The 266398-nt window shown below is 45.1% G+C and overlaps 5 protein-coding genes across 11 annotated transcripts in view; 3 read left to right on the forward strand and 2 right to left on the reverse strand.

Annotated features, from left to right (window-relative positions):
- The window catches only part of IKZF5 (IKAROS family zinc finger 5), a 29863-nt gene extending 23272 nt beyond the window's left edge, over positions 1–6591 (forward strand). For all 3 annotated transcript variants that reach the window (XM_077455582.1, XM_077455583.1, XM_077455584.1), the window contains one exon: positions 4824–6591. In XM_077455582.1, the coding sequence (XP_077311708.1) occupies positions 4824–5767 (944 nt within the window). In that variant the 3' untranslated portion in view covers positions 5768–6591. The remainder of the gene's footprint in view (positions 1–4823) is intronic.
- Positions 6592–18357: 11766 nt separating this feature from the next.
- PSTK (phosphoseryl-tRNA kinase) lies at positions 18358–38882 on the reverse strand. The gene is made up of 6 exons (XM_077455587.1): positions 38652–38882; positions 35190–35478; positions 29607–29805; positions 24723–24798; positions 22487–22580; positions 18358–18676 (listed from the first exon to the last, which is right to left on the reverse strand). Exons 1-6 carry the CDS (start codon positions 38880–38882, stop codon positions 18438–18440), a joined length of 1128 nt encoding a protein of 375 aa, XP_077311713.1. The 3' UTR covers positions 18358–18437.
- A 147-nt stretch (positions 38883–39029) lies between these two features.
- LOC143930906 (uncharacterized) lies at positions 39030–55036 on the forward strand. The gene is made up of 3 exons (XM_077455586.1): positions 39030–39436; positions 46439–46510; positions 49121–55036. Exon 3 carries the CDS (start codon positions 49122–49124, stop codon positions 51750–51752), a length of 2631 nt encoding a protein of 876 aa, XP_077311712.1. The 5' UTR covers positions 39030–39436; positions 46439–46510; position 49121; the 3' UTR covers positions 51753–55036.
- A 15715-nt stretch (positions 55037–70751) lies between these two features.
- LOC143930908 (disintegrin and metalloproteinase domain-containing protein 9-like) lies at positions 70752–211219 on the reverse strand. Of its 4 annotated transcripts, none has more exons than XM_077455591.1 (22): positions 210969–211219; positions 167993–168084; positions 152920–152996; positions 139873–139951; positions 137991–138070; positions 136794–136971; positions 129904–129969; positions 125394–125465; positions 119481–119650; positions 113838–113925; positions 110843–110961; positions 106713–106884; positions 105554–105643; positions 104637–104832; positions 100962–101067; positions 97019–97193; positions 93593–93673; positions 81698–81803; positions 79710–79839; positions 78133–78217; positions 75116–75177; positions 70752–73088 (listed from the first exon to the last, which is right to left on the reverse strand). In XM_077455591.1, the coding sequence occupies exons 1-22, from the start codon at positions 211039–211041 to the stop codon at positions 72995–72997; spliced, it is 2391 nt and encodes a 796-aa protein (XP_077311717.1). In that variant the 5' UTR covers positions 211042–211219; the 3' UTR covers positions 70752–72994. The 4 variants fall into 4 exon arrangements, with proteins under 4 accessions (XP_077311717.1, XP_077311716.1, XP_077311715.1 ...); XM_077455590.1 differs by having other exon boundaries at positions 75116–75180; XM_077455589.1 differs by having other exon boundaries at positions 78133–78220; positions 210969–211218.
- A 10405-nt stretch (positions 211220–221624) lies between these two features.
- Positions 221625–239173, forward strand: CUNH10orf88 (chromosome unknown C10orf88 homolog). 2 transcript variants are annotated; one of them, XM_077455592.1, is made up of 5 exons: positions 221627–221900; positions 225110–225404; positions 232923–233129; positions 235050–235372; positions 238642–239173. In XM_077455592.1, exons 1-5 carry the CDS (start codon positions 221767–221769, stop codon positions 238898–238900), a joined length of 1218 nt encoding a protein of 405 aa, XP_077311718.1. In that variant the 5' UTR covers positions 221627–221766; the 3' UTR covers positions 238901–239173. The 2 variants fall into 2 exon arrangements, with proteins under 2 accessions (XP_077311719.1, XP_077311718.1); XM_077455593.1 differs by lacking the exon at positions 232923–233129 and having other exon boundaries at positions 221625–221900.
- Positions 239174–266398: the final 27225 nt, after the last annotated feature.

Below are 266398 nucleotides of genomic sequence, written 5' to 3' on the forward strand. Positions count from 1 at the left end.
TTCCAAACACCACGAGTTGAGTTGATGCCAAAGAGCTTGATTTTGGTCTCATCTGACCACAACACCTTCCCCCAGTTCTCCTCTGAATCATTCAGATGTTCAATAGCAAACTTCAGATGGGCTGTACATTTTGTTGAGCAGGGGGACCTTGCGGGCCCTGCAGAATTTTGGTCCTTCACGGCGTAGTGTGTTACCAATTGTTTTCTTGGTGACTATGGTCCCAGCAGCCTTGAGATCATTGACAAGATTCTCCTGTGTAGTTCTGGACTGGTTCCTCACCGTTCTCATGATCATTGAAACCCCACGAGATGAGATCTTCCATGGAGCTCCATATCGGGGGAGGTTGACCGTTATTTTGTGTTTCTTTCCATTCGTGAATAAATCGCACCAATTGTTGTCACCCTCTTACCAAGCTGCTTGGCGATGGTCTTTGTAGCCCATTCCAGCCTTGTGTAGGTCTACAATCTTGTCCCTGACATCCTTGGACAACTTTTTGATCTTGTCCATGGTGGAGAGATTGGAATCTGATTGCTTCTGTGGGCAGGTGTCTTTTTTTTATTTTTATTTTTATACAGGTAACAAGCTGAGATTAGGAGCACTCCCTTTAGGAGAGTGAGAATGCTTCTAATCTCAGCTCGTTAACTGGGAGCCAGAAATCTTGCTGATTGGTAGGGGATCAAATACTTATTTCACTCCTTAAAATGCAAATTAATTTATAAAGTTTTTATTAAATCATTTTTTTCTGGATATTTTAGTTCTGTCTCTCACTGTTAAAATCGACCATTAAAATTCTATAGACTGATCATTTCTTTGTCAGTGGGCAAAGGTACAAAATCAGCAGGGGATCGAATACATTTTTCCCTCACTATACGACTGTCTAAACTTCCTATGGTGGCTGTTTTGGTATTCTGAAAGTTTATTTCCTTAGTAGTGAGGAGGTAAGCAGCTGTCCCATTATTGATGAAAGAAGCCCCCCCATTTACAAGAATGAAGGGGGTGACCTCTCCTGCACATAGCCGTAATTCTAACTTTAACCTGCCCTTGAAGGCTCCTGCAATCACACTTTGGTTATCTATATGGTGTAAATTACAGTGTAATTTGGGGTGTGTAGGGCCCCTTGGTTTTACCACTAAAAGAGCCTGAGGATGATGTGCAATTGTGACTTAAAAAAAAAAATTTATTAGTCTTTTGAAAGTGCTTAGTTACCTGTAATCGTGATAGTCGGCCACCTGGCGGGGGGGGGGGGACTGATCTTGGGGTATGGTGGGAAAATATTCACACGCCCTTCCACCTTCCAGATAGCAATGCTCGGCCACTTATCTGCTAAAATCTAACATCCACCCCCAATTTTTTTTCTATTTTGGATAGCATGGGGAAAATATATCTGTGACCCAACTGGGCCCTGATTAATAATGAGCGAAAATTGGGTGCAAAAAGAAAAATCTCACATAAGGATTTAACGCTTTTCCACTCTATACAAGATTAGGTAGTGATGTTAGGATTTAAAAGAGAAGTATGTTTTTGTTTTTTTATAAGAATCATACTTTTCTAGGTGGATGCAGCATGGGTCCGCTGCTGCATCTGTCCCCTGCTGGCTATAAGACTGAGAACTGAGCGATCAAACACCACCGATCGCTCTGTTCTCAGAGCTCCCTGAGCAGAGAGCTGGTGGCTGTCAGTCACCGCTGTCTGCTCTGCACTCACTGGGCTATGGAGGGGTTAGGAGCGGCCTGGCTCAGAATCTCAGTGGCTCGCTGAGAGCCTGAGCCGGGTGTCGGTCCAGGCATGTGGGTGGATCTAAACCATATGGTCTCGAGCCTGGACTGGCTCTGTGACATCAGCGAACAGCAGGCTTCAGCCTGCTGTCTGCTGAGAACGGGTCACAGGAGTGCAGAACACACTGCACTCCTGTGATCCACAGGAGAAGTACAGCCCAATGAGGTTTATTGGTGTAGCAGTGGTTGGGCTTTACGTCTCCTAATGTCCAGTACATTAGTCTGTTCAGACAACTAGGGGGAATTTACTAAAAGTGGAGCAGGTAGAATCTGGAGCAGCTGTGCATAAAGAGAAACGGCAACACGCTGATCTTCGCAGTCAATGGCGGAGAGGGGGTGTCAGGACAGTAAACTGACCACCCAGTGCTCTCGTGCCCATTGTGGTTAGTTTTTAAAGGAGACGTATAGCGAAAGCTTTTTTGGATCACAGGAGTGCAGTTTGTTCTGCACTCCTATGTCCAGCCAACAGTGGGCTAAAGTCTGCTGTTGGCTGACATCACAGAGCCGGTTCAGGCTCTGAAAAGATCCCAATATCGTTGGGATCCACTCAGTAGCGTGGACCGGCACCTGGCTCAGCCTCTCTGCAATTTGCTGAGCGCCGGAGTGGCAGATCGGGGAGTCGGAGCCTGACAGTTTTGGCTCTCTAAGAGCAGACAGGGAGAACTGAGTGATCAGGGGTGTTTTATCACTCGGTTCTCACTGCAGAGCTGTCAGGGGACAGGTAGGTGAGTAAAAAAATAAATAAAAAAAAATGTATAAAGTCCATACTTCTCTTTTATTAGGAAAGAAGAGAACTCACAAGCATTTCACACAAAGGAAGTAACACAAAGAGAACAGGATACTTTTTCCATACATGGTACAGCAACCACATATTGCAAATAATGAAACATAATGAAATAATGAAACATTGGGGTAACATTTGCTTAGAAAATGAAAGTAGGAAGCGGATTGGTTGCCATGCACAGCTGCTCCAATCTTGGTAAATTCTCCTTGCTGTCCATGTGGCTAATTGATCCTCTTGCGATAAGCAAGGGTGCTGTCTGTACTGTTTTGATATACAGTGTATCCGGATTAAATTAGTTTCCTCAAAATTCAAACAATACCCCATAATAACGGGAAAGAAGTTTATTTGCAATCTTTGCAAATTTATTAAAAATTAAAAATAAAATCCCATGTACATAAGTATTCACAGCCTTTGCCATGACACACATTGAGCTCAGGTTCCTCCTGTTTCCACTGATCATCCTTGAGATGTTTCCACAACATGATTGGAGTCCACCTGTGGTAAATTCAGTTGATTGGACATGATTTGGAAAGGCGCACACCTGCCTATATAAGGTCCCACAGTTAACAGTGCTTGTCAGAGCACAAACCAAGCCATGAAATCCAAGGAATTGTCTGTAGACTTCAGAGACAGAATTGTATGGAGGCACAGATCTGGGGAAGGATACAGAAAAATGACTGCAGCATTGAAGGTCCCAATAAGCACAGTGGCCTCCATCATCCGTAAATGGAAGACATTTAGAACCACCAGGACTGTTCCTAAAAGCTGCCCAGCCAAACTGAGCGGTCGAGGGAGAAGGACCTTAGTCAGGGAGGCGACCAAGAACCTGATGGTCACTCTGACAGAGCTCCGGCATTTCTCTGTGGAGAGAGGAGAAGCTTCCAAAAGAACAACCATCTCTGCAGGCCAGATGGAAGCCACTCCTCTGTAAAAGACGCATGACGGTACATCTAGAGTTTGCCAAAAGGCACCTGAAGGGCTCTCCGACCATGAGAAACAAAATTCTCTAGTCTGACAAAACAAAGATTGAACTCTTTGGCCTAAAAGTTAAGTGTCATGTGTGGAGGAAACCAGGCACCACTCATCATCACTTGGCCAATCCCATCCCTACAGTGAAGCATGGTGGTGGCAGCATCATGCTGCAGGGATGTTTTTAGCGGCAGGAACTGGGAGACAAGTCAGTATCGAGGGAAAGATGAATGCAGCAATGTACAGAGACATCCTTGATGAAAACCTGCTCCAGAGCACTCTGGACCTCAGATTGGGGAGAACGTTCATCTTCCAACCGGACAACAACCCTAAGCACACAGCCAACGTAACTTTGTGAATGTCCTTGAGTGGCCCAGACTTGAACCCGATTGAACATCTCTGGAGAGATCTGAAAATGACTGTGCGCTGACGCGCCCCATCCAACATGGAGCTTTAGAGGTCCTGCAAAGAAGAATGGGGGAAACTGACAACAAATAGTTGTGCCAAGCTTGTAGCATCATATTCAAAAAGACTTGAGGCTGTAATTGGTGCCAAAGGTGCTTCACCAAAGTATTGAGCAAAGGCTGTGAATACTGACGTACATGGGATTTTTTTATTTTTAATAATATTGAAAATATTTCAAACAAGCTTTTCACATTGTAGAATTTTGAGAAAAAAAATGAATTTAATGAATTTTGGAATAAGGCTGTAACTTAACAAAATGTGGAAAAAGTGAAAGCGCTGTGAATACTTTCCGGATGCACTGTACAGATTAGCCAATAGTAAAAAAATAATCTACAGATCTCAGTATGAAACTGAATCATGACAACCTGGCACAGCAAGAATGTAAATCATGTGAAAGCCACATTTAAGTAGTCACATGATTAATTTTAGTAAATCACGATGTGCTGTTTTAGAAAATAAAACTTCACTGTCCAAAAATGAAATTGTTTTGGAAGGAGTTCTGCTTGAATACACACGTCTGCATGTATAATTCTTTAGCCTAGTTGTGTTACGCCAGTGATGGTGAACCTCGGCACCCCAGATCTTTTGGAACTACATTTCCCATGATGCTCCACTACTCTGCAGAATGCATGAGCATCATGGGAAATGTAGTTCCAAAACATCTGGGGTGCCAAGGTTCTCCATCACAAGGCTAGGCTATAGATGAAGGTATATAGTTAGTTATTCTTTTTTAATCCTTTGTTGCTGGTGTAATTTAACTGGCAAATTTCTATGTAATACATTTCCATCTGTACAATTACAATATTCCATTCTACCTTATCTGTTTACAGGTGAAAAGCCACATCGCTGCCATCTGTGCCCCTTTGCTTCCGCCTATGAGCGCCATCTAGAAGCTCACATGCGCTCTCACACCGGGGAGAAGCCTTACAAGTGCGAGTTGTGTTCCTTCCGCTGCAGCGACCGCAGCAACCTTTCCCATCACCGGCGCCGCAAGCACAAGATGCTCCCTATTAAAGGCACACGTCCGTCTCTCGGCAACAAGAAAATGTGGGGGGTTCTTCAGAAGAAGGTCAGCAGCTTGGGGTACAGTCGCAGAATGCTAATCAACCTGAGTCCACCATCCATGGTGGTGCACAAGCCTGACTATTTGAGTGACTTCTCTCATGAGATCCCCAGCATTCAGAGCGACGCCTATGAGAGTCTAGCTAAGACTTCTCATTCGGGAGGACTGTCTAGGGACGCACAGGAGCTCATGGTGGACAATCCCTTAAATCAGCTGTCTACGTTGGCCGGACAGCTTTCCAGCTTACCGCCAGACACTCAGAACCCCGCCTCTCCCGATCCAGGTCCTTGCCCAGACGAGAAACCCTTTATGATCCAACAGCCTCCAGCACCAGCCTGCGCTTCTGCAGTATCTACCAGTGTTCCTCAGAGCTCCTCACCAGCCAGCCCAGAGGGCCGTGCCCCCCACAATCACAGGAACTGTAGCCCCATGGCCGGGCCAAGTAGCGACCGTAGCGGGCGAACCAGCACCCCCAGCATCAGCAACAGTCAGCCTAGTACACCTGCTCCTGCCCTTCCGGTTCAGGACCCTCAACTTCTTCATCACTGCCAGCACTGTGACATGTACTTTGCAGACAATATACTCTACACAATCCACATGGGTTGCCACGGTTTTGAAAATCCTTTCCAATGCAACATATGTGGCTGCAAGTGCAAAAACAAGTATGACTTTGCTTGTCACTTTGCCCGAGGCCAACACAGCCAAAACTGACTCCTTAGTGGCCTTTTTGTTTTGTTTTTTTGTATCCCCAAATTATTCTTTTAATCTCCTCGGGGGACAGTCTGTTACTACAGTGCCTGTTATTTGAGGAAAATACAAATAGGATGTAAATATCTGTGTGTGTGTTTTTATGTCTTTTTGTGATGCCATGCTTTGACTTCTGTCAGGGAGGCCAAGATTCTAATATCACAGTATTGGGAGGAACTAGGAGGAAATGGTTCAAAAAGGTGCAAGTGAAGATTGCTATAAGCAGAAAGCACCTCTAAAAACGGACTTTTACCCTGGATGGGCATGGTATTTGTGCACTGGATAAGGCACCTAATGTTTAGATGCCTTCCAGTTGTCTGTTGTCCCAAGCCACTTGTCATAGAGAGCAGAAGGAGGCAGAATGTTATTCATTTTAATTGTGAACATCATTGTATTTTAATGGAGGAATATTGATTGTTTGTTGATGGAAGTGTTCAAGAATGTTATATAACGGAGCACCATGCTCTTGTTTTTAATGGTTTTGTCATAGGGATAATACAATTTATTTAATAGTGGTATCTTCCCCTGTTGGGTGTAAGGGGGCTTGAAGGAAAAAAAATGTATGTTTAATAATTATGGTAAATTTCAGCTTCAAATGTTTGTTTTTATTTTTTTTTCCGTTTTTTTTTTTTTTTTGTTAATTTATCCTCACACGTTGCTAAATATGTTTTGTGTAGGTATATTCACAGTGTGTTATGTGTTTTTCCAAAGACTGAAACTTCTCCGTAAACCATCCTGTTTTTAATAAATGTATTGTCCACCATCACCACTGATGGGCTGATCTCTAACTTGGCTTGTTCCTTTTATATCTGTTTGGGGTTCCAGGACTCCAAACTATAACTGGTCCAGGACTATGCCAGTGCTCAACATGGTAAGTGTGGCATTGCCCATGACTCTTGCCTCTCTGCTTGACTCTCGCCTCTCACTGCTGCCTGCCCATGACTCTAGCCTCAGGACTAGTTGATTTGGTAGGGGAGTTGTTACTCACTTGGGGGCCGTAGCACGGACGGAAGCGGGCCGCCTCTCTCCTGGAGCGCTTTGTATGTTTGTTGGGAACCCGGTGCTAAATCATTCGTAGACGACCTGATTCTGGGTCAGGATTTTGTGCGTAATTCATGAGTAATTGGTGGTAGGGGGGTAAAGGTTAGTATTACACAGGTTCGTGCGTAATTGGTAGGGGGTAAAGATTAGTATTGCAGAGGTTCTCCAGCCAAAAAATTTATTTTGCTTGAAACGGCCGCAAATCCCTTTAATTTTATTTATTTTTTTTCCGCAGCCCCAGAAGATTTGACTGCTGAATGACCAAACCATTTTTTGTGATTCGGCACTGCGTCGCTTTAACTGACAATTGCGTGGTCATGCGACGATGTACCTAAACAAAATTGACGTCCTTTTTTTTTTTTTTCCCCACAAATGGAGCTTTTTTTTTTTTTTTTTTTGGTGGTATTTGATCACCTCTGCAGTTTTTATTTTTTGTGCTATGAACAAAAAAAAGCGTCAATTTAAAAAAACAAAAAACAATATTTTTTACTTTTTGCTATAATATCCCCCAAAAATATATTTAAACTATTTTTTTCCTCAGTTTAGGCTGATATGTATTATTCTACATGTTTGATAAAAAAAAAATCGCAATAAGCTTTTATTGATTGGTTTGCGCAAAAGTTATAGCATCTACAAAATAAGGGATAGTTTTATGGCATTTTTATTATAATAATAATAATAATATTTTTTTATTAGTAATGACAGCGATCTGCCTCTCTGTGAGACCATCACAGACACCTGGTGGACATTGAGTCCACGGGAACAGCGGGCGTGCACACCGGCAAATTTAAAGGGACATACAGGTACGTCCATTTGCGCAGCCGTGCCATTCTGCTGACATAAATGTACATGCGGTTAAGTCAGCAGCTACAACTACTGTAGCTGCTGCCTTTTAATAAGGACACTTACCTGTCCAGGGAGCCCGTGCTGTTGTCCACCGGCTCGGGTGCAGGCGCCGCCATTCCAACTAAGGGAAACTGGCAGTGGAGCCTTCAGGCTTTACAGCCAGTTTCCTATTACGCATAAGTGAGTCGCGTGGTGCTTTGTGAATGGCCAGCTCGTCTTCTGGGACGCACACAGGTCCCAGAAGGCAGCGGGGGAGAAGGGCTCGCCGCAGAAGAGGACGTGACGTACCGTGCCGCAGATGGGCTAGGACAGAAGCAAATTTTATACTTTCTAAAAAGGTCGGTAAGAAAAATGGATATCCATAAAACGAGAGGTGGTCTTTAGTTTAAGACCACATTGTAAAAGTGGGTGGAACTCTGCTTTAGAGTGACATTTACCACTTCAACGCTGGCCGCTTTCACCCCCCCCCTCCTGCCCAGGCCCATTTTCAGCCCTGTCACACGTTGAATGACAATTGCGTGTTCATGCAACACTGTACCCATATAAAAAAATATATATTTTTCTATTTTTCCCCAACACAAAGCTTTTTTTTTTTTTTTTTTTTTTTTTGTGGTATTTAATCACCACTGGGTTTTGGGGGTGGGGACACGTTTCTTACTTTTCTGTTATAACATTTTTCTCCTTTTACTGGCAGGCTGCATTGATTGGCACTGCTAAGGCTGCACTGATAATCAGGACAGCGATCATCAGTGCCCTGATTATCGGTGTAAATGTCACGTCACACTTGCTGGTTTCCGGCTCTCCTGGCTGTGACTAGGGATGAGCCGAACACCCCCCGGTTCGGTTCGCACCAGAACTTTCGAACGGACCCCGCGTTCGTAACGAACGTTAGAACCCCATTGAAGTCTATGGGACTCGAACGTTCGAAATGGAAAGTGCTAATTTTAACGGCTGATATGCAAGATACTGTCCTAAAAAGGGTTTGGGGACCTGACTCCTGCCTCAGGGGACATGGGTCAATGCAATAAAAAGTTTTAAAAGCGGCCGTTTTGGCGGGAACACTGATTTTAATGACGATTAAAGTGAAGAAAAAAAATGAAATATTCCTTTAAATATGGTGCCTGGGGGGTGTCTGTAGTATGCCTGTGAAGTGCCACATGTTTCCCGTGTTTAGAACAGTCCCTGCACAAAATGACATTAAACGGAAATAACACCATTTAAAACTGCTTGCGGTTTTAATGTTATATCTGGTTCCTGCAATATGGTTGAAAATCATTCAGAAAAATGGCATGGGTAGCCCTCCCTGCCCATTACCAGCCTATTTGGGTCTTGTACGCATATTAAGGGGAACCCCGTACCCATATTAAAAAAAGGAAATGTGTGTGGCCCCCAGGCCCTATATACTCAGAACAGCAGTATACAGGTGGTGCAAACAAGACAGGGACTGTGTAGGTTTGTTGTGTTAAGTTGAATCTGTTTGTAATTTTCAACTGGTACATTTTTAAAGTGTAGCTCCAGTCAAAAAAACTATTTTTAAGCTTTTTGGAAAACATAGGGAAGGGTTATCACCCCTGTATAATTTGTTTTGTCGTCCATCTTTTTTCATCTCACTTGCTGTTGTCTCCTTCCGTTTGCAAGTAGGAGATGTTTGTAAATTGGATGTTTGAAAGTAGGGGCCTGCCCTATATGCTCTGCAGAAATGGCGGAACAAAGTGTTTGTTTTGCCACAACATTGTAAGCCCTCAAAGTGACTCTTGGTGGGCGCTGGAGCGCCCTGCTGTGAACGATTATATCAAGAATTGTAATTACATGCCATTGTTGAACAGTGGTAGAAAAATTGACCTTTGGTGGTTGTGGTGCTGGTGCCACAACACTATAAGTCCTCACCGTTACTCTGGGTGGGCACAGGAAGGGGCCCTCCTGTGAAATATTATATCAAGAATTGTAATTGCATGTCCCTGTTAAACAGGGGCAGAAAAATTGGGCCTTAGGCACTGGTGCCATCACACTGCAACCTCTGCCATATACTCTAGTTTTATTGCAGGAATTAGCCCTGCTGCAAAGCATTGCATCAAAAATTGTACTTAAATGCCCCTGTTAAACAGGGGCAGAAACATTGGGTTGCTGGCATCACCCAGAACCAAAAATGTTCTTCCAACATATCAGCGGAGGAGGAAGAGGATAGACAATCAACATAACAGGACAGTCACTCAGCATCAGCATAGGCAGTCTTGAAGGGATGTGGTATTTCAAAAAAAAATTATTCGGTTACATCAGCTTCAGGTGCTTGGTAGCTGTGGGTGATCCAAGACTGATTCATCTTGATGAAGGTCAGTCGATCAACTGATTCGGTGGACAGGCGCACCCTGTGATCGGTAACGAAGCCACCAGCAGCACTGAAGGTGCGTTCCGAAAGAACGCTGGATGCAGGACAGGCCAGTAGCTCAATTGCATACTGTGCAAGCTCTGGCCAGTGATCCATCCTCAAGACCCAGTAAGCCAGAGGATTTTCAGTGGGAAAGGTGTCCAAGTCTGACCTTGCCCCTAGGTATTCCTGCACCATGTAAATTAGACGCTGGCGATGGGTGCTGGAACCAATCATACCTTGGGGCTGCGGACTAATAAATTGTCTGAAAGCATCAGTCAGACTGCCACCTTCTCCACCGCTCCTTCTGACTGATGCCTCAGCAACACGTTGTCCAGGACCAGGAGTTTGTGACCTCCCAGTCTCTGGGAACGCGTTGCACAGAGCTTTCTGCAAGGCCTCCCGGAGATGTCTCATCCTCTGCTCCCTCTGCGATGGCAAGATAAGGTCGGCAACCTTACCCTTGTACCGTGGATCAAGGAGAGTGGCCAGCTAGTAATGGTCCCTCTCCTTGATCCGAAGAAAACGAGGATCCTTCCGCAGGCTTTGCAGGATCAGGGAGGCCATGCAGCGTAGGTTAGCTGAGGCATTCGGTCCGGAGTCCTCTGGGTCACTAAGGACAACATGATCCGCAGCTACCTCCTCCCAGCCACGTACAAGTCCACGTGTTTCTTGGGACTGTAAATCATCCCTATAAGACTGCTGCTGCTGCTGCTGATGCTGATGCTGAGTGCCAGCCTCCACCTCCATGCTGACACAATCATCCTCCTCCTCCTCCTCACCCTCTTCCTGTGTGATGGGTGGCACAGCAGGAACACTGTCTGGATAAAGGGGGCCTTGAGAGGCAAGGAAGTCCTCCTCTTCCTGCCTCTGTTCTGCCTCAAGTGCCCTGTCCATTATTCCACGCAGCGTATGCTCCAAGAGGTGGACAAGAGGTACAGTGTCACTGATGCATGCACTGTCACTGCTCACCATCCTTGTGGCCTCCTCAAACGGTGACAGGACAGTGCATGCATCCCTGATCATGCCCCACTGGCGTGGTGAGAAAAAAACCAAGCTCCCCTGACCCTGTCCTGGTGCCGTAGTCGCACAGGTACTCATTGATGGCCCTCTGCTGCGTGTGCAGCCGCTGCAGCATGGCCAATGTTGAGTTCAATCTGGTGGGCATGTCACATATAAGGCGGTTCTTGGGCAGGTTCAACTCCTTTTGGAGCTCAGCCAGCCGAGCACAGGCATTAAATGATCGGCGGAAATGCACACAGACTCTCCTGGCCTGTTTCAGGACATCCTGTAAGCCGGGGTACCTGCCCAAGAACCGCTGCACCACCAGGTTAAGGACGTGAGCTACACAGGGCACATGGGTCAGTTGTCCCTGTCGGAGGGCGGAGAGGAGGTTGGTGCCATTGTCGCAAACCACCATTCCTGGCTTAAGCTGGCGTGGCGTCAACCACCTCTCGGCCTGCCCCTGCAGAGCTGACAAAACATCCGCCCCAGTGTGGCTCCTGTCCCCCAAACAAACCAGCGCAAGCACGGCATGGCATCGTTTTGCCTGCGTACTTGCGTAGCCCCTGCAACGCCTACGGAGCACCGCTGGTTCTGAGGACAGAGCACTGGAAGAGGCCATGGAGGAAGAAGAAGAGGAGGGGGTGGAGGAGAGAGGTGTGTCACAACCAATAGTAGCATTTTGGAGGCGTGGTGGCGGAACAACCTCCAACACTACTGCACCTTGTCCTGCATCCTTCCCAGCAGCCAGAAGAGTGACCCAATGGGCCGTGAAAGACAGGTAACGTCCCTGTCCATGCCTGCTGGACCATGAGTCAGCGGTAATATGCACCTTACCGCTGACCGCCCTGTCCAGCGAGGCAAGGACATTGCCTTCCACATGCCGGTAGAGAGCCGGAATCGCCTTCCGTGAGAAAAAGTGGCGTTTGGGGACCTGCCACTGAGGAACCGCACATTGTACAAACTCACGGAAGGGGGCCGAGTCTACCAACTGAAAAGGTAGCAGTTGAAGTGCTAGCAATTTAGCTAAGCTAGCATTCAACCGCTGGGCATGTGGATGGCTGGGAGTAAATTTCTTCCGCCGGTCCAGCAGCTGGGGCAGGGACATTTGCCTGCAGAGTTCCCGGAAGCACTTGGCTGTGACACACCTAATTCTACACCTTCATTCCTCTCAGAGCAGGTTTCAGAGAGGACTGAAGGTCTAGTGGGGTTGGAGATGCCAGCTGATGAGGAGCAAGGAGAGGTCCGCTTTGTTCTTTGGTGTGGGTCTTTGAGGTATGCTTGCCAACGAGCTGCATGGCAGGTCAACAGATGTTTTGGCCACGTGAGATACGCTTGAGACATATGTTGCAAATAGCAGCGGTGCGATCTGATGCACTCGTCTCAAAAAAGGCCCACACCAAAGAACTTTTAGAATAACACGCAGAAGAAGCGCTCTGCGCAGGCGGAGCTCTGCGGTGTGATTCAGTCGGTGTGCTGCCCCTAAGCTGGCCCCCAGAGGGCATCCTGCCTCGTTGGACATGTGCCTCCTCCTCCTCCCTCCTTCCAGGCACCCACGTGGAGTCAGTGCCCTCATCATCCCCTCCCTCTTCATCGCTGTAGCAAACCTGGCAGTATGCTGCAGCTTGTGGAACATGACTGCCAGATTGCTGTCCTTCTTGAGCATCCCCTCTCTCTGCGCTCACGCTACTGCCTTCCTCTAGCTGAGTGTCATCATCAGAGCCCACCAAACACTGGGCATCCTCCTGGAGCATGTACCCAACACTGTGCTCAAAGAGTTCAGGAGACTCCTCAGGAGGACGTGGTGGGTGTAGGGAAGGAGTCACTGATGATGACATTGAGAGGAGGGACGACGATGTGTTGGCAGCTGCTTTTCTACTACCCTGAGACTGGGTGAGAGAGGATGAGGAGGATGAAGAGGGCTTGGTCATCCACTCTACCAAGTCGTTGGCATGTTGCGGTTCAACATGTCCAGCTGCAGAAAAGAAGGACAAGCATGTCCCATGGCCACGTGCTGATGACAATGCACCCCGTCCACGACCAGCACTGTTGTCTCTAGACACAGAGCCTGCTTGCCCTCTTTTATCGGCTCGCGCCTGTCTGCCTCTCCTTGCTGGCCTTCCAGACATGGTAATGGCCTGAAGGGAGTTGGGTAAAACAGTAGTTGGGTAGTTTATATTGTGCTGGAGGCACACAACACCCACTAACTCCTGCAGATGCCTTTTTTATAGAACAGCAGAGTTAAAGGGGTATATACAGATGTATACTGTGCTGTGCTGGAAGCACACACAACTTCCAATAACTCCTGCACATGACAATCGGGCCCAAATAGAGAACAGCTATGTAGGTGGATTATAGCGGTATGTACTGGGTACAGAGCACGCAGACAGCACGCACTATCTCCTGAGTGACACTACTGACTGCAAGCTCTATTGTTAAAGATGGACCACTAGCTATATAGGTGAGGTGAATATCACGGTGTATACTGCGGTCAGGGCACGCAGACAATAACCAGAAAACACCAGAGATAAAGGGGTATATACAGATGTATACTGTGCTGTGCTGGAAGCACACACAACTTCCAATAACTCCTGCAGATGACAATGGGGCTCAAATAGAGAACAGCTATGTAGGTGTATATAGTGGTATGTACTGGGTACAGAGCACGCAGACAGCACGCACTAACACTACTGACTGCAAGCTCTATTATTAAAGCTAGATCACTAGCTATATAGGTGAGGTGAATATAGTGGTGTATACTGCGGTCAGGGCACAGACAGTAACCACTACACAAGAGCAAGATAGTAAATCAGCCAAAAACGATTGGTGTGTAACTGTGTTGAAGGTACACAGAACACCCACTGCTTCAGACGCCAACACACTACACGAGGCCGCCTTAATGGCGGCCTTATATAGTGTGGGGCGTGCACTACACAGCCTGGGCTATGATTGGCCACAGGCAGGATGCCTGTGGCCAACCATGGCTCTCCTCGCTGCTGGCGCTGCGATTGGCCAAGCATGCGGGGTCACAGTGCATGCTTGGCCAATCGTGAGACAGCAATGCATTGCGCCATCGCAGTGCATTGTGGGCCACACAAATTTTGCCGCGAACGGCCCAAACGTTCGGAATTCGGCGAACGCACGAACGACCGATGTTCGAGTCGAACACAAAGCTCATCCCTAGCTGTGACAGAGAAAGGAATGGCGATAACCAGTAAGTTGTTTGTCCAATCACATGTGATTGGACACAGCTGATCACATGGTAAAGGGCCGCTATGATTGGCCCTATACCCTGATTTGTGATCAACTGTGCCCGAAGGACACAGCGATTACAGAGCACGCCGATGCATGCCCCCAGGGGGTGCAGTTCTGGGAGGACATCCATAAATGCCCACGCTGTAGCTGTACTTTGGCTATAGCACGGTCAAGAAGTGCTTAAACAGTATTATTTTAATACTCTCCAAATACAATCTATACACATCCACTACTTTAAAAGCCATGTAATGTATTTTCCATGTAATTATTTATTGCTGCTCTACAATCTTGTAATGTCCTCTGTGAGCTCATGCACCTCCTCCATTAGCTGCAGTCATGTCCGCTTAAGGACCACCTCACACCGATGTACGTCAGCAGAATGACACTGCTGGGCACAAGCACGTACAGGTACGTTGCCCTTTAAGAGCTCCATGACCGCGGGACCTGCGGACTCGATCGCTGCCAGTGTCCCCCAATCGGTTCACAGAGCTGAAGAACAGGGAGAGTTAAGTGTAAACAAACCTCTCCCCATGCTTCCTACTGCGCCTGTCACTGATCGTCTGTTCCCTGTTATAGGGAAAGGCGATCAGTGATGTCACATGCCAAGCCACTCCCCCCTACAGTAAGAAACCCATGTTAGGTCACACTTAACCCCTTCTCTGCCAGTGACATTTTTACAGTAATCAGTGCATTTTTAATAGCACTGATCTCTGTATTAATGCCAATGGTCCCAAAAATGTATCAAAATTGTCCGTGTCCGACATAATGTCGCAGTCACAATAAAAATTGCTGATCGCCGCTATTACTAGTAAAAAAAAAAATTATTAATAAAAATGCCATAAAACTATCCCCTATTTTGTAGACGCTATAACTTTTGCGCAAACCACTTATTGCGATTTTTTTTTATTTATTTATTTATTTTTTTTCAAAAAATATGTAGAAGAATACATATCGACCCAAACTGAGGGGGGGGAAAAAACTTTTTTATATATATTTTTTGGGGGTGTTTATTATAGTAAAAAATATTGACTTTTTTCAAAATTGTTGCTCTATTTTTGTTTATAGCGCAAAAAATAAAAACCAGAGGTGATCAAATGCCACCAAAAGAAAGCTCTATTTGTGGGGGAAAAAGGACGCCAATTTTGTTTTGGAGCCAGGTAGCCCGACCGCGCAATTGTCAGTTAAAGCGACGCAGTGCTGAATTGCAAAAAGGGGCTTGGTCCGGGGCTTAAGTGGTTAATAGAGTAATTTTAGGTTAAAAAAAAAATAAGAGTTTAGTGTCACTTTAAAAACAATGTCATGTTTACAGAGCTGGCTGCATTGTGGTTGGTGGGAATTTTAGTTCCTGTCCCAGAGAAATGACAGTGGATGTTATTAAACCTCCCCAAAGTGACTATAATCGTGAATTCTGATTGGTTACCACGCAGGAGCTTACAGCTTGGATGTGACTTTAGGAATAAGACTTAAAGGGGTTGTAATAAAGCCCCAGTGTGTCCTGTTACTTACACCTGGCAATCGTTTTCTGCAGTATATGCCATGTATTGATCAGCCGTATATATGACTCCCACAGCTACTAAATTAAATTTGGCTGCTAGTGCGTCCTGTTGGCATGGCGACCGCACAATATAAGACGTGAGGTGCATCAAGATGGTGCGGCTTCTGATGACGAAACATGTAAGTTGGAGCGCCGTCACGTTACTTCCAGTATGTGGAAATTAAGGCGTCCCAGATCTATTGCTGTGGTATGTGTTCTGACCCTGCAGCACTATTGAAAGTGCGATTTTAAAACTTTGATTTGAATAAAATTCATTTTTATGGATTCGCGCTATGAGGAGCATTTCTTTCCATCCACCCATATGTGAGTGGACGCAATGACCAGACTCACTATGGAGGAGGAGATACCAGACTAGAGACGACCCTGCTTGAATGCGCTTTACCCCTGCAGGGGTACATCTTTGTGGTGAGTGTGGAACTGAGAAGGGAGCACGTGTGGAATTCACCAAGAGATATTGTTTATCCAGGCACAAGTCACTTTGGGAGTTATATTTTTTGAACTGATTATTTATATACATATACACACAGCCCTCAAAAATCCACTTGCATTTTGAGGGCTGGGGGGGGGGCTACGCTGATCACAGAGGGGAAGAGAGGAGAGCCGCCACTGGATGATCAGAGCACGGGCAACATCACCGCTTTCGTTTCAATAGCTGTGTGTTCCCTCCGCCATGCACCGTCACATAAGCCCCTCCTTTTTTTTCTGGGACTTTGATAGACAGCTCACCCGTCCAATCCTAGGACGGGTGACATGTATCAATGTTCCCCGGACCAGGGGGAGGGGTTTATGTGACGGAATATATCTTTCTCCGGTGTGTGGGGTTTTTTTTTCAGTTTTTTTGGACAAATATTTTGTATGGACGCTTTTTGCACACTGAGCACTTTATATGTGTATTTTTTTGGTTTATTAGACTTTTTTTATTAGCCATGTAGGCTTGCAAATGTTATATTGAGTGCTCATACAATTTAACACTAAATGTTTGTGTGATTGGAAGAGAGACGACACATTCTTAAATTTGTTTATTTTTCCAACTTTTTTTTTTTAACACAACCACTTATTAGTTTTAGGAGAAAAGAGAGGTAGAGCAGCGCCGCTCTAAGAGTAGTATGTCTATTAAAACATAGCTTTATTTATAAATTAAAATATGTGCACTCACATTTGAGTAGACAAAAACAGGCATAATAGATCTCCGCGGCCGTCCTCAGCTATCATCCCGTGTGTCTTGCTGGGCTGTAGTAGGGGGTCAGGCCCCGGACGCTTCCGGTGGCGTCCGTCGCTCCGGGGTGTTTGTGTCCTACAATGAGCACGTCAGCAGGTGGAGAACGTCAGCCGCTTGAAATCGAGGGGTGTAGCTACAGCGCTCGGGTTCGGAGCATGCGTGCTCCTTCATCAGGCATGAAGTGCAAATCACATCCGATCTCTGTGCGATGCGATTTCAGCCATACAGATAGTATGGCTGAATTTGCATCACATTCGGACCAAACTTGTACAGGACCCCCCCCCCCCCCTTTTTTTTTTTTTTGGTCTGCAGCAGAATCGGATCTCATGGGTGTTCACACCATGTGATCCGATTCCTGTCTGAGCTTGCAGATTGCACTACGATATGTGAACTGATTTGGGGGGTGTAATTAGCTTTTTAACTGACACTTCCAGCAGTTCGCATAGGGCAGAGTGAACTGCCGCCGGGAGACATGCGATGCGAGAATCCGCAGTAGATTCTTGGCGTTCCCGCATCGCAGCAGTGGGAACCGGCCCTGAAACCAGAGCTTCAATTGGCAATGCACATGTTTGAACCCGGGCTTAGTAATCTGCATACTAACACACAAAAAAAAAATCTTAGTTTTTTTTTGTTCTTTGCCTGGGCCCTTCAGCTGCAAGCCAGTTCTGGAGTGATGAAATTGCACTTGGGAGAACTAAAGAGATTCCACATCAAAGCCTTAAAATTGCCACATTTGCCTATGGCCTGTCTGAATTTAATACTTTGGGTGCAGGCGCAGGTAGATAAAGAAAATAAACCCTGCTCCCTTCTCTGCTACTGCTAATAGATCCAACTGGATGGCAAGCAATAGGTTACTTTCATATTCCCTTTGAGCACCCTACAAATAACGGTCCAAACTGTTCTGTAAAATAACTTTCTGCAGCTTCATTCGGTATAAAAGCTGAAGTGCCTCCTACTGGTGAAATTGGGTATTACACTGAGATGATCTGGCACTGATGGAATGTGCATGTTTTTTTTTTTTTTTTATTAGTATAGTCTGTGCGGCCATGTAAAAAGTCAAGATGAGGGCTGTGCTATTTATTGCATGTTTAAATTTTTTAATATTTATATTTTTTATAATTTATATATAATAATATATAAGGATTACAAGCTGCCTATATCTATATAGAAAATAAATTTAAACCCATCTTGTTGAGATTTTTTTTATATATATATATATATATATATATATATATATATATATATATATATATATATATATATAAGAAGACTCAATAAAACAAAAAAACATATACTGTAGATAAAAAAAAAAATTAATTCATACAAGCTATAGCAAGTATCTAGGTATTTCCTAGGAGATGTCCGATTTTTGGCCATCCAACCATGGCTTCTGAGACTGGCACAAGTACGGCTGCAATATCCGCTTTTTTTCTTCTGTAAAATACAATTGCACATTGAAACGTTGTCTGTCTTTGTCGAGTGGGACAGTCTGCACCGTGATGTGATGCTGCCTTAATTGTTCCAAAGCCTTCGACTTTACACACTGGAGTTCTTGAGCAATTCTTTTAATATCCTGGTTAGCAACTGACCCTAAAAATACAAAAAAATTTTTTTTTTTTTTTTTTTTTTTTTTTTTTTTTATAAAGTACAGTTACTAAGACCATTCTGACTATCTTCACTACCTAGTGTGCCACAGATCAGGAATAAACATATCTACAGTGAGGGGGAAAAAAGTATTTGATCCCCTGCTGATTTTATACGTTTGCCCACTGACAAACAATCAATCTATAATTTTAATGGTCGGTTTATGTTAACAGTGAGAGACAGAATAACAACCAAAAAATCCAGAAAAACGCATTTCAAAAAAGTTGTGTGTGTGTGTGTATATATATATATATATAAGTATTTGAACCCTTTGCAAAACGTGACTTAGTACTTGGTGGCAAAACCCTTGTTGGCAATCACAGAGGTCAGATGTTTCTTGTATTTGGCCACCAGGTTTACACACATCTCAGGAGGGATTTTGTCCCACTCCTCTTTGCAGATCCTCTCCAAGTCGTTTAAGGTTTGGAGGCTGATGTTTGGTAATTCAAACCTTCAGCTCCTTCCACATATTTTCTATGGGATTAAGGTCTGCGCGCCACTTCAGGGCCTTAATGTGCTCCTTTGTTGCCTTGGCCATGTGTTTTGGGTCATTGTCATGCTGGAATACGCATATCCAAAAATGGAATACCCATCCACGACCAATTTTCAATGCTCTGGCTGAGGGAAGGAGGTTCTCACCCAAGATTTGATGGTAAATGGCCCCGTCCATCATCCCTTTGATGCGGTAAAGTTGTCCTGTCCCCTTAGCAAAAAAAAAAACACCCACAAAGCATAATGATTCCACCTCCATGTTTGACGGTGGGGGTGGTGTTCTTGGGATCATAGGCAGCATTCCTCCTCCTCTTCCTCCTCCAAACGTGAGTTGATGCTAAAGGGCTTGATTTTGGCCTCATCTGACCACAACACTTTCACCCTGTTCTCCTCTGAATCATTCAAATGTTCATTAGCAAACTTCACTAATTGTTTTCTTGGTAACTATGGTCCCAGCTGCCTTGAGATCATTGACAAGATTCTCCCTTGTAGTTTTGGGCTGATTCCTCACCGTTCTCATGATCATTGAAACTCCATGAGCTGAGATCTTACATGGAGCCCCAGACCGAGGGAGATTGACAGTTATGTTGTGTTAATTCAATTTGCAAATAATCACGTCAACTGTTGTCACCCTCTCGCCATGCAGCTTGGCGATTAGTTTTGTAGCCCATTCCAGCCTTGTGTAGGTCTACAATCTTGTCCCTGACATCCTTGGACAGCTCTCTGGTCTTGGCCATGGTGGAGAGATTGGTATCTGATTGCGTCTGTGTACAGGTGTCTTTTATACAGGTAACAAGCTGAGATTAGGAGCACTCCCTTTAAGAATGCTCCTAATCTCATTTTGCCTGTATAGAAGACACCTGGGAGACAAAAATTTTGCTAAATGATGAGTATTTAATCCCCCATTTCACTCATTTAAAATGCAAATCAATTTATAACTTTTTTTGAAATGCATTTTTCTGCATATTTTTGTTCTGTGTCTCGCTGTTAAAATAAACCGACCATTAAAATTATAGACCGATCATTTCTTTGTCAGTGGGCAAACGTACAAAATCAGCAGGGGATTGAATACTTTTTTTTTTTTCCTCCCTAAGGCCTCGTACTCACAATCCACCCGTGTGTGGGCTCCGGCGGACTTTTTGGGGCTTTGGGGAAGTGTAATTTCTTCAGTGTTGTCAAAGATAGAAGAAAATATTTACAACCTTTTGAGAGATACTGTATGTGATTTGGATGTGGTTTTTCCCCACAAGAGTGACCCTTCTAGCCTGGGATCTCGAAGTAGTCTGCAGCAGACATTGGTGGTTATTTTACGAAAGGTAAATCCACTTTGCACTGAAAGTGCACTTGCTCTTAATCTAAGGGGTAGATCTGAAATGAGGGGAAGCTCTGCTGATTTTATCCAATCATGTGCAAGCTAAAATGCTGTTTATTTTCCTTGCATGTCCCCCTCGGATCTACAGTGACTTTACTTCCATGTGCACTTACAGTGCAAAGTGAATTTGCCTTTAGTAAATAACCCCCATTGTTTGCTAGGACCACCAGCATCCTAAGAACCGATTTATGTCACATACAAGCCCTGCCCCCTGCTTCAACTCCTGGCTCCCACCCTCTGTGTGCCTGGCTTAGAAAAGACATATCATTTGGGGTCCTTCCTGCAGGCAGTTCGCTCAGCAGGGGATTGATTCGCTGATCACGAGTGAGTGACTTGTATAGCGCTACCTATGCGAACTGAATCGCCTCAGGGCGCTTTTTTTTTTCTTGGCACCATCTGCGGCTTTTGCGTTGTCCTTTTACCCCGTAAGGTCCTGACATGCTTACAACATTGACATACACATATTAAGGCCAATTTATGTTTTTTAGACGAGGTCTAATTAACCTACCAGCATGTCTTTGGAGTGTGGGAGGAAACCGGAGTACCCGGAGGAAACCAACGCAGGCACAGGGAGAACATGCAAACTTCAGGCAGATGGTATTGTGGTCAGGATTTGAACCAGCGACCCTATTGCTGCTAGGTGAAAGTGCTAACCACTACACCACTGTGCTGATCAGGATGACAGGTCCTTCTCCACTCACTGTGTAGAGACAAACATGTCAGAGCTCCCGCTCTCCTCTATGGAGAGATCAGATGAAAACTCACCACCTGTCCGATTTCATCCGACCCACCAGACGGATGGAAAATAGGGTCGCCATCCATCTGGATTTCACGGACAGGATCGTATAGCGTCGGATATCAGCAGACATCTGCAGCTTCAAAGCCATGAACTGAGGCTCTGATCATGTCCATCTGAAAAACCGACAGGTGAACCTGATCGGAAAGCCCGTGCAAAAGGGCACTCAGAGAGATACCTGATATAAGTGGGCATTGTGATGGGGTCTATTTTGTGATAGACATACAGATTAGTTTGGCCTCCCTTCATTGCATATGAAGGGAGCGCCGCTCTCCCATATGGGAGATCAGATTGAAAAGTAGGCTTCTCCTCCGTCACACTTTTTCGGATCGGAGCGGGTCGGATGTCAGTGGACATGTCACCGCTGAAATCCAACGCTCCATAGAGGTCTATGGAACATCTGTTCAGGTCCGCCTGAAAAACGAACAGGCGGACCTGAACGTGTCGGCCATGTGAAAGAGGCCTAAGGCAACACCTGATGTAAGTGGGCACTGTGATGGGGTCTATTTCGTGATAGACCTACACAGACCACATCCATGGGTCGGAGCACAAACATGAGTTTTTTTTACCCCTGCGGGAAGGAAATCCTATGCCTGGACCTCCAAATTTCATTCAAACCCGCTGAGTTCTAGGAATATATGAATAATATACTCCATAGAGGAACAAAGTAATTCATCTCACAGCTGAGACTTAGCTATCCACCAGGTGCAGGGAGTTTGGGAATTTTTTATTTTTTTGGGCTAATAAAAAGCAGAAATTGGCACAGGATCAAACTCTGCAATACTTCACGCTAACTAAACATTGGGGTACAGCTTAACTATAAAGGCGGCTTCAACGTCAGATTTATTAGTTTTAATAAACAAATATAGATCAAAGTTCTCCAGCTACCCTGCAACATTTGCCATGTACACCTCACTTGCTCTTACATCAGATACTGCTAGCGGCTTCCAAATCTCTGCTGGCACAAGGCCAATAAAACCTTTTAAGATAAAGAAATGGGATCCATGACAGCTGCTTTTGTAAATAATTCATTCCTGATGAAAAGATGTCAAACTGGGAATGGAATATCTGCTGTGTTGTCATCACACAACATTACCTTTTACTGTCTGCATCGTTTCGGAGATGAGCCGTCGTAGGCTTTGATCTGCCTGATGGATGAGACTGGCCGAACAGATTTCACGATCCCGTTCCTGTTAACAGAGGACGTCAGATAATTGAATAATGGGAACTGACAAGACGTACGGTACACAATTCGGAACAGGAATATGCACATATAAGATAACGGGTCATACACGCCAGATGTAGTTGTAAATGCAACCTTACACGTGATGCCATGGGATTTTCAGAAGCATTGTAATGCTTTTAATACATTGATTGCAATTGGTACATTGTAGCTGCAATTAGGCCATCAGCCTGTCATTGTTTTGAGTCAGTGGCTGCAGCTTTTTTGCACAGACATGTCATTCCAGGCACAGGAATCAGCAGATTCCTGCCGCTGGAAATTGCAGAGTCCCATGTGAATGCCGAATGGTGACAACAGTCCAGGGGCAGCCCGTCCAGTGTGAGAGCACGAGGCGCCACCCCCCTATCCATGCTCCCAGCCCCTTTCGGGACACCGAGAGCATGAATTCCTATGGTGGGGGTTTTTTTGGTTTGAAGTACCCGATTAGAGCTAGAGGCTCTAATGGGCTTCAAAATCGAGTGGGCTCGGGGCCGCAGAGCATTCCATCTGGAGCCCACCCAGTTGTGTTGTAATAGCGAATAAATATTCGCTGTTGCAACACTGATCCTCCTCACGGCCAATCGGGAAATGGGTCTGATACCCGTCACCCGCTTGGCTGACAGGACAGGTGATCCTATTGGACGCCCAGGAGGAGACACAGAAGCTGCTGCCCGATTCCCGCCGATGCCCCGATCCCACCGCTGCCTGATGTGCCCGTCGCCTAGACTTGGGCACACAACAACATGGGTTCCCACTCCAAGAGCATACCAAGCCCTTCGGTCTGGTATGGATTTTCAGGGGTCCCCCCAAAACCCATACCAGACCCTTATCCGAGCACACAGCCCGGCAGGTCAGGAAAGGGGGTGGACCAGACCGCATGCTCTCAACATGGGGGGGGGGGGTTGTACCCCCCCACCCCAAAGCACCTTGTCCCCATGTTGATGAGGACAAGGGCCTCTTCCCGACAACCCTCGCTGTTGGTTGTTGGGGGTCTGCGGGCGGGGGGCTTATCGGAATCTGGAAGATCCCCCAGATTCCGGCCCCTCCCAACCTATGTGATGAGTATGCATTGTACCCCTACCCAGTCACCAAAAAAAAAAAAAAAAAAAAAAGTGGTCAAATCAAATAAAACACATCACACGTGTTTTTAAAGTAATTTATTAGGCAGCTCTCTTCAGATCAGGCCTCTTCAGATCTCTTCTCTCTCCGGCTCTTCTTCCTCTGTTGGTTCATCTCCATTCTCCAGCTCTTCTCCACTCTCTCTCTGGTTCTTCTCCCTCTGTCCGCCCCCTTATGATGTCACCACCCGGGGCATGATGGGGTAGTGACGTCATAAGGAGTGGGCCTCCAGTGACCCCGCCCCACGGCAATATAAATAGTGGCGCACCCAGCATTAGAACGGGAGAGAGTGTCAAGTCAAAATCGGATGAACAACAGAGGGAGAAGAGAGCGGAAAAGAGCGAGCAGATAGCGAAGGAGACCCAGCAGAAGACAGAGGGAGAAGAACTGGAGAGAGAGCGGAAAAGAACCAACAGAGGTAGAAGACATCAGGCGAGGATACGGAGAGGGCAAAAGAGATCGGAAGAGACCCCGGAGCTGCCTAATAAATTTTTAAAACGTGTAATGTGTTTATTTTTGACTTATTCATTCATATAGAGTGGGGGGGCTGGGATCTGGGGGCCAACAGCCAAGGTTGATGGGGAGAGGCCCTTGTCCTCATCAATATGGGGACAAGGTGCTTTCCATGTTGAGGAGATGTGGCCTGCTACAGTTTGGGGGGGGGGGGGGGGGGGGGGGTTTCCGGCGCCTGGTATGCTCTTGGAGGGGGAACCCATGCTGTTTTTTTTTCATTTGGCGTGGAGTTCCCCTTCAAGATCATCACAGCACAAGTCGCATTGCCAAATTCGGATCAGTCAAGACAGCAATCCAACTCTGATCCGACTTTTCAAAGTCGGACCGACTTGTGTCAGACCAGTTAAGGCGGCTCCCATAGGGAAACATTTATTTTCGTACGTCATGCGACATAAGCTCCCAATGTCAGAGCGTTTGTCGTACCAGTGTGAAAGTAGCTTTAAGTAGTATGATAATATATCGAAGTTCATTTACCTACCCTTTCCTCATTATCATCATCTAGAGGTTGCACAGGGTTTTCCAGGGCTCGACTCAGCAAGTCATTTATTCGTATACTAAAAAAAAAAAAAAAAAAAAAAAAAAAAAAAAACAACAATATAGTGGATACTTAGAATATTCAAAATCAACTTACATTGAAACTGACCCCTTAAAGCAGACCTTTGACCAGTGTTTTTTCTCGTATTTATTTAGTAGACCGCTCACCCCATATGTATAATTCCTAGCAATGAGTAGGAGCGTATTATTGTGAGGCGTGGACAGTGATGGGATCTGAAGTTTTACTATTTGCGGTTACTGTTTTTTTTAATGTTTAGTTAGCAATATTTGGGGGGGGGGGATAAATATAAGTTAGGGCGATTTTAGTAGAAGAGACTCTTTAACAAAATACATTTTCCAGGAACAGACCTCAGACCTGAAACACCATTTCAGCCACTAGATGACGCTGTTCATATGGCAAGTATATAATCTGCAACACTAGAATTCTGGAATTCACATAACTAGTTTCCTTCATCTGATTCCAAATAATAAACTATTTTTTATTTTGCTCTAAAAAAAAAAAAATACATTAGCTGAGAAAAGAGCTGCACGATTAATCGTTAAAAAAAAATAAAAAACAATCGCAATCTCGATTCAACCCCCCCCTCACCATCTTAAAGCGGACCTCCACCCTGAAGTGGAAGTTCCGCTCATCTGATCCCTCCCCCCCTCCAGTGCCACAATCGGCACCTTTCAGGGGGGAGGGGGGGGTGCAGTTACCTGGATAATCCAGGTATCTGCACCCACTTCCGGGACAAGACCGCCGCAGATGCCCCGTCCCCCCGTTGTGTTCTGGGAAACACACAGTTCCCAGGACACAGCGGGGACCAGCAGAGACGCACCGCGCAACAAGAGCCGCAATGCTTCACTTCCCGATTCCCTGACAGAGAATGGCGGCGGGGGCAGCAGAGAGACGAGCGATCGCTCGTCATCTGCCGCCGACATCGCTGGACCCTGGGACAGGTAAGTGTCAATTTATTAAAAGTCAGCAGCTGCAATATTTTTAGCTGCTGGCTTTTAATATTTTTTTTAAAGGTGCAGAACCGCTTTAATAGAGCATTTCCCGATTCTGTACAGCTGTCAAAATAAATAAATAATAATTAAAAAAAAAACAGGCAGCCTGCCAAGTTTATCACAACATTGTCAGCACTGGGAGATAACTATAAACAAAGTATTTTAATTTAGATCAAAGGGATGAACTTCGGTCTGTAAATGAGGTCAGTTTAACCACTTAAAGACTAAGCCTTTTTCTAACACTTGTTGCTTACAAATTAAAAATCAGCATTTCTCATTTGTTCATTGACAGACACAACACTTCCTTATTCAGAACCATAGGGTTATATCACCCCCTTCAGGAGTAGGACACTAGACAGAAAAAAAAGACTTGGCTACGCCCATGGGCAGTCCTAGCTGATATACAAACCCCCCCTCTGCTATAGGCCTTCAGTCTTTCTTTTGTTTTTCTGCCTAGTTCCCTGCTGGGATCTCTGGTCCTGGCAATTTTTAGTTTTTGCTTTTTAAGCTACTTTTTTTTCTCTTAGATTTTTTCCTGTGAGATCTACAATCAATCAACTGCCGGACTGGGCGATAGGCTGGACACTAAGATCCAGTGGTCTCCCCAGTCTGGCCAGCGAGCGCAGACCGCAGCTACACGCTAGGCCAGCTGCAACATAGCCCCACTGGACACACATGAAAAGTTGACAACTTAAAGAGGTTGTAAACATTCGTGTTTTAGGATGCATGAAGGTGAAAAAACACCTGCTAGTGCCTCCCCATCTTGCTTACCCGAGCCCTGGAACTTCACCCACCAGGGACGCACGGTCTCTCTGCCTGGGGTACTTGACTCTTGATTGGATAGATTGATAGCAGGGCAGCCATTGGCTTCCGCTGCTGTCAATGAAATATAATGATGCGGGGCACAGGGGGGGTGGGGCCCAGTCATACATTCGGTGGCTATGGACGCTGAATTCTGGACTTGGGAGCGCGCTTCTCCTAGAGCAGGCATGTCCAAAGTCCGGCCCGCGGGCCAATCGCAGCCCGCGGCCTGGTTATGAACGGCCCGCCTGGTTATCTAAACATATATATCTTTTGTGGCCCCCGATGATCTCCCAGCGCCGGGGCCACAAAAGATATATAGTCCGGCTGCCTCGGAGATAGGAGGCGATACAAGTGCCGTGCACACAGGAGTATTTCCTGTTTAGACGGCAGCCTCTGTAATAGGAAGTCCCGCCTCTGCCATTGGACGACTGTTTTGTCCATCAAAGGAGGCGGGACTTTCTCTTAAAGAGGCCGCTGTGTAAACAGGAGATTCTCCTGTTCTTTGGCGCTCGTCCAGCCCCCTCGAAGGCTGCACTGATGGCAATGGTGAGTACATTCCTGGCTAATAGTGAGTGAATTCCTGGCTAATGGTGGCTGCATTCCTGGCAATAGTGAGTGAAATCCTGACTAATGGTGGCTGCATTCCTGACTAATGGTGGCTGCATTCCTGGCAATAGTGAGTGAAATCCTGGCTAATGGTGGCTGCATTCCTGGCAATAGTGAGTGAAATCCTGGCTAATGGTGGCTGCATTCCTGGCTAATGGTGGCTGCATTCCTGGCTAACGGTGGCTGCATTCCTGGCTAACGGTGGCTGCATTCCTGGCTAACGGTGGCTGCATTCCTGGCTAACGGTGGCTGCATTCCTGGCTAACGGTGGGCGCTGCATTCCTGGCAATGGTGGGCGCTGCATTCCCGGCAATGGTGGGCGCTGCATTCCCGGCAATGGTGGGCGCTGCATTCCCGGCAATGGTGGGCGCTGCATTCCCGGCAATGGTGGGTGCGCAGATGGGCACTGATCCTTATTTTGCTTCGCAGTTTTTTTATTTAAAATTTTAAGTTTTTTCCTGAAACTTCCATCTTAAAGTGAAGGTGTGTGCTATACGCCAATAAATACGGTATATCCAAATAACACGTCCAAGCTCATCTCTTTAACACACACAGCCACAAAGGCAAGAGAATTCTTGTTGGGCCATGTATTAGTGTTTGAACGAACACACTTAGACCGAATTTTAATGGTTCAAAGAATGTCAGGCAAAATGGTCGGCCCTCGCGCATGTTCACTTCATCAAATCTGGCCCTCTTTGAAAAAAGTTTGGACACCCCTGTCCTAGAGGGTTATCTGATGTGGGGAGGAACTGCGAGAGCCGCCGGGGGACCCCAGAATTGGACGATCGGGGCCACTCTGTGCAAATTCAGCTGCACAGTGGAGGCAAGTATGATATGTTTGCCATTTTAAAGTAAAAAAAAAAAAAAAAAAGCGAACCATTACAATCACTTTAACCCCTTCAGATCTGCGTTATAGCCGAATGATGGCTACAGCGCGGATCTGTTTTGCTGGGAGGCCGTTAATAGACGTCCTCCCCTTTGCACGCTCGCCACGCCCCCCGTGAAGGGCACGCACTGTGATCGCCCAAGTCAATGAGGCTCGGGTGATCACAGATCGGAGTAAGGGGTCGCTCTCGGGCCCCTTACCACATGATCTCAGCTGTCGGCCAATGACAGCTGATCATGTGATGTAAACAGAAGATCTGTAATCATCTTTTTTTTCTCACGCTAACAGCATGAGAAGGAAAAAAAAAAAGCCAATCACCGGCATCTGTTGAATGGACATCGGTCCCAAAGAGGAAGAGGGGAAGCAGCCTCATATGTGCCCACTGGTACCACCTGCCAGTGCCCACAGTGCCACGAATCAGTGCCCACCAGTACATAAGTGCCAGCAATCAGTGCCACCTATCAATACCCACCACTGGTGCCAGTGTCTCATCAGTGCTACCTAGCAGTGCTGCCAGTGTCGCCCATCAGTGCCACCTATCAGTGCAGCCTCATCAGCGTACATCAATGAAGGAGAAAAATTACCTGTTTGCAAAATTTATTAACAAAATATAAAATGGTTTTGTATTCGTTTTTTTTTTTAAATTCTGTCTTTTTTTATTTATTTATTTTTTTACAAAAAAAAGAAAAAAAAGAAAAAAAAAAAAAAAAAAAAAAAACTCAGGAGGTGATAAAATACCACCAAAAGAAAGCTCTATTTGTGGGGAAAAAAATATATAAAAATGTAATTTAGCTACAGTGTTGTATGACTGCGCAATTGTCATTCAAAGAGTGACCACGCTAAAAGCTGAAAATTGGTCTGGGTGGGGGGGGGGGAGGGTTTAGGTGCCCAGTAAGCAAGTGGTTAAAGTGGTTGTAAACCTTTACATATATCCAGTGAACTGACTATCCCCAGGTGATACACGGAGATGAAACAAATCCTCCTACATAAATTATACCCATATATCTACAGTCTTCTCCTCTCTACAGCCATTCAAATTGCTGAATTAATAAAGCTTGTCTGAGCGTTTAGAAAAAAAAAGGGGCGGAGATGTAAATTTAAACACTTCAGGAGCTCAGTGAGGAGGGGTCTGAGAGCTGATTGGTGGGAAGAGACGCACACCCCCCTGCACATAACACGCAGGAACAGAGTTGAGGTTGTCGTTCTGCTGGAGCTCCCGCCCCATCACCATTTTCCTCTTGGTGAAAACGTGTTAGAAATGACTCGTGCTGATAGCAGAGGAATGAAGCAGCAGATTGTGCACAAAGTGTCATTTCTAATTAAGACAAATGCACACTAGAGAGGGATATGCTTTGTTCATATTTCATGTCTGAGGTCTACAACCACTTTAATCTAAATTAGGTCTATTATGGTATATATATATATATATATATATATATATATATTTAGAGTACATGTGCAGTGATATGGTCTATGTCACATACAGGAACCTACATATCAATTTTTTCCCATCCTTACTCATCTACTATGCCTCCTCCAGAGCTGTCCAGGAAAAGACTGTTCTCTTCCCATGTGTTCTTCTCAGGGTTGGGCTTCTCTATTTTCCTTTCCATCAGCAGGATCGTCCTATCCATTACAGGGTGCTGTCTGTCTTTATTCCTCTGCAAGCAGCTTTCAGTCGAGCACTGCAGATACAACTGACAGAATCCCAGAGAATCTGAGAAAGAAGAAACTGATGAATACACAAGCACAGCAATGCATTTTTCTAATATAGTGGAACCTTGGATTATGAACATAATTCGTTCCAGGAGAATGCTTGTAATCCAAAGCGCTTGCATATCAAAGCGAGTTTCCCCATAGAAGTCAATGGAAAATTTGTCCCGCATTGACTTCTATTACATGCAATACCGCATGTAACCAGAGATGGGGGGGCGCCAGAGAGCCTCAAATACTCGGGGACAGCTTGGCTGAACTAGGAAAGCCTCGGGAATGGAGTATTTCCGATCGGCTCCGAACCGCTCCAAGTGTCCGCTCATTAGCTTGAATTCTGCTCATTTTGCAAGACAACACTCGCAAACCGAGTCAGAATTTAAAAAATAAAAAATAAGTTGCTCGTCTTTCAAAACGCTTCTTAACCGTGTTACTCGTAAACCAAGGGTCCATTGTATTCAGACTTATGCCCAGCGAAAACATTTTCTTTTCATTCAGGATAGGAGCAGGAAACCTCTGTTAGGATCTCACTGATGTCGGGGGGCTCAGCTAGTTAGATTCACCAGGCAAGAAATCTACAGTGAGGGAAAACAGTATTTGATCCCCTGATGATTTTGTACACTTGCCCACTGACAAAGAAATGATCAGTCTATAATTGTAATGGTCGGTTTATTTTACTAGTGAGGAGACAGAATAACAAAAATATCCAGAAAAACGCATTTGAAAAAAAGTTATAAATTGATTTGCATTTTAAAAATAAAAAGTAAAATAAAATAATAGTAAGTATTAGATCCCCCATCAATCAGCAAGATTTCTGTCTCCCAGGTGTCTTCTATACAGGTAACAAGCTGAGATTAGGAGAACTCTCCTAAAGAGTGTGTTCCTAATCTCAGCTTGTTACCTGTATAAAAAGACACCTGTCCACAGAAGCAATCAGATTCCAATCTCTCCACCATGGCCAAGACCAGAGAGCTGTCCAAGGATGTCAGGGACAAGATTGTAGACCTACACAAGGCTGGAATGGGTTACAAGACCATCGCCAAGCAGCTTGGTGAGAGGGTGACAACAATTGGTGTGATTATTCGTAAATGGAAGAAAAACACAAAATAACTGTCAATGTCCCTCGGTCTGGGGCTCCGTGCAACATCTCACCTCGTGGAGTTTCAATGATCATGAGAACGGTGAGGAATCAGCCCAGAACTACACAGGAGAATCTTCTCAATGATCTCAAGGCAGCTGAGACCATAGTCACCAAGAAAACAATTAGTAACACACTACGACATGAAGGACTGAAATCTTGTATCACCCTCAAGAAAGAACATGTACAGGCCCGTCTGAAGTTTTCTAATGAACATCTGAATGATTCAGAGGAGAACTGGGTGAAAGTTTTGCGGTCAGATGAGACCAAAATCAAGATCCTTGGCATCAACACAACTCGCCGTGTTTGGAGGAGGAGGAAGGCTGCCTATGACCCCAAGAACACCAACACTGCCATCAAACATGGAGGAGGAAAGATTATGCTTTGGGGGTGTTTTTCTGCTAAGGGGACAGGACAACTTCACCACATCAAAGGGACGATGGACGGGGCCATATACTGTCAAATCTTGGACGAGAACCTCCTTCCCTCAGCCAGGGCATTGAAAATTGGTCATGGATGGATATTCCAGCATGACAATGACCCAAAACAGACGGCCAAGACAGCAAAGGAGTGGCTCAAGAAGCAGCACACTACGGGAAGGTCCAGGAGTGGCTCAGCCAGTCTCCAGACCTTAATCCCATTGGAAATATGTGGCGGTAGCTGAAGGTTTGAGTTACCAAACGTCAGCCTCGAAACCTTAATGACTTGGAGAGGATCTGCAAAGAGGAGTGGGACAAAATCCCTCCTGAGATGTGAGCAAACCTGGTGGCCAACTACAAGGAACATCTGACCTCTGTGATTGCCAACAAGGGTTTTGCCACCAAGTCATGTTTTGTGAAGGGATCAAATACTTATTTCACTCATTAAAATGCAAATCAATTTAGAACTTTTTTGAAATGTGTTTTTCTGGAAATGTGTTGTGTATTTTGTGTTTAAAATAAAACTTCCATCAAAATTGTAGACTGATCATTTCTTTGTCAATGGGCAAATGTACAAAATCAGCAGGGGATCAAACACTTTTTTCGCTCACTGTATATATATATATATATATATATATATATATATATATATATATATATATATATACACACACACACTATATACTGTATATTTTTGCCCTGAGAAGACTAGGACCCAAGTTAGCCCCTTTATTTTTGTCTTTGTCCTTGATTTAGATTTTCCCTCACCTCTTGTCTAGCAACACTTTTTTTATTGTGACGGGAAATCTCCTAAAGCGGACCTTCGGTAATTTTTTCATCTTTCCATCTATTAAATCTTCTGCCCTTGTTGTTTTAACTTTGGATAATAAAACTTTATTTTTCTGCCAGTAAATACCTTACACAGCTCACTTTCTTGTTTCTTGTCTGATCATTAGCCTAGGCTTATGACATCATACACAGTTCTCTCTCACTCTTGTGAGAGTTTGCCAGGAAGGGAGGGGGATGAGTTATAAGAGGGTCAATGAGAGCTGCAGAGCTGGAGGTGTGTGTCTGTGTAAATCCAGGAAGTGAACAGGCAACAGCTTCAGCTGCCCACAGTTAAAATGGCTGCAGCCAGACTCAGTGGAGGGAGATTTCTGCAGCATATTTGGCAAGTACAGAATCACAGTATATATAAAATAACATGCAAAGTGGTTGGAGGGAAGCTTTAGAATGGCAAAGATGTTTTTATTACAAATTATGTGAACAGACTGCAGTTCCTCTTTAACAGAGTCCTAAAATTGCAGTGAAAACCAAAGAGAAGATCTAATCTTTCCCAACTCCATCCCCATTTGGAGCCCAAATTATGGGTGTTCCCATTGGGAAAGGTGCAGTCAGCACAGAGTCCCACCCCCTCAATAAACTGGGTGATCACTTACTATTACGACTTAACAATCAATGCTGCTTGTTAATTCATATTAGTAGAAAAAAAAAAATCACTCAGAACTGTGGCTCTGTGGAAGATACCTGCCTGTGCCCCCTATGATAGATTACACAGAGCCCCAGTTTTAAGTTATCTTTTACTACTATGAATGAACTAGCAGCGCTAATCTTCATCCATAATTGTGACCGATCACTCAGAGCTGCGGCGCTGTGTGTCTGTCTATCAGTAGTCTGCATCTAAACATACACAGCCCAGCCAATGGATAACAGCACCCTGTGAGCTTTCACTTTTAAGAATGAATGATCAGGGATGTCGGGACTAGTGTAGTGTATAACACAGCATGACAGCACAGATTGTTCATTCATAAAACTGAAAGAGCACTCAGCGCTACAGCTCTGTGTGATCCATCAGCAAGGCTGTGTATGTTTGGATTCAGCTGCTGATACCGTAGATGCATAGCGCTGCAACTGTGAATGGCAGTGCTGGACTTCAGAGCGCCCCCTGCTGTCATCACAATTCTGTCTTTTTTCTCATGCCATTGTCAGGGGGAGGTAGGGAAACCTGTTCAACCACATTGCTTAGAAACGAAGGGACAGATTTGAAGGAGAACAAGTGCTAAATGCATCCGGTCCCCTAGGAAGTTAAATGTCATACAAAACTAATAACTCTTCTTTAAGCTTTCCAAGAAAGGCAAGTATAGTGTGTGTGTGAATAGTCTACTTAATCTATGAAAAATGAACAATGTTATTGGCCATAGTCCCAATCCTCATCCTAAACCCAACCAATTGTCAGAAACCATGAAATCAGACCAAAACAAAAAGTACAGTTAAATCACACTTGTTTAAACGTAGTAAAAACATAGCCAGAGTTCAGTAACCAGAATGGATAGTCAGCCAAATCAGAAGTCAGGGATCAATGTAGTGGAACAGCAAGCAGGATCTGGAGCCAGAAGGGGTGTCAGAAAAGTCAGCCTTTAAACAGGAACGCGGGAGAGAAGGCAGAAACCCTCTCAACTGGATGGCTTAAGTAGGCAGGACTGACGAGCAGGATATCAACAGCTGAGTAACTGTGGAGAGAGATGGGGGCCGACAGCTGAGCAGCCAGCTCAGAGAGGGAAGGGCCGAGCCCAGCCCTGACACCAATCCACGGCCAGCAGAATTTAAAAACGGAGAAGCTCTGAGGCCATATATCCATAGTGCATTCCCAAATAAATTAGTTGAAAGTGAATAAATCTAATAGCACCCTTCTTTCAGAATGAGACCTTCTTTTCTTTTGATCCCAATTCCATGTCTCTTATTGTGATTGTGGCACGTAGGCTGTGGCGTAAGCACTGGATCTCTTTTGTTTGGCTGCAATATGTTTAATGCTCAATATGGAATGTATTTGTAATCAGATCTATTTGTAAAATTTATTTTTGTAACTAGATGCCAATTATGGTATATCCCCCAGTACCAACGGGGCCCCCTGAAGAAGCCTTTGGCGAAACGCGTGGCCATCTATTGGTGTTATCACAATGACTCTGGGAGCTGGCCCCTACATCCATGTGCAGGATTACCACATATGTCATATCTTACTTGTGATTGACTTGTGGGCCAATCCATACATGTGTCTCTTTGTAGCCTTGTGATCTATACACATGGGGGAGATACATTTAGACAGCATGCATATATTTAATATTGATTTTAATATGTAATTTTATATTTTTCATAATAAAAATGTAAATGTTATATATACACATATGTGAGCAATTTCTTTTTTTAAATTTGGGACCATAGTGGAACCTTTAAAGTCCATTAATTATTTTCCTCAACCTTTTCTGTAATTACTCTTGGATGTGGTGCCACACACAGTGAATCACATCTCTATATTTTCCCATTCCAAACCTTACAGGTCCACTATCTGCAGAGTTTAGACAGAGAAGCTCTAAATCCTCTGTCAATACCAGGGACATGAGCTGAAAGTGAATAAATCTAAGTCTATCCTTGTTTTTGAATGGGACCGTCTCTTCTAACTCAATTCCCTTCTCCATATCTCGCCAATCCATTGTCTGCAGAGTTTAGAAGTTGAAGCTTGGAGACCCCACATCCTCTGCTCATACCAGGGACACCATCTGAACGTGAATAAACCTAAGGCTCTCCTTGTTTGGAAATCAGATCTTCTATCCTATCCCGATTCCCACTTGGAGTCCCACCAATCTGCTGTCTGCAGAATTTGGACAAAGCAGCTTTGAGGCCTCCTGACTTCTTTCCATACCACGGACAATAGCTCAAAGCAAACAAACTTAAAGCACCCTTGTGCTGGATGTGTGACCAAGCTATAGAGACCAATATAGAGATTGTGGGGACAGAATGTCTAATCTGGAAAGACAGCAAAGAATGGAAAGTACTTACGCTTCCGCGCCAGCTGATACACCTCATACCGCATGCTCTGATAGTAGAAATTATCATCTAGTATGAAGAACAAAGGAAAATGTACCGGATTAATACAAAAATGCTGAAACCCCGAGTTGGAACTTGAGGCAGAGATTAAGCCTTGACTTGCCAGGCATTGGCAAAACCGTCTCCACAAACTGTCTTTGACGTCACTGGGGGCTTGTAGAAGAGTGCGGCTGGACATGGACACTATAAGATGTTCCAGGCACTGCAGGAGTTGTTGGCGGTCCTGCTTCCACAGGGAATGCTGCAAAATGGGGCACAAGATACAAGGCATTTATTACATATATATTGTGAGCTGGACAGCTAATGCACTTAGAAAAAAGTTACAACTTACATTTTTTTGCATTTTATACTTTTTAAAGTGATAGTAAAGGTTTATTTTTATTTTTTTTGTTAATAAACATGTCATACTTACCTACCCTGTGCAATGGTTTTTCACAGAACAACCCGGAGACTCCTATTCTCCCACACTGCCACTTTCGGCTCCTTCTCCCTTCCGAATGCCCCCATAGCAAGTTTCTTATTATGGGGGGGCACTCATGCATGCTAAATCCTGAGCTGGGCTGTGTGCGTACATTGACAGCGCAGCGCAGCTCAGCCCTGCCCCCCCCCCCCCTGCACAAGATTGGATTGACAGCAGCAGGAGCCAACGAAAAAAGACTTTGCTTTTCTTAGCTTCTGGTAAAACATTTTGTAAATAAGTAACTTTTCGCCTTCACTGATGGGCACTGATAGGCTGCACTGATGAGGAGACAGTGATGGGCACTGATAGGCTGCACTGACGAGGAGACCGTGATGGGCACTGATAGGCTGCACTGACGAGGGGACCGTGATGGGCACTGATAGGCTGCACTGACGAGGGGACCGTGATGGGCACTGATAGGCTGCACTGACGAGGGGACCGTGATGGGCACTGATAGGCTGCACTGACGAGGGGACCGTGATGGGCACTGATAGGCTGCACTGACGAGGAGACCGTGATGGGCACTGATAGGCTGCACTGACGAGGAGACCGTGATGGGCACTGATAGGCTGCACTGACGAGGAGACCGTGATGGGCACTGATAGGCTGCACTGACGAGGAGACCGTAATGGGCACTGATAGGCTGCACTGATGAGGAGACCGTAATGGGCACCGATAGGCTGCACTGATGAGCACTAATAGGCTGCTCTATATGAGGAGACAATGATGGGCACTGACGGGCTGCACTGATGAGGAGGTTGTGATGGGCACTGGTAGGCTGCACTGATGAGGAAGGCTGTGATGGGCACTGATAGACTGCAATGATAAGGAGGTCGTGATGGGCACTGATGAGGAGGCCATGATGGGCACTGATGGGCTGCACTGATGAGGAGACAGTGATGGGCACTGATGAGGAGACCGTGATGGGCACTGATAGGCAGCAGTGATGGGCACTGATTATTGGTGTAAATGTCCCCTGTCACACTAGTTGGTTACTGGCTCACCTCTCCATGAGCAAAGGAATTCTGATAACTGCCAAGTTTGTTTACATGTGATTAGCTGTGATTGGACACAGTAGATCACATGGTAAAGGGCCACTATGACTGGCCCTTTACCGTGATCATGAAGCGCACCAGATATGCATCCATGGATGTTGAGATCCCCCCGGGATATTATCGTTTTATCTCTGGAGTTGATCCTCTTTTTAACGCCAATATTCTGTTTGCTATGTTAGAAGCAGCTTGGCATTGCATGCCATTGCTGAGCTTATCATCTACTAGGACCCCCAGGTCCTTTTCGATCCTAGATTCCCCCAGAGGTTCTCCCCCCAGTGTATAGATTGCATTCATATTTTTGCCACCCAAATGTATTATTTTACATTTTTCTACATTGAACCTCATTGGCCGTGTAGTTTCCCACCCCATTAGTTTGTTCAGATCTTTTTGCAAGGTTTCCACATCCTGCGGAGAAGTTATTGCCCTGCTTAGCTTAGTATCGTCCGCAAATACACTGTTTACTGAACTGTTTACCCCATCCTTCAGGTCATTTATGAATAAATTAAACAGGATTGGTCCCAGCACCGAACCCTGGGGTACCCCACTACCCACCCCTGACCATTCCGAGTACTCCCCATTTATCACCACCCTCTGAACTCGCCCTTGTAGCCAGTTTTCAAACCATGTACTCACCCTATGGTCCATGCCAACGGACCTTAATTTGTACAGTAAATGTTTATGGGGAACTGTGTCAAATGCTTTTGAAAAATCCAGATACACCACGTCTACGGGCCTTCCTTTATCTAGATGGCAACTAACCTCTTCATAGAAGGTTAATAGATTGGTTTGGCAAGAACAATTCTTCATGAATCCATGCTGATTGCTGTTAATGATACCATTCTTATTACTAAAATCTTGTATATAGTCCCTTATTGTCCCCTACAAGAGCTTGCCTACTATTGATGTTAGCCTAACTGGTCTGTAATTCCCAGGGATGTATTTTGGGCCCTTTTTAAATATTGGTGCTACATTGGCTTTTCTCCAATCAGCTGATACCATTTCAGTTAGTAAACGGTTTGTAAAAATTAGGAACAATGGTCTGGCAATTACTTGACTGAGTTCCCTTAGTACCCTCCGACGCAAGTCATCCGGTCGTGGTGATTTATTAATGTTAAGTTTCTCCAAGTCTAATTTAAATTCTGTCCTCGGTTAACCATGGAGGTGCTTCCTGTGATGTGTCATGAGGATAAACACTGCAGTTTTGGTTACCGAAGCCAATATTGTCTGTCATCCCTTTTTTACTATTTACATACTTAAAGAATTTCTTGGGATTTGTTTTGCTCTCCTCTGCTATGTGTCTTTCATGTTCTATCTTAGCCGTCCTTATAGCACCCTTACATTTCTTGTTGCATTCTTTATAAAGTCTGAATGCTGATGATGATCCCTCAACCTTGTATTTTTTTAAGTCCTCCTCCTTTGCTTTTATATGCATTTTTACATTGGAGTTAAGCCATCCAGGACTTTTGTTTGCTCTTTTAAATGTATTACCCAATGGGCTGCACTGACTAATGCCCTTATTTAATATGCTCTTAAAGCAAACCCATCTCTCCTCCGCGTTCAGTTGTTTGAAGCTAGATAAAGCATGCTTTACTGCATATACAGACTGATTTTACGTTTGAGGGTTTAGTAACACTTTAAACTGAGCAATATAAAAATAAACTGACATGAATTGGCAGTAAATAGAAGCCAATAATGCTTTACGGTTTTTGCCTAACACTACACAATGCTCCTCAGATATTTGTGCACATTGCCCACACCAGCTGGCCACACAGACTCATACTACGTTAGCAAACGCCATCTTTAGTCAGGTAAGGAGCAAGTGACTGATTCATAATCCCCGATTGGCTGACAGGCGGAAACGTCACTTTTTTTTTCCCCTTCATTGGTCAGTTCACTCACTTCTCTTCCGCCCGATTCCGGAGACTGGCAGGAGACTTCGCGAGACTCGCGGAGCGACTCTCCTTCGAAAGCCTCCTCCGCGAGGATCTCGTCATACGACAAGGAGACAATGGTGTGCGCCGCCGGGCTCGCCTTCTCTTTCAGCGCGGCTGCCAAGGTGGACTTCCCGGCCCCGGGCAGCCCGCACAGTGTGCACAACCCCATTGGCCAGTTTCTCTCTCGCGCGCTCATGCTGACGCTCTGTGCAGTGCGCGTGCGCCGGGAAGGTGATTGGCATTTCTGCGGGCTATTGACTCCGCTCGGCCACGCTCACACTGCGAGAGGGGCCGGCCTGTCGCTATGGTGACGCGCCCGGTCCAGCTAATGGGGTGGCAGGAAAGTATGGTGGCCGCCTACGTAGGCATGAAGTAAGATTCGATTTGTGATGTCGGCTTCCTGTTGTGGTCCCAAGTAACGCTCCGGTCCCCAAAGTGCCCCCCTAAAAAACAATACCGGCAAAGAGACCCGGAGGAGCCGGCCAATGAACCTGCTTCCCTTCAACTTCCTTCAGTAGGGTGACAACGAAATTTTGAAAGCAGTGAAATTGGTTCAGGGTTGTCACCCAGAGCAGCGAAGGTGTGTGTGAGCGGAGGAGGGGCGGGTGAGGCGATCGCTGCCATCACCGCTGGTAACGACCTTCCCCCGCGCTGCGCGAACGTGGTTTGGCACCACAAGCTCCGCCCACACCGGCCTGGTGACCGCAGGCCCAGCGCTGAGCCCATCGCCTGCACCGCCTATCCGGGACGGTGAGTATATCTCTTCTATAGAGCGTCCAATCAGATCACTGCGTACAGCGACAAGCCTAGGGCCGCAGATGTATGCCCTATCACCTGTCTTCCCCCCATGCACCGCTCTTTAGCAGAATGAAGGGGCGGGGGGGGGGGGGGGGTGCCATTCATTTTTACCACTGGGGTTTTTATTTTTTGATAAACAAATTTAAAAAAATATATATTTTTTTTAAATAAAAAGTTTTTCTTTGTTTCTGTTATAAAATTTTGTAAATACGTTTTCTCCTTCACTGATAGGCGACACTGATGGGCACTGATATGCAGTACTGTTGGGCATTTATAGGTGGTACTGATAGGCGACACTGATGGGCATTTATATGTGGCACTGATATGCAGTACTGATGGGCATTTATAGATGGCAATGATCGATGGTACTGATAGGCAGCACTGATATGCAATACTGATGGGCACTGGTATGCAGTATTAATAGGTGACACTGATGGGCACTGATATGCAGTACTAGTGGACATTTATAGGTGGTACTGATAGGCGACACTGATATGCATCACTGATGGGCATTGATAGGTGGTACTGATATGCCGTACTGATGGGCATTTATAGTTGGTACAGATAGGCAGCACTGATATGTAGCACTGATGGGCACTGATATGCAGTATTGATAGGTGGCACTGATAGGTGGCACTGATATGCAGTACTGATGGACATTTATAGGTGACACTGATGGGCATTTATAGATGGCACTGATATGCAGTTTTGGTAGGTGGCACATATGCTGTACTGATGGGTGGCACTGATATGCAGTACTGAGGGACATTTATAGGTGGTACTGATAGGCGACACTGATGGGCATTTATAGGTGGCATTGATATGCAGTACTGATGGGCATTGATAGTGGTCACTGATAGGCACTGGCAGGTATTACACATGGGCCCTGATTGGCACCTCTAATGGGCAACCCTGGGGGTTCTGGGTGGGCTGCACTGATAATCAACCCCCCCCCCCCCCCCGTCAGGAGAGCAGCCGATCGGCTCTCCTCTACTCCCGTCTGTTAGTGCGAGTGAAGGAAAAGTCGATAAACGGCTCTTCCTGTTTACACTGATCAGCTGTGATTTGGACACGGCTGATCACATGGTAAAGGGCTTACATCAGAGGCTCTTTACCGAGATCGGTGATGCGGTGTGTCAGACTGACACCACACCAACGATTGCCGCACTCTGCTCCCCCCATGGCTTATCCTGTTGGAGATCATGTGACGCCCAGTCAGGATAACTTAACCACTTTGCGCACAACAGTCTGCTATATGGCGGACGGGAAGTGGTTAAAGGGTAACTCCACTTTCATGAAAAAAAATGTAGCAAATAAAAAATAATAATAGTCTAGTGTTTACAACTGTGACACAAGTCATATTGTCATTTAATGTTATTATAAAAGATCTTTTATGTTCTGTAAAATGCAAAATGGCTACCTGGAGGTGTTCTCCCTTTCTTTTCTACAGCCATTCAAAATGCTAAATTTATACAGAATGTCTGAGCTGTAAGAAAAAAAGGGGGGCGGAGAGGTGACGTCACTCTGCAGGGCTCAGTGAGAAAAGCTCTGATTGGAGGGAAGGGACACACCCCTCTTCACACAGCTCACAGAAACAGAGCTGAGGCTATATAAGCTAGTTGGACGTCTGACACTAGAGGATCCCTTGATAACGTCCTATTGGACGAAACGTGTTGGGGGAGCAGACACTAGCGCTATCATCAGACACCGTCCGATACCGGGTCCGCAGTGGCACTCATTTTCCTATGTTTTTTTTTTTTTTTAATTCATTTTATTTCGGCATTTAACATACAAATCCAATAAAAACTATACTATGGAGACTTCAGCTGGCTCCCCGTGAGCTTTATTTACTACAACTAGATCTGAATGGTGCGAGTTACTGAACAGCCTTCCTCATAACCGATGGCGGATCTACACTGAGTGCGTGTTTTGCTGCTGTAGCAGCGGGCAGCTTTTCCGGTGACCGTCCATTTCACAGGGGGTGAGGTGGGCGATTCTGGAGCTCTGTACTGGATCAACTCTTCACTTTTCAAGTCACCACCACATTTGTGTGCACAACTTTGCACTGAACTATTGTGTTTTCATCAATACCTTTATATTGCTGATCCCATCATGGGACTCTGCATTTAAATCTATATTGTTTTTTTTTTTTATTGTTGATTTCCATTCAATGGTCTCTCGGTAGGAATCACAATCATGGGAAAGTGCTGGAAAGGCCGCACTCGCAAAGTGTATTAGGTTGCTGCCGCCCTACAAGTCCTCAGCCCCCACTTGGAGGTTGTGGATGTTCAACTGTTTTAAAAAAAAAAAATATGATATGGGGCTCTAGGCGCTACCTGTAAAAGATATTTAATGGGCTAAGCCCGTGTTTTGTGGACGTTTTTTCAAAATCCTCTATGCTGATTACAATCACTGGCTCACCTCCACTGAAGAGAAGAAACCCCCCAAACTCTCTCCAGTATTCAGCTTAAGCTACCTGCTCTTGTACAAACTGCACTATCCAAATTACAGTACTAACATTTTGTACGGTATATCCCTATATTGGGTCTATGTGAGGAAAAGGTTAAGAAATGATGATAATGCCCCAAGGGGGAGAAAAAGACACAGAAAAAACTCAATAGCAATTATCATGCGTTCTCCACATACACCCTGTTGGTAAAAAGCATTACTTAATGATGGGATATTTTAGACCAGTGGGATATAGTCTGTCATTGTAAACACTAGAGGGGGAACTATACTACCCCTTTCACACCACACCGCTGATAGCGTCGGCGGTAAAACGCCGCCATTATTAGCGGCGCTTTTACCCCCGCTTGCGGCCGCGAAAGTGTTAAAACCGCCGGCAATACGCCGCAATAGCGGCGTTTTGCCGGCGGCATTACAGCGCTGCCCCATTGATTTCAATGGGGAGCAGCGCTGGAGGAGCGGTAAACACACCGCTCCAAAGAAGCTCCTGGCAGGACTTTTTTCTGACGTCCTGCCAGCACACCGCTGTAGTGTGAAAGCCCTCAGGCTTTCACACTGCACACAATGGTGCAGCTTCTTTAGGGCGGATTGCAGGCGCTATTTCTAACGCTATAGCGCCTGCAAAACGCCCTGGTGTGAAAGGGGTCTAAAGTGCAAATTAATCTAAAGGCCCGTACACACGGTCGGACTTTTTTGACAACAAACATGCAAATTAGCTGTTTTGGAGCAACATCCGACTGTGTGTACGCTCCATCGGACAAACTTTTTCTGTTTTCATCGGACTTTTGTTGGCTGTGCGAACGGACAAACTTTCTGGCAACAAAAGTCCGATGGAGCAAAGTCCGACCGTGTGTATGCAAAAGCATCAGACTTTTGTACAAGGTATAAACACGCATGCTCAGAACCAATGCAAAAGATCAGACTACAATACAGAAGTTGACCAAAGGTGGAGCTGGAGTCATTGAACGTCCTCTTTTGAAGTGGCGTCAGTACGTTGTGACGTCACTACGTTCGTGTTTGTTGTCAAAAAGTCTGATCGTGTGTATGCAATACAAACTTGTGGACCACGCCCTTTGTACAAAAGTCCACGGGAAAGTTTGTACAAAGTCCGATCGTGTGTATGGGGCTTAAGTAAAATACTTAAATGGAAATAAAAGTTATAAAGAAATATAATAAAAGTCAAAATAAAAGGATAACTGTGCAAGTCTACTGTTTAAATGTATAACTCCTCATGCAGGGTTTTCTTATAGGTTCAAAGTGTCTACAAATTCTATTTCCACATGAAACAAAGGGAAAAAAACGGGGAGAAAAAGATAAAAGGAGAGGGGGAAGCAAAAAACAAAAAAGACCTCTAATATTTTCAGTGTGGCAGTACAGTCCAAATCCTTATCAAACAAGTGCAGAAAGTTACAATAATTCATAAAAAATATAAAAAATTATAAAAAATGTGTCAAAGTCTTGCAAAAAACAGTATTCAAAGTTCCATTAAAGTGCAAAGTGTCTATTAAACTTCAAAGGGAGTATAAAGTGCTCAACCAATTTATAGCAAGTTTCCAGACGGATCAGAAAAAAGGTGACTTTGGTGCTTATTCACACGAATCCAGTGACTTCTGTGTTCACCCCCTTTGGGTCCCCACTCACCAGATCCTTATCCCCCCTAGGGCACTGATGGCGAACCTTGGCACTCCAGATGTTTTGAAACTGCATTTCCCATGAAGCTCAACTATACTGCAGAGTGCATGAGCATCATGGGAAATGTAGTTCCAAAACATCTGGGGTGCCAAGGTTCATCATCACTGCCCTAGGGGGTTATGTGCGTGTAATATCTCCGCCTCCAGTCGCTTCGTGTCCAGTTCCTCCACCTTCTCACTGTGTGTCAGTATCCCAGATGGTTCTCCTTTTGAGATGGTTAGCAGCAAACGGACGGTTCTGGTAATGATGTTTCTGGGAAGTCTTCCAGGATGGCAGGGCTACTTCCCACCTGCTCTTATGGTATGTTTGTTTTTGCATGGAGTTTCGAGGTGTTTCACTCTCCCGGAGTTGACCGTGGAAATATTTAGTAGCAGATAAACTTTACGGATGGACTTTTTACACAGGTGGCAACCTATCACGGTATCACTCTTGTATTCACTGAGCTTCTGAGAACGATCCATTCTTTCACAAATGTTTGTAGAAGCCGTCTGCATGCATAGGTTTTTGCGATTTTATACACCTGTGGCCATGGAGGTGATTGGAACACCCGAATCCAATGATTTGGAGGGGTGTCCCAATACTTTTGGCTTTATAGTGTATGTTGGGGGCCCGTGTCTGCCTTCATGCAATGTGGTTCCATCTGCTGAACCCTAAGTCACTGCTGTGCCAGTATTGATGTGGGGATTGGAGGACGGAATGACAACACACGTGGGGGACACAGGCATCCTACACAGTGGGAAGTGATGGAGGTTGTAGAACTTACAGAGAATAGATAGGAGATATAGGTCACTGAAGAAGTATAAAACCTTTTCTATTTCAAGAACTGCTTTGCCAGATTTTTTGGAAGTGGCGTTATTTTAAAGTGTTTGCAAAGTCACATTGGATTGTGCATTAATAACTACAGTGCATGTGTTTTTATTATTTTTATTTTTTTTATTACAAAGCTAAATACCTTTTCTCTCATCGCCGCTGTGCGGTCGCATGATCCCTCTCCACTCTCCTTCGCCGATCTATGCAGAGCAGTGGGAGGGGCTGAGATTCCCCTGTGACATCAGCCAGCAGAGGGAAGTCACATGACCGCACAGCGGCGGTGAGGCCTTGTCATTAACCACTTCAGCCCCCCGGAAGTTTTGGCTGCTGAATGACCGGGCCATTTTTTGCGATACAGCACTGCGTCGCTTTAACTGACAATTGCACGGTCGTGCGATGTTGCACCAAAACAAAATTGACGTCTTTTTTTTTTTCCCACAAATAGAGCTTTCTTTTGGTGGCATTTGATCACCTGCGTTTTTTTTTTTTTTGCGCTATAAACAATACTGCAGCAGGTTAGCACGGCTGTGCGAATCGCAGTCGGACGTTTTAATAGCTATTGGAGGCACGCGTGCCCCCGGTTTACTGCCATCACCAGTAAAAAAATAAAAATAAAAAAATGAAGAATAATATAAATGCCATAAAAATATCCTCTATTTTGTAGACACTATAACTTTTGCGCAAACCACTTAATATGTGATTATTACAATATATTATTATTATTATTTATTTTTTTTTACAAAAAATGTGTAGTAGAATACATATTGCCCAAAAACTGATTAAGAATTTTATTTTTTTCGAGGGGGGGGGGGGGGGGGGGGTATTTATTATAGCAAAAAAAGTCAAAAATATTTGTTTTTTTCAAAATTGTCAATCCTTTTTTTTGTTTATAGCGCAAAAAATAAAAACCGCAGAGGTGATCAAATACCACCAGAAAAAGGGGGGGGGGAGGACACACACTTTGTTTGGGTATTGCAAAAAATAGTTTGGTCATTAACCACTTAAGGACCGCCTCATGCCGATGTACATCAGCAGAATGGCACAGCTGGGCACAAGCACGTACCCGACCCGGTCCTGAGCTCCATGGCCGCGGGACCAGCAGATCCGATCGCCGCTGGTGTCCCACGATCGGGTCACAGAGCTGAAGAACGAGGAGAGGTCTGTGTAAACAAACCTTTTACCCGTGCTTCCCTGTGTGGCTGTCACGATCGTCTCTTCCCTTTTATAGGGAAGGACGATCAGTGAGGTCACATACCAGGCCACGCCCCCCTACAATAATAAAAAAAACACATAACTTCATACATAACACCTACACTGCCCCCTAGTGGTTAACTCCCTCACTGCCAGTGTCATTTACACAGGAATCACTGCATTTAAATAGCACTGATTGCTGTATAAATGGTCCCAAAAATGTCCGATGTGTCCGCCATAATGTCGCAGTCACAATAAAAATCGCCGCCGTTACTAGTAAAAAAAAAAAAATATTATTAAAAATGCTATAAAACTATCCCCTATTTTGTAAACGCTGTAACTTTTGCGCAAACCAATCAATAATCGCTAATTGCGATTTTTTTTTTTATTTTTTTTTTTACCAAAAATATGTAGAAGAATACGTATCGGCCTAAACTGAGGGAAAAAAAATGTTTTTTTATATAAAAATAAAAACCGCAGAGGTGATCAAATACCACCAAAAGAAAGCTCTATTTGTGGGAAAAAAAGGACATCAATTTTGTTTGGGAGCCACATCGCACGACCGCGCAAATGTCAGTTAAAGCAACGCAGTGCCGAATCGCAAAAAGGGGCTTGGTCCTTTGGCTGCAAATTGGTCCGGGCTTAAGTGGTTAAGGGGGCAAATGCTTCCTGTCCTTAAGTGGTCAAAGGAACAGAATTTTTATTTAATTTTAATTTTTTTTAGGGTTTAATTGTTACAGATTTGATACAAATTAGTAGGCTGATGCTTATGTTATCCATGTTTTTTCATTTCAGATTGCTCGCTCTTCCTGCACATTTCCTTATATGAACCTGCAAATATCCTGGTCTGTTTGAAGCTAAAGACAAGTAAGAAAAAGTTTATTAAAAAGTCCTTTGTTGTTTAGTGTCGTAGTTTTTCTTATATCCGTAGATAGATGAAAATATAGATAGAGATGAAGGTGAAAATGTTCATATGCTTTGTAGAGAGTAAGGAATGATCAGAACTTCAATTATATCAAATAGTTCTTAATTGCAAAAACACAATAAAAAGATTTGCAGATGACGGTTGTCTTCGGAACTGCTTACATAATAATAAGGTCCCCTTACACATGGGGGGGGCTGAGTCCGTCTACTCGGGGAATCTGTTTGCTGATCCCCACTGAGCAGGTGGTTGGCTGGTGCATGTGTGTTTCACTTAGACCCCTTTCACACCGAGCCGCCCCGGCCGTCAGCAGTAAAAGTGGTTGTAAACCCTTACAAACCACTTTGACCTACAGGTAAGCCTAGATTAAGGCTTACCTGTAGGTCCAAGCAATATCTCCTAAACCTATATGGTTTAGGAGATATTTGCCCGAAAACGGGCACCGCTGTCTACGGCGCATGCGCCGTAGACAGCGGCGCGCAGGCGCACTGAACGCGGCAGTTCCAAAAATGGAGTTGCCGCATTTGTCGACTCCCGTGCGCATGCGCGGCAGTGACGTCATCGCGGCTTCGCCGAATGACAGCGGCGGAGCTGCGAGACGCCACCAGCAAAATGGATGCGGCGGACTACAGGGGACAGCGCGACTTCGCTGGCTCCTGTGTCAGGTAAGTGACACATAATGGGCTACTATGCGATGCATAGTAGTCCATTATGCTTTACCTTTGCAGGGAAAAAAAGAGGAAGTAAACTCATCAGGGTTTACTTCCTCTTAAAGCGGCACTATTTTTAGCGGCGCAGATTTAACCCCTGCTAGCAGCCGAAAAGGGGTTAAATCCACCGGCAAAGCACCACTGCCATGGTGTAGCTGCGCTGCCCCATTGTTTTTAATGGACAGGGGCACTCCAAAGAAGCTGCTGGCAGGACTTTTTCTGACGCCCTGCCAGCACACCGCCTCAGTGTGAAAGCCCTCTGGGCTTTCACACTGAAGTGAATGGAGCTGCTGTTTCAGGGCGCTTTGCAGGCACTATTTTTAAAGCTATAGCGCCTGCAAAGTGCCACAGTGTGAAAGGGGTCTTATGCAGAGTGGACACAGCCTGCACTCCTCTATGGGCAATCAGATGGAAACGGACCACCTGTAAATGTATACCTGACATGACCTTGCCATCTCATCCGATTCGCCAGACAGATGGAAAACGAATCCCCATTCGTCCGACTTTGGTGGAGTGGGTGTCAACGAGCACGTGTCTATTGATGCCCGCCGCTCCAATTGGAGAGTCCAATTGGGTTAGCCTAAAACAATTGACAGGCGGTCCCAATCAGTCCACCCATGTGAAAGGGCCCTTACATATGAGGATAATGCCGCGTACACACGATCGAATTGTCCGGCGTACTTAGTCCGCCGAAACGCATTTCACCGGACAATTTGATAATGTGTGGGCTTCAGCGGACTTTCTCAGCGTAAAGTCCGGCGGACTTAGAAAGTATTTTTGCACTCCAATCTTTCCGCCGCACTTGGGTTTCAGCGGACAATACGTTCGTCAGTATGCTAGTCCGGTGGACCAAGAATGACGCATGCTCAGAAGCAAGTACGAAAAAGGAAGCTATTGGCTACTGGCTATTGAACTTCCTTTTTCTAGTCCCGTCGTACGTGCTGTACGTCATCGCGCTAGCAAACGCTGGACTTACTGTGTGTCCGTGTGTGGCCAAGTCCGTTCGGTAGAAAGTCCGCCGGACTATCCGCCGGATTGTTTGCCGAACTAAGTACGCCGGACAATTCGCTCGTGTGTACGTGGCATAAGGATAACGGGACATTTCAATATGGATTGCAGAAATTGTAACTTTTGCCTGAATAGCGATAGATGTATAACAAAACAAATATTAATACTTGACATAGTACCTAAGAAGACATAGTAAGGCAGGCCATACATTAAAGTTAAACGTTAGGCAGAAAATGAAGTCCTGCTAGATCACTTCAGGCTGGAGTGTGCAAAATCTGGTGTAGCTCTGCATAGAAAGCAACCAGCTTCCAGATTTTTTTTGTTGTCAAAGCTTAATTGAACAAGCTGAAGTTAGAAGCTCATTGGCTACCATGCACAGCTGCACCAGATTCTGAGTGCTTCAGTCTTAGTAAATCTCCCCCCAATGTCTCACCCTGCTCTGCACTTTCTCAGTTGTTCTCTAATTTTTGGCACTGTGCCAAAAATGTAGAGGCCAATCTGCTGACAGCCTAAAGATTTACTGCTGTTCACAGTCTCTGGTCTTCTGCAAAATTGACTTCACAGCCACTTGAAAGGCTTTCAGTTATAATAATTAGAAATCATGTCAGGTTCTAAAGTTTAGTAGTTTGCTATGTTGTGCACACACAAACTCTTTAGTTTGTGAGTCGATGATGATGTGATTCTTGAGTTCATCATTTTATTGAGTACATCAGACAGGGCAGAACAAATCCAGCAACGAAATGTTGTACAGTAAGAATAGGCTTGTGATTCTTGAGTTTATATTGATTGTTTATCCTCTCTTCTTCTTTTTTTTTTTTTTTTTTTTTTCTTCCTCAGCATGCCAAGTTGTTTAGTTCCTGGATGTACATTTTCCTGGAGAACCAGAACTGCAGAAACCATACTTCACGTTTTTCCTCGGAAATGGGATACTTTACAGATTTGGTTGGAAAAAATCTTTGTAGCCGACGAGATGATGGAAGATCTCATGACAAAAATTCACAGTTCCAGAAAGGGGGCTTATCGGATCTGCTCCAGTCATTTCAAGGAGGATGATTATGAGGTACGGGGCCCTAATAAGGTTCTGAAAAAAAGTGCAGTGCCATCTATGAATTTAAAACCACCCGTAGAGCTTCACGTAGACCATCTTTACAGTAAGAGACCGGATGAGGAAACGCAGCCTGTAACCTCTGAGACTTACTCGCAGCAACCTGTGCCTGTGGAGCCATCCTCACAGGAACCTGTGCCCTCAGAGTCCCCCTTGCTGGACACAGAACAGCATCATGATCAAAGCTTGCTTTCTGTTTCATTGACAGAGCCAGAAGAGATCATTACCGACAGTGAAATTCTGAACATAGAATTCATGTCCGTTGAGGAGTATCAAATGGAGCAAATGGTTGAATCCTTGAGTGAGTATGTGGAAACCAGCACTACAAACCTCGAGCCTGTAACACAGAAACAAAAAAGAAAGTATACACCAAGAGTTCGTCGAACAGTAGGCATGGTCACCAAGCACTGTCCCACTCATGTGCACAAAAGCACACAGTATGATAAATTTGCTGGGAAGAAAAGTAAAATTGTGCAAGTAGAACGCCGAAAACCACATATGTCTATAGGGGTGCAATGCAACCTGGCAAGCTTACCATCTCTAAGCAGATTCGAAGTAAAGGCTGAAACTACAGAAATAGAGGAGGACCAGAAATACATAAATTTTGTCTTACAATCGACTTTTCTGCCAGACCTACCAAGTGATACCAGATCAGTGGAGGAATTTATAACAAGCCCACTTTCTTCACCTCCGTTCCAACCCCCTCCACCCAGTCCGTTTCTGTCAACAAAAGGTAGACGGCCAGAAGATAATTCCCGTTCTTTGAACCAATCTTTGTCTGAGCCTAAAAAAGTTTCTCTTTCAAAACCACGCAGTCGTATTGAGAACTATAGACCGTCTGTTAAAGAGGATCTAAAGGTTCAAAAAGAACTTGCAGACGATGAGATGTTTAGAGATCCTGAGGACCCCGATATATCTTTTCTTCCAGTTCTAGATTCAGCTGAGCCGATTTCTTATGCCCATGAAAATAAATATCTGGTTTTTGGTTCATGTTTAGATGAGCTTCTTTGGAATTGCAGATGTAAAGCAAGCAGCACTTGCACTGGAAAACTCAGAAGAATAAAAAAATATCTGGTAGGTTCTGCACTTGTGGTCACGGGAGTCTGTTCAAAGGATCACAAGTTTCGTATGTGGGCAAGTCAACCTTTTGTTGGCCGCATGCCTGTAGGAAACCTATTGCTTTCTGGTGCTATAGTTTGTAGCGGCTCTCATTTTCCAAAAATGAAGGATTTTTTCTCTCTTCTGTGCATGCCAGATATTTCTCAATCCACGCACAATAAGAACCAGCAAAAGTATGTCTTCCCAACAATCGATCACCACTGGAAAAATGATCGAGACAGTGTGTTAAAATCTTTGGGTAATAAACCCGTTGCACTGGCTGGCGATGACCAGTGTGACCCTCCAGGAATTGCTAAAAAATATTGTTCTTACATCTTCATGGAGATCAACACTCAGAAGATTGTCGACTTCCAAGTCGAGGAACTCCAGCCAGGAGAATCGCCAGACATGCTTGAGCCAAACGCATTTCATAGAGCTCTAGATCGTCTCTTGAATGACAAACTAAAAGTAAAAGTCATTGCAACTGGCAGACATTCTGGCATTAAAAAGTTTCTGAGAAGTCAGTACAGCAATATCCAGCACAAATATGATTTATGGCACTTGGCAAAATCAGTAGAGCGTAAACTGCAAGCTGCCAGTAAAGAAGCAAACTGTGCCCAATTGTCCGCCTGGGTTGTCCCAGCCAAGAACCACCTTTTGTGGTCTGCAAGTACATGTGATCAAGACCCCCAGCTTTTGAAAGAAAAGTGGCTTTCGATTGCTTGCCATGCTACCAATATTCATCAGTGGCTTTCTGCGTCACAGTACCACTCGTGTCACCATTCCACAATTTGGCCAGAAGGGGCAAACAACTACGACTGGCTACAGGCTGGGTCAGCAGCTCATTGTAAGTTGAAGGAGATCGTACAAGACAAAAGACTCCTTAGAGACTTGGAGCAGTTGCCGCATTTTTGCCACACTGGTGGCCTTGAAGTCTTTCATGCCCTGGCCCACAAATATCGTTCAAAAATGCACAACCTTTTTATTGACGATATGGTGGCACAATCGCAGCTTGCCATCTTGGATCACAACCATAACATCAGTCGCATGCAAGCAGTAATTAAAAGACTATATATTTACAGTGACGTTGATGGAGTTTTACATTATCGCCAATTTTACAGTAATGGCAAAAAACAATGCACAGTATCAAAGCTATATGAATCTACAAATCGGTTATTTCTGTTTGATATTTTGTCAGACACCGTGGCCTTTGCATTTGGGGAAAAAAACTTTCCTTGGCAATCCAGAAAGAGGGACACGCAATAAAAAAATATATAATTATTTATATAAATACAGTGAGGAAAAAAAGTAATTGATCCCCTGCTGATTTTGTATGTTTGCCCACTGACAAAGAAATGATCAGTCTATAATTTTACTGGTAGGTTTATTTTAACAGTGAGAGACCAAGTAACAACAAAAATATCCAGAAAAACGCATTTAAAAAAAGTTATACGTTGATTTGCATTTTACTGAGTGAAATAAGTATTTGATCCCTTATCAATCAGCAAGATTTCTGGCTCCCAGGTGTCTTCTATACAGGTAACAAGCTGAGATTGCGGGCGCAGCGCGGGCTCACACCGTACCTACATTACGTATGGCGTTAGGGGCGTGGCCTGATGCTTCCGCTCGGGGATTTCGATTGGGGGCTCTGATTTGGCGAACGCTCTTTCCCTCATTTGGATTGTACTCCAACATGCGAGATGTCCAACATAGGGGTAAGCACACCTCAGATATTTATGATGATATCTTACTTTACGTTATGCACTTGCTTATACAATCAGTGATTTGCATATTTGCACTCCACAACACTCTTATCAACCAGCAGGACTTCTTTGCCAATATATTTTCCACCTTTTTGTTTTCCCTCACTCTGGCTTGTCTTTCTCACTCTCATCCTCCCTATCTGTACCCTTGTCTGTGCTCTTGTTCCACCTCAGTTTAAAACATGGACACTATGAAGATACCTATACCATTATACTTCTAGGCCACCATCATGGTGATTATCAACAGACTTGGATATACATTTTACTTCTGGTATGGTTGTTTATGATTAATGAGGCACTCCAAGGGGCACGTCCTTTCTTCTCTCTTTGTCTATTCTTCCTTTCTATTTCCATCCTTTTCCTCATATTTTTACACTCTTTATATGTCCTCTTCACTCTCTTTCCTCCGTTTGCATCCACTCCCATAATTGAACATGAACTTCATCATATAACAGCGATACTTTACATTATTTATACTCGCAGTTTACTATGGAGTTTATTGTCATTTGATTTAAGTACATGTACATCTTCATTACAGCTGTCATGACATATATGGCCAATGGGGCATTTCAGGACACACATTTGTTTCATCTTCCCTCTTCGCCATGTTCGCCCTCCACCAGGCCCTCGTTTGGTTGCTGCGGGTCACGCCCTCTTCAGCTCCCGGTTGGAGCATTTTCCATTGTCATCCTTGGGGATCAGTCCTTTGGACCAATTGACCATAATGTGAGTATGGGGTGCCTCACAGAGGCCACGTGCCTCTCTTCTAACCTCAACCATCATTGAATGTTATATCTTACCTATACTTACTATTTTCTAGATATCTTGCACGTACATCAACTCCTGAGGAAGCGAGCAGAGCTCGCGAAACACATCGGGTACAAAATATATATATATATATATATATCTCCAGTATTGCAACAAACATGTCTATGGCTTTAAGCCATATGCTTCATGATGTTTTTTGCTCATCTATGATTATGTTTTTGGAATTTGAATAAATTCTTATTAATTCATGCTACTCATTTGTTATGACCTCTATAATCAGTTCATTTAAAGTCCCATGGGCTAACCTTTTTTTGTATTGTATGTATTCAGGGATGGAGTTGTGTCATATCAAGAGGCAGTATCCAGATCACTCTGTTTTTCAATCTGAGATTAGAAGCACTCTTTTAAAGGGGGTGCTCCTAATCTCAGTTTTTTACCTGTATAAAAGACACCTGTCCACAGAAGCAATCAATCAATCAGATTCCAATCTCTCCACCAAAGAGCTGTCCAAGGATGTCAGGGACAAGATTGTAGATCTACACAAGGCTGGAGTGGGCTACAAAACCATCACCAAGGAGCTGGGCGAGAGGGTGACAACAGTTGATGCGATTATTTGCAAATGGAATAAACGCAAAATAACCACCAACCTCCTTCTGTCTGGGACTCCATGCAAGATCTCAGCTCGTTAAGTTTCAATGATCATGGAAACGGTGAGGAATCAGCCCAGAACTACAAGGGAGAATCTGTGTCAATGATCTCAAGGCAGCTGGGACCATAGTCACCAAGAAAACAATTGGTAACACAATATGCTGTGAAGGATTGAAATCCTGCAGCGCCAGCAAGGTCCCCCTTCTCAAGAAAGCACATGTACAGGCCTGTTGATATTTGCTAATGATTCAGAGGAGAACGGGGTGGAAGTGTTTTGGTCAGATGAGACCAAAATTGAGCCCTTTGGCATCAACTCAACCGTGTTTGGAGGAGGAGGAATGCTGCCTATGACCCCAAGGACACCATCTTATCATCAAACATGGAGTTGGAAAGATTATGCTTTGGGGGTATTTTTCTGCTAAGGGGACAGGACAACTTCACCGCATCAAAGGGTCGATGGACGGGGCCATATACTGTCAAATCTTGGGTGAGAACCTCCTTCTCTCAGCCAGGGCATTGAAAATGGGTCGTGGATGGGTATTCCAGCATGACAATGACCCAAAACAGACGGCCAAGACAACAAAGGAGGGGCTCATGAAGAAACAAATTAAGGTCTTGGAGTGGCCTAGCCATTCTCCAGACCTTAATCCCATAGAAAATATGTGGAGGAAGCTGAAGGCTCGAGTTACCAAACGTCAGCCTCAAAACCTTAATGACTTGGAGAGGATCTGCAAAGAGGAGTGGGACAAAATCCCTCCTGAGATGTGTGCAAACATGGTGGCCAAATACAAGAAACGTCTGACCTCTGTGATTGCAAACAAGGGTTTTGCCACCAAGTACTAAGTCATGTTTTGGGAAGGGGTCAAATACTTATTTCATTCATTAAAATGCAAATCAATTTTTAACTTTTTTGAAATGCGTTTTTCTGGATTTTTTTGTTATTCTGTTTTTCAGTGTTAAAATAAACCTACCATTAAAATTATAGACTGATCATTTCTTTGTCAGTGGGCAAACGTACAAAATCAGCAGGAGATCAAATACATTTTTCCCTCACTGTAGATATATATTACATAGTCCCTTTTTAGATTTTATCAAACTGTTAAAACTTAGTAGATTTTTTTTTTCCTTGCACATGTAATGTGCGTAATATCAAACACGGAGGTTGTTTTGTCTCTGAATTTGGTGTTCAAACAGCATAATTCTTTCTAATTGTGCAGCACCTTTGTATGGAGCATGTATAAAGCAAAACGTACATGTAGTGTGTTCTTTGTAATTGTCCGGTTTTTATGTTGAACTTTGTTTTTATACCTGTTTTACTTTGTAAGTAGAACTTTTTTATTACCATTTTTACTAAAAGTTGGAATTGAAAAACACTGCTTCTTCTTTTTTTTTTCCTCTGGTGTGTGTGTGTGTGTGTGTGTGTGTCTTATTTGGGATTTCACTTTCTGTTCTCTACCAGGGTTTTCCACACTTTCTAAACAAAGGGCTGTAAACGAATGATTCAGAGGAGAAGTTATCCTTCAGACCTTAGTGGGTACTGACAATAAACCTATAAACGCTGTTCCAGGTGAGATAATCAAGCTGATGGGTGCTAGCCCCGGCTCACTTTCGTGGAACTGGTATAGAAAGAAGAAATGGCTGCACACCATCACTGATCTTGAGTCCATATGGTTGTGATTAGGGATGAGCTTCGAGTTTGAGTTAAACTCATGTTCGAATCGAACATTGCCCGTTTGCCGAACAGCGAACAATTTGGGGGGTTCGTGGCAAATTCGAAAAGCCGCAGAACACCCTGTACAAGTCTATGGGAGAAATCTAAAGTGCTAATTTTAAAGGCTTATATGCAAGTTATTGTCATAAAAAGTGTTTGGGGACCTGGGTCCTGCCCCAGGGGACATGTATCAATGCAATTTTTTTTTTTTTTTAAACTGCAGTTTTTTCAGGAGCAGTGATTTTAATAATGCTTAAAGTGAAACAATAAAAGTGAAATATTCGTTTGAATTTCGTACCTGGGGGTGTGTATAGTATGCCTGTAAAGTGGTGCTTGTTTCCCGTGCTTAGAACTGTCCCTGCACAAAGTGTAATTTCTGAAGGGAAAAAAAGTCATTTAAAAGCACTCGCGGCTATAATGAATTGTCGGCTCCCCGTAATACAGAGAAAAGTCATTGATTAAAAAAAAAGAAATGCGTGGTGGTCCTCCCAAATTCAATTACCAGGCGATCATTCGTCCTCCACTCCAAGATCGTTCCTATGGCCGTTCCATCGACCATGCATTATGGCTTTATATACACTGCGCATGCGTGAAACTCCGCTCTCAGCGAGTCATGACGCTGGGGCGTGACCATCTCTCTTCTGCATGTGACACACACGGCAGAACATTCAGGAGGGACAACATGGTGGATTTGGCAGATCCAGCATACGGAAGTCATGCCCACATATGTAAATGGTATTCAAATCACACATCGCTGCAAAAGTTAGAGTGGGAGAGATAATTCTAGCCCTAAACCTCCTCTGTAAATTAGAACATGTAACCAGTAAAAAAATTGAGTGTCGCTTATGGGGATTTTTAAGTACCGAAGTTTGACATCATTCCACGATTTTTTTTTTTTAAGCGTTACATAGCTATCTATTTACTCGGCATAACATCATCTTTCACATTATGCAAACAAATTTAGCTAACTACTGTTTTGACTCTTTTAAAGCATGAAACAGTTTTTTTTTTTTTTTTTTTAAAACATTTGAAAAATTGTTGCGCAAATACCATGCAAGATAAAAATTTGCAAAGACTGCCATTTTATTCTCTAGAGTTTCTGCAAAAAAAAAACATATATAATGTTTGGGGGTTCTTTGGAATTTTCTAGCAAAAAAAATGATGAGAAATGCCAGAATTTGCCAGGTAGGCAAGTGGTTAATCATAACCAGGGATGAGCCGAACACCCCCCAGTTGGTTCGCATTAGAACATGCGAGCAGGCAATAAATTTGTTCGAACATCCGAACACCGTTAAAAGTCAATGGGACTCGAACATGAAAAATCGAAAGTGCTAATTTTAAAGGCTTATATGCAAGTTATTGTCAAAAAGTGTTTGGGGACCCAGGTCCTGCCCCAGGGGACATGTATCAACGCAAAAAAAAGTTTTAAAAACGGCCGGTTTTTCCGAAGCAGTGATTTTAATAATGCTTAAAGTAAAAAAATAAAAGGTGTAATATTCGTTTACATTTCGTACCTGGGGGGTGTGTATAGTATGGCTGTAAAGTAGCGTTTGTTTCCCGTGCTTAGAACTGTCCCTGTAAAAAGTGTCATTTCTTAAGGAAAAAAAGTCATTTAAAAGCACTTGCGGTTATAATGAATTGTCGGCTCCCGGCAATAAAGAGAGCAGTCCTTGATTAAAAAAAAAATGCGTGGGGGTCCCCCCCCCCAAATTCAATTACCAGGCCCTTCAGGTCTGGTATGGATTTTAAGGGGAGCTCCACGCCAAACGTAAAAAAAAAATGGCGTGGAGTTCCCCCCAAAAATCCATCCCTTTATCTGAGCTCGCAACTTGGCAGGCCACAGGAAAAGAGGGTGTGACGAGAGAGCGCCCCCCTCCTCCTGAACCGTACCAGGCCACATGCCCTCAACATGGGGAGGATGCTTTGGGGGTCTGTGACAAGGGCCTCATCCCCACAACCCTTGCCCGGTGGTTGTGGGGGGTCTGTGGGCGGGGGGCTTATCGGGAATCTGGAAGACCCCTTTAACAAAGGGGACACCCAGATCCCGCCCCCCCTATGTGAATTGGTAAGGGATACATTGTACCCCTACCATTTCACAAATAAAGTGTAAAAAAAACACAGACACAGTTGGGATAAGTCCTTTATAAAAAAAAAAAAGAATTCCAGCGCTGGTAATCCACTCTCGGTATCCTGCGATGGATGATCTTCTCTCCGGGGTCCAGCAATGGATGATCTCTCCTCTCCCGGTTCAGGGTCCATCCCATATCCACCGGAGACACTGCAGGAATCCCGGCAGCCTGACAGGTCTCTTAGCTGAGGACAGGGCCACTCGTCACGTGACCCCGTCCCACCTCTGAGGCAAGCGGAAACCGGGCTTCCCCAGTGACTTGAGGGTGACCCCGCCCCCCTCTGGTGTAACGGAAACCTGCATTCTATCAGTTTTTTTTAACAATGACTTTCAATGACTGTTCTCTGTATTGCCGGTGTTCTGGCAGATAGTGTCCTGCCATCATATAGTGTCTGCCCCGTACTGCGCATGCGCAGTACGGAGCAGAAGAAGCTTCGGAAAAACTCAGAAGATGAACTGCGCCATGAGTGGAGGTGTTGGCCCCACCATCCAAGCGGACATAGGGCTGGGAAAATTAGAGGGCCGCTCGCCACGCTTCGGGCTCGGCCTCGCTGCGCTCGGCTCTTTTATATTCCAACTCTATGTCCACTTGGATGGTGGGGATAGAACCTGGACTCACGGGCAGGCGCCGTTCATCTTCGGGTATTTTCGGAATCATGCGCAGTACACAGCGGACACTATCCGATGGGGGGCTTTATATGATAGGGCATCGGGAGCCAACAATTCATTATAGCCTTGAGTGATTTTAAATTACCCTTTTTCCTTCAGAATTGACAGTTTGTGCAGGGACAGTTCTAAGCACGGGAAACGAGCGCTACTTTACAGACATACTATACACACGCTAGGTATGAAATTTAAAGGAATATTACACTTTTATTGTTTCACTTTAAGCATTATTAAAATCGCTGTTCCCGAAAAAACTTCCGTTTTTAAAACTTTTTTGCATTGATACATGTCCCCTGGGGCAGGTCCCAGGTTCCAAAACACTTTTTATGACAATAACTTGCATATAAGCCTTTAAAATTAGCACTTTTAGCAAATTTTTCATGTTCGAGTCCCATAGACTTTAACAGTGTTCGGATGTTCGACCAAATTTATTGCCTGTTCGCATATTCTGATGCGAACCGAACTGGGGAGTGTTCGGCTCTTCCCTGGTTATGATTAACCACTTGCCTATCTGGCAAATTCTGACATTTCTCTCCTACATTTTTCATCATTTATTTTTGCTAGAAAACTCCAAAGAACCCCCAAACATTATATATGTTTTTTTTAGCAGAGACCCTAGAGAATAAAATGTCAGTCTTTGCAAATTTTTGTCTTGCATGGTATTTGCGCAGCAATTTTTCAAATGTGTTTAAAAAAAAAAAAAAAAAAGTTTCATGCTTTAAAAAAGTCAAAACACTAAAGTTAGCCAATTTTTTTTGCATAATGTGAAAGATGTTATGCAGAGTAAATAGATACCTAACATGTAACGCTTCAAAATTGCACACGCTCGTGGAATGACACCAAACTTCGGTACTTAAAAATCCCCATAAGCAATGCTTTAATTTTTTTTACTGGTTACATGTTTTGAGTTACAGAGGAGGTCCAGGGCTAGAATTATCTCTCTCGCTTTAACTTTCTCAGCGATACCTCACATGTGTGATTTGAACACCATTTACATATGTGGGTGTGACTTGCGTATGCTGGATCTGCCAAATTTACCATGTTGTCCCTCTTGAATGTTCCACTGTGTGTGGCGCATGCAGAAGAGAGATGGTCACGCCCCAGCGTCATGACTCGCTAAGAGCAGAGTTTCACGCATGCGCAGTGTAAATAAAGCCATAATGAGCAGTCGATGGAACGGCCATAGGAACAATCTTGGAGTGGAGAACAAACGTTCGCCAACACACGAAAGGAGTCAGAAAACGAAGGGACAACTGGAAATTGGGGCATAGGTGGTTTAATGGCCTATACTGCTTAGATTTAGGCTTAGATTGAGAGCCGCTTATGAGTTAAGCCAGACATTATGTTTTGTCTTGTGTTTTGTCTTGCAGGCATCATATCATTTATCATGACGGATACTTACTGATACATACGGATATTTACTGCACCTGATTTTTTTTTTTTTTTTGCCCCAATTCGTTGACCCTTACCGGGAGGTTCTCGGTGTTAGAAATGCTGGGGGACTGACGCCGCATCCACCTATGTAAGTATAAATCAGAAAAAAAAAGCATGCTTTTTCTTTAAAGCCTCCTGGCTAGAAATTAGACTACACTGGGCCTGCTTCAAACCTGTAGACATGTTTCATCACAGTCTGCTTGCGTCCTTGCCCAATGTGAAGACAAATTATACCCCAAGGTGGGGAGCAGGGTGTGGTCAGTGCTTAACCCCCGTCTATTGCTTCAGACCTTTCACTGGCAACCATGTTATGAATTGCAAAATCCTATTCAGCCGATACACTCCATCCACAACTGACAGTTTGTTGTTCACAATATCCAAACCCTAAAACAAAAATGGAATTATATTGCATCTTTTTATCTGTTGATTCACGTTATATTTAAAGCACTGCACTTATGTTTTATTTCCTATAATTATATTGCATCTACTCGTCCTTAGTGCCTACTTAAAAAATTTTTTGGAATGAATCGAAGAAAAGGCTGGACAGCCGCACTCTGTTAACACCTTTATTGAAGACGGTTTAAAAATTCTTCTGGTACAAAGGCATCAGAGGCACAGGATTATTGAAAAGCTGACATGTTTCACACCATTATGGGGTGCTTAGTCATAGCTATGTCTAAGGACCTCATAGTGGTGTGAAACATGTCAGCTTTTAATTGATCCTGTGCTTCTTATGTCTTTGTACCAGAAGAATTTTTAAACCGTCTTCAATAAAGGTGTTAACAGAGTGCGGCCGTCCAGACTTTTCTTCGATTCATCCCTACATGCAGAGCCAGTACCTGTTTCCATCAGCAGGTGGGATGCATTATGAGATGTCTGCCTAGAGCAGTGTTCTTTGGTTATTTCATTTTTTTCAGGCTTTTTACCTTTTACCTATTTTCACCTAGCACACAATAACACACACTCTGCCTGAGGGTGGCTACACTTATTTCTCAACTGTACCTATGAAAGGCGCTATGGTTGCCACCCCAGCTGGACTTCACACATCTGCCTTTTTGTCAGAAACCATGAAATCAGGCCGAGACAGAAGTACAGTTAAATCACACTTGTTTAATAATAAAAGTATAAAAACGAACGTAGTCAAAACACAGCCAGAGTTCAGTAACCGGAACGAATAGTCAACCAAGCCAGAAGTCAGGGATCAATGTAGTGGAACAGTAAGCAGGATCTGGACCCAGAAAGGATGTCAGCAAAGCAAGTCTTGAACAGGATCACAGGAGATCGTTTCGGCGATATGACCAAGGCGAAGGCATAGATTCTCTGTACTGGACGGCTTAAGTAGGCAGGACTGAGAGAGCAGGATATCATCAACAGCTAAGTAACTGTGGACAGATAGGAGCTGGCAATTAGCCGACAGCTGAGCGCCCATCTCACAGAAGGAAGGGCTGAGCCCAGCCCTGACACTTTATTCATCTCATTCCAAAAATAGAAAACAAATGCAGCCAACACATGGTAAAGACTTATAAGCTGCAATATATTAAATTTTTGTTCTTGGGTTTAACCAGTTCCCGACTGGCGCACGCCGATGTACGTCGGCAGAATGGCATGGGCAGGCATATTGGCATACAGGTACGTCCATTTTTATATGCCACCCTGCCATCGCGTGCGCGCTCGCGTGCCGGTCAGGACCCTGTGAGTCTCGGCCCCCGCGGGGATACCCCGTGAGTCTCGGCCACCACGGGGATACCTGCAATCATCTCACGGGGCGGCTGAACGGGGAGATGCCATTTAAACAGCATCTCCCCGTTCTGCCTAGCAACAAGTGACGCTGATCTCTGCTCCATGTGACTGGAGCAGAGATCAGTGTTCACTAACACAAAGCCCAGCCCCCCACAGTTAGTAACACGCCCATAGGAACACTTAACCCCTACACTGCCACCCCCTGGTTAACCCCTTCACTGCCAGTGTCATTTACACAGGAATCAATGCATTTGTATAGCACTGATAATGTCGCAGTCACAATAAAAATCGCTGATCGCCGCCATTACTAGTAAAAAAAAATTATTAATACAAATGCCATAAAACTATCCCCTATTTTGTAAACGCTACAACTTTTGCGCAAACCAATCAATCGCCTATTGCGATTTTTTTTTTTTTTTTTACATATGTAGAAGAATACGTATCGGCCTAAACTGAGGGAACATTTTTTTATATATATATATATTTTTGGGGGATATTTATTATAACAAAAAGTAAAAAATAATGCGTTTTTTTTCAAAATTGTCGCTCTAATTTTGTTTATAGCGCAAAACATAAAAACCGCAGGGGTGATCAAATACCACCAAAAGAAAGCTCTATTTGTGGGGAAAAAAAGGACGTTAATTTTGTTTAGGAGCCACGTTGCACGACCGCGCAATTGTCAGTTAAAGCAACGCAGTGCAGAAACGCAAAAAGTGGTCTGGTCTTAAGCCAGCAAAATGGTCTGGTCTGAAAGTGGTTAAATATTGTTTAGAGCAGTGGTTCTCAAGCTCAGTCCCCCAGTACACCCAACAGGCCACGTTTGCAGATTTTTCTTTCATCTTGCACAGGTTCTTTAACCACTTTCAGACCAGACCATTTTGCTGGCTTAAGACCAGACCACTTTTTGCGATTCGGCACTGCGTTGCTGTAACTGACAATTGCGTGGTCGTGCGACGTTGCACCCAAACAAAATTGACGTCTTTTTTTTCCCCACAAATAGAGCTTTCTTTTGGTGGTATTTGATCACCCCTGCAGTTTTTATTTTTTGCGCTATAAACAAAAAAAGCGACAATTTTGAAAAAAACGCATTCGTTTTTACTTTTTGCTATAATAAATATCCCCCAAAAATATATAAAAAAAAATTTTTTCCCTCAGTTTAGGCCGATACGTATTCTTCTACATATTTCTGGTTAAAAAAAAAACGCAATAAGCGATTATTGATTGGTTTGCGCAACATTTATAGCGTCTACAAAATAGGGGATAGTTTTATGGCATTTTTAATAATCATTTTTTTTTTTACTAGTAATGGCGATCTGCGATTTTTATTGTGACTGCGACATTATGGCAGACACATCGGATGTTTTTGACACATTTTTGGGACCATTGTCATTTATACAGCAATCAGTGCTATACAAATGAGGCACAGTGGTGTAGTGGTTAGCACTCTCACCTAGCAGTAAGAAGGGTCGCTGGTTTGAATCCCAACCATGACACTACCTGCCTGGAGTTTGCATGTTCTCCCTGTGTCTGTGTATGTGTTTCCTCTGGGTACTCTGGTTTCCTCCCACAATCCAAAGACATTCAGGTAGATTAATTGGCTTCTGTCCAAAATTGGCCCTAGTATATGAATGGGGACCTTGGATTGTGAGCTCTTTGAGAGTAGGGACCGATGTGAGTGTGTAATACAGGGATATGGACAATTGTAGACACTCAATCAGGTTGAACTGGATGGACTGGTGTCTTTATTCAACCTTACTAACTATGAAACTATGAAATGCACTGATTCCTATGTAAATGACACTGGCAGTGAAGGGGTTAACCAGGGGGTGGCAGTGTAGGGGTTAAGTGTGTCCTAGGGGCATGTTACTAACTGTGGGGGGCTGGACTATGTCTTGTTGAACACTGATCTCTGCTCCAATCACAGGGAGCAGAGATCAGTGTCACTTGTAGCTAGGCAGAACGGGGAGATGCTGTTTACATCGGCATCTCCCCGTTCACCCTCCCCGTGAGAAGTTCGCAACCGGCATTAAGCGCGCACGCGATGGCAGGGCGGCAATTTCAACTGGATGTACCTGAACGCCAGTTTGCCTGCCCATGCCATTCTGCCAACGTACATCGCTGTGCGCCAGTCGGGAACTGGTTAAATCAAGAGTCAGTGGCTTGGTATTTTGGACAGCTATTTTATCTAAGAGAAATTCCCAAAACATGGGCTGTTGGGGGTACTTGAGGACTGAGGTTGAGAACCACTGCTTTAGGGTAATCTGTTTATGCTTTTTGATTTTTTTTTTTCTTTCTTATCATATGCTCAGTATGAATTGCCCAAGTTACTGAACATTCTGTTTCAAGGAAGTGGAAGACCAGACAAAGGAAAAGAGGGGGGATGTGTACAGCGTTCAAAATCAGGATGAGGCCGAATGGATTTGTCTTCCTATGAGAAGGAAACCAGCAGGGAAAAAAAAAGTGCTTTTATTTACTGTATGATTGGTATTCCCCTTGTTCTCTTTGTTTCTCTTTGCATGCCACTTGCATTGAACTGCTGCATTGCTTACACAGCTGCTTTTCCCGGCTCAAGCAAGGCCCTAGCAGAAATGTAGTTCAGGCTACCTAACTTTGATGGCTTCGGCAGGGCAAACACGAGTAGAAAAACAAATGATTTGTCAAGCGAAAATCTAAATTGTAAATTTTTTCATACAGTTGTGCCATCATTGTTTCGCAAATTGCCCTGCAAAAAATTTTTTTTTGCCTCATTTGACAGGAGTGATGCAATATTCTGTATTTATTGGCATATAACATGCACTTTTTTACCCTGAAAATCAGCTGCAAATAGTGTGTGTGTGTTATACACCAATACTTCAATTTTGGCTGCCTCTGAGAGGACAGGGAAGTGGGCGGGAAGAGCGCTGTCAGATTACATACAGTGAGAATCTCCTGTTTACTTGGCGACCTCTGTAATAGGAAGTCCCGTCTCCTGGGCCGCCATTGGACCACTGTTCTGTCTATCATAGGAGATTCTCACTGTATGTAATCTGTCGGCGCTCATCCCACCCCCCTCCCTGTCCCCTCTGGGTTGCAGGTGGGCATCGATCAAGCTGCACTGATGGCAATGGTGAGGCTGCTGCATTGATGGCACTTGTTAGGCTGCATTAACCACCTCAATACAAGGCATATACACCCCCTTCCTGCCCAGACCAATTTTCAGCTTTCACGCTCTCACACTGTGAATGACAATCAGTCAGGCAACACTGTACCCAAATGAAACTTACGTCCTTTTTTTCACACCAATAGAGCTGTATTTTGGTGGTATTTAATCACTAGTGGATTTATTTTTTTATTTTTTTGCTATAAATACAAAAAACCATACATTTTGTGAAAAAATGCCTTTTTCTTTGTTTCTGTCATAAATTTTTTAGTAATTTAGTAATTTTTCTTCATACATTTTGGCCAAAATGTATACTGCTACATACCTTTGGTAAAAATAACCCAAATTACCGTATATTATTTGGTCTTCGTGAAATATAGTCTACAAACTATGGTGCCAATCACTGAAAATTGATCACATCTGATCAGGCCTTCAGTACATCAGGTGAATCTAATTTCTTGAGACACTAACAAGTCAGGAAAGTACAAATACCCCCCAAAATGACCCCTTTTTCGAAAGTAGACATTCCAAGGTATTAAGTAGCATGGTGAGTTTTTTTTAATTATCAGGTTATTTCTCACACACAGAAAATGTATACAACAAATTACACACCAAAATACATTCTGCTACTGTTCCCGAGTATGGCGATACCACATGTGTGAGAATTTCACACAGCCTGGCCACATTCAAAGGACCAACATTGAAGTAGCACCTTCAAGCGTTCTACGAGCATAAATTACACATCTCATTTCTCAGCCACCTATTACATTTTTGAAGGCCCTGGACCACCAGGAGAATGAAATTGTATAGGTATTCTGATGGACTGTGACAGGTACTCGGGTACTCTAATGGACTGCGACAGGTACTCTGGTACTTTGATGGAATGTGACAGGTACTTGGATACTCCAATGAACTGTGACAGGTACTCATATGGTACTGACAGGTACTCAGATGAACTGTGACAGGTACTTTGATGGGTGGTGACAGGTCCTCTTTATTGGGGGCGGGCAATCAGTGTTATTGGTGTAAACTGTAAGCGGTAATGAGATGTTATCGCAGTCTCCTTCTCACACACGATCGGTGTGAGGAGAACCCGGTAACATCTCGCTACCACGGTTTGTTGACATTTAGTGATTGGCTGTGAAAGGATTACAGCCGATCACGTGGTAAACGGCCACCGGCCAATGGCTGTTTACCAGCGTCGTGACGAGCAGTGTTCCCGGGAACACGCCGCCACTGACGTGCATGCGCTGCAAGCTCGAGATCGCATGCATGCGCCTTGCAAAGTAGGGCAGTTCCACCTGTGATCAGCCGTGACTTCATCAGGGCCGATCACGTGGTAAACAGCCATACCCAATGAAAGCAGAAACCACTGTTATCTGTTCAAAGAAATGTAACCATACATAGAAGGCCTTAACTATCACTAGATATACATACCAACTTTTATATTATGACAGTGACATGCCACACTGTAAGCACTTTTAGCTTACATAACTCACTTAGGCTGTATTCACACTTCAGCAATTTGAATCGCAGGCAGATTTGCCGTGATTCAGCCCACGATTTGACAGTGCCGATGTGTGAAAGACATGTCGCGGGACTCGCATTTGAGATGCCATTTATTTGAATAAACCACTCTGCAGTCACGGCAACCCACATCACAGGAAGCATGTCTCCCAAAAGTAGGCCCTGAATCTTTTTGGGCAACATGCTTCCCACGATTGCAGCGCAATTTATTGCAGCAGACACACACAGCAATTTTAGGTGTCATTCAAATGAATGGCATCTTAAATGCGAGTCTCGCAATTTGTCAAATCACAGGCAGAATTGTGGCAAATCTGCCCGCGATGAAAAATTCTGAAGTGTGAATGTAGCCACATTGTTGCACAGTCTATTATCTCTAGATAGTCCAGAAGCCAGTAGTACTCTTATTTTTTCTGGTGGTTACCTACAGTGCCTTGAAAAAGTATTCATACCCCTTGAAATTTGCCACATTTTGTCATGTTACAACTAGGGGTGCACCGAATGGGTATTTTTGGTGCCGAAACCGATACCGAAAATGAAAAATACACTAGGCCGAAAACCGATACCGAAAATGAAAAATATACTAGGCTGAAAACTGATACTGAAAATGACCGATCCGGAAACTTATTTCTAAAAAAATATTTTCATACAGGAGATGGCCAGAGACTGAAGACATGGTACAGGAGATGGTCAGAGACTGGGGACATGGTACAAGAGACGGTCAGAGACTGGGGACATGGTACAGGAGACGGTCAGAGACTGGGGACATGGTACAGGAGACGGTCAGAGACTGGGGACATGGTACAGGAGACGGTCAGAGACTGGGGACATGGTACAGGAGAAGGTCAGAGACTGGGGGCATGGTACAGGAGATGGTCAGAGACTGGGGACATGGTACAGGAGACGGTCAGAGACTGGGAACATGGTACAAGAGACGGGCAGAGACTGGGGACATGGTACAGGAGATGGTCAGAGACTGGGGACATGGTACAGGAGACGGTCAGAGACTGGGGACATGGTACAGGAGACGGTCAGAGACTGGGGGCATGGTACAGGAGATGGTCAGAGACTGGGAACATGGTATAGGAGACGGTCAGAGACTGGGGACATGGCACAGGAGATGCTCAGAGACTGGGGAGATGATACAAGAGCTCAATTCAGCCTCACCAGTGCCCGTCAGATGCAGCCAGCCTGTGTCCCCTGTGCAAGGGAAGAGAGAGAAGAGCCGCTGCCTGGTTGATTAGAGCGCCAGGAACATAACGGCTTTTATTTCAATAGCTGTGTGTTCCCTGCCACGCGTCGTCACATACAGCCCCTCCTCTTTGTTCGGCACTTTGATAGACAGATCATCCGTCCAAACCTGGGCCGGGTGATCTGTCTATCAAAGTTCCCTGGACGAGAGGGAGGGGCTGTATATGACGGCACGTGGTGGGGAACACACAGCTATTGAAATAAAAGCTGTTATGTGCCCTACACTCTAATCAACCAGGCGGCGGCTCTCCTCTATCTTATGCATTATAGGACAACCCCGTGATGGGTGTGGACGGAGCCCTGCCCAGGCCCAGCCCCATTTTCGGCTCCATTATCAGCCATCTTCGGCCGCTATGTTTCGGCGGCTGAAATTTCGGTGCATCCCTGGTTACATCCAAAAACATAAATGTACTTTATTGGGATTTTATGTGATAGACCAACACAAAGTGGCACATAATTGTGAAGTGGAAAGAAAATGATAAATGGTTTTCAACAATTTTTACAAATATATATGTGAAAAGTGTGGTATGCATTTGTTATAAAAAGTGTGGCATCCACAGGTTATAAAAACATATCCCAAGCTCTGAACATCTCACAGAGCACTGTTCAATCCATCATCCAAAAATGGAAAGAGTATGGCACAACTGCAAACCTACCAAGACATGACCGCCCACCTAAACTGACCGGCCGGACAAGGAGAGCATTCATCAGAGAAGCAGCCAAGAGGCCCATGGTAACTGGAGGAGCTGCAGAGATCCACAGCTCAGGTAGGAGAATCTGTCCACAGGACAACTGTTAGTCGTGCACTCCACAAATCTGGCCTTTATGGAAGAGTGGCAAGAAGAAAGTCATTGTTTAAAGCCATAAGAAGTCCTGTTTGCGAGAAGCCATGTGGGTGACACAGCAAACATCGGGAAGAAGGTGCTCTGTTTAGATGAGACCAAAATTGAACTTTTTGACCTAATAGCAAAACGCTATGTTTGGGAAAAACTAACACTGCACATCACCCTGAACACACCTTCCCCACTGTGAAACATGGCGGTGGCAGCATCATGTGGTGGGGAGGCTTTTCTTCAGCAGGGACAGGGAAGCTGGTCAGAGTTGATGGGAAGATGGATGGAGCCAAATACAGGGCAATTTTAGAAAAAAATCTGTTATGCTGCGTACACACGATCGGAAATTCGGCCAGCAAAAGACAGATGAGAGCTTCTCGTCGGAAAATGTGACCGTGTGTATGCTCCATCGGAATTTTGCTGAAAAAAAGTTTTGATGGAAATTCCGATCGTCTGTAGCAATTCCAACACGAAAAATTCCTACGCATGCTCAGAAGCATTGAACTTAATTTTCTCGGCTTGTCATAGTGTTATACGTTACCGCGTTCTTGACTGTCGGAATTTGGCGTGACCGTGTGTAGACAAAACAAGCTTCAGCGGAATTCCATCGGGAAAACCATCAGAGCCTCTTCCAACCATAATTCTGATCGTGTGTATGCAGCATAAGAGTCTGCAAAAGACTTGAGCCTGGGGTTCACCTTCCAGCAAGACAATGACCCTAAACATACAGCCAGAGCTACAATGGAATGGTTTAGATTAAAGCATATTCATGTGTTAGAATGGCCCATTCACAGTCCAGACCTTTTTTTTTTTTTTTTTTTTAATATTGTGATTTGTGGACAGCTCCCCCCTCCCTCTGACTACATTTATAATATATTATTTATAATTCATCCATACAGACCTAGTAGGATTGGTGAAGGGTTTTTTGTATGCTCCCACTTTTTATTTAATTTGTGGCACGCAAACAACAAGATTCTTCTTTCGAAAGGCGAAAAATATGGATTCAATAGTAGACGAGGTAATTACATCTGGAAAAAGGAATCAATTTATTTGAATGCCTCATGAATTTTTAAAGCAAAGCATCCTATTTATAAATAATGTGCATTGCTTTACATTATGTATTTTCATTGCAATGAGACTGTATGGTATTGAAAAACGTTTGTGACAGTGAACGTTCTTTTCCTTCCGGGTCACACTCTTTCCTGGCTCCTACGCATTTCATTTTAATTTTTTTTTCCTTAAACAAGTCCCCCCTATCAATGATTAGAAAATCATTGGTTCTTAAAAAAAAATAAAAAATCTCAACATGTTCAATCGGTCATTTTCAATAGCTTTGGGGTATAGAAAAGGTCAGTAAATATTGGAGCGGGGGGGGGGGGGGCAATTTTGAGCCAAAGGGAATCGTTCTGGATTTTCGAGACAAAAGTTCTTGTGTGTATACACGGCCAGACTTTTCAACAGCAAAGGTGCGACAGAACAAATCCGTTGGACAATTCAATTGCGAAAATTGGCAATACTACAAAAAACAAATGGAAGTCCTTTTTATAATATTGCAGCAGCACTTTTTTTCCCTCATTCAAATACGGATATCACTTCTCATGATCAATACGATGAGGTAAATAGCAGAAAAGCAGTCTCTTATTGTGATTTGTACACAGCTTCCACCCACAATTCACCACGTGTGGCAAAAAACTCCCCTTTTGGGGGTACACTCACCAGACCATAAATAATATAGAGCCTTGATATCTCAAGCTTAAAAACTCCACTTTCCACTGTTCGTCTCAAACCGTCCACTAGATGTCAGGGTTGATTACCATAGGGCTCCGGGAATGCCTGAATCTGGGTGTCTTATTGTCGTCCGAGGCCCATTTTCTTTCCCATGCTTCAGCGTCCCGGAGTCTGCACGCCCACAAGTCTCCACTCTGCCCAGGCACTCTTTATGGGTCACAGTGGGCGAGGCTCGGGAGAAGTCCTGTAGGCGGATATGGGAGGAGATGATGAGGGAGCTAGAGAGCAGGAGGTCTTGGGAGTAACGAAGTGGGCGATTAGGTTGGTATTTTGAGACTAGGCTAGAGATGTAGCTGGGGGCAGAGTTGTGGATGGCTTTGTAAGTAAGTGTTAGTATTTTGAATTTAATTCGTTGGGCAAGTGGCAGCCAATGGAGGGATTGGCAGAGAGGGGTAGCAGACACTGTGCGGTTTGTAAGGTGTATGAGTCTGGCAGCAGCATTCATGATGGACTGAAGGGGGGATAGTCTATTTAAAGGTGAACCAATGAGGAGGGAGTTGCAGTAGTCAAGGCGAGAGATAACCAGGGAGTGAATCAGGAGCTTTGTGGTTTCATTGGTTAGAAAGGGACGTAGTACCAGATCATTTGGATGGTTTAGGGTGGCTCCATAGGAAGGAAAGTGGCGAGGAGTATTATCAGAATAGAGCCTGGGAGTGACCCCCTATAAGGGGAAAGACCTGAACATTGACTGGTCATTGAGTGAAAGCGAGCGCATTGGTGGAATGGTGGTGAGAGTTACTATATGGGTGATTGATTTTTGAAGACTCATTTTTAAAGGTGGGATGTGTGCAATTTGGAACCACGGAATAGAAAAGATTCACATTAAAGACTGTTATTGATCATATGCCAACATTGGAGAAGGACCAAACACATTTACAGGAAAATAACACCAGAGATTGTTTATTATATATTTATGACACATTCAATTGGAAGGTTTATTTTTTTTTATATATTTTATTTGGTTTATCTTATGCAAGTGAGATTGATGAATTGCAATTTATGTTTATACGAGGCACAACAAAGGTATTTATCTTTATTCATAGGATGTGTAGGAACACATTAATTTGTTTGCAGTCTTCACAGTAGGTGATTGATAGCACAAGGAGCATTACCAGATAGTACAGGATCACCCCTTCCTTCATTAAAAATAACGACTATTGGGGCAAGGATCCTCCCCTTGGGGTACAGCTAAGCACCACAGCACATGTTTTTAATCTATGGATCAATAAAGTTTTTGTAAATTTTATATTGAGGTTGCATACTCCTTTTTTGCAACTCTAAAGTCCCTCCCCTTGCTGTTTATGTGGTTCCAATATTCCCACATTGATTATATCAAATCTCAGCCAACTGAGCCCAGAACTGTCCCAGTGTTAAAGGATAGGTTCACCTTAAAAAAAATTATAAATGCGCATCTCTTTACAGGTAATGCAAATTTTTTATTTATTTTTTAATTTGGGAGTCTGTAAAGCATTGCACCCCTGATAAGCAGATGGTGGGGTCTATGTGAGCTGTACGATGTATGGCCAAGCAGTTATACATTGACCGCCGCACACCGATGTACGTCGGCAGAATGGCACAGGCAGGCAAATGGGCGTACCTGTACCTCCCTTTAAATATGCCACTTATCGGTGGATGCGCACGTGCGTGCCTGCGGGTACCGGGAACTCGATGTTTGCCGGCAGCCCGCGATTGCGATGTGGAGTGGTAGAATGGGGGGATGCCTATGTAAACAAGGCATTTCCCTGTCTTGCCTTTTGACATGACAGAGATCTACTGCTCCCTGTGATCGGGAGCAGCGATCGCTGTCATGTCCTAGGTAGCCCCCCCCCAGTTAGAATCACTCCCTAGGACACACTTAACCCCTTGATCGCCCCCTAGTGGTTAACCCCTTCCCTGCCAGTGTCATGTACACAGTAATCAATGCATTTTTATAGCACCGTTCGCTGTTGAAATGACAATGGTCCCATATAGTGTCAAAAGTGACCGCCATAATGTTGCAGTCGCGATAAAAATCACAGATCGCCGCCATTACTAATAAAAAAAATAATAATGAAAATGCCATAAATCTATCCCCTATTTTGTAGACGCTATAACTTTCCCCCTTGGATCTACAGTGACCTTTTAGGCTATTTTCAGATTGGGGCATTGTGGGCACTATAGTTATCGCCGCTTTACCGTCGTTTTAGCAGCGCTAGCAGGGGAAAAAGGGTTAAAACTGCCTGCATAGCACCACTGCAGCGGCGCCATGCCAGCGTTTTAGCGGCGCTGACCCATTGTTTTCAATGGGAAGGGGTGCTTTAGGAGCGGTGAATACACCCCTCCTTCACCGCTCCAAAGATGCGGCTTGCAGAACTTTTTGTACCGTCCTGCAAGCGCACCGCTCCAGTGTGAATGAATGAAATACTTGTATAGCGCACAATGCGAACTGAATCGCCTCTAGGCGCTGTGGCGAGCTTTGATCATCTGCTAAAAGAGGAAGGTCTTGAGTTTTTTCCTAAAAGCCAGGTGATTTTCTTCCAGGCGAATGTTGATTGGTAGAGCATTCCATAGCATAGCACTCAGGCTTTCACACTGGAGAGGCGCAGTACAGGGCGGACACTATCTGACGGGGGACAGTATTCGACACAACACCGGCATTTGGGTTACAAAAGACAAGAAAAAGTAAAGAGTTCCCTTACCTAGGTCCCTCTCTAATCCATATCTAGTCTCTTCCTTTATATATGAAGAAGGGATTGGATAAATTCACAGGTAATCTTGAAATCCTCTATTCATTTCACTCCCGGAGCAGCATAATACAGTGAATAGATCTGAGACAAATATATAATATTATTGAAGCATATATAGGGCCTTTTACACAAGTGATTCACAAGCCCGTTAATAAAAGTGCATAATTAAGAAGTATTCCTTCAAACTTCATATTTTCGAACTCCTTCATTGTATTCTCTTCATTGATTTGATGGCACAGCAGCAGACGGGGATTAGTGCAATTTTGGCATTAGCACCAGTTCCCAGGAAATGTTCATTGTTCCATTTTAAATCTTTGGTAAAATAATACATTGTCTTCTTTTCTGATACAAATCGAGAACACAAGCATATGGCTTAACGATAATTGGCTTCAGACATTTGGCTGCCAGTCATTATGTGATGGTGCTGTTGGTCGGGGTGGAGGGGGGCGGGCAGGCTGTGGTTTGGCGGCAGGCATTGGTGGTCTGAAATATAGAAAAAAAACACATGTAATTAGGAGTTATAAAGTGAAAAAGACAAATATGTAAAAGCAACATTTCAATTTATTTACAGGTATTTATAAGGTATGGAAAAAATGACATTTACATCAGTTATTATTATTATTTAAAGCGGAGTTCCGCAGATCTTATATATATTTTTTTAAAGTCAGCAGCTACAAATACTGCAGCTGCTGACATTTAAAATATGGACACTTACCTGTCCAGGGCGCCTGCGATGTCGGCACCCGAAGCTGATCTGTCCCTCGGCTCCGGGGTACTGCCACCATCTTTGGTAAGGGAATCAGGAAGTAAAGCCTTGCAGCTTCACTTCCTGGATCCCTACTGCACATGCGTGACATACGCTGCGTGTTCCCACTGGTCCCTGCTGTCTCCTGGGACCCATGTGTCTCCCAGAAGGCAGCAGGGAGGACGGAGAAGGCGCCGGAAGTGGTGTAGATACACGCGGGTGGCGCATGTATCTGCCCAGAAGTGGGAGAAAAATACCTGTATTAAACAGGTATCTGCTCCCCCCTCCCCCCTGAAGGGTGCCAAATGTGACACTGGAGGGGGGAGGATTCTGAAAAGTGGAAGTTCCATTTTTGGGTGGAACTCTGCTTTAAAGTACTTATATAGTGCTGTCAATTTACGCCGTACTTTACATATACATTGTACATTCCCATTGGTCCCTACCCTCAAGGAGCTTACAATCTAAGGTCCCTAACTCACATTCATATACTAGGGCCAATTTAGACAGAAGCCAATTAACCTACCAACATGTCTTTGGAGTGGGGGAGGAAACCCACACAGACACAGGGAGAACATGCAAACTCCAGGCAGGTGGTGTCATGGTGTCATGGTTGGGAATCACCTAGTTGCCCTCGTTTACAAAGAATGTTCCCTATTGTCAGGGCTTGGCTCAGCCCTTCCTTCTCCGAGCTGGCCGGCCAGTATATTATCTGCATGGAGTTTGCATGTTCTTCCTTTGCATGGGTTTCTTCCTAAAGACACGCTGGTAGAGTAATTGACTCCTGTCTAAATTGGTATGCATATGGGATAGGTGTCAGGGCTGGGCTCAGCCCTTCCTTCTCTGAGCTGGTCGCTCAGCTGTCAGCTAAGGGCCAGCTCCTATCTCTCTCCACAGTTACTCATCTGTTGATGATATTCTGCTTGTCAGTCCTGCCTACTTCAGCTGTTCAGCCCACAGGATCTCTGCCTTTACCTTAGTCAACATCACAGAGACGCTCTCCTGCATTCCTGTTGAAAGACTTGCTTGCTATTTTACTACACTAATCTCTGGCTCCCTGACGTTTGGCTTGTCTGACTATCTGTCCATTCTGTGCATTAAGGTGGAAAACCTCCCATGATGCAGCAGTACCCCCAGAGCCCGGTCTTTACAGCGATGGGGACGAGCCCACCAGCTCCAGCCGTTGTCTCGGGCCCTGACTGGATAGATTGATAGCAGCGCAGCCATTGGCTCCCACTGCTGTCAATCAAATCCAATGACCTGGGGGCGGGGCCGAGTCCTGCTGTTTGTGTCAATAGAGGGGAGCATGCCTGCACGAGTGCCCCGAGGGAGAACAGCTGTCCAACGGGGCACTCAAGAAGAGTAGGGGCCAGGAGCACCGCTGAGGGACCCCAGAAGAGAAGGATCGGGGCCACTCTGTGCAAAACCAACTGCACAGAGGAGGTATGACATGTTTGTTTAAAAAAACAAAAAAAAACAAGACTTTAGATCTCATTTAATCTCCTCTTCTCAAGAGGAAATAAATTCAGTTTCTCTAATCTTTCCTCATAGCTGAGCTCCTCCATGTCTCTTATCAGTTTGGTTGCCCTTCTCTGCACTTTCTCCAGTTCCCCGATATCCTTTTTCAGAACTGGAGCCCAAAACTGAACTGCATATTCCAGATGAGGCTGATTCTGCAGTAACTGGCGGAAATTCATGGCATTGTATTTTATCACTTTCACAACAGCACTTTCATCTATGAGCCTGTGTACCTATAAAAAATACATACCTTTGTGGCACATGGTGTGGCACATGGTGTGATATGGTAAAGACATCAGAGAAAGTTCTGTCCTGCTAATTCAAAGAAAAAAAAATTCAGATGAGCAATGATGCAGAATGGGGACGGGTTGTATAAAGCCTATTCCTGGGCTTCCAGTGGGGCCAGTTTAACAGGTACTATTGGGTATGTTGTAGCCACCTAGTATAAAGTTATTCGGATGTGACTGACAGCAGGGGGTCCGGTGCATCCCCTTCCTCCTTTTCAGGTCTGATTTTAGCCCGAATGTTTGCCTTAATTCGGACATGAAATGGAGTCAAAGACGCACAGGACTCCTGTGCAAGTCGCTCCGCAGCCGACCCCGAGATATGTGAACCGGCTCCATTGAGAGTCGGTCACAGACATCTGTCATGCGAATTGGATGTGAGGAAACCTGAATCCAATTTGCAACAGTGTGAACCCAGCCTCAACCTGACCCAGACATCTCAAGTCTCCCGCGAATCGCAGGATACTCCCGCATTTGACGGAGGGCTCACGGACACCTGCGAGTGTGGCACGATCTCCCGGTTGAGCCTGCACTGCCACTCAGCCTGGACTGGCCTACCGGGATACCGAGAGATTTCCCGGTAGGCCGTCTGCCCTGGGGCCGCTTTGAGCTGCGGCTGCAACAGTGCCCAGGGCCGATCTAAATGCAGAGTCCTCCTCTCCCTCTCTCCGTTTATGTAATCACAAACAGCATTTGTCTCCCGCTGTGTCATGCAGCTGCAGTCTTAACCATAGCTCCCAACTGTCCCTGATTTTGAAGGACTGTCTCTGAGCACTAAACCTTTCATCTTATTTCTAAATTGCTACATTTGTAAATTCCAAAAAGCAAATATAAAGGAATAGTAGTGGTAAAAAAAAGCACTTGTGGGTTTAACCAATCTTGTTTTTTGTACAATTCTCCTTTAAGGGGGCGTGGCAAGGGGTGTGTCCTATGCCTGCATACTTTTTCTGATAGGTGTCCCTCATTCCCATCTCAAAAAGTTGGGAGGTATGCGTAAGCCGTCCACTGTAACAAAACCCCGCCTCCTCATCCATGATAGACAGAACACTGATTCAATTTCCCAGCATTGTATCAGTGTTCAGTTGACCTTCTATCACAGACGAGGAGGTGGCAGGGCTTTGTTATAGTGGACGGCTGCCGAACCGTTAAGACTGCAGCTGCATGACAGAGCGGGACACACCCGCTGTGTGTAATCAAGGTGTTGGCGAGGCTGCAGATGGCCACTGATGAGGATACAGATGGGCACAGTGAGGCTACATTGTTGGCACAGTGAGGCTGCAGATGGGCAATGATGAGGATACAGATGGGCACAGTGAGGCTGCATTGTTGGCACAGTGAGGCTGCAGATGGGCACTGATGAGGATACAGATGGGCACGGTGAGGCTGCATTGATAGGCACTGACGAGGCTGCACTGTTGGCATAGTGAGGCTGCAGTGTTGGCAACATTATCTTTTAAAGTATTTTATTATAGCATTGTATTATTAATTATCTTCAAAGTATTATTTTATTATAGTATTTTACTATGAATGGGGGGGGGGGGGGGGGTTTGCTGGCACGGAGCGTGACCTCCCTGAAATGAGCTTGCTACCTTCCTTAAATGGGTTTTTGCAGGTTGGGATGTCAGCTGACTATAGGCACTGAACATAATCCAACCATCTCACAATGACTGCTATGCCCATTTTGGCCCTTTACTGTTAACTTCAGGTCAAATAAATGCTGCTTTTAAGGTTTTAAGGCAACAGAAGAGGGAGAAGCAGTAAGGTTTCATGTACACGGGACGTTGTTTAACCTCTCCTGAATGATTTAACTTGACAGCTAGAAACTGGCATCTAAAAACGTCCATTTAGCCACGTTTACATGCCGCGTTGGCATTTCAAATGCCTCTGAACATGTGCCCTGAACACATTTTTGTGTTCTGAAAAAAGGTTATAAACTCAACTGCCTAGAAACCACTATACATGCACTGATAAGATTACATAGAGGAGATAGAACTGTGTCGGTGAGCCCGAGCCTGACAATCTGGCAGTGAACAGCGTGAGCTTGGCGAGTCCCCAAGGATCTATTAACCCATGCTGCAGTACTACACACGCTACACTCCACCACTGAGAAAGACAGCATGTGTTTAGATTTATGCAAATTCTCATTGGCTTGCAGCGCTTCCAACCTTGGGCTTGGGGAAGGCTGCAATGAGGGGCACGGTGAGGATGCATTGATGGGCATGGTGAGGCTGCATTGATGGGCACAGTAAAGCTTCAATGATGGGCACAGGTGAGGCTGCAATGATGGGCACAGGTGAGGCTGCAATGATGGGCACAGGTGAGGCTGCAATGATAGGCACAGTGAGGCTGAATTGATGGACACAGCGAGGCTGCAATGATGGACACAGCGAGGCTGCAATGATGGGCACAGTGAGGCTGCAATGATGGGCACAGTGAGGCTGCAATTATGGGCACAGTGAGGCTGCAATTATGGGCACAGTGAGGCTGAATTGATGGACACAGCAAGGCTGCAATGATGGGCACAGTGAGGCTGCAATGATGGGCACAGTGAGTCTACATTGAACCTTTATCAAACATTGTGTTTTTTTTGTTGGTATAGCATGCAGGTTAAATTATTTTGTTGTTAGATCTGTTCTATATTTATTTTTTTGATGCATGTGAATGTTGGAGGTGTCCTCGTAAACTGTCACTTTACAATAAATGTTGCATTTTATTTGTTAAAAAAAGGAGTGCATATATTACACACACTTTTTTTTATTTTTGAGGTTAGGTGGGGAATCTTGGGTGAGTTCCCACACTTTTTTTTCCCCAGGACTTGACCCCTGGTGACAATGGTATTATCAATGACCCCAGGGCAGCGTGATCGATGAGTACAGCCCTGCACACAGGACACAAAGCTGTCTTTTTGCGCCTCTGCTTATCACCACCCTGCTAAATAAACTGTGCTATATTTGCTATACATACTGAGGGTTGAGCTTATTACCTGGTTTCTTGGTGCATTACTGGCAGCATTTCGAGTTGTGTAATTGTTTGGTGGTGGTGGCGCCGATCTTTGTGCATTTCTATTTCTGCTATAAAAAAAAAAAAAAAAAAAAGTCAATTGCAAGACATTTATGCATTACTTCAATATAAAATATACTGACTTCACGTGCCAGCCGCGTTCTAAAGAATACATAGCCTTGTTTTCCATACCAGATTCCAGTGTCATTGTCAAATCTGACTCTGAGATATGACGGCTGGTACATGATTGGTCATGAAGGCAAAAAATAGGCTACATGTGCGTAGAACACCATTTTAATATGAGGCCGTACACAAAAGCACATGTGTTAATAAAGCTTTTTGTTGAAAACCTTATATGTTGGAGTTCATGCCCTAAAAAGTCCCAATAGATCAGTGGTTCTCAACCACAGTCCTCTAGTACCCCCAATGGGCCATGTTTTCAGGTTTTCTTTTGCTTTGTACAGCTGCTTTAAATCAATATCAGTGACATGGTATTTATAAGAGCAATTTAATCTAAGGGAAGTTCCCAAAACCCATTGGGGGTACTTGAGGACTGAGGTTGAGAACTCCTGCAATAGAGGGTTCAGGCCACATAATGATACTCCAGAGAGCAGGATAAAAAAAAACTGGAAAGGGTTCTGATCCTTCCATATGCTATTCAAAAAAAAAAAAAAAGACAACAACAGTTTGTTGGCTTGACATAGACTAATGCTGCGTACACATGATCGGATTTGCCATCTGAAAAAACTTGGATGGTTTTTCCGACGGAAATCCGCTCAAGCTTGGCTTGCATACACACAGTCGCACAAAAGTCCTCTGAACTTTCAACCGTCAAGAACGCTGTGATGTACAACACTACGACGAGCCGAGAAAATGAAGTTCAATGTTTCCGAGCATGCGTCAAATTGTTTCCGAGCATGAGTAGGAATTTTGCACGTCGGAATTTGTACAGACGATCGGTATTTCGGATAGGAACTCTTCCCAACCGAAAAGTAGACAACATCCGCTCAATCTTTTGCTGGCTGGAATTCCGCCAGCAAAAGACCGATGGACCACATGGTCGCATTTTCTGACAAAAAGCTCACATCAGAGTTTTGCTGGCGGAATTTCAGATCGTGTATACGCGGCATTATGGTAACTCCTTAAAGCGGAGTTCCACCCAAAAATGGAACTTCCGCTTTAAGGGAAGGTGGCCCCCTGACATGCCACATTTGGCATGCCATTTTTTTGGGGGGAGGGGAAGCGGATACCCTCTTTTTACAGGAATTCCTGATTTTCTTTTTATTCCGATTTTCGGATTTTCGAATTTCTGAATTTTCGAATTCGGAGAATCCGAAAATTCAGAATTTAAAAAATTTGGAAATTTGGAATTGGAAAAATTTGGAAATTGGAAATTCAAAAATCTGAATTTTTAAATTTGTGAATTTTCGAATTTCCAAATTTCCAAAAAACAAAACAAAAAAAGAATGAAACGAAAACAAAAACATTTTTTGTCAGTGCCCATATCTAGTCCCTAATTTTCAAATAGAAATATTGCTGTATCAGTATTACTGGAAGTACCTGCGTCTCCTCTTTTCTCGGCAGCACCTTCTGCTAATTGCATCTCGCTTTATCCACAAGACGATAAGTAGGATGAGGATTGGGACAACCAGCAGGAAGAATATCAGCAATCCATCACGCAATGAAGTATCTGGGAAGACAAAATCATTGATGAAGGCTCTCACGATCTGTACCTGGGCTTGTACAATGTGTACAACCTGGGAGACAAGATTTTCCACTGTCACAGATTATCAGCCATTATGACATATTGTCACAGATCACAAGCCATTGTTATAGAATCACCTTGTAACATAACATCACCTTGTAATAGAGTGTACAATGATATTCTTTGCATCACTGTGATCACAGTTTATATTGCTTTAAATACGTATGTATGAAGGTTCCCAGCATCACAGCAATTACATAAGCAAGGGTCCAGAAGCACATGGGCCCTTTAATTGAGTGGTATACATGGGTGTGTGTAGGTACTGTAGTAATATCTTTTGGCAAATAAATTGGCATCTCAAGAATTGCCATTGAGATGGAGATTGGAGAGGCAAGAAGCCCTTAATGTTTTCCTATGGAGAACCATCAAACTGCTAACAAGAACCGATTTTATATAGAATGTTATAATTGTTTACAGCTTGTTTACAGAATATTATAATTGTTTACAGCTTGTTTATAGAATGTTATAATTGTTTACAGCTTGTTTATAGAATGTTATAATTGTTTACAAATGTTATAATTGTTTATAGCTTACTAGCTTGGAAGAAGCTACTGCAATACAGTAACTGATTTAGCCCTGAAAGACTTTACCCTCTTCCTGATCAGAGCACTTTTTGCGATCCGGCACTGCGTCGCTTTAATTGATGATGCAGATCTCAGACTTTGTGTGTCGGAAATTCCGACGGAAAAAGTCAGATGGAGCCCACACACGATCGGATTTTCCAACAAGATCCGATCGCACATTTTCCGTCGGAAAGTCCGACCGTGCGCACAGGGCATAAGGGATAATTATAACCCATGTCAGTTTTTTTTTTTTATGCCATCTGTGTCTCATTGGGGAGATTTATAGCCAAAATAGAAAGTGAGGGAATCCCTGCTTGTTATTAGGGTTACCAGAACCCCATTGGAAGAATTCCCCTCTACTCTTGTTCTGGTGACAACCCAAAATTTGGTATTTTCTTTTACTTTACTTATTCCCTATGATAATGGTAAATAAATCTATCCAAAAATAAATGTTCCCTTTAATTGTACTTTAAGGCTGGGTTCACACTGCAGCGATGCGGGAACGATGCGAATCCGCAGCGGGTTCCCGCATGGCATACCTCCCGGCGGCAGTTCACACTGCCCTATGCGAACTGCTGGGAGTGTCAGTGAAACGTTAATGACACCCCCAGATCAGTTTGCATATAGCAGTGCGATCTGCAAACTCGGACAGGAATCGGATCGCATGGTGTGAACACCCATGCGATCAGATTCTGCTGCGGACCAAAAAAAGGGTCCTGTATGAGTTTGGGCCGGATGCGATGCGAATTCAGGCATACTATCTGTATGGCTGAACTCGCATCACACAGAGATCGCATTTGATTTGCACTGCAGTGCGGTGCGAATCACATCCGGTTCTCGTAACCACTGCAATGTGAACCCAGCCTAAGGCTAATATATTGTTTTTCTGTAGAGCAAAGGAAATGAATGCGGTTGTAAAGCTTGGGGGTGTTTGTTGTAAAGCTTCTTTTTATGAAAGTAATAAACATGTTATACATACCTGCTCTGAGAAGAGGAGGATCCGGGCTGCTCTGTACAGCACTACACAGAGCAGGTAAGTATAACATGTTTGTTATTTTTTTTTTTTTTTTAAGAAAACCTTTAATATCACTTTAAGGTTGAAAAATCTTTTTGCCTTTATAAACACCTGAGGCTTTTGTGCAAACTCTAGATGCATCCATTGTATTACTACCTATTGCTCTCACTTACACCATGACCCATCTATGGTCAGCCTTACTTACCAATATGAGTAGGCCCACTATTAATACTTCCACCGTAGCCTCCCTTGTCACAGTAAGGAGGGGCCCAGCCATCATTGCAGTAACAGTTCCCAGTGTTATCGCACACCTGATGTGAAATAAAGAGGAAGTCGGCTAGAATTAGTTGGTAAGGTTGATTAAAGATACCAGATTATCCAGTTCAACCTGTGCATGTGTTTATGTCTCTACCAGTCCCCTTATCCTTCTATATTGCGTTTGCTAAGATGCCCATATAAAAGTTTTTTTAATTTATCAACACTTCATAGTTAGTTAGGTTGAATAAAGACACCAGTCCATCTAGTCCAACCTGAGTGAGTGTCTACAATTGTCCCTATCCCTGTACATTGCACAATCACATCAGTTTCTACCCTCACAGAGCCCACAATCCAAGGTCCCCATTCATATACCATGGCCAATTTTGGACAGAAGCCAATTAACCTACCTGCATGTCTTTGGAGTGTGGGAGGAAACCAGAGTACCCGGAGGAAACCCACGCAGGCACAGGGAGAACATGCAAACTCCAGGCAGGTAGTGTTGTGGTTGGGATTTGAACCAGTGACCCTTCCCTGCTTGAGTTCCATGTTCTTACCATTCTGACAGTAAAGAATCTCTTAGCCCCTGTACACACGGTCGGAGATTTTGTCCGTCGGATTTTGCCCGTCGGATCTTGTCCGAAGCTGTTGCATACACACGGTCGGACAAAGTTGTCCAAAAATCCGATCACTCAGAACGTGATGACGTAATTTCGTTACGATGGGACTACGTTCAGGCTAGTAGCCAATAGCTTTGATGTAGGAATTTGATCTGAGCATGCGTGGCACTTGGTCCGATCAAAATTCTTTACACATGATCGGAGTATGTCTGATCGAACCAGTTGGTCGGAAAATATTTCCAACAAGTTGGAAAATTGGGTCCGACGGATATTCCGACGGAATCAGTCCGATGCATACCACACACAGTCGGATTATCCGACAACACGGTCCGATAGGACACATTCCGACGGATTCTCCGACCGTGTGTACAAGGGCTTACACAGTTTAAAGTGGTTGTAAACCCTTACAAGACACTTTGACCTACAGGTAAACCTAGATTAAGGCTTACCTGCAGGTCCAAGAACTATCTCCTAAACCTACATGGTTTAGGAGATATTTACTAAAAGAGAGTCACCGTAGAGAGCGGCGCATGCGCCGTAGACAGCGGCGCACAGGCACAGGCGCACTATCACCGTTAGCAGCATGCCGCTGCTAACGGCGATATGCCGTTAGTGGCGGCTCCCGTGCGCATGTGCGGGAGTGACGTCATCGTTTACTTCCTCTTTAAGGTTCAAACTACATAACTTCATTGAGTGGCTACACATCTTCTTAAGCGATCTGAGCCTGAATAGTTTTCTCCCTATGCTAGAATCACCATTTAGATATTTGTATATTGTGATCTTATCTTGTCTTAAGTGTCTCTTCTCCAGGAAGAACAAGTTGAATGTTTGTAGCCATTCCTCATAGCTGAGGTCCACCAGCCCCATCATTATCTTTGTTGCCCTTCTCTGGACTCTCTCCAATTCCAGCACATCCTTCCTGAGGATTGATGACCAGAACTAGACAGCATACTCAAGATGAGGCCAAACCAGAGGTTTATAAAGTGGTAGAACTATAGTTTTATCTCTTGAGTAAATATAAAAGACAACAGTGCACTGAATTCAACCTGCTACTAACAACACAGTGATAGTGTCACACAATTCCTATCTTAAATATAATCACTTATAGTGCTCCAAACATCCATAGTGAATAAAAAATTATATATAATAATGTGGGTATATTGCGTGAAAAATAAATATCTATAAGTATACAGATCTCCGTGACATAAATTGTCAGATCACCTGAGACCAGGTGACAGATGCACTCCGTAGGAGTTGGAAGTGCACCGCTAGGTAGTGGACCTTAGGACTGACTGCTGCGGATTGTACCCAGGGAGATTCAGGACACAGGTCTACAGGATCACTAACACAGATCCCAATGAGAGCTGGAGCATAGATTTCCCAGGCCGTGGAGTCTAAGAGCCAGCGGGTGTTCGCCAGAGCCTCCAGAGGTGAGGATGGACAACGCTGCAGTCTGGCTTCAGGTCGCGGCCCCTAGGGTCTCACAGCTCACGCTCACAGTAGACTACAGGAGAAGGAAGCAGCAGGCTGGAACGACAAGGATAGTAAGGGCATACGGTAGAGGTCAGGGCAACCAGCACACAGGAACAACACAAAGTACACGCCAAAGGTTCAGGGTCACAGGCAGACGGGGATGGTCAGGGACATGCAAAAGGTCAAGGTCACAAGCAGACAGGAATCGTTGAGAACACGCCAAGGTCGGTAACAGAGTCAAACATAGAGCACACGGCAAGCAGGAAACAGGAAGCCAAACACACAGTGAATACACAATGGTTGATCAGCACCGCTGGCTTGCAGTGCACAGGTTAATATAGGGTTCCATGATAGGGCCTGGGGTGGAGCCATGCTTAGAGGAGAGGTTATAAAAACCACCAGGTGGAAGTGGCTGGCCTCTTAGTCTGAACACATGAGGGGAGGTAAGCAAACACAGGAAGATCACTCCATAACCATGACATAAATTATAAACATCCCTTGAGACCCTTGAGAAAGTCACGTGACATGTGAAGCAACGCGTCGGGAGGAGCCTGGTGATGACATCTGTAGTGCTGTATGCATACGAGATGCAGAGTAAGGAGATGATCGCGTCTGATCATTACATTTAGCGCTGGCTGATATTTTAATTTATGTGAGTGAGAGCGTCCATTCTCCATTCTCTTTTCATTTTTATTAGCATTGCGCAATGATGTGTTTTCCTTCTATCTTTACCCTTATGTGAGTACCACCACAAACTGCAGCATTGAAACCTCCTGACATGTATGAAACGGCAATTAGTCGGCAGGATCCTGAGTGAGGCATCTTTTCAGGATTGCTGTGAACTGGCTGGTTTTATTCAGGAGGTGCCTTTTGAATATTGCTTGTAAACAGAGGAATTTATTTGTTTGCAACTATATTACTTAACTATTTTCATTGAACTTTTTTATTATGGGATGTTTATAATCAATTTATTTATTTATGTCATGGAGATTTGTATACTTATAGATATTTATATTATATTAATATATATTATATATTATATTTATTTTTCACACAATATACCCACATTATTATATAAGGTTTTATTCGCTTGAGTATTTTCATGTTACGTTTTTTTTTTATTGTCTCTTGAGTTGAGTTTTTACAGCATGTCAATAGTCTGCTGGCCTTGCTTGGTGCAGCTTGGCATTGCATTCTATTGCTGAGTCCGTCATCTACAGTGCCTTGAAAAAGTATTTATACCCCTTGAAATTCTCCACATTTTGTCATTTTACAACCAAAACTGTGAATGTATTTTTTTTTTTAAAGTGATAAACCAACACAAAGTGGCACATAATTGTGAAATGGAAGGACAATGATAAATGGTTTTCTAATGTTTTTACAAATAAATATGTGAAAAGTCTGGGGGGGCATTTGTATGGTGCCAAAGTCAATACTTTGTAGAACCACCTTTCGCTGCAATTACAGCTGCAAGTCTTTTTGGTTGATGTCTCTACCAGTTTTGCACATCTAGAGAGGGACATTTTTGCCCATTTTTCTTTGCAAAATAGCTCAAGCTCTATCAGATTGGATGGAGAGCGTCTGTGAACAGCAATTTTCAAGTCTTGCCACAGATTCTCAGTTGGATTTAGGTCTGGACTTTGACTGGGCCATTCTAACACATGAATATGCTTTGATCTAAATCATTCCATTGTAGCTCTGGCTGTATGTTTATGGTCATTATCATGCTGGAAGGTGAACCTCTGTCAGGGAAATAGGCGTAATCTCACGAGGTACGTTCGTGTTAGCGCGCGTCGGCGCCTACGGAAGCGCAAGGTAGTTTCTAGACGAACGGCCGACGCTACGTCTAACCAGGCGAGCATACGCGGTGATGTTACGAACACACAACGTAGTCGACGTAGCCGTACGACCGCCTCGACGCGCTCACGACGTGACCTGGGTACCTCGCCTATTTAAACGTTCGCCTGACAGTGCTGCATCGCTGGATTATCGTCAGCTCCCCTGTGTACCTGAACCCGTGTTTCCTGTTATCCGATCTCCTGTGTACCGACCCAGCTTGCTCGACCTGCTCCTGTTATTCTCCTGGCTCTTACTCCTGGCTTGTACCCGACGTTCCTGGTCTGCTCCCTGCACCCGATCCCGGCTTGTCTTGACCTCTCTCTGGACTTCTGCTGCCCACTCTTGGACTTCCTAGCACGGTTGCCCTTAGAGACTTGTTTACCCGGCACTTGACCTCTGCTGCTGCTACCTGGCAACCTGTGCTACTGTGGGCACTGCATCCCTGTGTCAACTTCAGGGTTGTGCTGCACTCGGCCGCAAGGGGAGCCCTCTCAGCATCTCGGCCTCACTCCTGACCGTGACAGTATAATCCAGCCATGTCAGAGGTCGACAGAGGTGACTCCCCAATGGAGGCCATTTTACAAGAACTTACGGCCCTTACTCCAGCTATTCAGGAGCTCCAAGAGAGATATCTCTGGCTGAAGGAACGACTGCAACACCCTCCTGAACCGCCCACCTCCTCTGGTCAAGTTTCTGCTTTTACAACCTCAGCCGCTCCAGAACCACGAGTCCCAGCCCCGGAGCGCTTTTTTGGGGACCGAAGGAAATTCAGATCCTTCAAAAATTCATGTTTTCTCTATTTCTCCCTGCAACCTCAGACCTTTTCTTCAGAAGCGACCAAGGTGGGGTTCACCATTTCTCTGCTGAGGGACGATCCCCAGACGTGGGCCCATGGCCTGCTGGAACAATGCAGCCCTTACGTGGATACTTTGGATCTGTTCTTCAAGGCTATGTCACGCTTGTATGATGACCCTTTTCGGACAGCTACAGCTGAAGCAACCTTGTACGCCCTTCGCCAGGGTGATCGGCCTGCAGAGGACTATACAGTAGAATTCCGTACCTGGGGCTCTGATTCCGGCTGGAATGAAGCAGCACTAAAATACCAATATCGGATGGGGTTGTCTGAAGCTCTCAAAGACGAGTTAGCCAGATTAGAGATTCCCACTACCCTTGAGGATCTCATCTTGCTTACTATCCAGCTCGACCGGCGTCTACGGGAGCGCCAGTCTGAACGCGCTCGGATTTCTTGTTCTATCCAGGCTCCACCTTCAGCTCGCCCAGCAGCAGCTCCCCTTCTGAGGGGCATGCCCCATCCCGCTTTAACCTCCGAAGAGAGACTTCATCGCCGACAGGCACACCTTTGTTTTTATTGTGGGGAATCAGGACATTTCATTAACAACTGCCCCACAAGACCGAGTAAACCAGTCCTAGGCACTCCTTTTCATCTTCAGGTAGCGAAATCAGCTTCCGCCCACATCACTATTCCGGTCACGTTGATGGTGGCAGGTAGAGGAGTTCCTCTACAGGCAATAATTGACTCCGGAGCCTGTAGCTGCTTCCTGGACTTAACCCTGGCTAAGAGTCTGGCTCTCCCACTTAACCTCAAGGAACGGAGATTGACTGTCCATTTGGCCGACGGCTCCTTACCCAGTTCTGGCCATGTCACCAAGGAAACTATTCCCATCCTGGCGATCACCGATTCAGGTCATCGGGAATTCCTTAAATTTGATGTTCTGAGTTCTCCGATGTTCCCCGTTATCCTAGGGATTCCTTGGCTTCAGGCTCACAACCCCTGGATCGATTGGCTCAAAAAGGTGGTATCCTTCACATCTGCCTATTGCCAACAGCATTGCTTAGATTCCGTACCCCATAACCTACCCAGTTGTCTGACTGTACAACCCGTACCCAGTCCAGTTCCTCACATACCAGCAGTTTACCAGGAATTTAGAGATGTGTTTGATAAGAAGAAAGCCGATACCCTACCTCCACACCGCCCCTATGACTGCCCCATTGAATTATTACCCGGGGCCCCCATTCCTTTTGGTCGGATATTTCCCCTTTCTGAGACTGAACTCGAGACTCTGAGACAATACATTGATGAGAACCTGGCCAAAGGATTCATTCGTCCCTCTTCATCCCCTGCCGGTGCAGGCATCTTTTTTGTGGAAAAAAAGGACAAGACTCTAAGACCATGTGTGGACTATAGGGAATTAAATAATATTACCCTTAAGAACCGCTATCCACTTCCGCTCATCCCTGAACTCTTCCAAAGATTCCACACCTCACGTATCTTCACCAAACTCGATCTACGTGGGGCTTACAACCTTGTCCGTATCCGAGAAGGGGACGAGTGGAAGACCGCTTTCAGAACAAGATTTGGGCATTTCGAGTACTTAGTCATGCCCTTTGGACTATGTAATGCCCCGGCAACCTTTCAACATTTCATTAATGACATCTTTCGGGAGCATTTAGACCACTTTGTTGTCGCTTATCTTGATAACATTCTCATTTTTTCAACTTCGCTAGAGTTTCACAGGGTACATGTTAAGAAGGTACTATGTATTCTTAGAACACATGGGTTATATGTCAAAGCCGAGAAGTGTGATTTCGAAAAGGAATCCATTCATTTCTTGGGACTCATCATTACCACAGGTGGAATTGCCATGGACCCGCAGAAAGTGAAATCTATCCTGGATTGGCCCGCCCCTTCTGACAAAAGGAGTGTACAGAGATTCATCGGGTTTGCAAACTTTTACCGAAGATTCATAAAGGGCTTCTCCACCATTGTAGCCCCCATTACTCAGACCACTCGCCAACACACCAAGTTCCTCTGGTCCCCAGCAGCTCAGTCCGCCTTTGACCAGCTCAAGACCCTCTTTACCACCGCGCCCATCCTGCAGCATCCAGATCCCGCCTTGCCCTACGTGCTAGAAGTTGATGCCTCGGAGGTGGCCACAGGGGCGATCTTATCTCAACGTCAAGGTTCCAAAGCTTTACTGCATCCTGTAGCCTTTTTCTCTCGAAAGATGAGTTCCCCAGAAAGGAACTATGATGTAGGGGATCGGGAACTTCTAGCGATCAAGACCGCTCTTGAAGAATGGAGGTATCTCCTGGAAGGTGCCGCTCACCCCATTCTAATTTTTACTGACCATAAAAACTTAGAGTATCTCCGCACAGCCAAACGTCTGAGACCCCGACAGGCCCAATGGTCTTTGTTCTTTTCAAGATTTCATTTCCACATAACCTATCGCCCAGGATCTAAGAACAGCAAAGCGGATGCTTTATCCCGGATGTTTCCTGATACCCCGAAAGGAGTCCCACCCAGTACAATTTTGTCCCCCCAAAATTTCTTACTGATCCAACCGGATCTAAGGTCTTCAATCGAGCTGGCCACCAGGCAGTGTACGGAAACTGAAGTTTCTTCCCTGAGAAGCCAAGGAGGGCTTCTATGGCATCGGGACAAGATTTTTGTTCCCCAACAAGCCAGGTTACTGGTATTAAAGACTTTCCATGACCACCAACTAGCAGGCCACTTTGGAGTCCGGAAGACGACTGACCTTGTACAGCGGTCCCTATGGTGGCCTACTTTAAGGGCTGACTGTAAAGTATACGTTGACTCCTGTACCATCTGCCAACGTAACAAGGGATCTAACACCAGACCCTGGGGTCTGTTAAGGCCACTGCCAGTCCCGGAGAAACCATGGAAAGAAATTTCCATGGATTTTATTGTAGAACTACCTCCCTCTGAAGGGTTTACGACCATTTTGGTGGTAGTAGACCGCCTGTCCAAGATGGCGCATTTTTTGCCGTTAAGAGGGACTCCCTCTGCCCTGGATACGGCAAAAACTTTTATACAAGAAATTGTCCGATTACACTGGGTTCCTGACAGCATTGTATCGGACAGAGGGGTACAATTCACCTCCAAATTTTGGAAAGAACTGTGTAAATTACTCTCAATTAGAATATGTTTGTCCTCTGCCTATCACCCACAGAGCAACGGTCAAACCGAAAGAACCAACCAAACACTGGAGCAGTACCTGCGATGCTTCTGCTCCTTTTCCCAGGATGATTGGGTTTCCTTGTTACCTTGTGCAGAATTTGCCTATAACAACTCAGTGCACGCCTCTACCAACCAGTCACCTTTCTGGGCAAACTACGGATTCCACCCCTCATTTCTGCCTAATACCATTCCTGAATCTTCTGTCCCGGCAGTTCAAGACAGAGTAAACCTCATTCGCACAAACTACCAAGTACTTCAAGATACCATGAAGAGGGCTCAGGAGGAGTACAAAAGACAGTACGATAAGAGGAAGAGAGTTAACCCTACCTTCAAGGCAGGAGATAAGGTGTGGCTTTCAGCAGCAAATCTTAAACTGCCATGTCCATCCCGGAAACTGGGACCTAAATTCCTGGGTCCTTTTGAGATTAAACGGGAAATTAATCCCGTAGCATTTGAACTTGTTTTGCCTGAATCGTTTAAGATCCATCCTGTATTTCATGTTTCCCTTCTTAAACGTGTTACCTTTAGTCCTTTTTCAGGAAGAGAAGAAGTGCCCCCACCTCCAGTTCAGGTTGGTGAAGAAACCGAATACGAAGTTGAGTCTATCCTGGACTGTCGTCGGAGAGGTAGGACTATCCAGTTTTTAATCAAATGGAAGGGGTATTCTGCTGAAGAGAACTCTTGGGAACCTGCCAATTACGTACATGCTCCTAAGCTTATACACAGGTTCCGCAGCAGTTATCCTGAAAAATGGGCTCGGTTGGGCATCCGGAGGCTGCCCCTTGGGGGGAGGCACTGTCAGGGAAATAGGCGTAATCTCACGAGGTACGTTTCGTGTTAGCGCGCGTTGGCGCCTACGGAAGCGCAAGGTAGTTTCTAGACGAACGGCCGACGCTACGTCTAACCAGGCGAGCATACGCGGTGATGTTACGAACACACAACGTACTCGACGTAGCCGTACGACCGCCTCAACGCGCTCACGACGTGACCTGGGTACCTCGCCTATTTAAACGTTCGCCTGACAGTGCTGCATCGCTGGATTATCGTCAGCTCCCCTGTGTACCTGAACCCGTGTTTCCTGTTATCCGATCTCCTGTGTACCGACCCGGCTTGCTCGACCTGCTCCTGTTATTCTCCTGGCTCTTACTCCTGGCTTGTACCCGACGTTCCTGGTCTGCTCCCTGCACCCGATCCCGGCTTGTCTTGACCTCTCTCTGGACTTCTGCTGCCCACTCTTGGACTTCCTAGCACGGTTGCCCTTAGAGACTTGTTTACCCGGCACTTGACCTCTGCTGCTGCTACCTGGCAACCTGTGCTACTGTGGGCACTGCATCCCTGTGTCAACTTCAGGGTTGTGCTGCACTCGGCCGCAAGGGGAGCCCTCTCAGCATCTCGGCCTCACTCCTGACCGTGACAACCTCCGCCCCAGTCTCAAGTCTTTTGCAGACTCTTATGCCTTGTACACACGGTCGGAACTTCCGACCACAAAATCCATCTGATTTTTTCCGACGGATTTTGGCCGAAACTTGTGTTGCGTACACACGGTCGGACAAAGTTGTCAGAAAATCCGATCGCTCAGAACGGGGTGACGTTGGTTGCATACGATGGGACTACGTACAGGCTAATAGCCAATAGCTTTGGTCTCGTAATTTAATCTGAGCATGCGTGGCACTTTGTCCGTCGAAATTCTCTACAAACGATTGGAAAAAGTCTGATCGGATTTTGTTGTCAGAAAATTTTAGATCCAGCTCTCAAACTTTTTCAGTCTGAAAGTCCGACCATGTGTACAGGGCATAACAGGTTTTCTTCTATGATTGCCCTGTATTTGGCTCCATTCATCTTCCCATTAATTCTGACCAGCTTCCCTGTCCCTGCTGAAGAAAAGCATCCCCACATCATGATGCTGCCACCACCATGTTTCACAGTGGGGAAGGTGTGTTTAGGGTGATGTGCAGTTAGTTTTCTGCCACACATAGCATATTTCTTTTAGGCCAAAAAGTTAAATTTTAGTCTCATCTGAACAGAACACCTTCTTCCAAATAGTTGCTGTGTCCCCTGCATGGCTTCTCGCAAACTGCAAATGGGACTTCTTATGGATTTCTTTCAACACTTCCATAAAGACCAGATTTGTGGAGAGCACGACTAATAGTTGTCCTGTGGACAGATTCTCCCACTTGAGCTGTGGATCTCTGCAGCTCCTCCAGAGCTATGGGCCTCTTGGCTGCTTCTCTGATGAATGCTCTCCTTGTCCGGCCTGTCAGTTTAGGTGGACGGCCATGTTTTGGTAGGTTTTCAGTTGTGCCATACTCTTTCCATTTTCGGATGATGGATTGAACAGAGCTCCGTGAGAGGTTCAAAGCTTGGGAAAATATTTTTTCAACCTAACCCTGCTTTAAACTTCTCCACAACTTTATCCCTGACCTGTCTGTTGTTTTCCTTGGCCTTCATGATGTTTATTCACTAAGGTTCTCTAACAAACCTCAGAAGGATTCACAGAACAGCAATATTTATACTGGGATTAAATTACACACAGGTGCACTCTATTTACTAATTAGGTGACTTCTGGAGGCAATTGGTTCCATTCAATTTTAGATAGGGGTATCAGAGTAAAGGGGACTGAATACAAACGCCCCCCACACTTTTCACATATTTATTTAGAAAACCATTTATCATTTTCCTTCGACTTCACAATTATGCACCACTAAACTGGCCTTTTGTTTAGTTTGGAGACCCCAGATTAAACAGGTAAAAGACATGCCTAACATATGCTACATGCACAGGGCTTTTTTTCTCAGAGAATAGGTGCAGGAACTCCCCACTTCTGAGTCATTACTTGTCTCCACTCCCTACCCACCTCTGAGCACCATTCCTTGGTTCCACCCCCCCCTACCCACCTCTGAGCACCATTCCTTGGTTCCACCCCCTACCCACTTCTGAGCACCATTCCTTGGTTCCACCCCCTACCCACTTCTGAGCACCATTCCTTGGTTCCACCCCCTACTCACCTCTGAGCACCATTCCTTGGTTCCACCCCCTACCCACCTCTGAGCCCCATTACTTGGTTCCACTCCCTATCCATCTCTGAGCACCATTTCTTGGTTCCACCCCCTACCCACCTCTGAGCACCATTCCTTGGTTCCACCCCTGACCCACCTCCGAGCACCATTCCTTGGTTCCACACCCTACCCACCTCTGAGCACCATTCCTTGGTTCCACCCTGACCCACCTCTGAGCACCATTCCTTGGTTCCACACCCTACCCACCTCTGAGCACCATTCCTTGGTTCGACACACTCTACCCACCTCTGAGCACCATTCCTTGGTTCCACCCCCTACCCACCTCTGAGCACCATTCCTTGGTTCCACACCCTACCCACCTCTGAGCACCATTCCTTGGTTCCATCCCTGACCCACCTCTGAGCACCATTCCTTGGTTCCACCCCCTACCCACCTCCCAGTACCAACCATTTTAGAAAATAAAGAGCCAAGTATCATTTTGTGGTGCTAAGTAAAAAAGTAAAAAAAATAAAAAATAAAAAAATAGATCCACTCCAGCACCAATAGATCCCCCAGTAGCCAGCATTAATAGACCCTCCAGCCCATCCCAGCACCCCTTGTCATTACATACATTCAGTGCTGGAGGTGGCAACACTACGTTCCCCTGCGTTCCAGCTGGAAAAAAAACAAAACTGTACATGCAGACGTTCTACCTGCAGGGTTATCATTCCTTTTGCTCCATGCATGCATTTACTGTATATGATCATTATAATCACTGTGTGTTGGCTCGTTGTACGGCATTGTGGAAGAAGCTGGCTTGTACAATGGACATGACTCTGCTGACAATTACAGCAAAAGGAGCAACAATACTAGAACACAGCAAATAGTATTAGCTGACAATACTACACCATACTCACCCCATGGTCATTACATTTCCCTTTGATGTCACAGTTGAATCCCAGCGCCGTGGCATTCACACATTGATAGTTGACACAGGCCTAATCAGGAACACAGGAATTAAAAATTGTCAGCAGAAACACGGAAGTTAGATCATTGCATTCTTGCTTAAAGTTAGTTACACATTCATTTATTTATTTTTGTTCAATTTCCTTTAGATTTACCTTTAATTACGTAGTACAAGGGCCTGCCTGATTGCATACGATTTGAAAGTGTTTAGGTTTGACCTCATATCATATGGGTTTTGGTAAATCTAAAGGAAATTTGCTTAACCACTTAAGCCCTGGACCAATTTGCAGCCAAAGGACCCTGGCCCCTTTTTGCGATTCGGCACTGCGTCGTTTTAACTGTCAATTGCGCAGTCGTGCGACGTGGCTCCCAAATAAAATTGGCGTCCTTTTTTCCCCACAAATAGAGCTTTCATTTGGTGGTATTTGATCACCTCTGCGGTTTTTATTTTTTGCGCTATAAACAAAAATAGAGTGACAATTTTGAAAAAAAATGCAATATTTTTAACTTTTTGCTATAATAAAATATCTCCAAAAAATATATAAAAAAAAACATTTTTTTCCTCAGTTTAGGCCGATAAGTATTCTTCAAAATATTTTTGGAGAAAAAAATCGCAATTAGCGATTATTGATTGGTTTGCGCAAAGGTTATAGCGTTTACAAAATAGGGGATAGTTTTATAGCATTTTTATAATTTTTTTATTTTTTTTACTAGTAATGGCGGCGATCAGCGATTTTTATTGTGGCTGCGACATTATGGCAGACACATCAGACATTTTTGACACATTTTTGGGACTATTGTCATTTATACAGCAATCAGTGCTATTTAAATGACGTTATGTGTTTTTTATATTGTAGGGGGGCGTGGCCTGGTATGTGACGTCACTGATCGTCTTTCCTTATGATTGGTGACAGCCACAGTAGGAAGCATGGGGAGAGGTTTGTTTACACAGACCTCTCCTCATTCTTCAGCTCTGGGACCCGATCGCGGGACGCCAGCGGTGATTGGGTCCGCTGGTCCCGCGGCCACGGAGCTCAGGACCGGGTCAGGAGCGCGCCGGCGGTGGCTCGCGAGCGACCCACGGCTGGGCACTTAAAAAGCAATGTACCGGTACGTGCTTGTGCCCAGCCGTGCCATTCTGCTGACGTATATGTGCAGGAGGCGGTCCTTAAGTGGATAATGTGTAGCCAGCTTTATATTGATGTGTTGCGAGGAAAGATGACTATATGATTTATAATGATATTTGCTTATTGTTTTGGTTTGATTATCACAGAGTTTTTGTAAATTAACTCAGTTGAAGGGAAATTAAGATTACCAAAATCGGTAGGCGCAACAAGATATGTGTCACTATATAGCAGTGATGGCGAACCTTGGCACCCCAGCTGTTTTGGAACTACATTTCCCATGATGCTCAACAACACTGCAGAGGGCCTGAGCATCATGGGAAATGTAGTTCCAAAACACCTGGAGTGCCAAGGTTCTCCATCACTGCTATATAGAATCTTTGTAGTTGTGGGAACATTATGACTTGTTTGCAGCCACCCATATACTATTCTGCATTAGCACTAGGGCACTTTTGTATTGCGGGATTAAGGGAGCGTGGGATAATACACACACATCTTCAACACTGCTGTCAAGGGGGGCCCGGGGCAGTTGCCCCTTTTGCCACCTTATAAATCAGGCACTGCCAGGACACGGGAGGAAAATGCAGCTTAAAAACAAGCCCAAAGCCACGTTTTGCATGCGCATTTTTATGCAAATTCATGGGTTTGGCATTAATGCAGTCTATTGTATTACAGTAAAACCTTGGTTTAGTAGTAACTTAGTTTGAGACAAGCAACATTTTTAAATACATTTTGACTTGATAAACAAGCGATGTCCAGATATACAAGTAGCGTCATGTCACAACTGAGTATAAAAGAGAAGAGAGGCGCCTCTAAGTGTAGCAATATGGTTACATTTAATGAAGGTACAACATTTAGCAACTCACATGGTTGATTAATAAAACTGGCACATTTAGTCAGTGAGTGGGAGGTGAGGTGACATAAGAGGGATATCCCGTGAGTAGGAGGTGAGGTGACATAAGAGGGATATCCTGTGAGTAGGAGGTGAGGTGACATAAGAGGGATATCCTGTGAGTAGCAGGTGAGGTGACATAAGAGGGATATCCTGTGAGTAGGAGGTGAGGTGACATAAGAGGGATATCCTGTGAGTAGGAGGTGAGGTGACATAGGAGGGATATCCTGTGAGTAGGAGGTGAGGTGACATAGGAGGGATATCCTGTGAGTGGGAGGTGAGGTGACATAAGAGGGATATCCTGTGAGTAGGAGGTGAGGTGACATAAGAGGGATATCCTGTGAGTAGGAGGTGAGGTGACATAGGAGGGATATCCTGTGAGTAGGAGGTGAGGTGACATAGGAGGGATATCCTGTGAGTGGGAGGTGAGGTGACATAAGAGGGATATCCTGTGAGTAGGAGGTGAGGTGACATAAGAGGGATATCCTGTGAGTAGGAGGTGAGGTGACATGGGAGGAATGCCCCATTAGTGGGAGGTGAGGTGACATAGGAGGGATATCCTGTGAGTAGGAGGTGAGGTGACATGGGAGGAATGCCCCATTAGTGGGAGGTGAGGTGACATAGGAGGGATATCCTGTGAGTAGGAGGTGAGGTGACATAAGAGGGATATCCTGTGAGTAGGAGGTGAGGTGACATAAGAGGGATATCCTGTGAGTAGGAGGTGAGGTGACATAGGAGGAATGCCCCATTAGTGGGAGGTGAGGTGACATAGGAGGGATATCCTGTGAGTAGGAGGTGAGGTGACATAGGAGGGATATCCTGTGAGTAGGAGGTGAGGTGACATGGGAGGGATTTCCTGTGAGTGGGAGGTCAGGTGACATAGGAGGAATGCCCCATTAGTGGGAGGTGAGGTGACATGGGAGGGATATCCTGTGAGTGGGAGGAGAGGTGACATGGGAGGGATATCCTGTGAGTGGGAGGTCAGGTGACATAGGAGGAATGCCCCATTAGTGGGAGGTGAGGTGACATGGGAGGGATATCCTGTGAGTGGGAGGTGAGGTGACATGGGAGGGATATCCTGTGAGTGGGAGGAGAGGTGACATGGGAGGGATATCCTGTGAGTGGGAGGAGAGGTGAGATGGGAGGGTTATCCTGTGAGTAGGAGGTCAGGTGACATAGGAGGAATGCCCCATTAGTGGGAGGTGAGGTGACCCGGTAAAGAGATAATGCTGAGTCAGAAAGAGGGACATGTGTAAATGTGAACAAGCTGGGAGGAGAGGAAAGCTATGAACGGTTCTGAAGTTCCTCTTTACCTTCTACAACAATGCAAAATTAGAAAACACATTACAGAGGCCATTTACCATATCCTTCCCACAGGCCGTCCCCTGATGTACCAGTCCCGGGTCAGGTACATCAGTACCTAGGTTGAAGTCTACCCCAGTACAATGCACACCTCCCACATTGGAAATAATGATGCTGCTAGGCAGGCTGGTATTAAACGATCCTGTACACTGCAGTTTTCCACACAGACTGTCCCTGTGGAGAGAACACAGAAGACAACTATTACATGGCTCTTGAAAGTCAACACATTGTATATTGCAGAAAAAGATGATTTCTTAGTCAGATAATGTTAAGGAATAATTCCAGACATGACTATATTATACATAGTAACATTGGTGCAGCTTGAACCAATTTACTATGTACTGGAAGGTGAAAAATCACTGAAGAAGACACTGCTACTCCAGTGATCTCATCTTGCTTATGGGTTCCGTGCCAAGCGGCTGGACTTCTGCTTACTGAATACAGAAGGCATTAGGCACTGGCACCATTCAGAGAATGGCTTGCATTTTCTGAATGAATGGAGGTGGAGAGGAGGGGCACTGACATGTTCTTCACTTCATCCAATCAGAAAATGTTCTGCAATCATTCAGGAAATGCAAAGCTTTCTCCAAATGGTTTGGGCTGAATAACCTGGGACGTCCCGCACCTTGCATGCAGAGGCTGCTACCCGGCTGCATGTGCAGACCACATGCAGCTGAGCTGGACGTCTGCCATACAGCAGGATCGGCTGTTGCAACTTCACTAAGGTGGGCCTCAGGTCAAGGAATCACAAAGAGAGAAGTGGGCCTCAGGCCAGAGGGAGCTATCTGATTAGCTGGTGTGCAAGAAGAAGGTGTGTCAGGGTGGGACTATAAAAGTTGTGAAAAGTGAGCAGCACACCACGTGGAGCAGCTTTTTTGGAGCTCGCTCTTGCCTGTTGCCATTGAGAGGGCTAGCGTTGCATCCCCATGTTTAGACACGGATCTTCTATTCCAAACAGTAAAATTACCCGGTGCTATACCTTGGGTTAGGAGAGGGCTCTCTAGCACCTTTTGTGCTGATTGTACAGGACTGTGTCCAAAGAGGTGAAGCCATGGGCAAGGTGCTTGGTCTGTGGAACTTTGTTCAATCGAACTGTTGCCCACACATGAAACAGCCCAAGGTGTCTCTGACACCGGTTTTACGTCAGTGTTGTAATTGCATTTCAAGTGTCCAAGACCATGCTGTCCACAACTCCAGAGTACCCTGCTGGACCCATACAATCCCCTAAGCCTAAGCATGCTGAAAGTCTATGTGAGACGGGTGAGGTCTGGGGTGCCAGGGGCCAGAAGGATGAGAAGACTAGGCCTCAGGCCACCATCCGCGCACGTGACGGTATTGGTTTGGGCTGAACAACCTGTGACATCCTGTAACCGGCATGTCGAGACTGAAACCTGGCTGTATGTTAACCACTTGCTTACTGGGCACTTAAACCCCCCTCCTGCCCAGACCAATTTTCAGCTTTCAGCGCTAATGCATTTTGAATGACAATTGCGCGGGCATACAACACTGTACCCAAATGAAATTTTTATCATTTTTTTCCCACAAATAGAGCTTTCTTTTGGTGGTATTTAATTACAGCTGGGAGTTTTATTTTTTGCAAAACAAACAAAAAAAGATGCAAAAAAAAAAAAATCATGTTTAATAGTTTGTTATAAAATTTTGCAAACAGGTCATTTTTCTCCTTCATTGAAGTGCGCTGATGAGGCGGCACTGATAGGCTGCACTGGTGGGCACTGATAGGCTGCATTGGTGGGCACTGATAGGCTGCATTGGTGGGCACTGATAGGCTGCACTGGTGGGCACTGATAGGCATAGTTAAGGCAGCACTAATAGGCACAGATAAGGCGGCACCGATGGGCACAGATAAGGCGGCACTGATGGGCAAAGATGAGCACAGATAAGATGGCACGGATGGGTGGCACTAAGGGGCACTGATAGGTACCACTGATAGATGGGACTGATGGGCACTGATAGGTGGCACTGATAGGTGGCTCTGATAGGTGGCACTGATGGGCGGCACTGCTGGGCACTGATGGGCACTGGTAGATGACACTGATGGGCACGGATATGTGGCACTGGGGTGCAGCACCTTTGTTGAGGCAGATTATGGGCACTGCAGGGTGGCACTGTGGGCACTGCTGGGTGGCACTGACGGGGGCACTTATGTTTTAATGAGGTGGCACTGGCAGGGGGCAGGTGGGCACTGGCAGGGCTGGCCGTGATCGGGACTGATGTCCCGATCACGGCCGCAGGTGATCGGCTCTTTTTTTTTCTCCTCGCGCTGTCAGCCCGAGGAGGGATAATAGCCGATTACCGGCTCCGTTGTATCACATGATCAGCTGTCATTGGCTGACAACTGATCACGTGGTAAGGGGTTGGGATCGACCCCTTGCTCGGATCAGTGATCAGGCGAGTCTCATAGATTCACCGATCACAGAGCGCACTGCGCGCGCCCCTCAGGGGGCGCGCAGGCCGCTCGTGCATGGGACAACGTCAATAGACGTAGTCCCGGCAAAGGAGGTCCGCGCTGTAGCCGTCATTCGGCTATAGCGCGGTCTCAAGTGGTTAAGCATACCTCCCAACTTTTTGAGATGGGAATAAGGGACACCTACTAGGAAAAGTATGTAGGCATAGGACACACCCCTTGCCACTCCCTCTTAAAGGAGAATTAACCAAAAATGAAAGATTAGTTGAAGCTACAAGGGCTTTTTTTTTTTTTACCTCTACTATTCCTTTTATTGGCTTTTGAAATTTACAAATGCAGCAATTTAGAAATCAGATGAAAGGTTTAGTGCCGGGAAACACCTATTGATAGATAAAAAGTGCATTTTATATACAACTATATAGATCAGACCAAAATGAGGGACAGATGAGGAGGAAAGAGGGACAGAGGGACATTGCTCCAAATCAGGGGAAGTCCCTCCAAATCAGGGACAGCTGGGAGCTATGATGTTAAGGCCAGGTAAAGCTGAGCTAGGTCAGTTTTTAGTTGGAAAGCAGAGGGACTGGCAGGAACACCAGGGATTTCACACAAATTAAGCAATACAAAGAGAACAGGATACTTCCTCATACAAGTACATGGAACAGAAGGCACATATCAGGAATATAAAATATTGTGTTTACATAATTAAAGATTAGATTAGGATTGCACTTTGCAGAGGTCTCTTTGCAGGCCAGATGATAAATGTGCTGGGAAATCTCTTGTTTTGTGCTCACCTATCCCCTGTGCCTCCAGTTCCAGCTTTCTAATGCACCCAGGAGACACAGGTGCAGCATCCAGTCCTGCTGCCTGCAGACCATCAAAGTCTATGACTGGCTGAACTACGCTGCAGATTCACAGGGCTGGATGCTCTACCAAGTGATAATCACATTTAGGGCCCTGCGTTTTCAGGGTCAAATGCCCAAAAAAACGCAGGTATTCCTAAAACTGAAGAAGTGGCTTGGATAAGCTACTGAACATCTTCACCAGCTGAATGTGATTTATGCCGCATACACACTAGGTCCGACAGGATCAGTCCGTCGGACAAACCGATTGTGTGTGGGCTAATCCGATCGTTTTTTATGAAAAAAAAATAAAAATCAGATGGACCTAGAAATAGAACATGTTTCAAATCTATCCGACAGCCTCAAGTCCGAAGGACTAAAAATCGGGAAAACCTTTCATCTGTGTGTTGGTCCGATGGACCAAATACGACGCGAGGGCAGCTATTGGCTACTGGCTATTGAACTTCCTTGTTTAGTCCCGCTTACGTCATCACGTTCAAAACAAACGGACTTTCAAATGGACTTCGAAAGTCCGTTGGGAAGACCGTCGGACCTAGTCTGTCAAAAAGTCAGGTCGTGTGTACGTGGCATAATTAGCACTAGACATATTTTTTAGTTGTTTTAATTGTTGGCAGGTATAAGATCGTGTATGATGTAACATTTTCTTCTGTTACTTACGCAATCAAACATTTCTTGAAAGCTCCATTCACAATGCCACAATTTCCGAACTTTGTTCCATCTACATTTATATTCTGGAAACATACATCCGGTGCTTTTGTTGTATCTGAACAGAAGGCAATGACATTGATTTAATACAGAAGAAGTGGCTTTCAACATGACATTCTCAGAGTCTCAGGAACACATTTTACACTCCCATCAAATGCAATGAATGTAGCTTGTGTTAAAGTGCTTGTAAACCCTTACTCTGTGAGGAGAGTCGCCTCAGGTGATACACAGAGATGAAGCAAATTCTCCTACATAAGTTGTACTTGTTTATCTGCAGCCCTCTCTTCTCTACATCCGTTCAAAGTCTAGAATTTAAACTTGTCTGAGCTTTCAGAAAAAAAAAGGGGTGGGGAGTTGAAATTACACAATGAAGAGCTCGGTGAGGAGAGCTCTGAGAGCTGATTGGAGGGAAGAGTCTCACCCCCTTCACTCAGCACACAGGAACAAAAACGAGGCTGTCAATCAGCTGGAGATCCCTCCCCCATCATGATTTTTCTTTTGGTGTCAGGACAACTTGTCAGACGTGACTCTTGCTGATAGCAGGGGAACAAAGCAGCAGACAGAAATGACACGCAGTGCTCCTAATTGAGACAAGTATACAATATATAGAGGGATGTGCTTTGTTCAGATTTCACATCTGAGGTTTACAACCACTTTAAAAGTACATTTGCGAAAGTAGTGCACCAGCCATAGAGCTCAGATTACAGTCTCTGTTATCAGTTAGACTCGGCGGCAACCTCACATCATTGGGTTCAGCTGATTTCTAGCAGTGGACAGCAGTGGAGGCTGGTGCTCAATATTTTTTGGGGGGGGGGGGGGCAGCAAACCAACTACATGGTAAGGGACGGGAAGGCAGCGATCTGAGGAGTTACCTTAGGAGGCAGATGATGAGTCCTGGCCGGGATGACACTCTCATCTCCCCTCCTCCTCCTTCCACTGTCTGAACCGGGGGAGTCCTGGATGTTGCTACGGGTGAGCCATCTCTGGAGATCTTGTTCCAGGGCTGTTGCTTCTCCTCCCGGTAGAACAGGAAGTGGGTCCTGAGACCCCTGGCCAATCGGGTCTCAGGACCTGCTTCCTGATTGGCTGGGAGGAGAATCAGGAAGACAATAGAAAATTTTAATTCATGAGGAGCTTCCTGATGATGCAGAGGGAACTGCGAAGGGTGTAGAGGCTGCGGTAACCAGTTGTAGCATAAGCGCCAGCAAAAGGTGAACTAAGAAGAGGGAGGCTCACCTGTGGAACAACATTCACTGGCCCAGAGCGCACCCTGATTCATGGCTGGATACGCTTAGTGTCGGCTAGCAGACACAGGAACATCGTTTTTTTTTTTACTTTTTATAATAAAAGTTGGAACGTTTCACACTATGTTGGTTCCATATGTTTTGTTATGAGTTTACATAATCGGTGGATTGCTAACTGGAGAATAAGCGAGTATAAGGAGTGGTTATCCATTGAATGAACCAAAGGCAAGCTTCCATTCATTTCTGGTGAGTGCCCATTTCGTAAGGTGGTGGTGGCACGAAGGGTGAATTGTGGTGTGGAGTCACGTATGTGGAAACAGTAGGATTCAATTAAAGGAACTTTCTCCTTTGCGCTAGGGGGGTTGTATCCCTTCTCATACACAGATCTCTGAAACAGAGTATACACTGACTTGCATTTGGGGGATTTTTTATTAATTTTTTGATGTTTTGTTTATGAGCATTTGTTTTTGTTGAGGATGGTTGTGCCAAGTTTGAATTGGAGCACCTAATTAGCATAACACACCATAGGTGGTATTATCAAGGTTTGCATGTGATATATGTATAAGTATTGAGCACAGTTAATAGGAGGAGCTATTTATATTTAATTTTTTTTGGGTAGTTTGCGCAATCTATAATTTGACACAAGTCTTTGGACCCACTTCCTGTTCGGCCAGGAGGAGAAGCAATGGCCCCGGTGTCAGAATCAGCGGCCCGTCACCAGCTGGAGCAAGGAGCTGCGGGCAGAGGGGCAGCAACAGCCTCATCATCGAAAGGTAAGGCACGGATCACCACCTTCCTGTCTGACCTGCCAGAGGGGGATTCAGACCCAGCCGCCACTGTTAGGTGAAATCACTAGCAGCTCTCCAAAGGGTTACAGATGTAGCGCCGGTACTCCTGAGGAGTACGCGCTATGTCTGTAAATTTATTTTTTGCACAAGACTGTGGTTGAGTCTTGGGGTTAATTGTGTAAAATTGTGTTTTGGCATCAGTTTTGTTGGTCTGTACTAATGTTCTGCTTGATCATAGGTGGGGTTTGCACCTGTGAGAGGCATTTAGAACGCAGTCTGGTTGGATGCATTGGGTACCAATCAGTGGACGCGTTTGTTCCGCTGTGTATTCCGGGAGAGGGTGCTTAAGGTGCTGAAGTCACGTGGTTCTGGGTTCCGGTCCAGAAGTTGTTGCTGACTCCATGGTCCTGGTCCTCTTGACCAGCCCCCAGAGGTCCTTATGGGCTGGGATGCAGCTCCATCCATTTCCGAGCCTCGGAACTGGCTAGTCCGAGGCACAGTAACTGGAAGGAGGATTCTAAGGTGTTCCGATGCCGTCTCGCGTTTGGAGAGGCCCAGCAACTCTACATGTAACCAGGGGAGGACTCTTCAGTAAGAGGGCCACGCACGAGGCTGGCTGCTTGGTAAGAGCCTGGAAGCTGAGCTGTTATGGACACAAACTGAATCCGCATTTCTTATGGTATCGCCGGACCGGCTGCAAGATACTGGTACAGTAAGAAAGTTCCTACCTCTATCCCTCCGTTTGCAACTAAGTTCCTGTGAGCATCTAAAGTTTTACAACCAAATCTGTGGCAGAAACTTTGCTAAGCAAAAATCACTTGTTGGCTGCTGGTATCCATAAACAAGGATTTATCCAACAGTTAAAGAATCCAGTTGCGTGTGGCTATTCCCTGGATTATGTAAAGAGAGACTTTTATATGAATTTATACAGGGGCGGCACAGTGGTGTAGGGGTTAGCACTCTCGCCTAGCAGTAAGAAGGGTCGCTGGTTCGTATCCCCACCACAACACTACCTGCCTGGAGTTTGCATGTTCTCCCTGTGCCTGCGTGGGTTTCCTCCGGGTACTCCGGTTTCCTCCCACAATCCAACAATCCAAAGACAATGCAATTATGTTAATTGGCTTCTGTCCAAAATTGGCCCTAGTATATGAATGGGGACCTTGGATTGTGGGCTCCTTAAGAGTAGGGACCGATGTGAGTGGGCAATGCACAGGGACAATTGTAGACACTCACTCAGGTTGAACTGGATGGACTGGTGTCTTTCTTCAACCTTACTAACTATGAAACTACTATTAAGGTCAGCAGTTCCAAAGTACCTGAGCTATACTTCATCCTTATACCCTCTATTCCTAACTGAGAGACTGAGTTTTGTTCAACTGTTTTATGCAAATAAAAACCCTAAAAAGGAATTCAAGTGTTGGTTTCTGCAGTTACTGGGCCATCAACCTCGGGAACCCCTAGACAAGACCGACGAGTTAGGAGGAGGAGGTAATTGGAAAAAATCAGCCTTCGGGGGTCAGTGCTACACAGATTTTACCTACTATGGAAAAAAAAAATCACATAACTTATAGCAAAGCAAAGAATAATGGACTTACCTTGTCCAAGCAAAGCCTGGCACTGTGCATTATAGGTCTGGCAAATGCCACTATAGCAGTAAGACTGGCCACTATTACAGGTGTAGCCATTCATTACAGAAAAATCAATAGGACACATGGCATGGGTTCCATTGCAAAACTCCGGAAGGTCACATTCATTAGCCTTGGAACGGCAAGGTGTGCCACCCACCATAAACTGAAATTGTAAGTAAAGAAATAAAAAGGAAACAACAAAGTTGATTATCATCATGTACACAAACACACACACCACATCAGTGTTACAACACTAACCCAGATTATTTTTCAGTCTAGAATTAAAGTGATAAATATAAACCAGTAAATTACCAATCATTTCAGTTTAAATACTATTAGGGCCCTATCTAATCTCCTGCTAAATTTCTATGCTGACCCCCAGTGGTCAGATCGAGCTCTATGAGTGTCTGGATTTTCAAATCTCCAGAGGAAAATCCAAATATATTATTAACACAGTAAATTTTACAGCCTTAGGTCCTTCACTATATACAAATGGCAAATCATTGCTTCCAGAGAAGGACTCGCTGTGCTTGCTCACCTGCCACACGACATGCATTGCCCACAAAATGAGGATTTTAGGCTGGAGTCCTTTTTTTATTTATTTACAGTGTGGGTAACATGCCAGCAAATTGAAGCAAGCCAATGTGCCAAAATGCTCCAGATTTTACAAGTATGCCCCTTAAGGCATGTTCACATCTGGTGCGTTGATCTGCATTGATCATTGCAGGCTCCATGCAAGGGTACATAGCGAACCATTATTTTCTAAGTGCCCAGTTCCCACTATACATACAGTATTGTAGTGGTATGCGTTGTATAAAAATGTAGCTAGTGTTGACTAGGTTAGACTCTATTCCCTCCTTCATGCAGTTAAACTTTAGTTTTACCTTGCAGTTTTCACAGCACAATCCTTGGGCACACTGTGATCCACTAGTTAGGGTGCAGGTAGCAGCATTGCAGCACAGGTTCTTGCATTCCTACAGCAAAATATTGAACAGATATTACAACTATTACAATTTTTCCTACACAGCAAAAAGCCCAACTGCAAACAAATTTTATGTTAAAATGTCTCTCAGCCGGTCATGTTTTGCAGAAAATGGGGTGGATGCACTGGGGCCCTAGGAGTGACCATTTTTAATTTAGAGTTAATCTTTTATTTAACATTGATTATTTTTAATCATCATACTGCTAGTATTAATAAATAGATAGGAAAGTATATTATATTTACTTGTTTTAAACTTTTTTTTTACATTTCTTGAGTTACTTCCTTATTTCCAGGCCTAGGCAAATGAATGTTATATATCCCAGGAATCATCAGGAGGGGAGGGGCGGAGAGGAGAGAAGAGGGGATGGGAGGAGAGGGGAGGGGAGGAGAGGAGAGGGGAGGAGAGGAGAGGGGAGGAGAGGGGAGGGAAGGAGAGGAGAGGGGAGGAGAGGGGAGGGGAGGAGAGGGGAGGGTTCTCAGCTCATACAGAAACAAAGAAACAAGCCAATCAGGTTTGTAAAGGTGCTTGAATATGAGAAACGTACCCCACTTTAATCCATCAAGAATAGTGTCTATGATCTACTCCCCCCCCCGCTCTTTCTCCTCCTTGCCTCCAAAAATTTCCATGTATTTCCAAACCTCTAAAGCTTACATTATATTTAATAATAAGTGTGTTTGGAATGAATGTTTCTTATTTATCTACAATAAAAAAAAAAGTATTCTTCCTCCTGCTGAAAACAGACACTATATCGTTTTTATACTCACACTGATCACCAAATCTGAGACTTTCTCTACTCCCAATTGCCACCGTCTGTCCCCCCCTCCCCCCATAGTATAAACTAAAGGACAGTAAACTAGGCAATGGGCCTGTGGATGCCCATTCATGTTTTTGGTTTGCAGGGAAAGAAAAAAGTTCTTTTGTAGATGGCAAACCAGTTCTTTACATTGTCCCGCTATTCTACCAAAAGAGTTTTGAGGTAGATGTGGGGCTGCAAACAACCATGTGCACTTATCCTCACCAGAAATGTGGTTCGGTATGAAATGCAGATATTGCCCTTTACCTGCGGTGATCCACAGTCGCATTCTTCTCCTTTCTCCACGAGGTTGTTCCCACAGACTGGGATGCTGAGGACTTGGCTGGGGGCGGGAGGATTACGAAGGCAGTTTCCTACACCGCCCTGGATTAGTGCCTCAAAGTCATTTGCACTGCAGGAACTGAATGAGTTGGCGCCACTGGAAAAGAAAATCATACCATAACAGAATGTGGTGGACAATCGACACAGTGCATACTCTTATATAGCAAACATGTTCATTCTTCTTATTCTAACATGGACTGAAAACATTGCACTTAAAAGCTGACTGGTTTCTAAGTATAGTAATAATTTCATCAGATATTCCAGTTGTGTGTGGGTTTCATATGACTTTTTTCTTAAAAAATTCTGACGGACCTAAAAATAGAACATGTTTTAAATCTTTCCGACGGAATCAATTCCTATCGGGAAAACCGTTTGTCTGTGTGCTATTCCCATGGACCAAGTACGACGCATGGGCAGCTATTGGCTACTGGCTATTGAACTTCCTTTTCTAGTCCCGTTGTACCTCATCACGTTCCAAACGAACGAACTTTGGTGTGATCGTGTGTAGGCAAGTCCGTTCGGTCGGAACTCTGTCGGAAACACTGTCAGAGTTTATTCTGACGGAAAGTCTGGTCATGTGTACGCGGCATTAGAAACTCTTTGGCTGATAGAACATCAGACATTTTTTCTTTTATATTCTTTTTTTCTTTTGCATTAAATATCACACAAATTGATTTATCCATGATGAAATTACAAATTAAACCTTTTTTTTTTTTTTTATTGGAGGGATATACCCTCTATGCAACCCAAATACAGCATCAATTTCAGCAGATTTCTGCTCAATTGCCTGAAATTCAAGCCGTGGGTGGCTCCATCAGTACCACCCAGCTCAACCAACTTTGAATGAAAAATTTAAGTAACACTAAACTCATAATTTTTATAAAAAAACAAAACAAAAAAAAAACTGTCAGTAGTCTCCGATCGGCAGAGTGTTTTTTCTAAGAATAGGCACAAGTTGTCTGCTTTATTAAAACAATTTGTTTATGTTACCAAATTGGTGTGGAGCTTGTGGAGGTGATATCATCTATAGGTGGATCCACCTAGATGACATCACTGCCACAAGCTCTACACCTGTTTTATCACACTAAACTAAGGAAGTGGCAATTTAAAGGCATAAAACACATTTTATTTGATGAAATAAACACACAAACTTTGGGCACCTCTGCCAACCTTTTTTTTTTACATTGACTCCTCTTATCGATTGGTTTACCCACCAGAGAACCCCATAGAGTATGAGATGGGAACTCCCGAGGCATAGAGAGTGACCACAGTGACCCTGTGTGGAAAGCTGCATGTTCCCTACCCTGTTAAGTGAATGCAGCCTCAACAGTTGTAAGTTCACTTTGATCTTTTTTTCGTTTTTTCGTTTTAAATATTATACCCTGTTCATGAATTAACCCACTATACAATAAAGCCTAGTACATGTGGGCCGAATGTCGGCTGGCAATGGCCGGTTCAACAGAATCGCTGACATTCGGCCCGTGTGTATGGCAGCCGGTCCGACAGAAGCCAGACATTCAGCCAGCTTCTGTTGAGGGCTCATGACCGAAAAAGGTCTGTCGACCAGCTCCCAATCGTCGCTCTCAGCCAATGGTCGGGGGGGGGGGGGGAGGTGTGGTTGGCTTCCCCTTGACAGAACACAATAGCTCAGCAGAAGAGATAGATGCACTAACATCGGATAGTTACATAATTAGTGAGGTTGAAAAAAGACACAAGTCCATCCAGTTCAACCTGTGTGTGTGTGCATTTATAGTTAATAGTACATTGTATACCCCTGTATGTTGTATATGTTGTAAGGTACCCATCTAAGGCTGCTATAACACTGGGGCTGGGGGGGGGGGGGAAGCTGATTGAAAGAAATCTGCATATGTATGGCTAAACAACATAAAAAGAGGAATAATCAAAAATGTGTAGATCTATGTGAAATTATACTAGATGTGTGTAAATATCACTTTAGGAGCTGTGCATCTTAAAGCCACTAGGGCTTATTGATAAACCGCTCTCTCAAAAAATCAAAAATGTGTCAATATGTGCGCAAATGACCTGTGACATGTCCCAGAAGATTACCGAGAGGGAGGGGCCACCTAGGGGGAGAGGAGGAGTAGCCTAGGTGGCCTGAAGTTGGAAGCAGGAAGTGCGACAGGAAGTCTCACTCAAAACTAGGCACCCATGCCCCCCCCCCCCCAAAAAAAAATTACATGCCAAATGTGGCATGCAAGGGGGCGAGAAGTGCTTAAAGTGTAACTTCCACTTTTGGGTGTAACTCTGCTTTAAAATGCACTTACATATTCCCTTTAAAAACAGGACCCCTGATGATGTCAGATGGAACTCACGAAACGCTTAGGGCGGAGCACCTGAGTTACATCACTTCCGGTTTCTTGAGGTGGAATGCATCGCGTCAATAGCTGGTTTGGTTTCCATATTCACTTGCCATATGGAGATACTTGTTTTTAAAGGGAATACGTAAGTGCATTATTTAGGTGACCTAAAACACTATGAGAGATGTTTTTATCCTTCCCCTTGGGGAGGCAGTTTATTACATGTGTAAAATGCACTTTTTTCCTAAAAAAAAAAAAAAACTCCACTCCTCTCAAGGAAATATCCACTAGATTAAAGTGAATAAATATAATAAAAATATACTGTGATATAGTTCATATAAAATGTGTTTATTTAATTTGACTTCTTCTGATGTGAAAACCAAGCATTAAAAGTTTAATGTCCATAAAATAGCGCATTCAAAAAACTTCCTATGGTGCTCACAGTCTAACCTTCTTCAGGCTTGCCTTCTCTCAAAGTAGGGTCAAACTCACTTGGATAAGGATCTCTAAACGTATTTACTGTATGCTCTTGAATGCTCGATGAATGTATCTCTCAAAGTGGACCTCAGTGCTACTGCACCTTTAAATTAAATAAACACATTTTATATGAACTATATCATAGTATATTTTTATTATATTTATTCACTTTAATCTAGTGGATATTTCCTTGAGAGGAGTGGATTTTTTTTTTTAGGAAAATTTAAAGGGAATACGTAAGTGCCTTTTACACATGTTTTTAATAAACTATATTTAGGTGTCCTACAACACTATGAGAGTTTGACCCTACTTTGAGAAAAAGCTAGCCTTAGCCCTTGTACACACGGTCGGACATTCCGACAACAAAATCCATTGGATTTTGTCTGAAACTTGTGTTGCATACACACGGTCGGACAAAGTTGTCGGAAAATCCGATCGTAGGTAACGTGATGACGTTATTTCGTTACGACGGGACTACGTTCAGGCTAGTAGCCAATAGCTTTGGTGTAGGAATTTGATCTGAGCATGCGTGGCACTTTGTCCGATTGGAATTCTCTACACATGATCGGACAAAGTCCGATTGGATCATGTTGTCGGAAAGTTTTAGCCCTTGTACACACGGTCGGACATTCCGACAACAAAATCCATCGGATTTTGTCCGAAACTTGTGTTGCATACACACGGTCGAACAAAGTTGTCGGAAAATCCGATCGTAGGTAACGTGATGGCGTTATTTCGTTAGGACGGGACTACGTTCCGGCTAGTAGCCAATAGCTTTGGTCTAGGAATTTGATCTGAGCATGCGTGGTACTTTGTCCGATCGGAATTCTCTACACACAATCGGACAAAGTCCAATCGGATCATGTTGTCGGAAAGTTTTATATTCCAACGGAAACAGTCCAATGGAGCCCACACACAGTCGGATTATCCGACAACGCGGTCCGATCGGACATTTTCCGTCGGAATGTCCGACCGTGTGTACAAGGGCTTAGAATGTTATCACCATAGGAAGTGTCCCCACTGAAAGATTTCCCTTCACCTACTCCAGTGACAACTGTAAAATGTTGAATCTCCCATTACTTTCTTTCTCCGTTCTATGCAAAATAAAAAAGGAAAAGATTTGTCTTGAGAAACGTAGTCATGGTGTAACCATTCTGTAGCTAATTCAAACATTGGACAGAAAAGGCATAGATGTACTTAGGTACAGTTGTAAATGTATCTTGGTATCATGGCTTCTCGTACATTACTATCAAGACTTACATGTCTGCACTGTGCATGATGTAGACCCCGGGACACGTGGAATCATCATGACCCATTCCAAGGATGTGGCCAAGTTCATGAGCCACCACCGCAGCGTGTGACTGAGGACTGCCGGAGAACTGCACACAAAAAGTCTTGTTGAGTGACTCATAAAATACACCAGGGCTTACCAAACAGAAAGCAAAATGAACCCAAAGTGGTGGTGTCCTTATATACAGTGCCTTGAAAGAGTATTCATACAACCTGCAATGTTCCACATCTTGTCATGTTACAACCAAAAGCGGAAATGTTTTTTATTGGGATTTAATGTGATAGGCCAACACAAAGTGGCACATAATTGTGAAGTAAAAGGAAAATGATAAATGGTTTTCAAAATGTTTACAAATAATTATGTGAAAATTGTATTCAGCCCCCTTTACGCTGATACCCCTAAATGTTAGGTTAATTGGACCCTGACTTAATTGGCCCTAGTATGTCTATGTATGAATGTGAGTTAGCCCTTGTACACACGGTCGGACATTCCGACAACAAAATCCGTCGGACAGAGTTATCGGAAAATCCGATCGTTCAGAACGTGACAATGTTATTTTGTTACCACGGGACTACGTTGAGGCTAGTAGCCAATAGCTTTGGTCTAGGAATTTGATCTGAGCATGCGTGGCACTTTCTCCGATCGGAATTCTCTACACACGATCAGACAAAGTCCGATCGGATCATGTTGTCGCAAAGTTGTCCACATAAACTGACAGGCTGGACAAGGAGAGCATTCATCAGAGAAGCAGCCAAGAGGCCCATGGTGACTCTGGAGGAGCTGCAGAGATCCACCGCTCAGGTGGGAGAATCTGTCCATAGGATAAAATATAAGTTGTGCACTCCACAAATCTGACCTTTATGAAAGTGTGGTATGAAGAAAGCCGTCGTTGAAAAAAAGCCATAAGAAGTCCAGTTTGAAGTTTGCGAGAAGCCATGTGAGGGACACAGCAAAATTTGACTTTTTGGCCTAAAAGCAAAACGCTATGTGTGGGGGAAAACTAACACCGCACATCACCCTGAACACACCATCTGCACTATGGTGGAGGAAGCATCACATTGTGGGGAGAATTTTCTTCAACGGGGACAGGGAAGCTGAACAGAGTGGATGGAAAAATGGATGGAGCCAAATACAGGGCAATCTTAGAAGAAAACCTGTTAGAGTCTGCAGAAGACTTGAGACTGGGGCGGAGGTTCACCTTCCAGCAGGACAACAACCCTAAACATACAGCCTGAGCTACAATGGAATGGTTTAGATTAAAACATATTCATGTGTTAGAATGGCCCAGTCAAAGTCCAGACCTAAATCCAATTGAGAATCTGTGGCAAGACTTGAAAATTCCTGTTCACAGATGCTCTCCGTTCAATCTGACAGAGCTTAAGCTATTTTGCAAAGAAGAATGGGCAAAAATGTCCCTCTCTAGATGTGCAGAGTTGGTAGAGACAGGGGGTTCTAAAAAGTGAGTTCTACAAAGTATTGACTAAGGGGGGCTGAATGCAAATGTACACCACACTTTTCACATATTTATATATAAAAAAAAAATTAAAACTATTTATCATTTTCCTTCCACTTCACAATTATGTACCACTTTGTTTTGGTCTATCACATAAAATCCCAATAAAATACATTTACGTTTTTGGTTGTAACATGATAAAATGTGGAAAGTTTCATGGGGTATGAATACTTTTTCAAGTCACCTTAGCAGGGTTGGGCAATTATATTTTCCCAAGGAACCACATGAGGAATTGGAACTGCTGTGGAGTGCTGAACTTAATACTGCTCAATATTAAAGTGATTTTTTTTTCTTTAAATAACAAACATGTTATACTTATCTGCTCTGTTGCAGTGAATTTACACAGAGCAGCCTGGATCCTCTTCTTCTCGGGTCCCTCTTCGCTGCTCCTGGCCCCTCCCTCCTGACAAGTGCCCCTACAGCCCAGCAGCTTACCATGGGGGCACCCGAGCCAAATCAGCAGCTCCGTGTGTACATTCCCACATGCAGCTGTCGTTCGGGCCCGTCCCATCTCTCCTATGATTGGCTAACTGACTTTGATTGACAGCCATGGGAGCAAATGGCACTGCGGCTGTGCCCTAGCCAATCAGGAGGACAGTCCCGGATGGCTGAGAGACTCGTGGCACTTTGCTGGACAGAAATGGGGCTCAGGGTAAGTATTAGGGGGTGCTGAGCTGGCTGCTACACACATAGGTTTTTTTTTCTCTTAATGCATAGACTGCATTAAGATAAAAAAAAAACCTTCTGCCTTTACATCTCCTTTAATTGTGGACCTAGGAAAGTTTGTAAGTACATAAACATATAGAAAACAAACACCTTGCACTAGGAATAATAGGTACAACTGCGCATGAAATAGGTCTCTTTCAGATGGGCAGTCAGGGGGTGATAAAAATGGGCAACTGAGCCGTGGTTTTACCTTCCCTCCTGGCCACCCACCTGAACTGTAAAACAACAACCAGACCGCGCTGTTCACATGCCATTGATGTCTCTAACTTGGGCTACAGAATTTGACAAGTGGTACCATTTGTCAAACTCTCCCAATTAGTTCCATAAGGCTGTTTTGCAATTGTGCTCAATGCACACACTTGCAGTGTTGTATGGTTAAATCAGGCAGTGAAGAAGTGATATCACACCTCATCCCTGTCTGTCAAATTAGGGTGATGCATAAAGTATAGACATGAGAGTGAAAGTAAATATTTGGGGGTGTGGCGAGAGAGGGGAGGAAAAAGGGAAAAGAAAAGGAAGGGAGGGGTAGGGAGTGTAGGACAAGAGTAATCAGAACAAATCTCAGGTCAAGCTTTTCAGTGGTGATAAGCTCAATAGGGAACAATCAGAACAGAAGGTGGATGATCCATGGACCCCAAACTTTAGTAAATTGAAGAATCTTGTCTCTTTGTTGTTGCCCTAGTTTCCACAAAAACTGCCATGATGGTTAATTAAAATGTACTTACTGTACTGATTGAGCTGCCGAGGCTTGGTGAGCAAACAGTGCCAACAAATGCCATGCCGATCACGCCACCTGGGAAAGCACCATGCCCTCTGGAATAATTAAGCAACAATTTCACGTTTTATTATATGTATTTTTTCAAACCAGCCTAATTTAAACAAGATTGTTCATACCATCACAATTTCACTCCAGGCTATTTTTAGAAAGCCTAACAAACATTTGTTTTGTTTTGGATAGGACAAAGAAGAGTTACAATTTCTGTCAGACCACCCAAGCCAAGATACCTAGCCCCCCCCCCCCCCCCCTTTCTTTCTCCTTCCTTGACTTTTCCTCTGATCTCCCTCTTGGAGATCTATTCCTTCCTCTTCCCTCGATTTCTTTTGATTCATTACTATGCATATATTATAGCCAGTCTTATGTGTAGCACCTTCTAGTGTGCAAAAAAAGTTTCGACGTTAGTGTAGGAAAATTTGGTCTGGCTATCAGCCAGGCTTGGGTTGACTCTGGGCCAAGTCTAAGCAACTCAGGAGGCTGGATGACTCAGCAGGCAGCATCTCTGGCAACTCCCTCTGCTTTCTGGAACCTTGGAGAAGCTTCCAGAAGTAGAGGGTGGAGTTTAGGAGGAGCTGCCTGGATTATTGATGAGGGCCCCAGCTAATCCCCAGTAAATGGGCTGGCAGGGGGTGGGTACCTCATACATACTCATGGGTCAGGCCAGCAAACGGGCGGCCGGGTGGAAGATAGAGTGCTGAGAAGGCTGTCGGTGGCCCTTGAGGGTGCCCCCTAGTCTGGTGGGCTGACCTCAGGCCTGGTGTTCGGGTGCTGGAGGGACCCTCTACAACACACAGAGGAATCCTTGCCTGGATGCACAGAAGCAAGTATGAGGACAGCAGGAGAGAGTCAGCACGTCCAGGAGATCTCCTGATATGCCACCTGTGTGGGCTGGTGATTAAGCAGTCTGGGCATAATTGTGGAGAAGTTAGCCAGGAGGGCCAGAGAAAAGGGGCAGCTGCAGCCAGGTGGGCTGGCAGAGCCTGAAGAGGTGGTGCTGGGATCAGTAGCCACAGGGATGGAAGCTGGACACAGATTTTAGCCACACATTTAAAGGGGCCTATAAGAGGCTGTTGCTCTAAGATCTGACTGGATACTGTTTCAAGATTATCTTTTTGTCAAGTGTGGAGTTCTGCAAGCAAGTGTACTGGAGGAGCAGAGGAGGGTATATACACTGTATATAAGAAAGTTGCCCCTGTAGTTGTCTGAAATCAAGTGGGCATCCCATAGTACCCCTGCTCCCCATCCAAGTTGTATCCCCTCAGTAAAATACAAAAAACACCAAAGTGCTGGATTGCAGCCTCAGCCGGTGGAAAATCTTAAAATTTTTTGGGGGGGTGGCAAACAGTATGCCACCGCCCACTGGTTGGTCGCACTTACCCCATCATCGGCAGCTTCCCCTGCTCGGCAGGCCTCCCATTCTCCTGCTGTTCTCCTGTGGCCACCCATTGTCCTGGTCATCAGAGCAGTGGCGGCGACTTCTGTTTCCTTCCTCCTCCTCGGCGGCCAATTGGGAGTCTTCTCTTTTCAGCCAAACAGAAAACGGGTATCGCACCCGCTTTTGATTGTCCAGATTGAGGATCAGTGTTTCAACAGTGAAAAAAAGTTCAGAAGCTACTTTTGGGCAACATGATTCCCGCGATGAGGGTTGGCGCGATTGCAGCACGATTTATCACACGACAATCGGGGGAGACCCTAGCCGCAAATTTAGATGTCATTCAAATGAATGGCATCTCAAATGCGAGTACTGCACATCGGCCTGTGATTCAAAACGCTGAAGTGTGAATGCAGCCTTCAAACCTAAGCTATTTCCTGCTTCAAGCTTTTGGCTCTAAGATGCTCAACAAGCCAAATCCCATTCATTTGAATGGTCCCTGTTCACATCTGACGTCTCAAGCCTGAAGCTCAAAAAAGTACACAAGCTTCTTTTTGTCAGATTACAAGCATTTTTGGACCAATAGACTTCAACAAAAAAAGCCTAACTTGAGCATTTTACAAGTGTTTTCTGCTCAAATAGCAGCTCTCCAACCCTAATTTCCTCTTCCTCTCCTCCCCCTAGTGCTTTCTATTGGCTAAACGAAAACATCTGAAGCTGTAAAATGCTTGTAATACACTTCTTAAAATGTTTTAAAAAAGCTTGCAAAAAGTTGCAAAAAACTTTAAGAGGTTGTAAAGTCAGTTATTCAGTCTACTCGATCCTTGGGCAGAAGCAACAGATGCCCTGTCAAGTCCTTGGGCATGCAATCTAATTTAGGCCTCCTACATCGAAAATTCTCTCGAGACTTGCAATATCAACAAAAAACGGTGACAACAGTCCTGCCATATTTGCAGGGAGACCCATGATTCCCTAGGGCAATATTTCTTAGTGTCCAGCCTCCGGTAAATATTCCTCTGATACCCTTTCTTCTGGCTCGAGGCATTACACCCATCAGAATCCTCACAGATTGAACCTTCACATTATAATGTTAAAACATAGGCTTTAATCATTAGGATGTTCCTCCAGAGTTGTTTCAACTCTGCTCAAAGCACAGGAGCCTTCAATGAACAATACGAGTGACAAGGTATGAAATAAGTTTAGATCTTTCGCCAACGGCAAAACTTCAATCCTGATGTGCCCTCTTCCCCCCAACTCCTTGACTTCCAGCAAGCAGACCTTGATTTAGGATTAAAGGTACAGCTGGTGGCAATCTCTGCTGTGACAACAAGAGATGGGCTGAAGATCCTTTTAATAATGAAATTCTTCAAGACAGTCAAGAAGATAAGCCCACCCATTAAAACAAATCTTTCCCACTTGGGATCTCTCGATCACTCTGGAGCCCTTATCCAAACAGCCTTTTGCCCCATCTGATTCAACATCCTTGTGGAATATCACTTGGAAACTATTTTTGTTTGTGGCGATGGCATCGGGCTGGGGAGTATCAGAGCTTCAGGCTCTGGGATCAGAAGACAATAATATTATTTTTTGTACTCGGATAGAGTAGAACTTAGAACGGTTCATGGATTTATCCCTAAGTTCTCCTCTTCCTCTACTATCTCAGAACCTTGGGCCCTGCCAATCTTTACAGATTCAATTTTGGCCTTCTTCACGAAGACGCTATTACTTTGGTACTAAGACACTATCTTCAAGCCACGACTCCCTTCAGACTTTCATCTAACCTATTCGTAATACTCCAAAAAAAGACAGGGGCAAAGAAGCATCATCTGGGGCCCTCCGGCCAGTCCGGGAACTGCAGTATCCATCATGCCTAGTCATGTCTGTGAATATCAGAGCTTTACAATACCTTGTGGGACATGTGGTTCTGCGGCAGCTGTGGAGCCATAGTTTGCAGATCCCTGCTCTAGTACAATAGTTTCATGGATAATCAAGTTGGTTAAGAAGGTGTACAGGGATAGGGGACCGGAACCCCCTCTTCAGTTGGGCTGTATGCCACCCGGTTGTTTTCTGCTTCTTGGATGGCCAGAGTAGACGTATCCATCAAAATGATTTAAAGGGTGGCATCATGGTCATCCCAACATGTATTTACGAGACATTACAGAGTAGACCCGGCAGCTTTCTCATCTGTAAAAACTGGCAGACAGGCTATCAGGCCGGCATTTGCCTATTTTTAATTCTTTTTCAAATTAATCTTTTACTATGCATCATCCCACCCATTTCAGCTAGGTATTTGTCATAGGTATGCTGCCATGGAGGCACCAGGAAAACAGAAAATTGTTTCATACTTACCGTAATTTTCTTTTCCTGGTGCCTATCCATGGCAGCATACAATCCCACTCTCAGTATGCTGTATTATGTAGAATGCTGGGAGTGCACTAATCCTTTTCTTTTATAATATTCCCTGGTCCTGAAGGAGGCGCCAAGGTGGAGGTTGTCCTGGATATGCTGCCATGGATAGGCACCAGGACAAGAAAATGACGGTAAGTATGAAACAATTTTCTGTCTTTTATGGTTCTGTCTGTGTTTTATATTGCAGACAATTCCCACTACTTCCCGGCTTGACCTGACAACTATTAATGGCAGGATGGTCATTAAAATCTTACAGAGGTCCTAGCTCCTCCAAGCCCTATCCAAACAAAAATTAAACGTTTGGTAAGGATCTGGGGATTTAGGCCTGGTTCACACCTATGCATTTTTAGTGCTTTTTGCATTTTGCACTACAGACCTTGTTCCATAGGAAACCATGTTAAATGGACTGTAGTGCAAATCTGCAAAATGCAAAAAGTACTAAAAATGCCATAGGTGTGAACCAGGCCTAAAAGTGCTCCAGTGCAGCAGTCGCACACCACAATAAGTTAGCGGACCAATCCATTTTAGCACCGAAAGCACTATCTAGAGCAGTGATTCTCAAACTGTGTTCCACGTCAGATTTGCAGGTGTGACCTGGGAGTTTTGAAAAATATTTAAAATTGCTAGCGTTTTAAAACCTTGAACAATCGAACAATTAAATGTTAAATCAATGTCGCAAAGGTTAAAAAAATAACATATATAAAAACGCAATCTGTGTCAGTCTGTCATCCATTGGTTCCTTTCATAATGCAAGACTTGAGCGAGATCTCGGGAGAACTTGATAGCTCTAATCATATTAAAATAGTAGAGACCATTCCATTACAACTTTGATGCTTATAAATAAAGTTTGTTCATTGTTAATGGAGAAATACTTAATCAAGTCTGGAACTCCGAAAGAGAAACTTTTTGGTGCGCCGGGAAGACAAAAAAGAAAATTTGAGAAACACTGAGGTAGCATTCAACCCAAGTCTCCATGAAATAATTGACATTGTGCTGACAGTACACACTATGGGACAAATTTCCACTGCACCAGTGGCAGCGGGTGCTTACTATTTTTGGGGTGGCGGCACAACCAGTACTAATACCCCCCACGGGGGACACAGAGATGGCCGGTGGCAATCACCCCAAAGCACCACCCCCTCCCACGGAAGTCACAGCCAGCGGTGAGCACCCCACAGGACCCCCCCCCCCCGTGTGCTACACACAGAAACGGCCAGCGGCGATCACCCCACAGCACACCCCCCCTGCGGGAGACACAGCAGCTAACAGCGATCACCTTACCTAATGGAGGCATAGAGGAGACACAGTGGCTGGGATTACCTTACAGAGAATCAAATGAGATTCATCCTTCCCCCATAGACTTCAATAGGGTTCAAGCAAAATTTGCAAAACTGTTCAGGAACCAAACTCAAGCAGATTCACAAGTCTATGGCAGCCTCCAAGTTCACCAATTGACCTTTGCCACAGAAAAGTAGCATCCTAAACGTTGTTGCACCCATTTCTGCCCTCTCCATTGACACTTCCAGGTAAGCTATTAAAAAAAGCTTACAAGTTAGCAAGAGAGCTGAGCACAGTTGGGTAATAGCTGGCCCTATGGGTGGTTCTACTGTGCCTGTAAGATGTCCAGAAATATGCGTCTTATTAGAGCAACAAGGTATAAATACCCTGGAAACTATTTATTATTGGACCACATTTGGGATTCCAACCTATAGGTTATAGACAGAATTTACGAAGGGCAGTTCAGTCAATATTCTGACTGGTTAGCTAAAGCTATCTGCCCTTGTTATATGGGTGGATAGCAAGATCACTTACATGAGAAGGTGGTAGATGTCACATTTCTTGAGATCCGTGGTGCTTTGTCTCCACTGAACAAATCTCCCCAGGACATCACCTGCAGTCCCGCTACTAACATCAATGGGATTTTGCGTGGACCATATCACCAAGTTAGTTATAGCTACTCGAATGTTCAGCGGTCGAAACATCTATAGAACAGCAGAAAACAAAATCAAGAATCAGAACATGGTCATGTCTGTATCAGAAAAGTCTGTAAAGATCACACCCTGGTCTTGCAAAAAGGTTTACATTAGACATGTGCACTGCCGAAAATTTTGTTCGTTTTATTTTTTATTTTTTAGAAATTCGAAAATTCGGAATCGTAAATAAGGATTTTCAGAATTTTAAAATTTTAGAATATTTCTGATTTTTCTGATTTTAGAATTTCCAAACTTCCGAGATTTGGAATTCAGAAATTCAAAAATAAGAAAGAAAATCTGTAAAATTCCAAAGAAGAAAAAACGAAAATTCGAAATAACTGACTAATAACGAACTATTAAATTTTAGGTATTGGAATTTCATTACAAATTTGGCTGCTAGTGAATGTAATGAACACAAATTTATTTGAAGTTACGAATTATCCGAAATAACGAATGCTGCATCTAAACAAATCAAATGTAGCAAATTAATAATAAATAATAATAATAATAATAAAAAGTTTCTATTATTATTATATTTATTATTATTAGATCGTTACGTTCCATTTGTTTAGATATAGCATTTGTTATTTCGGATAATTCGTAACTTCGGGTAAATTTGCATTTGTTACATTCACTAACAGCCAAATTTGAAAGGAAATTCCAATACCTAGAATTTAATAGTACCGTATTTTTCGGACTATAAGGCGCACGTAAAAGCCTAAATTTTCTCCCAAAAACGACCGTGCGCCTTATAATCCGGTGCGCCTTATATATGACCTGTTGACATCGCTGGAGTGCTTTGTTAACAGTATCTGTCAGATGGGCGCGCATGGAGTCACAGATCAAGTCTCTTGACGTTAACCTTCGGACTATAAGGCGCACGTAAAAGCCTAAATTTTCTCACAAAATCGACCGTGCGCCTTATAGTCCGATGCGCCATATATATGGAAATATCCATTTTATCAGCCGGTCGTTGCTAGTGCGCCTTATAATCCGGTGCGCCTTATAGTCCGATGCGCCTTATATATGGAAATATCCATTTTATCAGCCGGTCGTTGCTAGTGCGCCTTATAATCCGGTGCGCCTTATAGTCCGAAAAATACGGTAAGTAAGAGTTACCCGTAGTTATTTCAGATTTTCATGTTCTCTAATTTTCATTCTTTTGAATTTTCAGGTTTCAATTCTTATTTTTGGATCTTCGAATTTCCAAATTTCAATATATCCGAAATTTAGAATTTCCGAATTTCCTAAATTTTGAATTTCTGAAATTCAGAATTTTCAAAAATTCAGAAATTTTGGAATGAACTAATTTGTCAAAATTCATTAAAAAACGAATTTGGAACTAAAAGAAATTCACACGTCTCGTTTACATTCAAACTGACTCATTGGGCAAACCTATCTGCACAGGAATACTTTTTATATTGCCATGTATCTTCTGCTTCTAGACGTCCAGTAGTGTAGTCCCCTTTGGTGGCCACTTCTCTATGCTATCAGAGGGAAGCTGTAGTTTGGGAAGAAGTGACTCACATGCTCCCTAATATATCTGGTAGTACCAAGTATGTGAATTCAATTTCCCAAAGCACAGTCTCATGTTAACCCCTTTGCTGCCAGGGCAGTTTTTGCACACGTTTAAAAAAATATATTTTAGGCCTGGAGATTATGTAAACCCCCTCAACATTATATTTTTTGTGAAAGAATGCCCTAAAGCAGGGGTCCCCAACTCCTGGGCTGGGGACAGAGCTGGTCCGTGACCTTCTGGGAGGCGGGTTGCACAGCGGGCAGAGCAAGCCAGCACTGCCACCCTCCAACCACCAGAGGGAGCCCACTCCCCTTTTCCTAGCACCACAAAGTAATCACAAAGAAGAACGGGAGGGAGGAGAGGTGGGCCGGGGACAGGATCTCAGGGAGCACTGGTGAGACCCAGGCTGCACCTACCCCCCCTTTCCGACGGGGTGACAAGGCTGCACCCCCCAACAGCCCCCCTCCAGTTGACCGGCTTCAACCACAAAACCCATACCCCCAATGTCTGTGGAGGGGTTAGGTCCCTGGTGCTGGGGAGGTTGGGGACCACTGAAACAGTGGCTCGTCCATACGTGGCGCAGGGGCGCCGCCCCCCTAATCCATGCACCCGACAGGGAGCTGGACGCATAGATTCCAACGCAAGTTTTTTTTTTTTTTAGCAGCACGCGATTAGATGCTGAGGCTCTAATTACTGTAAAAAAAAAATTTGCTGCTCCCCAAGCCCACCCACTTCTGTCACAATAGCAAATGAATATATAATATCATTTGCCAAGGTACTAGACGTGCACTGCCGAAATATTTGTTTGTTTTCGTTTCACTCTTTTTTTCCCCATTTTTTCGGGTCATTTGTTATGATTGAAGTTCGTAAATTAGAAAATTCAGAAATTAGAAAAATTGAAAAAAAAAAAATCTGGAAATTCGGAAATTCTAATATTCGGAAATTCGAAAATTCAGCAATTCAGAAATTTGAAAATCCAAAAAGAAAGAAAATCTAAAAATGCTAAAGAAACTAGTTAACTAATAATAACTAACTATTAAAATGATAGGTATTTGAATTTCCTTTCAAATTTGGTTGTTAGTCAACGTAACAAATACGAATTATCCTAAATAACGAATGCCACATCTAAACTAATGGAACGGAATGAAATAATAAGGTTTTATTATTATTGTTATTTATTATTATTATTAATTTGTTACTTTACATACTTTTTAGATGCGACCTTCATTATTTTGGAGAGATTCGTATTCGTTACGTTCACTAACAGCCAAATTTGAAAGTAAATTTCAATACCTATAATTTAATAGTTAGTAAAAGTTATTATTGGTTAGTTATTATTTCAGATTTTCGAATTTTTGGGTTTTCCAATTGTCGTATTTTCGTTCTTTTGAATTTTTGTTCTGATTTCCGAGTTTCCGAAAATTCCAGATTTTACGAATATACGCATGTAAGAATTTTCAAATATTTGGAAAAATTAACAGGTTTTCGTTAATTGGGATATTTCCAAATTAATGAATTTGTCGAAATTCGTCAAATGACTAATTTCGTTACGAAACGAATTGCAGATGTCTACAAGGTACTCAAACCCCTCCCCCTATACTAGACTCTACAACAGAAAGACTAGGGCTCTTGTATCAAACTCCAACCAAGACACTACCTGCATGGAGGTGGCATGTTCTCCTGTGCTTGCGTGGGTTTGTCTTTGGGTAATCCAGTTTCCTCCCCACCATTAGTAGGTTAACTGGCTCCTCTCTAAATTGTCCCTAGTATGTGATAGGGACCTTAGATTGGAAGCGCCTTGAGGGCAGGGACAGATATTAATGTACAATGTGTAAAAATGCTGCATAAATTGTCAAGAATATATACAGCAAATATCTAATACATTCATTAATAATTGTTCTGTAATTTAAGGATAAGAACTGGGAGGGCTAATTAGGCTCCTTAAGATAACACAATGCTGCATTTCTGCCTTGTTTTTTTTTTAATCATAAAAACACTTTCAATGGTACATTTAACGGCGCAAAGTGGAGCAAATATGAGAAGTTCACTGTTAGGGTTTACATACATTTTAAGGTTAGGAAAGGATAAGGTTAAAGTGTTTCTAAAGGCTTACAGGGGTTGTAAAGTCTCCAGGTTTTTCACCTTAAAGCATTCTATGCATAAAGGTAAAAAAACCTTTTGTTGTGCAGCCCCCCGAGCCCCCCTTTTTCTTTCCTGAGCCCGATCGTTCCAGCGATGAGCACATGCCCAGGCACTGTCTCGGGTTCTCGTTGGATAGATTGATAGCAGCGGGAGCCATTGGCTCCCGCTGCTGTCAATCAAATCCAGTGACACGGGAGCTGGGGGGTGGGACCAAGTCCTTCTGTCTGTGTCAATGGACGCAGCACCACCATGGAAAGCAGCTCTTCGTGGGGGGGGGGGGGCACTCCAGAAGAGGAGGAGCCAGAAAGGCAGGGGAGGGACCCACACAGGAGGGGGATCGGGGCGACTCTGTGCAAAACCCTTGCACAGAGGTAAGTATGACATGTTTGTTTTATATATATATATTTTTTTTAAAAGACGAAATTTTAGTATCACTTTAACCACTTCAGCTCCAGAAGATTTGGCTGCTCAATGACCAGAGTATTTTTTGCAATTCGGCACTGCTTCGCTTTAAAGCGGGAGTCCGCGTTTTTTTTTTTTTTTAAAGCCAGCAGCTACAAATACTGCAGCTGCTGACTTTTAAAATAGTGACACTTACCTGTCCAGCGCGCCTGCGATGTCGGCACTCTCGGGTGCTGCCGTCGCCATCTTGGGTATGGGAATCAGGAAGTGTAGCCTTTCAGCTTCATTTCCTGGTTCCCTACTGCGCATGCGCGAGTCGCGCTGCGCAATAAGGATGGACCCGCTGCCTCTGGGATCTGTGTGTTTCCCAACAGGCAGCGGGGGACTTTCGGAAAGGGGCGTAATCTACGCCCCTTTTCTGCAGAGAGCTATCCCGGAAGTGGGTGCAGATACCTGTACTGTACAGGTACCTGCACCCCCCTCCCCCCTGAAAGGTGCCAATTGTGGCACCGGAGGGGGGGAGGATTCCAATGAGCGGAAGGTCCACTTTAGGGTATAATGATGGCGGCTGGTCGGCAAGTGGTTAACATACCTCACAACTTTTTGAGATGGGAACGAGGGACACCTATTAGCAAAAGTATGTAGGCACAGAACACACCCCCTGCCACGCCCCCTTAAAGGAGAATTATACAAAAAAAAAATGATGATTGGAGCAGAGATCAGTGTTCACTAAATGAAAGCCCAGCCCCCCCACAGTTAATAACACACCCCTAGGAACACCTAACCCCTATACTGCCACCCACTGGTTAACCCCTTCACCGCCAGTGTCATTTACGCAGGAATCGCTGCATTTGTATAGCAGTGATTGCTGTATAAATGACAATGGTCCCAAAAATGTGTCAAAAATGTCTGATGTGTCCGCCATAATGTCGCAGTAACTCAAAAAAAATGCAGATTGCCGCCATTACTAGCAAAAAAAAAAATTATTAATAAAAATGTCATAAAACTATCCCTTATTTTGTAAACGCTATAACTTTTGCGCAAACCAATAAATAATCGCGTATTGCAATTTTTTTTTACCACAAATATGTAGAAGAATACGTATCGGCCTAAACTGAGGGAAAAAAATATTTTTGGGGGGATATTTATTATAACAAAAAGTAAAAAATAATGCGTTTTTTTCTTAATTGTCACTCTATTTTTGTTTATAGCGCAAAAAATAAAAAACCGCAGAGGTGATCAAATACCACCAAAAGAAAGCTATATTTGTGGGAAAAAAAGGATGTCAATTTAGTTTGGGAGCCACGTCGCATGACCGCGCAATTGTCAATTAAAAACGACGCAGTGCCGAATCACAAAAAGCGGTCTGGTCTTTGGCCAGCAAAATGGTCCGGGGCTGAAGTGGTTAAATGTATTTCATGTACATATTATGGTGAATGCACTATGAATAGTTGCACATGTGATATTTGTTAAAAAGTTATTGATTGTTAATGAGATAGAATTTATTTTTTTTGCTTAATAGCGCCCCCTACATGTTTTCTATACCTATACATTGTTACAGAATAGGAATTTCATACATTAATTCTACTTTTGTTCCACTTCAAATGTTTCTTATTAGTCATTCTTCACAACTGAGGTTTGACTTTCTCTGCAATCTTTAAAATACCACTTCATCATTTTAACTCTTACCCCATCAACAATGTTGATCAGCTCTATGGTGTTCACTTCCACGGCGGTACTATTCGACTTGTCATTTAAGTACTAGAAAAGAGATAACGTTACAAAAAATTACCAAAATGTTATTGAAAACTTTCAAAACATAACTGTTCTGGAACACTTAGCCCTTGTACACACGGTCGTAGAATCCGTCGGAATGTGTCCTATCGGACCGTGTTGTCGGATAATCTGGCTGTGTGTGGTATGCATCGGACTGATTCCGTCTGAATATCCGTCGGACCCAATTTTCCAACTTGTTGGAAATATTTCCCGACCAACTGGTTCGATCGGACATACTCCGATCATGTGTAGAGAATTTTGATCGGACCAAGTGCCACGCATGCTCAGATCAAATTCCTACATCAAAGCTATTGGCTACTAGCCTGAACGTAGTCCCATCGTAACGAAATTACGTCATCACGTTCTGAAAGATCGGATTTTTCCACAACTTAGTCCGACCGTGTGTATGCAACAGTTTCGGACACAATCCGACGGACAAAATCCGACGGATTTGGTTGTCGAAATCTCCGACCGTGTGTACAGGGGCTTATAGTGTACAGTGCCTTGAATAAGTATTCATACCCCTTGAAATTTTACACATTTTGCCATGTTACAACCAAAAACGTAAATGTATTTTTTGGGGATTTTATGTGATAGACCAACACAAAGTGGAACATAATTGTGAAGTGGAAGGAAAATGATAAATGGTTTTCAAAAATGTTTACACATAAATATGTGAAAAGTGTGGTGTATTCAGCCCCCTTTACTCTGATACCCCCTAACTAAAATCTAGTGGAACCAATTGCCTTCAGAAGTCACCTAATTAGTAAATAGTCCACCCAAAATATCTCAAGCTTTGAACATCTCACGGAGCTCTGTTCAATCCATCATTTGAAAATGGAAAGAGTATGGCACAACTGCCAACCTACCAAGACATGGCCGTCCACCTAAACTGACCGACCGGGCAAGGAGAGCATTATTCAGAGAAGAAACCAAGAGCTCCATGGTAACTCTGGAGGAGCTGCAGAGATCCACAGGTCAGGTGGGAGAATCTGTCCACAGGACAACTATTGGCCAGGCACGCCACAAATCTGACCTTTATCGAAGAGTGGAAAGAAGAAAGTCATTGTTGAAAGAAAGCCAAAAGAAGTCACATTTGTAGTTTGCGAGAAGCCATGTGGGGGACACAGCAAAAATGTGGAAGAAGGTGCTCTGGTCAGATGAGACTAAAATTGAACTTTTAGTCTCACAAAACGCTATGCGTGGTGGAAAAACATGGTGGTGGCAGCATCATGTGGTGGGGATGCTTTTCTTCAGCAGGGACAGGGAAGCTGGTCAGAGTTGATGGGAAGATGGATGGAGCCAAATACAGCGCAATCTTAGAAGAAAACCTGTTGAGACTTAAGACTGGAGCGGAGGTTCACCTTCCAGCAGGACAACGACCCTAAACATACAGCCAGAGCTACAATGGAATGGATTAGATCAAAGCATGTTCATGTGTTAGAATGGCCCAGTCAAAGTCCAGACCTAAATCCAACTGAGAATCTGTGGCAAGACTTGAAAATTGCTGTTCACAGCCACTCTACGTTCAATCTGACAGAGCTTGAGCTATTTTGCACAGAAGAATGGGTAAAAATGTCACTCTAGATGTGCAAAGTTGTTAGAGACATCCCCAAAAAGATTTTCAGCTGTAATTGCAGTGAAAGGGGGTTCTACAAAGTATTGACTCAGGGGGGCTGAATACAAATGCACCCCACACTTTTCACATATTTATTTGTAAAAAAAACATTGAAAAAGATTTATAATTTTCTTTTCACTTCACAATTATGTGCCACTTTGTGCTGATCTATCACACAAAATCCCAATAAAATACATTTACGTTTTTGGTTGTAACATGGCAAAATGTGGAAAATTTCAAGGGGTCTGAATACTTTTTCAAGGCACTGTGTGTATATTCACCACATTTGCATTTGATTTTCTTATGTACCATACATATAAATATTTTTGTGCTGACATCTAGTGACAATTCAGCGGAACTACAACTTGGTGTTTCCATTTCTGTAAATGGTATTTTCCAGTTTACCTGTATGTTGAGGCTAATTCGGGTTAGTGCTTAGATAGACCCCTCTTTTTCTTCATGTTTGCGCAGTTAGTTACCAGTCTTTGTAGTGGGTACAAGGCTTAGAAGATTATTGTCTCTTTACACTTCAAATGATCGGTGAATATCCATGTGCTGCATTGTACCAAGCAAAACTACGTTGGATTAAAGTGTCATGTCATATTGGAGAGTTTAGCTATCTGTGGAGGGGACTTATTCAGCAGGTGGCCATACTGGCCGGATGGACCGATGAATAAAGAACAACAACATGTCTGTTTCTTCCAAACATGATAACCGTATTCTGTATACAGGACTTCCTAGAATTCCCATCCCCCTATTCATATGATTAGTTTACTGCTTTTCCCAAATGTCAGCAAAGCTTGAAGTTCAGTTACAGACATCCCATGTAATAGGAGATTTGTCTTTAGTGATTTACTGTCAAATAAAATTGGACCTATAAAAAGGACACTAAAGTCTTATATACATTACTAGTTTTTTTTTTTATAAAAAAACAAACAGCTCAGGTCGGAGCCACTGTACTAACAATCAGATGTTAGTACATCGATCTCCCCTGCCATGTTATTGTGTTCTGACAGGGGGACAACACGCCCCCACCAGAACACTCCAGTCAGTGATCTTAGCCATATGCTGAGAGCACCGATCGGGAGCGGGTTGGCAGACCTTTTTTTCGGTGAGGACCCTTTGACAGAAGGCGGCCGGTTTCTGTCAGACCGCCTGCCATACACATGGGTCAAATGTCTGCCGGTTTCTATTGATCGGCCCATGTGTACTAGGCTTTAAACAGCAGCTTCTTCATTATACTAAAGCCTTTAGATTGTAATCTTTCACGGTCACCCTTCCCTTGTATTGAATTCTCTTGTAACTGTATTGCCTCCCTTTCTTTTGTAAAGACCTGTGCCAACTGTTGGCAGAAAAAAATTACTGTCTAATAATCATATGAGAACACTGGCTTTTTCGGGCTTTTTCAGGCATATGTTCCTACAGGCAGAAAAAAATACCCCATGTTTTTGAGAGGAGCTAGTGCCCCAAAGAGCTCAAAAAAGCGCAAAACTCGTTTGTTCCAGATTTTTGTTTTGTTTATACAATGTTTAAGAAAATACCACTGTGTTTCCTCGAAAATAAGACCGGGTCTTATATTAATTCTGGCATCAAAAGACACAATAGGGCTTATTTTTAGGGTAGGTCTTACCATGTAATGTGTTGTCTTCTCTCCCCCTCTCCCTCCCTGCCTGTCAGAAATCCTCAGTGTGAACCAAGTTAAAATCCTATAATCCACTCTATTACAGTATTTTATAATGTGCAATATGTGTGCTTCTATAAAAATAATTGTGCCGAATACCTTCGCTTGGCACTTCCGTGACTCGTGAGGTCTCTTCCCCACTCCAAGCACTGCGGGGGGGGGGGCAAGATCCCCTGCTGAGAGAAGAGTAGGAGAGCAGCGGGAGGTCAGCTGAGCATTGAGCAGCTCTGTACCAAAGGTATTTGGCACAATTATATTACAGAAACACACACATTATACATTATATAATACGGTAATAGAGTGGATTCTAGGATCATACAACTACTTTAAACTAGGGCTTATATTTCCGCCCTCCTGGAAAAAAAACACAGTAGATCTTATTTTCAGGGTAGGTCCTATTTTAGGGAAACACGGTATCTAGGAAGGTTCGTGAAAAAAAAAACACTTATGCCGGGTACACACGACCGAATTGTCCGGCGGACTTAGTCTGCCGGACCGCATTACTCTGGACAATTCGATCGTGTGTGGGCTCCAGCTGACTTTTTCATCGTAAAGTCCGGCGGACTTAGAAAGCAGTTTTGACTCAAAATTTGTCCGCCAGACTTGGCTTTCAGTGGACAATCCGTTCGTCAGTGTGCTAGTCCGGCGGACTAAGAATGACGCATGCTCAGAAGCAAGTACGAGAAGGAAGCTATTGGCTACTGGCTATTGGACTTCCTTTTTCTAGTCCCGTCGTACGTGCTGTACGTCATCGCGTTAGAAATGGCCGGACTTTCGGAGTGTCCGTGTGTGGCCAAGTCCGGCGGATTGTTTGCCGGACTTAGTCTGCCAGACAATTCGATCGTGTGTACACGGCATAATGCTCAAAAATGCGCAAAGAAGCTCATAGGAGCTCAGGGAGCTTGAAGAAGCTCAATAACAATGTGCACAAGAGCACACAAAAGCACAAGCTTCTTCAAGCTGAAATAAAAGCTCAAATGCCTATGAAAGTCGTTTTTTTTTTTTTGAGCTGCGGTGTACATGATTCCTTAGTGCAGCAAATTATTTTTAAATAGACCCCTGAGCCTGTTTAGGTCAATATTAAATACTTATTCATTTTTATCATGATGAATTAAATTTCTTACACACAGATTGTCTACGACTACTCCAAGCTCCACGTAACTGGTAGTAAGAAGGATGCCTCTTTTCTTCTGTAAAAAAACAAAAAAAAAACAAATACACTGAATGACTATCACTATACAGAATTGCATTGTCACACCACATACCATGTTATTTAGGCTACATGCACATGGGCACATTTACCCATGTAGCTAAGGGCACGGTTTACTTTTGTTTTCCCAGATGTCCTAGAGTTGCATAGCAGGGACGTGCGGTGAGGTCAGTTGCTGGTGAGGCACTGGCTAGTATCAGAGCCAGATACACACAGGTTACATACGCCATGATCATTAGAGCGGGAGCAACAATTCTAGCACTAGACCTCCCGTGTAACTCTAAACATGTAACCCGTAAAAATGTTTACAGCGTCGCCTATGGAGATTTTTAAGTACTGAAGTTTGGCGCCATTCTACAAATGTGCACAATTTTAAAGCGTGACATGTTAGGTATCTGTTTACTCGGCGTAACATCATCTTTCACATTATACAAAAAAAATTGGGCTAACTTTAGTGTTTTTGTTTTTTTTTAATGCGCAAATACCATGTAACATAAAACATTGCAACGACCACCATTTTTTTCCCTCGGTGTCTGCTAAAAAACAGAAAATTGTTTCACACTTACCGTAATTTTCTTTTCCTGGTGCCTATCCATGGTAGCATACCTGGGACAAGCTCCGCCTTGGCTCCTCCCTCAGGACCAGGGAATATTATAAAAGAAAAGGATTAGTGCACTCCCAGCATTCTACGTAATATAGCATACCGAGGGTGGGATTGTATGCTGCCATGGATAGGCACCAGGAAAAGAAAATTAAGGTAAGTATGAAACAATTTTCTGTTTTCCTGGTGCCTCCATGGCAGCATACCTGTGACAAATAACTAGCGGAAATGGGTGGGATGATGCATAGTAAAAGATTTATTTGAAAAATAATTTAAAATAGGCAAATGCCGACCTGATAGCCTATATGGCCGTTTCTACAGATGAGAAAGCTGCCGGGTCTACTCTGTAATGGCACGTAAACGCATGTTGGGATGACCATGATGCCACCCTTCAGATTGTTTTGATGGATACGTCTACTCTGGCCATCCAAGAAGCAGAAAACAACCGGGTGGCATACAGCCCAACTGAACAGAGGGTTCCAGTCCCCTATCCCTGTACACCTTCTTAACCAATTTGATTATTCATGAAACTATTGTACTAGAGCAGAGATCTGCAAACTATGGCTCCCCAGCTGCTGCAGAACCACATGTCCCTCGAGGTATTGTAAAGCTCTGATATTCACAGACATGACTAGGCACGATGGATACTGCAGTTCCGGAATGTCCGGAGGGCCCCAGATGATGCTTCTTTGCCCCTGTCTTTTTTTTTTTTTGGAGTATGACAAATAGGTTAGATGAATGTGTGAAGGGAGTTGTGGCTTGAAGATAGTGTCTTAGTACCAAAGTAATATCGTCTTCGCGAAGAAGGCCAAAATTAGATCTGAAAAGATTGGCAGGGCTCAAGGCTCGGAGATAGTAGAGGAAGAGGAGAACTTAGGGATAAATCCATGAACCGTTCCAAGTTCCACTCTATCCAAGTACAAAAAATAATATTATTGTCTTCTGATCCCAGAGCCTGAAGCTCTGATACTCCCCAGCCCGATGCCATCGCCACAAAGAAAAATAGTTTCCAAGTGAGATTCCACAAGGATGTTGAATCAGATGGGGCAAAATTCTGTTTGGATAGGGGCTCCAGAGTGATCGAGAGATCCCAAGTGGGAAAGATTTGTTTTAATGGGTGGGCTTATCTTCTTGACTGTCTTGAAGAATTTCATTATTAAAGGGATCTTTGGCCCATCACTTGTTTTCACAGCAGAGATTGCCACCAGCTGTACCTTTAAATTGCTTAATCCTAATCCTAAATCAAGGTCTGCTTGCAGGAAGTCAAGGAGTTGGGAGGATGAGGGTACATGAGGATTGAAGTTTTGCCATTCGCAAAAGATCTAAACTGTAGCAAAAGCATGCAGTTCAGGAAAGGTCCACTGGCCCACAATCCAACAAATGGTTGTAGGGACCATTTGTTGGGATACAGGAATCCTTGGGATAGGTGATCGACGTCTGTGTTTAAGTGGGCTGGAAGATGGACTACCCTTAGGTCCTTCAGATTTCCCTATGCCCAAATGAAGATGGGTTCCACTTCCCTTAGTAAGGAACTGTTGTTGGTTCCGCCTTGGTGATATATGTATGATATTGCAGCTCTATTGTCTATCCAAATCAGAACTGATTTGTCCTTGATCTGAGAGAGCAAATGCTGTCAATGCAAGATAAGCCATCTGGATTTCCAGGATATTTGTGATGATGTCTGCCCCACTGAACACCCATCTCTCTTGAACCAACATCTAGTTGCAATGTGCCTCCTAGCCTATTGCATTGGCATCTGTGGTAACTGTGTTCCAGAAGACATGCCTTAATGGGCATGGCTTTAGTGACATTGATCTTGCAAAGTAACGAATTGTATGCATCACAGTCTCACCAGTGAAGTCTGCTGAGAGACATAATTCATCCAAAGCCTTGATTATATTTTCCCTAGGAACATTTTGATGTATTACTGGGGGTTATTTACTAAAGGATAATCCACTTTGCACTGAAAGTGCACTTGGAAGTAAAGTCACTGTAGATCCGAGTGGGGACATGCAAGGTAAATAAAAAACAAAATTTTAGCTTGCACGTGATTGGATGATGAAATCAGCAGAGCTTCCCCTAATTTCAGATCTACCCCTTAGATTTAGAGTGACTGCACTTCCAAGTGCACTTGCAGTGCTAAGTGGATTTGCCTTTCGTAAACAACGCCCACTGTTTCCATGTTTTTGGTCTATTCTGTCTAAAGGATCCCCAATTGAGGCTGAATTATCGATTGGTGAAATGAAATTCTTTGTTATACGAACCACCGCGTCTACCTTGCGAAGTAACGAAGTCGCATGACGAGTCGCACTATTGGAAACCAAGCTGAAAGAAGGAAACCTGCTTCGGTCTCAGTGGCAGATCGTGCAAACGGAGCGGAGAAGAAGCCGGAGCAAGATGCGAGACGAGAAGAGTGGAGGAAGAAGAAGGTGAAGGAAGAAGAACACCGAAGGAAGACCAGAAGAAAGAAGATGGAAGAAAGAAGAAATTAATAAAGGACTTGTCAAAAACCGTCTCTTGTGTTTTTTAACCCTTTTGACACTTTTTTTGTGAAATGGTAGTAGTACATTTGTACCCCATTACCAATTCACATACTGGGGGGCCAGGATCTGGGCGTCCCCTTGTTAAAGGGGGCTTCCAGATTCCAAAAAGCCCCCCGCCCGCAGACCCCCATAACCGCCGGGCAAGGGTTGTGGTGATGATGCCCTTCTCCCCATCAACATGGGGACAAGGTGCTTTGGGAGCGGGGCACTACCCCAAAGCACCCTCCCAATGTTGAGGGCATGTGGCCTGGTACAGTTCAGGAGGGGGGCGCTCTCTCGTCCCCCCCTCTTTTCCTGCGGCCTGCCAGGTTGCGTGCTCGAATAAGGGTCTGGTATGGATTTTTGGGGGGACCCCACGCCATTTTTTTATATTTTGCCGCAGGGTTCCTCTTAATATCCATACCAGACCTGAAGGGCCTGGTATGGAATTTAGGGGGACCCCCATGAATTTTTTTTTTAATTTTGGTTCGGGGTTCCCCTGTGGGGAAATTCCATGCTGTTTTTATCAATGAACTTTTATGTGTATTGCAGACCGACAATTGATTATAGCCACAAATAGTTTTAAATTACTTTTTTTCCTTTAGAAATTTATTTTGCTGTCACACTGTTCTAAACATGGGAAACATGCGCCCCTTTACAGGCATACTATAGACACCCCCCGGTACGAAATTTAAAGGACTATTACACTTTTATTGTTTCACTTTAAGCATTATCAAAATTACTGCTCCTGAAAAAACGGCTGTTTTTAAATCTTTTTTTTGCATTGATCCATGTCCCCTGGGGCAGGACCCGGGTCCCCAAACACTTTTTATGACAATATCATGCATATAAGCCTTTAAAATTAGTACTTTTGATTCATGTTCGTGTCCCATAGACTTTAACGGTGTTCGCGTGTTTGAACGAATTTTTTTCCTGTTTGCATGTTCTGGATGCGAACCGAACAGGGGGGTGTTCGACTCATCCCTAGTCCTGAGGGAGGAGCCAAGGCGGAGCTTGTCACAGGTTATGCCATGGAGGCACCAGGAAAAAAAATATATATAATGTTTGGAGGTTCTAAGTAATTTTCTAGCAAAAAAATATATAGTTTTTCACATGTAGGAGAGAAGTGTCAGAAGTGGCCTAGGTGGAAAGGGGTTAATTACCATAAGTAAGTAATATACAAATAATTATTATATATTGTTTTTAAGGTAATTTACTATATTTCCAAAATTTGAACTCAAGCAGGTGTCTTAACGGACAATTTACTGAAGTTTGAAGTTATAACTTCCAACCAGTAAATAGAAATTACATATATATAAAATTATTCTAACATATAGCATATAAATATATGATTTAGCTTGATTAAAACAGTACCTTTTGATCAGCAGATTCTCATTCTCCTTCTTAACTGTGTGAGAAAAACATGAGATTGTGGGTAAATCTTATACCCATAAACACATGTATTTTCCTTGTAGTTAAGAGGGCTGGTCTGGAAGGGGAGCATTTGTCTTTTAGACACATCCCCTTTCTATGACACTGCAGTGAGAGGCATGACTCCACTGCAGCTTTTTTATTGGACAGCTTGGGCCAAGGGTACTTTACCATTGGTCCAAGACTCCAAGCTGTCCATTGAGCTCAGTGCCTCTGAGAAGAAGTGAGGAGAGGCACTGTGATCTCATCCTCTCAGTCTGCTGCAAACCGAGTGTGCCAGCTTGTATTTAAACTGGCCGCTCTGTATGTAGCTTCTGACAGGCTGCGCAAGGAGCCCCGTATATCTCCAGAACCATAGTTCATAGAAGCCCCACATTTTGAACAGTGGTTGGGTAAGACTTCAGCTACCTATCTCATTTGGGGTCTCTGTGACCACAGGTCGCCGAGTTAGGACCCTCGAAGCTCGACCCTCAAAGCTCGATCTTTTTTTAATTTTTTTATGTTTTTTTATGTTCATGGCATACCTCCCCTAATTGCACGTCCCTGCTGCATACAGCCCATAGATATGACTGGGCTGAGGCGACTTCACACAGCTATTTGCCTAAAGTAGTGGTAGCGTACAAACAGAATCCACCTAAGGTGCATTCGATGCATTACATCTGTATGCTAGTGCTGCTTTAGGCAAATAGTTGTCATGTCTGTGGGCAGCTGTATGCAGCCCTCGGACATCCAGGAAAACAAAAATAAACAGCATCCTTATGTCTCATGGGCAAATGTGCCCATTTGCATGTAGCCTAGCTATCATATAGAAAGACATCCTAGAAGCTTAATACTGACCCTTAATCTATTCCAGCCATTCATTTGTAGTGAGGAAAGTTTGCATGACTAGCACACAGGGCCGAATGTCTAGTCTGGTACCAAACTTTTGTGATTTAGGCTGCATTCACACCTGAGGGACGCAACTTTTTTTTACCATGTTTTTGGCATGTTTGTCAGGCCACAGCATACGGCAGCCCATTCTCCTGAGTTGGCTGCCCTATATGCAACAAACGCGCCAAAGTAGCTCATGTACCTTTTCTTGACATAATGAATGTAATGCCGCGTACACACGACTGGACTTTCCAGCAGAATAGGTCCGATGGAATCATTCCGTCGGATTGTCCGATCGTGTGTGGGATAGTACGATCATTTTTCTTTAGAAAATTCCAACGCACCTAGAAATAGAACATGTTTCAAATCTGTCCGACTGACACAATTCCTATCGGGAAAACTGTTTGTCTGTATGCTGGTCCGACGGACCAAATAAAATGCAAGGGCAGCTATTGGCTACTGGCTATTGAACTTCCTTTTCTAGTCCCGTCGTACATCATCAAGTTCAAAACTAACGGACTTTCGAACAGACATTGGTCCGTTCGTGTGGGCAAGTTCCGAAGTCCATCGTAACTCCATCAAAAGTCAGTCGGGAAGACTGTCGGACCTTTTCGGCCGGAAAGTCCAGTCATGTGTACGCGGCATATGTTTTTTAGAGGTTGCTGTTACATTTTAACTTCTTTAACTCTAACCACTAGACACTTGAAGTAGAACTATAGGCAACATTTTTCAATAAAATTTTGGATAGAGTAAGGGAGGCTTATAACCCCTGTAAGGTTTATTTTTGTCTTTCCCTACACTTCCTGTCCCAAATCCAAAACAGGAAGTGAGAGGAAATCCCTGCATATTAAGGGAAGCACTATTGTCCTCATTAGAAGATTCCCCCTCCAATACTTTTCTGAGGACAACCCAAAATATGGAATTTTCTTTTACTTTAACTTTTAGTGATAATGGTAAATGGGACAAATAGACAGAGTGAATCTCTGAAACGGGGACATGGACAGCAATAAAAACTGATAGGTGTTCTAATACCTCTCCGCTTGATTCAAAACTGAAAAAAAAAGTTTTCCATTTAGTTATACTTTATTCTTAACAGATAAACTAAACCCTATCGCCTTGATTGTAACACTATTTTGTCCCAACCTAACCATTCTGCACCATATTCCCCTCTTTCTGCACCATGAATGGTGGGACCAAATCCTCTGTTTGCCACCACTGAAAAGTAACAGCAATGAGTTGCCAAGGCTGGAAGAACTGATCCAACTTGCAATATTGTGAGCTACTCTAAGGCATGGATTGAAAAGATTGGTTCTATGTAAAATGCTGCCATTGGTTTCAGTATTTTGAACATTATATTTGAAGAAAAAAGCATGAATTTACCCTGCGGAGTTGGAAATATGAAGAGAGTAAGGTATGTGGGGATGCCGTGCTGAAGTCCTCCACACCACACATGGTTGGTTCATCAGGCTCCTCCAACTGGTACATTCGATGTTCTCCATTTGATGAGTTTTTCACCGGCTCAATCCCATAATGTGTTTCACTCCAAAACAAGACTCCCCTGGAAAAGAGGACTTTGAGACTTCAATTTCAAAACAGCCTCATTCACTTGCACAGTTGAAGCCAACACAGCTTCAGCTCATTCACTGAACCAAGCGAAAGTTCACATTGAAAAATATACATGCTCTACAACTGTACGGCATGTTTTTCGATGGAGTTTTGTTCACTTCAAGAAGGTTTTGAATTCCCGTACATGTTGATCGGGAAGCAGGTTAAATGCTCCTCAGGAGGAAGTCAGATGCACCTGTCAGTGGATACTGAATCATCTTAGAAGTGTCTCAAAGTGATGCCATCAACACAACCCCGAAGCCCAAACACACGGGCACTAGGTAAATAAACAATATAGACTTTAAAATTAAGTACAGGCTCAACAACAGATGGTCCACAGAGGCTGCTGGAGGTGGAAGTCATAGATGAAGTAACACCTATATATTTTTATGTATTAGGCTGGGTTCACACCGCTGCGGGGGGAGAACCGGATGTGATTCGCACAGCAAATCACATCCGATCTCCGTAGCGCTGCGAGTTCAGCCATACAGATAGTATGGCTGAACTCGCAGCGGTCCCGCAGCAAACTCGCACGGGACCCTTTTTTGGGTCCGCAACGGAATCGGATCGCATGGGCGTTCACACCATGCGATCCGATTCCTGTGCGAGTCGGCAGATCGCACTGCGATATGCCGACGGATCTGGGGGTGTCATTAACATAACATTGACACCCCCAGCCGTCCGCATAGGGCAGTGTGAACTGCCGGCGGGAGGTATGCGATGCGGGAAAACGCCGTGGATTTGCGGCGTTCCCGCATCGCAGCAATGTGAACCTAGCCTTAGTTCCGAATTCCTGGAATTCCAGAATTTACTGGTCAATGGATGAAATTTTGATATTTGCTTTGTCTTCATCCCTTATGCCTAAAGTGTGCTAAGAACAATTCTACTACAGATATGTTTATTTCTACACATGTAGAAGACTAGGGTAGAACAATTTTAGAAAAGTGTAAAATAAAAGAATTCCATACCAACCTGAGACCAGTGCAAGTGCTGAGTGCAACAACTGAGTCGTCCATTCCATCCACTTGCCCATGGTAATAACAGTTGTGTTCCTGCCAAAAGGGAATTGTATAAATGTTTAGCATAAATTACCACCCAGCACTTAATATCTTACAGCACATAACATTATAACATTTGTTTCAGAAGATTAAAAAATGGCCAAGCAGTGTGACCTGGCAGTGGGGAAAACAAATAGAATTGTATGGAGCAGCACTAAAGAAGGAAGTCGGTCCTGATTCCACTATATAGAGCTTTAGCTAAATCTCCTTTTGAATACTATGTCTAGTTATTATACTGTTGAAATTATATTGTTGGAATTATATTGCAAAAACAGTTTGCGCAGGGGTTTACAAAATGAATACAGTACAGTAAAACCTTGGTTTGAGAATAACTTGGTTTGAGAGCATTTTGCAAGACAAGCAACATTTTTTAATACATTTTGACTTGATATACAAGCGATGTCTTGATATACAAGTAGCGTCATGTCACAACTGAGTATAAAAGAGAAAAGAGACGCCTCTAAGTGTAGCAATATGGTTACATTTAATGAAGGTACAACATTTAGCAGCATATTGCTACACTTCTCTTTTATACTCTGTAGCTCCTGCTGGATTTTGCTTCTAATCCCCTTGTGGAGGCTTCCAATTGTGGATGGACATTTTATGGTTATCATATTGCTATAATATTTTTATATGGACTATAAACTGAAGGACTTATGAATCATCTGAGTTTGCATTATTTGTTATGGGGAAATTTGATTTGATATACAAGTGCTTTGGATTACAAGCATGTTTCAGGAACAAATTATGCTCGCGATCCAAGGTTTTACTGTATACGGTAGTTACAAAACAATAAAACGAAATGGAAAGTTGAGGATGAGTTGTTTGAGAATGAAAGTTCCAATTGTTAGGCAGATGCAGGATAAGTCTTCCCTGAAGAGATACATTTTCAAGGATCAAGAAAAGCAGACACTAGGCTTGGAACTAAGGGGCCAAGCCCAGCTCCTGAAAAACAACCCCACACCATAATCCCCCCCTCTATCAAATGATTTGGACCAGTACACAAAGCAAGGTCCATAAAGACATGGATGAGCGAGTTTGGGGTGGAGGAACTTGACTGGCCTGCACAGTCTTGACCTCAACCCCATAGAACACCTTTGGGATGAATTAGAGCGGAGACTGCGAGCCAGACCTTCTCATCTAACATCAGTGCTCATCTAACATCAGTGCCTGACCTCACAAATGTGCTTCTGGAAGAATGGTCAAACATTCCCATAGACACACTCCTAAACCTCTTCTGGACACCCTTCCCAGAAGAGCTGAAGCTGTTATAGCTGCAAAGGGGTGGCAAACCTCAATATTGAACCCTACGGACTAAGACTGGGATGCCATTAAAGTTCACGTGGGTGTAAAGGCAGGTGCCCCAATACTTTTGACACTATAGTGTATCTATTTGATCCTAGCTTAAAATATAGTGAGCTCATAACTTCCTGTGCACTCTGCAGTGTTAGGCCAAGCAATGTTATCGGCCCTCCACAGGCTACATCTGTAAACTAAAGAACACCTCCCCCTATGATATGGAGATGAGGAGACTAGGAGGTGTTCTGTTTTTCTAACACACAGGGACAACACTGCTCCTCCATTGATGCGAATGAGCCTTGTCACCTTAGGACAGGAGGTGTGTTACTGGCAGGATCACCAGGTGGAAACAAAGGGAAAAAGCCTGAAAAAAAGAAAACTGGTGAAGCTACCACATCTAAAGACTGGTAAGGTACAATATATTACATTTCTGTTCTTGGGTTTTGATACACTTTAAATAGAATAGAATAAATACGTAATATGGGGATAACACATACCAATGCACTCCTATTGAGCTTCTGCAGTCCGCCATCTTTGCTGTAGGTAAACAGTTCAAAGTCTTTACTAATAAAGTCCCTGTGGAGAAAGTGGGAGATGGTGATTTCTGATGTAATTTCAGATTTAGAGAGTGAAATGTACAAGTTACAACAGATGATTAACGTGTCATGCTCAGGTAGCACCCTCTACATTAGGTAGGTGCTAGGTTAGGATTTAGGTACATTTAGACAGCTCAGAGACAGTGGCGTAACCAGAACCTTCAGGCCCTGATGCAAGAAACCATGAAGGTCCCCCCTGACCCCCCGGACAGGGCCCTTTCCTCTGAGCCCGGTGGCAGAACAACAGGGCCCGGTCGCAAATGGGTGGCTGCATATAAAGGAACCGATTTCTCCATTTCCCCCTGCTTCTCCTCCTCTCCTTCCCGCAGGCATTCAGCGGCTGCAGGAGGAAAATGGAGAGATCGGTTCTTCTATGTTCCCTCTATGCCAGTGTTTCTCAATCTTTTTGCAGTCAGGGCACCCTTGAAGTATACCTCTAGCCGAATGGGGCTGCACTGCAACCACCCCGCAACTGTGTGCATTGCATGCAGTTGCAGCATAGTGATGATGCATTTAAGGGGCTAAAACAGGTGGTCAGTAGGCAACATGTCGCCTCTTTACTGGATGTCAAATACCTCTGAAAGGCGATCTGAGCATGGATTACTTTTCAGAGGAACCACATTTTTTTGCTGGTAATATGAACAAGCAAGAAAAAAAAAATCAGTTCTGATTGTACACATATAGTGGTTTAGGATTAAACGTGCATACATAAAATGTGCATACATACATGTAAACACACACACACACACACACACACACACACACATATATATATATATATAAACATGCACATGTGCACACACATACATACATACATACATACAGGCATTCATACATGCACATGTACACGCACACATCATACATACATATGCATACATACATGCACACACGCACACACATACATACACACATATAAAACACACATACATACAAATAGCCTTTTCAAAACAAGATGTTGAGTACCGCCCAAAATTTGCGGGTGTGATCCCTGAGCCCCTCTGGGAGGCACCCCATTGGTACACACTTTCTCATATGTGTGTATATATAAGAAACTGAAGGAGACATCACTTCTGGGCTCTGAGGAAGAAGGTATCCCTTTGAAACACGTCAGCCGGCAGTGGCCCTTATAATCTTCTCCATTACCATCTGGAGTCTGTTGTCGTGAGACCGATGGCCATCATCTGAAGGCTTTTTATATTGCGGTTTTCTTGTTCTTTCATGTTTGTGAGTAGTTTTTAATTTACTTTTGTAATAAAATATGTTAAAGGATAATGCACAAGGTCGGTGCACCCTCTTTTTTCTATTTTTCCTTTGACCGCTGGGATACCCCTATCCTTGAGGGCAGCAAGGCCTGAGACGTTGTCCGTTACGAACTCTAACCCAACTGGTTGGCCCACTAGTGCACAGGAGTATTTGTTTTTTGCTAGTGAGAAATATATTAGTACTTCATGTTACCCACTTAGTGCCAGTGACTCTATATTGGAGCCCACTGCTATACAAGGCCTGCCTGAAGACCAACCCTGGAGTCATAGTGGGCAAGGTCTTGCAAAATTAAGTATGGTGGCTTCCCTTTATGCCCAAGGGTGGAATATAGTTAAGGCTTGGTTTACACCACTGTGAATTGGATGTGGTTTCCCCACATCCAATTTGCATGTCAGGAGATTTTGACCGACTCTCTATGGAGCCGGTTCACACATCCCTGGAGTGGCTTTGGTGCGAGCGTATTGCACAGAGGTCCTGTGCGTCTTCTATTCTGTTTCAGTTCCCAATTCAGCCTAAAATTTGGGCTGAAATCGGACTTGAAACAGTGAAAGGAGACGCACCGGACACCCTGCTGTGAGCCACTCTGTTCATCGGTGTGAACCCGGTGTTCTGCCAAGAACTCCAACTCGCCGAAATCTCCAGCCAACCTTACTTCCGGTTAGAGATTTCAGCAATAATAGGAGATTTACATGACTTGGAGTTTTTCGTTAGACCCCCTTGGGAGTGTATACCGTCCAGTACTGAATTTACTGTCTTCACAGAACACCGCTGCTACTAACCAAGAACATGGCTGCCTCCAAGGCGGTGACGTCTTTTTTCCTCCGTACCCGCTGTTCTGTCAAAACAGCTAAATCATCCAGTACCGGACTGTACACGCTCCTGGGGGTTCTGCCGAAAACTCCAACTCATGTAAATCTCCAATTATTGCTGAAATCTCTAACCAGAAGTGAGATTTCAGCGAGTTGGAGTTCTCCAGAAGAAGGCAGAACTCCGGCCTAAAAGTGCAAAGTGGACATATGTAGTACTTTCCCAAAATTCTTTGGTGTCACATGTTGGTGTAGGTAGGAACAGACCTAGCTTTCTGTATGGGTGAGCTACTATATCGGTATTAAGGCCTGCAGCCTAAAAGTGTTGATGCCGCCTGAAGTAAACATCTATTGTGGATTGATCCAGAGTGAAGTGTTCCTTAATACCTCTAGGATGCAATGCTCTTGTTTGTACCTCCAAACTTGCTGATTTTCAATGTATTATATTAATTCTTGAAATTGTACAGATAGCTTGTACTGTCTATCACTATTACAAACCATTTAGGAACTAAATAATTAGTGCCCAACCTTGGCTTGGGGCCGCATGCAGTTGACACTTTCTATATGGCCCTCAGGGTTGGTTTTTCCCTATTGACCCGTAATGCTAACAATTTCTAGCATTCTTATGTAATATGTTAAGAGTCTATGGGGGTTATTTACTACAACTGCATGGTGCAAAATCTGGTGCCGCTCTGCATGGAAACCAATCAGCTTCCAGGTTTTATTGTCAAAGCTTAATTGAACAAACTGAAGTTAGAAGCTGATTGGCTACCATGCACAGCTGCACCAGATTCTGAACTCTCCAGTTTTAGTAAATCCCCCCCTATGTCTCCAATAACATCTAGAGCACATTCACAGCCTCTGACCATCTCCTGTAGCAAGTAGACATGTGCGATTAGTTTCGTATGACCCGAAAATTCGTACGAATTTCCGGAAATTCGTACATTCGTGAGGATCCAAAATATACATTTTTATGCACACGAATTTTGTACGAAATACGATATTTCGTTTACGAATTTCGGATAATTTTATCATAACGAACTTTCGTTATTGTTACGAAAAGTTAACGAAACGAAAAGTTAAAAACACAGGAATTCAGCACAGCACAGGGATGGTGGGGGCCCCTCATAATGATAAATTTATCATAACGAAATTTCATTATTTTTACGAAAAGTTTACGAATCCCAATTGAATTTCGGACACGAATTACGAATTAATTTTAACACGAAATGGAATGAAACTAAACAAATTTATTGACGGCGCACATGTCTAGTAGCAAGCTGGTAGTCTTTGATTGTTTACTGTTGATTGTCTGCAGTCTCTGACAGCTTTCTGTGTCATCGCATTCACTAAATATTAGGCGTGGCCCTTTGGTGATACCAGGAGCCACACTCGAGGCCTTCCTTATCATGAAAGTTGACCACCACTGAATTAAATGAATGAAATGGTTTATACATTTATCGCAAGAGCATGTATCCTTTGAGCTAGCGATACGCTGAGCAAATTTAGCTGGTTCCTGCAGACTGATTGTAAAAAATCTGCGTAGTCTGTTTGTAAAAAAAAAATTACTGTGTGAATCCCTCATGGATAATTTCTATAATATATCTGATATTTTTAATTCCAATGATCACCTGCCACATCTAGTGGCCATAATATGGTATTTTCCTATTTGAAGAAAGAATTGAAAGGGAGAGGCTATATTGGATTTTAATGGTATTGTATACCAACTGAAATAGACAGTCATGAATAAAATATTTGAAAACTTTATTGCAAAAAAATAAATAAATAAATAAATATATATATATATATATATATATATATATATATATATATATATATATATACATTTAACAATTGGATATTAAAGCAGGCAATGATAATCCACAAAATTCTCACAGCACATGCTCTTTCTACTTCATATTATGTTATTTAAAATAGTGTTATTGGTTTTGTGGTGACTAATGTATGCTTTCTTTATTTCATAGTTTATTTCATTAACCACTTCAGCCCCAGAAGATTTGGCTGCTCAATGACCAGGCAATTTTTTTTTTTTTGCGATTCGGCACTGCGTTCGCTTTAACTGACAATTGTGCAGTCGTGCGATGCTGCACCCAAACAAAATTGACATCCTTTTTTTCCCACAGACAGAGCTTTCTTTTGGGGGTATTTGATCATCTCTGCCTTTTTTATTTTTTTGCACTATAAACAAAAAAAAAGCGACAATTTAAAAAAAAAAAAATTACTTTTTGCTATAATAAATACCCTCAATAATTTTAAAAAAAAAGCAATTTTTTTTCTTCAATTTAGGCTGATATGTATTTTTGGTAATAAAAATCACAATAAGCGAATACTGATTGGTTTGTGCAAAAGTTATAGCGTCTACAAAATAGGGGAAAAATTTATGGCAGTTTTATTATTATAATTTTTTAACTAGTAATGGCGGCGATCTGCGATTTCTATTGTGCCTGCGACATTATGGCGGACATATCAGACACTTTTGACACAATTTTGGGATAACTGATAATTATACAGCGATCAGTGCTATAAAAATGCAATGATTACTGTATAAATGTCACTGGCAGGGAAGGGGTTAACACTAAGGGGGCGATCAAGGGGTTAACTGTGTTCCCTGACTGTGTGTTCTAACTGTAGGGGGAGGGGACTGAATATAAGAGATGACAGATCGTGGTTCCTAGCTTTTAGGAACTCACGATCTGCATCTCTTCTCCTCACAGAACAGGGATATGTGTGTTTACACACACACACACACGTCCCTGTTCTGCCTCTCGTACACACGATTGCTCATGGCCGGCAGTCATCGCAACCGCCGGTCACGAGCATCGGCACCCCCGCAGTGCAGCGGGCACGTGCCTCCGGCGGCACGCACGCGCCTGCTATCCCTTTTAAAGGAGCAGACGTACAGCTATGACAGTTCGCAAGATCGTGCCGACCTGCCACAGTCTAATGACGGCGGCTGGTGGTTAACCTCTGTGTATTTGTACAATAAAGCTCCTGAAGAAGCGGTAAATGTGATCCGTGAAAACACGTAGAGCTAATACACAGATGGTATCTACGTATGTTCCAGTCACCACACCACAGAACTAAGGCCGCGTACACACGCGCGGACTGTTGGCCCAACCTTGTCCGCTGAACAGTGTTTGGGCGGACAGTCCGCTCGTGTGTGGGCTTTCAGCGGACAGTTTCAGCGGACAGTTGGACGGACAAGGTTTTACGGAAATTCCGAAAAACTGTCCGCTGAAACCTTGTTTCAACGAACAGTCCGCCCGTGTGTAGGCTTGTTCGTCAAACAAAGTTCCGCGCATGCTCAGAAAGGATTTTCAAGCCGAAAGTTATAATGCAGTGTATAGGACGTCGTATTTTGCGTCCCGTCGTACGTGCCGTTCACGTCATCGCGCACGGTTTCAGCAAACTGTTCGTTCGTCGTGTGTGGCCATGTCCGTCCATGCTAAGTTTGAGCGGACTGTTCGCTCAAACTGTTGGACGGACAAAGTTGGGCCAACAGTCCGCGCGTGTGTACGCGGCCTAAGAATTTTGTTGATTATCATTCCCGCTTCAATATCTGTCTCTTTTTAATAAATGTGTGTTTTTATATATATATACATATATATATATATATATATATATATATATTTATGGTGTGGAGCCCTCTGACCGATACGGATAAGGATGACAAACAAGGTTAACATACACTCGCTTACTTGAAATGGACCTGAAAGTGTGCCCTGGTCTGACGTACGGTATACCAAAATAAGGGGGCATACCTTAGATAGAAAGTGGGTGATAAATGAAATGAATATGAATGGAGTGAAATGAGTACTCTTATGAGGAGTATGATGCTTGAGAAATGCCCTGAAAAAGGGGATGGGTGGGTGGGTATCGCGCACCGGAACCGACGAGGAAGATAGGCGAACGGGCTGGTTATATACTCCACCGGGCTCCTCCCATAATTTCAGGCCACCATACTGGCCTTTCTATTTATGGTGTGGAGCCCTCTGACCGATACGGATAAGGATGACAAACAAGGTTAACATACACTCGCTTACTTGAAATGGACCTGAAAGTGTGCCCTGGTCTGACGTACGGTATACCAAAATAAGGGGGCAAAAACATTCAGGTAGGGGTTGCATTTTATTGATCCAAGTTTGTTACTGGGTGAGCTCGACAAAGGCCTGGGTCATCTCCGCTTGCGGATTGGGTATGTAGCGGGCGAAACAGGTGGACCTCCATCTGCCCAACTTCTTGATAATGTGAGTAGGACAGAGGTGAAGGATACCCGGGAGTATCCTGACACGTTCCACCGGGCAGCGTTCAGAGGTTTAGTGAGAAATGGCAGAAGAGGACTAATTCCTGGTTGATCAGCCAAAAGGGTCAACAGGCGCGTGAGAATGGCGACCGGGTACCAGCGGTTGTTGGACTTATAGAAGTGTATGTCCGAACCCGAGCCAAGCTGCTGCGTCTTGGAGACTGCTAAGTGTAAGACGAAATGGTCTTCGTATCGGACCAGGTAGTGCTCGCACAGCATGCGTGCTGTGAGGCTACAACAAGTAAACTCGCTTGGCCGTAAGAAGCCGTAAAAGGCCAGGTGTATGGCTGCTTGTAAATGACACTAATGTGGAGACCGAAAAGGTGAAGTGGCCAGGATATCTGACATATTTCTAAACGTCCCCTGTGATAGGCAGTCGTTTTGGTGCCGGCCATCGGCTGGCGCTTCTGGATACCGCGCATAACAGCCCGAACGGCGTGGTAAGAAAATAGGAAGGGTACGGTAGGGTCCTGGAGGGACGTGAAATGTTGTACACCGGTCAGGTATAGCCGGATCGTATTAAAGGATAACGCCAACTGCGAGTGGCAGCAGGAAATGAAGGCTATGACTTGCTTGACACGGGACGTCTCTGTACCGTGATACGTGATGAAGTTGGTTAAAGGCCCTCCAGGCTGATTGATAGGCCTTGAGGGTATTGCGGGAAAGGGAGTGATCAATTGAGTTGGGTAGCCGCTAGGAGGTGAGGGGCTAATCCAGGGTCAGTTGAGACCAGTCCGGGATAGCTGCTGATGTTGGTCCGGCTCCGGGTACCTGACCGAAAACGAGACAAGGTTAAAAAGCGGGAGAGGGCTTCCGCTGCCTGATTGAATTTACCGGGGATAAAGGAAGAATGGATGTTGAACTGAAACAACAACAAGAGCTGGACCAGTCGACGTAGGAAGGACATAACCAACAGAGAGGACGCCTTGGCGCAGCCAGGAATTGCCAGTAACTGGGGAGGCCAGGGAGCTGCGAGCCAGAGGTGGCCAAAAAACAGCCGCAAGCCCGTGGAGGCCGCTGCGTTGGTCATCACCTGGGGAGAAAGGGAAGACACGGAGGGAATGAACAGGAAGACGTCATTCCCAGACGATAGGAATTCCTCCCGCATAGCCAGGACTGCTATTGCCGCGGGAACCCGGCTGAGGACTTGCTCTGGATCCTGTGAGAGGGACAGTAAAACCAATAAGTGTGACACAAAGGCGCGACCCTGAGGGATGATGCGCATAGCGAACTCAACATGCCGTGTAGGGACTGTAGGTGTCTTTTGGACGACTAGACTGGAGAATATGCGAGGATATAATATGCCCCTAAAGATGGCAGTTGTGATGGCGAGCATCTGCCGTTGGCTATGGGCTGATGCCTCTGGATGCCCCGTGGTGGGGATCTCGCTGTATGGGCCGTAACGACAGATGGCTCTCCGTGCACTGTAAGGATAAGAAATGTTGAACGCTGGCTAGAAATAGCCTGGGCGTGCTACAGGAAGAAGTCAGTTGCGTGTGACTACATGATCCTGGTGCGGGACGGAAGCTGAACTCAACTGTCCTAAGGAAGAGACGGATAGACAGACAACAGTGAATGGTTTGTAAGAAAGCCACGGGAGACGAGAGGCCAATTAAGTGCTGCTGAAAATGACGTGTAGCCAGTTTGTGTGCCACTGAGAACGTGCTTGCCAATGAATGATTGCAAGAAGTTATGCTAAGTCATGAGCCTTGGCGTGACTAAAGTTGTGTTTAAACATGTGCTTGCGACAATTGCCCGGGAGTTTGTCACTGGAGGTGTATACGTAGTGACTGTGAGCCATTCGTGTTACCGCATGTGCACTGCGAAGACTACAGGAGTTGTGCTTGAATGCATGTTTGGATGCGTGCTTGCGATGATTGCAAGATGTTACCCAGGATGCGTGCTTGCCATGACTGCAAGATGTTATGCTAGGATGCGTGCCTGCAACTAATGCAAGGAGTTGTGCCAGGACTCGTGCCTGCAACGACTGCAAGGAATTATGGTAGGTTACATGGGTAGCCAGGCCGGAAAAGACAGAAGTCCATCCGGTCCAACCAAATCAAAATAAATAAGGTATCACACAACCCGACACCCAATTCTACGCCCGCAGCTGATCCAGAGGAAGGCAAAAAAACCCCAACAGAGCATAGGCCAATTTGCTACAGCTGGGGAAAATTCCTTCCTGACCCCTCGAGAGGCAATCGGATTTTTCCCTGGATCAACTACACCTATAAATATAAGTACCCCGTAATACAACGTACATTTAGGAAGGTATCCAGGTCTTCCCTAAAGCAATCTATTGAGCAAGCCAGAAGTGCCTGCCAGCAATGATTGCAACAAGTTGTGCCTGGACACCTGCTTGCAACGATTGCAAGAGGTCTATGCTCAAATGCGTGCCTGCCATGATTGCAAGAGAACTATGCTCGAATGCGTGCTTGTAATGAGTGCAAGAGGTCTATGCTCGAATGCGTGCTTGCAATGATCGCCAGAGGTCTATGCTCGAATGCCTGCATGCAACGATTGCAAGAGGTCTATGCTTGGATGCATGCTTGTAATGAGTGTAAGAGGTCTAAGCTCGAATGCGTAATTGTAATGACCGCGAGAGGTCTATGCTCGAATGCGTGCTTGCAGCGATTGCAAGAGGTCTATGCCCGAATGCGTGCTTGTAATGAATGCAAAAAGGTCTATGCTCGAATGCGTGCTTGTAACGATTGCAAGAGGTCTATGCTCGAATGCGTGCTTGTAATGACCGCGAGAGGTCTATGCTCGAATACGTGCTTGCAGCGATTGCAAGAGGTCTATGCCCGAATGCGTGCTTGTAATGAATGCAAAAGGTCTACGCTCGACTGCGTGCTTGCAACGATTGCAAGAGGTCTATGCTCGAATGCGTGCTTGTAATGACCACGAGAGGTCTATGCTCGAATGCGTGCTTGCAGCGATTGCAAGAGGTCTATGCTCGAATGCGTGCTTGTAATGACCGCGAAAGGTCTATGCTCGAATGCGTGCTTGCAGCGATTGCAAGAGGTCTATGCCCGAATGCGTGCTTGCAACGATTGCAAGAGGTCTATGCTCGAATGCGTGCTAGTAATAAGTGCAAGAGATCTATGCTCGAATGCGTGCTTGTAACGATTGCGAGAAGTCTATGTCTGGATGCGTGCTTGCAACGATTGCAAGAAGTCTACGCTTGGATGTGGGTTTGCAACGATTGCAAGAAGTCTGCGCTTGTATGTGGAGAAAACAGCGAGACACGCCTAAACGAAGCTGTGTTTCCCTTTTGAAGGCAATCTATAATGAAATGAGGCCGAGGAGCAAGGCCCCCCGGCAGGCATCCAAACATTGAAGAATCAACTGGACCCAAGCCGGGAAGCGGTATGTGACAGTGAAATGAGAGAACCTGCCATGACAGAGATCCGGATCGCCATGCCACAACTTGCGACCGAGCACGAAACGGATTCTGGAGCATGTACTGAAATGAGGCCATTCCTGGGGCACGCCGAGACGAATTTGGTACACCGATGTGACTATTCGTACCGGAACGTGATAGGTGAAATGAAATGAAAAACCCATGACAAAGACAAGAATCAGGGGACGAGCCCTTGAACCAAACAGATGAATCCTGTCTTTGGAGCATGTACTGAAATGAGGCGTAGCAGCTGGGCACACCAGAACGAATCGGTGCATAAGGAATGCGACAGGATTCGAATTGGTGCGTAATAAGTGACAGAAATGATATGCCATGACAGAGACAAGATTCAACGACTGGACTGATGGTTACAACAAAGAATCCGTCTCTGGAGCATGTACTGAAATGAGGCGTAGCAGCTGGGCACACCGGGACGAATCGGAGCATAAATAAACGCAACAGGATTCGAATCGGAGCGTAATAAGTGACAGAAATGATATCCCATGACAGAGACAAGATTCAACGACTGGACTGATGGTAGCAATAAAGAACCCGTCTCTGGAGCATGTACTGAAATGAGGCGTAGCAGCTGGGCACACCAGAACGAATCGGTGCATAAAAATGCGACAGGATTTGAATTGGAGTGTAATAAGTGACAGAAATGATGTCCCATGACAGAGACAGGATTCAACGACTGGACTGTAGGTTACAAAGAATCCATCTCTGGAGCATGTACCGAAATGAGGCGTAGCCGCTGGGCACACCAGGACGAATCGGTGCATAGAGGAATGCAACAGGATTCGAATTGGAGCGTAATAAGTGACAGAAATGGTATGCCATGACAGAGACGAGAATCAGGGACCGTGCGTGAACCTGCGAGTGATTCAGTCTCTGGAGCATGTACAGAAATGAGGCCGAACCCTGGGGCACTTCAAAGCGAATCGGTGCACCAGAGGTGCGACAAGATTCGCGCCGGAGCGCGACTAGTGACAGAAATGATTTGAAACGGTAGAAATGACTGGGAGTGAAATGATTTGACATGAGATAAAATAAGATACATAACATAACTGCATGAATGAAGAGACATATATTCGAACTGGAGCAGACAAAGCGAAACGTGTGGACTGCTTGCCTTGTCGTAACAAGCAGTCGGCTGTGAGTCGAATGATTCGACCGATACTAATAGAAATGCTCGGGCAGACGAATGGTTTCGAATGCCGTACCTGCGAATGAATCGCCTGACGTGGCGTAATCGAACGTGTCGAAAAGTGACAACGACTACATCGAAAATAGAAAATAGTGACATGCGTACGAGGGCCACAGTAAAACATTCGATTTAAAAGAAGCGAGCGGGTCGAGAGTACAGGGAATGTTGATGGTACATCGAAAAACATAATTGAAAAGGGGATGCCGAAGCCAAACCTGCGACAGCCGGCCCAACGTGAAACGACAAATTCGATGGGTACGACGACACTCCGACGGCGAAACCCACGGACGCTGATGTACGGGAAGATGAGTTGTCAAGACGGGAACGAATAACGCGGGAACTCACGAACAGGCTCACTGCATCTGGTCTGGATAGTCGGCCCTTGATGTCTGACGTATCAGATATCGCGCACCGGAACCGACGAGGAAGATAGGCGAACGGGCTGGTTATATACTCCACCGGGCTCCTCCCATAATTTCAGGCCACCATACTGGCCTTTCTATATATACACATACACACACACATATATATATATATATATATTACAATTTTCAAATATTTTATTCACAACTGTTTATTTCAGTTGGTATACGGTACCATTAAAGTCCAATATAGCCTCTCCCTTTCAATTCTTTCTTCACATTGTCGGGACGAAGGGACCATAAGTAAACAAATACTATTGTTATGGCACTCCTCCTCCTCGTATTTTTCTATTTGAGGCATTTCAGGAAAATACCACAGTATAGCCACTAGATGGAGATGATGATCAAAGAAAATAAACACATTAGACTCAATGTGGGGATTATTTGTGAGAGCTGTGTGAAAGCTGAGATATTTGCACAGCAAAATTTTTTATAAAATGATCCACAAACTTGTATGGCCAACGCTACAGTATATCTATAATCTGTTTACCGTATATACTCGAGTATAAGCCGAGATTTTCAGCCTCTTTTTTGAGGCTGAAAGTGCCCCCCTCGGCTTATACTCGAGTCATCGCTGTCTGCCCGCTCGATCAGCGTGTCGAGCAGACAGACAGCGGCCATTCTATTCAAAAGCCGCGCCTCCGGCTCCGCCTTCGCCTGTGATAGGCGGAACACTGAATTTCCCAGCAGCCTGTGTTCCGCCTATCACGGACATCGTATCATCCTCGTACTACGGACGAGGATGATACGACGTCAGTGATAGGCGGAACACAGGCTGCTGGGAAATTCAGTGTTCCGCCTATCACAGGCGAAGGAGGAGGCGCGGCTTTTGAATTTTACAATGGCCGCCGAAGAGGGCACGGGACGGAGGCAAGGCAAGGCAAGGCAAGGCAAGGCACGGCACGGGACGGGACGGAGGCAAGGCAAGGCACGACACGACGGCAAGGCACGGGACGGCACGGGACGGAACGGAGGCAAGGAGGCAAGGCACGGGACGGAGGCTCGGGACAAAGGTAGGCTGGACACACACACACACACACACACACACACACACACACACACACACACACACACACACACACACACACACACACACACACACACACACACACACACACACGGATGGGTGGATGGATGGAGACACACACAGGGATGGGTGGATGGATGGAGACACACACAGGGATGGATGGATGGATGGAGACACACACACACAGGGATGGATGGATGGATGGAGACACACACACACAGGGATGGATGGATGGATGGACACACACAGGGATGGATGGACACACACAGGGATGGATGGACGGACACACAGGGATGGACGGACACACAGGGATGGACGGACACACAGGGATGGACGGACACACACACAGGGATGGACAGGCATGTCTCACCCTCGGCTTATACACGAGTCAATAAGTTTGCCAGTTTTTTTGGGGGTAAATTGGGGGCCTCGGCTTATATTCGGGTCGGCCTATACTCGAGTATATACGGTATATAACACACGAGTCTCGGTGTACCTGTTCCTCTGGAGGTCTAGAAGTAGAGTACCGTTTGATGTTGGGATGAGATATGTTAAACTATCCTCCCATAGACCCTGGAAAAACAAAAACAAGAGATTAGTTTATTGGTTCAGAGGCTGGCTCATTTCCTTATTACACATACTGTATATACCTATTTCAAGGAAACTATGGTCACCACATACCATGCAGGTTCAAAGGTGTCGATTCCCAGAAACAATGAAGAACACACCCTAAACTTTACCTTTTGTCTGACAAAGGTCTGCAGAGTGAACTTTGAGTTTCTAAACCGATTATACACTAGTAAAATTTTGTTTGAAATTTTTCATTTTAAGAACATTCATTAGATTTTCTAATTATTAGTGGGGTCAATCTGACATTCCATTTCAACTGCTGTGGCCAAAAAAATTGAAGGAGCAGGGTGGAATTTTCTTTCTCTAACAAAAACTTTTTAACAGTGCACAGTATGTGGTTTTCATTCGGGAAAGTCCATTCCATTCTACATCGCCGCCATGGCCGGTCCCAAGCTCGTGCTGCCAAAGGAGGAAGGTTCCATTAGGAAGGCACCAGTCCACCCTGTAATAGTTGTAGGTTTGAGGTACATCAATGTTTGGCTACAGCTAATAGGGGATGGTGAAAGACATTCTGTGTGCCTGAACCTTATAGCTGGTTGATCAGTTTAAGAGCCCAGCTCCTCTCTGTGCCGGGGTGGGGATTTGGGAGCCATTGACGTGGTTAAAGAAAGCCAAAATTTGTCAACTCAAATGTACTGAGAATTTTCTCATGCTGTATGTTGGATAAGAATGCTTGAAAATCCACTAGTGTATGGCCTTCTTTAGGGCCAAAAGGCTGTGTACAGATTTGAATTTAGGTCGTAATTATTCATCTATGTCAAAACCGGACCTGTCATCCCTTACATATAGTGGCGGCTGGTTCTCAAATTTTTTTTGGAGGGGGGGCACAAACAAACTGAAAAATTCTGAAAAAAAAAAACCATCAATCGCAGCCACTGTGCCCATCAAACGCAGCCACTCTGCCCATCAATTGCCGACACTGTGCCATCAAACGCAGCTACAATACCGTACCATCAAACACATCCACTGTGCCCATCAATTTGCGCCACTGTGCCATCAAACCCAGACACTGTGCCCATCAAACGCAGCCACTGTTCCCATCAAACGCAGCCACTGTTCCCATCAAACGCAGCCACTGTTCCCATCAAACGCAGCCACTGTTCCCATCAAACGCAGCCACTGTTCCCATCAAACGCAGCCACTGTGCCCATCAATTGCCCCCACTGTACCATCAAACAAAGCCACTGTGCATATCAATTGCCCGCCACTGTACAATCAAACTCAGCCACTGTGCCCATCAATTGCCGCCACTGTGCCATCAAACACAGCCACTGTGCTCATCAATTGCCCACCGCTATACCATCAAACACAGCCACTGTGCCATAAAACGCAGTCACTGTGCCCATCAATTGCCACCACTGTGCCATCAAACACAGCCACTGTGCCATCAAACGCAGCCAATGTGCCCATCAAACGCAGCCACTGTGCAATCAAACGCAGCCACTGTGCCATTTCAAATGCTCCCACTGTGCCATCAAATGCTGCCACTGTGCCCCATCAAACGCAGCCAGTGTGCCATATCAAATACTGCCAGTGTGCCCCCCACCCGCCGGCCCGCTGTCTGCACTTAGTCAGTGGGACAGCTCCTCGATATCTTCTCCTATCCTCTCTTCCCGTTCTCTGCTATGATTGGACACCTGATAGGTGTCCAATCACAGCGCCTGTCATTTTAGCCAATCAGGTGACGGTAATAGATCCGAACACCTGATTGGCGGAGAGGTGGTTTAGTGTTAGGAAAGCGGATATTCATTCGCTTTTCTACCACAGCATGGCGCTCGCAGGTCACCTTTTTTTGATGCCTATCAGAGCCTTTGGATCTAATCAGGTGCCTCAAAAACATCCCCCGGCACTGTAATTCAGGCGCCCGGCACCCGAAAAGGGGCCGGGCGCCTGAACAGGGGGTGGCAGCGGCAGCTATAGAGAGATTCATGCTATGCATGATTCTATCTATAGGTGCTACATAGCAATGTTGATGTTATCTTGCTACCTCAGGCTTGTCTCCACACAATTGTCAAAAGAACACAAGAATATCTTCTTTTTTTTCCAGAGAACATGTTTTCGTTATAATGCTCAGCAGTTAAATCTTTTTCATTGTTTCCCTTTGTACACAACCGCATTGTCTCACAGCTGAGTCATTGTGGATCGTTCGATCTGCGTATGGTTGCCTGTAACCAGGTTAACGTCATTAACTCCTCCAACTGAATAGACTCAGGGGCTGGGAGGTAGAAGAACCCGGACCCATAGATGGTTCAAAGTAATAAAACAATCAGCCCACACACATAAAAAGGACAAATAATTGCAAGCTGAACACCTAAAAGGAGCAAATCACAACACCTCAAAATGACACAAATTCAAAGAAATGGTGCACCGCAAAATAAGTCCATGTACTATACAATCAAGTATTGTACAAAAAGGAGAGATGAAGCCACCATGTGATGAAAGGAATCTTCAAATAATATACCAAATTCAAGGTGACAGATCCTTCCACCATCAGTATAGGGTACTCTTACCGAATCTGGTGGACCACTGAAAAATCAAATGGTCACACTGTAACTTGGGAAAAGCACACAGCAAGACAGCGGGTGACGTCCGCAAAGAAACTCCTCCCCCCGTACATACGTTACGTCCAACGCGGACTTCGTCAGTGGCACCCACCGTTACGTCCTATGTGGACAAAGTCCGTTTAGGACGTAACGTACGTACGGGGGGAGGAGTTGATTTGCGGACGTCACCCGCTGTCTTACTGTGTGCTTTTTGCAGTGTCACCTTGTGGCTATTTGCAGGCACTTTTAGTGCACATTGTGAAATTCAGCTATCTATTGTATTACATTTTGCTGACTGCCATCATTCCTAATGGACTGGGAACCTTTTTTTAATAGAATTTTAATTTTACCTAATAAACGATCTTTAAAGAGGAAGTAAACCCTGATGGGTTTACTTCCTCTTTTTTTCCCTGCAAAGGTAAAGCATAATGGACTACTATGCATCGCATAGTAGCTCATTATGTGTCACTTACCTGACACAGGAGCCAGCGAAGTCGCCGCTGTCCCCTGTAGTCCGCCGCATCCATGTTGCTTGTGGCGTCTCGCAGCTCCGACGAATCACAGCGGCGCAACCGCGATGACGTCACTCCCGCGCATGCGCACGGGAGTCGCGTCTCGCAGCTCCGCCGCTGCCATACGGCGAAGCCGCGATGACGTCACTCCCGCGCATGCGCACGGGAGTCGACAAATTTGGCAAATCCATTCTTGGATTTGCCGCATTTAGTGCGCCTGCGCGCCGCTGTCTACGGTTTGGAAGGGTTTACTTCCTCTTTAAAGGCTACACTTAGATTGTTTTTCTTTACTTTTTGCTGGGGTTTTTTTTTTTTTGCTGCAGGAGTGACCTCTCTGCATGCACCCTGCTTGCTAGATTGACGCTACTGGATACATACAGCAAACCTTACCCCATGAGCATTATTAATCATCTGAGTGATTCGGATTCCATGCTGCTTGACGATTTTTAGCAGGTTACATCCTGCCCTCATTCGTGGATTGGTGCTGCTGGATCTGTTCATCCTGTGTATGGGATTAAGCCTATTTGACCATTTGATTTTTCAGTGGTCCACCAGATTCGGTAAGAGTACCCTATACTGATTAGGGATGAGCTTCGTGTTCGAGTCGAACGTACGTTCGACTCGAACATTGGTCGTTCGGGCGTTCGCCGAATTCCGAACGTTTGGGCCGTTCGCGGCAAAATTCGTGTGGCCCACAATGCACTGTGATTGCGCAGTGCATTGCTGGCTCATGATTGGCCAAGCATGCACTGTGACCCCGCATGCTTGGCCAATCGCAGCGCCAGCAGCGAGGAGAGCCATGATTGGCCACGGGCGTCCTGCCTGTGGCCAATCATAGCTCAGGCTGTGTAGTGCACGCCCCACACTATATAAGGCCGCCTTTGAGGCGGCCTCGTGTAGTGTGTTGGCATCTGAAGCAGTGGGTGTTCTGTGTACCTTCAACACAGTTACACACCAATCGTTTTTGGCTGATTTCCTATCTTGCTCTTGTGTAGTGGTTACTGTCTGTGCCCTGACCGCAGTATACACCACTATATTCACCTCACCTATATAGCTAGTGATCTAGCTTTAATAATAGAGCTTGCAGTCAGTAGTGTTAGGAGATAGTGCGTGCTGTCTGCGTGCTCTGTACCCAGTACATACCGCTATAATCCACCTACATAGCTGTTCTCTATTTGGGCCCAATTGTCATCTGCAGGAGTTATTGGAAGTTGTGTGTGCTTCCAGCACAGCACAGTATACATCTGTATATACCCCTTTATCTCTGCTGTTCTATAAAAAAGGCATCTGCAGGAGTTAGTGGGTGTTGTGTGCCTCCAGCACAATATAAACTACCCAACTACTGTTTTACCCAACTCCCTTCAGGCCATTACCATGTCTGGAAGGCCAGCAAGGAGAGGCAGACAGGCGCGAGCCGATAAAAGAGGGCAAGCAGGCTCTGTGTCTAGAGACAACAGTGCTGGTCGTGGACGCGGTGCATTGTCATCAGCACGTGGCCATGGGACACGCTTGTCCTTCTTTTCTGCAGCTGGACATGTTATCTCTGCTGTTTTCTGGTTATTGTCTGCGTGCCCTGAACGCAGTATACACCGTGATATTCACCTCACCTATATAGCTAGTGGTCCATCTTTAATAATAGAGCTTGCAGTCAGTAGTGTTAGGAGATAGTGCGTGCTGTCTGCGTGCTCTGTACCCAGTACATACCGCTATAATCCGCCTACATAGCTGTTCTCTATTTGGGCCCAATTGTCATCTGCAGGAGTTATTGGAAGTTGTGTGTGCTTCCAGCACAGCACAGTATACATCTGTATATACCCCTTTATCTCTGCTGTTCTATAAAAAAGGCATCTGCAGGAGTTAGTGGGTGTTGTGTGCCTCCAGCACAATATAAACTACCCAACTACTGTTTTACCCAACTCCCTTCAGGCCATTACCATGTCTGGAAGGCCAGCAAGGAGAGGCAGACAGGCGCGAGCCGATAAAAGAGGGCAAGCAGGCTCTGTGTCTAGAGACAACAGTGCTGGTCGTGGACGCGGTGCATTGTCATCAGCACGTGGCCATGGGACACGCTTGTCCTTCTTTTCTGCAGCTGGACATGTTGAACCGCAACATGCCAACGACTTGGTAGAGTGGATGACCAAGCCCTCTTCATCCTCCTCATCCTCTCTCACCCAGTCTCAGGGTAGTAGCAAAGCAGCTGCCAACACATCGTCTTCCCTCCTCTCAATGTCATCATCAGTGACTCCTTCCCTAGACCCACCACGTCCTCCTGAGGAGTCTCCTGAACTCTTTGAGCACAGTGTTGGGTACATGCTCCAGGAGGATGCCCAGTGTTTGGTGGGCTCTGATGATGACACTCAGCTAGAGGAAGGTAGTAGCGTGAGCGCAGAGAGAGGGGATGCTCAAGAAGGACAGCAATCTGGCAGTCATGTTACACAAGCTGCAGCATACTGCCAGGTTTGCTACAGCGATGAAGAGGGAGGGGATGATGAGGGCACTGACTCCACGTGGGTGCCTGGAAGGAGGGAGGAGGAGGAGGAGGAGGCACATGTCCAACGAGGCAGGATGCCCTCCGGGGGTCAGCTTAGGGGCAGCACACCAACTGAATCACACCGCAGAGCTCCGCCTGCGCAGAGCGCTTCCTCTGCGCGTTATTCTAAAAGTTCTTTGGTGTGGGCCTTTTTTGAGACGAGTGCATCAGATCGCACCGCTGCTATTTGCAACATATGTCTCAAGCGTATCTCACGTGGCCAAAACATCAGCCGCTTGGGCACCACATGCTTGACCAGACATATGTTGACCTGCCATGCAGCTCGTTGGCAAGCGTACCTCAAAGACCCACACCAAAGAACAAAGCGGACCTCTCCTTGCTCCTCATCAGCTGGCATCTCCAACCCCACTAGACCTTCAGTCCTCTCTGAAACCTGCTCTGAGAGGAATGAAGGTGTAGAATTAGGTGTGTCACAGCCAAGTGCTTCCGGGAACTCTGCTAGTGGTACATCCACATCCGATTATAGCAGGCAAATGTCCCTGCCCCAGCTGCTGGACCGGCGGAAGAAGTTTACTCCCAGCCATCCACATGCCCAGCGGTTGAATGCTAGCTTGGCTAAATTGCTAGCACTTCAACTGCTGCCTTTTCAGTTGGTAGACTCGGCCCCCTTCCGTGAGTTTGTACAATGTGCGGTTCCTCAGTGGCAGGTCCCCAAACGCCACTTTTTCTCACGGAAGGCGATTCCGGCTCTCTACCGGCATGTGGAAGGCAATGTCCTTGCCTCGCTGGACAGGGCGGTCAGCGGTAAGGTGCATATTACCGCTGACTCATGGTCCAGCAGGGACGTTACCTGTCTTTCACGGCCCATTGGGTCACTCTTCTGGCTGCTGGGAAGGATGCAGGACAAGGTGCAGTAGTGTTGGAGGTTGTTCCGCCACCACGCCTCCAAAATGCTACTATTGGTTGTGACACACCTCTCTCCTCCACCCCCTCCTCTTCTTCTTCCTCCATGGCCTCTTCCAGTGCTCTGTCCTCAGAACCAGCGGTGCTCCGTAGGCGTTCCAGGGGCTACGCAAGTACGCAGGCAAAACGATGCCATGCCGTGCTTGCGCTGGTTTGTTTGGGGGACAGGAGCCACACTGGGGCGGATGTTTTGTCAGCTCTGCAGGGGCAGGCCGAGAGGTGGTTGACGCCACGCCAGCTTAAGCCAGGAATGGTGGTTTGCGACAATGGCACCAACCTCCTCTCCGCCCTCCGACAGGGACAACTGACCCATGTGCCCTGTGTAGCTCACGTCCTTAACCTGGTGGTGCAGCGGTTCTTGGGCAGGTACCCCGGCTTACATGATGTCCTGAAGCAGGCCAGGAAAGTCTGTGTGCATTTCCGCCGATCATTTAATGCCTGTGCTCGGCTGGCTGAGCTCCAAAAGGAGTTGAACCTGCCCAAGAACCGCCTTATATGTGACATGCCCACCAGATGGAACTCAACATTGGCCATGCTGCAGCGGCTGCACACGCAGCAGAGGGCCATCAATGAGTACCTGTGCGACTACGGCACCAGGACAGGGTCAGGGGAGCTTGGTTTTTTCTCACCACGCCAGTGGGGCATGATCAGGGATGCATGCACTGTCCTGTCACCGTTTGAGGAGGCCACAAGGATGGTGAGCAGTGACAGTGCATGCATCAGTGACACTGTACCTCTTGTCCACCTCTTGGAGCATACGCTGCGTGGAATAATGGACAGGGCACTTGAGGCAGAACAGAGGCAGGAAGAGGAGGACTTCCTTGCCTCTCAAGGCCCCCTTTATCCAGACAGTGTTCCTGCTGTGCCACCCATCACACAGGAAGAGGGTGAGGAGGAGGAAGAGGAGGAGGAGGATGATTGTGTCAGCATGGAGGTGGAGGCTGGCACTCAGCATCAGCATCAGCAGCAGCAGTCTTATAGGGATGATTTACAGTCCCAAGAAACACGTGGACTTGTACGTGGCTGGGAGGAGGTAGCTGCGGATCATGTTGTCCTTAGTGACCCAGAGGACTCCGGACCGAATGCCTCAGCTAACCTACGCTGCATGGCCTCCCTGATCCTGCAAAGCCTGCGGAAGGATCCTCGTATTCTTCGGATCAAGGAGAGGGACCATTACTGGCTGGCCACTCTCCTTGATACACGGTACAAGGGTAAGGTTGCCGACCTTATCTTGCCATCGCAGAGGGAGCAGAGGATGAGACATCTCCGGGAGGCCTTGCAGAAAGCTCTGTGCAACGCGTTCCCAGAGACTGGGAGGTCACAAACTCCTGGTCCTGGACAACGTGTTGCTGAGGCATCAGTCAGAAGGAGCGGTGGAGAAGGTGGCCGTCTGATGCTTTCAGACAATTTTTTAGTCCGCAGCCCCAAGGTATGATTGGTTCCAGCACCCATCACCAGCGTCTAATTTACATGGTGCAGGAATACCTAGGGGCAAGGTCAGACTTGGACACCTTTCCCACTGAAAATCCTCTGGCTTACTGGGTCTTGAGGATGGATCACTGGCCAGAGCTTGCACAGTATGCAATTGAGCTACTGGCCTGTCCTGCATCCAGCGTTCTTTCGGAACGCACCTTCAGTGCTGCTGGTGGCTTTGTTACCGATCACAGGGTGCGCCTGTCCACCGAATCAGTTGATCGACTGACCTTCATCAAGATGAATCAGTCTTGGATCACCCACAGCTACCAAGCACCTGAAGCTGATGTAACCGAATAATTTTTTTGGAAATACCACATCCCTTCAAGACTGCCTATGCTGATGCTGAGTGACTGTCCTGTTATGTTGATTGTCTATCCTCTTCCTCCTCCGCTGATATGTTGGAAGAACATTTTTGGTTCTGGGTGATGCCAGCAGCCCAATTTTTCTGCCCCTGTTTAACAGGGGCGTTTAATTACAATTTTTAAAGCAATGCTTTGCAGCAGGGCTAATTCCTGCAATAAAACTAGAGTATATGGCAGAGGTTGCAGTGTGATGGCACCAGTGCCTAAGGCCCAATTTTTCTGCCCCTGTTTAACAGGGGTGTTTAAGTACAATTTTTGATGCAATGCTTTGCAGCAGGGCTAATTCCTGCAATAAAACTAGAGTATATGGCAGAGGTTGCAGTGTGATGGCACCAGCACCAGTGCCTAAGGCCCAATTTTTCTGCCCCTGTTTAACAGGGGCGTTTAAGTACAATTTTTGATGCAATGCTTTGCAGCAGGGCTAATTCCTGCAATAAAACTAGAGTATATGGCAGAGGTTGCAGTGTGATGGCACCAGCACCAGTGCCTAAGGCCCAATTTTTCTGCCCCTGTTTAACAGGGGCGTTTAAGTACAATTTTTGATGCAATGCTTTGCAGCAGGGCTAATTCCTGCAATAAAACTAGAGTATATGGCAGAGGTTGTAGTGTGATGGCACCAGTGCCTAAGGCCCAATTTTTCTGCCCCTGTTTAACAGGGACATGTAATTACAATTCTTGATATAATATTTCACAGGAGGGCCCCTTCCTGTGCCCACCGAGAGTAACGGTGAGGACTTATAGTGTTGTGGCACCAGCACCACAACCACCAAAGGTCAATTTTTCTACCACTGTTCAACAATGGCATGTAATTACAATTCTTGATATAATCGTTCACAGCAGGGCGCTCCAGCGCCCACCAAGAGTCACTTTCAGGGCTTACAATGTTGTGGCAAAACCAACACCTTGTTCCGCCATTTCTGCAGAGCATATAGGGCAGGCCCCTACTTACTAACATCCAACTTACAAACATCAGACAGCAGCAAGTGAGATGAAAAAAGATGGACGACAAAACAAATTATACAGGGGTGATAACCCTTCCCTATGTTTTCCAAAAAGCTTAAAAATAGTATTTTTTGACTGGAGCTACACTTAAAAAATGTACCAGTTGAAAATTACAAACAGATTCAACTTAACACAACAAACCTACACTGTCCCTGTCTTGTTTGCACCGCCTGTATACTGCTGTTCTGAGTATATAGGGCCTGGGGGCCACACGCATTTCCTTTTTTTAATATGGGTACGGGGTTCCCCTTAATATGCGTACAAGACCCAAATAGGCTGGTAATGGGCAGGGAGGGCTACCCATGCCATTTTTCTGAATGATTTTCAACCATATTGCAGGAACCAGATATAACATTAAAACCGCAAGCAGTTTTAAATGGTGTTATTTCCGTTTAATGTCATTTTGTGCAGGGACTGTTCTAAACACGGGAAACACGTGGCACTTCACAGGCATACTACAGACACCCCCCAGGCACCATATTTAAAGGAATATTTCACTTTTTTTTTTCACTTTAATCGTCATTAAAATCAGTGCTCCCGCCAAAACGGCCGTTTTTAAAACCTTTTTTTGCATTGACCCATGTCCCCTGAGGCAGGAGTCAGGTCCCCAAACCCTTTTTAGGATAGTATCTTGCATATTAGCCGTTAAAATTAGCACTTTCCATTTCGAACGTTCGAGTCCCATAGACTTCAATGGGGTTCTAACGTTCGTTTCGAACGCGGGGTCCGTTCGAAAGTTCTGGTGCGAACCGAACCGGGGGGTGTTCGGCTCATCCCTAATACTGATGGTGGAAGGATCTGTCACCTTGAATTTGGTATATTATTATTATTATTATTATTATACAGGATTTAGTGTTAGGCTGCTTTCACACTGGGGCGGGAGCAGCGTCGGCGGTAAAGCGCCGCTATTTTTAGCGGCGCTTTACCGTAGTTTTAGCGGCGGTGTGCGGGCGCTAGCGGGGTGGATTTAACCCCCGCTAGCGGCCGAAAAGGGGTTAAACCCGCCCGCAAAGCGCCGCTACAGCGGCGCTTTGCCGGCGGTATTGCCGCGGTGTCCCATTGATTTCAATGGGTAGGAGCGGTTTAGGAGCGGTGAATACACCGCTCCTTCACCGCTGCAAAGATGCGGCTGGCAGGACTTTTTTCACCGGCTTTCACACTGGAGTTAAAGGGGCCGGTTTTTTTCAGGCGTTACACAGGCGCTAAATACCGCCCCAGTGTGAAAGCAGCCTTAGTGTTAGTATTTTGAATTTAACTCGTTGGGCAAGTGGCAGCCAATGGAGGTATTGGCAGAGAGGAGTAGCAGACACAGTGCGGTTTGTAAGGTGGATGAGTCTGGCAGCAGCATTCATGATGGACTGAAGGGGGGATAGTCTATTCAAAGAGGGAGTCCACCAGAATTTTTTTTTTATTAAAAGCCAGCAGCTATAAATACTACATCTGCTGACTTTTAATAAATGGACACTTACCTTACCTGGGGTCCAGCGATGTTGGCAGACGAGCGATCGATCGCTCGGCTCTCGGCTGCTGCCGCCGCCATTCTCGGTGAGGGAATCAGGAAGTGAAGCGTTGCGGTTTCACTTCCGGTTCCCTACTGAGCAATGCGAATGGTCCGCGCTGTCTCTGGGACCCGGGTGTGTCCCAGCAGACAGCGCGGTGGGACAGGAAGAGGCATAGACTCCCGTGGGAATCTATGCCCGCAAGTGGGTGCAAATAGCTGTCTTAGACAGGTATCTGGTACCCCTCTCCCCCCTAAAAGGTGCCAACTGTGACACCGGGGGGGGTTCCAATGAGTGGAAGTTCCGCTTTACCGCTTTAAAGGTAAGCCAATGAGGAGGGAATTGCAGTATTCAAGTCATTATTAGAAGGTTCCTTTCATCACGTGGTGGCTTCATCTCTTCTTTTTATACAATACTTGATTATATAGTACATGGACTTATTTTGCGCTGCACCATTTCTTTGAATTTGTGCCATAGATGGCTCAGACTTTTTCCTTCAAACAGTAGGTTGAAGGACAAAAACTGACCTGATTCCCCCATCCACATATTTGGGGTGGATGGAGGAATCACTCCCGCTGAGCTTTCGTGTTATGACAGCGAAAAGACTGCTGTCAGAAAGCACTGATCTGTGCTGCTGATTACAGCCTGTAGTGCAAAACCAACAGGGCGAAACGACGTCTGTACCCCTGCCCATACACGGATTAAAATTCAGCTGGTACCTGCTGAACTGGCCCCATTTCCATCAGTGTACGGTCCGATTTGGATTTTAGAGGGTGTTATTCATTGTTCAGCTTTATTGCAGCACAGGTACAAATTTGTGACGTTTTATGATATCTGAAGGCCAACCGAAGAGGATGGCGGAATGCAGTTTCCTGATTTTTGAGCCTTCAGCTATGGCATGCAAATAAGACACTTGCTGTGCTTTGTGTCTAGTCAATAGAAGATTTCTCTTACTTCCTCAGTAGTCACACAGGAGACTTACTAAAATTGGTGCACGCAAAATCTGGTGCAGCTGTGCATAGTAACCAATCAGCTTCTAACTTCAGCTTGTTCAATTAAGCTTTGACAATAAAACCTGGAGGGTGGCGCTCAAGAGCTGAAATTTCATGTACTACATCACTACGTTCTGATCATGTGTATGAGGCTTTAGAGTGCCTACATTCTGGGTGAAGGAGCACAGGGGGCACTAGACATGTGCGGTTCATTTTATTCTGAATCAATATTCGGCCAAATTTTTCATTTTTGGAGAATCAGATATATTTGAATACCCAAATTACAGTATAAACAAAGTTTACTGAATGCTCCGAATAACGAAAAGGAAATTTGTCCAAATTTCGGAATTTCAAATTGAAATTCCAATCGAATTCCATTCAAATTCGAACTGTAAACATATTTCTGAAATCAAAGACTGTGTGTGTTATTAGAGTACCATTTTGAAATATTGATGTTTTAGTGAAGCCAAAGGGGATTTAAAGGGTCATTGTAATCGTTTGATGAAGATTTTCTTTTGTTTGTTCCCTTGGAAAAAGAAGGCACATAGGCATGTTCAAAAAAGAGAGAAGGAATTCCCCATGGGGTTTTCTGGCAGCAACAAAAGGTCAAACACTTTTTGTAAAAATCAATCAATTATTTTATTATCAAATAAAATAATTGATTGATTTTTACAAAAAGTGTTTGTCCTTTTGTTGCTGCCAGAAAACCCCATGGGGAATTCCTTCTCTCTTGTTTGTTCACTTTGCCACATTCGAATTGAAAAAATATATAACATTTTGGTTTCGACAAAAAATTTGAAAATGTATTGATTTCAAAGTTTCGAATCGGAAAATTCGAAAAATTACGAATACGAATTCTGAATATGAATTCCGAATACAAATCCCAAATACAAATTGAATGAACCAACCGAATTTAACTAAATTAAATAACCAGATTAACAAATCTAAACAAAACACATTTTTTTTCATCATGAACATGTCTTGGGGGCACCTTTGGACAGCAGCAATGTCTGCTTAGGGTTTAAAGTGATTGTAAAGGCTTGTTTTTTTTATTTTTTTTTATTTAAATTACAAACATGTTATACTTCCCCCCTCTGTGCAGTTGGTTTTGCACAGAGCAGCTCCGATCCTCCTCTTCTTGGGTCCCTCCCTCCTTTGAGTGCCCCCTCAGTTAGCAGCCTGCTACAGGGGGCATCCAAGCCGAGTCAGAGCTCCATCTATCCATGCAGACACGGAGCCCCCTTGACCTGGCCCCACCCCCTCTTTCCCCTGATTCGCTGACTGGCTTTGATTGACAGCCATGCAAGCCAGTGGCACCACTGCTCTGTCTCAGCCAATCAGGAGGAGTGTCCTGGATAGCTGAGGGGATTGTGGACATTTCTGGAGAGTGAAGGGGCTCAGATAAGTAATTAGGGGGGTGCTGGAGAGGCTGCTACACAAAAAAGATTTTTTTATCTTAATGCATTGAATGCATTAAGATGAAAAAAATCTTCTGCCTTTGGAACTCCTCTAATACTACTTTAATCCATACAAATCGATTGGCACACCAGAGAGCTACAATAAAATCTTCCTCTTTATTAATCCATCCAGCAGGATAAAAACTCACAGAAAAGTTGACGTGTTTCTGCCCAAAAGGGTTTTGTTATGACTAAGCCCCCTTTGGGCAAAAACACATCACCTTTTCTGTGAGTTTTTATCCCTGTGGATGGATTAATAAAGAGGACGATTCTATTGCAGTTCTCTGGTTTCCAATCGATTTGTATGGATTTACTGTAAGCTCTAACTGTAGTGTGGCTGATGATCTGTCCTCCGCTTGTCTGCTTCCATCTATTACTGGCTGTCGGGTCGTAGCACCACCCATCCCTTCCTTGTCTTTAACCGGTTCCCGCCCGGCTCGCATCTTTTTTATGGGGGTAGAATTGTACCCTTGCGTGAAACCCCGTACCGCTATGGGGTTCCCTTTAAGAGCCGCCAGAGGCATGTGCTGCGCCCGCTGCACAGCGGGGGACCCAATGCGTGTGGCTGGTGGTTGCGATCGCTGTCGGCCACATGCAATCGTGTGCACAAGAGCCAGTATGGGGATTTGTGTGTGCAAACACACAAATGCCTGTTCTGTCAGAGTATAGGAGACATGTCGTTTGTTCCTACTAAGAAGGAACAACGATATGTCTCCTCCCCTAGTCAGTCCTATCACCATACAGTTAGAACACACCCAGGGAACACATATTCAACCCCTTGATCGCCCCCTAGTGTTAACCCCTTCCCTGCCAGTGACATTTACACAGTAATCAGTACATATTTATAGCTTTGTATAAATCTCAATAGTCCTTAAAATGTATCAAATGTCGCAGCATCGCTAAAAATCGCAGATCACCGCCATTGCTAGTAAAAAATAAATAAATAATAAAAATGCCATAAATCTATCCCATAGATTGTAGACGCTATAACTTTTGCGCAAACCAATCCTTATACGCTTATTGCAAATTTGTTTTTACCAAAAATATGTAGAAGAATACATATCGGCCTAAACTGATGAAGGCATTTTTTTTTTTTAATTTGGGGATATTTATTATAGCAAAAGGTAAAAAAAATTTTTTGTTCAAAATGGTTGCTATTATTTTCGTTTAAAGCGCAAAAAATAAAAACCGCAGAGGTGACCAAATACCACCAAAAAAAGCTCTATCTGTGGGAAAAAAAGAACGCAAATTTGTTTGAGTACAGCGTCGCACGACCGCGCAATTGTCAGTTAAAGCGACGCAGTGCTGAATTGTAAAAAAGTGCTCTGGTCAGAAAGGGGGTATTATTCTTCCAGGGCTGAAGTGGTAAATGCCACTTTAACTTGATAGCTGGCAGGGGTGTGAGTGGGCAAAATGCAGACAGTGTGTGATCAGTGTGTGTGTGATCGGAGGCCCCTCACATTGGGATGAGCGGCTGTGCCCGCGCATGCGTGCTGTTCTGTTAGACAAGAATAGGCTGTTTGCATGCAGGTCAAAGACACGGCCCATTCGTGGAATAAGGGTATTAGCAATAATGTGAATAAGGCCTTAGTAGGTAAAGTAGTAAGCAAGCCCAAGATGGACTTTAGTGAACTTTAATTACCGTATAATTCTGTCCTGCGTCTCTCCTCTGTCTGCCCAAGATCCGCTCTGGGAATACGATCTCCTCATTGCGAAGCCCAAATACATCACCTCCTGTGGAATTTTTACAGAAAATTTAGAATCATATATCTGAATCTGCCTCTTTTAGCTGTAGGCATACACATATTTTTGTATAATGTTTAGTAGGTATAAGAGTTCATGCACATCAATGTTTGCAGGTACAAAAAATGTAAAAGTCATTAGCTACAAATGCTGTAGCTGCTGACTTTTAATCACTTGCTTACTGGGCACTTAATCCCCCCCTCCTGCCCAGACCAATTTTTAGCTTTCAGCACTGTCACACTTTAAAGGACAATTGCGCAGTCATGCTACACTGTACTCAAATAACATTTTTATAATTTTTTTTTTCACACAAATGGAGCTTTCTTTTGGTGGTATTTAATCACCACTGGGGTTTTTATTTTTGGCTGAACAAAAAAAGACTGAAAGAAAAGTTTCATAGTTTGTTATAAAATTTTGCAAACGGGTAATTTTTCTCCTTCGTTGATATTCGCTGATGAGGCTGCACTGATGGGCACTGATGGGCTACACTGATAGGCATTGATAAGGCGACACTGGCAGGCACAGATAAGGCGACACTGATAGGCACTGATAAGATGGCACTGATGGGTGGCACTGATGGGCACTGATAGGTGGCACTGATGGGCACTGGTAGGTGGCACTGATGGGCATTGGTAGGTTGTATTGATAGGCAGCACTGGTGATGAGGCACTGATTGGTGACATTTATAGGTGGCACTGTGGGCACTGATGGGTGACACTGTTGTCACTGGTAGGTGGCTCTGGTGGGCACTGGTAGGCGGCACTGTTGTGCACGGGTAGGTGGCACAGGTGGGCACAGAAGCCTCTGCAGCGGCTCTCCACAATCGGGACTGATGTCCCTCTCACAGCCACCTGTGATCTGCTTTTTTTTTCTCCTCGCGCTACCAGCATGAGGAGAAAAAATAGCCGATTAACGCCTCTGTTTACATCAAAGGATCAGCTGATTGGCTGACAGCTGATCACATTGTAAGGGGTCGGGAGCTCATAGACTCGGTGATCTCAGAGTGCGCTGCACGCTCTGCAGGGGGTGCGCAGGCCGCTTGAGCACGGGAGTCTCTGGACGCCCTCTCAGCAAAGTAGGTCCACTCTGCAGATGTCTTTCGACTATATTGCGGACGGGGAGGGGTTAAAAAACACACACGTACCTGTCCAGGGACCCAGCGATGTCCTCACCTGACCTGGCTCTTTGCCAATCCTCGGGTGCAGACACCGGCATCTTAACTGTGGGATCCTTTTGGCATCACAACCAGCTCCCCACTGCGCATGTGTGAGCTGTGACCCATGAATGTTCCTGCAGTCTCCTGGGACCTGGGACATAATCCAAAAGGGTGTTGAGGAAGGTGGCATGGGGGGGGGGGGGCAGAACCTCTGCTCAGGTTGTCGCTGTAATCTAACTGGAAGTGGGAGTGGGTATCTGTCAAAACCAGGTACCTGCTCCCCCCCGCCCCAAAAAAAAACAACAACACTCCAAATATTTGAGAGGAGGGGGGGAAGAGGAAAAGCAGAACTTTCCCTTCTGGGTGAAGCAGAGACTCATAGCTGTCATTTAAGTAACATATGTCGGGGTTGGGCGAACGCGAAAATACCAATACAACTACAGAGGCACCATCCCGCAAAGATATGCAACTATATTTTCCTAGAAACATAGTTGCATGTCATTTAAGTGACACTGTCCTCCCTGAGCTGCCACATAAATAAAGATTATGTGGGGAAGTAAAAGGATGGGCAGAGGAGCTGGACCAGCACAGACAGTAATTAGACACTCCCAGAAGGGCTATGACATGCAAAGAGGGAGATGCTAGGCTAAGGAATCAACTCTTCCTGAAGCAAGTTCAAAGGTACATTACTAGTGAATAAAAAAATTGTATATGGCAAGGAAGAACACTGCAAGTAAGCATTAAAAATAATAATAGTGATGGTACAGAGCTCCCCCTACTGGATCATGGAAGTGAAAAAATATCCTCAAACCTCTATTGCGAATAATAACTCCGTAAATAATAAAGCTGAACAATGACCAATAAGGGCAATCCAACAGTGTCCCTTTAAACAAATGAAAGTAATCACGATAAGCAAATGCAATAAACTACCGCTGTGAAATCCGTGTCCATAGGTGAAAAACATCCTACCTATAGGTCAGCAGCAAAAAGTATTAAACAAATATCTGTGGCATAACAAAATATAGTCCAAAAGGATCGAAGGAAATCCGTGGGTAATGTGCTAGCATGCAACCACCTCTAGTGTTCCTCCACCACCACATTGGACCTTGCACCCTCCCCTTTAAGGGGTATATATATATATATATATATATATATATATATATATATATTTATATATCCTCTGGTGGATGTTTCCTGTGATCTCTGGCAGAAAAGAGTCCTGACAGGTGCTTGCACTCTATCCTATAATGATCCTGAGCCAGAATGCTCAAAGGGGATGGAAAGGACTAGCATAGTGCTGAATCTTTTAAAAAGAAAAACTTAATTAAAACTTATAAAATATAAAAACTCACATTTGTTGTTGCACTACTAAATCCGGTGCACTCAGATCATCCACAGAGCGCATTCAGGGTGTACAGTCCCCTTAAAAATAGCTTGGTTGTTGTGGTGGCAACAGACACACGGGATGATAGCTTCCTAGATGTGCGCGCTGACGTCACTAGGTCCCACCCTGGCGCGTTTCGTTACACGTCCTGTGACTTTTTCATAGGGAATAGGTCCCAGTGACGTCTCAAGGCTTTAAATAGTGAGTAGCAATTGTATTGATGCGGGCGCCATGGTTGGATTGCCCTTATTGATCAATGTTCATCTTTATTATTTGAATAAAAATGAAAAGTCCTGCGCAAATCGTGCCACTGAAAAAATAGGATGATATATGTAAATGTGAAAAACAGGAGTCAATGGAAAACTAATACAAATAAATACACCAATAAGTGTAGGTGTATGGTGAAAAAGCTTGAGAAAGAGCAGGACCAAATGTTCCAAAATATCAGGCTCTCAGAACTCTCACCTCCAAGCAGGTATAATCAGGGAAAATACAGATGATCCCAGTAAACTTCTCCTTTAGTTCCCTGTGCACAATTCCCAAGTGGTATAGACTTCTGCCACTAGAGGGCCAATTCAACCTCTTGTATGTAATGCTGCAGCATTTGTATCCTCGTAGTATAAAACTTAAAGAGAACACAGAGGGAAGGAGGGAAGGGAGAGAGAGAGGGGACTCCAATAGTGTAGTGGTTTCAAAAACTAGATAAATTTATTAAGAGAAAGCAATGGACTCTCACATTTAAAAAGAAAGTTCAAACAGATAGAGATCTGGCGTGTACCGCCAGTCTTACGTTAGTTCCGGTATATCCTACGGCCACTCGCTACGCGTTACGTCACCACGTGACTTCTTCATAGAAGTCACGTGGTGACGTAACGCGTAGGGAGTGGCCGTAGGATATACCGGAACTAACGTAAGACTGGCGGTACACGCCAGATCTCTATCTGTTTGAACTTTCTTTTTAAATGTGAGAGTCCATTGCTTTCTCTTAATAAATTTATCTAGTTTTTGAAACCACTACACTATTGGAGTCCCCTCTCTCTCTCCCTTCCCTCCTTCCCTCTGTGTTCTCTTTAAGTTTTATACTACGAGGATACAAATGCTGCAGCATTACATACAAGAGGTTGAATTGGCCCTCTAGTGGCAGAAGTCTATACCACTTGGGAATTGTGCACAGGGAACTAAAGGAGAAGTTTACTGGGATCATCTGTATTTTGCCTGATTATACCTGCTTGGAGGTGAGAGTTCTGAGAGCCTGATATTTTGGAACATTTGGTCCTGCTCTTTCTCAAGCTTTTTTACCATACACCTACACTTATTGGTGTATTTATTTGTATTAGTTTTCCATTGACTCCTGTTTTTCACATTTACATATATCATCCTATTTTTTCAGTGGCACGATTTGCGCAGGACTTTTCATTTTTATTCATTTATGTGATAGTTTGTGTTTACTATTTTTTGTCCCGCTGCATTTTTGTAATATTTAGCAGCACTTGCACTTTCTTCATCCCACAGGTTGTTTTATTATACTTTGTAATATTTTCCATTTTTTATGCACATAGATTTATTTCACGTTTAGCACTTAGTGGCGCGAGGGTCCATTTTTCACATCTTTATTATTTACTGAGTTATTATTCACAATAGAGGACTGATATTGATATTTTTTTCACTTCCATGATCCAGTAGGGGGAGCGCTGGATCATCAATATTATTATTTCACTTTTCAGGAACACTCTGGGTATCCAGCAACATACCCTTACACATAATATTTACTCTGTATACGTTAAGTATTATTCCTTTATAGATTCTAGCACACGTAGTAGGCATTTTATTTTCTATTTAAGCATTAAAAAGCTGTTTTATGAGTTTGGTCTGATGCTCCTTCTGTTGGTTTAGCCTCTGGATGATGTTCCCCAATGGAGGAGTGACCTGGTTGCACCTAACCAAAGCCAGTAAACTCTTCAAATGACCATCTTTAGCCTTTTACAACTCTGCACCTCTTGGATGTAGCCCATTAACTCAAGCAGAAGTGGCAGGTATAAATCTCTAATAAGTAGTACCGCAAAATTCTAATCGAGGGATCTTTTCACTTTCACATTAAACAGATCTTTCATTAGAACCGAGTAGACATGCAAGTGACAGCATGACCGCAGCTAAAAAAAAAAAACAATTACATGCTTTTCCTTGTCACAGTCATTCTAGTAATCAGCCAATTACAGTGGTGTGAAAAAGTGTTTGCCCCCTTCCTCATTTCCTGTTCCTTTGCATGTTTGTCACACTTAAGTGTTTCGGAACATCAAACCAATTTAAACAATAGTCAAGGACAACACAAGTAAACACAAAATGCAATTTGTAAAAGAAGGTGTTTATTATTAAAGGTGAAAAAAAATCCAAACCATCATGGCCCTGTGTGAAAAAGTGATTGCCCCTAAACATAATAACTGGTTGGGCCACCCTTAGCAGCAACAACTGCAACCAAGCGTTTGCGATAACGTGCAACAAGGCTTTTACAGCGTCCTGGAGGAATTTTGGCCCACTCATCTTTGCAGAATTGTCCTAATTCAGTTACATTAGAGGGTTTTCGAGCATGAACGGCCTTTTTAAGGTCATACCACAACATCTCAATAGGATTCAGGTCAGGACTTTGGCTAGGCCACTCCAAAGTCTTCATTTTGTTTTTCTTCAGCCATTCGGTGGTGGACTTGCTGGTGTGTTTAGGATCATTGTCCTGCTGCAGAACCCAAGTTCGTTTCAGCTTGAGTACACGAACAGATGGTCGGACATTCTCCTTCAGGATCTCTTGGTAGACAGCAGAATTCATAGTTCCTTTTATCACGGCAAGTCTTCCAGGTCCTGAAGCAGCAAAACAGCCCCAGACCATCACACTACCACCACCATATTTTACTGTTGGTATGTTGTTCTTTTTATGAAATGCAGTGTTCCTTCTACGCCAGATATACTTGGACACACACCTTCCAAAGAGTTCCACTTTTGTCTCATCGGTCCACAGAATGTTGTCCCAAAAGTCTTGGGGATCATCAAGATGTGTTGTGGAGAAATTGAGACGAGCTTTGATGTTCTTTTTGCTCAGCAGTGGTTTTCTCCTTGGAACTCTGCCATGCAGGCCATTTTTGCCCAGTCTTTTCCTGATGGTGGAGGCATGAACGCTGACCTTAACTGAGGCAAGTGAGGCCTGCAGTTCCTTGGACGTTGTTGTGGGGTCTTTTGTGACCTCTTGGATGAGTCGTCGCTGCGCTCTTGGGGTAATTTTGGGCGGCCGGCCACTCCTGGGAAGGTTCACCACTGTTCCATGTCTTCGCCATTTGTGGATAATGGCTCTCACTGTGGTTCGCTGGATTCCCAAAGCTTTGGAAATGGCTTTATAACCCTTTCCAGACTGATAGATCTCAATTACTTTCTTTCTCAATTGTTCCTGAATTTCTTTGGGTCTCGGCATGATGTGTAGCTTTTAAGGATCTTCTGGTGGACCTTACTGTGTCAAGCAGCTCCTATTTAAGTGATGCCTTGATTGTGAACAGGTGTGGCAATAATCAGGCCTGGGTGTGGCTAGAGAAATTGAACTCAGGTGTGGACAACCACAGTTATAGTATGTTTTAACAAGGGGGGCAATCACTTTTTCACACAGGGCCATGATGGTTTGGATTTTTTTTCACCTTTAATAATAAACACCTTCATTTACAAATTGCATTTTGTGTTTACTTGTGTTGTCCTTGAATATTGTTTAAATTGGTTTGATGTTCCGAACCACTTAAGTGTGACAAACATGCAAAGGAACAGGAAATGAGGAAGGGGGCAAACACTTTTTCACACCACTGTAAATAATGATCCATTCAGATGGTTGCACTGCCACAATGCACAGGAATGCATGCACCACAGTAAGCAGTGATGAAATGCCATTCAATTTTCAATGGCACCCCAATGTTCCTCAAAGTATAACCCAACACACAACACAATGCACATGGCGTGCAGTCGATATGTTGCGAAAAATGGTCCGTGTCTGATTTTGGTGTGTTTCAGCCCAGCCGTAGCGTACAGTAATGCATGTCACGTGACGGAGCCCTAAGGGATCTTCACGTAACTTGAATTGAGCAAGGGTTAGCTATGAGATCAGCACGTGTGAAATCCGTCTTTGGGCTCTATGACACATCAGCCAAAGAACTGACATCACCGATGTGTGCTAATCTCTGCACTGGGCTGACCTGTCAGGTGACTCTAATAGTTTATTTGTTTTCAGGTAAAATTAGGAGCTTTGTCAAGCTGTAAGGATTATCATGCTTTGTAGAAAATAGGATTACATTACGGATATATTTGTGACAAGCTCCGCCAAAAATGTATAAGGAAAGTCTGAAATCTGACTACATGTTGTCAATACACCCCATCACCCACCCTTTCATAGGTCAGTCCAGTCCTGCAAAATGCTGTCAGCTCTTCAGGCTTAGGACCTGTCAACAGAAGGCGCAAATGGCTGCCTTCTTATGTGAAGGCTGAAAGTAACCTAAAGGGTTCTGGGTAAAAATATAGCAAATTTAAATAAATAATACAGCCTATACTGTTGATACACAAGCCTCAGTGTAATTGAATGGGGCGTTGACTGAACGAAAAAACAATGAGCCATGTATGAGCAACTTAAGTAACTAAGAGGGTACTAAATATACTTTGATTTATAAGCTGGTTTTTGTAGAGCACTGTTTCTCAAATTTTTTTCAGTCAAGGTACCCTTTAAAAATTATGGACGATCTCGAGGCACCCTTTAAAAATTATGGATAGTTGGGCTGAGGTCACCGCATTTATTTTAACAATTACCACCATTTCAAATCCAACTGATGTTGGAGGTGTGTCTGTTGGGTCTTGTAGACCCGCTGGCCCACCGCTGGGTGCAAAGAACCCCCCTGGGATTACTAGTTTACTATGTCATTGCGCCATTGTGCTTCGGTGGAAAACCCCTGTTGTACCATCCTTTAATTTTTGCAAATTGAAAAAAATAATATAGCCTATACTGTTGATACACAAGCCTCAGTTTAATTTAATGGGGCGTTGAATGAACTAAAAAAATTAGCCATGTATGGCCAACTTAAGTAACTAAGAGGGTACTAAATATATTTTGATATATATGCTGATATTTGTAGAGCAGTGTTTCTCAATCTTTTTTTAGTCAAGGTACCCTTTAAAAATTATGGACGATCTCAAGGCACTCTTTAAAAATTATGGACAGTGTCGAGGCACCCTTTAAAAATTATGGACAGTTGGGCTGAGGTCATCGCATTTATATTAACAGTTACCACCATTCATATCCCACTGATGGTGGTGTGTCTGTTGGGTCTTGTAGACCTGCTGGCCCCACCAACGGGCTGTAAGAACCCCTCTGGGATTACTAGTTTACTATGTCATTGCGCCATTGTGCTCCGGTGGAAAACCCCTGTTGTACCATCCATGAATTTTTGGAAGCGATTAGTTAACACAGCCCTACCACTGTATGGGCCCTCTTAATCCTCTTGTATTCCACCCTTTTAGATTGTAAGCTCTTCTGAGCAGGGCCCTCTTAAAGAGGAAGTAAACCCCTTCAAACCACTTTGACCTACAGGTAAGCCTAGATTAAGGCTTACCTGTAGGTCCAAGCAATATCTCCTAAACCTATATGGTTTAGGGGATATTTGCCCGAAAATGGGCACCGCTGTCTACGGCGCATGCGCCGTAGACAGCGGCGCGCAGGCGCACTAAATGCGGCAAGTCCAAGAATGGATTTGCCTAATTTGTCGACTCCCGTGCGCATGCGCGGGAGTGACGTCATCGCGGCTTCGCCGAATGGCAGCGGCGGAGCTGCGAGACGCGACTCCCGTGCGCATGCGCGGGAGTGACGTCATCGCGGCTTCGCTGCTGTCATTGGTCGGAGCTGCGAGACGCCACCAGCAAGATGGATGCGGCGGACTACAGGGATCAGCGGCGACTTCGCTGGCTCCTGTGTCAGGTAAGTGACACATAATGAGCTACTATGCGATGCATAGTAGTCCATTATGCTTTACCTTTGCAGGGAAAAAAAGAGGAAGTAAACCCATCAGGGTTTACTTCCTCTTTAATCCTCTTGTATTTTATTGTATTGTAACTGTATTGTCTCCCTTTTATATTGTAAAGCTCTGCGTAAATTGCTGGCGCTATATAAATCCTGAATAATAATAATAATAAGGCCACTTATCTATCTAGAGGTTGTGCTGGGAAGTTCCATAAAATGTGGAATATCTGAGTGGAATCTCCATCCACAAACACAGACTCTCTAGATAACTGTTGAGTAGCACGTTATGCAATGAAGCCCTCCTAGGTTAGTTGAACCTTTCTGTATATGCCCTACCAGGTGATTGATTATCTGGGCACCTAGGTTCTAGGAGAGTATGCTTCTCATTACTGAGCCTGGCAGTGAAGTTTTTTTTGGTGCAAATCCTGTAATCCATACGGCATGGGGGGGGGGGGGGGGGGGTCAGAGCGTACTGATTTTTGTTTGTTTTAGGATGTCTTCTTGTTTTTCTTGTTTTTTTTTTCTTGTTTGTTGTGAGCTGATCCTGGGTATGCCCAAGAAGCTCTGTTTTATATCTGACAGCCAGAAATTACAATCAAAATAATAATAAAAAAAGGCACCCTTTAAATATTATGGACAATTTCGAGGCACCCCAGTCTAAAATGTAAAAACGATTGTAATAGTTTTAGATAATGCAGCAACATCCACATGTCCAAGTAGTACACCCAACTTTAGAGGGGATTTATTCTTCCAAAGCAAATACACTTTTGCCAGCTGGTTCTGACTAGTATTCCAGTGTTTCTCTTCTCCCTCAGTTTTTCTCCATCACTTAGCTAATGTGACCCCAGCGCTGATGGAGAGGGGCAGGGGAGGGTCAAACAAGGATGCTATGCAGGTGACAGACATTATCCTTAATAGCTGATGATGCCTTTGGTTGTTAAGATGCTGGCAGCCTGAAGCCCGCTGTCGGCTGATGTCACAGAGCCGGTCCAGGCTCAGGCAAGATCGCGAAAATGAAGTTGGGATCCACCCACATGCCTGGACCGGCACCCGGCTCAGCCTCTCAGTGAGTCAGCCGCTCCTGCCCCTCTCCACAAACCCAGGGCTCCAGGGAGCACGGGTAGGGAGAGGAAGAGCAGAGAGCTGTAAGAACCGAGCGATTGGCAGTATTAATACTGAGTACCTCCCTCTCCATTCGGGGGTGGCAGGATTGTTGGTACAGTGAGCTGCGTCTGGGCTTGACCTTTGAGGTTTCATCTGAAAGGATCCACCTTCGAGCCTACAACCGTCAGGAGTTTCTGCACCAGCCCAACTGACCTCTCTCCTTACAGTCTTTGGTCCCAGAGTGTGACCCCAAGCCTTCTAGACTCAACCGTCATATGACTGTGTGAGTCCAACCGTTCCGGTAAGAAGTATTTATTCACTTTTCAGTTTGATGCTTACAATCAAGTTCACCCGCATGAACTCATTCGTCCAGTATATCATTGTCCTTCTAGGTGACGGTTTGGTCACTTCTACGCCATCAACACAGTTGAATGACTGTTTTATGTTGGACTTTGATTTCTAGGCATTTGGTTCTGTGTGATCTCTGTTTTGCTACTATTATTTTTATAGAATTTGTGTTGATTACACTTATTATTGAAGCGCTACACTATATTTTTTATTTTACCTGTTGAACTTTGTTTGTTTTTGGTGTTGGCTGCTGTTGTGGCCGTTGTGGCCATTTTTTCACAAATTATAGCGCAGTGTTTTCCCTTTTTATATTTTTATATTTTTTAGATTGGCAGTATTAGATCACTCGGTTCTCAGTGTTAGAGCTGGCAGGGGAAATATGCAGCATCGGACTGATGTTGCATTCACCTAGGTAAATATAAATGTGCAAAAAAAGTCCCTTCATCTCTTTAAAAGATCTTATCACCAGCTCATTATTCATCCACATCTGCGATTGTGACACATCATATGAGGAAAATCATATTGTATGCAAATTCTATTTTCTGAGCAGCTAGGAAGATGTGACAACTGGAATGGGTCCTATAATTTTTATTCAACCTCGTAAACAGTGATAGCTCAATTAACTACCTGGGGGTAATTTAGTTTGTTTGCTAGCAAATTCAATAGCCATTACATGAAAATTATGCCCAACCAGAAAAACTGGCTGCTCCAGGTGAGATTAGATGCCTGATGATCTAGACAGGTGCCCGCCACGGCTCACCTGCATTTTACACACACACAATAAATTTCTTAGGGTCTGTCAACCATGGATAGCATATAACCAACCCTCCAGGTTCAACAACCTACTCTTATCAATTTGGGGGGGGGGGGAATCGCTCGTCCCCACCCCCTTTCCTGACTGGCCGGGCTGCGTGCTCGGATAAGGGCCTGCTACGGAATTTGGGGGACCCCCCACGCCGGTTTTTTGTGTAGGAGTTCCCCTTTAAATCCATACCAGGTGACAGGGCCAGCTAAGTGTCAATCTCACAGATGGAGGCAGCGACATTCACTTCCTTCACTAGTCCCATCTACCTGGAGCCACGATCAAAATGAACGGACTTTTCTCCGTGTGTGGCAAGTCCGTTCATTTCAAAAGTCCGGTCGTGTGTGGGCAGGTCTGCTTGTTCGGAAAGTCTGGTGGACCTCCGCCGGACTAAGTCTGCCGGATAGTCCGATCGTGTGTACGCGGAAAAAGAGGTAATTCAAATGGCAAAAATACAAAAGTCAATATTTAATTTATCACACCCCAGACGATGTCTATGAGGACGAAACGCGTCGGAAGGACTCCACTGCCGCCTGTTTTATAAGAAGCGCTTGTTTAAGACTACAGAAATGTGAGTTCGTTACTATATTTTTAATACATTTTATTTTAATGGAATTACACTATATGGCCCTATGTTTCTTTTCATATATCCACTGTCTTGAAACAGGCCTATATATATATATATATATATATATATATATATATATATATGAGGAGAGAATCTACTGTTGCTATAAGGAATTTCCGGATGATTGTCTGTTAGTTCAGCCCTTGCCAACTCATGCTATCGGGCATTCCAATATCGGCAAATTTGAGTGTCCACAACCAATAGAAAGCTTGCAGGCCCCTCAGAATATATATTCTCTTGGGTCATAACCATCTGGTAAGCCTACATCTGTTCAGGTGGCGGTATCATCATATGGGTGTTCGCATGTTTATTTTTTTGGCGATCAGACGGCATATTTGAAGTGTCAGCTTTGAACATTCTTTTGGACATTGAGAGACTTTATATTTGTACTTTTTTTTATTATTTTGTTTTTTTATACACGAGCACATTGATTTGGTGTTTATTTATTCACCAAAACATCTTTTGCAAAGTCTATGTAGTTTGTATACATGGTTGTTTAATCGTTTACGATTTTGCTTCAATATAAGGTTTTAGCGCTACTTCTTTTCACATTTGCACATTTAATTTATCAGTTTAGATACTTTTGAATAATAGCACCATTGCTACATTTGTGACACATATACCAATCTTTTATTGATAGTGCTTCCTATGAGCACATAGTAATTACTCAATCAGTACAAAGTTTTACATGAGCACATATTATTTATTCACCTATTCAGTGTTTGTTATTCCTAGAACACTCATACGCACCCATTACTATTTTTTTGGATTTCACTGTCACTATCACTGCCACCAGTTCACTTTTATTCTTTTTCACTTCATCCCATTTTATTTTATTCATTTGCACATTTATTCAATTAATTTGAGTATTCACTATCTTCACCACACATTCATTAGTCACTACTCAGATCACACCACCTGATTTATCACACAGCATATGTTTAACATATATATTGCTATCAACACACGTAATCGTATTATCAATACCACCAATCACAATTTTGAAAAGAAAGGGTCTTTTTAACCCTAATAATAATTTGATATATAATTTATTTTTATTTCTATTTAAGTATACATAAATAAATGGATGATATATATCATCTTTAATTATAAAACGAAGTTAGACATAAACCAAATTTAAAATAAAAAATGATACAAACTCCCATACGGATATGTACATAATCAAAGAAGTTCTCAAGTCTGCCCTCTCCCTAATCCTAGTATGTAATGCATATACAATCATTTTAAATAAATACTGTGTGTGCGGGGGGGGGGGCAACTATACTGTCACCTCTTGAAAGTCCGTTGGTCCAGGGGACGGGTTATTTCATCCCCCTTCTCTAATGGGGTGTGGGCAGTGTCTGTGGTGAGCCCTGGGAAAGATCTGCAGGAAAAAGTTTTTTTGCTTTTAAGGAAAGTCTCTGGTTTGAGCGGAAAAGACTTGTTGTTGGAAAGGGTAAATATTACAGGTTGTCTTAGCCCTTGTACACACGGAGAATCTGTCGGAATGAGTCTTATCGGACCGTGTCGTCAGATAATCCGACTGTGTGTGGTATGTATCAGACTGATTCCGTCCGAATCTCCGTCCGACCCAATTTTCCAACATGTTGGAAATATTTCCCGACCAACTGGGCCGGACAGACCTAATCCGATCATGTGTAGAGCATTTTGATCGGACCAAGTGCCACGCATGCTCAGATCAAATTCCTACATCAAAGCTATTGGCTACTAGCCTGAATGTAGTCCCATCGTAACGAAATTACGTCATCACGTTCTGAAAGATCGGATTTTTCGCCAACTTGGCCCGACCGTGTGTATGCAACAGTTTCGGACACAATCCGTCGGATTAAATACGACGGGCAAAACACAACGGATTTGGTTGCCAAAATCTCCGACCGCGTGTACGTGGGCTTAAAGGGAAAGCAACTCATATAAATCGATATAATGAAATGTTAAAATTTGTCCTTTTCGATATACTTGCAGAAATGTGAAAAGAACCCCCTGAAGAAGACCGTAATAATTTTTTCCAAGGTTGAAATGCATTGGGGTATTGTGTATATCAGGGGTGTCCAAACTTTTTTCAAAGGGGGCCAGATTTGATGAAGTGAACATGCGTGAGGGCCGTTCATGTGTGTTCATTTGAGCACTAATACACTGCCCAACAAGAATTCTCTTACCTTTGTGGCTGTGTGTGATAACGAGATGAGCTTGGGCGTGTTATTTGGATATACCTTATTTATTGGTGTATAGCACGCACCTTCACTTTCAGAGGGAAGTTTTAGGAAACATTTTTTAATTTTAAATAAAGAACAGTGAAGCAAAATAATGGCCAGTGCCCATCAATGCAGCGTAATCAGCGACCATCTGCAGCCTCACAAGTGCCCATCTGCAGACCCCCATTGCCATGAATGTAGCCTCACCATTGCCAGGAATGCAGAAACCACCATTGCCAGGAACGCACTCACCATAGCCAGGAATGCACTCACCATAGCCAGGAATGCACTCACCATAGCCAGGAATGCCTCCACCATTGCCAGGAATGCACCACCATAGCCAGGAATGCACCATCATAGCCAGGAATGCCCCCACCATTGCCAGGAATGCCCCTACCATTGCCAGGAATGCACCATCATAGCCAAGAATGCCCCCACCATTGCCAGGAATGCCCAGACCATTGCCAGGAATGCACCACCATAGCCAGGAATGCCCCCACCATTGCCAGGAATGCCCCACCATTGCCAGGAATGCCCCACCATAGCCAGGAATGCACCACCATAGCCAGGAATGCACCACCATAGCCAGGAATGCACCACCATAGCCAGGAATGCACCATCATAGCTAGGAATGCACTCACCATTGCCAGGAATTCCTCACCATTGTCAGGAATGCAGCACCATTGCCAGGAATACACTGACAAGCGCCAAAGATTACCTACAGGAGAATCTCCTGTTTACACGGCGGCCTCTTTAATAGAAAGTCCCGCCTCCTTTGATGGACAGAACAGTCGTCCAATGGCAGCGCTGGAGACGGGACTTCCTATTACAGAGGCCACCCGTAAACAGGAAATTCTCCTGTGTGTACGGCGCTCGGTCCTACCTCCTTCCTGTTCCTTCCAAGGCATATACATCTTTTGTGGCCCCGGGGCTGGGAGATCAGCGGGGACCGCAAAAGATATATATGTCCAAATAACCAGGCGGGCCGTTCAAAACCGGAACGCAGGTCGCGATTGGCCCGCGGGCCGGACTTTGGACATGCCTGGTGTATATCATATGGTCATATGAATTAAATGTTATGGAAATCTATTTGAATATAGTAGAATCACTTTGTAAAGGAATTGTAAATTATGTATGTACCTTCCTCTACCTGAAACTATTCCGCACTTTGTACACCAGAGCTCATATTTTAAATATATGTTGCACCCAAAACACCTTGTGTTTTGGATAATAAAATCAAGGAATTTTTACAAATCATTTTGTTCCTCATTGCTGCTAAAAAAAAAAAAACACGGGGAATTTACCCTACATTCCAATCCTTATTAGTCTCTTCCTTGTGTGTAGGCTATAGTGCCTAAGCTTGATCCTGCTAGGGTTATATCACACCTCTAAAGTGTTCAACATTAGATGAAAAATTTAAAAGATTTCTTTCTGACTCCCATATTCTTGTTCTGAAATGTACAATGCAATAGGCTCAATTTACAAAGTTTTTACAAATGTACCAAAAAAAAAAAAAAAAAAAAACATTGAGCGGACTTTTGTGGTGTCCAAGAATTTCAACTATATTCATAAAAAAAAAGTACAAAGGTTTATTAACACATTTACCGTTCAAAAAAAAAAAAGAATTTTATAAAATAAAGAGAAGACACATTTCTCAAATATGCTCTGCTTCCTCAGAAGGATGAGAAAGGCTAACATATGCGACTCATGGTTCCGGAGTGCCTGATCATAAATGGGGTTCTATTTTCCCCCAGTGGAGATGTATATTTCCTATCACGGCCCTTGACTACCCTGAGACTTCAGTTAGGGGTCTCTCTGTGATGGCCCTGCACTCGCCCAAGGGACCCCAGTTGTGCGTCTCAGAACCCATAGTCACTCATAATAGTCTTTCTCATCCTCCTGAGGAAACAGAGCATATCTGAGAAATGCGTAGAGAAACAAGGATCCAGTTTCGTAATGCATTTTCAGTCCATAAAAAGGTATTATACTTCTCAACTTGACAGGCGTGGATTGATTTTACGAGCTTAATGTAATTCTGAGGGACAGTGGACTGATATATAAATGAAGTATGTATATACACACTCTATATATATTGTCAGGGGTTCCCTCCAAGTGTAGTGCTTTAACCACTTGCCGACCGCCGCATGACGATGTACGTCGACAGAATGGCACGGGCAGGCATATGGGCGTACATGTACGTCCCTGCCTTCCCGCGGGTGGGGGGCCGGATCGGGCCCCCCCCGGTGCCAGCGGCGGTCGGATTCCGCGCAGGAGCGATCCGGGATGAGGGGGCGGCCATTCATTCATGGCCACCCCCTCGCGATCGCTCCTGACGAATGAAATCCCTCCTCTACATCACTTCCTCTCCTGTAATGTAAACACAGGCAGAGGAAGTGATGTAATCTCTCCTCCGTGTCGGTCTTTCGTTCCGGCACCGAGGAGAGAGGATCGGTGAGTTGCACTAACACTACACTAACAGTAGAACACTCCAGGCACACTTTCACCCCTGCACCCCCAGTCACAGTGACACCAATTGCATTTTTTTTTTTTTTTTAAATTCTTGCATTGGTGTCATTTGTGACTGCAATAACTGTTAGGGCAGTTAGGGTTAGCCCCCTTTAGCTCTAGGGTACCCCCCTAACCCCCCAATAAAGGTTTAACCCCGTGATCACCCCCCGTCGCCAGTGTCACTAAGGCTGGGTTCACATTGCAGCGGTTTATGAGAACGGATGTGATTCGCACCGCACTGCAGTGCAAATCACATACAGATATTATGGCTGAATTCGCATCGCACCCGCCGCAAACTTGCACGGGACCCTTTTTTTGGTCCGCAGCAGAATCGGATCGCATGGGTGTTCACACCATGCGATCCGATTCCTGTCCGAGTTTGCAGATCGCACTGCGATATGCGAACTGATCTGGGGGTGTCATTAACATTTCACTGACACTCCCAGCAGTTCGCATAGGGCAGTGTGAACTGCCGCCAGGAGGCATGCAATGCGGGAACCCGCCGCGGATTTGCGGCGTTCCCGCATCGCTCCAGTGTGAACCCAGCCTAATAAGCGATCGTTTTTCTGATCGCTGTATTAGTGTCACAGGTGACGCTAGTTAGGCAGCTTTTTATAGCGCCAGGGACCCCCCATATACTACCGCATAAAGCCCCCTGATTGCCCCCTAGTTAACCCTTTCACCAGTGCTCACCATATAACTGTTACAGGTGACGCTGGTTGGTTAGTTATTTTTTTATAGTTTCAGGGCACCCGCCATTTATTACCTAATAAAGGTTTAACCCCCTGATCACCCGGCGGGTGATATAAGTTTGAGGGTCAGATAAGGTCTGCGTCGCCCCAGGCAGCGTCAGGTTAGTGCCAGTACCGCTAACACCCACGCGCAAAGCATACACCTCCCTTAGTAATATAGTATCTGATCAGATCTATACTAGCGTCGCCAGCAGTTTAGGTTTCCCAAAACGCATTGTTAGCGGGATCAGCCCAGATACCTGCTAGCACCTGCGTTTAGCCCCTCCGCCAAGCCCAGCCCAGCCCAGCCCACGCAAGTGCAGTATCGATCGATCACTGTCACTTACAAAACACAACACACATAACTGCAGCGTTCGCAGAGTCAGGCCTGATCCCTGCGATCGCTAACAGTTTTTTTTGTAGCGTTTTGATACAGTCGCTGACAGCCTAGGTGCTTTTTTACCTGTGAGTCTCACTAGTGTACCCCTAAATTTAGGGGTGTCTACTTTCCAAAATGGGGTCATTTGGGGGGGGGGTTTGTGCCATCTTGGCATTTTATGGCCTTCAAAACTGCGATAGGTAGTGAGGAGTGAAATCAAAAATGTACACCCTTAGAAATCCTGAAGGCGGTTCTTGGTTTTCGGGGGGCCCCGTACGCGGCTAGTCTCCCAAAAAGTCCCACACATGTGGTATCCCCGTACTCAGGAGAAGCAGCAGAATTTATTTTGGGGTTTCATTTCACATATGCCCATGGCATGTGTGAGCAATATATCATTTAGTGACAACTTTGTGAAAAAAAAAAAAAAAAAGTTTGTAATATTCCTGCAACTTGTGGCAAAATATAAAATATTCCATGGACTCAAAATGCCTCTCAGCAAATAGCTTGGGGTGTCTACTTTCTAAAATGGGGTCATTTGGGGGGGGGTTTGTGCCATCTTTGCATTTTATGGCCTTCAAAACTGTAATAGGTGGTGAGGAGTGAAATCAAAAATTTACGCCCTTAGAAAGCCTGAAGGCGGTGCTTGGTTTTCGGGGCCCCGTATGTGGCTAGGCTCCCAAAAAGTCCCACACATGTGGTATCCCCGTACTCAGAAGAAGCAGCAGAATTTATTTTGGGGTGTAATTTCACATATGCCCATAGCATGTGTGAGCAATATATAATTTAGTGACAACTTTGTGAAAAATAAATAGTTTGTAATTTTCCCGCAACTTGTGGCAAAATATAAAATATTCCATGGACTCAACATGCCTCTCAGCAAATAGCTTGAGGTGTCTACTTTCTAAAATGGGGTCATTTGTGGGGGTTTTGTGCCATCTTGGCATTTTATGGCCTTCAAAACTGTGATAGGTAGTGAGGAGTGAAATTACAGATGTATGCCCTTAGAAATCCTGAAGGCAGTGCTTGGCTTTCGGGGCCCCGTACGCGGCTAGGCATCCAAAAAGTCGACCACATGTGGTATCCCCGTACTCAGGAGAAGCAGCAGAATGTATTTTGGGGTACAATTCCACATATAACCATGGCATGTGTGAGCAATATATCATTTAGTCACAACTTTGTGTAAAAAAAAAAAAGAATTTTTTTTTTTTGTCATTATTCAATCGCTTAAGGGCAAAAAAAATTAATATTCAATGGGCTCAACATGCCTCTTATCAATTTCCTTGGGGTGTCTACTTTCCAAAATGGGGTCATTTGGGGGGGTTTTGTACTGCCCTGCCATTTTAGCACCTCAAGAAATGAGATAGGCAGTCATAAACTAAAAGCTGCGTAAATTCCAGAAAATGTACCTTAGTTTGTAGATGTGACAACTTTTGCGCAAACTAATAAATATACAGTTATTGACTTTTTTTTTTACCAAAGACATGTGGCTGAATACATTTTGGCCTAAATGTATGACTAAAATTGAGTTTATTGGATTTTTCTAATAAGAAAAAGTAGAAAATATCATTTTTTTTCCAAATTTGCAGTCTTTTTACGTTTATATCGCAAAAAATAAAAATCACAGAGTCAGTCAAATACCTTTAAAAGAAAGCTCTATTTGTGGGAAAAAAAGGACGCAAATTTTGTTTGGGTACAACATTGCATGACCGCGCAATTACCAGTTAAAGCAGCGCAGTGCCAAATTGTAAAAAGACCTCTGGTCATTGACCAGCAAAATGGTCCGGTCTGAAAGTGGTTAAGGACACCACCACTTGCTTTTATCTGTTTCAGGGCTGATTTTGCCAACTTTTATTTAAAAGAAAGTTCAAAACACACACAGAAGATTCCCTCGCAGGGGTATTCAGTATTTCAGTCCTGCTACCAAATTAAACCATTTTCAGCCCTCCTGGCTTGAAAATGCAGCTCTCCAGTTCAGGCCTTATACTTTAGAGCCTTGGTCTGTCTCCTACCTCCGTGCGTACAGCAAGTAGCCTCGTGCTACACTGGCTCCCATCTCTCTCTCTCTCTCTCTCTCTCTCTCTCTCTCCGGTGAAGCCCTACTGACTCCCATGCCCAGACCTCCTGTCTGCAGGGTGGAGTCATCTCCAACAGGGAGCCTTGGTCTGGGGATTACTTGAAGCCCAGAACACAGCTGACTCATTAGTGAACTACAATATATATATATATATATATATACACACACACTATATTACGAAAAGTATTGGAACGCCGGCCTTGACACGCACATGAACTTTAATGGCATCCCAGTCTTAGTCCATAGGGTTCAATACTGAGTTGGCCCACCTTTTACAGCTATAACAACTTCAGCTCTTCTGGTAAGGCCATCCACAAGGTTTGGTAGTGTGTCTATGGGAATGTTTGACCATTCTTCCATTTGTGAGGTCAGGCACTGATTTTGGAGGAGAAGGCCTGGCTCGCTGTATCCCCTCTAACTTATCCCAAAGATATTCTATCAGGTTGAGGTCAGGACTCTGTGCAGGCCATTCAAGTTCCTCCACCCCAAACTCACTTATCCATGTGTTTATGGGCCTTGCTTTGTGCACTGGTCCAAATCATTTGGTGGAGGGGGGTTTATGGTGTGGGGTTGTGTTTTTTTTTTTAAGGGGTTGGGCTTTGCCCCTTCCAGGAAAGGGAAATGTTAAGGCGTCTGCATACCAAGACATTTTGGACATTTTTCATGATCCCAACATTGTTGAACCAGTTTGGAGATGGTCCCTTCCTGTTCCAACATGACTGCGCACCAGTGCACAAAGCAAGGTCCATAAAGACATGGATGAGCGAGTTTGGGGTGGAGGAACTTGACTGTCCTGCACCTCAACCCATCAGGTAGAATGAAAACAAACTGCCAGCTCTGGTCGAAGCTGCTGTACTAACTATGCAGAGTTAGTACAACAATCTCCCCTGCTAATGCAGTTGTGTTCTCACAGCGAGATGCGCCCCCCCCCCCCCCTCTTGCTAGAACACTCAGATAAACGTTTTCAGTCATTGGCTGAGAGCACTGATCGGACGTCGGTCAGCTATTGGGTTTCCAGCATGCACGTCTGACAGAAGCTGGCTCCATGGCTGGCTTCTGTCGGACAAGGTGGCATACACACCCTGTGTGTCAACAGTGAAACCTAACGTAACAAAAAGAGCAGTAACATTTTTTTGTGCCGCGCACAAATAAAAAGGAAAAATTCATGTATATACAAACTAATATACACTGTGGAATGACCGCAAAGACTAATGATAATGAAAAAAGAGATGTGAAATTCACACACTAGCTAAAGTCCATGTGCCACCATATAAAGGTTGTTTTGAAACATAAACACAACAGTCTTTGAATAGATGGTGAAAACAAATTGTGTGGCTAGAAGTGGGATTCCACGTGACATCAATGTTGAGGTGAAAAGACAGACAATAGAACCACCACCGGTTAGTGAGGAGGCTTACCAGAGTGAGACGACTCAAATGGGCATATTCTCAGTGAGTCAACAAGGCTTATGGTGCAACCACCAAAATATGGGACCTCCACGTCTGGGCTCCAGATCAAGTTGTTAGACAATCCAATTGGTCAAGAGATGTCACCGAGAAGCAGTCCTCAGAAGCAGCCAACTTGTCAGACCAAATCCTCTCAAGTGTTCAAAATAGCATGACAGGTTAAATTAGATGAGTTCAGTATGTGGTGAAAATTGCAAGTCTTGGCCCTTGTACACACGATCGGAGATTCCGACGGAATGTGTCCGATCGGAGCATTTTGTCAGATATTCTGACTGTGTGTGGTCTGCATCGGACTGTTTCCGTCAGAATATCCGTCGGACCACATTTTCCAACTTGCCGGAAATATTTTCCGACAAAATGCTCCGATCGGACATACTCCGATCATGTCTAGAGAATTCCGATCGGACAAAGTGCCACGCATGCTCAGATCAAATTCCTACATCAAAGCTATTGGCTACTAGCCTGAACGTAGTCCCGTCGTAACAAAATAACGTCATCACGTTCTGAACGATCGGATTTTCCGACAACTTCGTCCGACCGTGTGTTTGCAACAGTTTCGGACAAAATCCGTCAGACAAAATCCGACGGACAAAATCCGACGGATTTGGTTGTCGGAATCTCCGATTGTGTGTACAAGGGCTTGCAGTCTCATAAATGTCCTATTTGGTGTCTTGTTTTCCCTTCAGCACAGTTGCGTCGCTATCGGGGTTTCCTGCCCGCCCCGTTCCTTCCCTATTGGCCATGACTGCGGGCCAATCAAAGGAGACTAGGAGAGGAGAGCATCATGGGACATGTAGTCCCAAATATTGGCAGCCCCATTTTCCACAGGGAGGAGGCTACAGTTCGATCAACAGAGAGATTGAGAGACTGCAGCCTGGAAAAAAGCTGTGGGAGAGAGTGCTATAGGACAAAGAATGAGGAGTGTGCCGGGCGGAAGCCAGAGAGACCAGGGTACGGACATGCAGGGCCGGACTTTCAATAGGGCTTGACGGGGCTCAAGCCCATGGGCCCCGTCCAATAGGGGGCCCCGCTAGCCCCGCGAGCCCATACTTTGCACTAGGCGTCCACGCTATAGTAGGCTACAGCGCGGACGGTAGTTGCTGGGAGGACATCTTTGTTTACTTCCCCTGATGCGTGCCGCGGGCGCGCATCGGGGAAGTTCTGTGTCGGCAGTGTCCCTTGGACACAGCCAATCACAGATCATGCTAAATGGCCAATCACAGCGGCCATTTAGCACTGATCTGTCCAATGAGAGATGATATCATGAGATCATCTCTCATCGCCGGCTCTCCCCCTCACAGAGACAGCCTGTGAGGAGGGAGAGCGACGTGCAGCCTGTCACTGTGAGTAAAAAAATTTAAAAAACAATGTAAAGTGCTGTCCCCAGTGCCACCTGTCCCCAGTGCCATCTCTCTGTCCCCAGTGCCACCTGTCCCCAGTGCCACCTGTCCCCAGTGCCATCTGTCCCCAGTGCCACGTATAAGTGCCATCTGTACTCAGTGCCATCTGTCATCATTGCCACGTATAAGTGCCATCTGTCATCAGTGCCACCTGTCCCCAGTGCCACGTATAAGTGCCATCTGTCATCAGTGCCACCTGTCCCCAGTGCCACTGCCATGTATAAGTGCCACCTGTCCCCAGTGCCATCTGTCCCCAGTGCCACGTTTAAGTGCCATCTGTCCCCAGTGCCACTGCCATGTATAAGTAAGTGCCACCTGTCCCCAGTGCCATCTGTCCCCAGTGCCACATATAAGTGCCATCTGTCATCAGTGCCACCTGTCCCCAGTGCCACGTTTAAGTGCCACCTGTCCCCAGTGCCACTGCCATGTATAAGTGCCACCTGTCCCCAGTGCCATCTGTCCCCAGTGCCACGTATAAGTGCCATCTGTCATCAGTGCCACGCATAAGTGCCATCTGTCATCAGTGCCATCTGTCCCCAGTGCCATCTGTCCCCAGTGCCACTGCCATGTATAAGTGCCACCTATCCCCAGTGCCATCTGTCCCCAGTGCCACGTATAAGTGCCATCTTTCATCAGTGCCACCTGTCCCCAGTGCCACGTATAAGTGCCATCTGTCATCAGGGCCATCTGTCCCCAATGCCACCTGTCCCCAGTGCCAGATATAAGTGCCATCTGTCATCAGTGCCATCTGTCCCCAGTGCCACCTGTCCCCAGTGCCACGTATAAGTGCCATCTGTCATCAGTGTCACGTGTCATCAGTGCCACCTGTCCCCAGTGCCATCTGTCCTCAGTGCCACCTGTCCCTAGTGCCATGTGCCATCTGTTATCAGTGTCACGTGTCATCAGTGTCACGTACTAGTGCCATCTGTCATCAGTGCCACGTATTAGTGCCATCTGTCAGCAGTGCCACATATTAGTGTCATCTGTCATCAGTGTCACATGTCATCAGTGCCGCATTTTAGTGCCATCTGTTATCAGTGTCATGTGTCTTCAGTGCCATGTATTAGTGTCATCTGTCATCAGTGTCACGTGTCATCAGTGCCATGTATTAGTGCCATCTGTCAGCAGTGCCACATATTAGTGCCATCTGTCATCAGTGCCACATCAGTCTCACGTGTCATTGTCCTGGTGCTCCAGGGCCTTCAAAAGTGTAATAGGTAGTCAAGAAGTTAGATGTGTAATTTATGCTCCTAGAACACGTGACGGCGCTCTTTGCATGTTGGGCCTCTCTAAGTGGCCAGGCTGTGGAAAAGTCCCACACATGTGGTATCGTAATACTCAGGAGGAGTAGAATGTACACTTTATCTTGCACTACTTTGTTCAATGAGTTATTTTGTTATATTCTTGCAATTGATTTGTTATGATTGCAACCTTACAAGGTAATTGTTTTTCAATATGTTTTCCAGGTAAATAAGTGTTTTATGTTCTCATTCTGACCAAGATATTTGTGCATTGCAATAAATACTTGATCACTTTGAACTTTTTTAATCATTATTCATTTATTGGAAAAAAAACTTTTCAAGCTTTAATCAGTAATAGATTATTACTTTGTTTAGCATTTTAACACTGTCTACGGTACCAGTCCCCTTTTAAAAGTAGCTTGGCACTTCAAATAACGATTGGATCGATTATATTGTTACGGCACCAGATGGCGACAAATTAATATAGAAGGTAGGGCCCGAAAGTGACTCAAGCCCAGGGGCCCCCACACCCTAAGTCCTGCCCTGCGGACATGCTACACTACTGACCAGAGTCGCCCCCGGGGGACCCAGAATGATCGATCGTCCAGCCAGAGGGATCACTGCTGTAGTTTTGCTGGGTCTGGTAAATGCTGTTGGTCATTATCCATTACTTATCTTAGGAACTGTACTACGTCTGCAGTCTCTGACCATGATAATGTTATAAGGACATTGTCGAAAAGGGGCGGCACATGGGTGACCCTAAAATGATGCCCCCCCTGAAAAAAGTTCTGCGGAAGCCCATGGTGACAGTGTTACACTTTATAGGTAGAAATGGAGAAAGTACTCCACAGAGGGAAAACATGAAGATCAGCCTATAGCAGTGTTCTAGGGCAGGGGTCAGAAACGAGTAGATCACGACCTACCGGTAGATTGCGGACAGGTGGTTGGTAGATCGTGGTCTGGACTACAACCCCCCCCCCTAACTTTGTGTGAATGAGCCCTGCTAAATGCTCATTCATAAGTGCAGCAGGCACTGCTGCTTCTCTGAAAAGCGATCCGAGTGACCTGATTTGAACCCATGATTGCCACACAGCGCATGCGATTTTTACATCGTAGTACAAGAATTAGAGGTTTAAATCTGGTGTGAGGGAGGCGACACTGTGCCCGGTGATCTTGTTTTTCAGGTAGATCTCCAGCTCTTTAAGGTTGCCTACCCCTGTTCTAGGGGGCCACATGAACAGTATAGAGCAGGGACGCTTAAGGAAGAGGCAGACGTACCTGCATACGTATATCAGAAGATGAGGACTACACTCTTTACAGTGTACGACCATAGTAACAGATTGGTACTCGTAATGATGGTAGCGGATGGTGGTGCACAAACAGTTAAAGGATAATTTCACCTTTGGGAACATGTTACACGTTTCATCCATTTTTAGAATGAAACGTGTAACATGTTCCCACTCCTGTAGCGTCTCCCCAATCCGCTCCATTGAGTAGGATTCCCCCCCCCCCCCCCCCTTACTGACTGTCTTTATTTAAAAAAAAATAGAGTTCTGTGAATGGGAAACTACAAATACCAACGGCCTTTGCAACTGTCAGCTTGTAGTCCTCAATGAACTACCAGGGCACTGTTGAATGGTCTGGTTGTTCATTGTCTCTTGCTCTCAGTGCGTAACTGCCTGCCCATACAAGGTACGAGCAGACAGATACACTGACAAATCTGCAGGAACTCTGCAATGCTTTCCCAACTCCTAGTCAAAAAAGAATAAATGCACATTTTTTTACCTGCAAAATGATGTACATTTAGTACTATTAGTTATTCTTGAGAAATGGGCTCTGTGTGACCCCAAAGCATTACTTGACTGATGTGACATTGTACTAATAAATATGCGTATATGTTTGCAACAGAGTGCTGGTGACCTCTCATTTTTCCATCCGTCAAACTGACAGCTCAGCCCTGCAGATTACATTGGGAGATTGTAGCGTGCAAAAATAATTCCTGGAACAAAGTATTCAAGAGTTCCATTCATGCATCCCATAAAAGACTGTGCCCTCCAGCTAAGCTATACAATATTTGAGTGAATTTCTATCAATGTTATAAGCTGGCTGTGACCTATATACAGTATCTCACAAAAGTAAGTACACCCCTCACATTTTTGTAAATACTGTATTTTCTTCTATCTTTTCATGTGACAACACTGAAGAAATGACACTTGTCTGCAATGTAAAGTAGTGAGTGTACAGCTTGTATAACAGTGTAAATGTGCTGTCCCCTCAAAATAACTCAACACACACCCATTAATCACTAAACCGCTGGCAACAAAAGTGAGTACACCCCTAAGTGAAAATATCCAAATTGGGTCCAAAGTGTCAATATTTTGTGTGGCCACCATTATTTTCCAGCACTGCCTTAACCCTCTTGGGCATGGAGTTCACCAGAGCTTCACAGTTTGCCACTGGAGTCCTCTTCCACTCCTCCATGATGACATCACAGAGCTGGTGGATGATAGAGACCTTGTGCTCCTCCACCTTCCATTTGAGGATGCCCCACAGATGCTCAATAGGGTTTAGGTCTGGAGACATGCTTGCCAGTCCATCCCCTTTACCCTCAGCTTCTTTAGCAAGACAGTGGTCATCTTGGAGGTGTGTTTGGGGTCTTTATCGTGTTGTAACACTGCCCTGCAGCCCAGTCTCCGAAGGGAGGGGATCATGCTCTGCTTCAGTATATCACAGTACATGTTGGCATTCATATTTCCCTCAATGAACTGTAGCTCCCCAGTGTTGGCAGCATTCATGCAGCCCCAGACCATGACACTCCCACCCAGGGGTCAAGTCCTGGGGAAAAAAGTGTGGGAACTCCCACCTAAGATCCACTCCCCCACCAAAAAAAAAAAAAAAAAAGATACGCTCATATGTATATATATATATATATATATATATATATATATATATATATATATATATATATATATATATATATATATATATATATATATATATATTTCACATAAAATACAGTGACTGCAAATGCGACATGCTACAAGAGATGACCAGACTGTGAATGCAACATAGTACAGGAGATGACCAGACTGCGAATGCGACATACTACAGGAGATGATCAGACTGCGAATGCGACATACTACAGGAGATGATCAGACTGCGAATGCGACTACAGGAGATGACCAGACTGCAAGTTCGACTACAGCAGATAACCAGACTGCAAATGCGACATAATACAGGAGATGACCAGACTGCGGATGCGACATAGTACAGAAGATGACCAAGTAGCCAGTTTTAAAATTTAAACCTGTCCTCAGCCCCTTTGTAGCACCCTTCTTCACATTCCTGCCCTGCCTCCCTTTTATATCACCCCTCCTCATTCCTTTCAGTTTCTGATACTTTCCCCCTCCATCCTTCATAACAATGCCCTCTTCCCTGTCTTACCTTACACAGGACACAGCAGATGACATCGGAGGCACAGAGCTGACATCGGAAGTGCAGCAAAGGGATGGACAGAGGACGGGACCTGCCTCAGTTAACTGATTGGTTAATAGAACCGCTCTGCATTCTATCACCCATTCAGTTAACTGGGCCAGCCCCTGCCCTCCTTGCATCGCTGTGCTGCCCTTCTGATGTCAGCTCTGTGAAGCCAACACAGCTAGCAAGCTGTGCTAGAGCCTCAGGCGGCTCTGGTCCTTCAAAGGGAACGGCGTTCCCACGTGTTCCCGCAGGACTCGAGCCCTGCTCCCACCACCATGCTTGACTGTAGGCAAGACACATTTGTCTTTGTACTCCTCACCTGGTTGCCGCCACACACGTTTGACACCACCTAAACCAAATACGTTTATCTTGGTCTCATCAGACCACAGGACATTGTTCCAGTAATCCACATCCTTAGTCTGCTTGTCTTCACCAAACTGTTTGTGGGCCTTCTTGTGTATCATCTTTAGAAGAGGCTTCCTTCTGGGACAACAGCCATGCAGACCAGTTTAATGCAGTGTGCGGCATATGGTCTGAGCATTGACAGGCTGACCCCCTCCCCACCCCTTCACCCTCTGCAGAAATGCTGGCAGCACTCATAAGTCTATTTCCCAAAGCAACCTCTTCATATGACGCTGAGCACGTGCACTCAACTTCTTTGGTGGACCATGGCGAGGCCTGTTCTGAGTGGAACCTGTCCTGTTAAGCCACTGTATGGTCTTGGCCACCATGCTGCATCTCAGTTTCAGGGTCTTGGAAATCTTCGTATAGCCTAAGCCAGTTATGGCAAACCTTGGCACTCCAGATGTTTTGGAACTACGTTTCCCATGATGCTCATGCACTCTTCAGTGTAGTTGAGCATCATGGGAAATGTAGTTCCAAAACATCTGGGGTGCCAAGGTTCGCCATCACTGGCCTAGGCCATCTTTATGTAGAACAAGAATTCTTTTTTTCAGATTCTCAGAGAGTTCTTTGCCATGAGGTGCCATGTTAAACTTCCAGTGGCCAGTATGAGAGAGTGAGAGCAATAGCACCAAATTTAACACACCTGCTCCCCATTCACACCTGAGACCTTGTAACACTAATGAGCCACATGAAACCGGGGAGGGAAAATGGCTAATTGGGCCCAATTTGGACATTTTCACTTAGGGGTATACTCACTTTTGTTGCCAGCGGTTTAGATTAATGGTTGTGTGTTGAGTTATTTTGAGGGGACAGCAAATTTACACTGTTATACAAGCTGTACACTCATTACTTTACATTGTAGCAAAGTGTCATTTCTTCAGTGTTGTCACATGAAAAGGTATAATAAAATATTTACAAAAATGTGAGGGTGTACTCACTTTTGTGAGATACTGTACAGGCATATTGTCAGAGCTGGTGCCAACTACTCTCCCCTGTAGAAACTCTGTGCATGTATGACCAGCTATATGTTTTTTACATATCAATGTTACCATCCTCTTATATCCCAATGTAATCTTCAAGAAAACCTGTCAGTTCAAAAAGCTGTCCAAATTAGCATCATAAATGAAATGGAATAGATTTTCAGTGCCCCCAAAACCCAGGATGTTCTAATTTGCAAATTTTGTAATTCCTAACCAGGATTCTGTGGAACCCTAAGGTTCCTCCAGAGTTTGCTAGGGGTTCCATGAGCTGTGGCTGATTGACCTCCAATTTAATGGTGCCTGCATAGTTGCAGAGTCAAGAGCTGTCTCTAAGGGTGGCGTTCTGACCACCACTGTACAGGGGGACATTCTTGACACTGATCGCCAAGAGGAATTTTCCACTGACTTCCAATTATTTTGTTTTAGTAAGGGTTCCTTGAGACCTGAAGTTTATTTCAAGGGTTCTTCAGGGGTAAAGAGGTTGAGAAATACTGCTCTAACTTATAGAAGTCATGTTTATGGTAGACTGAGGTCTAGTCTAGTCATTGGACCAAAAAGCTCCAGACTGGGGACACATTGGGGTTGATTTACTAAAGGCAAATAGACAGTGTACTTTACAAGTGCATTTACTTCAGAGCTTAGTAAATGAGGCAAAGCTCTGCTTGCCGTTTAGGTGCAGTGTGGTGTTATATTTAGTAGCATTCCGGTCTGAAAGAACGTTGTATTGAAACAGAAAGTCAACAGCACAAAAAGACCCAGAGAGAAGATCACCCATCCAAGGCCACTTACAACCAAGTAGCAGAAGACTCATGGATGCCATCAGTGTCTGCCACGGTGAGCAAAGTGTGGCCTGGCTGGTCTGACCCAAATGAGAAGCTTCCTGAAGAAGTAGGTGTAGTCCCTGCTCTCTTCCTACTCCACCGGAAACCTTTCCCTGTTGCTATCACTGTCCCTAACTTGTCCACATGCATGAAGCGTGACAAACTCAGGGGTCAGAGTCTTTTTTATATTTTTATTCTTTATTTAAAGGTCAAGGAATTATACAAAAACCATCATCAAAAAGAATATTACGGTACACAAAGCAAAAAACAGCTAAAGATACATCTCAACACCATTAGTATTAGCCCTTGTACACACGGTCGGACATTCCGACGGAAAATGTCCGATCGGACCGTGTTGTCGGATAATCCGACTGTGTGTGGGCTCCATCGGACTGTTTCCGTCGGAATATCCGATGGACAAAGTTTTAGAGCTGAGCTATAAAACTTTCCGACAACATGATCCGATCGGACTTCGTCCGATCATGTGTAGAGAATTTCCGATCAGACCACGCATGCTCAGATCAAATTCCTAGACCAAAGCTATTGGCTACTAGCCTGAACGTAGTCCCGTCCTAACGAAATAACGTCATCACGTTACGTACGATCGGATTTTCTGACAACTTTGTTTGCAACACAAGTTTCGGACAAAATCCGTTGGACAAAATCTGACGGATTTTGTTATCGGAATGTCCGACCGTGTGTACAAGGGCTTAGACACACATCATAGCAACCGGATGCTTGATCACGGGTCTCGGCAAAATCTCCGAAACAGGGTTTTCTAGCTTTTTGAAGAGTATTACTGTATGAGAGCAGCCAAAAGGTCCAGTCTCATAAAGAAATAAGAACAGAAAACAATAAAAGAAAGCCAAGTAGAGAGATAGATATGGTTGGTGGGGGGAGGCGGGTAAGACAGGCCAGGGAAGCCTCCTTGACTCGTTCACTCCACCGGGTGCTTCTCTGGCTGTGATGCCAGTAGTGTCTGATCTCTATAGAAGAAATAGGGAGTCCAGATCTTCCAGTATTTGTCGTCTTGCTCCAGAGTCGCATGAGGCATGTGCATCCAACTGGATCACTGCCCGAAAATTATAGAGATACGAAGCTTCTCTTACCTTCCTCTCCCATCTGCATTGCCGCTGCAAACAAGCGCAGTGGAGAATACAGACTGCACCTGCCTACATGCTGACGTTCATTATCCAATCACGTGGAAGCAATAATGCATTATTTTCCTTGCATGTGATTGGGTATTATTTGCAACTTGAAGCTTCACCTCACTTACCAAGCTCTAGAGAAAATTACCTTGCACAGTGTATTTGCCTAAAGTAAATCAACCTCTCTGTGTTCAGAGCCGGGCATGGTTTCTTTGTATAGCGCCAACAGGAAACAACCTAGTTTCACATTAGTTGGTAAAAATTATCATTTGCAGCGAACACAGCAGAAATGCATAATTTGCATACCAAAGAAAAAAATGTCCTTAAAAACCATACAGTTCTACAGATAAACAAAGCAGCTGTCCATTGCTAGAAGCCACAAGTCTACTCTAGTTTATATACACTATATTGTCAAAAGTATTGGGACACCTGGCAACACAGTCTTAAGTGCCGCATAGGTGAGCCCTGGGAAATAATTACCAGAATTGCATAATGGTGAATTTAATTTATTGAAAAAAAAAACAACTGTAGAAAATACAACGATTCAACACTATAAATAGACATATAAGTCTGGGGACGAGGACACACAACATACACACACAAGACAAAATGATAGACACCACCCAAATAACGTATTGTCACCAATCATGTACTGTATATACAGATTAAGGTATATATTCACAAAAACATATATTCTTTCTAAAGTAACATGTTTAATACATTCTTTAGCACGTCCAATTTTCTCCTTTTCTTTTTCTTTTTGTATGCACATTTTGGTGCCTGTATTCTTAGGTACTTATACAATCTATTTTTGATAATGGCTAGTTCAGGCCCTGAGTAGGGATGAGCCGAACACCCCCCCCCCCTGGTTTGGTTCGCACCAAACCTTCGAAACGGACCAAAAATTCGTACGAACTTTAGAACCCTATTAAAGTCCATGGGACTCGAACATTCAAAATCAAAATTTTAAAGGCTAATATGCAAGGTATGCAACAGACAACACCAGCAATAAGGGGTGTCTTCAGGTGTATACTGTGCTGGAGGCACACAACACCCACTTTAACTCCTGCAGATGCCTGTATTAGAGAACACCAGCAATAAAGGGTAGATACAGGTGTATACTGTGCTGTGCTTGGAGGCACACAACACCCACTAACTCCTGCAGATGCCTGTATTAGCGAACACCAGAAAAAAGGGTAGATACAGGTGTATACTGTGCTGGAGGCACACAACACCCACTTTAACTCCTGCAGATGCCTGAGAAAAGAACACTGTCCCTGCCTATCTTGCTCTTTCCCTGCACGCCAGAACACACTACACAAGGCCGCCACGCTGGCGGCCTTATATAGTGTGGGGCGCGTACTAAACCCCTTGAGCTATAATTGGCCACAGGCATCCTGCCTGTGGCAAATTATGGCTCTCCTCACTGCCGGTGCTGTGATTGGCCAAGCATGCGGGGTCACAGTGCATGCTTGGCCAATCATGAGCCAGCAATGCACTGCTGAATTCGCCGAACAGACGAACGGCCGATGTTCGAGTCGAACACCGAGCTCATCCCTAGCCCTGAGTTAACTGTTTCTAAATAGCCATTGACGTCCTTAGATCATGCTGTGAGTGCACTACCACAATCTATTCAATCATTTATTTAACTTTCTATTTCTCCATTCTTAAGCTATTTTACTCAAACCCCAAAAAAGACTGAGTGCTGTAATAAAATCAAAAGGTGCTTCAACAAAGTATTAGTTCAACAACTTGCCGACCAGCTGCCGCAGTTTTACTGCGGCAGAATGACACGGCTGGGCAAAACGGTGTTATGTTATGTCGCTTCGCCCTGTGGCCACTAGGGACCCGCGCGCGTCCTGCTTGCCCCCCCCCCCCGGAGTCGATGCAAGTCACCAGCGAGCGCGATGACTGCCGGGCTCCCGCGATCACTCGTGACACACCGAGAACCGGGATCTGTGTGTGTAAACACACAGATCCCGGTTCTCTGAGGGGAGAAGAGACTGACAAAGTATAAACAGCGATCTGTCATCTCCCCTAGACAGTCCCATCCCCCTTCAGTTAGAACACAGAGAGGGAACACACTTAACCCCTTGATCGCCCCCCTAGTGTTAACCCCTTCCCTGGCACTGATCGCTGTATAAATGGCAGTGGTGTCAAAAGTGTCCGATGTGTCCACCATAATGTCACAGTCCTGATAAAAATCACAGATTTGCCACCATTACTAGTAAAAAAATACTAAAAATGCCATAAATCTATCCCCTATTTTGTAGACACTATAACTTTTGCGCAAACCAATAAATATACCGTTATTGCTATTTTTTTTACCAAAAATATGTAGCAGAATACAGGCATACCCCACTTTTAAGTACACAATGTTTTTTTTTTACTAAAGCTGTAAAGTGCAAAATCAGGCTCACGTCTGCATAGAAACCGATGAGCTTCTAACCCCAGCTTGTTCAATTAAGCTTTGGTAATAAAACCTGGAAGCTCATTGGTTTCTATGCAGAAGTGAGCCTGATTTTGCACTTTCCAGTTTTAGTAAATAAACCCCATTGTGTACTTAAAAGTGGGGTATACCTGTACATATCGGCCTAAACTGAGAAAAAAAAATATTTTTTTTACAAAAAAATTGGGGGTATTTATTATAGCAAAAAGTACAAAATTTTGTGGTTTTCTTTCAAAAAAAAATTCAAACGTTTTTTGTTTATAGCGCAAAAAAATAAAAACCGCAAAGGGGATCAAATATCACCAAAAGAAAGCTCTATTTGTGGGGGAAAAAAAAAGGACGCCAATTTTGTTTGGGAGCCACGTCGCAACGACCGCGCAATTGTCAGTTAAAGCGACGCAGTGCCGAATCACAAAAAATGGCCCGGTCATTCAGCAGCCAAATCTTCCGGGGCTTGAAGCAGTTAAGGGTTTGCACACTTATGCAACCATATTATTTTATTTTTTTTATTTTTACTTTCCTCCACCTAAAAGATTTCAGTTTGTTTTTTAATTGAGTTGTACAGTTTATAAGTCACATTAAAGGTGGAAAAAGTTCTGACATGGTTTGTCTCATTTTCTTTACATCACAGAAACCTGACGTTTTAACAGGTGTGTGCAGACTTTTTATAACCACTGTAGGTTACAATTGTGTAAATACTGACACAAGCATATTTATGCTATATTATAAAAAGCTGTGATTTGTATAAGCCATGGGAGTGGGAGGAAGCTTCTCCTCTCATATACAGCCACTTTCAGCATACAATGTTATAAATGTTTATATAGTCTTTTTGCAGTATGTCTCCTCATCTTTCAGACCACCCGCCAGCAATATACTGCTGGCTAGGGTTGCCACCTGTCCAGGATTCACCCGGACAGTTCGGGTTTGGAACCATGCGTCCGGGTTTCAGACTGCCTGAAACCCGGACACATTATTCAGACTGGACTATGGCTTACCAGCAGGGTTGCTGGCTGCAGTTGTCTAAGCTGAGAGTGACTGTTACATTCTTTCACGCTGCCCAAAGCCAACACTAACAACCCCCCCCCAAACACACACACAGACAGGAGAGGAGAGAGGGCTCGATGTGCACCTCTCGCCCCCACCCCCTACCCCTCTGTGTCTGCCCACACTCCAAACCCCGGAGCTGTAATTCAGAAAAGGAAAGTGGGGGCTGGAAATTTACAGTGCAGGTGCCTCAGATACATCTGGATGAGAGGTGCTGATTGCCAGAGTTCTCCTTATCATCAGAGTCTGCAGAGTGAAAAGGAACTCTACGAGTCCAGATGTAAAAGGGGAACTCTGAGGACTCTGATGTAAAGGGGGACTCTTGTTATTAATTTCATATGATTAGAAATGTATTTAATAACAATATATATATATATATATATATATATATATATATATATATATATATATATATATATATATATATATAGTTTATAATCGGGTTTGACTTGAAGAAAAGGTGGCAACCCTACTGCAGGTGGTATGTCAGCAGGCCCTGGGCCAATGATTCATAGCCAAGACCTGATGATCAGCTGTATCCAATCACAGCCCAGAGCCCTGTGCTGACAATCAACACAGGGCTCTGTTCACAAAGGAAACAATCTCTCTGTTTCTTTTCCCTGCGAAGCAGAGATAAGAAAGAAAAGGATCTTTAGTAAAAAGCAGCACACACTGCACATTTAACCCCTCCCCCAGTCAGTGCTATTAGTACAGTGACAGTGTAAGTATGGGTGCTCAATCTGTGGCCCTCCAGCTGTTGCAGTGCAAGTCCAATGAGGCATTTTAAAGCTGACAGTTACAAGCATGTCTCCCAAAGGCTGAGGCATTATGGGACTTTTAGTTCCACAATAGCTGGGGGGGGGGGGGGCACAGGTTCAGTTAGTGTCAGATTGTCCGCTGCACCAGTCCCATTGTAGGTGACTGATCATCACCATAAAGCCCCATACAAACTATCAGATTTTCTGCTGATTTTTTCCTTCAGATTTACTAAAACCATATAATATGAGGTCAAACCTTAGGAGTTTCAATTTGTATGCAATCAGGCAGGCCCTTCTACTACATGGTTTTGGTAAATCCGAAGACAAAAATCAGCAGAAAATCTGATAGTGTGTATGGGGCTTTAGTATCATTTGGATGAGAAGGCCTGGCTTGCAGTCTCCACTCTAATTCATCCTAAAGGTGTTCTATCGGGTTCAGGTCAGGCCATTCTAGTTCTTCCACCCCAAACTCTCTCATCCATGTCTTTATGGACCTTGCTTTGTGCTCATTTTGGAACAGGAAGGGGCCATCCCCAAACTGTTCCCACAAAGTTGGGAGCATGAAATTGTCCAAAATGTCTTGGTAGCTGACGCCTACCAAGGGAACTAAGGGGCCAAGCCCAACTCCCGAAAAACATCCCCACATCATAATTCCGCCCTCCGCCAAATGATTTGGACCAGTGCACAAAGCAAGGTCCATAAAGACATGGATGAGCGAGTTTGGGGTGGAGGAACTTGACTGGCCTACACCTCAACCCGATAGAACACCTTTGGGATGAATTGGAGCGGAGACTGTGAGCCAGACCCTCTCGTCTACATCAGCGCCTGACCTCACAAATGCTCTTCTGGAAGAATGGTCAACCATTCCCATAGACACACTCCTAAACCTTATGGACAGCCTTCCCAGAAGAGTTGAAGCTGTTATAGCTGCAAAGGGTGGACCAACTCAATATTGAGCCCTACGGACTAAAGACTGGGATGCCATTAAAGTTCATGTGTGTTTAAAGGCAGGCGTCCCAATACTTTTATAGTATATATATATATATATATATATATATGAAACTATATATATATATATATATATATATATAGTGAATGTCCTTCTTCTCCTTTAGTTCCCGCCATATCTCAAGTAGCCATTCTGCCTCTGCTTTGTTTCATCCATGCCTCTCTCCATCAATCCCCCTCTGACCGATCTCCCAGTGGTCCAGCATCAGTTTCTGTTGTGCCTCCTATGGTCTCCAGGAATAGTCAGCTTTTACTCTGCACCCATTGGTCAGTTAAGTGACATGGCACATCTGACCAGATAATTAATGCACAGTTAAAATATTTTTTTGTTCATAATTAAAGTTTAATGTCAAAATAAAGGTTGACATCATACAGGCGTTATATTGCTATGCAGTATTTCGTACATCCAGTACGTATTGACCCAATGTACAGTGGTTACTGTATTAGAGAAGGAGAACTAGAAAAACGAAGAGCTTCACAGGTAATAGAGATGCAATCAATTATCATACTGAAGCCTAAAGCTCTTCTAGGGTCACCTCTAGTCCTACCTGAACCACTTCTGGACCGCCCCACGCAGACATACTGCGGCAGGGCGGCCCTCCTGCGTTAAACCACGTACCTGGACGTGATTTCGTGCACAGGGTCTGGGACGTGTGCGCCACCGGGCGACTCACCCCCGCTGTGATTGGAAACAGCAGGAGTCACCCCCGCTGTGATTGGAAACAGATCTTCGCCGGGACCCACGATCGTTCTGAGGAGAGGCAGAATGGCGGTCTGCCTATGTAAACAAGGCAGACTGCCATCCTGCCCGGGGGGGAAATAGAGATATTGTGTTCTTCACCTTCACAATCATCTTTTTTAAAAACTTCTTCAGTTACTTCCTGGTTTCTTTCCTAGGCAAATGATGTCATACATCCCAGAAGTTTTTAGGAGGGGCTTTCTCAGATAAGCACACCCTCCTGCCTGCGTGCCTGAGTTAAGGGCAGATGGATTAAATACTACATAAATCATCTGCCCTTACTCAAGATGGCCACGGCCAGAGATGTTAGGGGAGTGTTTTTCAAAGTGATTTTTCAGCCAAATAAAGCATCAATAGACATGGATGGATCGGGGAGTTTGCATTGAACATGAAAAATGTATCAAATAGTGTTTTTGGTTTGTGGTGCTCAGATGCAGTGTAGTTCCACTTAGTGTCAAATTCCAGATTCGCATATATTATCACAGCCTTTCTCAACACAGAGGAGCCCTTGAAATAACTTTCCAGTCTCAGCAGGGGCAGCCCGTCCATTAGGGGGGAAAAGGGGCGGCAGCCCCCCCCCATCCATCGCCGCCTTCCTTATCAGGACACCGATGCATGGATTCTAATGCGGAGGGGCTGCTTTTTTGAAGCACCGATTAGAGCTTCTAATAGGCTTCAATATACGGTGGGCTTGTGTCGCAGAGAGTGCGCTCTGAGCCCACCCAGGTGTGTTACAATGGCGAATCAATATTCGCCATTGTAACACTGATCCTCCTCCTGGCCAATCAGGAAGTGGGTTTTGACACTGGTGACTCGATTGGCTAAAAGGACAGGCGATCCTATTGGATGCCTAGGAGGAAGAAGGGAGGAGCTCCAAGCCGCCATGGAGGACACAGAGCCGAGCCGCTGCAAGATGCCACCTGCCACTTGCCATGATGGGGTAAGTGCAGGACTGACTGGCAAACAGCGCGCGGGGGGTGCCGCTTGGGGGGGGGTCTTTGTTTGCTGCCCCCCCAAAAGTAAAACACCAGCCGCCACTGAGTCTCAGGGAACCCCTGCTAAAAATGACTAAATCTACAACTCATGATACATTGGTGTGATGGTCAGTGTGAGGAATGCTCCTTACACTTGTGGCCATTGGGAAGAATTCCCCCTTACAGAGAGCTAAACAGATCAATGGTGTCAGTGGGAACTTATCTGAAAGTCAGAAGTTTGTTGTTTGTTGATGATTAAAAGAGGCACATCTAAGTATACAGTCATCCGGGGTAAAGCTGTCCACATAGACCGTCCTCCGCACCACCATCAAAGTCATCCCTTCCATGTTGCACTCCACGAGCGATTGAAGCCTCGCTTTCAAATTGATCTGCAGGGTAGTCTTCCCGGTCACGATTGCAGACTGACAGCGGTGAGAGCCGGTAGTGCGGAGAATGATGTGGACAGCTTTACCCCGGATGCCTGCATACTTAGATGTGCCTCTTTTAATCATCAACCATGTGAGTTGCTAAATGTTGTACCTTCATTAAATGTAACAACTTATGCCGTGTACACACGATCGGACTTTCCGGCACTTTTTATGACTGGAGCTCCTGCTGGATTTTGCTTCTAATCCCCCTGTGGAGGCTTCCATTTGTGGATGGACATTTTATGGTTACACAACCTATCACATTGCTATAATCTTTTTATATGGACTATAAACTGAAGGACAATGAATAAATGGTTATGGAACGAATCATCTTAGTTTCCATTATTACTTATGGGGAGTTTGCTTTGATATATGAGTGCTTTGGATTACAAGCATGTTTCCGGAACAAATTATGCTTGCAATCCAAGATTTTACTGTACTATTTTTTTTTTTTTTAGCTTCTTGAAATATACCGTATTTTTCCGTGTATAAGACGCTACTTTATCCTTAAATTGTTAGACTGAAATTCGAGCAGCGTCTTATACACGGTCAGTCAGCCTGGGAGAGAGCCGTGCGGGTGGTCATAGCTTGTGAACGGCTTCCTCCAATCACGAGCCGTATGTTAGTGATGTCAGCTGGAGGTAGAGGAGGAGGTCGAGAGTGCGCAGATGCGTTCCCGTTCGATGTGGAGACTGCGCAGATGCAGAGAGCGGAGCGTTTTGAGCCCAAGATGTCACAGAATAATAAAAGTAAGAGACTGTCTTATTCTGCAAAATTCAAACTCAGTGTAGTTAGCTATGCAAAAGAGCATGGGAATAGAGCTGCAGAGAGACAGTTGACTGTGACTCAGAAGACAGCAGTGATGCAAAAGAAGTTGAAGAAATTCTGTCTGGAACTAGTGATGAAGAAGAGAACATTGATGCAACAGAGGTTGAATAAAGTGATATGATGCATAATATACTGGTATGTAAATGTTAATTACTAAATAAAACTGTGTTCTGTTTTACCTGTTTAAAATATGGATTTCTTAATTCTGGGTTGCAAAAGTGGGGGGGCGTCTTATACATGGGGGCATCTTATACATGGAAAAATACGGTAACTGCGCTGTTTGAGAACTGTGGGCTCTAATAGGCTTCCAAAAAGATAAACAGCCGGCGCAATGCTGTGCATTTACTGTTTACACAGTGTTGTGTTAGAGAAGCGAATACATTGTTTCCCTAACACTGACCCGCCTCTCAGCCAATCCAGTTGCCGGGTCTGTGTTACCTGTCACCTGATTGGCTGAAATCACAGGCGCTGTGATTGGACACATACCAGGCGTCCAATCATTGCAGAAGATGAGATGATTGGTGTGCGGGAGAAGACATCGGGGTCGGGGTGAAATGAAGGACACCGCTCACCGCCTACTGCCGTCACACGCTGCACACTAGAAACAAGGTAAGTGCCGGGAAGACAACGGGCAGGGGTACAGTGGCAGCACTTGGGGCACAGTGGCAGCATTTGGGGCACAGTGGCAGCACTTGGGGCACAATGGCAACATTTACGGCACAGTAGCAGCATTTAATGGCCACAGTGGCATCATTTAGGGCACAGTGGCAGCACTTGGGGCACAATGGCAACATTTGGGGCACAGTGGCAGCATTTAATGGGCACAGTGGCAGCATTTGGGGCACAGTGGCAGCACTTGGGGCACAGTGACAACATTTGGGGCACAGTAGCAGCACTTGAGGCACAGTGGCAACATTTGGGGCACAGTGGCAGCACTTGGGGCCCAGTGGCAACATTTGGGCAACAGTGGCAGCATTTGGGGCACAGTGGCAGCATTTAATGGGCACAGTGGCAACATTTGGGGCACAGTGGCAGCGTTTGATGGGAACAGTGGCAGCATTTGGGGTACAGGGGCAGCATTTAATGGGCACAGTGGCAGCATTCGATGGAAACAGTGGCAGCATGTTGGGGCACAGTGGCAGCATGTTGGGGCACAGTGGCAGCATTTAGTGGGCACAGTGGCAACATTTGGGGCACAGTGGCAGGACTTGGGACACAGTGGAAACATTTGGTGCACAATGTCAGCATTTAATGGGCACAGTGGCAACATTTGGGGCACAGTGGCAGCATTTAATGGGCACAGTGGCAGCATTTGTGGCACAGTGGCAGCATTCGATGGGAACAGTGGCAGCATTTGGGGCACAGTGGCAGCTTTTGGGGTACAGCGGCAGCATTTGATGGGCAAAGTGGCTGTGTTTGATGGCACGGTGAGGCTGCAATTGATGGGGTTTTTTTTCTGAATTTTTCAGTTTGTTTGCGCCCCCATCAAAAAATTTGAGCACCCGCCACCACTGAAAGTTAGCGGTCCTTTAAGGGCATAACTTTGAAAAGGCAGGAGCAATCCCATTATAAGCCCACTGACCAGTCCATGCGTCGTTCTGACGAAGCTCACACAGTTGAGCGAAATGCATAAACATCACGATGTTTAGCAGCCCAGCCACACATATGCAGCTTCCATCTGCTCCACTCATCACCACCGCACAAAGCGGGGCAACCACTGAGAATCAGCGTACATCTACAGCCAGGCAAAGGATGATTGCTTCAACCACCTGAACCGTCCTAGGGACTGGACTTTTGGACATCTGAGGAGCTAATCGGTACTGGATCAAGGAAGCAAGCAGCACAGCGGGTTTCCATTATTTCTTATGGGGAAATTTGCTTTGATTTATAAGTGCTGTGGATTACAAGCATGTTTCCGGAACGAATTATGCTCGCAATCCAAGGTTTTACTGTATAATGGACATAGATAGGAAGAAAGGAAACTCTGGCAGTCGCACTCCGGATAGAATCTGAAATGACTTGTGCCTTTATTTCTCAAGTGAAAATCACATCACACGAACCACAGCAAAAGAGAATATGGAACAAAAAATGTTGACGCGTTTCGCACTGAAATCAGTGCTTACTCATGTATAATGGACATACAGTAAATGTAAAGAAATATGTGTAAAAATGTATTCAAGCGTTATTCGTATAAATACACATTAAAAATAATAAAATCCAGTGTGTGTGGTTACACATCGATATACAGAATATACAGTACTACATGAAGAAAAATGTGGTTTCTCTTTATGTAGTAGTGTATGTTCTGTATATCTATATGCAACCTCACACACTGGATTTTAGCCTTTTGATTGTGTATTTGTATGAATAAAGCCTAATATAATTGTTACATCTTTTCTTTACATTTATGACCATTATAGTCCCATATGGAGGTCTTTTTTGATAAGGGCATTCCAACACCTCTAATGCCGCATACACACGAGCGGAATGTCCAACAGAATCTTTTCATCCTATATTCCGATCATGTGTGGGCACCGTCTGACTTTTTTTTTTCTAATATTCTGACGGACCTAGAAATAGAACATGTTCTAAATATTTCCGATAGAACCAATTCCTATCGGGAAAACCGCTCGTCTGTATGCTGTTCCAACGGACCAAAAACGACGCATGCTCTGAAGCAAGTACGGGACGGAAGCTATTGGCTATTGAACTTCCTTTCTCTCGTCCCGTTGTACGTGTTGTACGTCGCCGCGTTCTTGGCGATCGGATTTTGTTGTAATCGTGTGTATACAAGACAGTTTCAGTGGAACTCTGTCAGAAAAACCTTCAGAGTTTATTCTGACGGGAAAACCGGTCGTGTGTACAGGGCGTAAAACAACTTACCTTGGGACGCTACCTAATAATGTTAACCCCATTCTGTGTCACGAGAAAAAGGTCAATAATTAATATGATACTCCATTATTGATTTTATTGATATTGTATTGTCATAGCTCCCAACTGTCCCTGATTTCAAAGGAACTGCCTCTGATTTGGAGTAATGTCCCTTACTCCTCCTCATTTGTCCCTCGTTTTGGTCTGATCTATATAGATAGTATATCTATATAGTATAGTATATAAAATGCACTGTTTATCTATCAAAAACTGTTTTCCAGGTCTAAACCTTTCATCCAAATTCTAAATTGCTGCATTTGTAAATTCCAAAAGCCAATATAAAGGAATAGTAGTGGAAAAAAAAAGCACTTGTGGGTTTAACCAATCTTGTTTTTTTTTTTGTACAATTCTCCTTTAAGGGGGTGTGGCAAGGGGGTGTGTCCTATGCCTGCATACTTTTGCTGATAGGTGTCCCTCATTCCCATCTCAAAAATTTGGGAGGTTTGTATTGTAAAACTGAATATATACATACATATACTGAGTGTGTGCGCGCATGCATGATATATATACATATACATATATATATATATATATATATATATATATATATATATATATATATATATACACGCACACACCACACATACATTACATGTTTTGTTAATTTGTTAAACATTAAACATTTAATAAAACATATCTAACAAGAAAAAGGAAAGATCATCTCGATAGCAAAATGAGGCCATCCATAGGGGCAGCTTAACATCCATCTAGAATATTATCTGATTCAGTAATCAATACCAATGCGTAATCTACTGCCAAAATCGTCAAAAAACACTTATGCCGCGTACACACGACCGGAATTTTCGAGGGACTAGGTCCGGTGATCTTTCCGAGTTTTGGCAGAGTTCTGAGGGACTTTCCGAATGAACGGACTTGGCCACACACAATCACACCAAAGTCCGACGGAATGGAACGTGATGACATACGACAGGACTAGAATAAGGAAGTTCATAGCCAGTAGCCAATAGCTGCCCTAGCGTCGGTTTTTGTCCGTCGGACTAGCATACACACAAACGTATTTCTCAGTCCGGAGGAGTTCCGGTGGAAAAATTTAAAACATTTTCTATTTCTAAAGTCCGCTGGATTTTTGGCAAGCAAAGGTCCGATGGAGCCCACACAAGATCGAATTGTCCGTCTGACTCGTTCCGTCAGTCCTTTGCTGTCAGAAAGTCCGGTCGTGTGTACGAGGCATTAGCGTGAATTATCCTGTTCATGAGCAGGCATGGCATAAACATACAATACATAATAAGACGCTAGTAATATAAACTTTAAAAAAAAAAAAGCAATTCTTACAATGTAATTAACTAAATTTCCCAATCAGGAACATATCCAATCACAAAGCTCTAAAAGCTATGTTCTTAGAAACCAGAGGGGTGGTAGCAGTCCACCATGAATTTTTACCCCCCCCCCCAAAGTAACTCACCCCAGAGCAGCAGACACAGAAGTCCTAGCAGCAGCTGACTCTCCCGCATGGTTGGAGGATGTGTGAGCTTCATGGGCCAGTCATGGCACACCAGCCACCTTCATTGTGTCACAAGGTCTATAAGAAGAACCAGAAAAGCCAGATTGTAGCACTCCTCTCTGCCCAGTCCAGGGAAATCAGAATGATCATTCGCTGACGGTGGAACGTCTCTGCGGCTTCTCAGGCATGCGAGGGAACCTGTTCTACAACTATTGTGATGTCGACAAAAGGACAGTTTAACGTGACTCAGGTATTCAAATCAGATTTCTTAATAAAGTAGATACGATATTTGCAATGTAAAAATCACAATTAAAGTTTATTTGCAGATCAAGGGACATGGGCGATAAGGAAAAAGGGATCGGCAAGGTTATATAAATACAGAATAACAGTACAGGGAACAAAGAACATCTAGGCCTTGTTCAAACCTGTTACCCTGCGGTGAAATGCATGCGTTCTACTACAGCAAAATTAAAGTGGAAAAATCAATTAATTACTATAGGACTGATTTATATTTGGAGTACAAATACTGTTATCTGCTCTTCAGGGCATGCATTTTACAGCCCAGTCATAAAATACACATGATATAACATATTGCTGCTCATCGGTTCTCGAATATGATATAGAGAATTGCATCAATTTGCCCTTTGGGACTTTAAATGAGGCGCAACAAATCCAATTGTAAAATAAATTACATACAGATTTATTGGTGAATGCAATACCAACAGATCAACATGAACAGGTTCCATATTGTCAAACTGATTTTTAGTAATTAACGTAATATATTCCATAACCAAATACAGTATTCCATAAATTGATCCATCATGGGTGTGAAAATGCATTTTTATGACCCAACGTGTTCCGTGAATAGCCGTTCACTTCCTCAGGGGCTGATGCACACAGTATCTATAAATAAAAACAGTTTTGAAATATATATGTAGCGGATGACATTTTGGACAGAATGTCATACGCATGTAAATTTAGTTTTTGCCTCAGAACAGTAGGGGTTCTGAGGGTTAATTGTGTAGGTAGGCCTTAACACCAGTCTGGCCAGGCTGTGTTTGGAAGTTCTGACTGGTCACGTGCACTGTGAGGTGCACATGACAGACCAGAACCAGGTCTGGTTGGATGTTTGGGTATCGGCCTTCTTGGAAACAATCATTGCCCCGCTAAGGAGTCTGGGAAGGGGGTACTTAAGCGGTGTGGGTCACGTGTTTCAGGGAGAGGAGCTTGCGAGACCCGCGGGGTCTGTTCTGGTTCCAGGACCGGGGTAGCCCCGTATGGGGTCTCGGTCATGGGGTGTTCGACACCCCGCAACATATTCCTGTGGAAGGCCCCTGATAGACCCGTCTGGTCTGGGGTAGGGATCCGTCTGTTCCCGAGTCTCAGAGCCGGCTGGTCCAAGGTGCAGTAACTGAGGGAGGATTCAAGGTGTCCGGGTGTGCTCTCCGCTTGGAGAGGCACCACAGCTTGTGGAAGTGACCGGGGGAGGACTCTTCGGAGGAGGGCTGGCAAGTGGCATCCTGGTAAGTGCCTGGTTACTAGACATGTGCAGAGTAAAATATTTCGTTTCGGAATTTCGTTTTCGTCCGAAAACTTAATTTATTTAGTTACTCCCGAAATTCGTTTTTATTTATTTCGTTTTCGTTCAAAAATTGCATTCGTCCGAAAATCCACATGAATTACGTTCGAATCTGTCTTGGAAGGCTTATGGTGTCTGTCAATGTATAAAGAAGATTTGACGGAGCTAACTATATAGCATACTTTAGAACCCTATTAAAGTCTATGGGACTCCAACGTTGAAAATCTAAAGTGCTAATTTTAAAGGCTAATTTGCAAGTTACTGTCCTAAAAAGTGTTTGGGGACCCGGGTCCTGCCCCAGGGGACATGTATCAATGCAAAAAAAAGTTTTAAAAACGGACGTTTTTTCGGGAGCAGTGATTTTAATAATGATTAAAGTGAAACAATAAAAGTGTAATATTCCTTTAAATTTCGTAGGGGGGGGTTGTCTATAGTATGCCTGTGAAGGGGCGCATGTTTCCTGTGCTTAGAATTGTCCCTGCACAAAGTGTCATTTATGCAGGAAAAAAAGTCCTTTAAAATCACTCGCAGCTATAATGAATTGTCGGCTCCGTAATACAGAGAACACTCATTGAAAGTCATTGATAAAAAAATAAATAAATAAAAAAGCGTGGGGGTCCCCCAAATTCAATTACCAGGCCCTTCAGGTCTGGTATGGATATTAAGGGGAACCCTGCCTCAAATTTAAGAAAAAATTTGACGTGGGGTTCCCCCTAAATATCCATAACCAGACCCTTCAGGTCTGGTATGGATATTAAGGGGAACCCCGCGTCAAATTTAAAAAAAAATTGACGTGGGGTTCCCCCTAAAAATCCATACCAGACCCTTTATCCGAGCACGCAACCTGGCAGGCCGCAGGAAAAGAAGGGGGGACGAGAGAGCGCCCCCCCCTCCCTCCTGAACCGTACCAGGCCACATGCCCTCAACATTGGGAGGATGCTTTGGGGGTCTGTGACCCCTCAAAGCACCTTGTCCCCATGTTGATGAGGACAAGGGCCTCATCCCCACAACCCTGGCCGGTGGTTGTGGAGGTCTGCGGGCGGGGGGCTTATCAGAATCTGGAAGCCCCCTTTAACAAGGGGACCCCCAGATCCCGGCCCCCCCCCCTGTTTGAAATGGTAAGGGGGTACAAAAGTACCCCTACCATTTCACAAAGAAAGTGTAAAAAATGGTTAAATAAAACAAACACACTTTTGAAAAATTCCTTTATTAAAAATAAAAAAATAAAAAAAAGATTCCAGCGGCGGTAATCCACTCTTGCTATCCAGCGACGGACGATCATCTCTCCAGCGATGTCTCATCTCATCCAGCGCAGCGATCCATCCTTCTTCTGTCTCCTCCACGGAGACACTACAGGCATATCGGCGGCTGACGTTTCTTATATACGGAGGGCGGGGCCACCCGTCACCTGACCCCGCCCCCCTCTGACGCAAGGGGAAACCCGGGGTTCCCTGTGACGTAGGGGTGACCCGCACCCCTCTGATGTAACACAGGCAGGTTTCCGTTACATCAGAGGGGGGGCGGGGTCACCCATACGTCACGGGGAACCCCGGGTTTCCCCTTGCGTCAGAGGGGGGGCGGGGTCAGGTGACGGGTGGCCCCACCCTCCGTATATAAGAAACGTCAGCCGCCGGAAAGCCTGTAGTGTCTCCGTGGAGGAGACAGAAGAAGGATGGATCGCTGCGCTGGATGAGATGAGACATCGCTGGAGATATGACCGTCCGTCGCTGGATAGCAAGAGTGGATTACCGCCGCTGGAATCTTTTTTTTATTTTTTTATTTTTAATAAAGGAATTTTTCAAAAGTGTGTTTGTTTTATTTAACCATTTTTTACACTTTCTTTGTGAAATGGTAGGGGTACTTTTGTACCCCCTTACCATTTCAAACAGGGGGGGGGGCCGGGATCTGGGGGTCCCCTTGTTAAAGGGGGCTTCCAGATTCTGATAAGCCCCCCGCCCGCAGACCTCCACAACCACCGGCCAGGGTTGTGGGGATGAGGCCCTTGTCCTCATCAACATGGGGACAAGGTGCTTTGAGGGGTCACAGACCCCCAAAGCATCCTCCCAATGTTGAGGGCATGTGGCCTGGTACGGTTCAGGAGGGAGGGGGGGGCGCTCTCTCGTCCCCCCCTCTTTTCCTGTGGCCTGCCAGGTTGCATGCTCGGATAAAGGGTCTGGTATGGATTTTTAGGGGGAACCCCACGTCAATTTTTTTTTAAATTTGACGCGGGGTTCCCCTTAATATCCATACCAGACCTGAAGGGTCTGGTTATGGATATTTAGGGGGAACCCCACGTCAAATTTTCTCTTAAATTTGAGGCAGGGTTCCCCTTAATATCCATACCAGACCTGAAGGGCCTGGCAATTGAATTTGGGGGACCCCACGCTTTTTTTTAAATGTATTTATTTTTTTTTTTATCAATGACTTTCAATGAGTGTTCTCTGTATTACGGAGCCGACAATTCATTATAGCTGCGAGTGATTTTAAAGGACTTTTTTTCCTGCATAAATGACACTTTGTGCAGGGACAATTCTAAGCACAGGAAACATGCGCCCCTTCACAGGCATACTATAGACAACCCCCCCTACGAAATTTAAAGGAATATTACACTTTTATTGTTTCACTTTAATCATTATTAAAATCACTGCTCCCGAAAAAACGGACGTTTTTAAAACTTTTTTTTGCATTGATACATGTCCCCTGGGGCAGGACTCAATCTCCTATTCTATATCGAACTGTTGTAACAACGAAAACGAACGAAAATAAAGCATTTATTTATGTCGGATTTTCGTTTTTCGGATTTTGTGCTTTTGTTATCGTTTGTCAAAACGAAAACGAAAATAGCTGAAATTCGGACGAAAATGCGTTCGGACGAAAACCAATGCACATGTCTACTGGTTACTGAGTTGAGAAGGACATTGACGAATTCACACTTTTCCAGTACCATTGAGGAGACGGGAAACATTCAAGGTGCTGAGGAAAAGGTTCCTGTTCGCCTTTGGTTACAACTTGTTCACGTTCACAGGACTGTTTCAAGTTTTGAGTCAACGAGCTGACTGCCATGATCTCTGGCTAGAGATCTGTTCAGCCTTCAAGTACCCAGCTGCGAGTGGCTACTCTCTGGGTGGAATTAGAGACTTTGCTAGACCTGCAGTTCAAGGTGCCTGAGTTCTTCACCTGTGCCCTCTGTTCCCAAAGAGACTGTGTTGTTCGGAAGTTATTATTGCAAAATAAAACCCTTTAAAGAGGACTTCATCTGTGTCAGTGTTCAAGTTGTTGGGTATCAACCCTGGGAACCCCTAGATGTGGAAGAGCAGGCCAAGAAAAGGTAACTGGTAAGCATAATAAGTCAAGGCCGCACAGCAAAGGTTGTGGCCGCTACATATAACAAATCTGCTCCCTCTTCCCCCCAATTCCCCCCTCTTTTTTTCCCTTCTCTCCCCCCCCCCCCTCTACCTTCGTCTCCCCCTCTTTCTTTTGCCTCTTTCTATCACTTTGTCTCTCTCTGAAGAAATGGTATAAACTGTTAAAGTTGAGCGTTGGGAGTGGGAAATTCCAGAGTAGTTTAGTATAGATCTAACTTGGGTAACTTCAGGAATGTTAAAGAGGAAGTAAACCCTGATGAGTTTACTTCCTCTTTCATTCCCTGCAAAGGTAAAGCATAATGGACTACTATGCATCGCATAGTAGTCCATTATGTGTCACTTACCTGACACAGGAGCCAGCGAAGTCACCGCTGTCCCCTGTAGTCCGGCGCATCCATCTTCTCGGTGGGTCTCGCTGCTCCACCGCCGTCATTCGGTGAAGCTGCGATGACATCACTCCCGCTGCATGCGCACGGGAGCCGCCACTCGCAGCATATCGCCGTTGACCACGGCGCGCTCAGTGTGCCTGAGCGCCGCTGTCTATGGCGCATGCGCCGTAGACAGCGGTGCCTGTCTTTCGGCAAATATCTCCTAAACCGTGTAGGTTTAGGAGATATTTCTTGGACCTACAGGTAAGCCTTAATCTAGGCTTACCTGTAGGTCAAAGTTAATTGTAAGGGTTTACAACCGTTTTAAATGTTAACTGTAACGTGTTATGTAAATATGTAATGTATACGGTCGTATCCCTTTTTTTCTTTTATATGTTTGAATTTGAATTTTTCTTATGAATGTTATGTTCTTTTTTTCTTGAAAAATAATAAAGAAAGAGTTGAACCAAATATAGTAAATAATATTCTATTAGTCTAAAAGCTGAGGGTCGTGATAAAGGGCCCATACTTACAAATCTGCTAAAAATGAGATCACGTGATTATACTCCACTGGTAATCGCCAGGAATGTTTGACCTGGGAGCTGTGGGCAAAGGATCCACGAGGACCCAACAAGACATATAGCTGCATTAGGTTATATTTTTCAGGATAAGAACACTTTCAGCAAGTACAGAAAATACCTGTTGATCTTGCCAGAAATGGGGTGTCCTTGGCGCTTCCTGTGCACTGAATTGACAGCAATGTTATCTTTTTGTAGACTACTAATCTTCCCATGTTTATATGCAGCACCCTCTACTTAGGTAGGCGGTAGAGTATGATTTTTGTTCTGTAGTTTAGGTAAATTTAGGCAGGCCTGGCAGCACGGCCTGGTTGTTTTGGTTTGTGTGGGCTGGGATGGTTCAAAGTTTAGCAGCTGGTGACTCACAGGCAACCTCACTGAGACCTCCTATCCTTCTTCTAGAGGATTCTAAATGGAGAGCAGGAGAGGAGAGGTGGAGCTGACTGGGATGTTCTACGGAGCCCTGACCAATCCCCAACCTGGATTGGCAGGGGGCAGGCCTCATTAAATACCCAGAGTGAGCCCTGCTGGGGAGGAGTTGTCGGGTGGAAGAACTGGAGATTGAAAGCAAGGCTGTCTGGCATTTTAGGGAGCTCCCCAGTCTGGGGCTGAGGCTCAGGTGCAGGATGGAGCCGTTTAGGAAAGCGTGAAGGTTCTGGACAGGAGGCACAGGAGGAGCAATAGAGGACAGCATGATCTAGTACTGTTGTGCAAATCTTCAGGAGGGAACAACTTAAACAACATGGTTATCAATGGTATAAAGTGCAGTAAGCTATAGAGCTTGTCGCCATATGCGTTTCGGAGCGCCGAACGTCTCCTTCCTCAGGGGTACATGTATATCAAAGGGGTACATTTAAATCAAAGAGGAGTGTTACATAAATATTCCATGATGTTTATAATTAAAAGCAACAAGACAAATCAGGCATTGCGAGTGATCTCCTAATCTCCAAGGCTCCCAAAAATAGACAATATCAAAAATAGCTCTTAGCCCTTGTACACACGGTCAGACATTCCGACGGAAAATGTCCGATCGGACCGTGTTGTCGGATAATCCGACTGTGTGTGGGCTCCATCGGACTGTTTCCGTCGGAATATCTGACCGACAAAGTTTTAGAGCTGGGCTATAACATTCTCCGACAACATGATCCGATTGGACTTTGTCCGATCATTTGTAGAGAATTCTGATCGGACAAAGTGCCATGCATGCTCAGATCAAATTCCTACACCAAAGCTATTGGCTACTAGCCTGAGCGTAGTCCCGTCGTAAGGAAATAACGTCATCACATTCTGAACGATCTGATTTTCCAACAACTTTGTCGGAAACGTGTATATCCAACACCAGTTTCTGACATGGAGGGGGCCAGAGGAGAACGGCGGGGGGGGGGGGGGAGAAGAACATGGAGGGGGCCGGAGGAGAACGGGGCCGGGAGTGGAGAAGGAGATGGAGTGGGCCGGAGGAGAACGGGGGTGGAGAAGGACATGGAGGGGGTCAGAGGAGAACGGGGGGGGGGCGGAGAAGAACATGGAGGGGGCCGGAGGAGAACAGGGCCGGGAGTGGAGAAGGAGATGGAGTGGGCCGGAGGAGAACGGGTGCGGAGAAGGACATGGAGTGGGCCGGAGAAGAACGGGGGCGGAGAAGGACATGGAGGGGGCCGGAGAAGAACAGGGGCGGAAAAGGACATGGAGTGGGCCGGAGAAGAACGGGGGCGGAGAAGGACATGGAGGGGGCCGGAGGAGAACGGGGGCGGAGAAGGACATGGAGGGGGCCGGAGGAGAACGGGGGCGGAGAAGGACATGGAGTGGGCCGGAGAAGAACGGGGACGGAGAAGGACATGGAGGGGGCCGGAGAACGGGACTGGGAGTGGAGAAGGATACTGTATTTAACTATATACAGTGGTGTGAAAAAGTGTTTGCCCCCTTCCTCATTTCCTGTTCCTTTGCATGTTTGTCACACTTAAGTGTTTCGGAACATCAAACCAATTTAAACAATAGTCAAGGACAACACAAGTAAACACAAAATGCAATTTGTAAATGAAGGTGTTTATTATTAAAGGTGAAAAAAAATCCAAACCATCATGGCCCTGTGTGAAAAAGTGATTGCCCCCCTTGTTAAAACATACTATAACTGTGGTTGTCCACACCTGAGTTCAATTTCTCTAGCCACACCAAGGCCTGATTATTGCCACACCTGTTCACAATCAAGGCATCACTTAAATAGGAGCTGCTTGACACAGTAAGGTCCACCAGAAGATCCTTAAAAGCTACACATCATGCCGAGACCCAAAGAAATTCAGGAACAATTTAGAAAGAAAGTAATTGAGATCTATCAGTCTGGAAAGGGTTATAAAGCCATTTCCAAAGCTTTGGGAATCCAGCGAACCACAGTGAGAGCCATTATCCACAAATGGCGAAGACATGGAACAGTGGTGAACCTTCCCAGGAGTGGCCGGCTGCCCAAAATTACCCCAAGAGCGCAGCGACGACTCATCCAAGAGGTCACAAAAGACCCCACAACAACGTCCAAGGAACTGCAGGCCTCACTTGCCTCAGTTAAGGTCAGCGTTCATGCCTCCACCATCAGGAAAAGACTGGGCAAAAATGGCCTGCATGGCAGAGTTCCAAGGAGAAAACCACTGCTGAGCAAAAAGAACATCAAAGCTCGTCTCAATTTCTCCACAACACATCTTGATGATCCCCAAGACTTTTGGGACAACATTCTGTGGACCGATGAGACAAAAGTGGGACTCTTTGGAAGGTGTGTGTCCAAGTATATCTGGCGTAGAAGGAACACTGCATTTCATAAAAAGAACATTATACCAACAGTAAAATATGGTGGTGGTAGTGTGATGGTCTGGGGCTGTTTTGCTGCTTCAGGACCTGGAAGACTTGCCGTGATAAAAGGAACTATGAATTCTGCTGTCTACCAAGAGATCCTGAAGGAGAATGTCCGACCATCTGTTCGTGTACTCAAGCTGAAACGAACTTGGGTTCTGCAGCAGGACAATGATCCTAAACACACCAGCAAGTCCACCACCGAATGGCTGAAGAAAAACAAAATGAAGACTTTGGAGTGGCCTAGCCAAAGTCCTGACCTGAATCCTATTGAGATGTTGTGGTATGACTTTAAAATGGCCGTTCATGCTCGAAAACCCTCTAATGTAACTGAATTAGGACAATTCTGCAAAGATGAGTGGGCCAAAATTCCTCCAGGATGCTGTAAAAGCCTCATTGCACGTTATCAAAAACGCTTGGTTGCAGTTGTTGCTGCTAAGGGTGGCCCAACCAGTTATTAGGTTTAGGGGGCAATCACTTTTTCACACAGGGCCATGATGGTTTGGATTTTTTTTCACCTTTAATAATAAACACCTTCATTTACAAATTGCATTTTGTGTTTACTTGTGTTGTCCTTGACTATTGTTTAAATTGGTTTGATGTTCCGAAACACTTAAGTGTGACAAACATGCAAAGGAACAGGAAATGAGGAAGGGGGCAAACACTTTTTCACACCACTGTAAGCTGTTTACTGTTAAAAATAACTGTGAAATGCAAAACTCCAGTGGGTGTAACAAGATGTCCGCTTGTACCCTTCTCGGTGTATCCTTACTGTGTAGCAAGATGGCGGCCACGCCTCACTTCCGTTACCAATTCTGACGGGTCGCCTAATCTGATGTGATGTTTCATCAGATTTGCCAAACCGTCAGAATGTGTAACGGAAGTGAAGTTACGTCACCGCCATCTTGCTACACCCCAATCTTGCACACAGTAAGGATAGAGTGGGAAGGGGGTGTTTCGCCACATATGGCGACCCATCACATTTGGCTATCCGCTGGACTGCGCATACGCGCTGCCGCCATATGTGTTCCACCCCTGAGTCCAGGTTTAAGCCCCACCATCCAAGTGGACATGGAGTTTGATCGCGTCCGAATCGCGGCGAGCGAAGCCGTTTCCTGTGTTGGAAAGCAAATGGCGGCGTCACGCATTGCGCACTCCAGCGGGTAGCAAAATGTGATGGGTAACCAAATGTGATGTGCCAGGGGCAAGTGGACATCTTGTTACACCCACCGGAGATTTGCATTTTACACTTATTTTTAACTGTAAACTGAGGTTATATAGTGAAATACAGGACTTAGAACTCTGGCTGACTGTTTAGATGCTGAATTTTAAAAGCAGCAGCAAGCCTGCTTATCTCACATGTTTGCTAATCTGACAGAAGTTCGCTGCTTTTAAAATTCGACATCTAAACTGTGAGACGGAGTTTTAATTATTGTATTTCACTATATAACCTCAATTTACAGTTGAAAATAAGTATAAAACGCAAAAACTCCAGTGGGTGTAACAAGATGTCCGCTTTCCCCTTCTCAGTAAAGCCTTACTGTGTTTGAGTGCTGGGTGTAGCAAGATGGCGGCGAAGAAACGTCACTTTCGTTACACATTCTGACGAGTCGCCAAATCTGACGAAACAACGGAACACAGGCCATTTTTTCGGAGACCAAAACTCCTCATTCAGGTACATTATTGAAATGGCGAGAAGCGGGATAAAATTAGAATGAATGCATGACTTGAGTAGGAGATCAGCAAGACATAGTAGCAGAGTTACGTTTGACTAAAGTCATTAGGCTTGTAACGAAAAACTTCGACAGAATGGCCGCTGGCAGAAGACGAGAGCGGACTACGACAAAATGGCCGCCGACAACAGACATCTCTAGTGCCTTCTGCAGCGGGCGGAAGTTGTTCTTTGGATAATCTGTTCCTCTCTACAGGAGCTCATTGATTTTTGCTGTAATGGAGAGAGTGTCGGGGCGGGCGGGCGGGCAGAACTCTGTAATATGGTGATGACAGGTCCAGGGATGGCCTAGCAGTGTCGGGGGGATGTCCTCAGTGCAGAGTGCCCGGGGCCCCGTGCTGTGCTCCAGCTCCTGGCTCTGTCATGGTGATCTCTCCTCTGTGCTCCATGTCACAGGCCCCGACCAAACAGCTACAACCACCCCGGGGATCACATCAAGGTGAGAGCAGCTTGTCATTGGATGACCCCAGATCCCTGCTGCCCCTCCCCTGAATAGTTGCCTCCTCAATGCCCCTCCCCTGCACAGTTGTCTCCCCTAAGCCCCTCCTTTGCAGAACTCTACCTAATGCCCCTCCTCTGCACAGTTGTCTCACCAATGCCCCTCCCTTGCAGAACTCTACATAATGCCCTCCCCTGCACAGCTGTCTTCCCAATGCCCCTCCCTTGCAGAACTCTACCTAATGTCCCTCCCCTGCATAGTTGTCTTCCCAATGCCCCTCCCTTGCAGAACTCTACCTATTGCCCCCTCCCCTGCACAACTATCTCCCCACTGTTCCTCCCCTACAGACCTAACACCTCACTTCCCCTATTCCCCTTCCCACCATCTTTCCTCTACCGAGCAATCTCCCCACTGGCCCTCCCCTGTGAAAATACTAAGCCTCCCTCTATTTTCCTCCCTTGAAAAGCCATCTCCTAACTGTCCCTCCCCTGCATAGTTCTTTCCCTATTGTCACTCTTCAACAAAAATGTCTCCATACTTCCCCCCTCACAGAGCTCTCACCACACTTTCTCCCCTCTGCAGAACTGTCTGTCCACTGCCCCTCCCCTACAGAGCCATCTCTCCTCTATGCCTCCCCTGCAGAGCTATACACCCCCCCCCCCCCCAAGGTAAGAGCAGCTTGCAAATGAATGGCACTGAAAAGAGGTTTCCCCACTGTCCCTCCCCTGCACAGTTGTCTCCCAACTGTCCCTCCCCTGCACAGTTGTCTCCCAACTGTCCCTCCTCTGCAGAGCTAAACAGCCCCCCACCCACTATCCTTTCCCTGCACAGTACTGTCCTCCGCAACAATGTTTCCCTCCCCTACATAGTTGTCTCCTCATCCGCAGAACAATGTAGTCCCCTCCAGAAATATTCCTTCCTTTCAAAGCCTTCTCTCCCTCCCCTGCCCAGTTTTTTTCCCCTCAGTAAGATATCTCCCTCCTTTCACACACAGAGTTGTCTCCCCTCTGTCCCTCCCCTGCCGTCACCCCCCCTACAGAACTGGCTTCCCTCTCTTCCTCTCCTGGGGAGCCCTTCCTCCTCCTCTGTCCCTCCCCTGCAGAGTTGTTTTCTCACTGCCCCGCCCCTTCCTATCTGCCTCACCACTGTCCCCTGCATAACTGCCACTTTTTTTTTTTTTTTAAATGATAGCAACGTTTATTGATTTAATTATTCTTTGAGTACAAATGCTTTCTATACCTTTTTTTTTTATTTTTTTTTCCAAAAACAATTATGTACAACAATCGTTGTTATGTATATGGCAGCATGGTCCTTGTGATCAGACCTGTCCTGCAGAGCATCACATGGTGTTATCCCCGCCGGGGTGCAAGAATAGCCGGCTACACTAAAGTGTTATTTACTGTTTTATTTATTAAAAGTGATCCTGGACAAGACAGCAGGTCTGCTTCATAGCCGGCTTCACAAAGAGTCTGTGTATATATATATATATATTAATATATATATATATATATATATATATATATATATATATATATATATATATATCTATATATATCTTTATTATATCCACTGTGTATGCGTGTGTGTGTGTGTGTGTGTGTGTGTGTGTATATATAATAATATAATATATAATATAATATTATATATATATATATATACACACAGTGGATATAAAAAGTCTACGCACCCCTGTTAAAATATCAGGTTTATGTGATGTAAAAAAAATGAGACAAATATAAATAATTTCAAAACCTTTTTTCCACCTTTAATGTGACCTATAAACTATACAACAAACTGAAATCTTTTAGGCGGAGGAAAGTAAGAATAAAAAAACTAAAATAATATGGTTGCATAAGTGTGCACACCCTTAAAGTGGAGGGTCACCCTAAAAAAAAAAAAAAAAAAAAAATGTATATTGTTAAAAAAAATATAAAAATTGAAAAAAAAACATTTTAGTCACCAGAAACCCCTGTTGCTAGGCAATCTTCCTAATTTGCCTCTTCCGTGGTGCTGTTTCTTCAATTCTTCCTCCTCGGTGAGTGGCCCCGTTGTCTTCTGGGTCCTGTGTGTGTCCCAGGAAACAATGGGGCCATTCACAAAACGCCGCGCGGCTCGCACATGTGCAGTAGGAAGCGGGCAGTGAAGCCGCAAGGTTGGGATTGTGCAGCAGGAAGCGCAGTGTGCGTCCCAGATGGAAATGGAAGTGACAGCGCCTGTATTAAATGCCCCAAGCTTGGTTTTCTATGCATTTCGTGCTCTTGCGGACGTCTTCAGGAAAAATGTTTGAATAAAAAACTAAGTCGGCAGCTACAAAAAGTGCAGCTGCTGACTTAATAATCGGACACTCACCTGTCCCAGAGTCCAGCAATACGGGCAAATTAAGCCCCGCTCCTCTCGCCCTCCGTTCCGCAGTGCCGGCATTCTTACTGTGGGCACCCGGCTGCGGCTTGACAGCCGGGCATGCACTGCGCAAGCCGCTCTGTGAATGGCTGTGAAATCTTCTGGGACATGTGACGTATCCCGGAAGATTGAATGGAGGGAGGGGGGAGAGGGGAAGTTCCGGTGCCACAGAGCCCCAGGAGGAAGTAGGAGCTGGGTGCTTCTATAAAGAGGATATCTGCTCCACCCCCCCCCCCCCCCCAAAAAAAATTACATGCCAAATGTGGCATATCAGGGGGTCACCTTCAATTAAAGCTAAAGTTCAATTTTTGGGTGGAACTTGGCTTTTAAATATAAAAAACAAAAAAACAAAAACAAATTATTGATTTTTATCCACCCTGGGACTCCTTTATTAGATGATAAATGATGGGCACATGCCTGGTCCATGAATGTGAATTCCATTGGGGACACAATTGTCTCGCATTGTATTTATCTCACTATTCAGAGCTTTCCTTCCATTTCTCGTCTTCCTGTGAAGTGGAATCTCTGATCGTTTTTGTGGTGATGGGTTAACACTGGAATCGGAGGGGCAGTAAAAACAGCTGGTCTTTATTGCATCCCGACTGTCCACCATAAAATGCCCCTTCCACTGAAAAAAATAAAATAAAAATACAGGCAGCGGTATATTTCTGAATGCCTGCAACCCACCTCTGAAGAGCGATTTATTGTGGGTCACTTTTCAAAGGGGTGTACAGGGACTGCCGCATGTGTGAATGAGGCCTTACTGCTCACAAAATGTTTTAATGCACGCTTTGTGTTTTTTCTTTCAGGGAGGAGTGTGTCATTTTGGAGCTGCCATGTCCCACAGGGGATGCCATTCCTTGCACCCTGACCATCTCCAGTGCTGCACAAGGGACACACCATATACTGGAAGTCAGCCTGTGCAGTGAAGCCAGAACCATAGAGGTGTACAGCCTCTCTGAGGATGGTCAGGAGGAGGAGGAGTATTTGGGTACCAGTCGTGGAGAAAAATGTTCCTTCAGAAGCTGTGGAGACGATGAGCCCTTCACCTTGTACAGAGCATACTTGAAGTTCGATTTTCCTGTGCCCGCTTGTAAAGTCAAGGTACTTCTTTGGGTGTCTGCCTACTTAAAGGGTTTGTGAACCCGTTTGTCTTATGCCGCGTACACACGGTCGGATTTTCCAACGGGAAATATTGGATGTGAGCTTTTTTTTTTTTTGTGTGGAAAGTCAGACCGTGTGTACGATCCATCGAACATTTGCTGTCAGAATTTCCACTAACACAGGGCTCGACAAAACCCGGGCGCCAGGTCGCATTTGCGACTATAATTAGCGACCTGGCGCCTGGGGCAGCACAGCTGGGGGTATCCTGTCTCCGCGGACCCCCCCTGGCGTGATCGCGTCGGGCCGCGCCGCCGGTGGCCGGAAAAATTGAGCCCCCGGCTTTGAGGCCTTCTACGATCCTATGGTTCCTTCTGGAATCTGGCGCCCTCTTGTGGTGGCCATTGGAATTACACCCAGCAATGCTAATTGAGCTTCCCCTGCCAGCCTATCTCATTGCCTTTACTCAGAACCCCTAAACATTATATATATATTTTATTCTAACACCCTAGAGAATAAAATGGTGGTCGTTGCAATACTGTCTGTCACACCGTATTTGCACAGCGGACTTACAAGCGCACTTTTTTGGGGAAAATTTATTTAATTAAAAAAAAAATAAGACAACAGTAAAGTTAGCCCAATTTTTTTTTATATTGTGAAAGATAATGTTACGTCGAGTAAATCGATACCCAACATGTCACGCTTCAAAATTGCGCCCGCTCATGGAATGGCGACAAACTTTTACCCTTTAAAATCTCCATAGGCGATGTTTAAAAAATTCTACAGGTTGCACGTTTTAAGTTACAGAGGTGGTCCAGGGCTAGAATTATTGCTCTCACTTAACCGATCGCAGCGATACCTCACATGTGTGGTTTGAACAATGCTTTCATATATGCGTTCGCTTCTGCACGCAAGCTTGGCGGGACAAGGCGCGTTTAAAATAAAATTTTTTTTCTTATTTTAACTTTCATTTTTATTTTTTTCACTGTTCTTTTAAAAAAAAAATGTGTGTCACTTTTATTCCTATTACAAGGAATGTAAAAATCCCTTGTAATAGAAAAAAGCATGACAGGTCCTCTTATATGAGATCTGGGGGGTCAGAGAGACCTCACATCTCATATTTACACTAAAATGTCGTAGAACGTCCTCCCCTGTGCACTCGCCCCGTGCGCGCCCGCTATGGTCACCGATCCCGGCCCCATATCATGTGATCAGCTGTCAGCCAATGACGGCTGATCACATGATGTAAACAAAAGCCCAATGATCATTTTTTTTTCTCCTCATACTGACAACGTGAGGAGAAAAAAAAAGCCACTGGCTTATGTTAAAGGGACATCGGTCCCGAAGAGGAAGGAGGCAAAGATGCCTCCTCTGTGCCATTCAGTACCCCTGCCAGTGCTACCTGTCATTTTTACCTGCCAGTGCCCATGAGTGCCACCTATCAATGCCCACCAGTGGTGCCAATCAGTGCCACCTAGCAGTGCTGCCTATCAGTGTAAGCAATCAGTGCCCATCACTGCCGCCTCATCAGCATACATCAATGAAGGAGAAAAATTACCTGTTTATAAAATTGTATAACAAAATATAAAAATATATTTAAAACAAGGTTTTTTAATTTGGTCTTTTTAATTTTTTTTAACAAAAAATAAAAACCGCAGAGGTGATCAAATACCAAAAGAAACCTCTATTTGTGGGAAAAAAATGATAAAAATGCAATTTAAGTACAGTGTTGTATGACCACACAATTGTCATTCAAAGTGCGACAGCGCTGAAAGCTGAAAGTTGGTCTGGACAGGAGGAGGGTTTAAGTGCCCAGTAAGCAAGTGGTTAAAAAACAAGCAGTGTAAATACCGATTTTCAGCTGTCTTCAGAGAGGTCACATGACTCGCGGCCTCTTTCCAGCTCCAATGAATGTCTTCTGCGGGAGGGGACGTAATCTCCCTCTGACGTCAGCCGGGGAGATCACGTGGCTCGCCTCCTCCCGCAGAAGCCCTGGCTCATAGCTGTAAAGCGGCCGCGAGTCACGTGACCTGGCCTAAAGACAGCTGAAAATTGGTATTAACAACACTTGTTTTTTTAAATGCTTTACACTGTGGGGTATGCCAGCCTCCAATAGAGGGGCTAGCAGTGACAATTTTTTTTTTTTCCCCCACTAATAGCGGCAGGGGGCGGAGACAGACAGAGAGGAAGCTGAGAGGCAGGAAGGAGGGGGAGATAGGAGAGCTGAGAGCAGGCAGCGTATGACGGAGGGATGTACTCTGACTACGGTGGTCAGGGCTCAGCAGCCATGATTTTCGTGGTCAGTATAGAGAGGGGATACAGGAAGTGGCAGGTTCAGGGAGGTTTATTTTACAGTTTAGAGGGGGGGGAAGTTTACACAGGACAAGCACTGTGCCTGTTTAATCTGATTTCAGGGACCAGGATTAGATTTATTTTTTATTTTTGGGCTAACAAACGCTTTAAAGCAGACCCATAATTAAATACAGTTTCCAACTTTTGCAAAAAAACGAATAAATGTACCCACACTGATTTAAAAAAAATGCTTATTAATTTTTTTGCATTCTAGCCTGCAATGCAATGAAAGGACGATGAGTGGAAAATGGGTGCAATGCTTAGATTCCTGCAGACTGTTCCCCCCCCTGCCCTCTGATGATTCTCCCGGCTTGCCGCTGGAAGTTTACCATAGAGATTTCTGGTGACCGGACGGTCCCCAGTCATCTCTGACTCTCGGAGACCCAGGTGCGACGTTATGATGTCACGCCCGGGCCATCGGAAGTAAACAAAGCCGAGGGCTCGGCTGGAAAGGCCGAGAGTTTATTTATTTTTTTATCTCAGCCTTTTCAGCCTGAAGGAGAGATGTGGGGTCTTATTGAACCCTCATCTCTCTATAACACTGGTTCTCACAGGAGCGAGCTTGCACGAGTGCCCCCATAGCAAAAGGCTTGCCATTGGGGGTTCTTGACGGGGGGAGGATCCAGGACCGCCAGTGGGGGACCCCAAAAAAGAGGATCAGGGCTGCTCTGTGCAAAACCATTACACAGAGCAGGTAAGTATAACATGTCTGTTATTTAAAAAAAAAAACATCTTTAACCACTTGCTTACTGGGCACTTAAACCCCCCTCAGTCCCAGACCAATTTTCAGCTTTCAGCGCTGATGCACTTTGAATGACAATTGCGCGGTCATACAACACTGTACCCAAATGAAATTTTTATCATTTTTTTCCCACAAATAGAGCTTTCTTTTGGTGGTATTTAGTTACAGCTCGGAGTTTTATTTTTTGCTAAACAAACAAAAAAAGATGCAAAAAAAAAAAAATCATGTTTAATAGTTTGTTATAAAATTTTGCAAACGGGTCATTTTTCTCCTTCATTGAAGTGCGCTGATGAGGCGGCACTGATAGGCTGCACTGGTGGGCACTGATAGGCTGCACTGGTGGGCACTGATGGGCTGCATTGGTGGGCACTGATGGGCTGCATTGGTGGGCACTGATAGGCTGCACTGGTGGGCACTGATAGGCATAGTTAAGGCGGCACAAATAGGCATAGATAAGGCGGCACTGATGGGCAAAGATGGGCACATAAGATGGCACGGATGGGTGGCACGGATGGGTGGCACGGATGGGCACTGATAGGTACCACTGATAGATGGGATTGATGGGCACTGATAGGTGGCTCTGATAGGTGGCACTGATGGGCGGCACTGCTGGGCACTGGTAGATGACACTGATGGGCACGGATATGTGGCACTGGGGTGCAGCACCTTTGTTAAGGCAGATTCTGGGCACTGCTGGGTGGCACTGTGGGCACTGCTGGGTGGCACTATGGGCACTGCTGGGTGGCACTGACGGGGGGCACTTACTTTTTTTAATGTGGCACTTGCAGGGGGCAGGTGGGCACTAGCAGGGCTGTCCGTGATCGGGACTGATGTCCCGATCACGGCCGCCGGTGATCGGCTTTTTTTTTTCTCCTCGCGCTGTCAGCGCGAGGAGGAATAATAGCCGATTACCGGCTCCGTTATATCACATGATCAGCTGTCATTGGCTGACAGCTGATCACGTGATAAGGGGTCGGGATCGACCCCTTGTACGGATCGGTGATCAGGCGAGTCTCGTAGACTCGCCGATCACAGAGCGCGCCGCGCGCGCCCCTCAGGGGGCGCGCAGGCCGCTCGTGCACGGGACGACGTCAATAGACGTAGTCCCGGAAAAGGAGATCCGCGCTGTAGCCGTCATTTGACTATAGCGCGGATCTCAAGTGGTTAAAATCACTTTAAAGCAAACCCTTGCCTAAAAATAAATATAAAGCTAACAAAGTGAGGATATGGGGGGGGGGGGGAGGAGATTTCCTCTTTCCGTCAATGTATAAAAGTTGAATTCCCACCTAAACTTAATCATCCCTAATAAATGGAAACAGAGACATCCCTCAAGGGGTGGGACTATAGCGGCACTGGTAGATTAAAGCGGTTGTATAGTCATTTTTATAAGTTTAACCTACAGGTAAGTCTATAATAAGGCTTACCCGTAGGTAAAAAAAAATCTCCTAAACCTGTACAGTTTAGGAGATATGTCCCTCACAATGCGCCGCTGACTGCAGCACACAGGGGATTCTCAGCTTAAAGTCCGGGAGACACTGGACCCTGCCGGAAAGAAATCTCCCGTGCGCATGCGCGGGAGTGACGATATCGCGGCTCCGGCCACTCACAGCGCCAGAGTCACGATACCCGGAAGACACGCTGAGGGAACATGTCAGCTCCCCCGGCGTGGATCGGGCCAGATGTTGGGGCCTCGTTCTAAGGTAAGTATTTCATAATGAGCTAGTATGTGGTGCACACTAGCTCATTATGCCTTTTCCTTTGCATGTAAAAAAAAAAAAAAATTCCGCTTTAAAGTCAAAGACGTGGTGAGAATTATAAAAATATCAAACGCCTTATTAATAAAATTTGATATTTTTATACTTCTTACCACCTCTTTGACTTTAAAGTGATTGTAAAGGTAAAATAAAAAAAAAAAAAAAATAACAAACGTATTATACTTACCATTTACTTTGCAACTCGTTTTGCACAGAGTGGCCCCCAAACCTTCTCTTCTGGGGTCCCTCGGCGGCTCTCACGGCTCCTCCCCACATCTGATAACCCCCCCGGGAGAAACGCTTCCCAGAGGGGGTTACCTTGTGGGCGTGCTCCCCGAGTCCAGCATTCAGCCTCCATAGAGGCCAAATGTATGACTCGGCCCCGCCCCCCTGGCGTTGCGTCATTGGATTTGATTGACAGCAGCGGGTGCCAATGGCTGCGCTGATATCAATCTATCCAATCAAGAGCCGAGAATCTCGTGCAGAGAGACAGCGCGTCCCTGTGGGTCAAGCTCGAGGGTCCATGTAAGTATTAGGTGTATTTTAATCCTAATGCTTAGGATGCATTAAGGTGAAAAAAAACACGAACCTCAACAACCCCTTTACTCTACTAGTGCTGCTATAGTCCCACCCCTTGAGGGATTTCTCCATTTCCACCTAAACCTAAGTAGTCCTAAAAATGTTCTCTCCCCCTCCTAACACCTATGCTGATTAACCCATTGAAAAAAAAAAAGATGTATTATACTTACCTAATTTCAACCTGCTCCGGTCACATGATCAGTTGTGTAAGCCAGCGCTGCCCGCAGGGAAATGGAGAGAGGGTGACGGACAACAGCTGGGACATGGCAGGCTTTGGGGGATGTCATTGCTGCAGGCTTTTTTAGCCTTTGTTGGGTGCCCCCCTCTCCATTCCCCTACAGCCGCCTGTGACTGATACAGAGGTTCACGTGCAAATTAGAAGAAAACGGGCCGCACCCCGCAGTTGTAATCCAATAAAACATATATTTTATTATTCAAACATGGGACAGAGTAGTGCAGGATAGGTTACAGTTGACTTGGTTCACATGTAGGAGTGCTTCGTCATAGCGGGTTCACATGACCGGAGCAGAGCGTGCTGAAAACAGGTAAGTATATACATTGGGGGTTGATTTACTAAAACTGAAGCATGCAAAGTCTGGTGCAGCTCTGCATGCTAACCAATCAGCTTCTAACTTCAGCTTGTTCAATTAAAGGGGTTGTAAACCCTTGTGTTTTTTCATCTTAATGTATCCCATGCATTAAGATGAAAACCTTTCTAGCAAACCCCAGCCCCCCCAGTTTTACTTACCAGAGCCCCTTCATCTCTTCGGCGGAGACTCGCTATCTCTCTCTATATGGGGTCCCGGCTCTTGAGTCTATAGACTGATAGCAGCGCAGCCATTGGCTCCCACTGCTGTCAATCAAATCCAATGACGCAGGGGGGGGGGTTTGGTGTGGGCAATGCCGAGTCTGGCATTTGTGTCTATGTTGGACTCAGGAGTGCGACCGCAAGGTAACCCCCCCCCGGAGAGCGCAAAGATCCTTTACAATCACTTTAATCGTTTCAACCACGGAAAATTTTGCTGCTGAATGACCGGGCCATTTTTTGCGGCACTGCGTCATTTTAACTGACAATTGCGCAGTTGTGCAACGTTGCACCCAAACAAAATTGACGTCCTTTATTTTCCCACAAATAGAGCTTTCTTTTTGTGGTATTTGATCACCTCTGCGGGTTTTTATTTTTTGCGCTAAAAACAAAAAATAGTGACAATTCTGAAAAAAAAACACAAAATTTACTTTTTGCTATAATATCCCCATTTTATTATTTTTTTTAAAGCAATTTTTTTCTGAGTTTAGGCCAATATGTATTCTTCTACATATTTTTGGTAATAAAAATCACAATAAGCGCTTTCGCAAAAGTTATAGCGTCTACAAAATAAGTGATAGATTTATAGCATTTTTATTATTATTGTTTTTACTAGTAATGGAGGCGATCTGTGATTTTTATCATGACTGCGACATTATTGCGGACACATCGGACACTTTTGATACATTTTTGGCACCATTGGCATTTATACAGCGATCAGTGCTATAAAAATGCGCTGATTACTGTAAAAATGTCAATGGCAGGGAAGGGGTTAACACTAGGGGGTGATCAAAAGGTTAAATGTGCTCCCTGACTGTGTTCTAACTAAAGGGGGAGGGGACTTCCTAGGGAAGAGATTGTGTGTTTATACAAAGTATGAACATCGTACTATCTGTCTCTTCTCCCCTCAGAGAACTGGGATCTCTGTGTTTACACACAGAGATCCCTGTTCTTGCCTTGTCTCGACCGATCACGGGAGCCGGGCGAGCAGCGGGCGCCCCTAGTGGCCACAATAAGAAGTGCTGTAACATGACGGCGATTCGTGCAGCCGAGCTATGTTGCGGCAGCACAACTGCGGCGGCTGGTCGGCAAGCTTAGACAGTTAAAACCTGCAAGCTTATCGGTTTCTATGCAGAGCTGCACCAGATTTTGCACGCTCCAGTTTTAGTAAATCAACCCCATAGTTACCTATACATCAAGGATTTTAATGCAGAAGTTTATCATTACATTTACTTCTATTTTTATTTTACTGACATAGGCACTGTTTATTTATATTTTTCCTTTTGCAGCTACTTTCACTTGGAGAAAAACAAAGTGTCCTTGTGGGTGAGATGGGCGTGCACGTGACGTCCATCCCTGAGAGAAGCTCCCAGACTCCATCTGTGTTAGGGACGTCCATCAATCTGGAGCGTGTGCAGAGTATGATGGACAGCATGGGTGGGAAAATGTCACCTGGAGCTGAGCAGCTCATGAACATGGTGCGAGCGCAGCAGAAGGTGAGCCTGTGTATATATACATGTGTATACTGCTAAGGGTGGCTGCAATCCCTTTAACCACTTGCCACCCAAGGCACGTCATATAACGTCACATAACATCATGGACTTTCAGTGGGAAGCACTCGGCTACAGACATCATCCAGATATTTTTCGGCTGGCGATTCTGTGCACTGTAAGAACCAATCATAGTGGCCGTTCAGCCGCTTGATCGTTCTTACAGGTGGCGGTAGGGGACGTCCTCCACCCTCCGGTGCTTCTACGGGCTCGCCGGTGCGATCGGTGAGCCGGAGAATTAATCGGTCGCCGCTGGAAGTTGACCATAGGGATTTCTGGTGACCCCTTCTCTATGACCCTCAGAGGCCCGGGCGTGAGGTTATGACGTTACGTCCGGGCCGTGAAAGTAAACAATGCGAGGAACGCAGATGGAAAGGCCGAGACAGTTTGTTTATTTATTTTTTGAGCTCGTTCTATCCAGCCTGGAGGAGACATGTGCGATCCTATAGACCCCACATCTCTCCATAAAGAGGACCTGTCACACACTATTACTTACTACATTCCTTGTAATAGGAATAAAGCCCCATACACACTATCAGATTTTCCGTGGGTTTTTATCTTCAGATTGACCAAAACCATATAATATAAGGTTAAACCTTAGGAGTTTTAATTTGTATGCAATCAGGCAGGCCCTTCTACTACATGGTTTTGGTAAATCTGAAGACAAAAATCAGCAGAAAATCTGATAGTGTGTATGGGGCTTTACAGTGATCAAAAAAATAAAATAATTGAAAGTGAAAAAAAAAAAAAAAAAAAGTAAAATAAAGAAAATGTTTTATTTATTTATTTATTTATTTTTTTTTAAGTGTCCTCGTGTGCTTGCGCACAGAATCAAACAATATGTAAGTCGCCCCTGCATATCTAAACAGCGCTCAAATCACACATGTGAGTTATAGCAAGAGCAATGATTCTAGCCCAAGACCTCCTCTGTATCCACCACATACTAGCTCATTATGAAATACTTACCTTAGAACGAGGCCCCGACATCTGGCCCGATCCACGCCGAGGGAGCTGACATGTTCCCTCTGCATTTCTTCCGGGTATCGTGGGTCCGGTGATGTGAGTGGCCGGAGCCGCGATATCGTCACTCCTGCGTATGCGCGCGGGAGATTTCTTTCTGGCAGGGTCCGGCGTCTGCCGGACTTTCAGCCGAAAATCCCCTGTGCGCATGCGCCGCTGCAGTCAGCGGCGCATTGCGAGGGGAATATCTCCTAAACCGTACATGTTTAGGAGATTTTTTTTTTTTTTACCTACAGGTAAGCCTTATACGCTTTCCTGTAGGTAAAAGTCCCAAAATTGACTATACAACCACTTTAAGTGCTTCATTGAACAAGCTGAAGTCAGAAGCTGATTGGCTACAATGCACAGCTGCACCAGATTTGTACTCAGGTTTTAGTTAGGCCCTTTTCAGACTGCCGAGACTTGAAAGTCACGTGATTTTGCAGCGATTTGAGCGATTACCTGTGTAAACGTGAGGTCTATGGACTCACATCAGAGTCAGGCCAAAGTAGTACAGGGTACACTTTGAAGTCGGTGGGACTTGAAGCCACACAGATATGAATGGTACTGATTGGAAATATGGTGTACGACTTGTCATGCGACTTTGCAGTCCCAAGTCGCACAAGTGTGAAAGGGGCCTAAATCAGCTTCAGAATGTCTGCGGCTCTCAAGTCCATGCATTCTTCCCTTGTGTGCCTGTATGGGGCCTGCAGGGATTTGTCCCTATGTTATTCTTATGTGTGTGCGCCTGCATTTCCCTCCTTTGCATGGCGGTACCTGCATGATGACTGCAGTGAATTTGCTGTTTTGATTGGACGTGCATGGGCTCTGCAGTTCCCTTCAGTTTTCTGTATTTCTTCTTTACAGAATCAGGCTCCATTTGGGTCTCACTTACTGCAGCTGTTTGGCAGCTTCCAGCCTCAGGCGTATCGGAGCAAAAAGGATCCAAAAGAAGAAACTCCCCAACTGGCCCAAGCGACTCCTCCTGATACAAGACTGGAAGCTGCAGAGAGTCATCCCTCCGTCCCACCACCGCCACCCACCGACCTCAAGTCTGCGATGTCTTCATTTCTGCAGAACCAGCTGGGTCAGTCCGTCTCTCCTGAATCTATTCTGCCTCTCCTGCAAAATCTTACTGTGCAGAGGAACATTGATCGAGACAGTGGAGGAAAGTCATGCTCAATGCCAAGGTGGGTCATTTAGACACTCAAAAGACCACTTCACCCCCTTCCTGACCAGAGCACTTTTTGCGATTCGGCACTGCGCCGTTTTAACTGACAATTCCGCGGGCGTGCGACGTTGCATCCAAACAAAAGTGATGACTTTTTTTCCCCCACAAATAGAGATTTATTTTGGTGGTATTTGAATCACCTGTGTGGTTTTTATTTTTTTGCGCTATCAACAAAAAAGAGCATTAATTATAAAAAAAAGCAATATTTTTTTACTTTTTGCTATAATAAATATTCCCCAAAAATATATAAAAAACACTTTTTTTTTTCTTCAGTTTAGGCTGATACTTATTCGACATATTTTTTTGTTAAAAAAAAAAAATCGCAATAAGCGTTTGATTGGTTTGCGCAACGATCAGCGATTGTAATGGAAATCATTCATGACAGGTCCTCTTTATGGAGAGATGTGGGGTCAATAAGACCCCACATCTCTCCTCCAGGCTGGAAAGCATGAGATCGTGAAAAAAATTTCACCGATCCCATGCTGACAGCTGCGATCGTGGCTTTGTTTACCTCCGGGAACACGGGCGTGACGTCATAACGTCGTGCCCGGGCCTCCGACTGTAATAGAGATGACTGGTGACCATATGGTCACCGGAAATCTCTTATCGTCATCATCTGGCGCCGGACGATTCTTTCTCTGGGTTCCCAATGGCATGGGAGAGCCCGGAGAAGCACCGGATGGCGGCAGGAGGAGGGGATGTCCCCTCCCGTCACCTGTAAGAACGATCAAGCCACTATGATCGTTGTTATGGTGCACAGAATCGCCGGCTGAAAATGAGGATATCTGAATGATGCCGGTGGCTGCAGCCATCATTCAGATATTCCCACTGAAAGTCCAGGACGTCATATGATGGTTATTCACCTGGAGATGGAGTATAACCCAGTAGGTAATGAATATTAGCCCGACTCTGTGTCCCATGATGTACTCAAAGAAAAGGATTTTACAGGTAAGTATGACTAAAAATCCTATTTTGATCCTTTACAATCACTTTAAAGGATAAGTGCACTCTTGGAACATGTTACCCGTTCCTCACATTTTGTAGGGTGGAACATGTTGCAGCATCTGCAGCCTCTCCCCCCCCCCCCCCCCCGTTCTCCCTCCTTATGACAGCGGATCAGGGATCTTCTCCCTGTACCCGCTGTCACTATTTGAAATTGTCACGGTCATGCAAAGCTCTGCCCACAGGACCGCATCCTTCAGTCACAGTTTCCTGTGAATGAATGCCTAAAATGACTGTCAGCTGTTGCGGCTGACAGCTTGTAGGTTTCAATGCGGTGCGAGGGCGCTGGTGAGTGTCCCCATAGTCTATTGATCTTCCTGCTCTCTGGTAATTGCCTGCCTGTACGAGGTACGAACTGCAGGAACTGGATATTGCACCCATGATCTGCTTATTACAGATGCAATGCTCTACAGCAGGGATATGCAATTAGTGGACCTCCAGCTGTTGCAGAACTACAACTCCCATGAGGCATAGCAAGACTCTTACAGCCACAAGCATGACACCCAGAGCCAGAGCACGATGGGACTTGTAGTTTTGCAACAGCTGTAGGTCCGCTAATTGCATATCCCTGCTCTACAGGCTCCTTAGAAACCAAATAATTAACCACTTGCTTACCGGGCTCTTAAACCCCCTTCCTGCTCAGGCCAATTTTCAGCTTTCAGTGCTGTCACTCTTTGAATGGCAATTGTGTGGTCATGCTACACCTATATGTAACTTTTATCATTTATTTCACACAAATAGAGCTTTCTTTTGGTGGTATTTAATCACTGCTGGATTTTTAATTTTTTTTGCTAAACAAACAAAAAAAAACATCATTGATAGTTATAACATTTTGCAGACAGGTAATTTTTCTCCTTCGTTGATTTGCACTGATAGGCGTCACCGATGGGCTGCACTGACAGGTGACTGACGGGCACTGGTAGGTGACCCTGACGGGCACTTGTAGGTGACCCTGACGGGCACTTGTAGGTGACCCTGACTTGCACTTGTAGGTGACCCTGACTTGCACTTGTAGGTGACCCTGACTTGCACTTGTAGGTGACCCTGACTTGCACTTGTAGGTGACCCTGACTTGCACTTGTAGGTGACCCTGACTTGCACTTGTAGGTGACCCTGACTTGCACTTGTAGGTGACCCTGACGGGCACTTGTAGGTAACACTGGTGGACACTGATGGTCGGAACTGGTGGACACTGATGGGCGGCACTGGTGGACACTGATGGGCATCACCGATGGGCTGCACCGATAGGTGACTAACAGGCACTGGTAGGTGACCCTGACGGGCACTTGTAGGCAACACTGGTGGACACTGATGGTCGGAACTGGTGGACACTGATGGGCGGCACTAGTGGACACTGATGGGCATCACCGATGGGCTGCACCGATAGGTGACTGACAGGCACTGGTAGGTGACCCTGACGGGCACTTGTAGGCAACACTGGTGGACACTGGTGGGCTGCACTGGTGGGCTGCACTGGTGGGTGGCTCTGACTGGCACTGGTGGGTGGCTCTGACTGGCACTGGTGGGTGGCTCTGACTGGCACTGGTGGGTGGCTCTGACGGGCACTGGTGGGTGGCTCTGACGGGCACTGATGGGGCGACACTGATGGGCAGCACTGATAGGTGGTACAGGTGGGTGCTTGGCATCAGAGGGTCTGGTGTGTGCAGAACCGATGTCCCGTTTACTCCAGACAGTAATCGCCTTTTTTTTTGGTCTTCACACTGTCAGCGTGAGGGGAAAAAAAGTTGCTTACCGGCTCTATTTACATCACATGATCAGCTGTCATTGGCTCACAGGGGGCACACAGGCATCACATGCACGGGAGGACATACATGGACTCCCTCCCGGCAATTTGGGCCCACGCTATAGCCGTCTTGGCTATATCGCGGGCAGCAAGAGGTTAATGCACTTTTTTTTTACCTGCAAAAAACTTGCATTTTCTTTTTAAAAAGGTAATTGAATAAGCCGAAGTTAGAAGCTGATTGGCTACCATGCACAAGCTGCACCAGATTCTGTACACTCAAGTTTTAGTTTTAGTTCCCCCGATTGTCTCAGCTCTTCAGAGAGTTCTACAGGTTACCTTGGCAGTTTGTGTATAAAAATATATCCCTCAGATCTACTATAAAAATATGAAATACATTCCTTTGGATTTGAGCACAGTTGTCGGGTTTGCTCGATGTTTTTCGTAGCTCAATGCTTGTTTTTTTACTTTTACTTTTATTACAGAGAGAAGGAGCTAGAGCCATCTTTGGAGAAGGTCCTGTCCGCTCATATGGAGCGTCTGGAAAGGAATCTTATGAAGCACGTTGATGAGAGGATGAGATGTTTGCAGGAGCATCTGGACACCAGAATAGATCAGCTATTCGTATGTTTACTGGAGAGAGGCGGCAAGTCCAATCCACATCCTGCGACTGCAGGAGATAAACTTGTCAATGGGCACATGGATTACCAGGACAGTGACTGTAACATACTGTCGGTGCAATAATATCCACCGACCGACATTTACTGGTCAGATCCGACTGACGTCTAATGATCCGGGTAATCCTTCAGTAGGTTGGCTCTTCTTGCTAGTACAGGAGAGTCATACAGTGATGTGACTACTTACCTCTTACCACAACTGTTTACTAAACCGTTGCCACGCGGTATCATCACAAATATATGCGGTTTACTCTTCTGATCCAAATCCATGCAAGCCATTTATATTCACCAGCTGCACACCACAGCAGGACTACATAATACATGGCAATATAAACACAAATGTAAATGGGTCTGTCAGTTTTTTTAAGCTTTGGTTATGATTTTAAGAAACATCTGTCTTTTTTTATCTGTTCGTGATACCTACCTTATATTAATGGACTTGTATATTTAAAATGACCCTGTCACCTTGACGCAGAAAGGAATGCTGCTGGTTAAGAGTCCTTTATTGTTTACCTGTCCCTCTGCATTCAAGACATACCTGTGGCTGAAGATTTCCAGCATATGATACACTAGGGATTGGCCGATTATCCAGAGGGACGATTATTGCGGGCAGATATCAGCATTTTCTGAAAAAATCAGTATTGGTCACAAACTAGACCGATATTGCAGATATTGGTCTCTCTGTGTGTGCGGCAATCTTTTTGGGGTCCATAAGCCTGCAGATCCGGTGCACAGGGGCACACGTACACAAGGTCATTACACCTCTGCGCACTGGGCCTAATGTTCTGAGTCTGACGGGTCTCCCTCACCTCACCTGGACACGCCAGCCCAGCCACCCACCCACAACAAGGTGCCAGCCACCCACCCACAGCCAGGTGTCAGCCAGCAGCCACCCACCCACAGCCAGGTGCCAGCGAGCAGCCACCCACCCACAGCCAGGTACCAGCCACCCACCCACAGCCAGGTGCCAGCCAGCAGCCACCCACCCACAGCCAGGTGCCAGCGAGCAGCCACCCACCCACAGCCAGGTGCCAGCCACCCACCCACAGCCAGGTGCCAGCCAGCAGCCACCCACCCACAGCCAGGCGTCAGCAAGGTGCCAGCCCAGCAGCCACCTTCCGCAAGGTGCCAGCAAGCATTAACAACATTAAGATGTTCAGTTTATACCAGATTTGTGCATTAAATTGTTATTTTTGAAAAGTTTCTATGTACAAAATATCGCCGCATAATATAGGCAGGAGAGGTGGCCGAAATATCAGCATCGTAATGGCACCGAACAAACGGTATCGGTTGATCCCTACAGTACACTTCTGGGAATTATGGCTGAACGGTTCACTGCTACACTTTCGGCTTTCTTTTGCCCGACCCTATATCTCTTTTGCGTCCTGTAGTGAGGTAGTTGTCCATATTCCCATCCAGGGCCACTGATAAGGCAGTACAGCTAGTTCTCCTGTACTGGGCCCAGGCCTTATCAGTTCAAAAGGTGGGGCCGGCGCATGTCAAGCAGAAGGGCCGGTGTTCTGTCAAATTAGCCAACTCGTCAAACTACAACCACGCCACTTCCAGTTTATTTAAACCATCAGTAATTGGAGATTTTGACGAATTGGTGTTTGGACACAACACTGGCAAACGAATACAGTCCGCTACAGGAAGATTTAGCTGTTTTGACAGCACAGCGTCTAACGAGGACAAAGTTGTCGCCGCCTCGGAGGCGGCCATTTTGTTGGCTAGTATCGGTGCGGAGTAACAATCCCTGCTCACAATATCGTGCACCGGACTTTATTCGTTGCCGGTGTTGTGTCCAAACACCAAAATCTCCAATTACTGACGGTTTAAAGAAACCGGAAATTAAATAGTTGGAGTTTCTGATGAGTTAGATATTTTGACAGAACACCGGCAGTACTCCCTTATAGCTGACATTTGTGCAGTGCTACCGGCTTCTACTTTTCTCCCCCCGTCTGTGCTGCAGGGGGATCTGTTCTAGTATCTGTGCTCCCTGCTGGCTGGGACCCCCTGTGTGCCCCCCTTTCCCCGTGGTGCTGCTGGTTTCACTCCTCTTCAGCCGGCAGCTGCTGAGGGCACACGGCAGGGTTATTTTAGGATGGTGAGCAGGGGTGACTCACCATCCCGAACGAACACAGTGAGCGATTGACTCTGCAGCTATTGCACCACTTCCTGTCCCCCCCCCCCCCGCTGTTTGCTGGGAAACAGACGGGTCCCAGAGACTGCAGGGGCTATCAGTATTGCGCAGCGCGACTCGCGCATGCGCATTAGGGAACCGGGAAGTGAAGCCGCAAGGCTCCACTTCCTGATTGCCATACCGCAGCTGACTTTTAAAAAAAAATAAAAATTTCAGGGGGAACTCCCGCTTTAAGTGGGAGAGTGAGATCACTTTTATAAAAGCCGTGTCAGTTTGGCGGAGTCGGGGAGAAGAAGATCTCACGGCTAGCGGTACTGTCAGGTTGCCCAGTGTTCAACGGTCCTTCATAAATGATGGTTGATTTACCTGTTGCTCCCGGCTGATTCAGATGTTCTGTCTCCACCCCAAATAACATACCAGTTTTGTGAATTGGCCTTTTTAAATTGTACTTCATCATAATCCAGCAACACCACCGAGGAACTGAAGCCTAACTTCCGGGGAAATCCAAAAATCATTTTTTCTAGTACTCTGGACATAAATGTGCAATTAACCACTTGCCGACCAGCCGCCGTCTTTATACCACCGTAGCTGTACGTCGGCTCGAGAACTCCCTGTTGTGGCCAAGCGCACACCATCGGGGTCAGCCACCCGCGATCCTTCCCCGCAGTGACAGAACGGGGATCTGCATGTATAAACGAGGCAGATCTCTGTTCTGATAGGGGAGATCACACAGATCCTGTCTTTCCGCTAAGCAGGAAGACAGATCTGTGTATTTCCTGAGTCACACTGTCCCCCATACAGTTAAAACACACAAACAGGGAACACATTTAACCCCTTGATCACCCCCCCCCCCCCCCCCCCCCCCCGATGTTAACGCCTTCCCTGCCAGTGCCATTAGTACAATAACTGTGCATATTTTTTGCACTGATTACTGTAATAATGTCACCGGTTCCCAAAAATGTCAGTTGTCCGTGGCAATGTCGCAGTTCCGCTAAAAATCACTATATGCCGCCATTGCTAGTAAGAAAAATAATAAAAATGACATAAATCTATCCCCTATTTTGTAGACGTGATGACTTTTGCTCAAACCAATCATTATACGCTTACTGCAATTTTTTCTTTTACCAAAAAATATGTAGCAGAATACATATCGGCCTAAACTGAGGAATACATTTGTTTTTTTAATTTATTTTTTTTGGAAATGTTTTGTAGCAGAATGTAAAAAAATTTTTTTTTTCTATAAAATTGTCGCACATTTTTGGTTTATAGCGCAAAAAATGGAAAACCGCAGAGGTGAATAAATACCACCAAAAGAAATCTCTATTTGTGGGGGGGGGGGAAAAGACATCAATTTTGTTTTGGTACAGTTTCGCACAACCGCGCATCAGCGACGCAGTGCTGTATCGCAAAAAAATGGCCTGGTCAAGAGGGGGGGGGGGGAGTGGTTAAAGTGATTGTAAAATCTCTTATATTTATTTATTTTTTAATAACACACATGTTATACTTGCCTCCTCTGGGCAGTCGTTTTTCACAGAGCAGCCTGGATCCTCCTCTTCTGGGATCCCTCTTTGCCGCTCCTGGCCCTGCCCCCTCTTTCTCCTAATTGGCCAACTGACTTTGACAGCAGCAGGAGCCGATGGCACCGCTGCTGTGTCTCAGCCAATCAGGAGAGAGAGTCCTGGGCGGCCAAGGGACTCGTGGACATCGCTGGATAGAGATGGGGCTCGGGTAAGTATTAGGATGGCTGCTATACACAGAAAGCTTTTTTTGCATTAAGATAAACCTCCTGACTTTACAACCACTTTAACCCCTGCAGCGTGGGGACAGGCCCATTTCTGTTTCCCCCCCTGAGTTCTGCTTTAAATGATAACTGAATAAACTTTTTCTATTTTTGGTTTTGGATAGAGTGCAGAGGGATCAGATCACCTGTCAAGTTTAACCACTTCAGCCCCGGAAGATTTGGCTGCTCAATGACCAGGCCATTTTTTGCGATTCGGCATTGTGTCGTTTAACTGGCAATTGCGCGGTCGTGCGCTGTTGCACCCAAACAAAATTGACGTCCTTTTTTTACCACAAATAGAGCTTCCTTTTGGTGGTATTTGATCACCTCTGCGGTTTTTATTTTTTGCGCTATAAACAAAAAAAAGAGACAATTTTGAAAAAAACACAATATTTTGTACTTTTTGCTATAATAAATATCCCCAATTTTTTTTTCTTTAAAAAGCTATTTTTTTCTCAGTTTAGGCCGATATGTATTCTTCTACATATTTTTGGTAATAAAAATTGCAATAAGCGTATATTGATTGGTTTGCACAAAAGTTATAGCGTCTACAAAATAGGGGATAGATTTATGGCATTTTTATTATAATTTTTTTATTTTCTACTAGTAGTTGCGGGGATCTGCAATTTTTTTTTATCGTGACTGCGACATTACGGCGGACACATCGGACACTTTTGACACATTTTTGGTACGATTGACAATTATACAGCGATCAGAGCTATACAAATGCACTGATTACTGTATAAATGTCCCTGGCAGGGAAGGGGTTAACACTAGGGGGGATCAAGAGGTTAAATGTGTACCCTGTGTGTATAATAAAAAGCACGTGACCTGTTTGGACCCCAATGCAACATAAGCATGCCTCCATCCCTGTATAAAAGGAAATAAAAAAAGTGGATTGAAAAGTGTACCCTGTGTGTGTTCTAACTGTAGGGGGTGGAGACTGACTAGAGGAAATGACAGATCATGGTTCCTTGCTATTAGGAACTCACAATCTGTCTCTCACAGAACAGGGATTTGTGTATTTACACACGCACTTCCGTGTTCTGCCTCTCGTGCCTGCGATACGTCGGCACCTTTAAGCGGGATAGCAGGCGCGCGCGCACGCACGCACACGCCTGCTGTACTGCGGGGGTGCCGATGCTCATGGCCGATAGTCGTGATGACCGCTGGCCATGAGCATCGGCACCCCCGCAGTACAGCAGGTGCTTGCGCACGCGCCTGCTATCCCACTTAAAGGAGCCGACGTGTGGCTCCGACCACTCGCGGGATCGTGACGACCTGCCGCAGTATAATGACGGCCGCTGGTCGGCAAACGGTTAATTTGCTGTCTGACCTTCTCTCTATATCTGTCATGTTTACAATTATAACTGAAAGTGAAAATCCCAAATTTTAGGTTGTCACCAGAATAGGAATAAAGAGGAAATCTCCTACTGGTGACCTTGGTGAGATCCAGGTATTCACTCAGGATTTAGAGGATTTCTCTCACTTCCTGTTTTGCTTTGGGACAGGAAGTAAAAAAAATAAAAAATTGAAATCAGTTTTGCCTGTTCTACTTTAGCTATTATTGCAGTCAAAAGATGGTCTGCTTTTAGCAGGTGACAGGTACTCTTTGAAAATTGTATTGGATGGCAGAAACCTTACTTGGGTATATAACTTTACATCACTTAATGTCGTTTGTTCTGTAGCCAATAAAAAAAAAAAAAAAATGTTGAATAAACCTGCTGCTGCGTCTGTCTACATTTTGTGTTTTTCATTCGTTGTCATAAATATTAACCACTTCCCGACCGGCGCACGCCGATGTACGTCGACAGAAAGACACGGACAGGCAAATGGCCATACAGGTACGTCCCTTTAAATTTGCCACCGTGCCGCCGTGAGTCGGATTGCAGGTCCCACAGACTTGATCTCCGTGGGGATCCCCGCGATCGTCTCACAGGAGGGAAGAACGGGGAAATGCTAATGTAAACAGGCATCTCACCCTTCTGCCTAGTGACACTGTCACTGATCTCTGCGATTGGAGCAGAGCTCAGTGACATGTCACACACAACCACACCCCCCCCCACAGTTAGAATCACTTCCCAGGACACACTTAACCCCTACACTGCCACCTAGTGGTTAACCCCTTCACTGTCAGTGTCATTTATACAGGAATCAGTGCATTTGTATAGCACTGATTGCTGTATAAATGACAATGGTTCCAAAAATGTGTCAAAATTGGCTGATGTGTCCTCCATAATGTCACAGCCACGATAAAAATCGCTGATCGCCGCCATTTAAAAAAAATTATTATTAATAAAAATGCCATAAAACTATCCCCTATTTTAAAAACGCTATAACTTTTGTGCAAACCAATCAATAATCTCTTATTGAATTTTTTTTTTTTTAACAAAAAGAATACGTATCGGCCTCAACTGAGGAAAAAATATGTTTCTTATTAATTTTTGGGGATATTTATTATAGCAAAAAGTAAAAAAAGAATGCCTTTTTTTTTTTTTTCAAAATTGTTGCACTTTTTTGCTTTATAGTGCAAAAAATAAAAACCGCAGAGGTGATCAAATCCCACCAAAAGAAAGTTCTATTTGTGGGAAAAAAAGGACGTCAGTTTTGTTTGTGAGCCACATCACACGACCACGCAATTGTCAGTTTAAATGACGCAGTGCCGAATCGCAAAAAAGTGCTCTGGTCAGGAAGGGGGGTAAATCCTTCCCGGGGCTGAAGTGGTTAAAGAACGCAGGTAAGAACAGTTGTCATGTAAAATGATCACACAAGCTATTATCACTGTTATTTTTGGAAAACCCAGAAGCCAGTTTGAGGACGTAAATTAAAGCGGAGGTCCACCCTAAAGTGAACCTTCCGCTCATTGGAATCCTCCCCCCCCCCCTCCGGCGCCACAATTGGCACTTTTCAGGGGGGTGCAGGTACCTGTACAGTACAGGTATATGCACCCATTTCCTGAATAGCTCTCTGCGAAAAGGGGCGTAGATTAAGCCCCTTTCCGAAAGTCCCCTGCTGCCTGCTGGGAAACACACAGATCCCAGAGGCAGCGGGTCCATCCTTATTGCGCAGCGCGACTCGCGCATGCGCAGTAGGGAACCGGGAAATAAAGCCGAAAGGCTCCACTTCCTGATTCCCATACCCAAGATGGCGGCGGCAGCAACCGAGAGACGATCGAGAGATCGGCTTCGGGTGCTGACATCGCGGGCGCGCTGGACAGGTAAGTGTCACTATTTTAAAAGTCAGCAGCTGCAGTGTTTGTAGCTGTTGGCTTTTAAAAAAAAAAAAAAACGCGGAGTCCCGGCGGACTCCCGCTTTAAAGGCGACATCTACAGACCGGCCTCATCCTGCTCCTTTATGAAGGGGTTTTAGTTTTGGCTGCTGTGGTGATCAGATCTGTGCCATACCAGTCATAGGAAGCCACATTTCCAATACAACTGCCTTTCAAATGACCCAAACTTTGCCAGGAGGGGGCAGCAGTGAGGAGAGCTCCAAGTTTGCTTTCAGAGGGAAAACGGCCAGCTGTAGATTTATTTTAAGAAAACCGATAACTACTGTAAATATTAAAGGAACTTTACCATGTGTTTATGTCACCATAAGCTTCAGGTTTGATAAAAGCAGACATTGCAGCAATCGTGGATCTAACCCAGGAGAGGCGAACAGAACAGAGGCTCTATAGGCAGCACTGCTGAGACCCCTAAAGCCCCCGTACACACGATCGGACTTTCCGACGGGAAATGTTGGATGTGAGGCTGTTGGCAGTAAGTCCGACCGTGTGTACGCTCCATCGGACAATTAGTGTCGGACTTTCCGCCAACAAATGTTGGCTAGCATGTTCTCAAATTTTTCGGCAACAAATGTCTGTTGTCGGATTTTCCGAGCGTGTGTCCAAAGTACAAACACGCACGCTTGGAAGCAGAAGCGGTCGGTCTTGTAAACTGGCGCTCGTAATGGAGAATTAACATTGGTGACGCGACAAATTATGAAATCTCGAAATGCGGCGCACAATTCTCTTCTTTAACCACTTGCTTACTGGGCACTTAAACCCCCCTCAGTCCCAGACCAATTTTCAGCTTTCAGCGCTGATGCACTTTGAATGACAATTGCACGGTCATACAACACTGTACCCAAATGACATTTTTATCATTTTTTTCCCCACAAATAGAGCTTTCTTTTGGTGGCATTTAATTACAGCTGGGAGTTTTATTTTTTGCTAAACAAAAAAAGATGCAAAATAAAAAATCATGTTTAACCACTTTCAGACCGGACCATTTTGCTGGTAAATGACCAGAGGTCTTTTTACAATTTGGCACTGCGCTGCTTTAACTGGTAATTGCGCGGTCATGCAATGTTGTACCCAAACAAAATTTGGGTCCTTTTCTTCCCACAAATAGAGCTTTCTTTTGATGGTATTTGATTGCCTCTGCGATTTTTATTTTTTGCGATATAAACGTAAAAAGACCGCAAATTTTGAAAAAAAATGATATTTTCTACTTTTTGTTATTAGAAAAATCCAATAAACTCAATTTTAGTCATACATTTAGGCCAAAATGTATTCAGCCACATGTCTTTGGTAAAAAAAAAGTCAATAATTGTATATTTATTGGTTTGCGCAAAAGTTGTCACATCTACAAACTAAGGTACGTTTTCTGGAATTTACGCAGCTTTTAGTTTACGACTGCCTATCTCATTTCTTGAGGTGCTAAAATGGCAGGGCAGTACAAAACCCCCCCAAATGACCCCATTTTGGAAAGTAGACACCCTAAGGAAATTGATAAGTGGCATGTTGAGCCCATTGAATATTTTATTTTTTTGCCTCAAGCGATTGAATAATGACAAAAAAAAATATTTCTTTTTTTTTTTTACACAAAGTTGTCACTAAATGATATATTGCTCACACATGCTATGGGCATATGTGAAATGACACCCCAAAATAAATTCTGCTGCTTCTCCTGAGTACGGGGATACCACATATGTGGGACTTTTTGGGAGCCTAGCCGCGTACGGGGCCCCGAAAACCAAGCACCGCCTTCAGGCTTTCTAAGGGCGTAAATTTTTGATTTCACTTCTCACTACCTATTACAGTTTTGAAGGCCATAAAATGCCAAGATGGCACAAAACCCCCACATATGACCCAATTTTAGAAAGTAGACACCCCAAGCTATTTGCTGAGAGGCATTTTGAGTCCATGGAATATTTTATATTTTGCCACAAGTTGCGGGAAAATTACAAACTTTAATTTTTTTTTATTTTTTTTTCACAAAGTTGTCACTAAATGATATATTGCTCACACATGCTATGGGCATATGTGAAATGACACCCAAAAATAAATTCTGCTGCTTCTCCTGAGTACGGGGATACCACATATGTGGGACTTTTTGGGAGCCTAGCCGCGTACGGGGCCCCGAAAACCAAGAACCGCCTTCAGGTTTTCTAAGGGCGTAAATATTTGACTTCACTCCTCACTACCTATTACAGTTTTGAAGGCCATAAAATGCCAAGATGGCACAAAACCCCCACAAATGACCCCATTTTAGAAAGTAGACACCCCAAGCTATTTGCTGAGAGGCATGTTGAGTCCATGGAATATTTTATATTTTGCCACAAGTTGCGGGAAAATTACAAACTTTTTTTTTTTTTCACAAAGTTGTCACTAAATGATATATTGCTCACGCATGCCATGGGCATATGTGAAATGACACCCCAAAATAAATTCTGCTGCTTCTCCTGAGTACGGGGATACCACATATGTGGGACTTTTTGGGAGCCTAGCCGCGTACGGGGCCCCGAAAACCAAGCACCGCCTTCAGGCTTTCTAAGGGCGTTACAGTTTTGAAGGCCATAAAATGCCAAGATGGCACAAACCCCCCCCAAATGACCCCATTTTGGAAAGTAGACACCCCTAAATTTAGGGGTACACTAGTGAGACTAGGTAATAAATGGCGGGTGCCCTGAAACTATAAAAAAATAACTAACCAACCAGCGTCACCTGTAACAGTTATATGGTGATCACTGGTGAAAGGGTTAACTAGGGGGCAATCAGGGGGCTTTATGCGGTAGTATATGGGGGTCCCTGGCGCTACAAAAAGCTGCGGCGAACCTAAATACCTACCTGCCTAACTAGCGTCACCTGTGACACTAATACAGCGATCAGAAAAACGATCGCTTATTAGGCTGGGTTCACACTGGAGCGATGCGGGAACGCCACCAATCCGCGGCGGGTTCCCGCATCACATGCCTCCCGGCGGCAGTTCACACTGCCCTATGCGAACTGCTGGGAGTGTCAGTGAAATGTTAATGACACCCCCAGATCAGTTCGCATATCGCAGTGCGATCTGCAAACTCGGATCGCATGGTGTGAACACCCATGCGATCCGATTCTGCTGCGGACCAAAAAAAGGGTCCCGTGCGAGTTTGCGGCGGGTGCGACGCGAATTCAGCCATACTATCTGTATGGCTGAACTCGAATCGCACAGAGATCGGATGTGATTTGCACTGCAGTGCGGTGCGAATCACATTCGTTCTCATAAACCGCTGCAATGTGAACCCAGCCTTAGTGACACTGGCGACGGGGGGTGATCACGGGGTTAAACCTTTATTGGGGGGGTTAGGGGGGTACCTTAGAACTAAAGGGGGCTAACCCTAACTGCCCTAACAGTTATTACAGTCACAAATGACACCAATGCAAAAAAAAAAAATGACATTGGTGTCACTGTGACTGGGGGGGCAGGGGTAATTGGGGGGGTGATCGGGGGGGTGTGAGTGTGCCTGGCATGTTCTACTGTGTAGTGTCGTGTTGGTGCAACTCACCGATCCTCTCTCCTCGGTGTCGGAACGAAAAATACCAACACGGAGGAGAGATTACATCACTTCCTCTCCTGTGTTTACATTACAGGAGAGGAAGTGATGTCACGGAGGATTTTCATTCGTCGGGAGCGATCGCGAGGGGGTGGCCATGAATGAATGGCCGTCCCCTCGTCCGGGATCGCTCCCGAACGAATACCGACCGCCACAGGCACCGGGCGGGGGCCCGATCGGGCCCCCGACCCGCGGGCAGGCAAGGACGTACATGTAAGCCCTTATGCCTGCCCGTGCCATTCTGTCGACGTACATCGCCGTGCGGCGGTCGGGAAGTGGTTAATAGTTTGTTATAAAATTTTGCAAACAGGTCATTTTTCTCCTTCATTGAAATGCGCTGATGAGGCGACACTGGTGGGCACTGATAGGCTGCACTGGTGGGCACTGCTAGGCACAGCTAAGGTGGCACCAATAGGCACAGATAAGGTGGTACTGATGGGCACAGATAAGGCGGCACTGATGGGCAAAGATGGGCACAGATAAGATGGCACGGATGGGTGGCACGGATGGGTGGCGCTTATGGGCACTGATGGGTACCACTGATAGATGGGACTGATGGGCACTGATAGGTGGCTCTGATAGGTAGCACTGCTGGGTACTGATGGGCGGCACTGATGGGCACTGGTAGATGACACTGATGGGCACGGATATGTGGCATATGAGGTGCATCACTGTTGTTGAGGCAGATTGTGGGCACTGATAGGTGGCACTGTGGGCACTGATAGGTGGCACTATGGCCACTAATGGGTGGCACTATGGGCACTAATGGGTGGCACTGATGGGTGGAACTTTTCCTATAATTAGGTGGCACTGGCAGGGGGCAGGTGGGCACTGATGAGTTGGCCCCAGCTCGCTGTGATCGGGACTGAAGTCCCTCTCACGGCCGCTGGTGATCGGATTTTTTTTTCTCCTCGCGCTATCAGCGCGAGGAGGAAAAGTAGCCGATTACCAGCTCTGTTGTGATCACATGATCAGCTATCATTGGCTGACAGCTGATCACGTGGTAAGGGGTTGGGATCGACCCCTTGCTCCGATCTGTGATCAGGCGAGTTTCATAGACTCGTTGATCACAGAGCGCGCTGCGCGCGCCCCTCAGGGGGCGCGCAGGCCGCTCGTGCACGGGATGACGCTGGTCGCGCTGTAGCCATCATTTGGCTATAGCGCGGATCTCAAGCGGTTAATGGGATAATAATGAAGCTGCTTTGCTGGTGATACTGATGGAGTTTTTGCAAACAGGTTTTTTTTTTTTCTAGTGATATCAAGAATAATATTATTATGTTTTTTTTATTCTTTTTTTATTATTATTTCGGCAAGTTATCACAGCACCATTATTCCGTAGTTTTTAAGATCAAAGATACAACAATGTAGGATATGCTCTTATATCTCCGAGATGCATGCCAGTCACTGAGCGCAGCCCTGACCATTATCGATCGCTTTGGCATGTTTTCTGATGTCGGGGGGAACTGGGACAAATCACTGCTGTTCTCTCTGACTGATGGCCCTACACAGATTGCCCCCCCCCCCTCCCCTCCCCTCTTAAAAGGGTTTCGCACTTTAAATATCTAGGAATCCAAAAGGGGGGGGGGGTTGCTCGGTAAACTGGTAAACTTAATTAAAATGCCCTTCCTTCCTAAATTCCTATAAAGCTTTTCGGCATACCCCAGTCCCTATCCCAAACGCTTTCTTTACTAAACTAGATCAAGCTATCACTTCCTTTGTTTGGGCAGGGCATCACCTAGAGTGGCTAAACGTAAGTTGCAACTATCGCTCACAGAAGGAGGCCTCTCTTTACCTAATTTCAAAAAATAGCATTGGGCAGCAGTATTAGTCACTGTGCACTGGTGGTTTACCCGGGATATTGCCAACCCAGCGGTCAATCTGGAGGCAGCTATATTAGGCTCTTACTCTGAATTTAGTAATCTAGTGTACACAGGCCCAAGATATAGTCCCCAAGTGATTACACCTATGGAAACGACGGCGCAGGTATGGAAACAAGTATTCCTATATCTCAAGAAATGTGATATGGCCTCCCCATATACCCCGCTGTGGGGTAATCCCACAATGCCGCATTTCCAATCTGTTCCAGACCCTCAGGTCTGGGCCAGGTACGAGGTCCGGACATTGCGTCACATTTTCTATGAGGGACACCTCCTCTCGTTTGCAGAACTGAAAAGTAGAAATTAACTCCCTCCCTGGATGATTTTCAGATACTTGCAGCTTTGGCAGGCTGCCTGAGCGTAATTTCCCAATGGTATAAAACTTGTAGTTCACTCGGTGGAATCCCTACTCATGGCCACTAATATAGGCCATACACTGTCATCTATATACCTTAGAGTCTATAGCGGGGGTCTCTAAACTTTCAAAATAAAGGCTAGTTTACTGTCCTTCAGACTTTAGGGGGGCCGGACTGTGGCCTTTGGGAGTAGAAAATGTCCTGATGTCAGTGGGAAAAAATAATGTCCTATCATTTGTTTCAATGGGAGTAATTATGGCTCATCATTGGTCTTAGTGTGAGGAACTGTGCCCCATCATTGGTATCAGTGGGAGGAACTGTGCCCCATCATTGGTATCAGTGGGAGGAATTGTGCCCCATCATTGGTCTCAGTGGGAGGAATTGTGCCCCATCATTGGTATCAGTGGGAGGAATTGTGCCCAATCATTGGTCTCAGTGGGAGGAATTGTGCCCCATCATTGGTCTCAGTGGGAGGAATTGTGCCCCATCATTGGTATCAGTGGGAGGAATTGTGCCCAATCATTGGTCTCAGTGGGAGGAATTGTGCCCCATCATTGGTATCAGTGGGAGGAACTGTGCCCAATCATTGGTATCAGTGGGAGGAATTGTGCCCAATCATTGGTCTCAGTGGGAGGAACTGTGCCCCATCATTGGTATCAGTGTGAGGAATTGTGCCCCATCATTGGTCTCAGTGTGAGCAACTGTGCCCCATCATTGGTATCAGTGTGAGGAACTGTGTCCCATCATTGGTCTCAGTGGGGGGAATTGTGCCCCATCATTGGTCTCAGTGTGAGGAACTGTGCCCCATCATTGGTATCAGTGGGAGGAATTGTGCCCCATCATTGGTCTCAGTGTGAGGAACTGTGCCCCATCATTGGTATCAGTGTGAGGAACTGTGCCCCATCATTGGTATCAGTGGGAGGAATTGTGCCCCATCATTGGTCTCAGTGGAAGGAATTGTGCCCCATCATTGGTCTCAGTGTGAGGAACTGTGCCCCATCATTGGTATCAGTGTGAGGAACTGTGCCCCATCATTGGCATCAGTGTGAGGAATTGTGCCCCATCATTGGTCTCAGTGTGAGGAACTGTGCCCCATCATTGGTATCAGTGGGAGCAATTGTGCCCCATCATTGGTCTCAGTGTGAGGAACTGTGCCCCATCATTGGTCTCAGTGGGAGGAATTGTGCCCCATCATTGGTCTCAGTGTGAGAAACTGTGCCCCATCATTGGTATCAGTGGGAGGAATTGTGCCCAATCATTGGTCTCAGTGGGAGGAATTGTGCCCCATCATTGGCATCAGTGGGAGCAATTGTGCCCCATCATTGGTCTCAGTGTGAGGAACTGTGCCCCATCATTGGTATCAGTGGGAGCAATTGTGCCCCATCATTGGTCTCAGTGTGAGGAACTGTGCCCCATTATTGGTATCAGTGGGAGTAATTGTGCCCCATCATTGGTCTCAGTGTGAGGAACTGTGCCCCATCATTGGTATCAGTGGGAGCAATTGTGCCCCATCATTGGTCTCAGTGTGAGGAATTGTGCCCAATGATTGGTCTCAGTGGGAGGAATAGTGCCCCATCATTGGTCTCAGTGGGAGGAATTGTGCCCCATCATTGGTATCAGTGGGTGGAATTGTGCCCCTTCATTGATGTCATTGGCCCTCATTGCTGCTGTCAATGAGGGAAATTGTGGTTAGGGATGAGCTTCGTGTTCGAGTCGAACATACGTTCGACTCGAACATCGGCTGTTCGCCCGTTCGGCGAATTCCGAACGTTATGGGCCGTTCGCGCCAAATTCGTGTGGCGCTCATGGCCCACAATGCACTGCGTCATCGCAGTGCATTGCTGGCTCATGATTGGCCAAGCATGCACTGTGACCCCGCATGCTTGGCCAATCACAGCGCCAGCAGCGAGGAGAGCCATGATTGGCCACAGGCAGGATGCCTGTGGCCAATCATAGCTCAGGCTGTGTAGTACACGCCCCACACTATATAAGGCCGCCAGCGCGGCGGCCTAGTGTAGTGTGTTGGCGTCTGAAGCAGTTAGTGGGTGTTCTGTGTACCTTCTACACAGTACACACCGATCGTTTTCGTATACACCGCTATATTCACCTCACCTATATAGCTAGTGATCTATCTTTTATAATAGAGCTTGCAGTCAGTAGTGTTAGGAGCTTGTGCGTGCTGTCTGCGTGCTCTGTACCCAGTACATACCGCTATATCCACCTACATAGCTCTTCTCTATTTGAGCCCACTTGCCATCTGCAGGAGTTATTGGAAGTTGTGTGTGCCTCCAGCACAGCACAGTATACATCTGTATATACCCCTTTATCTCTGGTGTTCTATAATAAAGGCATCTGCAGGAGTTAGTGGTTTTTTTGTGCCTCCAGCACAATATACACCTGTATCTACCCTTTATTGCTGCTCTCCAATAGAGCCATCTGCAGGGCTTAGTGGGTGTTGTGTGACTCAATTACAGTATACCCCTTTATCTGTGGTGTTCTATAATAAAGGCATCTGCAGGAGTTAGTGGGTGTTGTGTGACTCCAGCACAATATACACCTGTATCTACCGTTTATTGCTGTTCTCTAATAGGGCCATCTGCAGGGCTTAGTGGGTGTTGTGTGACTCCATTACACTGCTGTTTTACCCAACTCCCTTCAGGCCATTACCATGTCCCGAAGGCCAGCAAGGAGAGGCAGACAGGCGCGAGCCGATAAAAGAGGGCAAGCAGGCTCTGTGTCTAGAGACAACAGTGCTGGTCGTGGACGCGGTGCATTGTCATCAGCACGTGGCCATGGGACACGCTTGTCCTTCTTTTCGGCAGCTGGACATGTTGAACCGCAACATGCCAACGACTTGGTAGAGTGGATGACCAAGCCCTCTTCATCCTCCTCATCCTCTCTCACCCAGTCTCAGGGTACTAGCAAAGCAGCTGCCAAAGCATCGTCTTCCCTCCTCTCAATGTCATCATCAGTGACTCCTTCCCTAGACCCACCACGTCCTCCTGAGGAGTCTCCTGAACTCTTTGAGCACAGTGTTGGGTACATGCTCCAGGAGGATGCCCAGTGTTTGGTGGGCTCTGATGATGACACTCAGCTAGAGGAAGGCAGTAGCGTGAATGCAGAGAGAGGGGATGCTCAAGAAGGACAGCAATCTGGCAGTCATGTTCCACAAGCTGCAGCATACTGCCAGGTTTGCTACAGCGATGAAGAGGGAGGGGATGATGAGGGCACTGACTCCACGTGGGTGCCTGGTAGGAGAGAGGAGGAGGAGGAGGCACATGTCCAACGAGATAGGATGCCCTCTGGGGGCCAGCTTAGGGGCAGCACACCGACTGAATCACACCGCAGAGCTCCGCCTGTGCAGGGCGCTGCCTCTGCGCGTTATTCTAAAAGTTCTTTGGTGTGGGCCTTTTTGAGACGAGTGCATCAGATCGCACCGCTGCTATTTGCAACATATGTCTCAAGCTTATCTCGCGTGGCCAAAACATCAGCCGCTTGGGCACCACATGCTTGACCAGACATATGTTGACCTGCCATGCAGCTCGTTGGCAAGCGTACCTCAAAGACCCACACCAAAGAACAAAGCGGACCTCTCCTTGCTCCTCATCAGCTGGCATCTCCAACCCCACTAGACCTTCAGTCCTCTCTGAAACCTGCTCTGAGAGGAATGAAGGTGTAGAATTAGGTGTGTCACAGCCAAGTGCTTCCGGGCACTCTGCTAGCAGTACACCCACGTCCGATTATAGCAGGCAAATGTCCCTGCCCCAGCTGCTGGACCGGCGAAAGAAGTTCACTCCCAGCCATCCACATGCCCAGCGGTTGAATGCTAGCTTGGCTAAATTGCTAGCACTTCAACTGCTGCCTTTTCAGTTGGTAGACTTGGCCCCCTTCCGTGAGTTTGTACAATGTGCGGTTCCTCAGTGGCAGGTCCCCAAACGCCACTTTTTCTCACGGAAGGCGATTCCGGCTCTCTACCGGCATGTGGAAGGCAATGTCCTTGCCTCGCTGGACAGGGCGGTCAGCGGTAAGGTGCATATTACCGCTGACTCATGGTCCAGCAGGCATGGACAGGGACGTTACCTGTCTTTCACGGCCCATTGGGTCACTCTTCTGGCAGCTGGGAAGGATGCAGGACAAGGTGCAGTAGTGTTGGAGGTGGTTCCGCCACCACGCCTCCAAAATGCTACTATTGGTTGTGACACACCTCTCTCCTCCACCCCCTCCTCTTCTTCTTCCTCCATGGCCTCTTCCAGTGCTCTGTCCTCAGAACCAGCGGTGCTCCGTAGGCGTTCCAGGGGCTACGCAAGTACGCAGGCAAAACAATGCCATGCCGTGCTTGCGCTGGTTTGTTTGGGGGACAGGAGCCACACTGGGGCGGATGTTTTGTCAGCTCTGCAGGGGCAGGCCGAGAGGTGGTTGACGCCACGCCAGCTTAAGCCAGGAATGGTGGTTTGCGACAATGGCACCAACCTCCTCTCCGCCCTCCGACAGGGACAACTGACCCATGTGCCCTGTGTAGCTCACGTCCTTAACCTGGTGGTGCAGCGGTTCTTGGGCAGGTACACGGGCTTACAGGATGTCCTGAAGCAGGCCAGGAAAGTCTGTGTGCATTTCCACCGATCATTTAATACCTGTGCTCGGCTGGCTGAGCTCCAAAAGGAGTTGAACCTGCCCAAGAACCGCCTTATATGTGACATGCCCACCAGGTGGAACTCAATGTTGGCCATGCTGCAGCGGCTGCACACGCAGCAGAGGGCCATCAATGAGTACCTGTGCGACTACGGCACCAGGACAGGGTCAGGAGAGCTCGTTTTTTTCTCACCACGCCAGTGGGGCATGATCAGGGATGCATGCACTGTCCTGTCACCATTTGAGGAGGCCACAAGGATGGTGAGGAGTGACAGTGCATGCATCAGTGACACTGTACCTCTTGTCCACCTCTTGGAGCATACGCTGCGTGGAATAATAGACAGGGCACTTAAGGCAGAACAGAGGCAGGAAGAGGAGGACTTCCTTGCCTCTCAAGGCCCCCTTTATCCAGACAGTGTTCCTGCTGTGCCACCCATCACACAGGAAGAGGATGAGGAGGAGGAAGAGGAGGAGGAGGATGATTGTGTCAGCATGGAGGTGGAGGCTGGCACTCAGCATCAGCAGCAGCAGCAGTCTTGTAGGGATGATTTACAGTCCCAAGAAACACGTGGACTTGTACGTGGCTGGGAGGAGGTAGCTGCGGATCATGTTGTCCTTAGTGACCCAGAGGACTCCAGACCGAATGCCTCAGCTAACCTACGCTGCATGGCCTCCCTGATCCTGCAAAGCCTGTGGAAGGATCCTCGTATTCTTCGAATCAAGGAGAGGGACCATTACTGGCTGGCCACTCTCCGTGATCCACGGTACAAGGGTAAGGTTGCTGACCTTATCTTGCCATCGCAGAGGGAGCAGAGGATGAGACATCTCCAGGAGGCCTTGCAGAAAGGTCTGTGCAATGCGTTTCCAGAGACTGGGAGGTCACAAACTCCTGGTCCTGGACAACGTGTTGCTGAGGCATCGGTCAGAAGGAGCGGTGGAGAAGGTGGCCGTCTGACTGATGCTTTCAGACAATTTTTTAGTCTGCAGCCCCAAGGTATGATCGGTTCCAGCAACCATCGCCAGCGTCTGATTTACATGGTGCAGGAATACCTAGGGGCAAGGTCAGACTTGGACACCTTTCCCACTGAAAATCCTCTGGCTTACTGGGTCTTGAGGATGGATCACTGGCCAGAGCTTGCACAGTATGCAATTGAGCTACTGGCCTGTCCTGCATCCAGCGTTCTTTCGGAACGCACCTTCAGTGCTGCTGGTGGCTTTGTTACCGATCACAGGGTGCGCCTGTCCACCGAATCAGTTTATCGACTGACCTTCATCAAGATGAATCAGTCTTGGATCACCCACAGCTACCAAGCACCTGAAGCTGATGTAACCGAATAATTTTTTTGGAAATATCACATCCCTTCAAGGCTGCCTATGCTGATGCTGAGTGACTGTCCTGTTATGTTGATTGTCTATCCTCTTCCTCCTCCGCTGATATGTTGGAAGAACATTTCTGGCTCTGGGTGATGCCAGCAGCCCAATTTTTCTGCCCCTGTTTAACAGGGGCGTTTAATTACAATTTTTGATGCAATGCTTCGAGCGTTTCTATGGGCGTTTTGACGCTGTATCTGCAATGCTTAACATTGGTGACCTTTTGCCCTGCACAAATTCGCGACAAAACGCGGCACAAAACGCCGCGAATCGCGGTAAAAAATGCCGCAAATCGCGGTAAAAAACGCCGCAAAAAACGCTTGAAAAAACTACGCTCAGGTGTGAATGCAGCCTTAGGCCCAATTTTTCTGCCCCTGTTTAACAGGGGCGTTTAATTACAATTTTTGATGCAATGCTTTGCAGCAGGGCTAATTCCTGCAATAAAACTAGAGTATATGGGAGAGGTTGCAGTGTGGTGGCACCAGCACCAGTGCCTAAGGCCCAATTTTTCTGCCCCTGTTCAACAGGGGCGTTTAATTACAATTTTTGATGCAATGCTTTGCAGCAGGGCTAATTCCTGCAATAAAACTAGAGTATATGGGAAAGGTTGCAGTGTGGTGGCACCAGCACCAGTGCCTAAGGCCCAATTTTTCTGCCCCTGTTTAACAGGGGCGTTTAATTACAATTTTTGATGCAATGCTTTGCAGCAGGGCTAATTCCTGCAATAAAACTAGAGTATATGGGAGAGAGAGGTTGCAGTGTCGTGGCACCAGCACCAGTGCCTAAGGCCCAATTTTTCTGCCCCTGTTTAACAGGGACATGTAATTACAATTCTTGATATAATATTTCACAGGAGGGCCCGTTCCTGTGCCCACCCAGAGTAACTGTGAGGACTTATAGTGTTGTGGCACCAGCACCACAACCACCAAAGGTCAATTTTTCTACCACTGTTCAACAATGGCATGTAATTACAATTCTTGATATAATCGTTCACAGCAGGGCACTCCAGCGCCCACCAAGAGTCACTTTGAGGGCTTACAATGTTGTGGCAAAACCAACACCTTGTTCCGCCATTTCTGCAGAGCATATAGGGCAGGCCCCTACTTTCAAACATCCAACTTACAAACGTCTCCTACTTGCAAACGGAAGGAGACAACAGGAAGTGAGATGAAAAAAGATGTACGACAAAACAAATTATACAGGGGTGATAACCCTTCCCTATGTTTTCCAAAAAGCTTAAAAATAGTTTTTTTGACTGGAGCTACACTTTAAAAATGTACCAGTTGAAAATTACAAACAGATTCAACTTAACACAACAAACCTACACAGTCCCTGTCTTGTTTGCACCGCCTGTATACTGCTGTTCTGAGTATATAGGGCCTGGGGGCCACACGCATTTCCTTTTTTTAATATGGGTACGGGGTTCCCCTTAATATGCGTACAAGACCCAAATAGGCTGGTAATGGGCAGGGAGGGCTACCCATGCCATTTTTCTCAATGATTTTCAACCATATTGCAGGAACCAGATATAACATTAAAACCGCAAGCAGTTTTAAATGGTGTTATTTCCGTTTAATGTCATTTTGTGCAGGGACTGTTCTAAACACGGGAAACACGTGGCACTTCACAGGCATACTACAGACACCCCCCAGGCACCATATTTAAAGGAATATTTCACTTTTTTTTTTTCACTTTAATCGTCATTAAAATCAGTGCTCCCGCCAAAACGGCCGTTTTTAAAACTTTTTTTTGCATTGACCCATGTCCCCTGAGGCAGGAGCCAGGTTCCCAAACCCTTTTTAGGACAGTATCTTGCATATTAGCCGTTAAAATTAGCACTTTCCATTTCGAACGTTCGAGTCCCATAGACTTCAATGGGGTTCTAAAGTTCGTACGAATTTGGGGTCCATTCGAAAGTTCTGGTGCGAACCAAAACGGGGGGTGTTCAGCTCATCCCTAATTGTGTTCCATTTTTGTTGTAATTTGAAAGATTTGTGCCCCATCATTAGTGTCAGTGGGGGGAATCATGCTCCATTGTTTGTATCAGTGGATGAAATAGTGCCCCAAGGGCTGGATAAAAGCTAGCAAAGGGCTGTAGTTTGGAGACCATTGCACTATAGGATTGTAACAGACCTGGGACACATTTGGGCACTCCAAAGAGAATAGTATTGCGGCACATCTGAGCCCCCTCTTCCTCCTGTCAGGCCCTATTCCGAGCCACATTCTTTTCTGAATAATGTGTCCGGGTTTCAGGTGGACTGAAACCCTGACACATGGTTCCAAACCCGGACTGGCCGGGTGAATTCCCGGACAGGTGGCAACCCTACTTTACTCCAGGACAGTGTGTCGCTTATGCGATGACATGTGGAAAAGGCACTGTCTAGGTCTAGGAGTACTGTAAACCCATGCTGGCATGATGCTGCAACACCACTTCAAAGTGGTTGTAAACCCTTCCATATATCCAGTAAAGTGACTGGTCTCAGGTAATACACAGAGATTAAACAAATACTCCTACATAAGTTGTACCTGTTTATTAGAAGTCTTCTCTTCTCTACATCTGTTCATAGTGCAGAATTTATAAAGCCTGTCTGAGCTTTCAGAAAGCAGGGGGTGGGGAGCTGAAGTTACACATGGCAGAGCTCAGTGAGAGCTGATTGGAAGGAAGGGACACACCCACCTTCACACAGCACACAAGAACAGAGCTGAGGTTGCCAATCACAGCTTGTTGGCTGGAGCTCACTCCCCTGTCACCTTATTTTTCTTGGTGTCAGGAAATTTGTCAGAAGTGACTCATGCAGATAGCAGAGGAATGAGGCAGCAGACAGAAATTATACTTTGGGGTTGATTTTCTAAAGGCAAATAGACTGTGCACTTCACAAAGTACAGTTGCACTCTGCAAGAGCAGTTGCGCCAGAGCTTAGTAAATGAGCAGAAACTCTTCATGGCGTACAAGGCCACTGATATCAGTTTGTGCAGGCTATTCACAAATATTCATGCCCAACATTCCACTATGGGTTCTAGAGTGGTTGCCTCTTTAGATATAGACACCATAGAGTGGCCTTACTTGTGGGAAGTTTTAAGAAGGATGGGGTTTCCCCTGCTGTGTATACACTGGTTACAAATCATTTATCAGAGCCCTACTGCTGCAATACAATTAGGGGGTGGATTATCATCTCCATTTACTCTACAAAGGGGCACCCGGCAGGACTGCCCTCTCTCTCTCTTCAGCCCTTTTTGCAATTGCTATGTAGCAGGTGGCCGAAGCCGTGAGAGTTTCCCCGCGCATTCGAGGGTTACAGATTGCCTGGCTGGAGGAAAGGGTGGCTCTATCTGCAGATGATTTATTGCTGTTTCTAAATGATCCCGGCCCCTCCCTAGATGATACAGCCCATCAGGGCAGCCATCATTGGGCCTTACACAGCTTTAGACCTGGTCCCCCCCCCCCCCGGAGCCTGACCACCAACATTCCCCAGGGCTTGCTTATGGGCCATCCTATCGAATCCGCACACCGGCCACCTCACCTGTCGCACTCAGCCCCCCTCGATCCTATGTATATGTCAGCCTCCCCAAACCTGTATATTTGTCAGCCCTCCTCACACCTGTATATATGTCAGCCCCCCCCCCCACACACACACACACCTGTATATATATGTCAGCCCCCCCACACACACACACCTGTATATATGTCAGCCCCCCCCACACAAACACCTGTATATATGTCAGCCCCCCCCCACACACCTGTATATATGTCAGCCCCTCCCCCACACATGTATATATGCGAGCCCCCCCCACACACCTGTATATATGTCAGCCCCCCACATACCTGTATTTTTGTCCCCCCCCAAACCTGTATATATGTCAGCAGCCCCCCCCCCCCCACACACACACCTGTATGTATGTCAGCCCCCCTCACACACACCTGTATATATGTCAGCCCCCCTATATACACACACACACCTGTATATATGGCAGCACCCCCCCCCCCCACACACACACCTGTATATATGTCAGCCCCCCTCACACACACCTGTATATATGTCAGCCCCCCTCACACCTGTATATATGTCAGCACCCCCCCCCCCCCCACACACACACCTGTATATATGTCAGCCCCCCCCCACACACACACCTGTATTTTTGTCCCCCCCCCCCAAACCTGTATATATGTCAGCCCCCCCTCACACCTGTATATATGTCAGCACCCTCCCCACACACACCTGTATATATGTCAGCCCCCCCCACACACACCTGTATGTATGTCAGCCCCCCTATACACACACACCTGTATATATGGCAGGCCCCCTCACACACAGCTGTATATATGTCAGCCCTCTCCCACACACACACACTTGTATATATGTCAGCCCCCCCCACACACCTGTATATATGTCAGCCCCCCCTCACACCTGTATATATGTCAGCACCCCCCCACACACACACCTGTATATATGTCAGCCCCCTATACCCTCACACACACCTGTATATATGTCAGCCCCCTATACAGACACACACACACACCTGTATATATGGCAGGCCCCCTCACACACCTGTATATATGTCAGCCCCCCCTCACACTCCTGTATATATGTAAGCCCCCCTCACACACCTGTATATATGTCAGCCCCCCCTCACACTCCTGTATATATGTCAGCCCCCCCCCACATACACACCTGTATATATGTCAGCCTCCCCGCACACCTTTATTTTTGTCCCCCCCAAACCTGTATATATGTCAGCCCCCTCACACCTGTATATATGTCAGAACCCCCCGCACACACCTGTATATATGTCACCCCCCCTATACACACACACACCTGTATATATGTCAGCCCCCCTCACACACACCTGTATATATGTCAGCCCCCTATACACATACACACACACTTGTATATATGTCAGCCCCCCTCACACACCTGTATATATGTCAGCCCCCCTATACACACAAACCTGTATACAGTGGTGTGAAAAAGTGTTTGCCCCCTTCCTCATTTCCTGTTCCTTTGCATGTTTGTCACACTTAAGTGTTTCGGAACATCAAACCAATTTAAACAATAGTCAAGGACAACACAAGTAAACACAAAATGCAATTTGTAAATGAAGGTGTTTATTATTAAAGGTGAAAAAAAATCCAAACCATCTTGGTCCTGTGTGAAAAAGTGATTGCCCCCTTGTTAAAACATACTATAACTGTGGTTGTCCACACCTGAGTTCAATTTCTCTAGCCACACCCAGGCCTGATTATTGCCACACCTGTTCACAATCAAGGCATCACTTAAATAGGAGCTGCTTGACACAGTAAGGTCCACCAGAAGATCCTTAAAAGCTACACATCATGCCGAGACCCAAAGAAATTCAGGAACAATTGAGAAAGAAAGTAATTGAGATCTATCAGTCTGGAAAGGGTTATAAAGCCATTTCCAAAGCTTTGGGAATCCAGCGAACCACAGTGAGAGCCATTATCCACAAATGGCGAAGACATGGAACAGTGGTGAACCTTCCCAGGAGTGGCCGGCCGCCCAAAATTACCCCAAGAGCGCAGCGACGACTCATCCAAGAGGTCACAAAAGACCCCACAACAACGTCCAAGGAACTGCAGGCCTCACTTGCCTCAGTTAAGGTCAGCGTTCATGCCTCCACCATCAGGAAAAGACTGGGCAAAAATGGCCTGCATGGCAGAGTTCCAAGGAGAAAACCACTGCTGAGCAAAAAGAACATCAAAGCTCGTCTCAATTTCTCCACAACACATCTTGATGATCCCCAAGTCTTTTGGGACAACATTCTGTGGACCGATGAGACAAAAGTGGAACTCTTTGGAAGGTGTGTGTCCAAGTATATCTGGCGTAGAAGGAACACTGCATTTCATAAAAAGAACATTATACCAACAGTAAAATATGGTGGTGGTAGTGTGATGGTCTGGGGCTGTTTTGCTGCTTTAGGACCTGGAAGACTTGCCGTGATAAAAGGAACTATGAATTCTGCTGTCTACCAAGAGATCCTGAAGGAGAATGTCCGACCATCTGTTCGTGTACTCAAGCTGAAACGAACTTGGGTTCTGCAGCAGGACAATGATCCTAAACACACCAGCAAGTCCACCACTGAATGGCTGAAGAAAAACAAAATGAAGACTTTGGAGTGGCCTAGCCAAAGTCCTGACCTGAATCCTATTGAGATGTTGTGGTATGACCTTAAAAAGGCCGTTCATGCTCGAAAACCCTCTAATGTAACTGAATTAGGACAATTCTGCAAAGATGAGTGGGCCAAAATTCCTCCAGGACGCTGTAAAAGCCTCATTGCACGTTATCGCAAACGCTTGGTTGCAGTTGTTGCTGCTAAGGGTGGCCCAATCAGTTATTAGGTTTAGGGGGCAATCACTTTTTCACACAGGGCCATGATGGTTTGGATTTTTTTTCACCTTTAATAATAAACACCTTCATTTACAAATTGCATTTTGTGTTTACTTGTGTTGTCCTTGACTATTGTTTAAATTGGTTTGATGTTCCGAAACACTTAAGTGTGACAAACATGCAAAGGAACAGGAAATGAGGAAGGGGGCAAACACTTTTTCACACCACTGTATATGACAGGACCCCTCCACACACTCCTGTTTATATGTCAGCACTCCCCCCCCCCCCACTCACACACCTGTATATATGGCAGCCCCCCCCCACACACACCTGTATATATGGCAGCCCCCCCCCCCACTCACACACCTGTATATATGGCAGCCCCCCCCCCACACACACACACACCTGTATATAGGTGTGGCCTTTGTGGAGTTTTCCTTCAAACCCTCATCTCATTTAATATTCATCTTCCAGAATATAATGCAGCATACACACAACCGGTTTTCCCGTCTGAATAAACTCTGAAGGTTTTTCTGACGGAATTCCCCTGAAACTGTCTTGCATACACACGATCACACCAAAGTCCGATCGTCAAGAACGCGGTGATGTACAACACGTACGATGGGACGAGAGAAAGGAAGTTCAACAGCCAGTAGCCAATAGCTTCCGTCTCGTACTTGCTTCATAGCATGCGTTGTTTTTGGTCCGTCGGAACAGCATACAGACGAGCAGTTTTCCTGATAGGAATTGGTTCCGTTGGAAATATTTAGAACATGTTCTATTTCTAGGTCCGTCAGAATTTTTGAAAAAAAAAAAGTCAGATGAGGCATACACACGATGTCATGGGAATATACGGTGAAAAGATTCCGTCTGACTTTTTCTGTCGGGAATTCCGCTTGTGTGTACGCGGCATAAGTCTCTTCTGGAAAAAATAAAAATAAATCTTCTAGTTTATACTTAAGTCCTGGTTCACATGCATGTGGGAACCAGCGCGATTCCAGTTAGTGTTGCCAACCGCCAGTATTTTTACCGGCAGCCAGTAAAAAAATGGGCACTTTTCTCCTGCCAGTAAATGCCAGTGAAAGAAAAAGGTTGCCAGTAAAAAGTATGGCTGTGACGCTTGGCCGAGACCATCCGAGTGCCTGCTACAGTGTGTTCGGACTGTGTCGGCAGTGTGTCGCGCGAAGTCATGGTGCAAGGGAACGGAGCGTCCGGAGCCTCATGTGCAGGTCTGAGGCACGGGAGGAAGGTAAGCTGGGAATGGACTGGGGGAACCACCTGGCATAGAGAGAGAGGGTCACTGTGACTCAGGAGAGGACATGTCAGTGAGGTGCCATCATCATCTGTGGTGCTGCACACTGCTGTCAGTGTCACTGTGAGAGCAGGGGCGGACTGACAACTCATGGGGCCCCCGGGCAATCATAGATTATGGGGCCACACAGTATACACAAACACACACAGTATACACAGACATGTTTCTGTTGGCTGAGAAGGCACTGGAGAGGTGGGGTAGCTATAATCTCGTGATTTTTAGACCAAAAGGATGTCAGTAAGGGACATTTCAGAGACAGATGTAAAAAAAAAAAACACAGATTTTTACATACTGTCCCTGGTTTTACTGAGGGTGGCAACCCTGATGGGACCCCCTAGTGGCACGGGGCCCTCGGCAGTGCCCGAGTGGCCAAATGGTCAGTCCGCCACCTGTGTGAGAGTCAATTGCATGTGTGTGTGCCGCCCATTCCAATTTCTCGCCCTCTCGATTCCTGTCCCTGAGCTACTTATTTACTATATCAAAAATAAAATAAGAAATATGTTTTTTCCTTAATATTTACCTTAAATCACATCGCTAATTGCATAATGTACTTATTTGCAGCCTAAATACTGAAATTTGCCCTTAAAGCTGTCATTTTGTAACTTTTAAATATGCCAGTAGAAACTTGACTGTGCCAGTAAATTTTGGGCGTCGTGTCAGTAAATTTCAATCTGGTAGGTTGGCAACACTGATTCCAGTGTCGGTTCCCACATCGCATGTCACCTGCCGGCGCTTCACACTGACATCTGTGAATTGCTGCGGGTGTCAATGCAAAGGTAATGAGACCCCCAGATTGGCTCGCAGATCGCAGTGTGAACTGTCAAATGGTGCAGGAGTCGGTATTCATAGGTATAATAAACCCATGCGATCCGATTTCAGTGCGGACCAAAAAAAAGGGTGC

The sequence above is a fragment of the Lithobates pipiens genome, unplaced genomic scaffold, assembly GCF_037356315.1.
Source record: "Lithobates pipiens isolate NorthernLeopardFrog02 unplaced genomic scaffold, aLitPip1_a1.2 Scaffold_25, whole genome shotgun sequence".
NCBI classification, from domain to species: domain Eukaryota; kingdom Metazoa; phylum Chordata; class Amphibia; order Anura; family Ranidae; genus Lithobates; species Lithobates pipiens.

What these genes read in the sequence shown, in the direction of transcription:
- PSTK (XM_077455587.1), bottom strand. Translation starts at nt 38,882, where the DNA reads ATGAGCGCGCGAGAGAGAAACTGGCCAATGGGGTTGTGCACACTGTGC. An exon ending in ATGATGATAATGAGGAAAGG is followed by an intron (nt 22,581 to 24,722) that starts GTAGGTAAATGA and finishes CTCTGTTAACAG; the next exon opens with GAACGGGATCGTGAAATCTG. An exon ending in AACGATGCAGACAGTAAAAG is followed by an intron (nt 18,677 to 22,486) that starts GTAATGTTGTGT and finishes TTGTATTTTTAG; the next exon opens with GGTCAGTTGCTAACCAGGAT.
- LOC143930906 (XM_077455586.1), top strand. Translation starts at nt 49,122, where the DNA reads ATGCCAAGTTGTTTAGTTCCTGGATGTACATTTTCCTGGAGAACCAGA.
- LOC143930908 (XM_077455588.1), bottom strand. Translation starts at nt 211,041, where the DNA reads ATGAAGCTCACACATCCTCCAACCATGCGGGAGAGTCAGCTGCTGCTA. An exon ending in CTAGACCTCCAGAGGAACAG is followed by an intron (nt 139,952 to 152,919) that starts GTACACCGAGAC and finishes CTTTCTCCACAG; the next exon opens with GGACTTTATTAGTAAAGACT. An exon ending in GCGACTGTGGATCACCGCAG is followed by an intron (nt 105,644 to 106,712) that starts GTAAAGGGCAAT and finishes ATTTTGCTGTAG; the next exon opens with GAATGCAAGAACCTGTGCTG.
- CUNH10orf88 (XM_077455592.1), top strand. Translation starts at nt 221,767, where the DNA reads ATGTCCTCAGTGCAGAGTGCCCGGGGCCCCGTGCTGTGCTCCAGCTCC. An exon ending in ACCCCGGGGATCACATCAAG is followed by an intron (nt 221,901 to 225,109) that starts GTGAGAGCAGCT and finishes TTTTTCTTTCAG; the next exon opens with GGAGGAGTGTGTCATTTTGG. An exon ending in AAGTCATGCTCAATGCCAAG is followed by an intron (nt 235,373 to 238,641) that starts GTGGGTCATTTA and finishes CTTTTATTACAG; the next exon opens with AGAGAAGGAGCTAGAGCCAT.